This window comes from Equus caballus, chromosome 12, assembly GCF_041296265.1.
Source record: "Equus caballus isolate H_3958 breed thoroughbred chromosome 12, TB-T2T, whole genome shotgun sequence".
Classification (NCBI taxonomy): Eukaryota; Metazoa; Chordata; class Mammalia; order Perissodactyla; family Equidae; genus Equus; species Equus caballus.
The window spans coordinates 44,805,976-45,056,961 of NC_091695.1; the positions used below are offsets into that span (position 1 = coordinate 44,805,976).

The window sequence follows — 250,986 nt, forward strand, 5'->3', positions numbered from 1 at the left end:
GAGAGGTCAGCACGTAATGGTGTGTCGGCTGTTCTCCCGCTGCCCCCAAAGGCGGGAGGGAACGGCCACATCTGGAGAGGAGGGAGGAAACACAACAGCTGGGAAGGGCTGACCCCAGTCTGGATGTCGGAGGGAGGTCCGAGAAACACCACCGTGTGTAGTGCTGGGTGCACGGTCCCCCTGAGAATCAACACACAGAGCTGCAACAAGGGCCTCCCAGCGGGACCCTGACATTGAGCCCTTGACCCGCCCCCAGGGCCTGGAAGTGCGAGGGTGGCAACAGCAAGGGAGGGGAGTCAACCAGCTGCTGGACCTTCTCCAGGGTGGGGGAGCTCCAGAACACCCTGGGATCCTGCAGCCCAGGTGGGAGGAGGTGGGACGGGGATGGTGGTGGCCATTAGGGCTCCAAGACTACTCGGCCAGGGGACGTAGCTGGGGACGTCAAGGCACGAGCCTGCTGGACCTGGTTCCCTGGCACAGACCTTATGGGAGGTGCCTCTCCTGCCCCCCAACTACCTGGGAGTTCTCCAAGGTCATGGGTCATCATCGGCAACAGATGGAGACAGATCAGCTGGTGGTGCTGCTGTGGGGACCAAGTGCGGACACTGGGGACGAGGTGACCTGCTACGGGTGCAACGTAACAGTGGGCACCGAAGCCCAGTCCTGAGTGCTGACCCAGGGCTACCTGTGCCCCCCGTGGGGACCTCCCTGTGCAGACAGGAGGGATCGGCTCTGCCTGGGAAGGCCAGCTTCCCCTCTGACCCACTTTGTCCAGCTGGCCCCGTCTGTTAAGGGAGGGTGCTGTCCCCCAGGATCGTTGGAATGCTTCTGCGAGGTGATGCCTGTGAAGACGCCTCACCAAGTGGGTGCCTGGCAAGTACAGGTCCTTTGTAAATGGAAGCTGTGACCCATTAAAGCTCAGAGAGGGACATACTTGCCCAAGGTCCCACCGCTAAGGACGGGCAGGGTTAGAGGGTGCACTCAGAGCTCCGAGGCCCAAGGCAGGGTCCCCTGCCACGCAGAGCCGCCTGCGGGGGCTCAGGCCTCCAAGCACTCAGGGTTCTTGTCCTTCCAGGTGGGCCACGTGCCCTGAGGTGCTAATTAACGCCCGGCAGACTGGGGGGCTTGGCTGACTCGAAGCGGGAGCTGCATTGTGGGGGCCCCCCAGGAGACCCTCAACTCTCCTGCACTTCCTTCCAGCCATGCATGGTGGGGGGCCCCTGGGAGCACCCCTGCTCCATTCTCCTGCCCAGCCACCCAGCTATCCGGTCTGCTAGGGCCTGCCAGGGATGATGCAAGGGACCGGGAAAGGGTGGCCTGGACTGCTGACCCCCCCAGCTCTGCCCTGCTCTGCCAACCTCCCGGGTGTGCCCCCCGATAGAGGATGGCTAGGGGTGCCATCTGGTGGCCAGAGGCCACTGCTGGACCCTTTTCAGCCATGCAGTCCGCTAGCGGGAACAGGGGCCAACCTGCTGGCCTCTTACTACGTGCCAAGTAAATCTGTCCACCTTCAGTAAGCACCCACTGTGTGCAGAGAGCCCTACACTTAAGTCCCATGCCAGGGGACCCAGATATTAGTCAGATGTGGCCCCTCCCTCGAAGGTGCTCCAAATCCAGTGATGGAGGCAGTTTCCAAAGCTGTGGGGGATAGCACAGTGTTGAGATACCCTGGGGCCCCCTAGAGGGTATCATCCTCAAATGGGAGAGCAGGGAGGGCTTCCTGGAGGAGGTGAGGCCTGAGCTGTGTCTTAAATGAGGGGGTGAAGTTAACTCGGTCGATCTCATTTAAACTTCACTACAGCTCAGCTGGGTAGAGGGTGCCCCTAACTTGTAGCTGAGGGAACCAAGGCTCGGGGGAAAAAGAAGTAAAGCCAGAGTTTTTTTCATTCTTTTACCCAATAAATATTACTAACGGGCTACTGAGTGCTCCTCAGTGTGGCCCAAAGGGCTTCCACCTTCCCTGCAAACCCTCTCACCTCTGCGGTGACACCCCCTCTTCCCCAAGTCTCCGTTACCCCTCGACTGAGCCCTGTGGGGGTCTCCCGCCTCACCAACCCCATCAGAGCGCCATCCGCTCGGCTCTGCCCTCCTCACTCCAGGACGGCTGAGGGAGTTCCGCCCTGCCTTGGGTCCAGAGCTCCCTGGGCGGCTGAACAAAATCCACGTGGCCAGATCTCGGCCCGTCCGCTGCCAGGCAGGATGCTGGGGAACCGGGACGTGGCACTGTGGAAGGTCCTGTCCTGGAGAAACCCGGGTGGTTAGGAAGGCGGGTCGGGCGGGCTTGGATCCCACATGGCCCCTGCATGGTCCCTTCTTGAGAGCCAGTCAGCTGGCTCTTCACAGAATTGGGACCCCCTTGTTGGAGCTCACCCTCAGATCGCGGGGCTGGGGTTCTACCAAGGAGCCCCCTTGCTGGCTGCCTCTCTCGAGGTCTTCCCCTGGATTCCCATGCCTCCACCTCCTTCTCTCCCCCCAAATGCGCCCTCCTCCTTTCTGTCCCCGTAAACTGGATGGCAGCCCCAATAGTTAGCAGTCCCAGCAGCTCCTCTTTCTAGCACCACCTGGATTGTCAATAGCCCTTTGTCGGGAAGGGAAATACTCACCTCCTCCCTAACCCAGATTGATCTGGATGCAGTGACGACAAGGAAGAGAAATGAGAGTTAAAGGTCCCATGGGCCCACCTCCATCTCCCACGAGGGATGCCCTACCTGGCCCCTTCTCTCCAGCCTCCACACATCTCCACCCGCCGCAGCGATGACCCAGCATCAGCCCGGGCCCTTCCGAAGCACGTCCTCTGCCAGGGCAGCCCCACTCCGGCCCTCGGATCAGGACTGAGCCCTGGTGACACAACAAAAGGACAGACAACTGTCTCCCCGAGTTGAGCTTATTCACCTTAAAGCCTTTTTCTATCTGGGGGTGTGTGTGTTAAAATGTCCTTTCTTTTAGGAAATCACAATAATAGTAAGCAGTATTTTTTTTTTTTTAAATCATTACGTGAAAGAATTAAAGTTTGGCAGCTGCGTCTGTTCCCAAAAGTTAAGGAGTAATAGGCAGGTGATGGGTAACGGGCATACTGTTCTCTCCACTTTTGAGTATGTCTGAAAATAGTCATAGAAATGGTGTTTTTTTTCAAGTCTAGATGGACTAAAAATTTGAACATTAAAAATTAAACCACAAAAGGATTGGGGGCGGGAAAAGGGAGAAAGTGGTGGTCTGTGACATCTAGAAGTTTTAGGAATGGTGAAGCCAGTGCAAAGCTTCAAAGTCACTCTCCTGCTGAAATCCTGTTAATGGCTCCCCACTGCCCTCAGGAGATGGGCTGGGCTCAGATGCCTCCTCCTCCAGGAAGTCCTCCCTGACTTCAACACTTCTGGTTAGGTTAGGAGCTCATCGTTAATTGGAGACTTTTGGGGCCCACTTACACTGGGTGAGGTTCTGCATTGTTTTGTTTAATTATAGCACCCATGGCTCTCTGACCCACTTCAGAGTCTGGGGTGAAGCAGGTACTGGCAAGTCCTTTGATGATGAAAGAGTAAAGGGACTGGTGGGTGGCTGGGCCTGGCCTGGCTCCCAGGAGGGCAGCTCCCAGCCTTGGCTGCCCTTGGCTGCCCATGCCCAGCCTCCCTCTCAGGCACGACCCTGTTGCGGGGTCCCTGCAGCCTTTCCTGGGCTCTAGAGGTCCAGCCTCTGGGGCCTGCCCCTGTGCTATTCCAACAGATGTGTTGTCCCCCTGCCCCCCCAGCATGCATGCCTCTGCAGCTCCCTCTGCCAGGCATGCCTGCTCCCACCCCACCCAGCTTAGCAAAGCACACCTTCTGAACTGGTTTCAATCTTGACTGCGTTCTTTACTAGCTGTGTGGCCCTGGGCAAGGCCTCTAGCCTCTCTGAGCAGCAGGATCAATGCAAGCAACGTCTGCCCTTAGTGGCTGCCTTCCTAGAGGCCCAGCACCCTTCAGGGCATGGACACAGCTACCGTATCATCACCAGTCCTCTGCAGACAAGGACTGGAGAGTCAGAGATGTTAGATTACCTAGCCAGGGTCATTCAGCCAAGAATGGGCCGCACCTGGTGTCTGAATGCTTTCTGGGCCTCAGTTAACCAATCTGTAAAATGGCGATGATAATACTGTTCTGGAGCCACCAGCAATGACCTCTTTCTAGAGAGTTTGCCTCCAGCCACAGGCTCTGCTGCGGGGGTGAGCTGGGGGAGGGGCATATTTGCCCCAGAGACCCAGTTCCCCAGGACCTGGCATTGCCCCAGCTCATGCTGGGCTCCCCCGGATGGCATGGGGGCTCAGAGAATCTGAGTCAGTGAGGTAGGGGGAACTCAGGTCAGCTGCGGCCAATGCAAAAGGCAGGGACAGGGGTGCAGAAAGAGACTGAGTGTGGGGACTGCAGCCCGGTGGCCTGCACTGCTGTCCTGCCTTCTCTACCTCCAGTGGCCAAGCTCTGTCACTTTTCCCAGGGGGCAGCCTGGGGAAGCCCCCCCACTAACCATGCCCTGCCCTCCTTGAGCTGGAGCAGCCATCCCTGACCCAGCCAGCACCACCAGAGTCTGCTGCCTAAAGGCTGGGAGAGACGGCCAACTTCCTGGCACGGACCCCCATTGTGACTCCAGGCCCGGTGCCCACCTGAGGTCTGAGCATCCGAGATTGATGGTTCCTCCTGGGCATGCTGGCATCACCAAGGCCCCACACGACCCAGTCACCTCTGCCACCTCCTCTCCCTGCCACGTCCCTCTCCCACTACAACCCAACCACACCTGCCTTCCCAGCGCTCCAAAGCCCCACCATGAGGTCTGTGGGCTCTCGCCCTGCCACCTGGACCCAGGAACTCATGGCTCGGTCCTCCATGCCCCGTGGGTTGAAAGGCCACCTGCTCAGGAAGGGCGCCCACCACTGTTTTACTTACCACCTACTTAGCACTACCTGGTGTGGCCAGGTGGTGTCTGACCGTCCCCCAGAGACGGGCAGAGCCGAGACCCAACGCTCCCCGCGCACCTCTGCAGGCTGCTGCGGACTGAGTGCCCACGAGCGAACAGCACCCACTCTTCGGCAGCCATCAGCCCGAGCCCCGCCACCGCACGCTCACTCGAGGGTGTGGATTCTGCCTTCTGCTGAGCTCCCGCTCGGTCTCACGGGGCGCTGACCCCGCCTGCCCTGCTCAGCCCTCCGCCCGCTTTCGCTGCCTGGCCGGTTTCCACGTGTCTCCGGACGGCCCTCCGCATGCATTTACGAACGAAGTCACTCATTAGCAGTAAGTGCGCAAGGTGGGCACGTGGTCCCGGCTCGGCCCTCCGCAGGAGGCAGGGAGGTGGCGGGGGCCCCCACGAGCATCTTGCAAGAAGCTCGTGTATAAATCCTTCCGTAGGGCAAAAAGGACATCCCTGGCATCTCTCCTCTCTCGGGGTGACGGGCACCCAGATAATCAAAGGGCACGGGCCCCTCCTCCTTGACTCCAAGCCCGGCACACTTCCCTTCTCCCGGTAAGGCGACCACAACGAACAATCCCCTTTATAAAAGGCAGCGTTGGAGAATGCGGGCATCGATCCCGCTACCTCTCACATGCTAAGCGAGCGCTCTACCATTTGAGCTAATTCCCCGGCCCGGGCCAGCTTCCGCCGCCGGAACACATTGTGGCTCACGTCATCACCGGTTTCCCCGGGGCCCCGCGGCCCGCCCGCCGGCCTCGCTCCCCCATTGGTTCCCCGGCAGCTCCAGCTCCCCGGCCCTGATTGGTTTGGCTCGGTTTAGTTTTGAAAAGCACTGGCTATCGGATTGGTGGCCCGAAGCGTCCGTCACGCGGAAGCCCTGCTGTTGCTACGGCGCAGGGGGGACTCAGCCAGGTTTCCCCCGGTCCCTGATTTGCTTCTCCAGACTCCGGGTCCTAGAGGTTCCGGATCCGTCAAGTCCCTGGGAAAAGAATGCGCCCCTCGCGCTTGACTGATGGCCCCGCGAGCCAATCGGAGTGGGGGCAACCGGGTCGCTGGGCGATCCAATAGGTCGCAGGGGGCGGGAGAGGGAGGCCAATCAGCGCGGAGTTGGGGGCAGGGGCAGGGCCGCGATTGGCTGCGAGGCGGCCGGAGGGAGGGCGGGGGGAACTCAAGGCCTGCTTGATACGTCCGCCATCTTGGGCGCTTCGCTGATGGTGTCGGTGAGCGCGTTTCCCGCCTGAGCGCGACTGGCGGCGGGTCGCGGGCGCCTCCAGGTACTGGGAGGGGGTGGGGCGGCGGCGCGGGCCGCGGCGCGGGGGGCGTGGGGGGCGCGGCGCGTGGGGGCGGCGGCGGCGGCGGGGCCGGTCCGCCCGGCCTCGGCGGCGCGGGGAGGGAGCGTCCCGGCCCCCTCCCCTCCCCCCCGGAATCCGCCGCCCGGCGGCCCGGGAGGCGCGGCGCCCGGGCTCCGGTGGCCGCCTGTCAGCCGCGCGCTGGGCGTCCGCGGGGGGCCCCTCGGCGCCGGGCGGCGGGGCGGGACGCGGGCCGGGCGGCGAACTTTGCGCCCGCGGAGACGGCCGCGGCCTTGCGCGCCTTGCGGGCGGGCGGGGCGCGCCCCTCACCGCCGGGCCCCTGCGCCCGCCCGCCGGCCCGCCGGCCCGGGAACTCCCCTCGGCGCGCGCCCCGCGGAGCCGGCCGGCCGCCGCAGACGCCGAGGTCCTCGTTGGCCCCGCTTCTCCGGGAAACAAGTTTTGTGGGTTCCCGCGCCTTCGCCGCAGAGTCATCGGGCCGCCGGCCCCGGCCCGGAGGATTTAAATAGCCTCCGAGCCGTCCTCCAGCTCCGGCGTCGGGGCCGCGGGCAGCGCCGGCACGAGCGCCGCCCCGGCGGGCGGGAGCGGGGGTGGTCCTGCGGCGCGGCGGGGCCTCCCTCTTAAAGAAGCCCCTCCGCGGGGACGGGGCCGGGGGGGGGCCCGCCTGGACCCCGATCGTAGCTCGGACTCCCGGGCGGGGAGCCCCTGGACGCGTCCTGACGTTGCAGCCTCAGCGCTTCCTGTCGCCTCCCCGGGACTCCGCGTTTTCTCGCTGGCTCGCCCCGAGCTTTGTTTATATTTTGCTTTTAGGGGAGGGGCCCCGGGAGTTGTTTCCTTTCGTCCTCACGGCACTTGCTCCGCTGGGGTTTCCTTGGGTTTTGTCCTCAAGGTCACGTTGCAGGTAGGCAGCAAGTGGGCAGGGGACTCCCGATTTCCAGCCGCTGGAGTGCCTTCTAGGAGGGTGGTGGCCCGGGCTCAGCTTTCTTCCCTCTGGAGTCAGACTGCCCCGGTTCGGATCTTGGCTTCCCCGCTTTCTGGCTCTGTGACCTTGGGCAAGTTACTCAACCTCTCTGCTTCTTCTGTAATATGGGAATAAGAAGAGTGTCTGTCTCGGAAGTTTGTCGGGAGTGAGTTGGTACCTGTGAAGCGGCTGGGAACGGTGCCTGCCACGGAGAATCAGCCTTGGTGATTAGTGGCTGTTATTAATTTGAGTTTGATTCTTAAAGGTTGGGGTACTGTTAGGAAGTCACATGAGTGCTTAAGTCTTGGCTCTCGGTGACTGTCTTTAGACAACTCTGTGTGCTTAAGAGTTAGTGGGCCTGAGAAGATGAACTGGAAGTTAATTTTTTCAGGAGAAGAGAGGTTGGAGATTCGTTAAATTAGAAACGTTTCCCGGAGTGATTAGTAGTGGGGCCTCAGAATGCTTTGTTCGAGAGGTGGTTAAATAAAAGCCGGTCAGGTGCTCAAGTCAGATTCTATTCCTGCTGTACTTTTGGGTACTGTGTCCTGAGTATGATTGGTCTCCAGGTCGGTCACTCGAGGGTCGCAGTGTCCTCCTGGGTTGTGATTGGAGTTTGAAAGGTTGCTGTGTGTTGGAATATCCTTCAGTGGGAAATAGCTGTTGTCCCGGATGCGTGCTGTGGAAGCGGTCTTGCATTTCAGTGTGTCTGATGGGGGAGTCTGGAATATCCAACACAGTGCCGTCACTCAGTCACACGTGTACTCGCAGTGTGTTAAGTCCTGCCCTGTGCTCTTCTCCCTGGTCCTCGAAACCATGGCGCCCTTCCCTTGGTGTCACTTGCTTGGGACCTGGCTTGCTTTATTCCACTGGGGAGGTGTTATTTTGATAGACTCAGTCTTAAGGAGAGATGAGCATCTTGCTGGTGTGACTTACTCAAGAACAGGAAGAAGATTGTTTTGGGTTGGAAAACTAGGTTTTGTGTAAAGTATAGCAAAACAAAACAAACTTGCTTGTTTCAATTAGCTTCTTGAGAATTTTGGAATCAGACCATAGCTGGACAGAAAGCAAATAGTGATAAAATTAAAACTGAACAGGGTGAGGTTTGCTTAGTTTCTTTAAGATAAGTTTTTGCATCGATTTGGTACAAAGGTGATCTGCTTATTACAGATGAAACATCTCGTCCTTAAAATGTTATTTGTCAGAATCGATATTTTGTTTCTATGATAAACTTGCATCTTGCAGTTTTATATTTTGGATATTTGAGAGGCAATCTGAGTATAGCTTGGTCTAAAATTTTACAATGTTTTGTTACCCTTAGGAAGGCAAATGATAGTAACAATGAAGCTCTTCTAACTCTGCTCAGCTGAAACTCAGCTTTGAGTTGATTTCGTGTATAAAGCGCAGAAGGCTGTGGTTTGATCTTCCTCATCTGTCAAGGTCTCAGCCCCAGTGTGGCCTGTGTAGTGTTAGCTGCTTTCCTGTGAGATGGACTGAACAAATGGACTTGGCCTCTTTGCCTTAAGCAGCTTTCTAATTTCTTCCCTTTCTTAAGCGGACCTCAAATGATTGGTTTTTGATTTATTCTGGATCAGTGGATCTCAATTGGAGAGCGATTTTGCCCCCCCCCCCCCCAAAAAACATTTGGCAATGTCTGGAGACATTTTTGCCTGTCATGTCTGTGGGGGTGGGCCATGTGCTACTGGCTTCTAGAAGTAGAGACCAGGGATGCTGCTAAACATCCTATAATGTGCATAAACAGCCCTGCTCCCGCTCCCTCGCCCCCAACAAAAAAGTATCCAGCCTCACTCTCAGTAGCGCCAAGGTTGAGAAACCCTGCTGTGCCTGTGTGGATGCTGGACTGGCCTGCATTAGCGTCATTCGGGACGCTCTTTAAGACCGTGGACGATGGACCCCACCTCTGGAAATTTGTGGTGGATTGAGACTATGTTTTTAAAAAGCTCCCCAGGTAATATTGAAGCGCAGCTGGGTTTTGGAACCGCTGTTCTGGACCCCAGATTTTAAGGACAACTCGTGGGTCAAGGAATCCATCGGGTGCTCCGGGAGCTGTCTTTGCAGTACCTGCATCTGCTTTGGAGGCTACTTAGTAGTGGGGCAAGATGGTGGACGTACCTTATTTTCAGGTGCTCGAAGGCTGAACTTTAAAAAAAAGGTAAATGAATCGATTTTATAAAATAATTTAGAAACTTGTTTTTCCTTTCCCTCATGAAAATACTTTACCATGTTGTGCTGAAACTTAGCAGGACTCTCAGGGCTCAGGGCTGTGTGCTCCTGTGCAGAATGACCTTAGACTGCTGTGGTGTTTGAGTTTTGTATCTTTTGCCCTCATTCTGTCAGTCAGCTGTCAGTTTAGTTTTTAGATGCCAGCTTCATCATCTTTTTTTTTTTGTAACTGAAGGCCTATTTGCAGAGAATTAGCCCTGAATCATTTTGCCATTTCTGCCCTTTGAGGGCGAGAGAGAGGCGTACTCAGTGCACCACCTTTAACACAGTGACCTTTGCCCACTAGTGAAGGGGCCCCCTCAGTGCCCTGGACTCTGCCCCAAATGGGTGAGTGGGCAGACGAGGCGCAGCAGTGAGAGAAGGGCACAGGTCCTTTTCTCACACCTCCTTACGGTTCAGATTATCCAGTGAATGGGGTGGGAGAATGTTGGTGAAAACACTCTACACATTTTCAGCAACTGATGTGAATGTCTGGACATAGGAAAGGGAGAAGGAAGGCCATGCAGTGCCTCCTAATGCTTCATCCTGAAATTTGGCCTGTGGCCATGTTGAGAATGACAAGCGATCCCCCCATCTCCTTCTTCTAATCGTCATTTATTTGATCAGCAAATATGTGAATTGAGTCCTTACTCTGCCAGGAACTGTACTGGGGATTTACCCCAAAACAGGTGCTTGCTTATGGACTTGCAGTCTCGAGGGTGAGCCAGCAGTTACAGGAGCGATGCAGTTGTGGCTGGGGGACCTGTGGCAGAGCTTCTGGGGATTGTCCATGGTGTGAGGAAGTTGGCTCCTGGTGAGAGGCCCCAGAGTCCTCAGGGGAAAGAGCTTGGGTTCGCTGGTTGGCTGGTTGAAATTGCCAAAAGTCTCTTTTCTCTCTTAGAGAGAAAACCTTCGTTTCTCATGTGTCTTAATGGTGCCTTTGACTTACCTCTTGGGTTTGGTGTGTCCTAAAGGCATTGCCACTCTTCCCATGCAAGGGGAGCTGTTTCGTAGTGGCAGATAGGACTGATCTGTGCTGTTGTCTTTTGCTCCACAGACATGGGTAGTCAGTCCATCAAACTTGAAACACTGACTCGTCCCATTCCATCAGAGGCTTGATTTAGGTTCCCGCCGAACATCTTCAGCATCCTTGGAGTCCCCGGTGCTTCCAGTGGGTTTTTTCCTGCCGTGGTCTGGATCTAGGTTGACTGGAGATTTGTTTTTGTCGCCTTTTGACTTTGGCTTAGATTTAGTTGCCACAGAAACCCTCTTCCTTCCTCTCTCTCTCCTTCTTTATTTTTCTTTACTGGGAAAGGGAAGATAGTTACTAGTCAGATCAATACCCACTTTATTTCAGGTTCTAAATGATTATCACCTGTCATTCGGTTACCAGCTAGCTTGGTTAGATGGTGAAGAAGCAGGTAAAAGGGAAGCTTGGCAGTGCTTGAAAGGCAGGCGTCTTACCTTAACTGGGACGAATTCATGTCACAGACTGGGCAGAGTTTTGGGTTTACTCTGAGTAGAGGCGGTTTACTGCTTGTCACTTAGAGCTGGCCAATGTTGACTTGTTTTATAAGTATTGGCGAAGGCTACATAGTTGACTGAATTTATACAAATAAGGTTTGATAGGTTCTGAATGTGTTTTTACTCATATAAAGAGGCTCCGATTTTGTACTTCTCAGCCACTCTGGAGAACGCTAGGGTATTATTAGTTCCAAAATTTCTTCCAATGGGAATATATACTGGCTTAGATTGATTTGTGTGCCCCAGAGATTGACTGCCATGAAATCTCGTGGCCCAAAGGAAAGATGAGTGAAAGATTGTTTTTTGGAACATTTGAGAGCAGAACTAAAAAGGCTGTGGAAAAAATACAAATAGGCTGCAGAAATAAGAATGTGTGTGAATGTTATCAGACTTGGAGAAAGCCGTGTGGATGGCTAGTTGGAGCCTGGATTCCCTGTACCTGGATGTAAATCTGAAAAACATTGCTGGCGTGAGAGACTCCCTTTGACAAGAGGAGAAAGGAGCTCTTGCCTGAGAACTCAGGGCCCTCTGAGGCCCTAATTAGGGCAGCCGTGTTACCCTACCCACTGAGGCACACTCCCTGGCTGTCTAGTGTAGGTAGTAGATGCTGGCTGGCCCTGGGTGAAACTGGGCTTTCCGTCCCCTGATGGGGGCAGTGGCAGGAGGAACACTGACAAATATTGACTTGATTGGCCCTTTGGGGCCTCCTTTCATGAGACTCACGATTTTGGAGTTGGAACAGAACTTAGAGGCCATTGATTCTTAGAGAAAAATTTAGGCCATGCTGGGGAATGGACTCAAAGGCTGCTGAGAAATCTCAGTTCCTGGGTGATTCCTTAGAGTTTTGGTGGCCCCACTAGCCCATAATTTGTAACGTCATTTGTTTCAAAAATGGCATGCCAGCTTGGTCTCACTGAATGTTAAGAATAAATGCTCAGGGGCCGGCCCCGTGGCCGAGTGGTTTTTCGCTTTGGCGGCCCAGGGTTTCACTGGTTCGGATCCTGGGCGCGGACATGGCACTGGTCATCAAGCGATGCTGAGGCAGCGTCCCACATGCCACAACTAGAAGGATCCACAACTGAAAATATACAACTATGTACTGGGGGGGGCTTTGGGGAGAAAAGGAAAAGTAAAATCTTAAAAAAAAAAAAAAAAGAGTAAATGCTCAACTTCTGTGTTTCCTTTTGGTGGTAGTACACATGTCAGTTTTTTGTCGTGGTAGATGACAGGGTAGTGTCTCCCAGTTTTCTTTTGTTGCCATAGGGACACCGGGGTTTCTGTTGCCTGTGGACAGTGGGTAGGTCTCAGCTGCTTCTCTTGGCTGCGTGACCCCCTGCCCCTTCCTATTAATCAGCGCTCTTTGAATGACTCCCCTTTCTACGGTGGGCCTCTCGTCCTCACCTTGTTACTCCCTTAGGTGGATTCAGCAACCGTGCATGTGGGATCTGTCATGGGCATAGTGTTTTTAAGCTAAGAAAGTTTTCACAGATTAGTACCTGTTCTCTGTCCCCAATTCAGAGTATGCTGTGGAGGTCAAGACTGCACAGGGTCTGAAATACCTGGCTTTGAGTTCCAGCTCCCACGGTCTTCTAGCTGTGTAATCCTGATATTAGATGACATCTTTGTTCCTTAGTTTCCTTGTCTGTGAAATGAATATTCAGTATAAACTAATTAATCCAGTACCTAGCACAGTAATGTTTGCATTCGTATTATTACTGTTATCAATCTTACTTAGAACAGTGAGAAATAAATCCAGAAGTGATTCTAGTGGAAGGTGCGGTGAGTGCCCTGAAGAAGGGAGATGGCATGCTGTGGGATCGTGGGGGCCTCTGAGGCCTCTGGCTGCTCTGGGGACAGTGCTGTGTGCAGGGCGATGGAGATAGGGGAGGTTATGGAGTTAGTGTTAATATGCCAAGTTTTTTCCAGATTTGGATTATGGTATATATGTTTTACTCACATAAATGTAATAATATTTCCTTAACTTTGGTGGGAGTTGAGATCATAAATTTGAGGTTTTGTACTTTGCTTTCTAAAACATTCTTTAAAATTTCTCTTTCTTTCTGGCACTTACGACAGTATAAGGTAGCTCCCATGTTCTGTAGCACCATACTTTTCAGTGTCCAGTGCTGTTGATGAAAATCATGCGTGTCTTGAAGGATCAGTGTATTTCAGCGGATGATTGGATCTGTTTTATTTTGCACTTAATTTCTTTACAGATTCCAATTATACCGAGACAGCTTTTTTCTCTAAAGGCCGGTTAGTAGATGTGTTCGGCTTCATGGGCTGTTTGGTCTCTGATAACTCCACTCTGCTGTCGTGGTGTGAAAGCAGCTGTAGACACAAGGGACAGTGAAGGTGGCCGTCTTCCAGTAACGATGTATTTACAAAAACAGGTGGTAGGCTGCATTTAGCCTGTCCTGCTTTAATCTGTGTTTTTGATTTTAATTTTTAATGAGGTCATATATTCAAAGTATATCTCAGTATGTGTACAGATATTAAATGTCAAAACCAGCAGTTGTGTACCCGCTGAGCAGCTTAAGAAATAGAATGTTGCCACTACCTTTGGCTCCCCGTGTGTCCTCCTCTGACCACCTCTTTCCTCTTGTGACCTCCCCAAGGCAAGCACTATCCCGCATGTATCATTTTCTTGCTTTACTTTATGGTGGTGTCGTTTGTGATGTATCCTTGTATAATATAACTTAATTTGTGCATTTCTGCGTGTCTTTATACTATATAAATTGAGTCATTTTCTTCTGTGACCCCCTCCCCGCATTGTTTTCGAGATTCGTTTATTCAGATGTTTGAGTACTCCTGTCTTATCTTCGGGTGCTGGGTGCACTGGAATGAGCAGAGCAGATGCAAGTGCCTGCCCTCCTGGACCTTGCGTTTCGAGGGTCAAGACAGTAAGCGCTAAGTGAAAGCCGCCAGCAGTCCTCTGTGAGGATACAGCAGGGAGAAAAGGAAAGCAGGGGAGGGGTGGGCGGGCAGGCGGGCCTCCCTGAGAGGGGCCCTTTGAACAGGAGCTGAGGGAGGGAGCCCTGGCTACCGGTGGGCGTGGGGCGGGAGGAGCCTCTAGACCGAGTCCCCCAGAGCTGCTAAGAAGGGTTGTGCCTCCTGGTTGGAGGGACAGTAGAGAGCCAGCTGGCGGGAGGGAGAGCCTGGAGAGGGGCAGGAGAGAGGGCGGGGGGGGGGGGGGGGCGGGGGGGGGAGCAGGCCATTGTCAGATTTTGTCTTCTTTGAATGAGATGGGCAGTCGTTGTAGTGTTTTGAGCAGAGGTGTGACGAGAGTTCTGATTTATGTTTTTAAAAAGTCCCCCTGAGGCCGTGTTAAGAATAGCTGCTCCGATGGTGGCCCCTCAGACTGAGGGGGAGCAGGGAGTGGGAGTGAGAAGTGGTTGGGTTCTGGATGCATCCTGAAGGGATAGCCGGCAGGGTTTGCTGACACGTTGAGTATGGGTGTGAGAGCTGAGTGGAGGATGGCACTGGGGACTTTGCGTGTGGTGGGAGTTGCCATTTGTGAAGAGAGGGAGGACTCCCAGGAGATGCGGGTGTGGAGGTAAGATGAGGAGCTGGGGTTTGGCCATGTTAAGTTCATGAAGCCCTTAGAGAGCCACCTGGACGCATGTAGTAGGATTATGGCGTTTGGAGTCGAGGGGAGGGGTCTGGGCTGAAGATGAATGTGAGAGTCTCCAGTGTTTGGATGACACTTGAAAGTCCTCAGGTCGAGTGAGAGCACAGAGGAATGAGTGCCAGGTGAGCAGCGGGGACGAGGCGGACTCTGAGGTGGAGGACGACCAAGCTTGTGTTGTGTCTGTGAAGCCAAGGGAAGTGTCATGGGGGCGGGAGTGAGAACCTGTGCCCAGCGCTGCTGCAACGAGGTCGGGTAAAATGAGGGCCAGGACTTGTCGTGGGTACGGCAGCACACAAGTCATCCATGACCTTGATGAGTGGTGCGGGAAGAGCCTGGAAGGGAGGGTTCACAAAGGATTGAGAGAAGAGGATGGCAGATAGAGAAAGTTCTTTCGTGGGCACGTGCCCTGATGCTGAAGGGAGATTTGGGGCCCTGAGAAGGTTTTGTTGAGACGGGAGAAATTGTAGCGTTTTTGCCATGTTGGTGGGAAATGATTCTGTACGGAGTGAACACCTTGAAGTGGGAGACGGGGCTTGGCTGGAGCCCTGTTTTGGGGAAGGCGACAGGGAATGGGCCGAGTGCCCCAGTGGAGCATCCGGGACTCCTCCTTGGTGAGAGGAGGGAGAGCAGAGTAGGGGCGGGGGTGGTGGGAGCATGTGGTCTTTTTTTTTTCTCTCAGTGAAATAGGAAGAAGTTACCAGGAGTCAGTTAGAATGAGGTTGAATAGGGGCTAGTGGAGTGTAAGGAGAGAGAAAGTATGGCATATTCTATGGGAAAGTAAGGATGTGAGTGGATTAGCAACGTGGGCTGGTTACCGGAGGGGTGAGCCTGAGTTGAGTGTGACAGCAGCCGTTGTGGTCTTACCTGAAGCGGGGGAGGCAGTGCTGCAGGGGTGTTGGAATTAGGGTTTTCCCCAAACAAAAGTGGCAGAGCGGGAACGCCCTGGGAGTGACTGTAACGGGCTGTGGGATCGAGGCTGGGAAGGAAGGGGAGTGAGGGCATGCAGAGAGCGAGGCTTCTCCACGTGGATGCGTGTAGCTGTCGTTTGTAACTTGTCACTTCTGGGTTCTGTTTCAGGCTGAATATATGTCAGTTTGTTCTTTGTCCTCTCATTGGATGATAGGATTGTTTCCAGTAAAGAAACAGTGCTGCTTTGAACAAGTGCAAAAGCATTTCTCTAGGGTGTAGACCTCGGAGAGGATTGCAGGCTAATGGCACCTGTACACCTTTAACTTTAGTAAATGGTGCAAATTGGTTTCCAAAATGGTTGTACCAATTTACCCTCCCACCAGCACTGCTCTTCTGCATCCTTGTCAACCCCTGGTATTGTTAGACTTTTTTATATTTGCCAATTTGGTGGCTGTGAACTTTTATTTTTTAGAAATAATAGTTTTATTGAGATATAATTCACTTATACAATTCACCCATTTAAAGTGCACAATTTAATGGGTTTTAGTATATTCCCAGAATTGTGTAATGATCACTATAATCTAATTTTAGAATGTTTTTTTCACCCCAGAAAGAAACCTTGTACCCGTTAGCTGTCACTCCCTGTTTCTATCTAATCCCTCGGCAACCACTAATACACTTTCTCTTTCTATAGATTTGCCTATTCTGGACATTTCATATAAGGGGAATCATATGATACGCGATCCTTTGTGTCTGCCTTCTTAGCATAATGTTTTCAAGGGTCATCCGTGTTGTAGTGTGTATCGGTATCAGTTCTTCATTGCTTTTTATTGCCGAATAACCTTTCATTGTGTGGATAGACTGCATGGTATTTATCCATTCATCAGATGATGGACATTTGGATTGTTCTTGCTTTTTGAGTATTATGAATAATACTGCTGTGAGCATTTGTCTACAAATCTTTGGGTGGATGTGTTTTTATTTCTCTTGGTATGTACTTTGGAGTGGAATTGTTGGGTAAAACAGTAACTCCATGTTTAACATTTTGAAGAACTACCCAGCCTTTTTCCAAAGTGGCTACATCATATTACGTTTCTATATCAGGGTTCCAGTTTCTGCATGTCCTCTCCAACATTTATTATTTTTCGTTTGTGAAAAAGTATAGCCATCCTAGTGGGTGTGAAGTGTGGTATCTCCTTCTGGTTTGGATTTGCCTTTCCCTAATGACTGATGCTGTTGAGCATCTTTTCATGTGCTTATTGGCTATTCGTGTATCTTCTTTACAGAAAAGTCTATTCAAATCGTTTGCTCGTTTTTATTAATTTATTTACTTTTGCATGGTTTTAATGTTTTTTTCTCTCATTACTAATGAAGGTGAGCATCTTTTTAGCTATTTGGATTCCCACTTTTGTGAAATGCCTGTTCGTGTCTTATTTTTTTTCTATTGAGTTTTGTTTTCCTTATTTGTAGGAGTTCTTATATGTTCTGATTAATATTTTATTAAATCTCTGTGTGATAGATATCTTTTCCCAGTTTGTGACTTGTCTTTGTACTGTGTTTATGGAAGTTTTTAAAAAGTAACTGTTTATTGAAAGCATGGAATAAAAGGGCGGAAAAGTGTCTCAGTGTCTTCTCATCTTTTCTTGTAGCCCTCATACTACCCAGGGAAGAGGAAGTTGATTTTTGGTTTACGGGTAGTTGTCTTTTTTAAAGTTTTATGGTTTTTCTCCATATAAGTCTTGCACATCTTTTGTTAGATTTATTCTTCGGGTACTTTATGGGTTTGTTGCTGTTGTAAATGATGTTTTTAAGTTAAATTTTGTATTTGCTGGTAAATGGAAATGCAGGTGACTTTGGATGCAGCTCTCATGCAGTGACTTGCGTAACTTAGTTGGCCTGTGGACTCTTGGAGTTTTTATGTAGATATCCATCTCATCTTTGAATAATGACAGTCATTTCTCTGCATTCCTTCCCCCCCTTTTTTTTTTTAAAGATTTTTTATTTTTTCCTTTTTCTCCCCAAAGCCCCCCAGTACATAGTTGTGTATTCTTCGTTGTGGATTCTCCTAGTTGTGGCATGTGGGACGCTGCCTCAGCGTGGTCTGATGAGCAGTGCCATGTCCGCACCCAGGATTCGAACTAACGAAACACTGGGCCGCCTGCAGCGGAGTGTGCGAACTTAACCACTCGGCCACGGGGCCAGCCCCCATTCCTTTCACTTTTTATACCTTATTCCCCTCTTGTTGTGCCGCTTCAGGACAACCATTACAATGGAGAGTATAAATGGTAATGGCAGGCATCAAGCCTACTCCTGGTTTGAAAGGAAATGCTTTTATCTTTCATCATTAAATGTGGGGATACATTTTGTTTGTTTTCTTTAACAGGTTGAGGAAGAGTCCCTCGATCTTAGTTAATGGAGAATTTAAAAAAGTCACAAGTGGGTGTTGAATTTAATTGAATGCATTTTATGCGTCTGTTGAGATGATAATATGATTTTTTCTCCTTTAATCTGAAAAATTGCTCTAAAAGGTAATATTGAAATTAACCTTATGTTTCTGGGATAAATCCGGCTTGATCATGACATATTTTTTAAAAAAAAGCTGTATTTTTTTGTATGTTTGTGTTTTCTTTTGGTATGGAGTTTTTGTATGTTTTGATTTGCTATTATCTTAAGATGTATGTATCTATGTTCGTTGGTAAGATTGGTCTGTAATTTTCCTTTTTTTGTATTAACCTTGATGAGTTTTATCATCAAGGTTATTCTAGTCTAATAAAATGGGCTGTAGTATTTCTTGCTTTTTATTCTCTCAGAGAGTTTTTATGTAAAATTGGAATTACCTGTTCCTTCAATATTTGGTAAAACTTACCTGTAAAACCATTAGGGCCTGGAGTTTTCAGTCTGAGATTTTAAAATGGCTGATTTGGTTGCTTTAATAATTACAGGATCATTGGAGGCTTTTTTTCGGGGGGGGGGGTCACATTTGGTAATTTACATTTTTCCGAAATTTGTTTATAATGTCTGCATTTTCCTATATATTGGCAGGAAATTCTAATTTCTTGTCTTTGAATCTCTGCGTTATTTGTAGTCAGTCACTAATATTAATCATATTTTGTATTAAAAGTCTTTTCTTTTTTACTTTGACTCATAAATGAAAAAGAGACCATCAGAGACAGAAGGGGCATCAGGGGACACAATGGCCTGTAGGCTGGGCTCCGCTGGAACTCATTTGTGACCCTGTGGTCAACAGGCCCTGTGGTCCTGCTTCTGCCACAGCCCTCCTCGAGGGGGATTAGGGGCTTTGGTCTTGGCACTGCTGATCCTGGGACCAAAGAGTTGATAATCTACTTTTAGTTGTAGCCTAGTGCTTTCCATTGAGGCCAAGGAGTTTGAAATGCGTAGGCAATATAACTGTTGTTTTGATCAAACTTCAAAAAATAAAGCTTGATAATCTGCCGAGACAATGAGGAAAGAATGAGAAAGCATTGTAGAGGGCCTCGGTAGAGAGAGAGCTGGTTTAGCAGAATTGTTGGGAGGATTAAACATCAACACTACTGGGCATGTTTGTGTTTATCCGCAGAAGAAGTAGAGAGGCCGTTGCTGCCAGTTAGCCTGTGGTCAGGCCTCCGGTTTCCAGGGTTTCGTGTCAGTTACTCTGCATTGCCTCCTGCCTGCTCTCCTCCCGGCCTTCCTCTGGGGCGGTGTCACTTGTGTGTCTGCCTGTTGCGTTTGCCCAGTGCCTGTTACTGCACTTCTCACTTCTCCTTGATTCATTACATGCATTATGTTTAACTCTTTTCCCTCCAGATGCGCGTGGGGGGTTCATCTTTCATAGGAAGAAGCAGTCCCTGGGAAGGAGGTGGTCTAGCCAGAATAGCTTAGGAGAAGGTCATTACGTTGAGGAGAACTGGCTTGGCACCCTGGTTTGACAAACGCTGACTAGCTTTCTGACTTTGGGCAAATTATTTCACCTTTCGAAGCCTCAGTTTCTTCATTTGTAAAATGGAAACAATATTAAAGTTCTCCCTTTTCCATAGAAAATAACTTGGGATAATTTGAGTTTGTGGGATTTTTTGATAAGCGTTTTCATGTAGAAGTCATAAACTTTGACAGAACGAGTGGTTAAGACCAGGCTGACTTTGTTAATCATTCTTAGCTTATTTTATGAACTCTTTTATTGGCTTTGGTTTTGAAATCTTTACTAGAGGTAGGATATTGTGAATTTTTTTTTTATTCTTTTGCCATTTTTCTGTTTGGAATAGAAGAATCTTAGTTTTTTTTAAAGATTTGCTTCAAAAAAAAGTAAAATTGTAGATATAACTAAAAATCTCTTCTGAATCCCTTCTCCCGATTCTTTTCTACCTTCTGCTCTGTTAGTTTTATGTCTGCCTTCTTGATTTTTTTCCTGTGTATTTGCATACTTAGCCATATACGTTTAGAAACTGTGTAGCGTTGGGAATAGACACTTTTTTCTTTCCCTTACTCATCACTTTTCACTGAGTCCCATGCAGCGCATGGAGATCTGTCGCATTCTTTTTAGTTGCTGCCTACTGAAAGTATACTTTATAGCTGTTTCCGTATCGGTGGCCTTTAGGTTTTTTTGTTTTAATCACAAACAGTTCAGTCAACTTGCTTTTAGTGTGGTGTTATAAAGCACTTTGTTCTTACAAGCTTTTAGAAGTAGAGTGTTTGGTGCAGAAATAGCTAAAATACACAATTATATGCTGGATTCTTTTGCTTTTTGTCTTTGCATGTGAAATACAACTGTTAAGCAGTGGGAAGAAATCTTTTTTTAGAAAGCTTTTTTATTTATCTCCTTTTCAAATGATATATGACATATGGTGTTTTTAACCTCTATTATAAATGAACAATTATTTAGCAAGTCTTTTTTATTGTAAAATATACATAAAATTTTCATTTTAACCATTTTTAAAATTAACTGTTTCATAGAGCAGTCTTAGGTTCACAGAAAAAGTGAGCCAAAAGTACAGAGTTCCACTATCCCAGAGTTCCTTCTACCCTTGCCCCTTCCCCAGCCTCCCCCACTATCAATGTTGATACCAGAGTGGTGCATTTGTTATAATCCACGAACCTACGTTGACATGCATCATTATCACCCAAAGTCCACAGTTTCCATTAGGGTTCTCTCTTGGTGTTATACATTCTGTGGGTTTGGACGAATGTGTAATGACATGTATCCACCATTTGAGTATTCTACAGTTTCACTGTAGTTTCACTGCCCTAAAATCCTTGGTATTTTGCCTATTCGTCCCTGCCTCATGCTTAACTCCTGACAACCACTAATCTTTTTCCTGTCCCTATAGTTTTGCTTTTTCCAGAGTGTCAAGTACTTGGGATCATACAGTATGTGTGGCCTTTTCATATTGGCTTCTTTCATGTAGTAGTATGCATTTGCGTTTCCTCCACGTGTTTTCATGACTTGAGAGCTTACTCTTTTTAGCACTGAGTAATATTCATTGTCTGGATGGACCACAGCTTGTTTATCCGCTCACCTGCTGAAGGACATCTTGGTTGCTTCCAGGTTTTGGCAGTTCTGAGAAAGCTGCTGTGAACATCATGTGCGGGCTTTTATGTGAACATAGTTTTCAGTTCATTTGAGTAAATACCAAGGAGCATGATTGGTGAAATGTATGGTAAGAGTATGTTTAGTTTTGTAAGAAACTGCGGAACTGTCTTCCACAGTGCCTGGACCGTTTTGCATCCCCGCCAGAAATGATGGAGAGCTCCTGCTGCCCCACAACCTCACCAGCATTTCGTGTTGTCAGTGCTTTGAATTTTGGCCATTCTAATAGGTGTGTAGTGTATCTCATTGTTGTTCTAATTTGCAATTCCCTAATGACATATGGTATTGAACATCTATTCGTAGGCTTATTTGCTATCTGTATATCTTTGGTGAGGTATCTGTTCAGGTTTTTGGCCCATTTTTTAATCTGGTTGTTCATTTTCTTACTATTGAGTTTTAAGAGTTCTGTGTATAGTTTGGTTAACAGTTCTTTATCAGATGTATTTTTTGCGGATATTTTCTTGCAGTCTGTGGCCTGTCTTTCCGTTCTCTTGACATGTCTTTTGCAGAGCAGAAGTTTTTAATTTTAATGAAGTCCAGCTTATCAGTTATTTCTTTCATGAATTGTACCTTTTGTGTTGTATCTAAAAAGTCATTGCCGTACCCAAGTTTTTTAGTTAGTTCAGGCTGCTATAACAGAATACCGTAGACTGGGTGGCGTAGACACAACAGAAATTTATTTCTCTTGATTCTGGAGGCTAGAAATCTGAGACTAGGGTGCCAGCATCGTCAGTGCTAGTGAGGACCCTCTTCAGAGTTGCTAACAGTCATTTTCTCATTGTATCCTCACATGGCAGAGAGAGAGCAAGAGAGTTCCCTGGAGTCCCTTTTATAATGGCACTAGTCCCATTCATGAGGGTCTACTCGCATGACCTAATTCTCTGTCAAAGGCCCTACTTCCTAATACCATCACCTTGGGGGTTGGGATTTCTCTGTGACTTTTGAGGGGATAGAAACATTGACTCCATTGCACAAGGTTGCCTAGATTTTTTTGTGTTACCTTCTATGAGGTTTATAGTTTTACATCTTATCTTTAGGTCTGTGATCCATTTTGAGTTAATTTTTGTGAAGAGTGTAGGGTCTGTGTCTAGATTCACTTTTTTGCATGAATGTCCACTTGTTCCAGTGCCATTTGTTAAAAAGACTATCTTTGCTCCAGAAATTCTTCCTTTTTAAAGGCTCAGTTGTATTCCATTGATGTGTATACCACATTTTGTTTCATTCATTCATCTGTCAGTGGACACTTGGGTTGCCTCTGCCTTTTGGTTACTCTGAATTATGTATTGTAAACTCTCTTTGAGACCCTGCTTTCAGTTCTTTTGAGGTATATACCCAGAAGTGGAATTGCTGGGTCATATGGTCATTCTATTTTTACTTTTCTGAGCAACCCCCCTATTTTTTTCATAATAGCTACATCATTTTACGTTCTCAGCAACAGTGCACAAAATTTCCAGTTTCTTGACATAAGCACATCTTCTTGAGTGTTTATACATGGGCTGAAAGATGTTCAGAATGCTGTTTGTTGCTTAAATCTTGCAGGCGGCAAAATCCAGGAAAGAATTTCCTTTGTAGATTTTACAAGTTCTGTGACACCATATTTTCCTGGTTTTCTTCCTACTATTCCTGGCTTCCTTTTTAATTTTCTTCCAGGCTGCCTTCACGTTTTGTTCTTCAGCCTTTCTTGTGTTCTGCAATATTCCTTTAGGCAATCTCTACTTTCACGGCTAAACTTATCGTGTATGTGCTAATTAGCGCTCAAATCTATTTCTAGTCCTGATTTTCTGTTGAGTTCCTGCTGCCTACAGAGCATTTCCATTCATGTTCTTTCTTCCCCAAACTCAGTTGTGACCCAAGTAATGTAGAGTTTAAATGCTAGCTTAAATGCTGTTAGTGCCAAATACTAGCTGTTTGAACTTTGGTTTCCTTTCTTGGACAATGGGAATGATGTATTTATTATGAGGATTAAATGATAGTTCGTATAATGTCCATATTACAGCACACTTGGGTTAGAGTTAAGTAGTATAACCCTTATTACTGTTACTCTTTGTACAAATAATTTCTCCCCTTTTTTGATAAAATTCTTTTTAATCTTCATGAGATTACTTAATCAAAAGGTAGTCATTTTTATTAATCTTGTATATTGTCATATTCTTCCTTAAAAACCTGGGACACACTTGCATTGTATCGGCAGTAGATGAATGTCTCTCCTTCCCAGTGTTCCCCCACCAGTATTAAATAGTTTTATTTTTTATTTGTCTGCTGATTCACTGGATATAAAAGAATACTCGTGGATTTTTCATTTAAAAAATTAGCTGTGCTAAGCTTTTTTCACATGTTGGTTTGTGTTTTGGTTTCTTCTTGAATAGTGCTTTAAGATCTTTTGACTATTAGGTTTCTGTGTCTGTGGCTCCCCACCAGGCATTGTATAAGCTTAAAAATTATCCCTTGGTGTTTTCAGTTTACTTCCCTCCATATTTTGAAAGGACTTCCTTTTCTGTTTTAATTCCTGTACTTGATACAGTCGTGTGCTGCATAACGATGTTTCAGTCAACAACGGACCACATATCTGACAGTGGCCCCGTAAGGTTAGTACCATACAGCCTGGGTGCGTAGCAGGCTCTCCCATCTCGGTTCGTGTAAGTACCCTCTGTGATGTTCACACAAGGGTCAAAGTGCCTAACAGTGCATTTCTCAGAACACTTCCTGAGTGTGTGACTAGGGTCTGTTACTCATTGTCTTTGCAACTGGATTGTCTGTTTGTAAAACTGATAAACTTATCATATAAGATTGTTGTGAGGTTCAAATGAAAATGTATATGAATATGTTTGGTAAGGCAAAGTACTTCAGTTGCTAAAGTCCTTAAAAAACAAGCTTTTCCTTTCCACCTTCCTTTGCAAATACAGATTGCACCATTTTTTATAACAGGTTTATTGAGACATAATTAACATACCATACAACTCTCACACTTAAGCATTCTATTTAACGTTTTTTAGTATATTCACGGAGTTAGTGTGCAACTATCACCACAATCACTTTGTAGAATATTTTCATTACTTCAAAAAGAAACTCTTTAATAATCAGTCCCCATTTCTCTCCTATCCTCCCAGCCCTAGGCAACCACTAATCTCCTTTCTGTTTCTGTAGATTTGCCTGTTCTGGACATTTTGTATAGTGGAGTCATACAATATGTGGTCTTTTGTGACTGACTTCTTTCCCTTAGCCCTGTTTTCATGATTCGTCTGTGTTGTAGCATATATCAGTACTTTGGGTTTTTTTTTGCCAAATGATATTCCATTGTATGGAGATAACACCTGTTGTTTATTCATTCATTAGTTGGTGGATATTTGGGTGTTTCCACTTTTTGACTATGATGGATAATGCTGCTATGAACATTTGTGTACAATTTTTTCTGTGGATATACCCTTTCCATTTCTCTAGGAGTGGACTTACTGTGTCATAAGGTAGCTTCATGTTAAGAGAAACCTTTTGAAAAATTGGTAGGTTATTCTCCAATGTGACTGCACCATTTTACATTTCCACCAGCAGTATATGGGAATTTCAATTTCCCCACATCCACTCAACTCTTATTATTGTGTGTCTTTTTGATTATAGCCATCTTAGTGGGTGTGAAATAGTATCATTGTGAGTTTTTTCTTTTTTTTTTTGGCTTGCTTTTTGGTGAGGAAGATTGGCCCTGAGCTAACTAACATCTGTTGCCAGTCTTCCTTTTTTTCCTCCCCACATCCCCAGTACATAGTTGTATATCCTAGTTGTAAGTCACTCTCGTTCTTCTGTGTGGGGTGCCACCACAGCATGGCTTGATGAGCGGTGTGTAGGTACGTGCCCAGGATCCGAACCAGTGAAATCCAGGCTGCCAAAACAGAGTGCGCGAGCTTAATCACTCGGCCAAGGGGCCAGCCCCTGTATCCTTGTGATTTTGATTTGCATTTCCCTGATGGCTAATGACATGAGCATTTTTAAAATGTGCTTATTGGTCATTTGTCTATCTTTGGAGATATGTCTATTCAAATTATTTGCCCATTTTAAAGTTAGGTTGCTTGTCTTTTTATTATTAAGTTGTAAGAATTTCTTACATACTATGTCTACAGGTTTTTATCAGATATGTGATTTACAAATATTTTCTCCCATTCTATAGATTGTCTTTGCACTTTCATGATGGTGTCATTGAAGTACAAAAAGTTTTAATTTGATGAAGCCTGATTTATCTATTTGTTCTTTTGTTTTTTGTGTTTTTGGTGTCATATCTAAGACGACTCAGCCTAATCCAAGGTCACAAAGATTTACTTCTGTTTTCTTCTGAGAGTTTTGATCACATCATTTTTAAAAGACTGTTTTTTTTAAAGAGCATTTTAAGGTTCACAGCAAAGTTCAGGGGCAGGTACAGATATTTCCCCTCCCCTCTTCAGTACACACTGTACACAGCATCTCTCATTGTCAACATCCCCCACCAGAGTGGTACATTTGTTACAATCCATGAACCTACTTGACACATCAAAAATCACCCAAAAGTCCATAGTTCACATTGGGGTTCACTGTTGGTGTTGTATGTTCTGTGGGTTTGGACAAATGTATATGTCCATGTGTCCATCATATGCTGTCATACAGAGTATTTGCACAGCCCTGAAGGTCCTCTGTGCTCTGCCTGTTTACCCCTCCTTCTCCCCAACCCCTGGCAACTATTGATCTTTGTTATTGTCCATAGTTTTGCCTTTTCCAGAATGTCACAGAGTTGGAATCATACAGTCTGTGGCCTCTTCAGATTGGCCTCTTTCACTTAGTAATATGTATTTACGTTTCCTCTGTGTCTTTTCATGACTTGAGAGCTTACTCTTTTTAGCACTGAGTAATATTCATTGTCTGGATGGACCACAGCTTGTTTATCCGCTCACCTGCTGAAGGACATCTTGGTTGCTTCCAGGTTTTGGCAAGTATGGATAAAGCTGCTGTGAACATCCATGGCAGGTTATTGTGTGGACTTAGTTTTCACCTCCTGTGGGTAGATACCAACCACATGACTGACTGCTGGATCATATGGTGAGAGTGAGTTTAGTTTTGTAAGAAACTGCCAAACTGTCTTCCAGAGTGGCTGTACCATTTTGCATTCCCATCAGCAATGAAGGAGAGTTCCTTTTGCTCCACCGTCTCACCAGCATTTCGTGGTGTCGGTGTTTTGCACTTTGCCCAATCTAATATGTCATTGTTGTTTTAATTTAATACATAATGATGTGGAGCATCTTTTTGTATCACATTTTAACTGTATTTCATTGGATGTATAAAAGAACCTTGGTGCAGATAAATCATTGTTATTTGTTGTTGGATATTTACGTGCCATGTGTTTGTGGATGACCTGGGTTATTTGTCCTGTGGAGGTCCCCGCAGGAGTCTGTGTCCTCTATATTTAGATGTTTCTCTTTTTCCTGTTAGAAACTCTTTAACATTGTTATATATGAGACTTTTTACTCAGGATGAACACCTTAGGATAATTCATAGAAATAGAATAATTCGGGCAAAGGATATGTAGATTTTAACACCTTTTGATATCTGTGACAGAAAAATTACACCAGTTTATATTTTTACCAGCAGTTCCAGCCAGTTTTATATTAAAAAAATTCTAAATTTTTTAATCAGAGGAAAATTTTAACATGCACAAACACAGAATAGGATAACGAACTCTCAGTTATCCACCTCCAGCAACCATGGACCAGAGGCCGGCCTGTCCCACTTCCTCTTCCATTCTCCACTTCTCTCCTGTATTGTTACTATGTTAAAACTCTATTGAATTATAATAGAAATACAGAAAAGTACACCTATCATAAATGAATTTTCACAAGCTGAAACCCATCTAGGTGATTGGCACCCCAGCTGTCCCCTTTGTCCACTTCTGGTCTTACCTTCTCTCCCAAGGGCAACCAGCATCCTGACAGCTGACTGCCCTGATTAGTTTTGCCCAGTGTTGTTGCTTAAATAAACGGAATCTTATAGTATGTCCTCTTGTGTCCTGAGGTCCTTCTCTTGGCATTGTATGTGAGATTATCCATGTTGTTGCATGCAAGGTGTTGGTTATTCTTGTTACTATATGTAATTTCATTGTATGAAAATATTTGTCTATTCTGTTGTTGATGGACATTTGGATAGATGCCAGTTTTGGACCATTACAAGTAGTGCTGCTCTGAACATTCAAAGTGTGTCTTTTGTTGAATGTATATCTGCATTTCTGTTGGGAGTATAACTTGGAGTGAAATTGCTAGGTCATAGAGGTATGCATACGTTTGATTCTGGAAAACCGGCTGCGTCTACTAAAATGTGTGTACCAAATTACACTGCCACCAGCAATGTGGGAGAGTTCCACTTACTCCGTATCGTCTCCCATATCACATATATTTCATCCTTTTATTTTAGCTACACTCCTAGCTGTGTAGTGATATCTTAGGATACTTTTAATTTGGCACTAGTGAAGTCAAGCACCTTTTCCTACTTTTTTTTTTTTGAGGAAGATTAGCCCTGAGCTAACTACTGCCTATCCTCCTCTTTTTGCTGAGGAAAACTGGCCCTGAGCTCACACCCATGCCCATCTTCCTCTACTTTATACGTGGGACGCCTGCCACAGGATGGCTTTTGCCAAGCGGTGCCACGTCTGCACCCGGAATCGGAACCGGCAAACCCGGGGCTACCAAGAAGTGGAACGGGTGAACTTAACCGCTGCGCCAGTGGGCCGGCTCCACTTTTTCCTACTTTAATTGGTTATTTGGATATACTTTTCTTATGAAGAGTAATTAAGTCTTTTGTTCTTTTTTCTATTGCATTATCTATTTTTCTTACCGGATTAGCTCTCTGTTGCTGCGTAACAGATTATTCCCAACTTTGTGGTTTATGACAACAGTAAACGTTGGCTTCGGAACTTGCGAGCGGCTTGGCCAGTTCTGGCTTGGGTGTGATCAGCCCTCTGCAGGTGCAGTGGAGTTGGAGGAGCCTTCCCATGGTGCCTCATTCGCATGCCTGGCAAGTTAGGTCCTGGCTCTTGGTGGGAGGCCACGGTTCCTTTTCACATGGGCTTTTGTCAGGGATGCCTAAGTGTCCTGTCCTCAGGACGTGGTGACTGACTTCCGCGCTGAGAGAGTGATGAGAGAGAGAGAGAGAACCAAGCGGAAGCTGTCATTTTTGTGACTTAGCTGCGGAAGTTACGTGGCATGTTCTGTTTGTTAGAAGAGAGTCATTTGAATCGTCCCACTTTACGTTCGGGGGGGGGGGAGTTGGGCTCCGTTTTTTGGAAAGAGGAGTGTTAAAGAATTTGTGGACATATTTTCAAACACAGCGCTTGGTAAGTTTCAGGAAACGTAAGTATGGTGACTATTTTCGCCTACTCTGTGGGTTGTCATTGTGTCTTTTGAGGAAGAGAAGTTAATATTAATGTAATTTGGTTTATTAATTTTTTTCATTTATGGTTAGCTCTTTCTATCTTACTTTCAAGAAAATCCCAAAATAATTTTGTTTCTTCCTTAAATGTGTGTCTCTCTTTTAAAGGTGAACACTTTATTTTGTTTTAACCATAACATAACTACAAAACTATCATATCTAAAAAACTCACAGAGTAGTTGCTTAATATTATCCAGTAACTAGTCAGAGTTGCAGTTTCCCCTTCTCTCAAATATCGTATTTTTTTTTTATCAGTTTTCCAGCTTTGGGAAATCAGGATCCAAATAAGGTTTAAAAAATCTATAGGTTCCGCATTCATCACTCATTTTACCCCCTTGCTGTCTGTTTGTGGAAGACCTTGGATTGTTTGTTCTGTGGTGTCCCCACAGCATTCTGTGTCCTCTAAGCAGCTAGCGGTAAGCTTCTCTTTGCGGGTAATCTGTTGCACTCTCACTGGCATTTCTTCTTTGGTTATGATTGGTCTCTGGAGGTTAAATGCAGACCCAGATCGAATTTTTTTTAAAGATTGGCACCTGAGCTAACATCTATTGCCAATCATCTTCTCTTTTTTTTCCTTGTTCTCCCCAAAGCTCTCCAGTACATAGTTGTATATTCTAGCTGTGGGTCCTTCGGGTTGTGCTATGTGGGATGTCGCCTCAGCGTGGCGTGATGAGTGGTACCATGTCTGCGCCCAGGATCCGAACCAGTGAAACCCTGGGCTGCTGAAGCGGAGCGCGCCAACTTAACCACTTGGCCACAGGGCCAACCCCCAATTTTTTTTTTTATTAAGGTCATAATAATTTATAATGATGTGAAATTTCAGTTGTACGTTATTATTTGTCAGTTACCATATAAATGTGCCCCTCACCCCTTGTGCCTCTCCCCAGTCCCCTCACTTCTGCTAACCACTGGTCTGTTCTCTTTGTCCATGTGTTGGTTTATCTTCCACATATGAATGAAATTATGTGATGTTTGTCTTTCTCTGTCTGGTTTATTTTGGTTAACCTAATGCCCTCATGGTCCATCCGTGTTGTTGCGAATGGGACGATTTTTTTTTTTATGGCTGAGTAGTAGTCCATTGTGTGTGTGTGTGTGTGTATATATATATATATATATATATATGTATGTACATCATCTTTATCCAGGGGCACTTGGGTTGCTTCCACGTCTTGGCTGTAGTGAATAATGCTGCAGTGAACATAGGGGTGCATAAGTCTCTGAATTCTTGTCAAATTGAAATTTTTAAAGGGCTTCCAACCTAAATCACATTGAAATTCATTCAGATCAGAGTTGTTCTACACTTAAAATGTAATGATCTTCATTTGGGAATGTACTTTCTACCTCATCCCTTTCTGTGTGTCTGTGAGGCCATCTGAGAGTGCATTTTCTGTAGAATGACAACTCACTGACTGTTGTCATCTTGAGTATCCACACCCTCTCTGGTGGTTTGGAAATGTTGCAGGGCGTAGCTTAAGGAAGTCCGGCTCTTGTTCATTAGGCTGTCCCTGTTTATCATCTACTTGGTTTTTTCTCCTTGTACTGTCCACTGGCTTTCCTTCCTCATGGCTGATTTTTTTTGAGTTGTGATGACCAATTTTTAAGGGTTGATGACTCAAAATCTTTAGTTCTTTTTAGGCCACCCTGAATTTCCAGTCTTCCTCAGTCTCTGTCTTACCCCTAATAGAAACTTTAGCAGGAAAAATTAACGACAACATGATTAGAATGACCTTTAAAGAAGTAGACAAATTATTTCTTAAAATTTATGTATGCCTAAAGTGTAGGGGCTGGCCTGTGGTTGAGTGTTTAAGTTCGTGTGCTCCACTTCGGTGGCCCAGGGTTCCACTGATTTGGATCCTGGGCACAGACATGGCACCACTCATCAGGCCATGCTGAGGCGGCGTTCCACATAACAAAGCCAGAAAGGACCTACAGCTAGAAAATACAGCTATGTACTAGGGGGCTTTGGGGAGAAGAAGGAAAAAAAAGTTTAAACTTAGAAAATTGTTTTCTTAATACCAATTGTATTTTAAAAGTATCATTCAACTTCAGGTAAGATTTAAATTTTTAGTGTTTTGTTTTTCAGTGAATGTGCATAAATGGTATCACTTGTTGGCCATAATTCATTCAGCAAATATCTGGGCATGCCTGCCCTGTGAGAGGCCCCGTGCTTTCTATGCTTTGGTCACACATGGTTAAAAACGATGACCTCAGTGCCATCAGTGAATTGCTCAGGACAGTGTCTCAATAGAAATACAATGCAAGCTACATATGTAATCTTGAATTTTCTAGTGGCCTCATGAAAAAATTAAAAGGAAACAGATAAAATTAGTTTTACTGTATTTTGTTTAATCCAATAATCCAGAATATTACCATTTCAACATGTAATCAATGTAAGAATTACTAATGAGGTATTTTCACTTCTGTTTTCTTGTGCTAAGTCTTTGAAGTTGTGTGTATTTTGCACTCACAGCATATCTCAATTCGCTAGCTACGTTTCAAGTGCTCACAAGCCATATGTAGTGGACCGCATAGATCAGAATTAGCGTGATTCTCATTGCTCAGCAGGGGACACTGACTAGGAAGCCAAGTAAACAAGGGCTTGTAGGGGCGGGGCGGGGAAGAATTAGGTGGTAGCAGGTGAAGATGGAGGAGGGGAGATACTCAAAAGGTGAATTGACACTTGATAAATTGGATCCGCAGGGCAAAGGGGAGCCAGGGCCAGTTTCCAGGCTCTGTCATCACAACTGGAGTGTGCCTTTTCTGAGACGGAAGACTTGCTGAGGAGATGATTTCGTTGGTTGCTGTTGTATGATGGAGGGCAAAAGCTCTATTTGGATATTTTAAATTTGATGTGCTTTTGAGACATCCAAGGAGAAGTGTCTGCTAGTAGTTGGGGACCTGTGTTTGAAGTGCAGAGATGATCTTCTTGGTTTTATAAATCTAGATCTCAGCTGTTTATAGAGGTATTTTAAAAATGCATGGAAATGGCTTCATGTATTCAACACAACTTTTTTTTTTTTAAGTCTCCCTGGGCTTTGTTTCAGTTGTTGGGGCAATAGGGTGAATAAAACAAATGTAAATTGACATCCCAGCCAGTGTTGTCACTCAGGAGAGTGTCAGTAGGTAGTGTCTGCAGTGTGACCCCTGAGGAGACCGAGAAGCGGCCGGTGAGAAACAGGGATAGGATGCCATCAAAGAAGCCGAGTGAGGAGAATGCTCCAGTGAGGGGGCCTGCTGCTCCGCTGTATGGAATGCTGCTGAGAGCGAGGTTAAGATGAGGACAGAGCAGTTTCATCTGGATTTAGCCCTGTCTCAGGTCGCTGGGGACTTGAAAGAGCAGTTTCCCTTCAGTGGGACAGACAGGCAGCCGATTGGGCGGAGCTGGAGAGGGAACGCGATCAGACAAAGGGCTCATTTTCTCTCTCTAAAAACCACTACGAATTACTGAGAAGACCAGCCCAATGGAAAAGTGGAGAAAGGATATAAACAGACAGTTGGCGGAAAAGCGAAGTATAAATGGTTCTTCAACATATGAACAGTGCTCATAAGAAAAAAGCAAACGCGCCATGGGCAAGGGTGTGAGGAAGCAGGCCTTCCTACCTTGCCGGTAGAAATACGGGTAGGTGTGCCCTCTTGGAGAGCCATTTGGCAGCAGGCATCTAATTAGAAACGCACGTTTTCAGAAATTAAGGTCGTAACAGTTGATAGCATTGTATAATTTCAGTTGTGCGTGTGTGTATATATATATATATATATATTCCCTTTCTTTATGCCCACCACCCCCACAGCACCTTCCCCTCTGCTAACCACTAGTCTGGTCTCTTTATCCATGTGTTTATCTTCCACATGAGTGAAACCGTACAGTTTGTCTTTCTCTGTCTGGCTTCTTTCGCTTAGCATAATACCCCCTTGAGGTCTGTCCATGTTGTTGCAAATGGGATGATATTCTGTGGTTTTTTAATTTATTTTATGGCTGAGTAGTATTCCGTTGTGTGTGTGTGTGTATTTTATATATCTATATCTGTATCTTCTTTACACATTCACCTGTTGATGGGCATTTGGATTGCTTCCACTTCTTGGCTATTGTGAATAATGCTGCAGTGAACATGGTGGTGTGTAAATCTCAAATCTCTTTGAATTGTTGATTTCAAGTTCTTTGGATAAATACCCAGTAGTGGGATAGCTGGGTCGTATGGTATTTCTATTAACTTTTTGAGGAATCTCCATACTGTTTCCCATAGTGGCTGCCCCAGTTTGCACTCCCCCAGCAGTGTATGAGGACTCCCTTTTCTCCGCATCCTCGCCAACATCTGTTCTTTTTTTGTCCTGGTGATTATAGCCATGCTAATGGGTATAAGGTGATATCTCATTGTGGTTTTGATTTGCATTACCCTAATGCCTAGTGATGTTGAACATCTTTTCATGTGCCTGTTGGCCATCTGTATATCTTTGGAAAAATGTCTTCCTGTCCTCTGCTCATTTTTTGATCAGGTTGTTTGTTTTTTTGTTGTTTAGTTGTTTGAGTTCTTTGTATCTTTTTGAGATTAATGCTCTCTTGGATATTTGATTTGCAAATATTTTCTCCCAGTTCGGTTGTCTTTTCATTTTATTCCTGGTTTCCTTTGCCTTGCAGAAGCTCTTTAGTCTAAGTCCCGTTTGTTTGTCTTTTGTTTCTCTTGCCCAAGTAGACATGTTATTTGAAAAGATCCTTCTACGACCGGTGTCAAAGAGCATAGTACCTATATTTTCTTCTAGGAGTTCTTTTTTTTTTTAAAGACTTTATTTTTCCTTTTTCTCCCCAAAGCCCCTGGTACATAGTTGTATGTTTTTAGTTGTGGGTCCTTCTAGTTGTGGCATGTGGGATGCCGCCTCAGCATGGCTTGATGAGCGGTGCCATGTCCGCGCCCAGGATCTGAACTGGCCAAACCCTTGGCCGCCGGAGTGGAGTGTGTGAACTTAACCACTCGGCCACGGGGCCGGCCCCCTCTTCTAGGAGTTTTCTTTTCCTTCTCTCCAAAGCCCCCCAGAACATAGTTATATGTTCTAATTGTAGCTCCTTCTGGCTGTGCTATGTGTGATGTGACCTGAGTATCCCTTGATGAGTGGTGCCATGCCCGCACCCAGGATCCAAACCAGCGAAACCCTGGGCTGCCAAAGCAGAACTCATGAACTCAACCATGGAGCTAGCCCCTCTTCTAGGAGTTTTATGGTTTCACATCGTATCTTCAGGTCTTTAATCCGTTTCGAGTTAATTTTGTGTATGGCGAAAGATAATTGTCTACTTTCATTTTTTTGCATGTGGCTGTCCAGTTTTCCCAACACCATTTATTGAAGATACTTTCCTTTCTCTGTGCTAATGTTCTTAGCTCCTTTTTTGAAGATTAACTGTCTGTAGATATGTGATTTTGTTTTGGGCTTTCAGTTCTGTTCCATTGATCTTTGTGTCTGTTTTTGTACCAATACCATGCTGTGTAGCTTGCTGTAGCTTTGTAGTATATTTTGAAGTCAGGGATTGTGATGCCTCCAGCTTTGTTCTTTTTTCTCAGGATTGCTTTAGCTATTCAGGGTCTTTTGTTGCCCCATATGAATTTTAGGATTCTTTCTTCTGTTTCCCTGAAGAATGTCATTGGGATTCTGATTGGGATTCCATCGACTCTGTAGACTGCTTTAGGTCGTATGGACATTTTAACTATGTTTATTCTTCAAATCCCTGTGCATGTGATATCTTTCCATTTCTTTATGTCATTGTCGATTTCTTTCAATAATGTCCTATAGTTTTCATTGTATAGGTCTTTCACCTCCTTAAATTTGTTCCTAGATATTTTATTCTTTTTGTTGGGATTGTAAATGAGCTTGTGTTCTTGAGCTCTCTGTTAGTTTGTTATTAGAGTATAGACATGCAACTGATTTTTCTAAGTTGATTTTTGTACCCTGCAACTGTGCTGTAGATGTTGATCATTTCTAACAGTTTTCTGATGAATTCTTTAGGGTTTTCTCTATATAAAATATGTCATATGCAAACAGCGAGAGTTTCACTTCTTCATTGCCAATTTGGATATCTTTTATTTCTTTTTCTTGGCTAATTGCTTTGGCCAAAACCTCCAGTACTGTGTTGAATAAGGATGGTGGGAGTGGCACCCTTGTCTCGTTCCTCTTCTTGGAGAGACGACTTTCAGTTTTTCCCTGTTGAGTATGATGTTGGCTGTGGGTTTGTCATATATGGCCTTTATTAGGTTGAAGTACTTTCGTTCTATACCCATTTTATTGAGAGTTTTTATCATAAATGGATGTTGGATCTTGTCAAATGCTTTCTCTGCATTTATTGAGATGATCATGTGGTTTTTATTCCTCATTTTTTGAATGTGGTGTATCACATTAATTTTTAGATGTTGAACCATCCCTGCATCCCTCCTATAAATCCCACTTAATCATGGTATGTGATCCATGTAATGTGTTGCTGTATTCAGTTTGCCAATATTTTGTTGAGTTTTACATGTATGTTCATCAGCCATATTGACCTGTAATTTTCCTTCTTTGTGTTGTCCTTGTCTGCCTTTGGGATCATGATGATATTGGCTTCGTAAAATGTGTTAGGAAGTGTTCCATCTTCTTCAATATTTTGGAATAGTTTGAGAAGGACTAGTTTAAGAAGGGTATTAAAGCTTCTTTGAATGTTTGGTAGTATTTTCCAGAGAGGCCATCTAGTTTGGGACTTTTATTTTTTGGAAGGTTTTTGATTACTGTTTCAATCACTTGTGATTGGTCTATTCAGATTCTCTGTTTCTTCTTGATTCAGTTTTGGGAGCTTGTGTGAGTCTAAGAATTTATCCATTTCTTCTAGATTGTCCAATTTGTTGACATATAGTTTTTCATATACTCTCTTACACTTTGTATTTCTGTGGTAATTGTTGTAATTTCTCCTCTTTCATTTCTAATTTTATTTATTTGAGCCATCTCTCTTTTTTTGTTAATGAGCCTGGCTAAGGGTTTGTCACTTGTGTTTGTCAAGAACCACCTCTTAGTTTCATTGATCCTTTCTACTGTTTTTGTTGGTTTTAATTTTATTTATTTTTGCTCTGATTTTTTTTTTATTTCCTTCCATCTGCTGACTTTAGGCTTTGTTTGTTCTTTTTCTAGTTCTATTAGATGTAGTTTAAGATTGCTTGTTGAGATTTTTCTTGCTTGTTAAAGTGGGCCTGTATTGCTACGAATTTCCCTCTTAGGACCACTTTTGCTGCATCCCATGAGTTTGTATGGTCTATTTTCATTTTCATTTTCATTTGTCTCCAAATATTTTTTATTTCGCCTTTTATTTCTTAAATGATCCATTGGTTGTTGAGTAGCATGTTGTTTAGTCTCCACATGTTTGTCACTTTCCCAGCTTTTTTTCTTGTTGTTGATTTCTAGTTTCATAGCATCATGATTGGAAAAGATGCTTGATGTGATTTTAATCTTCTTAAATTTATTGAGGCTTAACTTGTTTCCCAGCATATGGTCTGTCTTTGAGAATGTTTCATGTGAACTTGAGAAGAATGTGTATTATGCTGGTTTTGGATGGAGTGTTCTATATATATCTATTAAGTCCATCTGGTCTGGTTTTTTTGTTTAATTTTACTGTTTCCTTGTTGACTTTCTGTCTGGATGATCTATCCATTGATGTAAGTTGGGCATTAAGGTCCCCTACTATTATTGTGTTGCTGTTAATATCTTCTTTTAGGGCAATTAATAGTTGCTTTATGTACTTTGGTGCTCCTGTGTTAGGTGCATATCTATATCTATATATCCATATCTATAAATGTTATGTCCTCTTGCTGGTGTGTCCCTTTTATCATTATATACTATCCCTTTTTGTTTCTCATTGCCTTTTTTATCTTGAAGTCTACCTTTCTGATGTAAGTATGGCAACACCTGCTTTCTTTTGTTTGCTATTAGCTTGGAGTATTGTCTTGCATCCCTTTACTCTGAACCTGTGTTTGTCTTTAGAGCTGAGATGTGTTTCCTGGAGGCAGCATATTGTTGGGTCCTAGTTTTTAATCCATCCAGTCACTGTATATCTTTTGAATGGAGAATTCAATCCGTTTACATTTAGAGTAATTACTGATATATGAGGTCTTCATGCTGCCATTGTGTCACTCGTTTTCTGGTTCTGTATTTCCCTTGTTTCTCATCCTGTGTATTTCAGATTGCCAGTTCAGTTTGGTTTTTCTCTATGATGGTTTTCTCAGGTTTCTCTTTATTTATCATTTGTGTCTCTGTTCTCATTTTTGTTTAGTGGTTACCATGAGGTTTGTATAAAAGACCTCGTAGATGAGATAGCCTATTTTCTGATAGCCTCTTTTTTCCTTAGTCTAAGCAGGTTCTGTCCCTTTTCTCTTTCCCATCCAGTCTCTTGTTGCAACTTATTCCATTTTGTGTTGTGTTTGTGGTTAAAATGCTGTAATTATATTTATTTTTTATGTTTTCCTTCCCTTTATCTTTAATGTTATAATTGTTAACTATCCTGTTCTGATAGCTGCAATTTTCTGATTTTGTCTTCCTATTTGTCTCCTAGCTCAAGGCTTCGTAAACCCTTTGTTATTTTTTTTCAGGTATGAGGACCTTCTTGATTATTTCTTGTATGGGGGGTGTGGGGCAGATCTTGTGGCAATGAACTTCCTCAGCTTTTATCTGGGAAAGTTAGTTTTTATTTCTCCATCATATCCGAAGGATATCTTTGCTGGATAGAGTATTTGTGGCTGAAAGTTTTTGTCTTTCAGGATTTTGAATGTATTATTCCACTCTATCGTTGCCTGTAAGGTTTCTGCTGCGAAATCCATGAAAGCCTGATAGGGGTTCCTTGTGGGTTATTTTCTTCTACCTTGCTGCTGTTAGTATTTTTTCTTTGTCTTTGATTTTTGCCAGTTTTACTAATCTACGCCTTGGAGAAGGTGTTTATACATTGATATAATTAGGACTTTCATTGGCTTCATTTGCTTGTAATTCCACCTCCTTCCCCAGGTTTGGGAAGTTCTCAGCAATTATTTCTTTGAACAAGCTCTCTGCTCTTTTTTCCCTCTGGAATACCCATAATCCTTATATTACATTTCCTAATTGAGTTGGATGTTTCTGGGAGAATTTCTTCATTTCTTTTTAGTCTTAGTTCTCTCTCCTCCATCTGATCCATTTGTATATTTCTGTTCTCTAAATCGCTAACTCTGTCCTCCATAGATCAGCTCTGTTATTCAAGGACTCTAGCTTTTTCTTTATTTCATCCATTGTGTTTTTCATCTCCGACATTTCTGATTGGTTTTTCTTTATAGTCTCAATCTCTTGTGAAGGACTCCCCCTGTTCATTAATTTTATTCCTGTTTTTATTGAACTGTCTTTCTGAATTTTCCTGTAACTCACTGAGTTTTTTAATGATAACTATTTTGAATTCTCTGTCATTTAGAATGTAAATTCCTGTGCCTGCAGGATTGATTTCTGGGTGCTTGTGATTTTCCTTCTGGTCTGGAGTATTAATATACCTCCTCATGCTATTTGATTGGGTGAATTAGTGCCTTGGCATAATGGAAGTATTTGGTCACAGATTTCACCTATTGCCACTGCGGGCGGGAGGAGGGCAGGAGCTGTGTATTCTGAGCCTGCTGTGATACCTGGCAGCTGGGCCTGACCTCTGGTAGCTATGCTGACAGAACCTGTCTCCGTTTGCCTGCTCACCACCACTGCTTTGCATGCTGTATGTGCTGGTGCTCTGGCGGGGATCCCTTGCTCTGGCCGACCAGTGGAGCTGGTGCACCAAGGTGGGGGGAGGGGCACTTTCTTTCACGTGTGATTCCGAAGGTGCATCCACTTTGCCCTTGCTATCTGCCCTGCTGGGATGCTTGGCTTTGTGAATACGTCCCCCCAATTGCTTTGTCTCCTCACTGCGGGGCTTTCCCATGGGCTGTGAGGGAAGTCCGAGAGTGAAAGTGTTCCTGTGGAGGACTGCTCCCTCTCCCCTCCCCTCTCAGGGCTGCGGGCACAGTCCCACGTTCTAGGTCACTGCAGTTCCGGGAGGGAGAGGAAAGCCCCTTACCTCCTTCCACTGCCTCCTGGAGGGTCCAGCACCTCCACCTTCAGACGTATGGCTGAGTGGGTCTCTCAGACATCTCTTGTGTTGTGTGAATGTCCTCTGTTGGCTTATGAATGTCCTTTTCATCGTATCTTTAGGGGGTGAGAGTCTAGGGGAAGAGCTCACTCCACCATGATGCTGATGACGCCTCCTCCAGGAATGCCACTGATTTGGTCCAGCAGTTAACACTCCTGGGATCTCAGCTTTTTTTGGTAATAGGAAAGATTGAAAAGTAAATGGTCATCAGTGGTGGCTTGGTTAAATCAGCTGTAATATAAAGGAAAGTCTGTATCAGGTAAAACATTTTATTCTCTCAGAAAGTAGATTCGTTTTTGTTCTTCCTGCCACGCTATAAATCATACTCTTTGAGAGTGATTTTTCCCCCCTTTTCAAAGGTTGAGAAAAATGTCAGTGGGTCTGGTATAGGCCACAGCAGGTATTTGGAAGTGTGCCTTTGAAGAGCTGTTAAGCTTGTAATTCTGCTTTTCAACACATTTCATGTAAGTTTTTAGTCTTTATTCCCTTCTCCAGATAACTGTTAGGATTTTTTTCAGAGGAATCTGCCCCTTTTTATATATACGTTGGGTTGTACACCACAGGAAAGGTGGGTATGGCCTATCTTACAAGCTTCATGGATGAATTCACCCTCCAGTTTACCTTACTGCGCCTAGAAATAACCACAGCTCCTGTCAAGAGAGGGCATCAGGTTTGCCTTGGTTTGGGTCATTGACAAATAAGCAAGGATGTGATGTCATTTGAGAGCCCTGGAGGTAGCAGTGGGATTGTCCTGTAGCTCTGTGATGTAGGAGGCGGACTTTCTCCGTCAGCTTTTTGTGGGGGAAAGGGACAGTACCAACCTTTGTATGTTCTCCTGAGCTTTCTGCACTTGGCCTTCTTTGGAGATGGCAGCATCTTCACATGTGGACTTAAAGCAAAATGAGACTGGGCACACCAAGTAGACTAAGTCAGTCTGCCAGCAACGTATGTTGATACTGTCCAACTGTAAATTCGCTGTCATTGGGACTCTCCACTCTGAGATCTTGTTTAAATTTACATAATTTCTTAAGAGTTTGAGACTGTGGTTGTTCATTGATTCTTTTTTCTTCATTTCTTCAAGTATCGTGGTTTCACTTGTATTTCATTTTATGTTTGTTTACTTCTTAGAGCTGTAGGAAAGAGGAAGTTTAGGATTTGAAGCATCTTAAGTGATCATTTAGTTTAATCCTCTCATTTTACAGAAGCAAAAACAAACTGAGAGAGATGAGTTTCACTGAACTGAATCCATGTTCTCTTAGTCTTCCTCATTACGTTTGCCGATGTGAGGGGTAATATGATGCCCTTGCATCAGCAGCTCAAGATAACCTGCTGCAGTTTTGAGGGGGGTGTGGCTTTAATTACATTGCAACAGTTAATGAAGACTGTTAATTTATATGCTGTAATAATTTATTTACAATCATGGAGACAGTCTAGTTGCACTCTTTTTTATGTTTTCTTTTCAGTTGAGAAAGTTGAAGCCTAGAGATGTGAATTTATTCATCTAAGATTATAGACCCTAAACATTTATTCTGTGCTTAGTTTTTTTTTTGTTTTTTGAGGAAGATTAGCCCTGAGCCAACTACTGCCAGTCCTCTTCTCCTTGCCGAGAAAGACTGGCCCTGAGCCAACATCCATGCCCATCTTCCTCTACTCCACACATGGGATGCCCACCACAGCATGGCCTTTGCCAAGTGGTGCTGTGTCCGCACCCAGGATCCGAACCGGCGGACCCTGGGCCACCGAGAAGCAGAATGTGCACACCTAACTGCCGCACCACCGGGGTGGCCCCTGTGCTTAGTTTTTAATGTGAGTCAGAGCAGTGCTGTCCAGTATAACTTTGTATAATGATATTATCTGTGCTCAGTATGGCTGTTTAATTAAAACAAAATTGAAAGTTCAATCTTGCTACCACATTGCAGGTACTCAATAGCTGTGTGTGGCTGGTAGCTACTAAACTGGACAGCACAGGTCTAGATTGTTTACTGTCTTTAAAAAAACTTTTTTGAGAACTTGAGAAGTGTTACTGGTGGAAACCAAGGCTTATGGGTGTGGTTAAAATTGCCAACTAGAAATTAGGTTTGTGTTCAAAAGTAGGAGGAAAAATTTATTCTCAGGGCTTGTGGCACTGCTCCGGCTGGTTGTGGCTTGGGCCTTTTCTTGGTTCATATTTCGTCCATTCTTTAGGGCAGTAATCAAGAACCTATATGAAGGGGGTTTTTCCTTTTCTCTCTCTCAGGTATGTTGTTTTGCCAATTGAAAACCCCATCCGTGGGTTGAGCTTTCAGTGAACATGTTCATTCGCCTTCATGATGCTCAACACGTTTTTCAGGCCACCAAGATGCCCTACGAAACGCTTTGATGTCTTTCTTGTTGTTGTCCTCCGGATTATGGAAGTTGCAGCTTTCACATCAAGTTCAGCCTGATTGTGTACTGTGGCTCAGCCAGCTGAGTGTAGCTTGGTGATTGGGGTCGTGTAGTCCTTTGTACCGTTGCTCTACATCTTTGCCCACTGTTGTCATAACAGGCAGAGTTGATTCTCTGGGCTTTACTTTGGATACTAATTTACTAATTTATGCCTTGGCTCCATTTTAATAGTGACTTAGGTTGGGTTGGCTTCATGCATGACTGCAGTGATTTGAGTGTCCTTTGGGGTGCATAGCCAGACGATGATGTAATCCAAGCAGGTGCCAAAGTTTTTACCTAAAGTACTTTACATCCATGGCTTTGCTTTTAAAGGTTAGTAGTATGGCTTTACCTTGGGTGTTCTATGCTTTAAACAGTAGTTTTTTTGCATTCTTGGTATGGTGATTTTTGATTTAATGGTTTAGAAGCCTTGGTATTCTTGCCATAGCTTGTATTAAAATGTTTGGTGTTTCTGAATTAGCTTGATAGTTACCAATATATATCATTTGGTTTTCATTGAAAGATGTTTCTGAAATCATCCAAATTATGTTACTTATTAAGTTGTTTCTCCCAATTATGAGTGTTTGTGTGCTCATTTTTGATGATTGTTGTATTCAAAATTTTGTGGATTTTTAAAAAATTCACATTGTGCTGAGTTTTGAGGATAAAATGGTAAACAAGACCTCACAGAGATGAGTTATCTTCCCATCTCATTATCTTCCATCTCTTTAGACTTGAGTGTTTTGGAGAACATGTGTGAGGACACTTGGCAGAAATGGGCTCGAGATCCACGTTAAAATGATACTCTGATTGAGTTGGCCTACCTTAGGGCTTCCTAATGTTCATAAGAAGTAGAGTTACTTGCTTTTGTGTGTCCAGGCTGTGGGCTGTGTCACCTCTCTGTAGTTGAGAGGGTGTTTTCAATTGTCTGTGTATGATATGTGATATAAGGAGAAATGCTTTCTTCCATGTTATGTAATAGCTGTGGAGTCCTCTTGTGAATTTGCATCAGTGAGGAATATCATGGAATTTATATTAAAATTTATATGAGAGCAGAGGAAGCAGATTATTACTGCTTTTTTTCCTAAGGTGAATTGGTTATTTGAAGTAAGTCTTTTCTTCTTATCCTTGGGTATAAAATAGGAATAATACCTAAGAGGCTCGAGAAGGACTTGTATAATGCGGGCACAAAGGGTTTGTAAGGATAGAGGTTCATTCTTTCTATTCTCGAGTTCTCTGACTAAGCAAGCACATATTTAGATACTCTTTAGTTGAAAATCTGTTCTGCTGCTGTTTTAGGCTAAACCAGTCCTCATTCCTGACTGATATTTTTATAGTTATTTTGTTCTTGTATTCTCTTCATTATCCTTAATCAGAGTCAGTAGTATTGAAAAGAGGAGATGTTTTGTGATAGGGTTAAGTTGTATGGCTCTTGAAGAAAATGTGGTTCCTTTAATTTATTACAATTTCCCAAATTTATTAAAATTTCCCAAAAGTAAATATAAAAGCATGTTATCTTTTTTTTAAATCTTGATTTCCTTTTTTGAGGGGGCCCCACTGGATCCGCTTCCTCTGAGAGAATAACCTAATGATGTCAACTGCTGTAGACTGGATGTTTGTGTTCCCCTGAGATTTACGTGTTGAAACCTAATCCTCTGTATTGGGTGTTGGGAGGTGGGACCTTGGGAGGTGATTAGGTCATGCAGGTGGAGCCCTAATGAGTGGGGTGTAGAAGAGACCCAGAGATTCACTCGCTGCTTCCTGCCATGTGAGGTCACAGCAAAAAGATGCCTGTCTGTGAACCGGAAGCAGATCCTCACCAGACGCTGAGTCTGCAGACGCTGTGATCTTGGGCTTCCCAGTCTCTAGAACTGTGAGAAGTAAATTCCTCTTGTTTATAAGCCTCCGAGTGTGTGGTATTCTGTTATCGCAGCCTGGATGGACTAAGACATCAGCTATTAAACTACGCGTATTCTTTAATGGCAAATCTATATTATTCTCCTTTAGCTTCCATGGCATTGTGCTGTTGCTCCCACTCTTTCAGTAATCTGCTCTCTAGCCAGGCCCCTTCTCATTTTTGTCCTTTAATTATGATGTAAAACTTAGGCTTTCCTGGAAATTAAATACTTGGGGAAAATTCCTCCTTTTTGAGCTTCTGAAGACGTTTTCATCATCTTCATGGATTCCACTGTCATCTGTATATTTTAACTTTTAAAACAAACATCTCTTTCTGGCTTAATTCAGTTTTTTCAGTGGTCTCGTTTTGTAGTTTGTCTGGATGCTCTTAGTTAAATTCTTCTCAGGCCAGGATCAGGAATGCTTTGTCTTCATTTCCTAGATGATGCTTTTCTAACTTCTCCTTCACCATCGACCCCTCTCAGTACCCACAGACTTAATGCAGATTTCCTGTTCCCATTTTACTTCTTTCTCCATTTATTCTTTCAGCAAGTCCTGCTTAATTTTTTCTGTACTGTAATTTAATTTGCTATAATGTCAGTAGCCGTTGGTGCCATATTTAAAGCTATGATTACTTTATTTTTATATTAAATTCATAAATAATTAACTCTAAACTTCCATCCTACTTAGTATAGTCCAACTCCTTTTTTTATAGATGAAAAAAATGGATCCTAAGGTTAAATGACTTGTCTTAGGTCTCACAACTAGTGAGTAGCTAACATTTAATAGCCCTTCCCAGTCTAGCATTTTTCTTAAAAATTTATTTAAAAAAATGTTTCTGTCAAAGTTTTGCATATCTGCAGTTAAGAGTGAGCTAGTTCTAGGAGGTTGGATAAGATAAACAGCATTTCTGGGCCGGCACAGTGGCGCAGTGGTTAAGTTCACACGTTCTGCTTTTCGGCGGCCCAGCGTTCACCGGTTCGGATTCCGGGTGCGGACATGGCACTGCTTGGCAAAAGCCACGCTGTGGTAGGCATCCCACGTATAAAATAGAGGAAGATGGGTACAGATGTTAGCTCAGGGCCAGTCTTCCTCAGCAAAAAGAGGAAGATTGGCATTAGTTAGCTCAGGACTAAAAACAAAAAAAACAAAAAAAACGGGATAAACAGCATTTCTTAGCTACCCACCCTCTTTTTCTCCTTTCCTGAAGGCAACTATAATACTTTGAACTCTTCTAGCCAATTACAAAATACATATTTACCTTCATGTGTCTAAAGAGCATATTGGACGAATGCATACTTGCTGACGTTTTTAGTTTTAAGCATATTTATTGATTTCCTGCTGTGAAAAGGTGTGGAGGATAAGGATTAGCTTTCTCTTCTCCCCCCACTGTGCCCTCCTCCCTACATTCTAGCTTCCCCATCCTTCCAATATAATTTTATTGCACTTTTGGTTAAATCAGTATTTAGTTAATCATTATGATCCTATATGCTATTTATCGTGTCAAGTGGTAAATTACAAATACTTTTTCCCTTCCCGAACAAGTTTTGGTTTTCCCTGGAAATGTTGTATGACTTTTTAAAACAAGTATTAATCACCAGTTTAGCCTCAAACTTTTAGCCAGTTTCATGTGCAGGTGTTCCACAAGCTGTATCTTTTTGAAGAAATCTTTCCCACTGTCCATCTGGACCGTTTGCCCTCCCTTCTGGGAGCACAGTTGTCTGCTGGGACCCCAGGGTTCTTTTTGCCTCCCTCCTGCATGGGTCTCCTACTCGCATCTGCTCTCTTGTCTTGCTTGTTGCTCTCCCTCCCGTCGTCGTGGAGCCCAGTCTGCAGGGGTTTCTTGTGAGGCAGGGGTGTGGGAGGGTCTCAGCTCTTGATTGATAGCTTAGCTGGGCATGGACTTCTGGTTGGAAATCATTTTCCTTCTGTGTTAGTCTGCTGTTTATTCTCTGTGCCCTTTTAACTAGTATCCTGTTTTATTTAATGGGTGCTTTGTCCACTCTTATCTTTCTGAGGTTATCAGTTATTTTTTTATGTTCTCTTTTTATTGTATAGTCTTTCCTCCAACTTGCATTTTTCTGTTTGTTTTGCCCTCTGTGTTTCATAATAGAGGCTTTCTTGAGATGTCTGGTAATCCTTGGTTTTCAGTTATATTTAAAAGGATACACACACACAACACAGAGAGTTGAATCGTATGAAATGGCCATCTTTCCCAGCTCTCTCTGTTGTCTGTGAACATACTTAGCTGTCAGGTCTTCGTTTCTAAATAACATCGTCTCCACTGAAAGGAACCAGGGCTCCTTAGAGAAATGGCTGATTTCAGAGCTGAGGCAGAGAACGTGCAAGATGAATCTGGAACATGATATGCCAGGAAATAATGAGGTGCTCAGAAAATATGAAAAGCACACAAGAGTCTGCTTGAAGGGGCTCCCACTGTCCAAATCTGGGACAACTTGATCATCAGAATGAATAATGACATTAGTAAGCAAAACAAGAATGTGTGAGTCTATACTGTTACTTAATTAAAGAAAGAATGAGTGGGGAGAAGGGAATATACCTGACTGAAGTTAGAATGTGTGCTGATAAATGCAGAAGGAACGGTAGATTTACAAAAAGCCGTCATTTCATAACAGTGATAATTGATTCAGATAAGAATTGCCATAGGTACTAACACTCTTGGGTGGATGTTTTAAGAACATAATTTCAAAATATCTTTTCCCAGATTACTTAGTAATAATTATCGGGAAAAATGGTTATCTTACAGTGGAGAAATATGGCACATATCGTCTGAACCAAGTGATGGAAATTATCACCAATAGTGGGACGAATTGACATCAGCTTGTCTCTTTATGTGATACTCTAGGAGAACCAGAACTTCATGTATATAGTATTCCTGCCAGAAATGCGTACCCTGTATTCTTCAAAGATGTCAGTGAAATCAAACAGTAGAAATGCTGAGGAAATGTTTCAGATGAAAGGAAGTGGAGACTTGACATTAGGTGTGATACATCATCCCGGATAGAGGTGAAGGGGGTTGACGGACATTATAGAGCAACTGGCATCATTGCAGTTTGAACTATATGATCTGTATGTGACAATTGATCTGTCAAATTCCTGATTTTGCCATATGTACTGTGGTTGTGTAAGAGAGTGTTGTTGTTCTTAGGAAATACGTGGTGAACTGTTGAAGGGTAGAGGACGTGATGGTTGCAGTAACTCAAATGTTTGGGGTGTATGTGGAGAGGAGGTGGTAAGGTGAAAGTGACGCAGTGGTCAGTTGTGACTCTAGGTGAAGGCTCTGGGAATTTCTTGTGCTGCCCCTGTAATTGCTGTGCAAGTTTGCGTTGGAAAGCTTTTTAAAATGACTGGATTGAGAGTGGCTGATGGGAGGCCCCGGTCAGCGGTGGGGCACACTAGCTGTGAGCGTGGCGGCAGAGGGCTGCTTGAGCTCCTTTGGTTGGGAAGGCCCCAGTGTCTGTATTTTCAGGTCTTTTTGTCTTGAGGTCAGTCAGATCACTCAAAGACACTTGCAGTCTTCAGCCTGCCTGGGGAACGTCAGAGCCTTGGGGCGAATCTGGCTGGGGGTGGGGTGGCAGTTGGGTGTGCCCGTGTCTCCGCCTTCATCCTGCAGTTCACACAGTCCCTCTGTCTGCACCCTGGCAAGCCTGTCCCACCTGTGTTGGGATCTCCCAGTTCAGAGGTCTGGCTTTTTTGGCGCTCTCTTTCTGCTGGGGCTGGGAGGGCCAGGAGAGGACCAGGAGGCTTAGGGATCTCAGTGTTCATTCAAGAACTTGTTCAACCAATCTTCCTTCCGTTCCCTGTCAGCACCCCTTCAGTTTTGTTTTCTTCTGGCCCTTGTGGATGGTGCCTTTAAAAAGCAAGACAAAACCACCCAAACAGTCCTGTTACTGTAGTTCTAGAGGCATTTCAGTGTCTGTTCACGATACACTCTTTACCCAGGAGCCCGCTATTACACTTGCACAACACTGGCCCGTTCTGTTTTCCGTCAATAATATAGACCCACTCTTTCCCCTAATTAGTCTAAGTGAAAAGAGTATGAACAATTCAATGAAGACTATTTTCCAGAAGGGTGGCTTATGTCTCAGCATATCTTTACAACTTAATAATCACCCGGATTCATAATGCTGTGAGCACACTTGATAGCTGGTTTTTCTTTTGACTTCCCTGGATGGGTGTGTGTGGTGGTGAGGCAGGCAGGTTGGTACAACTCTGCTGGGAGCCTGTGATTGACGGACCTGCAACCGGTGAAGTGGGTGGTCTTGGCTGATGGGAGAAATGATTGCAGATCGGCTTTGAGGGTCCTCAGCCACTTGACTTAAAAGCCAAATGTGTGTGTGTGTGTGCATTTTATGGAGTACGTAACTTCACAGATTCTTAAAGGGATCTGGGAGCCCTAACGCATAATGGTTGCCGTGGGACTGGAACTGCCTGTGACGTAACGTGCTTTTTACACTAACAAGTTAAGCTCGTCGTGTCTCAGGGCTGCAGCGGCACGTGGTTGCACATGGTCTTTTCTTACGATTTAAAGCGAAAATTTAGGTGATATATATACTTTTCAAGTGTATATTCAAAAAGCATGTAACTGGTAAAATGTTTTGGTTTTAGAATTAGATATTCTCCTTTTCATTTTAACCTAGGTTTGTTACTGGTTTTCTTGATTCATTTTGTTTGTTTTGACAGTCGGTTAGCATTGCTTCTACTTATCTTATTTGAGGGAAAATGTTGAGATCACACTGTAGTGTGAGTTTTATGGAAAATAAGCGTTAAACGAATGATGTTTTTTTTGAGATGCTTTGTAGACTGCATTCTTACTGAATTTCTGGTTAGTACCTTGTCCATAGTTTGAGTCTTTTTCTGCAGTATGAAGTTATAAATAAGTGCTTTGGGAGACAGTTTATAGTCCCCTCATGTGTGGTGTTTGGTGAATTGACATTAGAGACAGAATTTGGCGACAGGTAGTATAGTGACTTTAGTGTTGTGCTCACGGTTCCTAGAAGACATTATCATTATTTACAGGTATTACATGGTACTACTTGGGGGCATTTAAAGGGATATACTTTTAAAATTTGTTTTAGTATTTCAAAGTCTGTGCCTTTGCAGTCACCCCTATGTTGGATAAGAATATCATTGATGTTTTCATAAGATAAAGATAAGAATATGTATTTTTTCTTACTAACTGCTAGTGCCATTATGGTGACTCTATTTCTGAGTTATTGTTTAGAATAGGATAAAAGCTGAGGTAGGGGGGTGACAGTGCCTTTTTTCCTGTTTTCACATAGAAAAAATTTCAGTTAACTAGAACTTTTCAAGCCTCTTAGATAGAGTTCTCCGTGAATGAAGACCCTGAACCAGTATCTTTAATGGCAGCTGTCGTCAGAGCAGAAGCGAACATGTTGTGATGATATGCTCTTTTTTCCTTATAGGAGCGCTTCTGTTTCACATCCACATCCCACTTTATTCCTGCTAATCTGCTAATGCAATAAATCGGAAGACAGCTGTTGCCAGGATAACCTGTAATGGGCAAGGAGCCACAGAGAAGAAAACATTTCTTTTAATTTTTAAACTTGGTTTGAAAGGTAAGATCATTAAGATTATCAGAAGTCTCCTTCCATGGGTTCCGTCAAGGAAAGCAGCATTCTGAGACCGTGGCGTCTCGGGGAACCAGGGCTAGGTCGTCTCTTTGAGCCAGGTACAGTATGGTTCCGTGGCACTGTGGTGTGCTTAGGGGGTTAGATAGCAGCCTCTGTCGTTTGCTCTGGGATATCTTGGAATCTGCAGCACCCGTGGGATTCCCAGTTTCCTGGGACGATTGAGCTGGGCCCCAAGGCCCAGCCAGGCTGGCAAGCTGACCACTAGTAGAGACCCACCTGCTGCTTCTAGTTCATGTGGCTGTGTGTGTGTGTGTGTGTGTGTGTGTGTGAGTGTGAGTGTGTGAGAGAGAGAGAGAGAGAGAGAGAGAGAGAGAGAGAAGGTGCTTTGTTAACACTAGCCAGAGGGCATCTGGCTTCTAGCCAGCCACCTGGCTCCTTTTGAGTCCTAACTGCTATCACTTTGGAACCCTTTACTGTAACTTTTGATTAAAGATCAGAGGTTGGCTTTGCATATTTGATTTTTGGCTCAGTTGCCACTTAATAGAAAGTAGCCCAATAGGCCGTTTGGGGGACGTGCACACATTCTTAATCCATTTTATTTTATTTTTATTATTTTTTAATGCTGAAGCATTCTTTTTTTTGTTTTTTTGTTTTTTTTTTTTTAAAGATTTAATTTTTTCCTTTTTCTCCCCAAAGCCCCCCGGTACATAGTTGTGTATTCTTTGTTGTGGGTTCTTCTAGTTGTGGCATGTGGGACGCTGCCTCAGTGTGGTCTGATGAGCAGTGCCATGTCCGCGCCCAGGATTCGAACTAACGGAACACTGGGCCGCCTGCAGCGGAGCGCGTGAACTTAACCACTCGGCCACGGGGCCAGCCCCTCTTTTTTTTTGTTTTAAAGATTGACACCTGAGCCTAACGTCTATTGCCAATCTTTTTTTTTTTTTTTCTGCTTCTCCCCAAGGCCCCCCAGTACATAGTTGTATATTCAAGTTGTAGGTCCTTCTGGTTGTGCCTTAATCCATTTTAATTTGCTCTGTTGTATCTTGAGCAGAAGATGGGCATAAACCATTTAATCTTATACCTTTCAGGCTTCCCCGTCTCAGGAGATACTCTAGTTATTCGGCTGAAACGGATCTCTGCTTCTCATCCCCAGGCTGGTCTTTCCTAGGCAGAGTGCCGCTTTGCTTGTGACCTCTGCTGCTTCCAGCCCCTCACGTATGACTCTCTGCAACCTTCAGGCCTCCCCTTGCGCTTGCACACTGAAGCTCCTACTCCGGATATTCAGGGTCGTATATAAACCTGACTTTTCCAACTTTATCTCCATATTATTCTGCATGTATCCTGATGGGGAGAATTCCCTCTCAGTGTTCATTCACCTCTTGGCACCTTGTCTCATATGGTGTTTTGTTTTTTTTGTCTTGAAGCCTAGCCCTTTTCTTTCTCCACCCAGGGGGACATTCTAACCCTGTGCGGAAGGCCTCTTCGGTTTCCCACCTGCCTGACTGAGTGGAGAATTCAGCTTAAGTCAAGGATTCAGATTTAAGAAGTCAGTATCATATAGGTCTAAGCATTGATCTGACTGTCAGATTCATTTATCATAAAGAAGATAGTTTGTAATGCTCATCATCTCTTATTTAACTTTTTCATCAGTTGGTTCAGAGTGGGGTAGTGGGAAGAGGGTTACTAGTTTTAGGAGCCCACAAAGACCTCTAACTTGAATTCAGTTGATTAGTTTACAGGTTGAACATATTTTTTATGTTTATTGGACAATCGTATATCTGTAAATTATTTATAACGTTTATTCATTTTTCTGTTGTGACACTGGATTTAAAAAGTTTTTAGAACCATTTTTTCTTTTTCCTTTGGCTGAGGAAGATTAGTCTTGAGCTAACATCTTTTGCTAATCTTCCTCTTTTTTCACTTGAGGAAGGTTAGCCCTGAGCTAATATCTGTGCCAGTCTTCTTCCACTTTATATGTGGGTCGCCGCCACAGCATGGTTGACAAGTGGTGTGTCTGCACCTGAGATCTGAACCTGTGAACCCAGGCTGCCAAAGTGGAGTGCATGGAACTTAGCCACTATGCCATGGGGCTGGCTCCAGAACTGTTTTTATAATGCTACACATAATAAGCTTTTTTAATTGAGATATAATTGATATATAGCATTATATTATTTTTAGGTGTACAACATAATGATTCAGTATTTCTATATATTGTGAAATAATCACCACAATAAGTCTAGTTATCATCCATTACACAGTTTTTTTTTTCTTGTAATGAGAACTTTTAAGATCTGCTCTTAGTAACTTGCAAATGTGTAATACAGTGTTATAGTTACCATGCTGTCCATTACATCCTGTGACTTAAGTATAACTAGAAGTTTGTACCTTTGACGCCTTTCACCCATTTTGCTCCCCTCCTCCTCCATCATGTGGTTTCATTATTATTCTGTGTATTTGATTTCACATTTTCCAGGGCTCATCTCTCGTTCTCCCTTTTTTTCTCAAACCTTTCTGTATTGTTCCGGTTCCTTTGTGGTCACTCCTTTGTGAACTCTTAGAGTATCTCATTAAATGGTTTTAGGATGATTTTTTCTCTTTAAGTAGATTTTAAGCACTCCGTGAGCAAGGAGTTTTGACTTCTTTATGTCTTTAGTATTTTTTACCTAATAGGTATGATTGATTGTTTCTCAGGATAACTTTTTTTTTTTAATTCTTCTCCCCAAAGCCCCATGGTACATAGTTGTATATTCTAGTTGTGGGTCCTTCTAGTTGTGGCATGTGGGACGCCGCCTCAGCACGGCCTGATGAGCAGTGCCATGTTCGTGCCCAGGATCTGAACCGGAAAAATCCTGGGCCGCCGAAGTGGAGCACTCGAACTTAACCACTCGGCCACGGGGCCGGCCCCAGGATAGTGTTTTTAAGACTTTCTCTCCCCCTAGCTCCCTTTTTAAAAAATTTTGTTTGCTGACAGAGACTCTTAGCTTTGGCAGCTTATAAAACAATTCCTTATCTTTAGCTGTATCCTCCTTTTTCTCTTCTCACTCCCCTCTGCTCATCAGCATGCTCTCCCACACTACATGGGTGAACTGTTCTCTTGGGACGTCACCTAGAGGTCTCCAGGGGTGCTAGAATCAGGGCCAGGTGGTTGAGGAGGGTCCCTAGGAGGAGCAGACTGTGGCTAGAGGCTCCTCTAGACAGGGGATCGTCAGACGAGGCTTTTGTTGCAAAGGCTCAGGTGGTAAATCTTGTCCGTTTTGCGGATCAAGAGGCAAAAAAGAGGATATTATGAGGATATTTATGTAACAAGAGAAAACAAATTTTCACAGATTTTGTTAATGATATTCAAAATATAAAAATAATTCAATTTTCTGTAATACAGATCTACTAATGAGAAGAATGGTATTCTTTTTCCAGGGGGATGACATTTCACCTAAATGGTGTTCAGAGTTAGAATTCTCCTCTCAAAATCTATTGCAGATGTTCCTCTAATCTGTTCGTGCTGATCTGTAATGAGATTTTATGTTTCATATTTGAAAATGTTCTTTTCCATGGATAGGTACTGCCACATGCGTTATCAGTCCACAGGCATATGGTTTTAGTCAAGTGCATTCATCCTTTGGAACGTGTTTATAGAATTCCATTTGATCCTTCTCCTGATATTTGCCTGTTAGTCTGTCATTACATTGTAGATTAATCTTTTCCAGTTGAAGGTTAGGCGAAAGCTCCTCAATTACATAACTAAATGGGTTTTGAAAGAGGGGGATTTCCTTCACACTCACATTAAGGTCTGAAAAATGCTGTTTTTAACTGTAGTTTGAGCTCAGAAAATATATCCACTGCAAATTTGTGTAGGAATGAGGATCTCACTTTTTAACTTTTCTGACAGCACAGGAAGTGTGTGAAGAAGCTTGAATTTATGAATCGGACAAAGTTAGTGTTGAAATGACTACCATAGTGTAAGGTTCGTAGATCAGTGCCGTTTTGCCTTGTAGTTTTAGGTCGAATTCATTAAGAAACATCAAGACTTCATCAAAGGTGAATTTCCAGAGTTCCTCAGTCTCATGTAATAGTGGGTGAGGGCTGTTCTTCTCATTCAGAAAGATTTCCGTCTTGGCCCTGAGCTCAAAAAGTTGCAAAAAAAAAAACTTAACCCTTGACAAGCCATTAAGCTGCTGTCTGATAGGACGGGTCAGGAACTGATAGCTGAGTTCACTGTTGACATTACTGGTTCAATAATACATGAGGAGTTAAAAATAATCTCCCAAAGTATCTGCTGATGAAAATAGAAGGAGCAACCATAAGCTTTAAACACGTTTAAACACATTTTCACAAGTTTTGTAAATTTGTCCACTTAAGCCTTGTTTGCTCCACACATAATTTGACCACCGTCAGTTGTAGCATATCATAGCAGATTCTGCTGCATGTTGTAGTGATTTCGTCTTTTGTCAACTTCTGAGAGCATTCTGCCTGTAGTTGTTTCACTGGACCGTTCAGAGACTAATTTTTCATCACTTCAGACTCCTCAAATAAGCAACAGCTGAGCTGTATCAGTCATATCTGTGAACTCAACAAGAATCAAGGCGAACCGTCGTTGGCTTTCTTGGTTGGCTCACAGACCACTTGGAAACCAACTTGGAAGTTTCATTTTCATCTTTTAATTTTGTGAGGAAATTCTGCTGTTATGAGATACCCAATTTTAAATGTGCTAATTTTTCTGACTTTTGCTTCCCTGAGTTTGGAATACTGTGATGACTGCTTAGTCTGGTAATGTCGACGAATATTGTATTCTTTTAGCACAGGTATGGTATGATTACGTAGTAAACAGTGCTTCATTATCTAATTTCATAACAAAATAATCCATACCCCACTGTGCCTTAAACGCACAACATTTGAAGTTCAGTTTTTCTTTTTTTTGTTTTGATGCGTTGGATGTGCACTAGTAATAATAAAATGTCGTGGTACAACAGGTGGCATTCAGAGCACTGTTGAGTTATAACCGTGTCACTGTGATTTGTGGAGCGCTCCGCCAGGCTGAGGGCAGTGACGAGAGTGCCACATATGGTCTCTTTCGGTTACTTGGCCCTGCCCTTGTGGAGTGAAAGCAGCTGGAGACGTGGTGTGGCTGTGTTCCAGTCACGCTTCATGCATGTGAATATTTGAATGTCACAGACTTCTCACAAGTCACGGAGTATCATTCTTTTGGTTTTTTTAGCCCCCCCAAACCATTAAAAATGTAAAAACCATTCTCTGCTGAGGGGCTGTATAAAAATAGATGGTGGACCAGATTTGGCAATCTCAGTACTGTACCCCCAAGGAGTCCCAGGTGTCTGGGGTTGCTTCACACACTCATGGCAGAAAGAACGGGGTGACAAAGGGCCTAAATATGGAAAGGTCCCATTGTGGGTTTTGTTGTTGGTTGGTTGGTTTGGCTGGATTTTTCTGTCTCTGTTTGCTTGTGTTTGTACACAGGAATCCTGAGTGTCTGCAGTCACCTCATAGTCTTAGCTTTCTGTGTGACTCGGCAGGTTAGCTAATCTTTCTCGCTAGCCTGATTTCAGGTTGAGCTTAACATTTATAGAGTCCTTACTCAGTGCCAGGGATGGTACTAACTGCTGTTATATTTTCTTTCTTGTTATAATTTTCATTTTATCGTACATAGTTTATACAGGTGCATAATTTAAAAAGTCAAGTAGTATCACAAGATTTATAACAAAAAGTAACAGTCATCTACTCCATCTTTCCCATCCTGTCCTCTCCCAAACCCCAAATTACTCACCAGAGGCTGCTGCCTTCATCTCTCAGCTGTTTTCTTATATTTACTTCCTTCCCCATTTCTAAATCATTTGCCTATAGGTGGCTATTTCTAATCTATCCAACTTCTAACTGTGAAAGTGAGGACTTAGCTTTTCTATGTGTATAGCTCCTTCCCTTCCCCGTCTTCCAGCAGAGTGAAAGCTCAGCTTTGGTGAAAAGCAATATTAAAAGTATACATGTTTTGGCCAGCTATTTCCTAAATCTGTGGTTTAATTTGCAAAACTCTTCGCAGCATGGTCCCATTGCATCCAGCAATCCATCTCCTTCGTGGACACGTGCTTCTAGAGCCGTCTGCCTCCTGCCTGACTGAGGGCTGGCTCCTCCTGACTGCTCTGTGGCTGCAGTGTCCCCCTCTCCTTTCTTCTGGGAGGCGTCTTTGCTGCTGGGTGTGTCGGATCGCCGGTCTCCTGTATTCCGAGTCTTCCCCTCAGGGGTGATTGCCATGCTTTGGTGAAGCCCACGCTCCAGTAGCTTCCTGAGAAATGGGGAGCAAGTCTCTCAGACCTTCCTTGTCTGAAAACGGCCTCTTATTGAGGAAGCTGACGTCACTCTGATTTCCAGTCCTTTTTAAAGTTTTTTCTCACTAGAAAAGCTTATCTCCTCTCTTTCTCTTTGATACCATGGAGTGTCACCCTGTGCCATAGAGGCACTGTTTCCCCACTCCCTGTTATGGCGTGTGCAGGTCCTGGAGGGGACAGTCTCGTTCTTTACACTCTGAGAATTTGTTTTGGTGAGGGGAGTTGGTGGATTATTATATGTTCTTCTAAAACTTCCGTTAGTTGGTGTTAGATCCTGAGTTGTTTCTCCATTTGCTGTCTTTGCATGACTTCCTTGGCATTCTCCTTGGCTGTTGTTTCCTTTTCTTTGTCCTTTGTTGTTGTTTTACTAGAGGTTCCAGAGGAGTGCAGAAGTGTGTGGGGTTCAGCCCACCAAGCATCTGCAAGCTTGCGTAATCCTTCTATTTTCTCGTTAGGCTCCGTGTCAGCGCAAATGGAGCCGTGCCTGTTGTAGCGAGCGGGCTTTGAGCAGAGATTTATAAACACATGGTGGTCACTAAGTACAGCCTTCCTGCAGAACAGAAACTCCTTTGCCGTCGCCCTCGCAGAGGATCCTCCAGGCTTTGCCAGAGTGCCTCCAGCCTCAGGCCTCACGTGTGTCATGGCCCTAATCTTTGCAAGTTCCTGCCTTTCCTGCTCACAAACAATCGCTGCTGTTCACCCTCCTTGGGAGCTGAACGTGATAGTATAAAAGAGCTCTTATGATATTCACAGCTACTTATTTTTCCCCCCGGGCGGTGAGTCCTTCTGCCGGCCTGGTTGTTTCTCTGGGTGCTGTGTAGTTGGCAGGCTCTTCTTCCTCCCCAGAACAAGACGTGATGTTTCCCGGCAAGAGGTGGTCTGCTCAGGGCCGGCTGCAGGAGGGTTAGTGTCTGCCGTGTTCCTAGACCTGATGCATCTGTGACTGCTGTCTGTCTGAGATGGCTCTGCTTGTCAGTCACGTCAGAATGGAGCTTGGTGCTGAGCTTGTAATCACCTAAAATCTTTGAACTTGTTTCATTCTTCACTTGAACAGTTTTCTTATGCCTGGTGGCCCACACCCCCCCCCTTAACATGTTTTTCAGTTTTTGTATAAAAAGAAGTTTATTTGCTGATTCTCTTGTGTTTTCTGTGGTATCCTGGTGCATCGACTCTCATAGAACCACTGGCCACGAGAGCTGAGCTCCTCCAGTGTCACCACCCATACTCTGCAGGCTGAGCTGCCCAGCCAGCTTGTCTGTAAAATGACTCTCTGCCCTGCACACACAGACACGCAGTTTCCATTTGTGAGCCTATCTCAAGAGCCATGTGATTTCCGGTTGGCCCGCTGCTCTTGCCGTCTGCAGGCCTGAGCACACAGGCAGGCTGGCCTGGGGCGCCTTGTGCTCTGGGTTGCTGCTGTTTTGGCCAGTTCTCAGCAGCTGTTCCCACCTGGGGCTGTGGCAGTGTGCCGTATGGAAAGAGCGCAGACTTTGCAGCTTGAAAGACCTGGGTTTGAGTCCCATTTTGGCTAGCACATTTACTAACTCTTGTCTTAGGTGGGTCATCTGACCTCTCAGAATCTTCATTTTGCCATCTACAAAATGAAAACAAAACCTGGAAGGGTTGTTGTGAGGTAGGGATAATGTATCTAAAAGCATCAAGCCTGGAGTCTGGCATATGGTAGGCACTTAATAATTGGTAGCTGGTATTAGTCATGTTTCTACCTTTAATAGAAAGTTGCAGTGTCAGGGCAGTTCATGTTATTGTGGAATAGCTGGAAGAAGTTGAAGGTTGTTTTTCATGAGGAGCTATAAAGACCATAAGAACAATTCGGTGCTCATATTCTACTCTGAACTTTGGTTCCTGAGCACAGCTCGACAGTCCTTGAGTCTGCTTTTCCTTTCCTTGCACTTCCGGTGCGTGCTGGTAAAGCAGGCGTGAAGGAGAGCACTTCCTGCAGGTTAGCAGTTCATTACTGCTCCTCCAGGGGCTGCTGAGGTAGTCCTGATGCTGTACACAGTCTGATGAAAGTTTGCTGGGCAAGGAAGATTGAAAATAATAGCTAAAGCTGGAAAAAGGGCCTTTAAAGATTTTTGTGAGCGATTTGCCAGTTCTGTCTTCTGTTACAGAATTGGTTATAACTACAAATTAACTGGAATAGTTAGCTCCTTCTTAACCTGAAGCCTGTTTCTTTTTGGCCTTTTTTCAAAAGTATCTCAATATGCTCTAGAATTTGTACCTGATTTGGAAAGCCTGTTCTCTTTGGGCATCTTTCTGTAGCAGATATATGAATAATAAAGGCCACTGTCACCTGCTTCAAGTTGGTGACTTGCAAACTGCATGTAACTTGTTTTCACTTAGTGAAAACTTGGACAAGTTGGGTTTTCCAAGTCTTCCCCCACCCCGTGTCAGTATAGAGTTCTCTCCAGCTGTGCAGCTCTCACGCCAGTCCTGCCTTCTCGGACCCCGCTTCCTCCCTGCAGTTCCGAGCCTGAGAAGCTGTTTTGTGTTCTTGCAGATAGCAGCCATGCCACTCACATCGTTTCCTCTTGCTCTGCACGTACACGTTGCCGCTTTCTGATGTTCCACTCAGGTCTGTCGATGGGTCCTACCTGCTTTGAGAGATTCAGAGAGCCCCCGATGCTTGAGATGGAAAACCCTGTATTTGGGGCCCATGAGAATTTTCTGATTTGACTTTGACTTTTATCATACTGTCACCTACACCCTCCCCTCCAGCATGTGTGTGCACGCACACTCGCACACAGAGTAGGCACCTAGATCCAGCTGGGTCTTCCTTGCTTTGATCTCTAACAAGGCTCCCTGGCAAAAACTTGATTACCATCGTGTCATCCTCATTACTTGTCTTTTTTCTTCCCTACCCTTCACTCTCACTTAAAAAAAAACAACTTTTTAGTATAAATAAGTCATGCTTTGCATATGCTTGGACTGAAGTTTTGGAAATTAATGCACAGAAATGCATGTACATTTGAGTTTTCTTAATGAGAATTTGTAGAGGGGCACATTACTGTTCTTGCTTTAATGTCAACTAGGAGACAAAAGTCAGGCTGGATTTTTCTTGCTTGGCGGTTGGCTTTTTGACTATAGAAGTGAAATGGGTGATGAGATCGTACCTCTCGTCTTGCCCTTGGCGTCTTAGCAGTGTATTTAGGGTTAGCCTCAGCGTCTGGGTAGGCGCTTGCTTTCTGAGGGTTGTGTATTTTCCAGGCAGCTAAGAATTCCAAAGGCAAGCCATACGTTTGTATCATCTGATACCCAGGTACAGCCAGGACTGGAGAAAACATGACAGCTGGGGCTTTGAGGTGGCGGAATCATGGCTGAGATAGAGGAGGAGTGGTAATTTAGTGTGAACTCTCTTAGGGGTACGTTGATTTTCACAGTAGAGGCCATTGCAGGGCCTTGCTGTCTGCTGTGAGTTTTTAAAAAGGTCTCTGGATCAGTCGCTCTTTCTTTAGACTCATCTCTTTCCAGCCCGTCTTTCATGTTGTTGACACTTACGTATCTAAACTATGGATCTGATCTTCTTGCTCATTTGCCTCGTCTTACGTGCCATGGTCGTTTGTGTCTTAGCATGGTGAACGGTTCCTGTAGCGTCCGCCTTGGTGGCCTTGTCTTCAGCACTCCCTTCCCTGTCCCACATTTCAGCCACGTTCAGGTGCTGGGCCTTACCCAGAACAGGTTAGACCCTTTCACTCTCCTGCCGTTTGTGCGCATACAGGCTCTGTTGAAAGTGGCCTTGCCATAACTTAAATGGCATCTCCTGTGTTGCTTTCCTCTAGTTTGATTCAGAATTGTTTCTTTCTGTATGTTATTAAATACATTGCTTAATCTTTACTGTAGATTTTTTTTGGGGGGGGGGAAGATTAGCCCTGAGCTAACTGCTGCCAATCCTCCTCTTTTTGCTGAGGAACACTGGCCCTGAGCTAACATCCGTGCCCATCTTCCTCTACTTTTTTTTATACGTGGGTCGCCTACCACAGCATGGCTTGCCAGGCAGTGCCATGTCCGCACCCGGGAACTGGCGAACCCTGGGCCGCCAAAGCGGAACGTGAGAACTTAACCGCTGCACCACTGGGCTGGCCCCAACTGTAGATATTTTAATATACAGTTATCTCAGTTAAAACTCACTGGTTCCCTCTTTGCTTCTGCAGCGAGCCTGCACTGCTCTCTCCGCACCCATGCGTGGTCATTTGAGATCTGGCCTGGTGTTGCCTCACTTTTTTCCTAGTGCCTTCCTAGGGCTCTTTCTCCTTGTTATGAGGACCTTCTCCCTGCTGTGAATTTCCTGAAGCTACTGGATCTTCCTATCCTCTGTGCTTGCAGGTTTATTTTTCTTGGCCTGGAATACTTTTTGCGTCTGCATCGCCTTCTCAACCCTACCTGTCTTTCAATGCCCAGCCTAGGCCTTACATATCGTTAAGTCCTTTCTGGCCCGCTCCCCTCTGTTGAGCTCCCTTTCGATGGAGCACACTTGGAGTTTATGCCTTTCCTTCTCTGTATTTTCTCTGTTTTCAGTTTTATTGTTTTCTTCAAGGGTTAGGGACTCTTTATCATATCACTCCTGTATTCTGCAGTACAATGCATATTAATGCTTTAAAAGTACCTATTGATTAATATAGCACATATTAAATGAATTTGACTTCTTTATTTACTACCCTCAAAGAAAAGCTCATCTATCAAAGAAATTACAAGGTAAAACTCGGAAGGATTCTGGAATATCTGAATGGTAGCAACTTGATTGCTTTTGACACATTCTTTGGAGGAAGTGGTTGCAGAGCAAATACAGTGAAACTAACTCTGAGTTTGTATTGCCCTTTCCTCTGAAGAAATATGTGATCTCTAATAGGCACTCTGGTATTTGATTTAATTAGTGCAGCCTTTGGGTACGGGGTCGGGGAGGGCAGCTGTGTGAAATGGGCGCCTTTGCTAAGAATGGAGCAGCGGTAACTGGGTGGACTTTCCCGTCCTTGTGATCTTTTTCCTTAGCACTTAGCGAGAACTGCCTGCAGAGGCCAGCTGTTGCTCCCTCGTGTTCCACGTTTCTGCCTCTGCGTGTGAAATGGTGACGTTTGCCTCGGCATTGAGCTTTGCTGTCAGGAAGTTTACTGTTAACTTAGAGCACTGAGAGGTGACTCCCTTCACAGTGACTCTGCATTCTCCTATTTATAGATACTTTCCTCTCTGTCACCTTCTTAGTGGCTTGCGGCTTTCAGTGTACTGAGTGAGCAGCCTCTAACTCTTCTTGAGCGCAGCAGTTCCCGTTTGGGTCTCATTAGATACCGCGGGGCTGAGTTCCCCCCATATCCGAATCCAAGCCCAGCAAGGAGTCCTGGGACTCCAGGTGTCGGCCGCTGGCAGGAGTAGGTGAGCCAGTAAGAGCAGCCTTTCAGCAGCTTGGTTTGTTCACTTCGTCCTGTTCCCAGGCTGCTCGTAAACTCGGCCAGAGTTTGGGGTAAACTTGTCTACCGCTCGTGGAATAAGCAAGTTGTTTTGAATCTAAATGGAGGCCAGGAAGGCTCACTTGTCTCCAGGATGAGTGGGAAGTCTAGTTTTTTTTTTCACATAATCAAACATCATTGTTTCCCAAGATGTTTAAGTGACCTAGGTATTTTTTTTTCCTTCTTCATAATAGTTTTGAATTAGGGTGTGAAGTGAAATAAATTCCCAGAGACATGAACCTATTTAAAAATGTTCCCAAGTAAACCTAAACGGATAATGAGCCACTGTGGCCCTCCTGATTCAGGATCTAGCCCTCTCCATGATTGCAGGGTGAAGAAGGCGAGAACTTCCCTTTTATTCCTATGACTATTCCTAGAGAGTAGCGGCTAAAAAACAGCTCTGGTTTTCTTGTGACCTGTTTTTCTGAGTTGAAGCATGACCGGGTTGTTATATATGGAAGAATAAACATAATTTCTTGTGTATGTTTGTATTTTAAAAGAAAAGAAATACATGGGGCATAACCTCTCATCGCCCACCCCGTTATTGGCCTGTGTGTGGAAAAGGTGGTTACACTGTTGACTTGGGCTGTGGAAGGAGGTTGGGAGGGGGTATTTTCCTTACCAGGAGAGAAACTTTGAATCATAATTGTAGTGATCATACAATTGGAGCTTGTCCAGTGTGGCAGCCTCTGGTCACACTTTTGAGCACTTGAAATGTGGCTGGTCCAAATTGAGATGTGCTGTAAGTAAAATACAGCTGGATTTTTAAAACTTAGTACCAAAAGAATTGCTTGTTGAAATACTAGTATTTGGATATATGAGGTTAAATAGAATACACTGCTGAAATTAATTTTGCCAATTTCTTTTACTTTTTTCATGTGGCTACTGGAGACTTTAGACTGATGTGGCTGACACGCAACTCGTGATGTTTCTGTTGGACAGTGCCCTCTTGGAGGAGTGCTGCAGGGGCTTGAGGAGGGCAGGCCTTGAATGGGGCAGTGTGTGCTTGCAAGCCTTCGTATAAGATCATGAAAAAATTTGTTATGAATACTCCCTTCATAGGACATGTTAAAGAAATAGTATTAAAAATTTATAACACGTTTTGTTGTCTTAAAGTCTCTCCCATGTGCAGTCTTGGGTAGAAGCAGCGTCTCCTGTTTTTGCAGTTTGTACTCTGTATGTTTAGGTAATTACAACTATTTAAACTAGAAGTATCTTATGCACGTTTATTGCGAGACTGCAGTATGAGAGAGCAGAGACTCACTTAGGATACTTAGGATGCAGAATCATGAGGATTCCGGGCCGTGTCTCAGGGCCCTCACCTGGGAGCGTTTGCCCTGATGCTCTGCTCTCCCTTGAAATTCTTCACAATCTGAAGGTCGTTTGAATCTTTGACTCTCTTGCTTGGGGCCTGGCCAGCCCTGGGTACACCTGTTCCCCGGCTGATAGCAGGATGTAGATTGGGGGTTTGCAGAGGAGAGTTTGTCTTACTTGGATAGGGAGCGGCTAAATTTAAGTAGAGTAGTTGACGTGAGTAGGGGATTTTGAGGATTAAACTCCTTGAATCTCTTCCTTGTCATCCCGACAGTTCACTTCCCGTTCGTTGCTGGGTTGGTCAGCAGTTTCTCTCTTCAGAGTTCCAGTAGTTTATCTTTTAGCATGTTTGTGGTGTCATTTTTTCTGGGCTCCTGTTGGAAAGTGGTAAGTTATGCTTCTGTCCTCTTGAAAGAAAACCCGCTAATACCAGCTTGTCCACAGGGAGTTTCTGAAATAAATAACATAGTCTCGTGTTGGCATAGTATGCTTTTCCTCTGTTTCTCATGTGGTCCAGTTATTTTGAGTGTACTTGCTGCAGTTTGTTACAAATGGTCAGCAGGGTTTAACTGCTGACCGGGGCAGCAGCAGGATCTGGGAAGTTTCTAGAGACGCACAGTCTCAGGCTTGACCCCTGCTTTCCTGAATCAGAATCTGAGACTGTGTTTTCACAGCATCCCTGGGTGTGTCCTCTGCCCCTTGGGAAGCCTTGCTTTGAAGCTCACTGACTTCAATGGTGCGTGTGTTTTTCGCATAGTAGCCTCCAGTTGCTGAGTGCCTGCATGTTCCAGCCACCGTACTGGGCCTTTCTTATCCACTCCTCACAGCCAGCTTGCTTGAGAGGGTGCTGAGGCTTAGTGAGGTGAGGTGGCTTTCCCGAGGCCTCAGGGCCTGCAGTAGTGGAGCTGGCATTGGAATCCAGGTCTGTTTAGATGCTTATAGTCTAACAAGGTGTTTAGGGGGAACAACTGTTTATTTGGTGAAAGCGAGTGGTTATAGGTGGTTTACACAAACCACAGTTGGGCCGCTGTTGACTGCTCTGCCAGCACTGCCTTGGCACATTCTGCGGAGGGACTGATGTTCTGGTCATACCTCTGGCCGAGGACTTAGCCACATCACCACACCAGGTCCTGTGTTGTAGAGACAGGGTAGCACCTTTTCTCCCGGAAACAAAGTGTGCTGCTTAGCTGCTTTTGAAATGAAGGTGTCATGGCCCAGATTTTGCTTCCGAGGAGGGTCTTTCAGTAATTTCGGAGGACCTCTAAGTAAAGCAGTTGTGAGATGAATAGGGTTAGGGATCCTTTGGTCCTCTTTTGCACATGTCAGATGGTGATGTTCACTTGTGTCTTAAGTGCTGGGGAAGGCAGAGGACAGCAGAGGTTGTCCTCTGTGGCATCAGGTGACAAGGAACTCCCCAGTGACGTGCCCACCTAATCTACAGCCCTTTTGTGGAAAACCTGTTTTCAAGCTACTTAATCCAACTTATAAAACAACTCTAGGATTTTGAAGAAAGATGGAGGGTAGTTTGGTTTTTCCACTTTCCTCTTTGTCTTACTGATTCTAAAAGCCCATGATTTGGTTTGCTCTAAGAAACTGTATTCCTCTTATCCCTAAATGCCATTCAAGTACAGCTAGGATATGAAGTTTAAAGTGTATTTATGTTTACTAAAAACGAGCCGTTGAAGCTCTGACTCCTTTCAGTGTTTCTGAGTATCTTAGAGTAGTTACATTTTTCAAAGGACTCCATTTTACCTCAGGGGCTGGGCAGCTGAACTTTGTGACTTCGCTCATCCCTCACTCGTGTTTACTTCAAAGGGCACAGACAGAAGCTGGGGCCAAACCGGCATCACTGATTTACCCGTGCCCTTCGTCTCCACTGAGTGCTGTTGGCTAGAAGATAAAGTCCATACTGTTTACTTAAGGAGTTTCCTGTGGTTATATTTTAAGTTTGTAGTACACCCAATGTAAAGAAAATACACTGCAGAAATGTGTATTTCAGAGTGTTCTGATTTGAAAAATGCTGCTCTAATTCGGGATAGTGGAATGCAAAAGTTAGGCGTTTTAAAACAGGTAGTTGCTAAAGAATTCCTTTTCTCCTGTTTAAGTTTAATGAAAGATGAAGTCGCGGGCTCGGGGGATTGGAGGAGCTGGTTGGTTGGGTCACCTACTGTTGGCACGCGGACCAGGTGTCCGACGGCTCCTTGGAACGCAGCCGAAGGCAGGCTCTCAGCTTGGCAGGCAGCTTTCTTCCTTTCTTTGGCTCTGCTGTCCCTTAGGGCCTTTTTTTTGGTCATTGGCATCCAGCCAGCTGCAGGGGAGAGCTCATGGAGGTTCTTATGGTTCATGGCACATTGGAGAAGACTTTGTCACGCAGCCGTAGGTGCCCGCCTGAGGAGGTGCTGGTCTGGGTGAGGGCCCTAGGAGCAGACACTGGCTGCGGTGGCCAGTCCCGCGGGCCAGGCTGAGCACGGGGGCGGATGGCCGTGCGGGTTCAGAGGGAGCGGAAAGGGGGGTTAGTGTTGGGGGGCCTCTCTTTCCTCATGAGCAAGGGGCGCTGCATGTTTTCCCTAAAAGAGAAAGTCTAGTTCAGGCCTTGCGGGCTGCGCTGTGGGCTGTCGCGTAGTCTTCTCTTTTCCTAAAGCAACCCTCTAAAAGTCTCAGAGCCGTTCTTCACTTGCGGGCTGGGGGCTGGGTTTGGTCTGTGGGCTGCAGTTTGCCAACTCCTGCACTTATTTCAGCATGGATAGTTACTGGTCTTCTTTATAAATCCGGTACTTAATGAGTAACCTTTTCAAAGTTAAAATTTTGGAAGTCAGTTTTTACTTGAAGTAAATATTTATATCTTGATCCATCATTTAGAAGTGTGACTTTTTCTAGTTTGTAGACATTTATAGTTTTCATGTATGAATATGAGTGTATATTTTGTTTATAGTTAGCTAATAATAAGGGCTAGATATCAGATTTGCTTTTCTGTGATTTATTTCTTAGTATCTTACCTATATGTGGGATTACAAAAAATAAAAAGACATGATACTTTAAATGAGACCTAATTTTAATGAAGTCTTCAAGCTACATGATTAACTTTGCGCAGTTTTCTTACTTTGACTTTTTAAATTTTTATCAGAAATTTGGCCTACAGACCAAAATAAACACGTACTGCCTTGCCCCCGCTGGGTCACGGGGTGTGGGAAGGTGTTTGAGTGTGCCTGGTCAGCACTCAGTCAGCGACCCGGCCAAGGAATTGAACGTGAGTAGAGTGAGCTGTGTCATCAATCTGTAGACATCCTAGGATCCATATTTCCATGACCAGCTTTGAACACAAGGTGGACTGACACGAATGATTGTTCTTTAGGCTGATTTTGCTGCTTCAGCTAAACTGGAGCTTGCGCGCCAGTGTCTGTCCTTAGAGGACAGTGCAAGTTAGCACGTGCTCGGAGTCGGAGCTGGGCCTGCCACCTGTGCGCTCGTGAAGGGGCGCTGTGCTGAGTGTAGCTACTTTAGTCATCAGAAGCTTAATACTGAGTGTGGGGAAAAGTATAGTTTTTTTAGAATTTGTGATTTAAAAGACTCACAGATAAATGAGCCACGTTGCTCCAACAGCAGCATGGGAGGCTGTGCTGACAGCATTACTTTGTGCCCCGAACAAGGGCCAGCTTCTCTCCTTCTTCTTTGTGGGAGTGGAAGCCTGCCCCCGCACCCTCCCTTTGGAGTTATCTTTTGGTATCTTTCTTTTTTTCTCCTTGTCAATTTTGTTAGGATAAAATGGCATAATCTTAAGAGGTTTTTTTTTGTTTCCCATTTTCCCCAAGTCTGAAAACCAAAGAAGCATTGATGTATAAGATTTATTTGCCATCTTTTCCCCAAAGTTCCTTTCTTGCTTTGTGTATATCGTCTTTGTCCTTATTTCCTTAGTAGTAGCCTTAGAAGTGGGGGCAGCTTGCTGTTGTTGACATAGTTGTGCGCTGCATGGCGACATTTCAGTCAACGATGGAGCTCATGTGTGATGGTGGTCCCGTAAGACTAGTACCATACAGCCCACGAGTGGCGTAGGCTCTACCATCTAGGTTTGTGTAAGCACGCGCTGGGGTGTTCGCGCAGGGACGCAGTCACCTAAGCACGTGTTTCTCAGAACTATCCTCATCCTTAAGCAATGAGTGACTATCTAAGTTTCTTTCTTTCATTAGCAAATGTGTTACTGTGCCCACCGGGCGCTCTGCCCGCTCCTCATCTTGGAGGAGAGAGTTCTCTTATTAGCCTCTAGTGTGGGTGGTTGCTGACTGTGCTGAGTTGTGACATTGCTTTTCTAGTATGTTCTGTGATGTCTCTGTACATAATTATTGGCCTGATCATTAAGAGGAAAGAGACAGCTGTGCCTTATATGGTGGGCCACTGCTGTGTCATCTCAACAGGCTTCGGTCCTGCACGCCGGTTTCTCTTGCGTGAGGCATTGCCAGTGTGCTTATGCGAACCGTCATGGTAGCTTCTCATCCCTAACCGTGTTTTGGTCCTGTGGCTGTTGATTGATGTGAGCATCTTGTCATATGTCTCTTCTGAGATATTTAAAGTTTTTTTTTAAATAGGGACAACTTTTATAACACCATATTTCTTAGTATTCTTACCTAAAACTTAAGGAATCCTTTTCTTTCCCTCGCTTCCTTAACACTCTGCTTATATTTTATTTTATTATCAATTTATTTTTTTGAGGAAGATTATCCCTGAGCTGACATCTGCCACCAATCCTCCTCTTTTTGCTGAGGAGGATTGGCCCCGAGCTGACATCTGTGCCAGTCTTCCTCTATTTTATATGTGGGACGCCTGCCACAGCATGGCTTGCCACACCATGTGTGGGTCTGCACCTGGGATCCGAACCGGCAAACTCAGGCTGCTGAAGCAGAACGTGCGAACTTAACCGCTGTGCCACCAGGCTGGCCCCTCTTCTTATATTTTAAAACACTGTGATCGTATACGTAACAGTGCAGTCGTGTGAAGTGGGTATACCTTTATGTGTCCTGGAGTAATGGCTATGGTGTACAGTTTGGTTTTTTTCTTTTCTTTCTGGATTGGTCAGTATGACTAGCAGTATGAATAAATTTTGCCCTCCATGATCTCCTGTTTTAAAAAATATTATTTTGAGGCAGATCTTCGTGAAAATATCAAATCAGGGTATATTCCTACCCGATGTGGGTGTATTTAGCAAAATGTATCCTTCTAAAAATGTCGGTTGCCTTCCTTTTACCTGGCGTCTTCCAGCACAGGATTTTAGATGGGTGCGTGTGGATATGAGCTTGCTTTTGGGTGGCAGTGATGGCGGAGGCCGCTTCCTAGGTGGGTAGCGAGGCTGCGGCCGGCCTAGGGGTTTCGATTTGGGGCCCTCATGGAGTAGGTGTGTCCTACCAAACTTCCGAATTCACCATGAGTGTCTTTGATAGTAGGAATGACTTGGGAATGGTTATATCCCTAGTCAGCGCTTGTGTTTGATGCCATCATCTTGTCACCTGTTGGTCAAAAGGAGCCTTCGATTGTCTCGCCGTGGCAGGTTTAGATTATATTGTGACTCTGTTTCATATTTCGAGTTATAACGGATAAGGACCTTCTTTAAGTCTTGAGGGAAAGCAGCTTGAGAAAGCAAACCTTGTGCTCTCATCGCCGAGGCGGCTGTGGGGGAAGGTGGGGGGGGAGTGGATGTGCGGCGCTGTGGCCTTGTTGCTGTAGGCTTGGCTGTCACGTTTCCCAGGAACTGAGGCGAGTTGGTCTCTCTAACTCCTCAGGGGTTAGGTTCCGGGGCTTTTAGTTTCTTTATTAAAAGTGGAACAGGTTTTACCGTTTTATGACTTTCAGACTTTTGGCCGTGTGAGTGCTGTCAGTGGCTGAAAGTCTGGTTTGTGGTGGTGATTTACTTAATTCTTTAGTGTTCTGAAGGGTGCTAGGTGCTTAGGTCTCAGTGCTTGTCATTTGTTGCTGAAGATGTTAGTTGTGTGAAAGAATGTGTTCTTCACCCTTAAGAAAGGGTTTACTTTCTTCCTTTCCCAGCGTTAAATTCTTAAGCAAGAATGGATGGATTAATTTTGCAGGTTAAAATCATCCCAAATTTTAGCTTTCTTGTAGCATTTTCAGGTCAAAATTTTTTATCAGTAAAAATTTTCTTTTCTGAGAAGGAAAAAATCCTGCCAATTTTACTTATTTAAGAAGTATTTTATAGGTTCACTATGAAGCTTATTTTACTTTTGTGACCCAAGTTGGCATTTTAGACTGTGGAACTAAACTGAAGTTTGAATTGTGGGAAATTAATATGAAGTTGAAATTTTATTTGAAATACTCTCTGCATTTTGTTTAGACCAGCATGTTTTGGAAATTTGATCTTCACTCATCATCCCACATAGACACACTTCTAGAAAGAGAAGATGTAACACTGAAGGAGTTAATGGATGAGGAAGATGTTTTACAGGAATGTAAAGCTCAGAACCGCAAACTTATTGAGTTTCTGTTAAAAGCAGAATGTCTCGAAGACTTAGTCTCGTTCGTTATAGAAGAACCGCCTCAAGACATGGACGAGAAGATCAGATACAAGTAAGACAATTCACTCTTCTCTCTAGGGTGGGATGAGAGCGAAGCGGGGTAGAATATTGTCATCCTTGTCGTCCAGCAAGTCTGTGGGGCTGCTCTAGACCATTTACGGAATGTTAAGACGGTGAAGAGCGACGGGCTCCCTGGAGCATATTATCTTTAGAACTAAGTCCGGGGAAATCACGGGATTTTAAAAATGAGTGTTCTGAATTTCAGTCAGAAGGTTTGTGGAAGGGCAAAGCGCTTTATAAACAGTGATGGATTTTCTTAAAATAGTAAGATGATCCAAGTAAGTATTTCTCTACTTTGCGAACAGGAAGATGGAGATGATGTGATTCCCCAACGTCACACACCAAATCTTAGCCAGAGCTGGGGTTTTGAAGGGCGTTGCTGATGAGATAAATTCTGACCTTCCTTAACTGAAATTAAGAGTTAGGCTCTTGGTGAATGTTAGTGTAGCTCCATTTAAGCAGGTACCACCTTGGATAAATAACTACAGTGGATTTTATCTACTCATCACTGGTTTGATCTGCTTACATGCGCAGCGGTAGTGCAGTGGGAATCCTTTATTACTGTCTCTTATAACGCTTTCTGTACAGACCCCTGGAAACCTTTATGAGTACAGGCATACCGCAGAGATAGTGCGGGACCAGTTCCAGACCACCGCAATAGAGCGAATAACGCCGTGAAGTGAGTCACAAGAATGTTTGGTTTCCCAGTGCATATAAAAGTTATGTTTACACTGTACTGTAGTCTAAGTGTGCAATAGCATCGTGTCTTTATAAAAGTACATACTTTAATTAAAAAATACTTTATTGCTGAAAAATGCTGGCCATCACCTGAACCTTCAGCGAGTCATAATCTTTCTGCTGGTGGAGGGTCGTGTGAAAACACAGTATCCGCAAAGTGCAGTAAAGTGAAACAGTAAAATGAAGTGTGCCTGTACTTCATATGTATTTGAAGCATTGGGGTTGCAGTTAATTATTTTTCCATTTCCAAGTCTATTGAAATATTTGGCTCCCCCAACCCCCTGAAAATACAGGAAACAAATTCAGGAACAAAAAGTCATTGGCTATTTATTAAATAAACTTAATGGAATAGGAAGAATTGTGGCTTTTGGTAGATTTTCCCTAGCCCTTTCTCCCCCAGTCTGTTCCTCTTTTCTGATATCCTTTTTTTCTTCGTGGGGAAAGTTTTGCTGTCAAGGAAATAGTACTCACTCATGCTTTCAGGTTGCCGGGGGCTTGGGTCTTCTAGGAGTCATGTTCCCTGCCAGCCATTTAAGATCGACAACTAGCATTCAATGACAGTCTCCACTCAGAGATCAGTGCCTTAAAAAAGAAGAGGAAAGAAATTTGGCAGAAGGAATACTTGCATTCCAGCATACTCCCATTTCCCACAGACAGACACTTTGCTGCTTTGGAATTCCCTTCTCAGTGAGCCGGCACAGGCGAGTGATGCTTGTCCAGGGACACATCCTGGTAGGAGGCGGTGTGATGGGCTTGGCCTCAGGCCCACCTGGGAGGGGCGTAACCCTTCCCTCTTACCGCTCTGAGAACTTAGGAAGGGGCTGGCCCTTCTGTTTCTGCACTAGCTGAATGAGGCTAATACCTCTTTCACTGGGGGAGTGTCAGTGTGCCTTATGGAAAATGCTTATTTTACCAAAAAGTAGTTGTGGCGTTTGTTGTATTGTCGCGCCAGTGTTTTTTGTGCTACTTTGGGGGTTATAAGAGGAGTTTGCCTCCCTGGACACACAGCCTTCTGAATGGCACCATTTCAAGGGAGCATGACTCGGGCTGGGCAGAGCAGTTCTCTGCTGGGCCTCCCCCCTGGACAGGGCCACCAGCTGTGTGTAACCTGCATGTAACGGGCTGACTGCAGCAGCTGGATTAGCGTAGAGGGCTTTCCAGATGGGATCTGACAGCTTTTCAGGGTTGGGAGTAACTACAGTCATCTAAGGAAATGTAGACTGGTCTTTTATAGTTTCTGGATGCTGGAGTGATTGCTGTATTTTGTGAACGTCATAACTATATGTTAGCTACACATGTGGATTGAACTATCACTGTTTTAACTTAATTCAGTGATCGTATACAATGTTTTAAAAGTTTGTCATTTTACACTAACCTTTTTAATCGTAATACAGATAGTTCTGGTTTTAAATAATTTAGCATAAATTTGAACTAACAGAACTTTAAATATAGGTCCTTAAGTAGTATTATAAATGCACAAGCTGAAATGCTGTTGTTTCGGTCAAAGTTCACAGAGAGGGACTGCAGAGTGGCTGGAGGCAAGAGGAGAACGGGGAGGGGCTGCTGCCCTGAAGGCCAGGGGAAGGCAGGCTCCAGGGAGGGGACATGGGCCGTCGGATGGGTCAGGGGCTGCTGTCTCGAAGGTCAGGGGGTGACAGGCTCCGGGAAGGAGAGATGGCCCCTCGGGTGGGTCAGGGGCTGCTGTCTCGAAGGTCAGGGGGTGACAGGCTCCGGGAAGGAGAGATGGCCCCTCGGGTGGGTCAGGGGCTGCTGTCTCGAAGGTCAGGGGGTGACAGGCTCCAGGGAGGGGACATGGGCCGTCGGGTGGGTCAGGGGCTGCTGCCTTGAAGGTCAGGGGGTGACAGGCTCCAGGGAGGGGACATGGGCCGTCGGGTGGGTCAGGGGCTGCTGCCTTGCAGGTCAGGGGGTGACAGGCTCCAGGAAGGGGACATGGGCCGTCGGGTGGGTGAGGGGCTGCTGCTGGCAGGCCAAGTAGCCATTGGCATTTGCAGCGTGGAGCATGTGGGCCCTGGAGTGCCTTTGAGGAAGAATTGAAGACAAAGTAGAGATAGCTCTTGCAAATGGTTTCCTGGAAGGGGAGCAGAGGAAGAAGGTGGGAGCTACAGGCAGACGGGGAGTCAGGAGAGATGTGTTTGTTTTTTCCCTAGGTGGAAGAATACCGGTCTGTTTATATGCTGGTGAGAATGATGCAGTGCAGAGGGAGCCGGAGATGTAGTGATGCACTGTGCTTGAGTGGCTGGGCGGCAGTGTGATCAAGGGGGCGAGTGGAGGGCTGGCTTTAGGAACGAGGCTGGCTCCTGTGTAGCAGGAGGAGAAAGGGGCCCAGATGCAGGTTGCGGGTGCGTTTGGGCTGAGCTCTCTCCTGATTGTTTCTCTGTTGTCAGTACAAAGGAAGCGAGGTCAGAGCATACATGCAGTGGGGGAAAAGGAGAGGCCTTGCCGGGTGGGTGGGGTGGAGGGGGTCTTTGGGTGTTTTAGAAGCTCGTTTAATGTTAAGGATGGAGGGAGGGGGAGAGAGTAGCCCCAGCCTGTGCAGAACCAGAACTTTGAGCCGTCTGTATAGTGCCTGGGTCCCATGTATGAGCTTCTCCAGCTAGACCGTACTTCCGAGTCTCCTATAGGAAAAGAGTGAAAAATTCATGAAATGTAACTGAAAAAGATGCCTATGCGCTCAGCTGGACCTTCTGCGTCAGGGTTTGCGAAATACACCCTTAGACATTTAGCTCGTCGCTGGGTTGAGGTCTGCTACCTTTTACTGATTCTTTATTTGCTGGCAACTTTCAAACTGGGGCAGTTGAGACAAGCCCTCCCCGACCCCAGCCCCTGTACAGCGTTGTGGCAGTTTTATGAAGCAGAAAATAAAGAGGAGTAAAAACAGCCAGCATTCGTTTATTCTAGGCCCTCTCAGTATTCGGTATGTGATCCTCCTCTGTGGGGTAAGGACTGTTGTCTTAATATTGCGGACTTGGAAACTGAGGCCCAGAGAGGTTAAGTAACTTGACCAAGGTCATACAGCTTGTAAGTGGTGGAAACAGGTTCTGAACCTAGATGGTATGGCTCCACAAGCTGCACCTGTGTCCACTGCATAGTCCTGTCCCCAGCATAGTGGTGGCTTTATAATAAGTATGGCATCTTTGAGCCCGTATGTTCCTTGAAGTGAGAAAGACTTTAATTTGATTGAGCCATAAGCCTCCAAAAGATAGCTATTTGATAATGTGATCTTCATGCCCACGCACCTGTCAGTTCTGTCGTCTTTCTCTTCAGGTTTTTTACTACCTACAAAGGTTCATTTTGAGACATTCTCACACTGTCCCTCTTGCGACCTCACACCAGACCCCTCAGGTCTTGTGGCCTTCTGCTCTGTTGCCGGTTGCCTCTCGAGCCAGGGTCTTCAAGACAGGCTGCCAGCTGCTGGTCTTGGATGCCTTGAAGGTGTTGCATGTGTTCTAGCCACAGTCCTCACCTCTCCCTGTTGTCACACAGCTGCTTCTGGCTGTTTTGTCACCTCTCTGTCCTGGTACAGTATTTGAGCTCACCGCCTCTGATGACTAGTCGGTTCTGGATCCTGGCTGCTTGACAGGGAGGAATAAAGAGCAGAGAAGGGACCTGTGGGTCTGGGAGGGTGTAGTCTGGACGGGCCATGGAGTCTCCATTGTTACTGTTGAAAACAGACGGCAAGGAAGTGAGTGGAGACAGTGGACCTGCTGCCTGTTCCTCAGAGAGTGCTCTGGTGCTCGAAGGCAAGCGTGCTTTAGGGGTGCAGGTATCTCTAGGGCTGTAGGGGTCTGTGGAAGAGCTCTGAGTCCCACAGCAGTGGGATCTGATGGTGGCTGGTCCCCAGAATACCTTGGAAGGCTGGTGTGGAGCACTCAGAGTTTTCATACAGCTTCCCACCTGGGTTCTCAGGCTCATGTCCTGCTCTCCACTTCAGTGTTGTCGAATATTTGTTGTCTGAAGATGTAATATAGACTGAACACTTGAGAAGTTCCCCCAAAGCAACTTTCTGCCATTGGCAACCCGTGTGAAGATAGAGGTGGCCGGTCCAGGAACTTCAGTGTGTCTTGGGAAGTTAAAAGGTGCTGTGTGCAGTGCGGTTTCGAGGAAACTGGCATCCCCTGTGGTTGTCCTCCAAGCTGTGTCGCTCTCTCTGCCAGCGCAGGCTGCTGATGGCTGCAGCCCCAGGCCGTCCCTGCTGCAGACGTGGAGCTGCGAAGGCCCATGCCCTGCAGCATCGCCTCCCTCGGCTCCCGAGTCCTCGGTGTGCTCTCGTTCTGTTGGGGAAAATGTGTTGCTATTAATGCTTGGTTTAGAGACAATTTTTTAGACACAGTAGAAAATTTAATCTAGAGGTTGAACAGAATAGATTGACATGATTTTCTAATTCCTAGAAGGTGATTTTTGTTATTTTTCACAAAATTTTAGGAAGCCTTTCTGATTTGTGTTTTACTTGATGTAATTAAACTGTTAACATAGATGATGATATAAGTATCCTGTTCTTCTAGGTATCCAAATATATCTTGTGAGTTGCTCACTTCTGATGTCTCCCAGATGAATGATAGACTGGGAGAAGATGAATCCTTGCTAATGAAATTATATAGCTTCCTCCTAAACGATTCCCCCTTGAACCCACTACTTGCCAGTTTCTTCAGCAAGGTGCTAAGTATTCTTATCAGCAGAAAACCAGAACAGGTAAATATTGTTTTCCAGAAGGTAAGTATCAGGGCTGATCATCCCCCTGAGATGATCCCCCCACGATTTTGTTGCTTTAGTGTTGTGAGTGTGCCCTAAGTCCAGGTTCTATAGAAGAATCTTTTAAACCTCAGCGCTCTAAATGCTCGCCGCTTAACACTGATTGACACAGTAAAGAGTATGTTCTCACTTGACCTACTCTTTTCCAAGTGCCTCGCATCTCAGTTTTTAGTAGCCTTTGGTTTCTTCTTTTGACAAGTAGTTAGAAGCATGAGAATGGCGGGCATCCATTTGTGGAGACCGCGTCATGGTGCATGCTGAGCAGTCGACTGAATGTGCGAGTGGTCTCAGCGACTCTATGGCGAAGTAACAGCTGTTTGTGTTTTTTCTTTCTCCTAATGATGATCAATGAAGCGCAAAAAAGCTTTCCCAAGAGTGAAAGTGGTGATTGGCTTACACAAACGGGGATTGTTTCTATTTTGATTCCACTCAAAAACTTAAATGTTTAGCTTGAGACACCTGAGTGTAGGCTGTCGTGTACTTCCGTGCTGTTGTCCTTAAGCTCTGCTGTTCCGTCCAGCAGTGCTCGACAGAAATTCATACCTCACTGTTCTGGCAGGAATCCCCGCTCCCTCTCCTCCTCCCTCTCTTTTTTCTTCTTCTTCTCTCCTCCCTGCACCCTCCTCCCCGCTGTGTCTTGTTCTTAAACAATTCGGATGTACTTGGGAAACTTATTTTCCAAATATCTCTTGTATGTGCACTGATTCTCAAAGTGTGGTCCCCAGACTAGCCGCATAAGTACCACCTGAGAATTTGTTAGAAATGTAAGTTCTTGAGCCCCGCCCCACACCTACTGAATCAGACACCCCGGGGGTGGGGCCCAGCAGTATGGGGTTTTAACAAGCCTTCCAGATGACTCTGATGCATGCTAAAATTTGAGAATCACTGCTCTAGTGGATATAGGCGTGAAAATGATCTGCTTACCAGGAGATTAGAATCCACTTAGGGAAACAGGCAGCCAGGGAGCAGCGAGCAGCTCAGAGCCCAGGTACAGACAGACCTGCCAGAGTGCCGTGAGCAGGACTGATGCCAGAGGTGCAGGGGCTTACACCGGTCGGGCCTAGTGTCCTGCATGCTGCGGAGCAGGCTCCGTGACCCGCCCTTGCTATCAGCAGACATGGAGGGACGGGAGCTATTTTAGGCCCAGTATGTCCGTCCTATGCCAGGCAAAGTGGATCCATGTTTTATTTTAGAAAGACTCGATGGTTCTTTCATGTTCTTAGTTAAGCAGGGTTACCTTCCTAAATGTATTGGAATTGAGGTTCTTTTTTCTTAGATAATAATCCCTAAATCATGATTACTCTAATACCGATTGTCTTCCCCTGTCTGCTTTCTGATGAGGTATAACAATACTGCTGGCTGTTTCAGGAAAGTGCAAGTCATCCCATCAGCCTAAGCTGCTAGTCAGTTCCAGATGGTTGTAGCATTATCTAAACGGGTCTTACACCTTCCTCACTCTCTGCTCAGGGAACCCAAATTTGTGGGTCCTGGTTTTCAGTGTACCTTTAATAGAGAGAGAGAACACACTGGAAGCTTTGTGGGGCTCTGAGTATTTGCATTGGTCTTCAAGGGCAGACATACTGTGTGTGTAAAGATGATGGCACGTGCCAGTCAAGCATGGAGAAAAGGGCCCAGTCACTCTGTTGCTTGTTGTGCCTCTTGGCTCAGGACTCCTTGGATGATAACGGGAGGATTCAATAGCCCTTGCTCTTCAGCTGTCTTCAGGGACAGGTCAGACCTCTCTGTGCTTTTGAGAATCATGAGTGTAAATAAAGGTTTCCCATCGCATGATACGTTAGTAAGGATATATGCAACTGCAAATAAGGGAAAAAAATTCAGGCTCAGTTGGGCTTAGCCAATACAGACGTTTGTTAGCTCAAGGGCCAGAAAGTCCGGGTACAGGCATCTTCAGTGTTGGATGGTTTAGCACCTCAGCAGTGTCATCCTCAGTATAGGACATCTAGTGTCCTTGCTGGCTGTCCCTGGCACGCGCTGTGATTTATGCCTTTGGGCTCCAGATCCACTGCTTTTGCCACTGAATCATGCAGTATTTTGACCACTTGTGACTTTTTCCTCCTCTCTCCTCTACTGTGCCTTTAAAAACTACTGTGTGACTCAGTTGTGAGTGGATTAATTACATATAACTTCTTCAAGATTTATATTACAAGAGCTAACCTCATTGTCTAGAGAAGCAACGTGTGATGGTTAATCGTGCATTTGCACTGATTGTGTGAAGCAATCTTAGTTGTCATCTCTGGCTGTTAGACTTCTTCATGTGGGATAATGGGAAGATCGTGGCTTTTGGGGCATACAAATCGAAGTTTAAATCTCAGGGCAGCCACTTTTCAGCTCTCCAAGATACTTAACCAGTCTGAGCCTCGGTTTCCTCATCTGTAATATTGAGTTAAGCAGCGCCCCCTCGCAGGCTTTTGAGAGACTCTGTGAGGCTTTGTTAGAGCAGCTGCCGCACCAGCCGTGCTGCTCCTGGGCCTTCTGAGTAGATGCTTCGTGCACACGCCAGAAATCCGAAGGTGCAGCGGGTGGGCGGGACAGAACAGTCTCTCTCTTCTTGCTGCACAGAAGAGACCCAGCTGGCAGGGTCACGACTTGATCACTGTTTTCATATGCCCTGGGCGTAGTTTCAGCCTCTTCCATGCTCACCCTCCTTGTGGTAATCTAATCGGATGAATTGCTGAACTAAAACCCAAATGTGGTGTTTCTGTAGCGGATGAGTTAGCCACTTTGACTGACGTAGAAATCTTCATGTTTTGAATTTTCCTCTCTTACCTGCTAGCATATAATTAGGATTTTGAATATTTATTATGCATTTTAGTGCAAAGTCTAATAGACTTGCTCTAGGTCCATACACTGTTAAATGATATATTCTCTTGCTCTTTATAGGTGTTACTGTATTTTTGATCCTCATTCTTTGAGAGTTAATAATAAAATTGAGCAGAAATAAAAGATTCTATTATAGTGCATTTGTATTAGGGAGCATGTGATAATTTGGCAAATTTTTTCTAACTTGTTTTTGAATATTGTAACAATTAGCAAGCTTTCCAGTTGGACACCTTATTACTAATTCAACATTTGCTGCTCCTTGACTTAAAGTGGTGTTGGGGTTTTGGAGGGGGCAGTTAGAGGCATTAGGATGGAAAGCATTCTAAAGTTGATAGTTGCCAAGTTCTGTGTGGTTCAGTTTTGGTCTGTTCTCCTCTAGATTGTGGAGTTCTTGAAGAAGAAACGTGATTTTGTAGACCTTCTTATAAAGCACATAGGAACCTCGGCTATCATGGATCTGTTGCTCAGGCTCCTGACATGCATCGAGCCTCCACAGCCCAGGCAAGACGTGCTGAACGTGAGTAGGATTATGACTGTCGTTGACTGGAGTGGGGGTGGTGTCTGAGCTGGCTGGGCTGCTGTGTGCTGGGGTGGGATTCCAGGGGATTGGTAGCAGAAGGTTGTCTGGGAGGAGGGGGTAGAGAAGGAGGGTTGTTCCGAGAGAGGATGAGCTGAAGATCTTGCAGGGTTAGGATTCCAGATGTGCACATCCCTAGGTATGTGGGATGTTTCCTTGTCCAACATCATTGTCCAAGGATCCCAAAGGGGATCCTTCCCTTTGCTGGTTTGTTTTTCACTGGGAGTGGGACTGTGCAATGGGTGGAGGATTTGTCTTAAAGCTGGTAAGAGGAGAAATAAGAAGCTGGGAGCTATAAATCTCATCTGAGTATGCTGTGAGGCTTCTTTCTTGAGAACACACACTGCAGAGTTATCTCTAAGTCAAAAAGGAGAGATGCCGATATTTCCAGGGAATCAGGCTTCAGAAGTAACCTTGTTCTTCTGGGTACTAGGAGCATGGGATAAGAGGGAGAACAGAGTTTGCTTCCAAAAGGGCAATATTTTAAACTTTAGAGAGATGGTTATTTTAGGATACCTGTGCCTTTTGAAGAGCTGTCTTAGGTGAAATTTGGGTGGAAAGAGGGAAGGATGTAACTTAAAGATACGGTTTCTCATCTGCCTCCTCCTCTTGTCATCTCTTTCCTCCTCTCTTCGCTGCTTTCTTCTAGAACCATTCCCCAGCCCATTCCATCTTTAATACTCAACCTGGAACCCCAGGCCTTACTCATTTCTCTGGAAATGAGTTTTGTTGAAAATGCTCATTTTAATTAAAGACCTGCAAGGACTGGAAGGAAAGACAGCAGAAGGGTTTGTCAGGTGGTGTCCCAGGAAAGGGCACGTTTTTCTGAGATGGGCAAATATGCCAGGGCGTGTGTTTGTATGAGGGGAGGAATCTGGGCATGGGTTCAGGGCTGGATCTGTAGAACCAGGCAGAGGTCTGCTGAGAAGCGCAGTTGGGTATAGCTAGTGAATGTCCTGGGGGTTGCCTGTGGGAAGAGGCCCTAAATTGGGATGCTGGTTCCTTGGAGGTGTGTTTCTGTGGCTGTCTTTTATCAAAAGAAGTTGAAGATTCTGGGCAAGACTGTTGAGGACAAGGAGGCGGGTAACCTTTATTTTTAGATTATTATAGGGGGAAATTGTTCAGTCTGGTTTCTTAGAAATTCCTTTGGTCACTTGGGGTTGAATCTCAGGGCCAGTTTCCAGAAGAACAGATGTGCTTCTGGAGGGCTATAATGATAGGTGGTTAAATAAAGGCACAGGTGGTTGGCGGAAAGATGCTTAGGAAGTCCTTGTCTTCCTTTGATTTGGAGGCCCACCGTGGGGAATCAGTCCAGAAGTGGGCTTGGAGTTGAGGTGCTTGTTAATGGCTGTGGAGGCAGTAGGGGCCGGAGACTGATTAGCTCCTTGCCCACAGGATCCTGCTTTCTCCCTTGGTGCTCAGGACCCTCCATCCCGTCCCGCCCCCCCATACAGGTGTTACCGTCCTCTGTTTTAGGACATTGCTACTCAGGGCCTCCCAAACATCACCTGGGAGCTTGTTAGAACTCCGTGAGCTCAGCGCTCACCCTGTCCTGCTGAATCAGAATCTGCATTTTAACGAGAGGGTGGTTGATGTGCACATTTGAAGGCAGATCTTAAAACGTCAAGTTGGGTCTCTGCCTTTGTAGTGCCCTCCCGATAGCTTTGTTTGCTTTTCCCGTGGCTTGTTCTCCCTATGGAGCCAGGGCAGCTTCAGGGGTTCTTTTTCTGTCTTCAGCAAATCGTATTTGATTTCTTGTCACCCAGTGGGCCTCCTACCCACCCAACCGCCCCCCGCCCCCGTCTCCTTTAACCTTCAGGGCTTTGTGCGTGTGTCCTTTGTAGGTAGCGAGCCCCTTGTTTATGATGGTGTTTCTCTCTTCGTGGAACTAGCATTACGCCAGCTGATTTTTCACTTATTCCTCCTTATTCTCATCCCCTTCATATGTCCCTTCAGAGCAGTCTCTCATATAAAGATTAAGAAGAGATTGTCCTAGTCATGATAACAGCTCTCTGCTAACATGTGACAGGGCGGATAAACTCGGCTTCTGTGGTGGCTCTCCCCCCAAGTCCACATTTCCTGCCTGTGGTGGTTTTGCTTTTGGAATCCAAAAGTTCATCACGTGTTTTAACCCAGAGGCTTGATACTGAATATTGTTTTTCTAGTCTTTCTGAAGCTCTCTTAAAGTGAATGCTCTCTTATAGAAAATGTATAATGTATTACCCCCCATAACCGAAGTGCAGACCCCTTTTAGTGCTCAGCGTCTGGGAATTACTCCTAGCTAAGAAGCTGATATAGAGAATTTTTGTATGTGGGTATTGTAATTTGGGGAGTAGTTGGTAACTGTTGGCTACTGTTAAAATAATATATTCACTGCCATTTTCCTTGGGGGACTTTTAATTTCCTGTAGTGTTCAAAGTCCAGAGAAACCTGTAACATTCTACTTAAAATGTGATGGATATTTCCAAGTATGTTAATCTTCATTGGGGCTTGAACAGGAGCCACTCATTGCTATGATTACTTCTACAATGTGTTTTACAGTGGTTAAATGAGGAGAAAATTATCCAGAGGCTTGTGGAAATAGTTCATCCATCGCAAGAAGAAGATGTAAGTTCTCTTGTGTGACTATAAACTTGATTTTTTTAAAAAAAGAACCGTGTTTATTTGGGCACAGAGCAGAACTGTACAAGATATGAAGGTAGAGAGCAGGTAGAACAGTGATAATTAGGCATTCTTAAAGTTGAAATTTTCTCAACACTAAAGCCTTTGAAAAATGTATGTTTTGCTGTTACCCAGAATATTTCCAGAAGCATGAAACAGCAGGCCTTGGTTCTAGCATTGTCTTGTTTCTAGAGCTGGGATTTCACGCTCAGTCTGCTTGCCTTTAGTACACACCTCCTCCGTCCACACTTCTTGTTCCTTTTATACCCATCTTTAGCCTAGATAACATGGCCATGTCTGCATTTGTTCTTTCCATTCTGACCAGAGCTTTCCTGGCAGCACAGCAGGATCCTGGTCACCCATGAACCCCTCGAGTGACGAGCTCTTGGGGCCTGTACTTCCTGGCTCAGGCTTTTGTGCTCTGGCAGCTTTGGCCTTTGTCCTGAGTGCTGAAGATTGACATGGCAATGGGGTTAAAGCTCTGTGCTGAGGAACGCCTGTCGGGTGGGGTTGTCAGGACCAGCGGGTGTGCCTTTGGAGGAGACTGTCACCACTTCTCTGCTGCTGCTCTTACTGCCACCTTCAGCAGTGGGCTAAGCCATATGGAATTGCCAGCATTCGGCCATTTCTGCCTACAGACATGACAATTCCAGATGGTTCAACCTAATAGCCATGAAGGAATTGGTGTAAAGGAGATGCAGGGTGTGTCCTGGGGCACAGGGGGACCTCCTTGTACTCCTAAAGATTAGGGGTTAATTGGACAGTGATCCCGATAAAGGACCAATGCAAAGGAAGAAGTGGATATTCTCTCTCACGAAGGTAAATTTCTACAGAGGTGAATCTAGCCTCTTCCACTGCGGTCCCTTCCACTCCACTTTGGTACCTGGGGTTTATCTAAAACTGGCTTAAAAACAAAGAGCTAACCATTGAAGGGGCTGTGGATTCGCCATCATTTTCCTTGAGACAGAGCATCATGTGCCTCCTGCAGTATTGTTAGTGTCGACATTCAGGGTGCATTCCGGTGTGTCCAAGCGTTGGGTGCTGGAGGGAAGGAGTGCTGGAGTGTGAGAACCCCTGCTTAGAAGGAGCCTTCGGTCTGGTTAGGGTGATAATGATAATCCCTCCTCCTGCGGCAGGGACCTTGGATGGTCCCCAGGCACATTTCTCCTGTGTTGGAAATGTGGCCAGCGCAGGTCCTGGAGAGTGATGACTGGAGCATGGCCTGCCCCATTCACAGGGAGTGCATGATATGGACAAGGCTCACTCCTCACTGGATTCCTGTTCTTGAGCAGAAGAACTTGAACTTGATTGCTCAATAGGATATTATACCTGTGTGCAGGGTGCAGGAGGAATTGATAAAGGAGGAGTCTAACTCCACAGCAGGTTTTTTTGTGAAGGACAAAGCATTTGGGGGCATCAGCACCTTCCCTGCTTGACTTGCTAGAAAGTCCATTTTGCCTTTTGCACAGTCCTATTGATACTTATTTTGTATTAAGTGATAAATGATATGCTAAAATTATACGGACCAATTTATATTTATTAAGGAAATCTTAGGCTTCTGATTCCAGTGAGTGGATTTTGTTGTCCGGGTGTGTGTTGTCACCTGTGCTCGAAGATCACTGTTTTACCTTCACTGGGCACACATTGCTCAGTCTGCATATGCTCAGTGCCACATGCCACAGAACATGACATATTTGGGTGCTGAGATCTCAGTGCTTTCCTGTAAGGTAAACACGCTGGACACTGGGAGATGCCGTATTTCTAACTCTTTGGTATATTCCGGAAAGCTGTATTTGCCTTTTTCTTTTAAATCAAAGAAGCATATGCATCTTTCTATGCTGATAAAACTGTATATTTGGGGAATATATCTTTTCAAATATTCAATTGCAGATAATTTTCCTTGCCAGAACTTTGATTACATCTCCCAACACTTAGTGGTATGTACTGTGCAGTGTTGTTAAGTAAAGCTTATTAGCCTGGCAGAATAAAATGCTTTTTACATATGTTATTTCTTTGGAGCTTAACTTTTTACTCACTGCAACTTATGACCAGTGTTAATTTGGGTTATTTCTTAAGCAATTTCCTTGTTAACTTTTTGTTATAAATTTGACTTCTGACGTGTTTTATAGTTAAAATTGTACTTTTTTCCTTTAGCGGCATTCAAATGCATCACAGTCACTTTGTGAAATTGTTCGCCTGAGCAGAGACCAGATGTTACAAATTCAGAACAGTACAGAACCAGATCCCCTGCTTGCCACTCTAGAAAAGTATGTTTAAATCTCTCTTCTTGTTCTTTTTGGTATTGATGCTATTCGATGTGTTCCCATTGTGAGTGGTTGGTAAATGTTCCCTGTGGGGGAACCACGTCCCTGGAACGTGCCCTTGGGTGGGTGAGCAGGCAGACAAACCTGCCCACCTGATCTCAGCCATTTGCGAGGCCCAGCGGAGACCTGCAGGGTAAGAGTGGAAATAAATGGCGTTTCTATGTAGACTTTGAACTTTTCATGTAGTTGTCAACTGGAATTCTCTAAAGCCTTCGTCAGGTGGGGTAGCTGCATCATAACTTGTCACTGCCTCCACGAGTCTTTGCTGGAGAACACTCTGATGTATGAACTGATTTGACCCACTTTAGGCAATGATTTTTGTCAGAAGCCCTTCTTAGGATTTACTATGCCTTTGCAGCTGACTAGGGGCACCCTCACCAGACCTGATTGGAAGGGTTAGATGTCTTGTATGTTTCATTTCTTTGTACTGCTTCTGCCCTTATTTTTAGACAATTTCTTATGAATAGCCATCGCATGTTTATGTAGAAGACAGCTGCAGAATGATGTGCTCTTTTGACATTTGTGAATGGCCAACCTCCGTGTACTCGTTTTTCTGGATTCACGCATTTTCAGAAAGAGTATTTACCATCAAGCATGGGCATACATTTGACCTGCGTCTATACAGCTGAAAGTTATTTTAGTAAAGGAAATCGGGCATTTCCCCACTGGATGAATAAGTGGAGAGAGTACACACAGTTAGAATTGTTAAGTACAAATGCCAGTCTTGCTTCAATTTATTGCTACTGTCGTTATTTTTAATGACTTTGTGAGTCCTTAGTCTTCCTGTATATTGAAGCTCGTTTGGCATCTTTTGGCTTAACTACCTGAAAGGCCCATTTATTAAAATAAAACATTTGTGTGTATTACTTACTTGGCAAGTGTGAGACAAGGAAGGAACAGATTAGAGACAAGGATCTTGTTTTAAACTCCATCTTCTGAGAAGTCAAGTTGTGTGTATTGTAGAATAGAAAGGAGTTGACTAGTTCTCCAAAATTGCCAAACTTAAAAGAGATTATCAGCTTCTGAGTAAAACGTGATTTTACCTGCCTCACTTCAGTTATTCTTGGCGGTATGACATGTATTCCTTTTGTAACATAGAAGACATTCCACATTCAAATACTAATAATTGTGGTAGTATTAGGTTGAACCATGTAAAACTGGCATTTGAGTAGGTTAAAAAAATGTTGAATGTCAGCAGTTTCATGTGGTTCATGACAGCACTGTCCAATAGAAATATAATAAACGTCACACATAATTTTAAATTTTATAGTCGCCACATTAAAGAATAGGTGAAGTTAATTTTCATAATATATTGTATTTAATCTAATAGATAGAAAATATTTCAACATAAGTTCACTTAAAAATTATTGAGATAATTTGCATTCTTTTCTTTGTACAGAGTTTTAGAAATCCAGCGTGTATTTTACACTTAGGACAGATCGATTCAGACTAGTGACATTTTGAGTGCTCAGTGGCCACATGTGGTGAACGACCCCCCCCCCGTAGACAGTGCCGGCCACCGTGGACGTCAGGCAGCTTGGTGGCCATCCCCGAGGCCCTTAGCGCCATGCGGCCCTCTTCACACAACTCGGTGTCAACCGAATGTGGAGCCTTTCTAGATGCTAGCTGTCAGAGTTAGGCTGTCTTTAGTCCCGGATCAGGCAACTGTCACTTCCTGCAGATGGGTGCATGCTCAGAATTGGCATCATTAACTCTTAGTTGGAGTAAATTTCTTCAGATACATGGACCTGATGGGTCAGGAGCCCCATGATGTCACTGAGTTCAACCTTCCCGCGCTTAGCGTGGGGGGACTTCGTCTGTCATAGTGCTTCTCCCCACGCTCTTCTTGAGAAGGAGAGCCAAGCCCTTTGAATATCAGGCATTATGGTGGTTCTTTTAGTAGCTGTTGATTGAGAAAATACACAGTGACAATGGCTTCTATAAGCTTTGTAGACTTTTATTAATCATAGTAGCATCTTACGTATATTTGCTATATTATGTAATATATAATATCTATATATTTTCTAAGTTATTATCTAATAATACAGCAATGTATTATTAGGTCAATCTGACAATACATAGTATACAAACAGATTACCTAACTCTTTTTGGCACTTAAAGAGATGAGCTGAGGTTAAAGAGAAGGTAAAGACGGGTGGCGTCCCAGAAGGTCTTGGAGAAAGCAGACTGAGTGTCAGGTAGTGAGTAGCAGCTTGGGAGGCAGGCTGGGCTTAAATGGAATGTAGTCCGTTTAGTGCCTCTGTGGAGAATTTTGAAGTTCCAAAATTCCTTTAAAAACGGTTCTGTTAGAGAGCGTTGGACTGTGCAGCTCTAAGTTCTTGATACTAATGAGCTTAGAATGAGTTGGGGTTTGATGCCAGTTGAGCCACTTAGTTTATAGCAGTGAGCCTCTCCTCTGGCTGCCTAGAAAAAACAAAAGCAAATGAGGGTGAGCCGTGGCCTCAGAGGAGACCTCGGCTGGAGACCCTGCGTGCTCCAGGCGGAACAGCTTGTGTCCTGGTGCTCGGCCAAGAACTCCGTTCTTTTTTTAATGTGAAAGTGAATATATTTTCTCTCGCATGTAAGTAAATGCCTTATTTAAAGAATATGGAGAAATATTTTTATCCTGTTTGATAAGCTCAGTCCTTCAGTTTATGATTTCTTCTGTATTTGGTGATATTTGTATGTTTAGGTAAGACTCAGAATATGGCTCAGCTACTGTGTTGCATCTTGACCATCAAATTTTTGCTGATTATTTTATCGTTTTGTCTACTAGTAAAATGCTTTCATGGTTCCAGTACACTTCCAGTTTGATGCAGCCAGGAGACAGTGAGGACCTCTTTGTTAGCCAGTTCTTTTGGGCATCAGTATTTATGAGGGTATGAGACCGCTCTCTGATAAGTAAGAATACTACGATTGATTGAGAAGGTGGACATCTGCAGATGGTGCCGTGTCGGGACCCTCTACCTGGACTGAGGCTGCTGTTTGAGGAATATACGTATTTGCTGTAAAAGGCCATTTGTTTTCCGGAGCTCAATCCCAAACCTAACGTTTATTCTGTGAACTGCTGTGTGCTCAGTGCTGTGCTGTGTGTTTCACGGTGCTGCTTTGGGCAGAGGCCTCACAAGCACTTTGAGTGCTGCTCTGGGAGCACTGGAAAGCGCCTTCCTGCAAGGGGATCCTCTGAAGTTAGTTAGATACCAGTTTTATTTGCTTCACCCGAATAGAAAGAGATTCTCTCCTACTTGCTTCCTTAGCCTGGCAGGGGGCGGTCAGGGATGGTGTTAGGATCCAGTGAGCACAGCTGTACCTTGGGATGACTGCCGTCTCTGCCAGTTGAGAAACAGGGACAGCCTGGCTGTATGTCATATAATATGTAAGGGAGATTCCATTTCTTAATCTGCATAGATTCTAAAAATTACTGAGATCCTAAGAAACTGAGGTTTTCCTTGAGAATGTCTGTGTAAATTTACCTAACAGGTGCCCCTGTGTCTTAGGTTAATTGTGACTTTGCATCTGTACGGTAGAGGTGCAATGGGAAGAGCCTCTGGAGGATACTTTTTGGGCAATTGTTTATTCAAATCCAGTTTATTGCTACGGTATTATTTTGATTTACCAAATTTTAATTGTAGAGTAAACTGTAACAGTTGGCCTTCTCTTTTACCTGTTTTAGATCTTTGTTGATTATACGTTAATGTCTTTGTGGGAAAACATTTATGGATTTTAATTAGCATTTTTGAAAAATGCCTCCTCTTTTGTGAGGTCAAGAGTTCTAAGTCATAATTACCACCCCCAGCTACCATCACCACCCCCACCACCCTGGTCTGAGTGTCAACAAGATTGGCAAAGGCAAGCAGGCCCAGATGATTTCGCTGAGGGGAGAGGGTAGGAATATATGTATGGGAGTGTTACATTCATAATAAGCAGGATTGCTTGTCTAATAAATGTATTAAAAATAAAATATTTTTAAGTAAAACATCTACGCCCAAGTGAGGTTGAACTCTCGTGTAATACTCGTCTTACTGGCACATGGTCTTTTTCTCTGAAGTTGTTACTGTTAAATGATATTACAGTTAGCATGTGACTATTGATTTCTTTCCCTAGGCAAGAAATTATAGAGCAGCTTCTATCAAATATTTTCCACAAGGAGAAAAACGAATCAGCCATAGTCAGTGCAATCCAGATATTGCTGACTTTACTTGAGACGCGACGACCAACGTAAGCTTTCCTTTTATCTCCTAAAATGAGCCATTTGTTTTCCTTCTAGAGTTTTTAAAAGCTGAGAGTTAGGTTGTTGGTTGATAAGCTACAATACCCTGCCCTTGAATTTCAGCTGCTGACTCTTTTCCTGCTGTATAAACTATAAGTTAGCTTTAGGTGAGTGTGGTACATAGGGATGCCGTTGAAAAATATGGTTGGTAAGCACTATTTATTGGCAGTATTTGGAGTCTAGTCATTTGGGTTTTTGTAGTGGTTAAAGGAAATGCTACTATAATAAGAGCCATAGTAAACAAATCAGAAAGCTGTATAATGGCTCAAACATGAGAGAAGCTTGTTTCTTGCTTACACAAATAGAGAACAGGCGTTCCTCCTGGTCTCCTCCAAGTGGCGGCTGAGGGACTCTTCCGTCTTGTGATACTTTCCTGCACATGCTGACTTGAGGCTTCGCATGGTGTTTTCAGGGTTCCTCGTGTAGGGGCGCTGCAGTTTTGAGGCTACTTTCAAATGGATGGGCAGGTGGCTTGAGGCTTTAAGGAAAAATTTGTGCTAAGTGTTTCAGAATCAGAAATGTAGTCTCTTTGTCCCATGTGTGTGCCCCTGGACCAGCCGTTTAATGTTTGTCATGTTATTCTTTTTTTTTAATTTTTCCTTCTCCCCAAAGCTCCCCCATTACAGAGTTGTATATTTTAGTTGTGAGTCCTTCTAGTTGTGGCATGTGGGACTCCGCCTCAGCGTGGCTTGATGAGTGGTACCGTGTCCGCGCCCAGGATCCAAAGCGGAGTGCGCAAACTTAACCACTCGGCCACGGGGGCGGCCCCTGTCACGTTATTCTTTACAGTTTATGTCCACTGCCAATTTACTTACTAATTGTCAGAGTTTTCTGATTATTTCCTGGAGCATGAGAATTTGAAGCAGTATGTATATGTCAGCACTCCAGGAGTGCGTGGTTTTGAGATTAGAATTTGTGTTTTCTCACTCACTGTTGGATCCATTCAGTAAACCGGAGGGCGTGAAGAAGAGGGTGGAAGAGGCCTGCTGTCAGCGTGTGGAGACTCTGGCCGTCCAAGAGTTCTGGATTGGCTTTCAATGATGTCATTTTGGTTTCTAGCAAAAAGTGAACACAACCTTACCAACCCCTGCTTCCCAGATTCCTGATCTCTGTTCCTGGTTGGTTTAATCTTTGGTCAGGGATAATGGAAGGGCAGTATGGCCGCACTGCTCCAAGTATGTTGTAATTTTGGGATTGTGTCTATGTCTTCCGTGGTAAATCATATTTTAAATAATGTAGCCAGTAACTTGAAGTGTTAATCAAATGGTTCAAGACTGTCATCTTGCTACTCATGCTGCAGGGCAATTACACCATCTCCTGAAATGGTTTAACAGCACATGAAGTGATGCTCTGAGGTTTGCATCAACTACCTTGACTTGAGAAAGGAATAAATCTGAGAAAAAGGATACATTTTTGCCTGTGGAAGAGGAAAAAAGAAACCACAATTGTACAACTTAGAGCAAACAGAGACTATAAAACAATAAAAGAAACAATAGAAGGAAATTTCTGACCAAAAGGAACTTGCCCGAAGACCAGAAAGCTTTATCAAATACTAAGCAAGATTAAATTTTAAAAAAGACAGTGGGGGCTCAGATCTTAGCCTTATCCTGATGAGATTTCTGAATCCCAAGGATAAAGGGTAAATCTTAAAAGTATCTAGATGAGAAAAATTGGGTTAACTACAAAGCAAATCAGATTGCTGGACATCTCGTTTGTAAAGCTAAATAAATCCTGAAAAGCACGGCAGAATTGTGACCCTGAAATACTATTGTTGATGTGTGAGGGCAGAAGGGGCATTTGCAAGCACATAAGACCTCACTGTTCTGTCTGTTCTTTCCCTGGGGTAAATTACTTAAAGATGGACTTTACCAAAGCCAAACAGAAAATAAGTTAGAATAAAGAACTTAAGAAGAGGAAATATATTGATAAAAGATAATGAAATGGATAGGGATGTGAAAATTAATATGACCGTGAAAGTTAAATGTTAAGAATGAATAATTGAAAAGTCACATTTCGAAAAAAGCAAATAAATTCCAGATTATTTTAACAAAACTCAAGAAATAAGGAGAAGGAGTAAATTAGTGTGTATTAGTTCTTATACTGAGGAACTGGTACTTTCATATATAGTTTATTTTTCATCTTGAAAAAATTAGATTTTTTTCACCTTGATAAAATTGTAGTTCAGATATCTCTTTTATAAATGTAGAAAAATAGTAGGTTATGCAATGCTCAGAGCACCTTACAGGGCCAGGAGAACAAAGAAGCTCTGAGATCTATAGTCACAAGGGTAATTTGTACACACCTGCTAGCCCTTCTCGGGAAATGCTGGTGGCAGGGCGAGAAACTAGAGCAAGCTTCCCCTGCAGAATAGGCCTGAGGAAGTGGAGCTGCAGCCTTTGGGGGACATGCATGATTTCCCCCCTCCACGGTCCTCCATTCTTGGCCGCTACTGAACAAAACTCTTAAGCCACTGAGGAAAGGGTGGCAAACGCTGTAACCTTGAAGACACCGGTGAAAACCGTGTGCAGTGGGATGAAGGGACCAGAGAAAACCCTCTATCCCATGAGAGAGGCAGGGACACATTCTGGGCCTAGACTGTTAGAGATCGCCTGCCACTGAGGTGAGGGCAGGATCACTGAGAAGGCCCCACCCCTGAAACCCGGGGACACTTCGTCTGCCAGAGACTGAGGCTGAACCAAAACAACGGAGCAGTTCTCTCCTCTCATCCCTCTCTACACATCCCTGTCCAGGCCTCCGAGCATCGAGGAACAGCAGCAGTCTGCTGATGGAGGACAGGCTGGTGTGGGAAGGGGGCTCTCCAGGCGCAGCAGCAAGCTCACAGGGAGAACTTGAGCTAAGGTGGAGCAGACCTTGAGAAAAACTGGCAACTCAGCCCTAGCTATAAATACAAAGTAACTAGAGACGGATTTGAAGTCTTTTGCGTACTGAGGGAGATCATTCAGTCATAGCAACAACAAAACCCACCCTAGCTCATTTACCAACTGATATAGATTGATTCAAACCCCACACGAAACACCTAGAAAAAAAGGGATGTGTCCATTCCAGATGTAGATGCTGTTTACATCAGTTTCTACTTTTCCCACACAGGATGTCCATCTTTCAACCAAAAATTGCAAGACAAAGAAGCAAGATAAAAAGACCCCCAACAAACTCTAAAAAGAAAAAGCAATCAGTAGAACTAGACTCCAAAATGTTGAAATTATGTGACAGGGAATTTAGAATAACTATGGTTAATATGTTAAAGGCTTGTGGAAAAAGTGGACAGTATGTGAACAGATGGGAAATGTTAGCAGAGAGATGGATCATATGGAAATGCTAGAAATGAAAAACAGCAGAAATGAATAATGCTTTTGGGCTTCTTCTTGGTAAACTTTGACTTAGTTGAGGAAAGAATCAGTTGTATGACGTTAGAAATTACTCATATTGAAATATGAAGAGTTAAGCCAAAAAGTTACAACTCACAACAAGGGGGTATGTCAGAGGGACACAGGAGCAAGCTGAAAGAGCTCCCATTGGCCAAAGCTGGAATAGTTTGCACAATAAAATAAAGCAGTTTTATAACCTGAGTGTAAAATATCTGTAAGTCCATACTGATGTAAGTAAATGGTTGAACAACTAAATGGGGCGAAGAGAGATCTCTCGGGCAGAATTGCACATGGTTCCTGTAGATGCTTCTCCTCGAGGAGGAAGCGTACAACTCCCCACGCTTTAAGTGCATCGCGCACATCGTGACTTCCTTCCAAAGAGTAAGGTATGGGAAGAGAAAATAAAACTTGGTCAGATTTGACAGAGAGCCCTGACAAACACCTCCTCAGCCAGATAATCATGGTCAAGAGCCAGTGATAAGTTGTGTTGCTAGTACGTAACCTTGATGTAATGTCACGAAATGGCATTTTAACCTGTGTGGTCTTCCTCCCAATGACCCGTGAGCTTGAGGAAGACATAAGGTAAATCCCAACTGAGGGACATTCTGCAAAATACCTGGTCAGTAAAGTCTGAGTAACTATCGTGACCAAGAGGAGGCCAAGGAGACGTGACACTGAATGTAATGCAGTGTCTTGGATCGGATTCTGGAATGGAGAGAACCCTCTGGGTACAGACTGAGGAGATCCGGATACAGTATGGATTTCATGTATCAATATTGTTCATTAATTGTGACAGATGTATCTATCCTAATGTAAGATATTAATAATAGGGGAAACTGGGCATGGGTATATGGGAACTCTGTATTATCTTTGCAATTTTTCTGTAAATCTAAAACTTCTAATAGAAATCGACATGACAGACAGAAAATCAGTAAGAATACAGAATACTTGCACAACACCAGCAGTCCATTGACCTAATTGACACTTTCAGAACATTCCCCTTAACAACAGCAGAATATACATTTTTTCAAGTGCACATGGAACTTTTACCAAGATAGACCAGGTTCTCAGCCATAAAACAAACCTTAACAAATTAAAATAATAAAAAATCATACAAAGTATGTATTCAGACCATAATGAATTTAAACTAGAAATCCGTAAAGATTTCTGGAATATCCCCAAATGTTTGCAAATGAAGTGGCACACTTCTAAATAACCCCAAGCGTCAAAGAGGAAATGACAAGAAAACAAGAAAATATTTTGAACTGACAATGGAAACAGCGTGTCAGAATTTGTGGAACGTAGTTAAAAGCAGTAGAGGTAAATTTATGGCATTGAATGTTACTATTAGAAAGGGAACAGAAAGCTCGTGTCAATGATCTAAGCTCCCACCTTAAGAAACTAGTGAAAGATGAGCAAATTAAACCCAAAGCAATCAGAAAGAAAGAAATACTAAAATTAAGAGTGAAATCAAAGAGATTGAGAGGAGAAAAACAGTACAGAAAATCAGTGAAACTAAAAGCTGTTTCTTTGAAAAGATTAATAAAAGTGATAAATCTCTGGGCATAATGGCGAAGAAAAGAGTAGAAAAGACACAGATTATAAATAACAGGAATGAAAGAGGGGACATGACTACGTTCCCTGTAGACGTTGAAAGAAGAATAAAAGTACTACAAACAACTCATTAAACAATTTCAGCACTTCAGCTGAAGTGGACAACTTCCTTAAAGGCATAAAACTACCAAAGCTTACTGAGAAAAGTAGCCTGAACAGTCTTAAATCCATTGGAGAAATTTAATTCAGATTTAAAAGCTTCCCAACAAAGAAAATTCTCAGCTACGATTAGCTTCATTGGTGAATTCTGCCACAGATGGGAGGTGTCTATCAGAATATAGAAGACAACACTTTCCATCTCATGAGGCCAGCATTACTTTGAAACTAGACAAAATTATTATAGGAAAGAAAGCCACACAGCAAGATTCCACAAGAGCTTAGATGCAAAATTCTTCAAGAAGATATTAGCAAATTCAGCAATACGTTAAAATAATAATATATCAGGACCAAGTATGGTTTATCTTGGGAATGCAAGGCTCTTTCATCTTTCAGACGTTAACACTGACACCACCAAGTGCTGGTGAGGTTGTGGGGCAGCAGGAGCTCTCCATCATTACTGGTGGGGATGCAAAATGGTCCAGGCACTGTGGAAGACAGTTTGGCAGTTTCTTACAAAACTAAACATACTCTTAAACTGTACAATCCAGCAGTTGTGCTCCTTGGTATTTACCCAAAGGAGTGGAAAACTTATGTCCACACAAAAGCCTGCACATGGATGCTTACAGCAGCTTTAGCCATACTTGCCAGACCTTGGAAGCAGCCAAGGTGTCCTTCCATAGGTGAGCGGATAAATAAACTGTGGGCCATCCAGACAATGAAATACTACTCAGCACTAAAAAGAAGGAGCTCTCAAGTCATGAAAAGACATAGGGGAAACCCAGATGCATATTACTAAGTGAAAGAAGCCTATCTGAAAAGGCCACATACAGCATGGTCCCAACTGGATGACATTCTGGAAAAGGCAAAACTATAGAGACAGTCAAAAGATCAGTAGGAGGTGAGGGGATGAGATGAGTAGGCAGGGCACAGGTGACTTTTAGGGCAGTAAAACTGCTCTGTATGATACCATAATGATGGAGACACGTCATTATACATTTGTTCAAACCCACAGAATGTCCAGCACCAAGTGTGAGCCCTAATGTAAACTGCAGACTTTAGATGATTATGATGTGGCCATGTAGATGCATAGATTATAGCAAATGTACCACCCTAGTGGGGAATGGTGATAATGGGGGAGGCTATGCGTGTGTGTGGGGAGGCGGGTGTACGGGCAGTCTCTGTACCTTCCCCTCCATTTTGCTGTGAACATAAAACAACCCTATAAAAACAGTCTTAATAAAAATTGGTGTAACTCATGTCAGATTAAAGAAGAACCCCCCTGTGATCACTTCATTAGATTTATTTATAATAAAACCTCTCAGTAAATTAGTAATAGAGAGGAACTTGGAAACTGATAAGCCCTCTTTTAAAAAGAAAACCTATAGCTGACATCATTCTTAATGGTCAAAGACTGAAATGATGTCCCCTAAAATCAGGCAACGTGGCAAGAATATTCGCTATCACCTGTCTGTTCACCCTCAATCTGAAGGTCGTAGTCCGTGCAGTAAGGTGGGAAAGAAAGAAACACCTTCCAGATTGGTAAGGAAGAATAACACTCAATCTGTCCACAGATGTCAGGATTATCTTCATAGAAAATTCTGGAGAATATACAAAACACTCCTAGAACTAACAAGGAAGTTTAGCAAGATTGCAGAACGTAAGGTCAATATGCAAAAATTAGTTGCATTTCTTTATACTAGCAACGCATAGTTGGAATTTGGAATTTTTATAAAGTGCCGTTTACTATAGCACATAAAAAAGGAAGTACTTAGATGTAAGTCTTAACAAAATGCATGCAGGGTTTAATGCTGAAGACTATTGAATTCTGATGAAATCAAAGATGACCTAGATAAATGGAGAGAGATGCCATGTTCGTGGATTAGAAGACTCAATATTGTTGAGATGTCACTTCTTCCCAAACTAATCTGGAGATTCAATATAATTTCAATTAAAATCCAAGCAGGATTTTTTTGTAGAAATAAAGCTAATTCTAAAATTTACGTGGAAATTCAAAGGAAATATAATAGCCAAAACAATTTTGAAAGGGAAAAACAAACTTGGAGTACTGACACTGATTTAAAGCTGCAGGACAGTTGGTATTAGAGAAAGGATAGACTATAGATTACTGGAATAGTAGAGTCCAGAAGTAGACCCACACATACATGGTGACTTGGTTTTGACAGAGGTGTGGAGGCAGTTGAGTGAAGAAAGGATAGCCTTTTCAGCAAATGGGCTGGAACGTTCATCTGCAGAACATTAGACCTGGATATGTACCTTGCATATTGTGCAAAAATGAAGTGGAACATGGGACTAACTATAAATCCCCAAACTGTAGAAGTTCTAGGAGAAAATCTGTGAGCTAGGATTAGGCCGAGATTTCTCAGCTGCATCACCAAGGCCTGGTCCATAAAAGAGAAGTTGACAACTCAGACTACATTAAAATTTTCGATTTTACTCTTGGAAGGACTATTAAGAAAATGAAAAGGCAAGCCACAGACTGCTGGAAAATATTTTTAAATTGTGTGTCAACGAAACGATGTCCAGATATGTAAAGAACACTCAAAATCTAGTAACAAGAAAAAGAATCCAGTTTTTAAGAAATAAAAGGATTTGAGCAGACACTTAATAAAATGTGTATGTATGTATTTGTAGCAAATAAATATATGGAAAAATGGCCAACGTCATTTGTCATTAGTGAAATTCAGGTTAAAACTACATTGAGATGCCACTGCACATCTTTTGAACAACTTGTATTTGTTTCCTCTGGCTGCTGTAATAAATTACTGCAAACCCTGACTTAAAAGGACAGAAATCTGTTCTCTCACAGTCTGAATGCCAGAAGTCCCAGATCAAGGGGACACAGTGCTGCCCTCTCCAGAGGCACCCGAGGAGACTCCTCCTTTGCCTCTTCCAGCTTCTGCTGGCTGCTGGCATTCCGTGCCTTGGGCCACCTCTCTCTCTGCTTCATCTACGTATCGCCTTCTCTGCTGTGTCTCTCCCCTCTGTGATAAGAACACTTGTGATGGCATTTAGGGCCCACATGGATAAACCAGGATCGTCTCCTCATCTCAGGATCCTTAATTAATTACTTCTTCAAATAAGGTAACATTCACAGGCTCTGCGGACTAGGGTGTGGACATATCTTTTTGGGGGGCCATCAGTCAGCCCACTACATAGCTAAAGCAAACAAAAAAGAGAGACACCTCCCAGTGCTGGTGACCACGGGGAGCGAGTGGAAGTCTCACATGTTACTGTGGGGAATGCGAAGCCATGTAGCCGCTTTCTGAAAACATGTGGCAGCTTCTTAGGAAGTTAAACAGATGGTTGTATTTGCCAGCAGTCTCTTAGATATTTACCTGAGCAAAATAAAAACTGTCACATTAAAAACTTGTAAGTGAATGTTTATGTTACTTTTATTCGTAGTCACCTCAAACTGTAAACAACAAAAGTGTCCTTTAACCAGTGACTGGGTAAAGAAGATGTGGTATGTTGGACGGTAGATTGCTGTTACCACCAAAAGCAGTGGACTCCTGAGACAGAAACCCCCGTCACTTCTTGTGCCTTTCCAAATCTAAGTTTAATAAAGCTCCACTTGGAATAGCAACGTGTCTTTTGTTGGTGATTTGGCAAATTCTTATGTATTTTTGGAAGAATAAAAATGTGAGACTAGCCAAGAAATGTTGAGCAAGAGCAATGATTGAGATAAGTTGCCTCCTACATATTACGGTGCATCATTGTTATAAGAAATATGGCAGTGTGATACCAGTGGCAGTCTTGTTAAACACCGTGGATATTGACTATAGTACCTCAGTCAGGGCTGGTACGTAAATTGATGCTCACTAAATATTTATTAGATGAACAAAAACCCAAAATTTCTATGAATGATTAAGGAATTTTAGTGTGTGGTTTCATATGGTTTTTGTGTAAGTGGGGAAAGGCAGATTGTTCTATAAATGTGGCTTAGAAAGTGACTCACCACTTGGGAAAAAAAATATCATGTCTATACCTGTTTTACATAAAAATAAATTTCAGAACCAGCCCTGATGGCCTTGCGATTAAAGTTTGACTCTGCATTGGCAGCCTGGGTTGAGTTCCCAGGCAGAGAACTCCACCACTTGTCTGTCAGTAGCCATGCTGTGGCGGCAGCTCACATAGGAGAACCAAAAGAACTTAGAACTATACACAACTATCTACTGGGGCTTTGGCAGGGGAAAAGAAGAAAAAAGGAGGAACACTGGCACAGATGTTAGCTTAGGGTGAATCTTCCCCTGGGGGGAAAAATCCAGATGAGTTAAAAATACTTAGGAATAATATGGAAATACTCATAGAATTATGGGATTGTAAAGAACGTTCTAGCATGGCTCCCTGGACAGAAACTAATGAAGAAAGCTATATTTGGCCACATAAATTATTAAAACCCCTACACATTAAAAAGCACCACAATCAAAGCAAAGGCCTTTCTCCTTCCCCTTTTTCCAGTAATCGAGTTTCCGAATGCTGTTACATGCAGCTCTTAGAGATCACTTATGCATGTGGAATGTTTTCAAGTAGCAGTTGTAACAGTCGCTCTCTGGGTGTTGGCTGTAGGCCAGGCCCTGTTCTCAGTCCTTTGTCTACATTAGCGTGATCCTCACAGCAGTCCTGGGAGAGACCTTCTCAAGTTCCCATCATCCCTAGTAGAGTGAGTAACTGGGGAGTGAAGGCCAGGGTTTGGGCTCGGACAGTCTCCCTGCAGCAGCTGCGTTGGTAACCACTTGTTAGCCCTGATGCCCAGAGGACGCTCCGCTCTCAGTGGAGCTTTTGATTTGAACTGCACACCCGCATTCTTGGGCTTCTCCCTCCTGGGGTCCTCCCTTCCCCGACTCTGAGAACCCTTTGTCCCTGTGCTCACACCAGTTGAGATGTGGGAGTCTCTTTCCACTCGTAATTGTTTTCCTGTAAGGAGTAGAGTGTGATGAGTATAGATTGAGCTTTATGTTAAAAAGTAATTTAAGCCTTTTAAATAGGAAACAGTGTTGATTACCCAAGAAAAACTGTATGGAACAAATACAGGCCTGTTTATTATTAACATCTCACAGGCAGGTAGTATGGTGTGCCTGTAATTCACGGATCAGATCTCCTTTTGCTTTCCAGATGTTCTGGTTAGAGACCTGCTGTTAGTGTAATAGGTATAAGGAGTTAGAAGTGTTAGGAGAACGTCAAGAAATCGAGTAGAGTTTCTCTCCTGACCCTGGGGGCCTTTGGATTCCAGGTCGTGTTGACTGATCCTCATTGAGATTTTGTCACACTCTCTTCCTCACCCTCCAGAGATGTTGGTACAGTCATTATGTATTTGGATGGCTCTTATGTATATATCTACGTGCTGTGGAGCATCTTGAATGATTTGTTTTGAAACTATAATAAGTAAAATTAACTTGCTTTGTTTCAAGATTTGAAGGCCATATAGAGATCTGCCCACCAGGCATGAGTCATTCTGCTTGTTCGGTCAACAAGAGTGTTCTAGAAGCCATCCGAGGAAGACTTGGATCTTTTCATGAACTCCTGCTTGAGCCACCCAAGGTAGGGCGGCTATCTTGAGCATGGCTGACCAGCTCAAAGATGGGATGTAAGCAGAAAGTATGTGAACCTTGTGAGTAATAGACCCGGCTGTGACCAGCTTGTACAAAATGTGTTAAAAAGTACACTGCCACTTGGTTTTATTGCTTTTGAGCTAGTTTTTAATTGCCTTTTATCTATATATAGTGTCTAAATTGATGAATGGGGTAGAATTAAAATTAGGCAAGTTTTTATCTGCTTAGGAAACTCAGCTTTTTATTCTTCCTTTCTATAAGTTCTGGTACTTATATGCCAGTAAAATAAACACTTTTCTTCTCCTAGCCTGTTATTTTTGCATCTTTGAAGTCCGATTCATATTTGGGAGCTGATGTGTGAAATGGAGCTGTCTCACTCAGAGCTGGGGCAGTGGGGCAGGCTGAGGGACAGATGCCGAATGTAAGAAGCAGTCGGTTGAATGTGAGTCGGAGTGTCAGTTTTTCTGTAGGGAGCGTCCCTGTGCTAATCTAAAATGCCTCTTCACTCAGGCAGGCCACTGAAAGCCCAGATAGCCGACAGGGAAGACCTGCAAAGAGGGCTCCCCACGGTGCGGGAGGGGTCCTGCGGCTGCTCTGGCCCTCGGAGTGGTGCGGAGGTGGAGATTGGGCTGGAGGCCCTTCCGTGTGGAGGTGGAGGTGGAGGTGGAAGGCAGTCCCTGAGGGTTCTGCGGCCGGCACCAGCTCTTGCCCTTTCCCTTTTCCTCCCACCCTCTACATTGGACCGGGCTCCTGGCTGTTGTCTGTATCTCGGCGGCACCTGCTGGGTGCATTATTGGGACTTGAGTATGCTAGTTTCTCCCTTCTGAATGAGATGTTTTCTGTTTGTTTAACCTTTTTATGCGGGGAGAGCACAGAATAATTTATGTCCATTACCAAGGGAATCTAGTTCAGCTTCCAGATTGTCTCTTCAGATGCTACCAGTGAGCCAGTCATGGTCCCACCTGTGCCATGTTGTCTTATGTGTGTTCAGCCTGTGTTGGGTGTTTGCCCTCAGGGAAAGTGCCCCTGTTGGTCCTTCCTGCCAGACCTAGGAAGAAGAATGGGAGAGTGAGGAAAGAAGAAGAAAGGATTTATTGAGGAGACGAGGAGGGAACATAACAAGTGGAGGCTGGAGGAGGAGCAGGATCTGAGAGAGGAGGGTGTGTGCTAAGTGCCCCTGGCCTGTGACCTAGATGGCCTACTCGTCATCTTTCTCGGTGGACACAAAGGCAGCACCTAACATGGATTCTCACACGTGTGTTCTTCTCGGCCCTCATTCAAAAGTAGGGCAGTGTCTTGTTTGGACTTCCTCTCTCTTACTGCTAGGACTGAGTGAGTTCAGTTTACCTGGTTTTGCTGCATGAGGCGGTGTGTGAGTAGGTCCACGAAGCTTTTGAAAATGTCTGTTCATTAGAGCTGTCTCACCTGGAGTAGAGCCGTGAGCCTTACAGTCCGTGGAGCGTGGAGGGGAGCGGGAGGGTGTGAGCGTGCTGGCGTGGCTGGGGCCAGTGAGGAGGGCTGCCTCGCCGCGCGGGGGTGGCTCCTCGCCTTTCCTGTCAACACTTCGGAAAGTCTCAGTTGTCTGGGTCTGTCTTTGGTGATTTCAAAGTATAGAAACTTCCTTTTATAGACAAGAACAGGTTTAAGATTGATCCTGTTTCAAGGTTATGATCCAGGGGCAACTTCTGAGTTTGCATGTTTATCACAGATTTGGCAAAGATGGAGGACCGTGTTCCAGAACCACTCGTAACTTGTCGTAGTTTGTTTGACTTCTGGTCAGGTTTCAAGTATTGCGCTTCTTTTTCATGAACTTCCATAGCTTTCTGCTTTCTTCCAGTACCAGTTTGGGATGTTGAAGCAGGGGGATGCTGGATTTCTTATAAAAGCTGTAGCCTAGGGAAATTACTTAATTTTGTTTCCTCTTGGTTATTTCATTGTATCTTAAAGACATCAGTGGCAGCTTTGGGTTTCCCTCCAGGTCTAGGATTCAGGCCAGATTGTTTGCAGGGTTAGCTCACCTAGTGTTCTAGCTTAGACATACCCCTGCACCCTTTTTGTTTGTTCACCTAACTGGATTTAATTGGGAAGCTTTCTCTTCCTCAGAAAAGTGTGATGAAGACTACGTGGGGCGTGCTGGACCCTCCCGTGGGGAACACCCGGTTGAATGTGATTCGGTTGATATCCAGCCTCCTTCAGACAAACACCAGCAGTATCAATGGGGACCTAATGGAGCTCAATAGCATTGGGGTCATATTGGTAAGATTTCCCCCAAAAGATGTTTTCATTTGCCCTTGATATATAACTCAAGTTACACCGTCACAAACGTGTAGTATGTGTCAGTGACTTTCCTTGGGCTGAGCAGAAGTGATCTTTTATATAGTTTGTACCTTGAGTGTGTCATGAAATTTGAATGGTTTTAATTTTGCAGTGGTTAGTTATTGTTGCTGTGTGTAAGAGTCACATTAGAGAATTTGGAAGATGATTAAGACATAGGCTTTTCCCTCGAAGCCCAGTCTGGCACAGACGATGGAGTGAGTCTGACCTCCCTCTTCAGGGGCTTGTCTTAGAGATAAATGACTGTGGCTGCAGCCCTGGTTTCTCTTCATAATCAGCGAAGAGACAAGCCTTTATCTTTTATCTTCTTTCCACTGAGCAGTATCTGTGTAATGGATCTGAGACTGTATGTGGTCTTTTGATTTGAGTGTAAATTCTTCCTTGAAACAGCTGTTAGTCTGCTTGTCAGTGGAAGGGAAAAGGAGGAGCCCAGCAGTTATCTGGACTTCCTGACCCCTGAGTCCCCCAGTTCCAAGGCTTGTGCTTGGTGTCCACAGACCCCGCTCCAGTGCCCACCCTTGCCTTGTCTGTCCTGCCCCTCCACAGCACAGAAGGCACGAGGGTGAGCACTTGGCACGTTTCATACGACGTCTGGTCACACTGTACATTTGGGGTGTTTCACAGGAGGGGCTGGGTGTTTGCCACCACATGAGAGACACTGAGTGTGCACTTTCCATACATTTCTTATGTGATCCTGAGTAGAAAAACCCTGTGTGAGAGCGAGTATGTTTTTCAGATCATGCCCAGAGAAGGGGGTATGTTCCATGGCTAGTACGTGGTGGAGCCAAGATTTGAGGTCACCCCTAATTTCAAACCCATGCATGCTTTATCTGCCATACCATTATGCTTCCTGGTGTCACTGAGATAATTTTAGTTATGTTGCAGCTTTGGGTTAAGGGACATGTCAGTGTAGAACATAGAGAGCAGGAATATTTTGGAGAAAGATGAAGCGTTGAAGGATTACGGTTTCTTGGGTAGCGTAACTGGAGCCCTCTGGAGACAGAGTTTTTGCCCTGCCCTCTGACTGGTCTGTAAAACTCCAGGAATATTTCAACTTTCTTCTCTTGCCTCTGGGAGTCTCCCTGAAGTCATCAATTGCTAGACTTTAATCTTACTAATAGTAAGTACAATTATTGTTAATTCATTCTATTAATAATCTTTAGAGCGACTTTTGAGTGATACCAAATTTGATAAAACTCCTGAATGGGTCATTAACCATTACTATTTTATTTTGAGGTTAGATGACCAGACGTAGCGATGTCCTGAATACCTGCTTTAACTGTGCATTTCGTGCTCTTAGGAATCGTCTTTCCTTTTTGTTGATACTATTACCCTTCCAGGTAATCTGGAAAACGCTTGTACTTCCAGGAGATCCACACGTCAGCGCCTCTCATTCCTCTCTCGTTGTGCTCCGTTCGCTGACAGTTCTGAGTTTGGAATGCCTGAGTGCTATTCTTTGTTCAGGTGTGAGCATCTCGAGATTGGGGACCGTATTTTTGTCTCTCTCTGTCTCCTATTGCACATAGCACCATGGCCTGCACAAAAGCCATCACTAAATATTTGTTGAATCAAAATGAAATTCTCTTGAATTTACTTGAAAGTTATGGGAAATTTACTGAACTTAGTATCTGTATTAGTTGCTTTGAAAACATAAAAAGATAGTTCGTTTCTCTTTGAGAAACATACTGTTGTCTTTTCTTCATGTGTTTCTTGTTGGTCTCTACTAGGTTCCACGCAGATTCTCGCATGTTGAATGAGCAAATACCATGCATTTAGTCTATGAAGTGGTGTTTCAAACCCCCTTTACATTAAACTTGTGTTCCTTTTAATTAGTCCTGCTGAGCTAAGAATACCTCATTTTCACTTGGTTAAGTCTCTGTGCAGTAAATGAACTAAAGTAGTGGCTTAAACACTGAGGTAACTGAATGAAAGAAAGCCTTGTTTTGTTTTGTTTTGTTTGCAGGACATGTTCTTCAAATACACATGGAATAACTTTTTACATACACAAGTGGAAATCTGTATTGCACTGATTCTTGCAAGTCCTTTTGAAAACACAGAAAATAGCACAATTACTGATCAAGACTCCACTGGCGACAATTTGTTATTGAAACATGTAAGCTTGTGTGGTTTTTTTTTTTTTCTGCCAGTCCTGGTTATAGCATTTTTCCACTTAAGTGTGAAATGAATTGAAGTTTAAGGACATGAGGTTAAATTTCAGTGTCTAAATATTTAATTGTCATGTCTTCATTGCTCTTTTAACCAATGATTCTGTAAATCAAATCCTGGACAAATAACCATCAGATGAACTTTTAAGGAGAAAATCTAAGTGGCCTGTTTATTTGGTAAAATTAATAGATTTGAAGATTACATATTTTGGAGGTTAAAAGAAATATAAAAATTTAAATATTGCAGAAAACATTTAAACAATTATTAGGTATGCCAGAGTTTTAGTGTTTCTGGTGCTGAATACATTACTGAAAGTTGGGAGACGTGAGTTCTATGCAATGTTGAATGAGCAGCTTCTTGGAGTCTGTTTTCTTTTGTTAAATATGAAGCAATTTTATTACTAAGTCAGTCTTCAGATTTCTTCTTGCTTTAAAGTTCTCTGGTTGTATGAAACTTTCTCTAGTTTACACCAGGTTACTCCCAAACCTGGGAGATGGGAAAAGCTAGCCTGGAGTAACCAAATAGATGGGGAAGACAAATGCCATTGGAATCAAAGTGGCATTGCACATTCTGATAATGCAGCCCCCAGCACTCGTCATTGGCTGGCAGAATTTTGGCAGGCCACACCGATTTTTGATATGAATGCAATAATGTTAATGCATCTAGAAGTAAGTGTTGCTCACGTTTTAAAAGTACACCTATTGCTGTGGATTCTGAGTTAAATTTTTGCCAGGGCATAATTGTCTTTATTCCATTTTAATTTTGTCAGTCTGCGTATTTCTGAGCCCATCTTTCATGGCTCATAACACCCGGCTTTGCCTTAGGTCAGCTGCTCACTGGTAGCGGTACGTGAAATATTGTTTCCCAGCAGATGCACTGCTGGAGGCCCGGATCCTGTCTTGAATCCCTGTGGTGTTCTGAGGGCCTCGAGTAAATGTATCATCACATTGCTTTCGATTTAGCCAGTAATTCACAGCTATATTTAGCTTGTTTGGGTTATACATGTCTCTGTTGTATTTAACTTAGCGTTCTGTTTCACTTTAAAATTTTGACACTTTGACATTAATATAAATGTTAACTGAAATATTCCTTTTTATTCAGCTTTTTCAAAAGTGTCAGTTAATAGAACGAATACTTGATGCCTGGGAAATGAACGAGAAGAAACAGTAAGTAAATCATTTTCTCATAGGAATTCAGTTTGAGTTTTAATTTGAAGAAAATATCCTCCTTGCCATGGACAGGGAACAGTGGAAATAGCTGCATTGTACAGGCCACTTTACAGTTATAGACGTTCTCTCAGGACTTCCAGATTATTTAGTTGTAACAGATATTTTTCTTAGAATTTATTTTTAGGTTCCCCTGTCTTTCTACCTCTTGAGGGGAATCTAGGGGTTGGGAGTGCTCGCTGCCTCCTTGCTGCCTTTGAAACTTCGTGGTCCTTTTTGAATGACTTTTTTCCTGAGAAAAAGGTGGAGCTGAATGACAGGAGTTGTGAAGTCAAGTCCTCGCTGACGGCGATTTAGCTTAGTGTGTGTGTCCTGGTCACTGCATGTCCTCAGTGTAGAAGAGAGCGCTTTGTGTGTGGAACTAGAGGGGGCACTGCCTAGTGCTTTCTCTGTAGGAAATTCCGTTGGGTGGTGGGCAGGATGACTTCAAGTATTAGTGGGTCCGTGCCAGCAGCTCTCTTACCCGGCCCTTTTGCCGAGGGGTGGTGTCTGTAATGGGCATTCCCCTCCACGGCCCTGGGAGCGTTGATGCGTCCCATGGATTCTGAAGCAGATGGCAGAGGGAGTGTTTGGGACAAGCTCTCAAGGCATGCTGCCTGTGTTTGTTTTTAAGTCAGATGTACTGGAGAATAATTCTCGTAAGGTAAAATTCATCCTTTTATATATTAAATAAATTTCTGGGAATTCCGACAAGTGCATGCAGTGGCGTAACCGCCACAATCAAGACGTGGAACGTTTCCATCAGCGCAGGAAGGTGTGTCTTGCCCCTTTATAGTCGAGCCTTTCCCTCAAGTTCTCTTGCTCTGCATCTCTGTTCAGCCTTACCTGGCGGCCCCCCGCAGAGCCAAGTAACTCACGGGAGGTCTCAGCTTCATTTCGTGGGGTTCGGTTTTTAAAAATTGCTCACTAAGCGCTCATAGGGCTTTGAAAGGTGGCATGTAGTTTGAGTGTGGCCGAGCTAGTCTTGGTAGACCTCAGGGACATTCTTTCAAGCGGAGCTCCTTCGGGGGTGCTGTGAGGTTGTGTGTCTGACCCCATCCTGGCCCCTCTGTGCCCGCACTGGTCTCTCTCCCTCTCTGCTGCCTCAGCCAGCCAGTGCCGAGGTGTCCCGTGTCTTCTACTGTCTGTGGGCTCCGTCCTCTGAAGGCCTGGCTGGTAATCTTCTCCCCATCTCAAGGGGTCCTGAAAGAGCTTTTCTAATGTCCCCTTGCCCCAGAAGCCTAAAGAACCTAGGGAGCCCTGGGCCAAAAGCTTGCAGGTGGGCCTCCATTCCCCTGTGGGCTTGGGGGAGCACGGTAGTGTCTGACTGAGAAGATACCCTGAAGGAACGCTTGGGACTTGGGATGTTACTGTGAAACTAAGAGGCCTTAGCAACTCAGCTGAGGCCAAGCTTATGCCTTCTGACTGTTGGGTATCCTCAGACCCTCTAAGAATGTTAGCAAGTATTTTATGTGCCTTCAAGCCTAGTATGTTTTTTTAGTGGTATCTGAAAGATTCTCCCTGTAAGCAAAAATCTCTTCACTTTGTTCTCTCCTACCTGTGGTCAAAAGTCTTTTGTTGCATAGAATTTAAAGTCCTGACACATGTAAATAGTCGGGCAGAGAAATCACGGTGATGTGAACCGTCTGTCTACACGTAAAGACGGATCATAGTTGGGAAGATGAGACACTAAGTGGGGGAAAGGGATGAGGAGTCATTTATTTGCCTGTGTTCCAAGTGGCCTGTGGGCCACGTACAAGCTCACTACCTCTCATCTTGGCCAAGTCCTCAAATCAGCCAATATTTTAACTTGAGAAATGCCAGTAGTAGATAATTAGCTCTGTTAATTTGATTGATGTGATTAACATTTGATGCCTTTTAGCAAACGAAGCAGCAGAATTCTCACCTCGGTTCCCTATGATCTGTTGATTGTAAGTCTGAAAATAAGTCTGAAATAGTGTCACGAAAAGATACAAAGGAAAATCACAGAAACATTAAACATCAATGAAATATTTGGGTTTTTTCCTTTTTTGATTATATGTTATTGAAGATTATAGTTGGTTTGTATATTTGAATAAGTGTTGTCCTGTTGAGTGAGGCTACAGTGCAATCTTTGAGTAGACGGTTTCTGCCACCCCTCCACCCTGGCCTGGTGACGTCTGGGTGCTCTCCTTTCCTGTCGATTCGCATCCTCGCTGCCTCGGTTTTCAGAATGATGGCTTCAGTTCACTGTATTTACCAAGCTGTGTCATCGCTGCAACCTATCAGGAGTCTGAATATTTGTCCTTCACCCCATGTCAGGGCTGAGGGAGGACGACGACATGGCTACATGGGACACCTGACGAGGATAGCTAACTGTATCGTGCACAGTACTGATAAGGGCCCCAACAGTGCATTAGTGCAGCAGCTTATCAAAGGTAAGTGGTCCATGGAATTTTAATTACATTTTCGTAGGATTGGAGAAAGGGATTTAAGAGTGAAGTGGAAATATTTGTAGTTATTTTTAATAGCTATTGGAGGCATTTCTTTATGTTTCACAAATTACCTGGAAATTTAAATGAGGTTCTTGAGAATGTAGTTCTTTGCAGAATCTCTGTTCTTATTTTTGCAGTCTTTTTAGTAAGTATTGGTAGGCTCAGCCAAGTTCAGAGCTTTTTTTTCCCCCCCTGAGGAAGACTGGACCTGAGCTGACATCCGTGTCCATCTTCCTCTACTTTTTTGAATATATAGAACGCTTGCCACAGCATTGCTTGACAAGCGGTGCATAGGTCCAGCCCCGGGATCTAACCCGGCAAACCCTGGGCCTCCGAAGCAGAATGTGCGAACTTAACTGCTGCACCACCAGGCTGGCCTCGGCCAAGTTCAGGGTACTGGAGCTGTCCACTTTCATTCTCCAAGAGCATTGCTCAGTAAATTGTTCCTTTGAGCTTGAAGTTCTCATAGGCTGGCAGTTGAGCCACCTGAGCTATAGTTACTCCTGCTTTTTATTTTCTTCTGAAGGCCTGTCTATAGCCTCTGGAGTGAGTTCCTTTCACTGGGATATTGAAGCATTTATCAGCATTTTTTCCATATCTCTATTACTAAAATGAAGGATATTGGCACCTAAGGACTCTTTTTGTGTTAGCATTTGAGTTCCATCAGCCAAGGTAACTTGGAAGAAACTGTGTGGGTGCCGTTTACACTGGCGCCCAGGCCATGAGTCCGTCTCCTCCAAAACGAGAGCGCTGGGAGCCCCGGGCACTCAGAGCTTTTGTGCCAGCAGGGCGCTAGTCCTGTGCCTGACTCTGAGTGCAGAAAGTCGTTCACTTCTGTGGCACAGCAGTGGCTCAGAGTTAACTGGCTGACCATCATTTTCCAGTCTGTCTCATCTTTTGGGAATGTTTGTGTTCAGGAGGCTGTTCCCTATCAAGCGTGTGCTGAAAGCCTCAGTGTTTCCCAGTCGTGTAAAACTGGGGCTCACCCACCTCTAATTTTGCTTCTTGAGAGAGAGAGAAGCCAGGTCATCACAGTTTATCTTTCTGTTCTTACCAAGGAGAAATGGCCATGTGAGTGATTGTGTTTTAGATCAGCCTTTGTTTTCTGGAAGTTGCTTGCCCGGCCGGGTGTGTGTGTGCCTGTGTGAGGGTGCACAGACGTGTGTCAGATAAAACTTCAGTAAGACCTCCAAGATTACAGCCATGGTTCATTTTCTAGGGAAAGTATTTGTGTATCTTTTTCTTGAAAATTTCTTTAGAAGGTAGAATTTCACCCTTGCATATGTATCCATATATTGGCCTATGATACAGACATTTAGGAAATATTATATTTGAGCAATTTGAGAAGCCACCCTGGGTTCAATGGATCATTCATCGGCCAGCTGCCAGTCAGAGTATCTCAGAACAGTGTGCGGGAGTGACAGTTGCAGCATTTCTTAAACTTGCATGACCATGGAAAAAGACAGCTTCCCCCCCAACCTAAACATATATTACCTTTCTCAGAAGAGATTGCTGGAAACACTCACAGTTTCCAGGTTAAGTTTTTGCCAAAAGAGTTTTAAAAGTTTGTTAAATTCACGTCGCTGCCTAGGGCTCTTGGCCTCAAGTGTAGAATTTGGGGGCTGGTTCTGGTTCCTGCAAGTGCTGGGGGTTCAGAGTGTACGAGGCTTTATAACTCTATCCCCCAAGAGCCGGGTGCCCAGCTGGTAGGGCCTCTGCCTCTGATGAGCCGCGCCAGTAGTGCACGCTTGTGTCGATTTGTCTGTGTGGAGGTCACTGTAGTGCTAATGCTCTTTTCCTTTTCTCCCTCTGAAGATCTTCCAGACGAAGTCAGGGAGCGATGGGAGACGTTCTGCGCAAGCTCCTTAGGAGAAACTAACAAGAGGAACACGGTAGATCTAGTAGGTTTGCAAGGTTCCATTTCTATGATTTCAGTGCTTTGAGCTTTTGCCCATTTATTCAGGAGGATGTGAAAGATCTTCCATTTGTCCCCGAAACGGTGGGCCAAGGATGAGTTATGTTTCTTTCCCAGGAGGAGAGGTCACTCTTCACAGTATTCTTGCTGATTTGTCTAGTCAACTCCTAATTCCTGCCCGGGTCGACAAAGGGTGCAGAGAAGCCACTGACACCCAGCCAACATGATTTAGTTCCGTTTCCTCAGGCCCTGCCCTTGCGCACCTCAGCCTGGCAGCCTTGGCCTTCCTCCTACTCTCTTGGGTTTGTTGCCTTATGCCTCAGATAACCCTGGGTAGTTAGAGAACCTAAATATTCCTTTGGGTATTTTCTAATGTTATTGAGTTGGGTTTACTCTCGTTTTAGATCATTCCCCATGGGGGAGAATTTTGTAGATGACTTTGAAACCCCAGCTTTAAAATCTTTAACAGATTGGTACTTTTAGCCAGGGAATAATGGCATTGATAATATTTTTTAAAATTATATTGGACTTTGGAATGTATTTTGTTTTTTTAGCACATTAAGTTTTAAGGTAAGTATTGCTTTTGCTTTTAAAGATGAAGAAAAGCATTTCCTTTCATAAGCAGGTGCCAGCTGAGCATCAAGGTGGTGGCCTTGATTCTGCGTGGAAGTAGGTGTGTCCAGTGTTTAATTGCATATTTAAAATTCAGCAACTGGGACTTGAATTTCTGACACACAGAAACACTTCAGTTGTTAGGCAGTCCGGTGTCTGGCAGCCTTATCTGTTCAGAACAGAATTTAGAAACAGGAGGGAAGCAGAAAGGCTCTGGCAGCAGCAGAGCGGTCATTAGTTCACCCCCTGTCACTCCCCAAAGGGCCCGTTGCCTCTTACATTGTAGATTGTCTAACAAATTTGGTTATCTTTCCAGACTCTTGACAGATTGGTGCGGTAATGGCTTGTTAGGGGTGGGAATAATGATAGAATTTGTAGATATTAGGAGTTGGAAGAATTATGAAGTTAAGAGGTAACTATAAAAAGGGAGCTATGTGGGGCCATTTAATTAAAGTAGGTCTAATGGCCCTTAGTGTCTCAGTGTCACAGCCCAACAGAGAAAGTGACATTCAGTTGGACAGCTCTGAGTCATTGAGGAAGGGCTGAGTAATTTTTAATGAATGTATCACTCACTGTAGATTGTCTTTCCCCCCAACCAAATTGGTTAGAATTCTGGATGATCAGAGTTGTATTGTAGGGTGAAGTTGTTCTCGCATACTGTTAAATTGAGCCATTTTGTTTTAGAGGCCCCATCTTGATTCCCTGTTAAGAATACAGGTAATACGGTCTCCGTTAAGCAGATCTTTGTCTTGTTTCTTATTTATAAGGGAATATTTAGGAATATTACTTCTGATTTTGTTTGGGAAACTTCTTTTAAAATTCCCCTTTGATTGACTTCACTGGTAGGAGTAAAAAATGTCGAGTTAAACTTGTTATCAGGGTTTTATAAACTGCTTGATCTTTGGTGGTTCAAGCAGACTTCTCCTGTGAGCAGTTCTGTGTAAAGAAGGATGTCATTGCAGCTCAGCTGGCACTCCGCTCCTTTGCGCGATGCTGTCCGTAATCTGCTCTGTGACAGTGTGTAAATGTTATGTCTGTCTGCATAGAGCAGTGTGGGCATGCAGTGCAAAATTAATGTGTAGCCCTTGTGGGTCAGACATATCTAGACGTGTACACCTGTGTTGAGGGAAAAATGATCACAGGCCCCACTTAGCACTGCAGGTGAAGCTCAGTTCTTTGCCTCTTGTGCTTCCTGCCATCATACTTGCACTACATAAATCATCTAGAGGAAAATGAAATGAGGAGAAGTTGGCTTCTATAGCAAAAGTGATCAGGTTTGTAGAGCCCCGTTAATATTGCTCGTATCCCATGTCGAGTTCGCTCCACTCTATGATTTTGTTGTCTGTTGAGACTTTCAGGTTGACCCCTCAAGACACCTTTAGTTCCTTGGTCCCAAATACCCGATGCTGAAATACCACCTCCATTTAGTCTTAAGTCCTTCGGATGGGGAGTTGTGTTTTGTAGGATTGCAGATACAGATGTTCCAGGGTTTTAAGGATGCTTATACGTTAATCCTAGGCTACCAAGGAGACTTTAACCACAGCCTCCAAGTGCTTCATTTTTCTGCCAACAATGTTTCAGGCTCTGTCCCAGTGGGGTTGGGTACCACGTTGCAGGGAAAATATGCTGTTGCAAATATTATTATAAATTCGACTTGGTAAGTGCAGTGAATTTCACCCTTGTAGAAATGTCATACAGAATGAGTGCCCACCCATGTGATGGAGGGTGACGTCTGAGTAAAAGCATCTCCTTTCTAGTTGTTCCAGGCACATTCATCACTGAAATTGGCAGCTGAGTAATAGATTGTTTATTCTCTGCCCCCTCCTCAAACAGGTAGATTAGATTAGATATGCTGCCTTGGCCTTGTTGATTTCTGTATGGCTCAGATGCCTCTCTGGGGATCATTTCAGGTGTATTCCGGGGACTTGAGTCCACCTGTAGCCCAGCACTGCATGCTGGAGTTAGCACATTGCTCTCTTGCCCTGGCCTGTTCTTATTTTTCTAGTCACAGCAAGGATTTGTTCATTACACACCACACGCTTATCCTCCTGGCTGTGGGCCCGAGGACGTGCTCGGGTGTGTAGGATAAGCTGTGCCCGCCCCAAGCTCCTGCCACTTCTAGGGCAACCTTTTAATGACCCTCGCTCTGAGACCTTTGAAGTACTTTAATCTTTTCACCCCATCATGCCAAAGTATGTGCACAGTGGATTCATATATTGCTTGTGTTTTTATGTTGGGAGTTTATAATGAATAAAATTTGGTGTTTTAGTTACATCCAGAGACCTTTCTGTTTTGACTGAGCCCCCAAACTGTAAAAATTGGTAAGGATTTAGACAGGGTAACTTTAGATAACGCAGAAAACATTTTTGCACTGACTTTGGAAAATTGAGTTTGTTTCATTCTCCGCCTTCCTCTCCAAGGAGGCGAATGTGTTTTTAAGTGTTGGTGCTCCTTTCTCATCACTGAGGAGACAGTCCCTGGAGGTTGTATAAGGTAATAGAGAAGTGCATGTATGAATTGTGTGGAGATACAGCAGGCTGAGGTAGGAGCTCGAGAGTGTGTGTTTCTCACCAGCCCCAGGCCAGATAGGTGCGGGGGTCCACAGTGGGACGACACAGTAACAAGGAATGAGGAGAGGCTGAAGCTTTCCCGTTCCACTCAGAAGTTAACAGTCAAGTTATGCTGACGATTTTCCTTAGCAGCCTAATCAGCCAAGATGAAGAGAACACTTGCTTTTTTTTTTTTAACAACACTTAATAAAACTGAAATTTTATTATGAAAGAAGGTAACATCTCAAAAGCTTTTTCCGCTGCAACATCGAGTATACTTACTTAGAATACATCTAGCTTGGCAAGAGTGTTCTTGTATACTTGGTACTTTTTTAAAAAGTTAAGATTCTGTATCCTCATTTAGTGATTTGTTAGTATTCATTAGTTCAGTAAATATTGGAGTGGCTACTGTGTGCCAGACACTGAGGACATTGTACTGAACAGGACTGGCAAAAATCCCCGCCTCAGTGGGGATGGATAAACCCCGGGAGAGGCTCAGCGGCATTTGGGGCAGATGCGCAATTTACAATTAGGTGGTATAGGAAACCTCATTAAGAAGGTAACACTTGTGTAGAAGCTTGAGGGAAGTGAGGAAGGAAGAGCAAGCGCAGAGGCCTGAGATTGGGTTGTTCCTGGTGTGTGCAGAGGGTGGCATGTCGGCCAGTGCACTGTACCAGAGCGAGCGAGGGAGAGAATGGGACATGAGGTCTGCCAGGCTCTGCAGCCCAGATCTCCTGCAGCTTTAGTCCCCAGCAAGCCCCTTGGTTGTGATCTTAGTGAGAAGAAGAGCCCTTAGGTTTGGAGCCAAAAAGTGACATGATTGGATGTACGTTTTGAGAGATCATTCTGGCTGCTGGAGTGAGAATCGACTGTAGCTGTCCCTCGGTATCCATGGGGATTGGTTCCAGGACTGCCCACAGATACCAAAACCCACAGGTGCTCAAGTACCTTATATAAAATACCGTAGTATTTGCATGTAATCTCTGCACATCCTCCTGCATATTTTAAATCCCCTCTAGATTACTCATTATACCTAATACAGTGTAAATGCTGTGGAAATAGTTGTTATTACTATTGTCCAGGGAATAACAACAAGAAAAAAAGTGTGTACGCGTTCAGTAGAGACACAACCATCGTAGACCTTTTGGTCCGAGGTTGGTTGAGTCTGGAGGTGGAGCCCGTGGAAACCCAGGGCCAGCTGCATAGTGGGGCAAAAGGTCGAAGCAGGGAGACTGGTTAGCTGCCTCATAGAGCATTAATCCGGGTGGGAGATACTGCTGGCTTGTGCTAGGCAGGTGATGTTAGGCTTGATGAGCAGTGATGGGATTTGAGGTTCTCTTGATGGTAGAGGGGACAGATGTGGGGGGACAGAAGAAACAAGATGACTAAGATTTTAGCTGAGGAAGAAGAATGCCGGTGGCATTTACTGAGATGGAGACGCCTCCAGAGGACGTGTGTTTGGAAGTTTTGATCTGGGACTCCATGCTCGATACATCTGTGTGATGAACTTGGGGGCTTTCAATTAGCAAGTTTCCCCGCGGGTAATTTAAATTGTCTTCTTAGCTCATTTTATTGATAACGATTTCAGACCAGGTGTAGTGTGGATAGAATTGAATCGCCACATCTTTCAGTAACATAGTTGCGAAGGCCTGTGGTCATTGTGGTGGTGTTAATAACAACTTTCTAAAACAGTAGTTTCTTTTTGGAGAAAAAAATTATTTTAAATATGTCCCAGAATTGCTTTGAGGATACAGGTTAAGGAGAATATACGGGGGGGGGGGGGTCATAGTGTCTGGCACATAGTAGTTGCTCAACAAAAGTTAGTTTCTTTCTCATCTTTAAGTAATGAGCTGATAAAATCTTACTTTGTAGCAAAAAGTGAAAGTATGAATGAGGATGCATTGTGTCCTGTTTCAACTTAGACAGCAAGACAAGCTGGGAGCTGCCAGGTCTTTTTTTGTTCTCTTGTTTAGTTCACCTAGCTTGCTCTTCGAATTGTCTTCTAATTCGGTGTCCCACTGTGGGGTTGCACCCCCAAAACACACACTGGCTTCATATGATTCTTGCATTATCTTGCCAGCCAGCTAGAAGAGCTGAAGCTCTTCTAAATCCACTACACTAGGACCCTGTGACCCGCTCTTGGTTGCAGTTGCCCCGTAAGATGCCAGCTGCCATGAGCAAGCAGTATTCCACCAGTTCCCTTCTGCGTCCTGGCTGGGTTCTCCTGGAACATCCTTGTCCCCGCATCTTTCCCCACTAACTCACTGAGGCTGCGGTTGACTCAGGCAGCTTCCCTTTGTTGATCTCAAATCCTGCCTTTGGTTTCATCAGGCCGGATTCAGAATGCGCGTGTGAACGCGTTACTTAGACCTTAGGGAGGACAGAGAGGGAATTAATTAGAAACACTGGCTTATTCACCTGGGCTTAGTATCTTTACCAAAGGTGGCCAGACCAAGGGAAAGAGATTAGTTTTCTTCAGGCAGTGATTTATTCAGAATTTCGTAAGGAATACCATGTACAGACCTGTTTGGATTCCACTTTGGGCCCCTTGAACCAAAATTGGAACACCACAAAGCAGACCAGGCCAACTTCTGTAACTCCAGGCTATTAGGCACACTTGTGGCTCCCCCCGATGACAGTGCTTTCTGCCCCAAACACTTTTACAAAAAGTACAAGGACTAACTCAGAAGATACAGTGTAAGTTACCCTCAGACATATAGTGCTTGTTTCTGCGGTTTTACAGACGCTTTGTGTCTATTACTTGCTGTATAGCAATTATGGTCATTAGTGTTGTACTTAGTCATTTGTATATCTTCCTTTCTAATTGTTAATACATTTCCTCCTAATATTGTGCAATGTTTATGAATTAATAAAAATCACTTACCGTGAATTGCTGATCAGTTCCTGTTTGCTTGTGCTTAATGTGAGTTGGTTGTAACTTCTGAGGGCGGGGGTGCATTTTAAGGGGCAGAAGATTTGGGGTCTTTTCATGAGCAGGGGACTATTGACTCAAGTCACATTTAGTGCTTATGGACAGTGCTCCTCTTAGAGTGGGCAGGAAATGCAAGAATTTAAAGTGAAATGGTTATATTTAAACCTGACCTTTCTAGTGGCTCATTAGTAAACCCTGGGAATTACAGTTTTACCAAAACTTCGGGCTTGGCACATATAAATTATCTTTACATTTCATCTGAGCCGTTACTTCTGCCTTCCCTTTGTAAACCTTTAATTGGAGATAGTTATGGAAGTCACTTAAATGGAGTAACTCGTCTCTGACTTGTTTTCTAGGGATGTTCGTAATGGGTGAAGCGGTCACAGAGGGGCACACGAGCACAGGCAGCCAGCCCACCTGCTGGAGTGAAGTGTCCGCTTGAATTATGGGGTGGTTTACAACTTAACTGTTACTTTGTTCTTGCTGTTGTTACACATTGAGAAAAACTAAATGTGATTTTTCCGTAAAAATGCTGATACAAATGTCCTTCAACTTTTCTCTGTTAAATAGTGTTTTACATTTTTATGCATATAGGTTACAACCTGCCATATTCATTCATCCAGTGATGATGAAATTGACTTTAAAGAAACGGGTTTCTCACAGGACTCCTCTTTGCAGCAAGTGAGTCATGCCTAAAAGCTTTGCTTTCTGTTTTTATTTTGAATGCTTAGTCTAGTTGCCATTTATGAATCAGTTTTGGAGTCAGATTATGCATTATGCATTAGGATATAATATGGGGTTACTTATTAGTTAAGCAGAAGCATTTAAAGTAGAAAGTGTTGGGTACATGAGAGGAAGGTTTATATTGATTATATTTCCAGGAATTGTTTCATACCTGGTAACGATGATGGGTCAGGTAAATATTCGGCAGATTTGAATGAACTGAATAGTAAGTGTCTCCAACATGCTCATTATGTAGATACAGTACAGCAAATACAGTAAAGTATGCATTTATAGTAGTTTGGTTATTTCTTACGGATTCCTGTAGTAGAGATCTGTGGGTGAGAATAAGAAGACTTTTTTAATGTCAGTAAAAGTAGCTTTCACAAATGTCCCTGAGCCAAATGGCTTCTGTTTCTCATATCTTTAAGGTCTTTTATAGTGATATCTAAATGAAGTTTTAGTTGAAGTAAGTTATTGCCACCCTACCCTCCTGCCCCCAAATTCATCTCCGTTTATCAGCTGCTCGTAGTCTTTATGGGGGAGAAAAAAGGATATAAAAATATACTGATTTTTCATCCATTGGTGGTTCCTGGAGAAATGACAGATTATCTCACTATCTCAACTTGGTATCAAGTTTGAGAGCTAAAAATAGGAGCCCTTTTGAAAATTATCAGCTCTTCATATGGAGAGGCTGTCCTTAGTCTTGGCGGGTCAGTGGCTTTGGTGTGGCAGGAGGATTAACATAGTCATCTTCCCGCCCAGCCCTGCATGTTGCCTGGCTGCTGCTTTCTCAATCTTTAAGCCTCGTCTTTTACCAGGGCCAGGACGAAGCTTCTGAGGCTCCTGCCGGCCCTGTCTCAGGCGTCCAAGTAGCCCGTCATACTCCACTGTGGGCTGAGCTCAGCGGCTGCTGGGTTTTGATAGTCCGAAGTAGCCTTTCAGCACGTGGCTGGCTTCTCTGTCCATTCTTGACTCTTGTAGAAGTCATTCGGAAGCCGACCTCCCGAGGGTATGGACAGGGAGCACCCGGGCCTTAGAGAGTGCAGCAGGCCCTTCCTTGCTGTCTGGGAGCACTAGCCACCCGGGATGCACACCTGGCTCATCCCGAGCCCTCAGGCCCACAAGCAGTCCTTTCTTGACCCCAGGGTTCTCTGCTATTGCCCCAGGAAGCAAATAGTCCACTCAACCTGTTATGAACCCCAGCGCTACGCATTACTCCACCTTAGAATGAAGCTTGATGGTGTAAAATTCAAGGTGATTTTGTACCTGTTGCAATAGCTTTAAGAAAAAGAATGCCTTAAACATCTGTTTGTAAATAAGCTAATAAACTTGGAACTTTAGGCTACTGATTTAATTGGGGAGTGGTTACATTTAGGTATCTGGAAAGCAGACCCCCTTACTTCTCTAGATTTTTCCAGGGTTATTGCTGTTCTGGGGAGAATTTTCTAATGTTTTTTGGTTTGACTAACTGCTGTTGTGCATATGACAATCCCAGTCAGAAAATTGTCTCACTAATACTACTCTCACCAGGCTCCTAGCCCTGTGGATTTTCTCTAAAAGTAGGAAAAATAATTATTCTTTTCTGATTGACTAGCTTCCAGTAAACCCTTCTTTGCCTGTTTAAACTATGAACCAATCATGGATCATTTTGAAAATAAGAAGTATGCTCCAAAGCATTTTTTTTTTAAGTTGAGAATACAAGTCCAGCTTAATTTAAGAATTCCACGCTGGTCTCCATAATAATCAGAATATTAGTTTATATATATCAAGTTTAAGTTCTCATTCCCATTGGAAGTTAGGGCTCGTGTTGGTAAAGTGCAAGGCAGGTCATTTAGCAGGGGTGTGTAACTGTGTCAGCCAGGGGACAATATTTGGCTTTGTGGCCCTGCCTATTTTGTGTCATGCCCGCCCAGCCCCACCCCACACTCCGGGTTTCCTCCTCCTACGTTAGCCTGACGGGTGGAGGGAGAGGCGGTCTTCCTCTCACCGTGTCTCACCTAACTCTGGAGAGTTAGGACTGACTGCCACAGGAGAGCTCAGTCAGAGGACCGACCTGACCGCCTCCCACACCCCATTCCAAACAGGCCTGTTCAGGGGCAGTCAGGTCAGATGAGGTGGGCTAGGAGCTCCTGGTGCCCAGGTCACACTGCCAAGGAGGTTTGCTGAATAAAGTGGTGGGCTCACTTCTCAGTGACTTGCACTGTTCTTGGCTTTGGCCAGGATGACTGTTCTGGGAAGTATGTGTGTGCTCATGTGTTTTTTTTTTTTAACAATAAAAAGTTTTTAATAATTACACAGCTGTACGGTGCTTTCCAGATTTGGATTTCTCAGAATCCAAGGCACTTTTTTTTTTTTTTTGAGGAAGATTAGCTCTGAGCTAACTACTGACAATCCTCCTCTTTTTGCTGAGGAAGACTGGCCCTGAGCTAACATCTGTGCCCATCTTCCTCTACTTTATATGTGGGACGCCTCCCACAGCATAGTGTGCCAAGTGGTGCCATGTCCACACCTGGGATCCGAACCAGCAAGCCCCGGGCCGCCAAAGCAGAACGTGCGCACTTAACCGCTGAGCCGCTGGGCCAGCCCCCAAAGCACTTCTTATGTAGCTTTGAGTAGAATGCAGTAACAGTCTTCGCTTATATGGGTTTAGGTAAGCCTTGATAGCTGTGTTAGTAAAAGATCAGATTTGAAACCTGAAGTTCTTTCTAGTTTGTGTCTTCCTAGAAGCCACGACAGACTCAGAGCTAATAGGACTACAGTCGCTTGGTTTTCTTTTTCCTCTGCATTAGTGTGTCGAGGCTGCTGTGCCTGCCAGTTGCTAAATATCTTCTTAGATAGATGAATAGGTAGATAGATAAACAGACAGTGCACATGTGTTGTACATATGTATGCATATCTGTATATGCTTATCTATGTGTACATATGTGTATGTTCTCACATATGCATCTATAAGACATTTAGTATTTGCGTTCTGTTTATGCAGCATTTAAAGTATTATGAAGGATTTAAAGGAACACTTTTGGGAACATCCTTCCCTTTTACACCCAAAAAATTCATAATATGATCTCTAGAGGTACAAAAAAATTAAAGGAAAAAAAATCAAATGAATTTTGGGAGGGACCTTTCCTCTTGTGTGACCAAATTTCTAATCTATAAATAAAACTCAGAGCCTGGCTTATGCTGCTTGCTCAGAAGAATAACTTCGCCATTCTTTACCACATCTTCAGAGGTCCCGAGCATTCGTTTTACCCAATAAAAGATAAAGCTGCCCTTCAGAGGATATGGATGGTGTGTGCCGTATCTTCCATCCATGTGTGTAAAACTCAGCCCAGCCTCCCAGAACTTGTCCCTGCCCTTCTCTTTCAGCCCGACTCCCGTGGCTCAGCCTTGGTGTGCCTTGCCAGATGCATTTCCGCAAGGCTGGCCCCTGCCCCCGTGTGCTCTTACAGTACCATCTCCGTGGGCAAGAAAGGGGGCAGCTTGAAGGTGTGAGAGTGAATGGGGGGAGGGTGGGGATTTTGAGTTAGAAAAAAAGTGAACTTTTTGGTTCTCAGTAAACTAGATAGAGATTTTTTCAAACTTCACGAAAAGATGCCTTCCAAAGCCAAATATAAGGTTTATTTCTTAATTATCTGTAATTTGGATTATCCATGCCATAATTCCCTGCCATCAGAATAAGTACTCAGGAATTAATGGTAGAGGCGTTTCTGCAGCGTATGTCTGCAGAGTGGGCTCAGTGGGCTCTGCTCAGACGGAGAACCACGGAGAAGTCCGTTTACCTCGGTTGTGGCTGCCTCCGTCCCAGCAGCTGGCCTCAGGACTGATGCCTTTCGTTCAGCCACCAGTTGCTGCTCGTGCCCCTCGAATGGGGCTAACCTGCAGGAAAGAGCTGTCTCTTCTCTACACAGCTCTGTCCACAGGGCAGCATGCACATTGTTGTTTGTCTCCATTTTGATTTTTTGGGGTAGAATAAGGAGTGGCACTTGCTTGTCTTCGTATATTCTTTACTCCTGATTGATAACATAGAACATTTGCTGATTTCACTTGCTCCCCTGGGCCTGCTTGTTGTTTTAAATTAGATTATCAGCTTTTTTGTTGAGTTCATTTTAACATTCCCCCATTTCACACCTAAGAAAATGCAGGTGAGCTAATGCTCTCTAGAAACGGTGCAGGAAACAGGGTTGGCTCCTCCAGAGATCTGGCAGTGTGGTAGGCCTTTCAGAGTAATTTTGGGTCAGTGTTGAAACTTTCTGCTCTCTCTCTAAGGTAGGTAGGATGGAAGTTACTTTTATATTCTTCCCAGCTTCTAAGACATAAATCTTTTTTTAAGAAAATGAGATGTCCCTGAACATTGTCTTGCAGGATCATGAGTGTGATTATTAGTCATTCTCCTCCGGTTCTGTGTCACTGTCGTGGATTGGGGGTGGGAGGTGCCAAGAGGGAGGGTGGGTGGGTACCACTTGTTGGATCTTAGGATAAGGTTGGTTGTGTCCAGAGGTGACTGATACACCTCATAATTTCAGACTGTCTACACGTGACTTGCTCACCTCTTTGAACGAGACTTAACCCAGACCTCTCTCTAAAGATAATTCGTAATAGAGGGCAGAGTGGTCACTTAACATTTCTTACAATGACATGTGCATTGGAATGACTTGTGGACCAAATTCCAAACATTGTCTTTTTTTGGTAATTGTGTCTGAAATTATTTATTTTTTAGAAAACACACCAACTTTTTAAGCCCTATGGCTATGTAAATAAGATGGTTTCTGGAACACAAATGGGCAAATAGTATGTAGAATGTCATTAGAATCATTATATCACTGTCACTGGTCCTGGGGTTGCCAGGCCTTTTCTGATTATCAGATGCAACAAATGACGTCCAATTTTATTGACCAGTTTGGCTTCAACGATGAGAAGTTTGCAGATCAAGATGACATTGGCAAGTGAGTATGTTTTCCTTTTTCCATAGTTGTCTCGTACATGCTGCTCTCCGAGAGACATTTTATATCCTCCTGGACTCTTGGAGCTCCTTCACGTTCGTGAGCTGGGAGAAAGCTGCCCTCTGAGGCGTTCCTTTAGGCCAGCCTGTCCAGGCCTGAGGCACCCAGAGGCCCTGCAGGGATTAGAATGTCACCCCCACAGAGAGGGATTGCCTTTTGCTTGACCTCTGTCGCAGAGGTTTACTCGATGAGTTTAGGGACTCCGGTCGTCGTCCTGCTCTTCTGGGTGTTAGTGTTAGACAGCGCTATGTGACGTAGCTCATCCCTCCGTTAGTCAGGCGGTTGAGCAGCACGGTCCATTTCATCGACGGCACCCCTGGGCCATTTTATTATGGCAGGAACAGCCCTGCCTGACGCGTCTTCTCTTCTCTAGGGGACTCACCATAAGGTAGAGTTGGGTTTTTTTCAGGAACCAGGCAGTCAGAGCACTCATTCTGTCGTCAGGATAAGAGGGCCACAGAAATGGGAATTACTGGTACTGAGAATTAATGAATGGAAGGTGTGTGGGTGATCCACAGAAATGAAAGCAAGTGGGCTAGGATCTGACCTTGGGAAATGAGGTATTTATAAATAAAATGTTTACGAGAGGGGCATTGTAGCTCGCTGAGAAAAGAGTGGTGAATATTGGTCGGCTCCTCTCAGAGTCCTCTCTGGTGATGTTCGTGCATGCCAGTATCTGTTGCGGTCCCTTGCTAGCAGTAGATACTCAATAGCTTGTCGAACCACAGCCAGGGGAGGCTGTGTTTGCTTTACAGCACGTGAGAAGTTTTCTCTTCACTCTCTAATTGTGCCGTACAACGTGCCGTGTTGGCACAGTGGACCAGAGGCAGTACTGTAAACAGCACAGGAGTCGAAGGCTGTCAGCTGCCCTGAGAATCAGCTCATTTAAATCCAGCAAGAGCAAGGACTCTCCACGCAGTGGTTGTGTCTGTACCCTAGGAGCAGTCATGCCGGAACCTGCAGGTTCCCACGTGGCATCTCGGCGTTCGCCTGTCTGGACTGTTAATCAATGTTACTAGTTAGGAATCCACAGTCTCTACAATTTGCACTGAGTACTTGGAATAGTGATGGATTAGAACAGATCTTTTAAGAATGAGAAGATAGCCCCACCTACTCAAAAGTTATGTGCAATAGGCTGTGAATTCTTTTACTCCCTACTTTCTTCCTGATTACACCCCATTGTAGCATAAGATTTGGGGAGTATCTGGAGAAAGCTCAGTGTCTGACAGCTGTTATGTACGTTTCAGCTTTTGACTTGTTTCTTCTTTGCAAATAACCTTTTTCCTGGTTATATAAGTATGGCCGTGGAACTGTGGTTGTAACCATGGATGTTAAAAATATTTTATAAGAAGACTTTGAGGGTGTGTTTATTACGTCTCAAAAGGCTTCCCTGCCAGCCTTCTTGTCCTCTATAAATTCCTTAATACCAAGGGAGGAGGCATCATTTAATGCAGAGGGTTTTTTTCTTATAAAGATTTTAGTGATAGTGTAAATATGTTAAATTTGGAAAATTTCATGACTACTATTTCTGTGAGTCTATGGATAATTAACTATTCCTACACTTACGTTTTGTTTACAGTGTTTCTTTTGATCGGGTATCAGACATCAACTTTACTCTCAGTACAAATGAAAGTGTGAGTATTAATGTTTCCTGTCTCGAGCAACAAGGCGTATGGAGAAATGGAGAGGTGGGAACTGGATCTGTCGGTCTGCATATGGGTGCCATGTGCTGGGACCCCCCGCGCTTTAGGAAGCTTCATCTTAGATTGGTGTCTCTGCACCACTTACATGACCCGCCCAGCTCCTGCGGGCCTGTGAGTTTGCATGTGAGTCAAGCTGGGTTAAGATGTGACAGGGCTAATAAAACCAGCGTCACTTGGGATGGCAGTGTAGACACTGAGCTTCAGAGACTGCACTTTACTCCAGCTTGCTCCATTTTATGTCTGCTGTATGTCACCAGGAGAGAAACCAGGCAGTTCTGAAAAGCAAATAAGCCACATCAACAAATAACATAGGATTAGTGTCATTTGGATGGGCACAGTCTCGATTTTTATGTTGTTTAGCATGAGAGACCACAGGTTTATTAGCTGAGGTGGTAAGGTAGAAACTATTGACTGGACCGCTGATGCTCTTGGTCCGTTCCTTAGCTGGCCTGGTAAGCGCGAGGGCGTGCGGGCTGCTGTTGCTCTGAGGGCGCGTCTGGGACCCATCGCAGGCGGGTGAGCAGGGCGGCTCTCGGGCTTCCACTGCTGCTCTGATTAGACGAAAGCAAGTCCAGGAGGACAGTCTTGGCTTCTCGCATGCTCATTTTGAATGCAGTCCTTTAGGGAAACTTTGTTGTTACTTACAGAAGCTGGCGTTAGATGCTTACATTTTATTTTGGTGTATGTGATAGGCACCATTTTTTAAAGGAAATGGAAGAATGCAATTTACAGTGGTAACTTTTGGAGAAAATAACTTGATTTTAAAATATGTTTTCTTTCTCTCTCCGCGTTTTTATTTAGGGAAATATTGCCTTGTTTGAAGCATGTTGTAAGGAAAGAATACAGCAGTTTGATGATGGAGGCTCTGACGAGGAAGACATCTGGGAGGAAAAGCACATTGCATTTGCGCCAGAATCCCAAAGACGCTCCAGGTGAGAGGGAGTCTGTTACAGCAGTGATGATACCCCATGCAGGAGCAGAGGGCTCTTAGGAGACAGACTTATTTGACCTAGAGACCGGTACTTTTCCATGATCAGAAATGCCCGTGTTCGTTGGTGTGAGCTGGGACCAAACCCCTGTCTGCAGTGTGCCAGGAGCATGGACGAGTCAAGGTGATCTGCTTGAAAACGCTGAAAGTGTTTAGACCCAGTTCACGCAACCTTGTGAGGCAGCCTCTTCCAAGTGGGAGACGATGCTGAGAAATGTAGTCACACAGTGCGCTGAATGAATGTTCCCTTACCAGGAATAACAGCTGCGGCTCAGTTATGTACCGTTTCTTAGGAAAGACTAAAAATGTCCCCAAGGAGGGGAAAAGATGTTTCTGAAAGTTAATCTCACTTGGGGAGACAGAGTCATGTCAGTTGATGCCCATCAGGATCAGGTCAGTCTTTTTTTCCCCGTAATTTTTTTTAAGTCACTCTATTACAAGAACCTAAATAAATTTGCTTCCTTACACAGGGAGTTCTTGCTATCTGAATATTCATTATCAGAATCTTCATAGTTAAGGGAAAAGCAGCTTAACTTTTGTTTTTATTTCATTTATTTTTAATAAGTAATGTTTTCACATGGCATACAATTGAAAGAAAAGAGAGTATATAGTGAAAAGTAAAACTCCGTTGGCACCCCCCCCCCCCCCCCCCCGCCTCCACCGCCTCCTAGGCATCCATTCCTCTTGCTGGATGGAGCACACCGGCGTCGCCTGTTCTCTCATGTGCCGGCAGTTATGTTGTATCTCCTAGGAATGCTTATTGCTTCAGGTCACAGAAGAGCCAACAGTGACTTAAACCAGTAAAGGTGTATTTGTCTCACAGTCCGGAGCTGTTAAGGTCATTAAACCCAGCTTCTTTTATTCCCACTCTGTCATCTTCTGCATGTTGGTTTGTCACCTTGTGATCCAAAGATAGCTGCCGCAGCTCCAGGACCAGGCAATGAGAGACAGATACCTTCGTAGGGATTTTTCTCTTTTTTTTAAAGATTAAGCCCCAGTCAAACTTGTTTGTCACCGTGCGCTCTGAAATTTTGGTCCTCGTGTTGAGGGAATTCACTAAATAGCCATTGCCTACTACCGTTTGTCCTCTGGAGGCAGACTCTTCTCACACGTTACAGCCATGCAGTGCGTCCTAACAGAACACCATCTGTCTAGAGGTAGAGAATTAGTGTGGCAATGAGGACAGTGTCCTGAAGGAGATGACAGTTGACACCCAGAGGGAACACAGTATGATGAGAGAAGGCCATTTTTTATTATTTAGCACCTCTTTTGAGATATAGTTGACATATAATAAACTGCATTTATTTAAATTATACAAATGGTAAGTTTTGATGTTTGTCTGTATCCATGAAATCCTCATCCCAATCAAGATCATGAAATTATCCGTCACCTGCAAAAGTTTCCTCTTGCTATCTTGTAATACCTTCCACCATCTGCTTTCTCTTCTTCCAGAATGATTTGTGTTTTCTAGAGTTTTCTGTAAATGAAATCACACATTGTATGCTCCTTTGTCAAGCTTCTTTCATTCAGCCTGATTATTTTGAGAGGCATCCCTACTGTGTCCTGTGTCAGTAGTCCATCCCTCTGTGTCACTGAGTAGTGGTCCATTGAATGGATACACTACAGCTTGTTTATTCATTTCTCTGTTGGTGGACATTTGGGCTGTTTCCAGTTTTTTGGCTATGATTGACTTGAAAATACACTGTTATGAGTTAACGATGTATACTATATACCCTGAAACCACCACTAAATAAAGTGAAGAGTTATGGTTAATAAGCAAACAAAGGAAATTAAATCATAAAAAATCTAAAAGAAGGCAAAAATAAAAAGCAGCTGAGACAAACAGAAAACTATAGCAAGATGATAGTATTAAACCTAAGCAACCACGTCAGTAATCATTTAAATGATATTAAATAAATGATCCAAAAACCCCAATTAAAACACGTAGATTGTCATATTGGATGAAAAATAAGGTAAAACTTATGCTACCTATGAGAAATAATTTAATCGTAGAGACACAAACATGTTAAAAGAAAAAGTAGAGGGTCTATATTAATAGTAAAGTAAATTTCAAAGGGAAGGTCATAAAAGGTTAATTAAGAGGACAGTTCTAAATGTCTATATAGCTAATAACAGAGCTTCAAGATACATGGAACAAAAACTGATAGAACTGCCAAGAGAAGTAGACAGATCCATAATTATAATCAAATATTTGAACACTCCTCTCAGTAATTGATAAAAACAATAGGCAGAAATCAGTAAAGATATAGAACATTGAATACTGTCAACCAGCTTGACCCTACGGGACATTGATGAAACACTCCACCCAACAACAGCGGATTCCCGATTCTTCTCAAGTGTACATGGAATATTTACCAAGAGACACCATATTTGGGCCATAAAGCAAGTCTCAGGAAATTTCAAAGGTTTCATGTCATACAAAGTATGTTCTCTGACCCCAGTGGAATTAAATTAGAAATCAATAACAGAAAGATCTCTAGAAATTCTCCAAATCTGTGGAAAATAAGTAATCCATGAGTTAAAGAAGAAATCAAAGGGCACACTACACGGTATTTTGAATTGAAGGAAAATGAAAGCACAGTGTATCAGAATTTGGGGATGCAGCTAAAGCAGTACCTCAAGGGTCATTTTTAGCATTAGTATACTGCTCACATTGAAAAAAAGAAACATCTTGAATCAGTGACCTCAGTTTCCACGTTCCAATTAGAATGAAATACAAAACAGAAAAACAGTAGAAATCATTGTAAGCAAAAGCTCTTCTTTAAGAAGATTAATAAAATTGATAAACCTCTAAAAAAATGATCAAGAAAAAGAAAATATAAATTACTAATATCAGGAATGAGAGAGGTGACATCACTACAGATTCTACAGATACTAAAAAGGTACTAAGGGAATATTATGAACAACTCTATGCCCATAACTCTGACTACTTGGATGATCTTTGAAAGACACAAACTACCAAAGCTCAAGCACTAAAAGATAACCTGAATAGTCCTGTATCTATTAAAGAAGTTGAATTTTTAGTTTAAAATTTCCCACATACACACAAAAAAACCTCCAGGGCCGAATGGCTTCTCTGGTGAATTCTACCAAACATTTCAGGCAGAAATTATGCCAGTTCTCTACAAAAGCTTCCAGAAAATTCAAAAAGTGGGAACAGTACCCATCTCATTCTGAGGCCACATTAGTGTAACCTGATACAAAAGCTAACATTACATTACGAGAAAAGAAAAATGCACATTTATTTATTCTCATGCACATAGATGCAAAAACGCCTTTAAAATTTTTAGCAAATAAATGCAACAGTAATACATCATTGACCAAGCAAGGTTTATTCTAAGTATACAGACTTGGTTTAACATTGGAAAAATCAATAAGCGTACAGCTTGAATCCAACATCTGTTTCTGATAAGAATTCTCAGCAAAGTGGAGATAGAAGGGAATTTCTCCAACTTGATTAAAATTTCCACAATAAACCTGTGGTTAGCATTATACTGAAAGCATTATAGTGAAAGCCTGATCTCCAGCCAGGATCAGGAGTGAGAGGCAACGTCTCCTCCCGCCACTGCTTTGCGGTGTTGAGCTGAAGGTTCTAGCTGCTGCACTAAGTCAACAAGAAGAAATAAAGTGCGTCTGGATCGGGAAGGAAGAGCAAAACTGTATCCACAGACCACATAGCTGCCAATTTAGAAAACTGGTTGGAACCTACAAAGACAGTTAAGTGAGTTTAGCAAAACTGCACGATGTAAGATCAATATAATTGTATTTCTGCATGCTGCAACAAATAATTGGAATCGAAATTACTAAACAGTGGTATTCATAGTAGCATCAAAATATTAAATATGTAATTAACAACTAGAAGGACCGGCAGCTAAGATATACAGCTATGTACCTGGGGGGGATTTCGGGAGACAAAGCAGGAAAAAAAAAAATCAAATATGACAAAAGATGTGCAAGACCTGTGCACTGAAAATTACAAAACAGGTGAGAGAAGTTAATACTTGATCATTGTTTATGAATTGGAAGACTCAAATATTGTTAAGATTGCAGTTCTCCCTAGATTGATGTGGATTCAGTGGAGTCCCTAACAAAATTATGACAGGTTTTTTGGTAGCTATTGACAAGTTGATTCTTTAATTCATATGAAAATGCCAAGGACTTAGAATAGGGAAGATAACTTTCATAAAGGACAGAATTGGAGGACTAATCCTATCTGATTTCAAGATAGAGTGTTTAAGACAGCGTGGTAGTTAAGACTGAGAATATTTGATCAGAGGGACGGAGTAGATAGCCCATAAATAGGTGTAGACACGGATTTTTGATGGAGGTGCAAAAGAAATTCAGTAGAGAAAGGATAGTCTTTTGAACAAATTGTGCTGGAACAGATGGACATCTGTTTGCAAAAAAATGAAGTCAATCCATATTTCTTACCACATATACACATTAACTCAAAATGGATCTGAGACCTAAATGTAAAACATAAAACTATAAAACTTACACTAGAAAATCTTTGTGACTGGGTTAGGCAAAGATTTGTAAGATGCAAAAGCAGTTCGCGTGAAAGAAACATTTTGATGTTAGATTGCATCAAAATTAAACACTTCTCTTCAAAAGACGCTATCAGGAGAACAAAAGGACAAAGCGTACACTAGGAGAAAGCGTTTGTGAATCATTTCTCTGATAAAGGACTTCTATGTAGAGTATATGAAGAACTCTGTAAAAGAAAAAAGACAGCAGCCCAATTTTTTACATATAATAAAGATGTGGAAAGACATTTCAGAAAAGAAGATACGTGGGTGGTAAATAAGTGGAAAAAAGCTCGGTCTCGCTGGTCCTCAGGGAGACGCACATTCACAGCACATGAGCTGGCCGCACTCCTATCAGAAGGCAGGCGTGTAGACTGATCCGCATCTTCAAGCAAAGGCCAAGTGGAGGGCGGCCGATGGCCTCGAGGACGAGGTGGCACACTCACGAGCAGAGTCTGGACAAGGTGACAGCCAGGCAGGCAGGGTCCAGTTGAAGTGCAATATGAATTTTTTGTTGTTGGATGACCTTTAGAATTTTCTAGATTTAGCTGATGCCTGACATCCAGCATTAAATATTCTGATCCTTTTTCCCTTAGCTCGGGGAGTACCGATAGTGAGGAAAGCACAGACTCTGAAGAAGAAGATGGAGCCAAACAAGACCTGTTCGAGCCCAGCAGTGCCAGCACGGAAGACAAGATGGAGGTGGACTTGAATGAACGTAAGTTCCCTTATTCCGCCGTGCCAGTTGCTGTGTGTTGGAAATACGTACTTTAAAAATAGGCAGACTGGTCTGCAGTATCCGAGACGGTTTCTGAAGGAACACTTAAGTTGAAACACATGTTGTCATTCGCGTCTCTGTGGAGGTTTGTTTCAGGGCCCGGGCCGGAGGGGAGGAGCGGGGAGAGCTCTGATGGCAGGCCTCCCTTTCCCGTGTGGACCGCTGTGAGTCTGGCTGCAGAGCCTGGCTGCCGTCGCAGACGGGAGGGACCAGGGACTGTGGGGCGGTGAGGGAATCTTGTGATGTGTAAAGTCCTGAGTGCGCTAAAGTGGAGGAAACACCGCGAAGCTTCAACAGTTTTAAATGGGTTCTTCAGAGTTTATCTGTGAGTCTTGCAAACCTAAAGCTTGTCCTGCCGAGTGCTTGTTTGTGTCCTCTACTTGCTCAGGAGACTTAACATTGGCTGGCCTTTTAAAGACACTGTTCACTTCTGAAAGCCCGGGAAGATTTTCGTGTGACAGAGCACCTGTCAGCTGACACTGCTTCCTGTTCCCAGGAAGGCCTTTATGTACACAGTTCTAGAGGCCAAAACCCAGCTCTGGAGGTCAGGGTCCACCTCGCCGTAACCTCACAGCTGCCCGTGACCCTAGCAGCAATCCAGCAAATGCCCACATGTTACAGATCCAAACTGAGAGCCACAGAAGAAAAGAGATTTATCCTGTATCCTGTCACTCCTTTTCCAGCTCGCCCTCTTCAGGAGGAAGAAATGGGCTTTTCTCTGTGTGGTTCAGTTCAAAGCCACCTTTATCCAGTTTCTTCTGTGTGCCAGGTGCTGGGACAGACTCCGCCTCCAGGAGCTTAGAGCTGCTGAGGAGATGGAGAGATGTACGGTACAGTGTAATGAGAACAGTGCTGCAGGAGGAGAGCCGCTCCCCCTGGCGTCTGCAGAGGCCTCCCAGAGAATGTGGTGCTTAAGGACAAGTAGGGATTAGTCAGTGCGAAAGAGAAAAGCACTAATCTGAAGGCACAGAGACCCACAGCTGTTTAATCGGGCATAGAAGGCCAGAGGCCAGAACAAGAGTTTATTCTGAAGGCTGTAATCCTCCCCCTGAGGATTTTACTGAGAATAACATTGTTGACTGTTTCAAGATGATCGATCGCTCATGGCAAGTGTGAAAGCTGGATTAGAAAGCCCACGCTGGAGACAGGAAAACCGTTAAGACCCTCCCTGTCACACGTAAGAGATGATGAGGGCTCCTGAGGACAGACCAGGCAGCAGGGGGCGAGACGAGACGCAGGCCCCGATGTTTCGCTTGGAGAGAGCGCGTGTCTGGGTGCTTTCAAGTGTACGCTTCAGTAGCGTTGAGTGTGTTCACGTTGTCGTGCAACAGATCTCTAGAACCATTTCATCTCGCAAACTGAGGCTGTACTTGGTGAGCAGCAGCTCCCCATTCCCCTTCCGCCAGCCCCTGGCACCCATCGTTCTACCTTCTGCTTCTAGGAATTTGATGACTCTAGGGACCTCATGTAAGTGGAGTCAGAGTATTTGTCATTTTGTGACCGGCTTATTTCACTTCACATAATGTCCTTAAGGTTCATCCATGTTGTAGCATGTCACAGGATTTCCTTCTTTTTTTAAGGCTGCATGGTGTTTCGGAATCTGAGAGTCTTTGAGGTAGCTAGGTGGGTGATAAATGACTTGAGAGAGACTGCACACTTGGTATCACTTACTGCATGCCAGTGTCATTGTGACTCTAGAACTGGGTGTGGGGACAGGGACAAATGGGGCTGCGGGGCAGCCCGGATGAAGGTCACATTCACCCTTACTGTCACGGAGCGCGGCCCGACAGGCCTCAGCATGCTGACTGCTCCTCTGGAAGGACTCCTTGGCATTGCGGGATCTCCAGAGGTCAAGGGTGGAGGATGCCCTTTTCCCGGGGCTCTGGGCTGCGTCATCCTCTGACTTTGAAAGCCTTTGCCATCCCCACCAATCTCTATGGCATCTTTCAGAGGTTTTCTGGACCGTTTAGAAGAGCTTCTAATGTCAGGCTGATTCTGGGGAGCTGGTCTGAGAAAGACTATCCCAGAGTGATGACAATGGGAAAGTCATTTTTGTGTGACCTAGTTTACTTATAAAGTGGAACTTCGATTGGGATGGAATGATTCCAGAGCTTTGCATATGGTGGGCGGGCAAAAATAACTGTCAAGGTGACTTTTCTGAGCCTTCAGGGGCGTTTTTCAGACATTCGGGTATCATCCCTTTGCGGTATCGGTGGAGCCCTGCCACACTCACACAGATCAAAGGGCACAGATCAAAGGGCACAGGTGTGGAGCAGCAAACCTGCATTCGGTCCCTGCTGCGTGCAGGCCCCTGCGTGATCCCTGCAGGACCTCGCTAGGTAGACGGGCCGTCTCTGAATCGAACAGATGAGGAAACCCCGGCTTGGGGAAGTTGACTAGCTTGCCGAAGACACAGTGAGGCCCGTCTTTGAGATGGGTACGTTTCTGCTGCGCACTGGCGCTCCTCAGCCCTCTCCCTCGGGTGCCCAGAGCTGGCAGACCCTCAGCGTAGCATTCCTTCCTTGTCCAGAGGGCCCAGTTGTGATAGAAAATACCCCTGCTTGGCCCCAGCAAGAATTTGGGGATTCAGCCTGAGTACCGTGAAGGAAGAGCGTCGTGTGCGGTGACGGCAGATACACAGACCTGGTTTCATCTGAAGGGGCACACCTCTCAGGAGGTGACGGGGTAGATGCACACTGGCCGGCAGGCGGCGTGGTGCGAGGGCCCCACAGACAGGAAGCGGCATGCGCCTGGCGGACCTGCCACTCCGCCCTCTGAAATCAGTCCTGTGTCTGCGGGACTTAAAAAGTAAGTAAGAACTCTTCCTTTCTACTCTCCAGACTTCACTTCTGACACCAGACGTGTGGGTTTTCCCACACAGACCAATTCTCCAACACTAGCTGGGTGTCCTGCAGTTCAGTTCGGACACTGTCTGCCTGGAGTGAGAGTTAGAGCCCAGAGGGTAGGGGCTCAGGCCCACAAGACTGCCCCTACTTCAGATGCCAGTCACAAGGCCCAGCCTCCGGTACATCTGACCAACTGCCTATAAATGGGGGGTTCCCATGATGTCTTTGGGTTCCATTATTTGCCAGAACAGCTCACAGAATTCAGAAGAGCACTTTACTTCCTGTTACCAGTTTATTGCAAAGGATATTTTGAAGGACACAGGTGAACAGCCAGGTAAAGAGATAAATAGGACAAGATCCAGAAGGGTCCCGAGCACGGGAGCTTCTGTCCCCGTGCAGTTTGTGATGCACCGCCTGCTGTTTGCAGCCCAGAAGCTCTGCACCCCTGCAGTTTGGATTTTTCATGAAGCCTCGTTATGTAGGCATGACTGATTCAATCATTGGCCATTAGTGATTAACTCAACTTCCAGCTCCTCTACCTTCCTAGAAGATTGGGGGAGGAGAAGATTGGGGCTGAAAGTTCCAATCCTCTAATCCTCTGATGGTTCCCCTGGCAACCAGCCCCCAACCTGAGGCTCCCCTGGAGCTCCAGCCATGGGCCATCTCATTAGCATACAAGAAAAAACTCACCACTTCAGAGATTCCAAGGGTTTTGGAGGGAGCGGAGACCAAATATTTGTATTTCCCGTTATGTCACAGGCAGCCTTCCTGTTGGTGCTAACAGCAGCAGACTGCAGGAAGGCCACTGACAGTATGAAATGGGCCAGATGGGGACTGGGAGGCCAATTTACTGCAGTTAAATAGCCAACATACTCTTTTTGTTTTTCACTTAATAAACTTTTTATTTTGGAATAATTTTAGATTTACAGAAAAGTTGGAAATAGTCTACAGGGAGTGGCTATATACACTTCACCCATCTCCCTCCCAGTGTTAATATAACCTTGGTGCATTTGTCAAAACTAAGAAATTAACATTAACATATTCTTTTATATGTAGCTTTCCATCCTTGTGTGATGTTTCTCTTGCGCAAACAATCTTCGAAGTGGGAATTGCTAAGCGATCAAAGGGAACATCCAGCTTTATAATAGGATAGCTGTTGTCAAATTGCCCTCCAAGCGACTGAGCCATTCCCATTCTGGCAGTAGCACATTAGGATCTCCTTTTCCCCACAGCTCCGGTCTTTTTTATCATTGCAAATCTGTTTTTGAAAAATATCTTGTGTTGTGTTTCACTGCCGAAGTATTCTCAAAATGGAATTCCTCTCCTCTTTTTAGCACCCAACTGGTCAGCTAATTTTGATGTCCCCATGGAGACAACCCACGGTGCTCCCTTAGATTCGGTGGGATCTGACGTCTGGAGCACGGAGGAGCCAATGCCAACCAAAGAGACGGGCTGGGCTTCTTTCTCCGAGTTCACGTCTTCCCTGAGGTGAGCAGCTGTGCACCCACTCTCTGAGCCTTTTTACAGGAGAACCGGGGGGCTGTGTGTGTGCTGTCGACACTCCTGGTCACCCTGATTGACTTCCAAGTTGACTGTAATGTCTTAAACAGGATTAAACACACTGCTGTGAGTTACAGGAGAAAGAGTCACCGTCCTCCTTCCTTTCGTCCAGGATGAACTGGGAAAGGAGGAGAGGGTGAAGAGAGCCTGGGAGGACGCGGCCCCAGGGAGGGAATTAGCAGGATGCTGCCGAAGAGGCAGCCCCAAGGGCCCCATCCAAGCTGTCAGGACAGAATGGAGAATAGGAAGGAGGTGAAGCCGAAGAACTGACGGGTGCCTCTGTGGAGCAGAAAAACGCAAACTGGATGTGGGATTTAATAGATAACAGGAACTCGAATTTCACTTGTAGCTCGTCTAGTGCAGTCAATTAAGGGGTGTGACAGCTGTGGCTGTCAGTCTTGTTATTTGTATTATTCTTGATGACAGCACCCTGTCATTTTGTAATTTTCCTGAATTATGTGGCAGCGTTTGAGTATTAACCATGGATTTCATGTCCCATTAAGCTTAGTTTGATTTGGTTAACATGGTTTTGTCTACTGAAAAAAATTAGTGTCCATCACTCCATTTGAAAGACTTTGTTGTCTTCCTGCTCTAACAAGTGATGTTTTTAAACAGTCGCTGGTAATGGAAAAGCTGGGAAGACACACTGTTTCGGGCTAGCAGTTCTCATCCTAGACGGACCGAAGAGGCGGTTAGAACCTATGTTGCCTATAGCAGTACGCAGTTTATTCAGAGGTCGAGGGGAGATGGGTGGGCGTGTCTCCACAGCATGATGAACTGTGTCACCGCCTCTTCCCCAGTACAGGACAGGGAAGTCTCCATGTCTTGCTTTTCTCTCTCTTTTATAACTGGAGGATAGGAGTCCTTGGTTACTGAGAATGTGGTTGAAGTAGCTTGCTTCCCTTTACCCCTTGTACACAGGTCATGTTTTGTCATTAAATATCATTAAGAGGGCCAGGTCCTCTGGACAGTTTGACTCAAGGTAAGTAACGATTTTTGTAAAAATGGCACTGTGGATACGGCTGGTCCTGTACAGTGTATGCGGCTGCTGTCCCAGCCCTGGGAGCCTGGTGATTATGGTGAGCATGAGAGGCCAGGGGGATATTGAACCTGTCTAGAAACCTCAGAGAAATCCCTGTGTTCCTGCCCTGCTGATTTAGCAGAATATTGACCTGCCTGCCCTCATCTGCCACTTCAGGCCGCTGTCCACACTGAGATCCATGTGCCCTTGCAGTCTGTAACCAACTGCTGATGTGTCTCCGCAGTGGAACTCGAACTGATTTTCAAAGGTTTTTTGTGAATAATGTTAACTGAGGGTTACTTCCCACTGCTAACATCTCAATTTTCTCTTTTCTAAAAGTACAAAAGACTCTTTAAGGAGTAATTCTCCAGTGGAAATGGAAACCAGCACTGAACCGATGGACCCTCTGACTCCCACTGTGGCTGCGCTGGCAGTGCAGCCAGAAGGTGGGTGCGGAGAGGACCAGGGTGCACGGTCTGTAGGCTGGTCATTTTGTTGTTGTTTAAGCTTTAACCTAATGCTTAGTTTTCTAGATCTGAAAAGTTGTCTTTGTGCATATACCAGGTTTATAAAACCAGTCTTGACTCGAGGGCTCAAAGGACCCAGGAAAATGAGATAGTGGGTCTGCTGTCCACAGGGTAACTGAAGAAATTATATATTCATTCCAGAACCACAGCATGTTGATTCTAGAAGGAATAAGGGATCTAAGTTACCAGTTATTCAGTCTCATCAATGTATAGAGAAGAAACAGGCCCAGAGAGGAAGAATGTCTTAGCCTGCAGTACCAGGGTGAATAAGACTGGAATCAGTCTGTGTGTGCGTTCCAAGCCCGGCCTGCACCCCGTTCTTTGTCCCCTGGAGTTCGCTTCGCTGGAGCTTGTGTGCCTGTCTGGGCATGTTTCATGCACTGGGGCTCTTTATTTTCTTCTCACCTTTCTGAACAGATGAAATGGTCAAGGGAATGCAGTGGGTTGTCTTTTTATTCAGAATGCGCACGTTGTTCCTTGCGTAGGCCCTGACTGTTTTCAACCTGATGATTAGGGCTTTGGGAGGCGGGGGAGAGGAAGGAGCTGAGTGAAGGGGGTGTGAAGGGTAGTATGTGAAGGGAACAGAGACGTGAGTCCTTAGAAAAAGAAACTCAAGCAGAGGGCACAAGAACCGAGAAGCAGGGAAAAGTCATAAAACTAGTAAGTAAGATTTTTGTCATTCTAAAAATTTTATATAGATGACCTCGTTTTATCTATCAACAGTTCTACAGGTGGGTTCAATTATCCCCATTTTGGGAATAAGAAAACTCAGGCACAGGGTCGGAACCTTGGGTGATGGTTATGCACCTGGGAAGTGGTGAGGCGGGGGTTTGAGTTCAGGAAGTCTGACTTCAGAGCCCAAGCTCATAACCAGTATACCATGTGGCTCCCTCTTATAGAACAAAGAAATAATCCACAAGCAACCACAGAAAGCAGCTGAAAAAGAAACAAAGAATAGGACCCAAGTGGGACAACTGCAGGGGAGAAGGATGAATGAGAACGGTATAGTGGGTGAAGTGTAAACTAGGCACTTGTGGGTTGTCGTGGGTGGAGGCCAGAATACGTAACTGCCTGCTCTGCCCTCTGCTGTGCACTGGAAAACCTTACGAACAGGAGAGCGCTGGGAGGAGGCTGGGTGTGTGTAGACACAGAGCTGGGAAGGCTGTGGGGCACCTGGTGCCCCTGCTGAAGAACACCCCTGGAATGTCACTCTTAGGGCTGTTTGTGAGGAAGACTCGCCCTGAGCTAACGTCTGCTGCCAGTCTTCCTCTTTTTGTATGTGAGCCACCACCACAGCATGGCCACTGAGACGAGTGGTGTAGGTCCACGCCTGGGAACCAAACCTGGGCTGCTGATATGGAGTGCACCAAACTTAGCCACTAGGCCACCAGGGCTGGCCCTCTAGTGGCATTTTTAAGAAGGCTGTGCCCGTCAAGAATCAGAACTACACTAGGATATCATCTTACACCTGTTAGAATGGCAGAAATAACCAACACAAAAAGTGACAGATGTTGGAGAGGTTGTGGAGAAAAAGGAACCCTCATACACTGTTGGTGGGGATGCAAACTGGTGCAGCCACTATGGAAAACAGTATGGAGATTTCTCAAAAAATTAAAAATAGAAATACCACATGACCCAGCCATCCCACTACTGGGTATCCATCCAAAGAACTTGAAATCAGCAATTCCAAAAGTCCCACGCACCCCTATGTTCATCACAGCATTATTTACAATAGCCAAGACGTGGAAGCAACCTAAGTGCCCATCAACTGATGATTGGATAAAGAAGATATGGTATATATACACAATGGAATACTACTCAGCCATAAAAACGGATAAAATCGTCCCATTCACAACAAAATGGATGGACCTTGAGGGTATTATGTTAAGCGAAATAAGCCAGATAGAGAAAGATGAACTCTGTATGACTCCACTCACAGGTGGAAGTTAAACATGTGGACAAAGAGAACTGATTGGTGGTTACCAGGGGAAAGGGGGGTCGGGGGAGGGCACAAAGGGTGAAGTGGTGCACCTACAACACGACTGACAATAATGTACAACTGAAATTTCACGAGGTTGTAAACTATCATAATCTTAATAAAATGTAAAAAAAAAAAAAAAAAAGAATCAGCCCAGGCAACAAGAAACAAATTGTCTCGTGCTTTTGTTCCTTCTTCAAGTGGTAGATGTAACTTGGGGTGGACAGATCTGCACAGAAGAGGGGTGGTGGTTCGTTTGGTTTTGGTGTGCGTGACCATCAGCTGTGTGTTCTTTTCAGCGCCAGGCAGTATGGCCATGGAAGCCAGCTCTGACGGAGAGGAGGATGCAGAAAGTGCAGACAAGGTAACTGAGACAGTGATGAATGGCGGCATGAAGGAAACTCTCAGCCTCACTGTCGACGCCAAGACAGAGACTGCGGTCTTCAAAAGGTAACCAGGGGCTGGATCGCACTGGCAGCTTCAGGTTGTTGGGAGGGTTGTGGGGAAAGGACTCAAAGGCTAATGTCTTTAATCTGACTCAGATTCAGATTCAGATTCAGATGTGGGTGCAGACGTTAGCCTGGCGTCTCTCTAATATCTCCATTGAACTCGTTAAATCTTGATGGAGAGGTGGAGTTTGGGTCCCGAGTGCCTTTCTCTCTCTCTCTTTCTCTCTACTTTTGTCGTGTTCAGAAGACTGTAGTGTAAGTCTAGTGGATTCAGAATACATGAGTGTAAAAAAGTGACAGATCTTCCGCCATGTTAGAAATTGACTCGTGTACAGGCTACGGAGCTTCGCCCATCAAAACCAAAGGTTTGGGATCATACAGATCGTTTTCTCCAGACATAAAGCAGTCGTTAGAATTCAGTAGTAAAATGATTGCTTTTAAAAAAAAATTGGAAGTTAACTTCACCTCTAAACTCATGGGCCAAAAAAGGGATTGTGATGGAAATCAAAAACTTAAAACTGAAAGTAATGAAAAAATTTCTGTCAAAACTTACAGGCTGCAACCAAATCAGTGCTTAGAGCTTTGGTCTCCATCTATAGCTTCCGAACCCATTACGAGGTCTCTACAAAACAAAGCATGAGAGAGAAAAATTAATCGTAGGGTAGTTTCATGGGTGGGTGTGTATGCACAAAGCCTTAAAGTTAAAAGCCAGCAAACCAAATCCAGCAATGTATTTTTAAGTCATGACCAAGGATGTATGTGAGGATATTATAACATTGTAAAAATTAATGAAGGTAATTCACAGACTGATATAAGAATAAAAACCATTTGGGCCTTCAGTAAAGGGAGAGAAGGATTTGATAAAAATTTGTTCATGACCTTTTAGCAACCTAGGAATAGAAAGTAGCTACCTGAAACTGAAAAAAATCTCTAGCAGACTTTATTCTTAACAGTGAAGCGTTAGAAATATTGCCTTCAAAGACGTGAGCCAGTCTGTCAGACCTCCAGTTACTGCTTCTCTTCAGCGCTGTGCTGGGGGTCTCAGCAAATGCCTCATAAAATAAAAATAAATAAAAGGTATAAAGATTTGAAAGAAATAAAATTATTATTATTTGTTTGTAGGTTGTGATTTTCCACATAAAAAGTTCCAACTGAAGCTATTGACAGGTATTAGAATTACTAGGAAAGTTTACTGGATACGCACACTGATTATTTACATCCTATACACCAATACAAGATGCCCTAGGTGTGCTCCCTTTTTAAAAATTAACATGTTAAACCTTGTCTATAAGGTAACTAAGATTGAAAGATAAAGACCTAAATACATAGGGAGAGATGCCATGTTAGAATGGGACAGTATCTTTCGTGTTTCTTAACAAATTAATCTATAAAATGAATGCATTTCTCATCAAAATCCCAGTGGGGTTTTTCATGGAAATCGAGAAGCCAATTGTGATATTCAGAAAGAAGACCAGAGAGAGTCAGAAATAGCCAAGATCATTTTGAAGAAGAAAGGGAGGGAGGTTTCACCGTATTAGATATCAAGACTTCTCATTAAAGCTGCTCTTGTTGAGATGATGTGGCCTTGGCCCAGAGTTATACAGATAAGCCCCCTGCACTTACATGAGCTTGCTACATGTTAGAATGACATAATTTGGTGAGGAAAGAACATACTAATAAATAGTGATTATCCGCTTTGGAGAAAAATAAAATTACATCTTTATCTCAACATAAGTATGAAAGGCAAAACTACGACTTTTGGAAGATAACATGAGAGAGTATTCTCAGAATTTGGGGGTAAAAGATTTTTTAGTTATAAAAAAGCCACACCGTAAAGGAGAAGATTGATAAATTTGGCTTTATTTAATTTCTAGTGTTTCTAAAAGACACAATAAAATTAAAAGACAAAACCATCACCACCAAGAAAGATTCAGTAGCAGGATAGAGGAAGAACCTAGTATTGGTAAGAGAGAGACACACAGTCTGACAATTTTAAAAACGGACAAAAGATACAAACAAGCCGTTATCTGTGGAGGAAAGCAAGGAGCAGACCAACTCCACGGCGGGTGTTGGTGGTGATGCAGTGCTGTTTCATGCACACTCATCTACTAATTCCCATCTTAAGTTGTTACAGAGGATAGAAAAAGTGTAAAAACTGCCTGGATCTTTTTATAAGGCAGTGAAATCTTAATTCCAAAACTATATAAGGATAATTATAGAAAATGATCAGCTCATGTCACTTACAAGCAAACTAAATGCAAAAATTCTGTTAAAGATATTTGCTAACTGAATCCCATAGCATATTAGAAGCAATACATCATGGTCTGTTAGAGTTTATCGTTTATCCCTGGACTGCAAGGATGGTTCAGTGTCAGAAAAATCTGTCCGTGCAATTCACTATATATTAATAGACCGGAAGAAAAGCCTTTGATGTTTGTGATGAAGCTTTTGATAAAGTTCCATATCTATATATGATTAAAACTCTGAGCAAAGCGGGAACAGAAGTGAATTTCCATAACTTGATAAAAGTGAAATACCAAAATACTGCAGCAGAAATTAAGCTGAATGGGGAAATTTTAGATGCATTCACTTCAAGGTAACGAACAAATAAGGTTGTCCCTTGTCACTCCCACTGTGTAGCGGTCCCGGGCATTGTCCTGAGGAAAGACGAAGAAAAAGCTATAGGTAAAGATCAGACAGGAAGTGATAAAGCTGTAATTATTAACAGAGCAGAATGATCACGTGCAGCCAAGTGAGGAGCAAACTTCTGTAAGTAAGGAGAGGTCAGCAAGGCTGCTGGGTAAGAGATTAAGTTTAAAAATCAGCAGTCTTTCTCGACATCATTAATAAGCAACTGGGATGCATAATAAAAGGCAAAGTGCCAGTCACAAAATACATGAAACTAAATTATTTAGGAGTTGTCTTGACCCGGGTATCTATAGAGAAGAATTGAAAGTGCTAATAAAAGCAGCCCGGAAGATGGGGACAAGAGGAGGCCGTCATGCCCTGCGGTGGGCTGGCTCAGTGCCTCAGGGACATGCGCCATCACCAATTCCTCCTTCAGTTGAATGCAGGCCCAATCGAAATTCAAGTTGGATTTTTAAAAGGCGCTTGGTAAACACACTCTAGAATGTTTATGGAATAATAAAGATTCTTAAATTACTTAGAGAACTGTAAGGAAGATTAAATAAGTGATTTGTCCTGGCAGATATTTGGTCATATGGCGAAGTCCCAATAGCTAAAACAGTGTGACATTGGAATACAGATAGTTAAAGGGCCATGTGATGGAGGAGAGTGCTCATTAGCAAGGTGAGGGCTTATTGCGGGGAGCGAGGGGCTGGCTCAGGACGGGGAGCAAGAGGACTGGGCCTCCCTGATCCACAAGGGAAGGAGTCCAGGTGGACGGCAGGCGACTGCGAGGGGCAGAGCGGGTGTGCAGTGCTCCGTGTGCAGACGCTGTGCTCTGAACGTCCACATGAGTTAACTCCTGATTTCTCTCAAGGTAAGACAGGTGCTGTGGGTGTCAGCCCACTGACCAGATGAGAAATGAGCTGCTAGGTTTAAGGCGTGCAGCCAAGCCCCAGGTAGGTAGAAGCAAATGCATCAGATCTTCCCAACCTGTGGGCAGAAAAGGACCTCTTGTGCAAAACAAAGCACAACACCTTCAAAAGCGTAAATCATAATACAAAGAATAGATCGGATTGCATCAGAGTTAAGAATTTATGGTTGATAAAGCACTGTAGACAAAATTAAGAGGCAGATGGCAAATAGGGAAAAGCATATAGTATCTACATCAAGAAGAAATTAACATTTAATATTCAAGGAATTATAAACAATGAGGAAAAGATAGAAAACCCAAGTCAGAAGGTGGGCGAAAGATAACAGCAGGCAGTTTACAGACAAACCCAAAAAGGCTAAAAGAGTAAGAAGAGGTGCTCAAAAGCCCTTTGTTGTCAGATACCTCTTATTACACTAGCAGGGTAGAAAGTAGATAAAGCTGAGTGTTGGTGGGGCTGTGGGGCTGCAGGCACCCAGTTTCCCTGCTCGTGGGGAATGCAGACTGGGGCACTTGTTCTGGAGCGTCATAGGGGCTTCCTTGTAGATGGAAAGATGACCAGCACTGTCCACTCCTGGGATTAGCGCCTTGAGAAATGCCCACACAGGTCCACTGGCGTCACAGACAGCGGTCGCAGCAGCGTTGTGCCTGGAGGCATGGAAGGGAGAGGGCAGCGCGGCGCTGGTCGCTGTGAGAGCCGGTAGAATTAGGAGGGCCCTGCGTAGGGTACTGCGCCGTGGTCCACAGGGACAGCGGGGTCCTCCGGACGGTGCTGCGTTACAGAGACAACGCAGCGAGGCTACGATTCAGTGCCAACTATACGATTCCGAATCCACCTATATAATGACTGTACATTTTACAAAAATGAAAGTAATGTGTGTTAAACCTATCAGGGTGGTGCTTTGGTGAGCAGGGAGTAGAGAATGGGGACCAAGAGGAGTAAAGAACCGGGTAACTTAGACTGCCAACAAATCTTTAAACTGTAGTTCATTTTCCTCCTTTTAAATTGCCCAGACCCATCTGAAAGCCACCCGAGAAATATCCTAAGATTAGGTTTTTCATAAGCCGATCCAGGACAGGGCCCAGCTCCCAAAGGGAACCTCTAGCTGCCCTTAGGTCACTTTAATGCCCTCTTGATTGTGCCAACGTGGGAAATCCAGACAGAATAGGCAAAAGTCTGTTTCCAGCCTGCACACAGTTGAAAGCATTCACTACTTGTCTTTTGTCGCCAAGAGCGGGGTAAGGGGAAAATAATCCTTTCCTGTTTGATGTCCCCAAGCCCTCGGACCCCTCAGGATCAGTGTTGACCTGTTCTGGCCGCTGTTCTTGGCTCTCTTCCCTCCTGGTGTTTGTACTTCTCAGTGTTGTTGGAGGGCAGCTGGAGAGGCTCAGGCCTGGCTCAGGCCACGTGGCGTGCTGCTCACATGTCATCAGCCATCAGCTCGTGGGGGTCTGTCCTACTGACTGCTGAGATGGTGGGCGGAGCCCTGGAAGCAAAATGCTTTAACTCAAGACTCATTCCTTCAAACAGGTTCATTTGACACCTTCACCGACTCTGCAGTTTTGCTTATGTGCAGTCGTGGACATATTATTCCCCAAAATTCCTCATTTCTAGGAGTATTCTGAAACTCTTGTACATTTCTTTTTCTGTTTTGCACACTTGGCCTCAGAGTGTTGAGATCCTATCGGTACGTACAGTGCTGTGGGCCGTTCGTTACCAGACACCAGCTGCGTTCCATCGTCCCTCTTGGTTCCTACTTGTCTGTGATCCTCTCCTTTCGTGATTTCCCAGTCACTGTCTGTGGTCCCTGTCATCCCTCACCTGAGCATGCTCAGCCTCAGGGCTTTGACTCCATGGCAACCATGACTCCCAGAGCCATTTGCATGTGTCCTCATCCTCCACTCTGCGCTGGTACCTGGGTGTCTAATGCCGCCTGTCCTCCTTTTTCCCGCAGTGAGGAAGGAAAACTGTCTACCTCTCAAGATGCTGCTTGTAAAGATGTGGAGGAGAGCCCTGAGACGGCAGAGGCGAAGTCTGCGGCCCCCCGGGCCCCCAGCAGTAGTCCGGAGCGGAGGTAACCACCCAGCGCCTCGCCCTGCGCGGACCTTGGCTCCTGTCTCCTGGGAGCTGGGAGTGAAGTTGGCACCTGGGCCGTGGGAGACACAGTAGCCCTTTCTCAGTCCTTATATAATCGGGGTGATTGAGCTGAGAACTTAGAAATAACAGTTTATCTGCTTTACCCTAGAAGCCAAAAACTGACTGGTTTTTGGAAATTCAGTAACATCACTAGCTCTTTAAGGAATTACTCGGAATGGAAGGGTCCCTGATGCTGCTCCGCCCCTTTTTTCTTTTGCTGTGGCACTGCGTTGAGGCTGATGCTGAGCCCCTCCAGGATTAAGTTCCCTAGGCCGTGGCGACCGAGTTCCTGTGGGTCCCCTAAATTCACCTAGCCGCCAGGCACAAGCAGCTCCTGGTGCCCGTGTTCCCACCGACGTGCTGTGTGGCGCATGGAGAACTTCCCCGGAGACCCTTTCATACGTGGAGCTATTCTCAACTCTTAGATGATCCTCTGTTTGGTTTGGTTTTGCAAACTATTTACCTTAAGTGTGAAAATCCTACTGCCAGAGCCAAGTGATTTGGCATACGATGTTTCTTTCTGGTCACCTTTTGCTGTGACTGAGCCACTGGTCCACAGGGATAGGCTGGGCCAAAGCCTTAGCCACCCAGGGCTGGCGCCCGCTGCACACAACCTCACAGGCCAAGCGGGTGTGGTCTCAGGTCGCTCCAGCGCTCGTGCCGGAAGAGGATGATTTGTCCTCGGCCCACAAGGAGCTTTGCTCAGCACTTCCCAGAGTCATCTGTGTGATTAGACATACCTGGGTTTGTATATGCCTCCATAAGGAATAGAGTAACCTTCCAAGGCATTTCAGAGAACTACTTACCCCTTGCCGCGCCCCGCCCCCCCCAACCCCCCATCGTCTCGGCATTTTAGGGGGAATGTAACCAGTGGGAACCAGTAGGGGGCACTCTCTGTTCACTGGTCAGCAAGCCTTTATATTCATAGTGTAGCACACCCTGCTTTTGTTTCCCTCGTGGAAATTAAAGCCAGGATGAGGGGTTTGCTTTTGTGATTAAAAAAACTGTGCATGCAGCAAATTACTTCTAAGAACCATCTGAGCGTGTCGGCTCTAGTGACAGTGTTGGAGGAGGAGGCAGGGTGGCGCTCCAGCTCTGGCCTCCAGCCCCACCCATGCTTCTGAGCATTTGGGCGAGTCAGGTGTTTGCCTGGAGTTTCCCGTGTGTGTTTTTAAAGGTCCTCGAAGTCTAATTCCCAGTCAGTCCTGTCAGCCCTGTTACCTGCACACTTCCTTTGTACTGAGGGCGGCCTGGGAGGCAGGAGGGTCCCACTCTCCCAACCTGGAGTCACTGCTTCGGGAGTCTGGTCTCTGACATAAAGGACACGGGCTCTGGGACCGTTTCTTTGGCCCTCTGGAGTGCAGGATTGTGTGCTTCAGGGAACCCACTTGCTCTCCTGCCCAGAAATATCTGTGTGAAGAGCCTTGCCTCTCCAATCTGCGGGACAGATGGTGGAGGAGAGAGTGGGGGGAGCCGGTGGAAGAAGGGGGCATCGCTTGTGTCCATGCATTCATCCATCGTCCTCCGTCCAACACGTTTGAGAACGGCAGCCACGGGTCCAGGCCTGATGATAAAGCAGGACCCACTGATGGTCTGGGGGCACGTGGAGAGCTGCCAGTGAGGAGCGAGCGGAGCTGAGGAAGGAGCAGGGGTCTCATAGGGCGGACAGAAGCCCCTGAGACAGGGCCCTTGGAGCTGCTGTGATGGCAGGAGACGGTCAGTTTCCCGTGTGTCACATTTGTGTTCTACGAGCAGTTTAGGGCAGTGTTGGAGATGAAGGGAGCCATCTGGGACTTTTCATACGCAGTCTTCCCGCAAGGTTCCTGTCGCAGCCAGAGATCGTGAGCCTTTGGATTGTCAGATGTGCACTGTTGCACTCAAAGATTCACATTGCCACGGCAATTTATTTTTCACTGCTGTTTATCAAGTGCGTACCATGTCTGTGCCAGCCAGTGTGCTGAGCACTTTGCACGCATTATATACTTACTAACCTCTATGGAGGGGATTATTGTCCCCCTTTTACAGGGGGAGAAAGCTGGACTGCAAGAGGTTAAGAAATTTGCTTAAGATCACACAGCTTGTAAGTGGTGAAGGCAGGCTATGTCCCTGTTCTGCCTGGTTCCAGAACTCTTGGTTCCCGTGTCTCTGATAGAGTGAGCCTTCACCCAGTGTAAGGAGAGAGTGTACTGTGTGTGTGGAGCTGGCTTCTTGGTTCTCTGTTAAGAATAGCAGGTATCTGAAGCGTTCTGTTTATGAATTCTGAAGGCTAGTTCAAAAGTAACTGTATGCATCCCAATTTCAGCTCTAAGCATCCTTTGCCAGGTCTGCTTTATGAAATCGTTTTGGTCACACCATCAGGAATCTCTTACGTGTTCAGGTTGTAATTTTGACAGAAGGCAGAATTTATGTCTTCTGTCCTGGCCTTGTTCATATGGTACCCGCCTCTCCTTCCCTCCAACTTGAAACCTAGCGTCTGCTTCGTGGGAGCACACTGGCCAGTGCACATCTCAGTTCCCGACAGTTGGTCCTCTTTACAAGCTTTTTCTTTTGCTTCCTTTTCTCCCCCCCTCGCTTAGTAGCAGAATCCTATTTTTCAAATGAAATTTTATGTGGATTTCAATATATGGAGCAGGTGAAAAGCTGTTTTGGAGGAGGGCTGAGCAAGTAGCTCCCGAAGGCTCTGGGAGTGACAGTTTAAAAACCCCTGTTCCGGGGCCGGCCCCGTGGCTGAGTTTGCGCACTCTGCTTCGGCAGCCTGGGGTTTCGCCAGTTTGGATGCTGGGCGCCGACATGGCACCGCTCACCAGGCCATCCTGAGGCGGCGTCCCACACGGGACAGCCAGAGGTGCTTACAGCTAGAATACACAGCTATGTACTGGGGGACTTTGCGGGGGAGGAGGAGAAGAAAAGATTGGCAACAGAAGTTAGCTCAGGTGCCAGTCTTTAAACAAAATAAAAGCCACTGACCTGTCTGCATTTGTGCTTGGAAGAGGCTGAGGTAGGGTAGTTATCTCGGAGAACCTGTCTTCTGCAGCCCTTGTTAAATGCCTGATAAAGATGAAGCTTAGCTGCTATTCAGCTGGACTTTCTGGAGCTTTAGATAAATTGATTTATGAAGCATTTCATTAAGTAACTACTAAGTGGCAGGCTTTGTGCTGGGCATTGCATAAACAACATTCAAATAAACGCTCCCCACCCTGAGGGAGCTAAACCAAGTTAATTTTCTGTCTCAGATTTCTGCTGTAAGTGCCTCCGATGTCTCTTGCTCTGTAGGACAGACCAGCCAAGCCTGCCAGGCGACACGTCAGTCAACGGCCCTGTATGATGAGTGACCCCTGCTGCTGCTGACTGAGGACTGCAGACCGCCACCATCCCAGGGCTCTGGCGGCTTCGTCTGGAGCCCGCCCAGCCGCCACTGCTGCACTCACTCTGCAAGGGATCAGGACCAGCAACCTTTATATTCTAGATTCTGAGACATTGTACAGAGAGATTCAGAAGTGTAAAAATATTGCACATTGACAAATACCAAGAATTTTTGCGTATGTTTATATTGTATTGTTCTAAATAATGGGTAGCCTGTGAAATAAGATCTTGCCACCCATGTAATGATGGTAGTAATGCTATAGTTAAATGGCTGTAAGAGTAGTTTTATAAAAGTGAATACACAGATCTATTGTATTTGAAACATAACTATTTGACAATTATTAGTGTGACCAAAGTATTAGGCAGTTTTCATACATTTTTCACCTTGTACAAAATTCTGAATTCATTTTTCTTCCAGGTTGGCAAGGAGTTGTCGGATTGCAATGCCCTCTAAGTGTTATTTTGGTTGTTCTAACTTACAAAGGTGATTTTGAATAAGAAATATTTGGTGTTCTTTTTATAACCAGTTTTTGATTGGTAACTGTTTTCTGTATTGTTTAAAACGGATCAAAAAATGTAAGTCTATTGGTAGAGATTAAGTATTTATTGCTCCAGCTTAGTTGATAAATTGATGTTATTGTAAAGCCATATGTTCTGTTAAAGTCTCGTTTGCTTGAAATGATTATTCCTACAGGTGAAACACTAGACTATTTGGAGTGTACATGGCTTGTGGTTTGGGTTTTTTTTGTTTTTCGTTTTCGTTTTCGTTTTTTGTTTTGTTTCGGTAGTTCATCTGCCTTTTAACCCATTCACCAAAATTTACCTTGTTAACAAGCATCACCAAATGAACATTTCAGAGCAATCTGCGTATTTAACATACCTAAATCATATTAGGCAAGTCAGTTGAAAAATGCTCGTGCTGCTAATGGAATTAGAGTGCGTTCATTTTACAGGCTAGTATTTTAAACTAGAAATCAGAATCCGGCACCTAAGCATGTTAATTGTTTTACTGTACCTTGTGAGATTTTCACTCGTAAATTCTAAACCAGTGTATTTTTTTTAGAACTGGTTTGTGTATATATATAGTGATTATGGATACTAATTCAATGTAATTTATAATTTTCTATGTCAATATAAAAAAATCCATCCCAGCCTTCTCAAACAGCTGAAGCAATATATTGTATATTGCCATACCGTCTGGTGAAAGAGTTCAATTACTTCACCTCTTGCACTTTTAGATGCAAATCAGTTTTTCATTTCTGTAATAGAAAATTATTCACGTATTTTTACATCATTTGTTTTTCCTGACCAGTATTTAAAACCAAAAGGATATTCTGAAAAATGGCCAACGATTTTTTTTAGAAATAGCATCCCAAGCAGCGTGCCTAAACATTCATTGCATATGGAAATAAAGAAATGAAACGTCTGATGCCTTATTTCGTATTTACTTGTCCATTGTAAATGGGATAGTAACTCCTCGTGAGGTTTGGCACCAAGGACAGTGGAGTCGGCAGGACGCCCTGGGACAGGTGGCAGGGGTGCCTCACCTGGCCTTCGCGCCTCCTCAGGAACCCTCTCTGCTGTGAGCTCCTCTCAGAAGAGACTGTCCTCGTGTGTTCTCCCCTGGAACCTAGCGCCACCAGAGGACAGGGCTCCTTTCGCTTGTCTCCAGGAGGCTGACCTACGTGGCACGGGACTCACTTGAGGACTGCTCATGGATGGTGCCGTCTCGTCTCACCTGGTGGAGAGCTGTGCTGGCCACCGCCAGGGCTCAGCTCCAGGGGTGGCCCATGCTGCCTATCTGTGGTTTGGATTGGGTTGGCTTCTCCATCCCACCCAAGGTAACGCGTCTTATTTCATCCCACCTACTGCTGATGAAAGAGCATTCGGGGTTTTTCTTTTGGGCGGTGTTTTGTCTTGCTTGTCTGAAGTGGCAGGGAAAGGACACGAGGATGGGAAGAACAGAGTCTGTCGGGGGTTGGCAGGTGCCAGCCCAAGGACCAGGAACAAGGCCACTCTCATTTCATTTCTACTTTAATTTCTGTGTACTGGCCATACTGAATTATGAGACTAACAGATGTCTACAGTACGAAACCTGTATTAAAAATAACAACAAAAATAAAGCCTGATTCTTTGTTTCTAGAAATTCTCTTGTACCTTGCTTGGGCCTTACTAACCAGACAGGGTGTGGGGGCTCCAATGAGAGAAGCACTGTTGGTTTTTAATGGATTGGGGCTTCCTGGCATCAGCTCTTGTGCTGTATACCAGATGTTGTGCAAGAGTCTGAGCCATACTGAGTGACGAGTGTGCCAGCCTCAGGGTCAGGAATCATCTTGCCCACTGCTCTACCCCAAAAGCCTAGAACAATCCGTGCCTGACACACGGGTGCTCAGCCTACTTTTGTTGACAGGGAGAGCCTCTGGCTCTTGTCCTCCAGCTGCTTCTCCTCCGTGTGCTGCACGCCCCCAGCCTGTGCTTTTTGGCTCCCAGCCCTCCCAGTAACTCTCTGGTGGTGTTTGTCAGGTGTTCTGTTACGATGTTTCAAACGTGATGCCTCATCCCAGCTGCTCATTCTTCACTCCCCTTCCACCTCTTTGCATAAACAAGTGTCCCCCTGGTTCCTGTTGTCCCCCACGGCCAGTTGGTCACCAGGCCCCTCTGCGCTGGCTTGGGCCCACACCTCTGCACGCCTGGACTGCAGACCTCCCACTGGACAGGCATGGGCTCCGGGGCCAGGGGCTTGTGTTCGCATCCCACCTCAGCCACTCAGGCTGGTTAACGTCTCTTCGTCTCAGCTTCTGTCAGGTGGGGAAAATGCTAGTAACAAGTTCCTAGACTTAGATAGATAGTTCTTGCGTTACAGTAAACGCTTAATAAATGTTAGCTGTTAACTCTCCACTCACTTCTCAACCCCGTCGTGTCACCAGCTAGCCTTTCTGAATCCTGGCTTTAAACCTGCTGTTTTATTTAAAACCTGTGTCTCCAGAAAACTCAAGCACCTTCAGTGCAATCAAATGGATTTGATTATCTTTCTGCCTCGGAGCAGCTACATTCCAGGTGCCAGCTCTGGCCCAGCCCCTGTCAGTCCAGGTAGTTTTGTGGGGACCCAGCTCTGCCCGTCTGTTCGTAGGTTGTCTGTGGCCGCGTCTGCACTGCAGCGACAGAGTTAAGGAGTTGCATTGCTTGACTCATCCCGTAGGCTGTGTTCATTCTTGACTTGGTCCAGTTTCCTCCCTCTGGATCCCATTCTTGTCCTTACTGAGGCCTTTGCAGCATTCGGCACATGCTGGTGCCTTTCCTGTCTATGCCAGTCTTTCGCTGCTTACCGAACACACAGGTGACACCCTGCTCCTTTGAATTACGAGCCCAGGGAGGTTACAGTGCTTCAAAGGCAAGGACCACCGCAGCTGCCAGTGTTGCACACCACCTTAGTAAGCCATTTGGTGGTGGTTATTCCTGTACAGTTCTCTACTTGTTAACATAATGAGTTCTTACTGTATGCAGGCACTGTTCTAAGGGCTTTATGTGCGTAAGTTGTCTTCACGGCAGGTTTATGAGATAGATAGCTCTCCTTACTTTACACGTGCATAAGAAGGACACAGATTAAGTAGTTTGGTCCAAGGATGCCCAGCTGGCAAGTGACAGAGTTGTGAAGATTAAGTGTAACACATTTAAATATGTAACAGAACAATGCTTGACTATGTAAGTGCTCCATATTAGCTGTTATAATAGTACACTCCCAATCAAATTCTTCTGGTAATTTTTTCTTGGAATTTAGCAATTTGATTTCAAAGTGGAGCAATGAGTGGAGATGAGAGTATAGAATATTTGGTAGCCAGTAGAACAATAAAAATGTTACAGGCAGAGCAGCAGACAACAACTGACGAGTGGAGCACAAACCAGTTCCCAGACAGACCAATGAGTAGATGAGAATTAAATCTGACAAGCTTACAGCAGTTGAGACTTTGAGCAACTTATGGGACTGCCCCCCAATTGGCTGCTCTCGCGATGCATTGGCAGAACTGAGTAGTTGCAACAGAGACCAAGTGGCCTACAAACCCCAGAATATTTACCATCTGGCCCTGTGCAGAAGAAGTTTGCCAACCTCTGAAATAGATCAATAAAATGGAATGGAATCAAAAAATAGACCCATAAATACGAGAACAGTTGATTTTCAACAACATTGCCAAGGCAATTACGTGGGGAAAGGAATCTTTTCAACCAGTGACCAATAACTGGATGTTTGTGTGGAAAGAAATGAACTTTGACTTCTAGCATATGCCATATACAAAAATGAATCCAAAATAGGTCATAGGTCTAAACTGAGTACTTGAACAAGCTTCTAGGAGAAAACCAACATCTAAACAGCTTTGGAACGGGCGAAGGTTTCTTAGGACACAGTACAAATCACAGAGGAAAATCAAAATTAAATTTTTCTGCTCTTCACAGTCAACAGTTAGATCATGGACTGCCAGGAAAACAATAATCTCTGTGTCCTGACAAAGGACTCATAGCTTGAAGAGAGAAAATGCAAATAAAAAACCCAATTTAACAAATGGCCTACAGACTTGAACAGATCGTCACAACGAAGATACATGCGTGACCAATAAGAACATGAAACGTTCAGTGTCATGAGTCACTCGGGAATGCAAACTGAAACCACGAAAAGATACCACTTCCCATGTGTTAGAATGGCTGAAATTAAAAAGACTGACAGTACCAAATACTGGTGACAGTGTGGAGCCACTGGAACTCACATATCGCCGTCTAAAATGATACATCCAATTTGGAATACTTGGGCAAGTTCTCGTATTCATTTTTTCAGATGAGGCATACTTCTGCCTTACGACTCCACAGTTCTGTGTGCTCACCCAGGAGAAATGAAAATATATGTCCACAAGAGATGTACAAGGATGTTTATTGTTGATTTATTCATAATGACAGAAGATAAAGAAACACGTCCAACAGGAAAATGGATAAGCAGATTGTGGTATATTAACAGTAGAATATCACTCAGCACTCAGCAGGAATGAACTGTGATAAATGTGACATGTATGAATCTCAAAAACACATTAAGCAAAAGGAGCAAGACACATAAGAGTTTGTACTGTATTTCTTTCTGTGAAGCTCTAGAAGTTTCTTAGATTTTCCAGAAGACAAAACATGCCAAGTGACTGAAAACGAGAACAGACATGCAGTTGATCCAGATGTTGGAGATTTCAGATTTTAAAAGGTGATCAATATATTCAAGGGAATAGATGGCCGATTGGAGGACTTCACCAAAGAACTGGAATCTGTCACAGAAAAAAAAATCAAATGGGAACTATAAAACTGAAACATAGAGTAACTGGAATTAAAAACCCAATAAATGAATTTAAAAGCAGTTGGACAAGCAGGAGATAAGATTGGTGAAATTATGATAGGTCTGTAGAAAACATTCAGAAAGGGATGGAAAATACAGAAAAGCACCGAAAGAGATACAGGATACAGTAAAAATGTAACGTGTATTTGGAGTCTCAGAAAGGAAAGGAGACAGAATGGGGAAAAGAGACACCAAAAAAATTTTCCAAAACTAACCAAACGATATTAAAGTCTAGATTCAAGAAACTATGAATGCCAAGGAGGATGAATACAGAGAGGATCACAATAGTAACATCATAGTAAAACTACCAAAACCCGAAGAGAGAATCCAAAAGCAGCTGCGAAAAAGACACTGCCTTCACTGGACTTTTCAATGGAAATGATGAAAGCCAGAAGACAGGAAGCAACATTCTGTATCCTGAAAGAATAAAATGCCAACCTAGAGTTCTACACTTAGCAATTGTCCTCCAAAATGAAAGCAACATAAAAATATTTTCAGAAAAAAAAAAAAGATTTCAACACCAGCAGAGCTGCACTAAACAGAGATTTCCAGGCAGAAGGAAATCCTCTCAGCTGGAGCCTGGCAATGCAGCAAGAATTGAGAGCACCAGAAAAGGAAATAAGTGGCAAAAAGAAAGAAATATGGCTGCCTTGTGGGATTGAAAATACACCTGAATTAAGATAGTGTTGGGAAAACTGGATATCCACAGGCAAAAGAATGAAACTGTACCCTCATCTTACACCATACAGAAAAATCAACTCAAAATAGATGAAAGATTTAAATGTAAGAGCTGAAACTAAAAATCCTACAAGAAAACATAAGGGGGAAGTTTCATGATACTGGTCTTGGCAATGACTTCGTGGATATGACACCAAAAGCACAGGTAACAAAAACAATTATAACAAGTGGGACTACATGAAACTAAAAAACTTCTGCACAGCAAAGGAAACAATCAACAAAACGAAAAGGCCCCCTACAAACAGGAAGAAATATTTGCAAACCATGTGTCTGATAAGGGGTTATTCTCCAAAATATATGAGAAGTTTCTGCAACTCAGTAGTAGAAAAAACTAATAACCTGATTAAGAAACGAGCAAGGCCTTGCATAGACATTTCTCCAAAGACATACAAATGGCCAACAGATGTATGAAAATTGAATATCACTAATCATCAGGGAAATGCTTATCAAAACCACAATGAGATATCACCTTGTACCTTCAGGATGGCTCTCATTTAAAAAAAAAATCAAAAAAGTGTTGGCAACAATGTAGAAAAATTGGAACCCTTGCACACTGTTGGTGGGAATGCAGAATGGCACGGCCACTATGGAAAACAGTATGGAGTTTCTTCAAAAAATAAGAAATAGAACTATGATATGATCCAGCAGTCCCACTTCTGGATATTTATCCAAAAATACTAAAATCAGGATCTTAAAGAAATATTAGCACTCCCATGTTCATTCCAGCAGCATTCACAATAGCCAAGATGTGGAGATAACTTGAAAGTTCATTGACAGATAAATGGGTAAAGAAAATATGGTATATACATACAGTGGAATACTACTCAGCCTTTAAAAAGGAGGAAATGCTGCAAGATGCAACAACATGGACGAAACTTGGGGACATTATGCAAAATGAAATAAGCCAGTCATAGACAAATATTGCATGATCCCACTTCATGAGGTATCTAAAATAGTCAAATTCATAGAATCAAAGAGTGGAATGATTGCCAGGGGCTGGCGGGAGGGGGAAATGGGAAGTTACTAGTCCATGAGCATAATGTTTCAGTTAAGCAATATGAGTAAGTTCTAGAGACCTGCTGGACAACATTGTACCTACAGTGAACAATAATGTATACTTACAATTTTGTTAAGAGGCTAGATCTCATGTTAAGTGTTCTTACTACAATTAAAAAAACTTTTTAAGTAAATGTCTAATTTCACTAGTAAATTAAAGAATCAAATTTAAAATAAAAAAGGTTTGACTATGGCACAAAAGGCAGAGGGAGGTCACGAGTTTGCCTTTGCAGGTCCTGCCCTCATCTGCTTAGTGCTGAAGATGCTAATAATCCTCTGACCAGGATGCACGCTCTACTCTCTTCGGGTCGCCACTGAAAGACGTGTAACTGGAAGTTAGGAGAGATGTAAAATAGAATTATACTTGAAGGCAGCAGACGCACAGATGCGCCGCTCAGCTCCCCTTTGAACAAAGGACTTGACGCCCATCTTCAAGGAACAGGATTGGCTGACAACCTCCGACAAATAGCTCCTTCTGGGTCGGCCTCAGCTTTCTAGCCTGTCACGCTCCATGGCCCTCAGCCCAGGACTGAACAAGATGGTAGGAAAAGGCCCTAGCTATTTCTGCCAAATGTGGGCTTGGCTAAACAGTCTTTGCTCCGAGCTCCAGCTCCCCGTGGGGCTCAAAGAGATGTGTCGGGTCCGCATGTGGGCTGACAGCACCATTCAATCTAACTTCTTCCCCTTTCCTTTCCCAGGTCAGTGACCCTCTTGTGTTCCTAACTGCCTCAGTGTCTGCTGCCTGGAGAACCCAAGTGGCACAGTTGGCGGCAGGAACGGTCCAGGAAGGCAGGTGGTAAGATGGAGTTTAGGGTCTGGCTCGCTCATTGCCTGGCTGGGATGGAGCATGGACACTAGCATAGTTGGTGGTCCAAATGCTAAAATGCTCACGAGCGGTGTCTTGAAAGAATGAGCTGGTGGGGGTAAACGCACGGGCCAGGGGATGGTTTAGGCACTTGAAATGTACAAGGGGGCGCAAAGGATGACATAAGGCTAGTGGAAATAGATGGTTGTTCCTAAGCTGCATTGAGACCCTTCAGGAAGATAATGAAACGCTGAGGGCAGTGAACAAATAATTGAATATACTACAAGGCTATAGGATCAAAACAGCATGTGCTGGCACAAACACACACAGATTAATGGAACAGAATCAAGAGTCCAGAAATAAATCCACGCATCCATAGCTGATTTTCAACAAGGGAGCCAAGAACAGACAATGGAGAAAGGAAAGTGTCTTCAATAAATGGTGTTGGGAAAACTGGACAGCCACATGCAAAGGAATGAAAGCTATCTTACATCACACACAAAAATTAACTCCAAGTGGATTCAAGACTTGAATGTAAGACCTGAAACCATAAAACTTCTAGAAGAAAACATAGGCAGTACACTCTTCGACACTGGTCTTAGCAGCATATTTTCTTTCCTTTTTTTTTTTTTTTTGAGGAAGGTTAGCCCTGAGCTAACATCTACCACCAATCCTCCTCTTTTTGCTGAGGAAGACTGGCCCTGAGCTATCATCTGTGCCCATCTTCTACTTTATATGTGAGATGCCTACCACAGCATGGCTTGCCAAGTGGTGCCATGTCCGCACCTGGGATCTGAACCAGCGAACCCCGTGCCACCAAAGCAGAACGTGCGCACTTAACCGCTGCACCACCGGGCCAGCCCCTAGCAGCATATTTTCAAATACTACATCTGACCAGGCAAGGGAAACAAAAGGAAAAGTAAACAAATGGGACTACATCAGACTAAAAAGCTTCTGCAAGGCAAAGGAAACCATCAACAGAACAAAAAGACAACCTAACAATTGGGAGAGGATATTTGCAAACCATGTATCTGATAAGGGGTTAATATCCAAAATATACAAAGAACTCGTACATCTCAACAATGAAGAAATAAACAACCCAATTAAAAACTGGGTAAAAGATCTGAACAGACATTTTGCCAAAGAAGATATACAGATGGCCAACAGGCACATTTCGATGTTCAACATCACTAATTATTAGGGAAATGCAAATCAGAACTACAATGAGATACTACCTCACACCTGTCAGAATGGCTGTAATTAACAAGACAAGAAATAAGTGTTGGAGAGGATGTGGAGAGAAGGGAACCCTTGTACACTGCTGGTGGGTGTGCACACTGGTGCAGCCACTGTGGGAAACAGCATGGAGATTCCTCAAAAAATTATGAATAGATCTACCAAATGATCCAGCTGTTTCACTGCTGGGTATTTACCCAAAGAACACGGAAACACGAATGCATAAAGATGCATGCACCCCTATGTTCATCGGAGCAGTATTCACAATAGCCAAGACTTGGAAGAAACCTAAGTGCCCATCAAGGGACAAATGGGTAAAGATGTGGTGTATATGCACAATGGAATACCACTCAGCCATAAAAAATAGAGGAAATCTTGTCATTTGCAACAACAGGGATGGACCTTGAAGGTATTATGCTGAGTGAAATAAGTCAGATGGAGAAAGACAAAGAAAGTATGATCTCACTCATAAATAGAAGATAACAACAACAAACACCTAGATCCAGAGATTAGATTGGTGGTTACCAGACGGGAGAGGGGGAGGGGGGAGGGCGAAAGAGGTGGCGGGCACATGTACGGTGACGGGTGGTATTAGTCTTTGGGTGGTGAACATGATGTAATCCACACAGAAATCGAAATATAATCATGTACACCTGAAAGTTATAGAATGTTATAACCCAATGGTACCTCAATTTAAAAAATAAATAATTGAAAACTAAGCGTGAGAGCCAGAGGGTCTCACACACACAGACTCCTCATCTCACACAGCGGGAGGGCAGCCAGAGCGGAAGTTCAGAGTGAGTGCACTTCGACGCTGGGGCACTGCTCCCGGAGGCAGGTCTTTTGTGCCAATGTCAGGGCCCTGGCTGGGAAAAATCTGGGCTCCTGATCCTTGGATGGGGACCCCTCGGTGGATGCCTCTGGAGAATTTGACCCCTCAGGGTTTTCTGAGTCTGTAAGGGACCCACCCCTCCCCATGTGCAAAGACAATACAGAGGAGTTTCTCCCACAAGGCGGCAGGTGCCCTCCGCAGGAGTGGGCCCCATTCCTCTCTCTGGCTGCCGAGCCCGAAGTCTGGATGACGTTGCAGCATAACCCATGCAGGGACCCACTGGGCCTGACACAGGACTGGGAAATCCCCATGGGACTGGATCTGAGCGTCAAATCGAGGGAGTCAGATCGTAAGACTGGATAAGAAAGTGTTGATTTGGGGGGCACTCTTTTGGGATCCAGAATTTAAGATCCTGTCAAGAGCCCCAGGGGATGGTGCGCACTGCTCTTGGAAGCCTGTGGAAGACAATGCCGCATGCTGAGAAATGGACCTGACTTGAAATGCCCGAGTTGCCGCGCATATGGTCGAGAAAGGCTTGTGGGCATGGGCATGCTGGGATCCACACGGTACGTGAGGCCAGCAGGCCCACCAGAGTCTTATGTTCCAGGAGGGCCCAGAGGACGCACCGCTCTCCATGGCCGTCAGGAATGCACTGGCTCACAGGGCCTCCTCGCAGGATGACAGTCAGAGTGGCTGTCACAGGACTTAGCTCAATGATAGCACAGGATGCGAGGGCCTTAACGCAGTGGAGGCCAGGTGGCAGCACTTCACCACCAGAAGCCAGGAGGTTGCAGTTTCCATGACAACTGGAAAGGTCGTTGTGACAGCAAGGGGGCCTGGTCCCGAGTGGGCCATGGAGATGGTTAGTGGGTCACGGCATCCCGAGAGCTAAAATGCACGGACTACCAGCACGGCTGCTGTCTGACATAATCATAAAAGAGCAAGAATGGGTGATCGGAGGCCAAGGGCACTCGCCCTAAAAACCATAATCCCTTGCTCAGATTTCGAACCCGGGCCAGTCCCCAGGCTTGGAGCTTGCTGGCTTACTAGGGGAAGCACCCTGCAACACCGCAGCAAGAAGACGCTGAGGTGACTCGCTGATCCCTCCTGAAAGGAACCAACCACCATTTACTCAAGTGACGGTGCAGCGGCGAGAAGAAGAAATACATTTTTGAGAACTGTTGGAGAGAGGGTCAGCGTCAGCTTGGAGCATCCTCAGCAGCCCTCGGGTCAGAATGAAGACGTACGGGGTAAGGACAAAGTCCTGCTTCCAGTGTGGTTTATAGTGAGCTTACGGCAAGCCCCACGCGTCATTTCCCTAGTCTACAAATGCCTAATTAGCATAACACCACCTTGGGTCCTTGTCCCGTGGGGTAAGAGTTGTCGGAGGAAGGAAGGCAAAGCAGAAGCAGTCTCTGAAGCTGCTCCCACTCCTTGCTCATGACGATAAAGGGATTTTAAAAAATATATTGCATTTAGAGGGGTGGGAGCTGGGGGAGGGAGAAGGGTTGAAATTAATGCCGCTCTTAAAAGATCTAAAGGATTGGCGGTCCCCGTTGTGCTTCCATCTAATTCTCCAGTCTGGCCCTGCAGAAACCAGATGATCCTGGAGTAAAACCGTAGCTTACAGCAGGCCCGGCCATATAGCAGCCTTGGTGACAGCTGCCATCCAGACGCGGTGTCTTTGCTAGAGCAGATTAATACGGTCTCAGACACACGACACGTAAGCTTTGATTAGGCAAACGTGTTGTCTTCCAATCAGGAAGAGACAGTAAGAAACATTCTACATTCTCAGGGAAGGGACACGAATATACATTTATGGCTTTACCCAAGGCTGTGTTAACTCTCCCACTCTGTCGTAATGCAGTCCTCAAGGGGGTGGCACGTGGTCTGAAGAGATCTGGACGTCCCCTGGAACATCCCCCGGAACATCACGTGAATCCGTTACGTCGATACGCCGTGCTGACCAGACACGGCGAGCAAGAAGTGGTGAGCACGTCGGAGGCCTTGGCAGATTAAATCCTACAGAGATTCCGGGGCTGTCACTCAGTGACGATTTTAGGGGTCCATTAGTCAAGAGTGTGCTGGGACATCCCCCCAAATTACCACAAACTCAGTGGTTTATTTTTTTTTTATTTTTATTTTTTTTGAGGAAGATTAGCCTTGAGCTAACTACCGCCAGTCCTCCTCTTTTTGCTGAGGAAGCCTGGCCCTGAGCTAACATCCATGCCCATCTTCCTCTACTTTATACGTGGGACGCCTCCCACAGCATGGCGTGCCAAGCGTTGCCATGTCCACACCTGGGATCCAAACCAGCGAACCCCGGGCCGCCGAGAATCGGAACATGCGAACTTAACCGCTGCGCCACCAGGCCGGCCACCTCAGTGGTTTAAAATAGCACATGTTGACTGTCTCCCAGTTTCTGTCGCTCAGACGTCCTGGCACAGCTTAGCTGGGTCCTCTGCTTGGGGTCTTATAACACGGCAGTCAAGGTATTGGTCAGGGTTGGGGTGTCGTCTGAGGCCCAGGGTCCTCTCCTGAGCTCATGCGGTTGCTGCTCGTGACTGTAGGACCAAGAGCTCCAGGTTTTTACTTGGCTCCTACAGGCTGAAGGCAGTTCCTTGTCACCTGGCGCTCCCCAGAGGGCCCCTCCCAGCACAGTAGCTGCTTCTTCAAAGCCAGGAAGGGGGGGCAGTATCTGGAGTGAGTTTCTGGTGAAACTGAATCTTACATACCTGCTGTAAGCGCGGGAGCGACGCCCATGGCCTTCGCTGTTCTGTTGGTGGGCAGGCAGGAGGCCGGCCTACGGTAAAGGGCAGGAGGGCATACAAGGGCGTGAACACCCAGAAGTGGGGCCATGGCGGGCTCCCTCAAGTCTATCCGCCACACCCTGTGGAGTAAAAGGGGGTCCCTGCCTCTTCCATCTCCTGCCGCGAAGAAGGAAGCTCAGCACCTGGAGGCCTCCTTGGTTCCAGGAGGCAGCGCGTTTCGTGCCTAGACCTCCTGCTCTGCCCACGGACTGGCGACACGGAGGGTTGCCAGCTTTTCGTGGAGCCCGGAGGCGGAAAGGGCTCTGCCGCAGCTCCAGTGCGCGGTGCAGACGGCCCTGCTGCTGGCCCACGTGATTCAGCAGACTGCGTGGTGTCGGAGGTGTCGGGGTGGGGAAGAGTGAGCGTGAAGTTTGCGGCAAGCCCAGCGGGTGAAGCACCGTGCAGGCCCTTGAGGTTCTGGAGCAAAGGCAGCACGCACACTGGAGAATTACACGTCTTTCGAAGGACAGCTTCTGGAGTGCTCCTTGGGCTCAATGATGGCGTATCCAGAACTGCCCATCGCAAGCCGAGTTCGGTCAGACCCACCAAATCATAAAGTTGTGTGGGGTCAGCAGCAATCCCACATGAGATGGGAACGGCACGTCCAGGACTAGAGACACAAGCAGGCTGCATAAGCAGGTTGCCCAAACCCTCACGTCGCCCACCATGGTGGCACCAGCGTCCCTGCCTCAGCTCAGTTAAGGGGTCCCAACACCCAGCTGAAACTTGGTTCACAGATGGATCAGCAAACCAAAACCGGATGGCGACTGCCTTACAGCCTCATTCAGGGGCGGCTTTGAGAGACAGTGACAAGGGAGATCTTTCCAGCGGGTGGAGCTTCGAGTCGTGCACCTGGTCATTTACTTTGTGTGGAAGAAGCGGCACGAGGTGAGCATATAGACAGACTCAGGGGCAGTGCCAAATGTCCTGGCTGGCTGGTCCGGGACCCAGAAGGAAGAAGATTGAATGATCAGAGAGAAGAAGGTTTGGAGTGGAGGCCTGCGATGGGCGCGTGGGAGTGGACGCACAGGGTGAAGATCTTTGGATTACACGGTTCCGCCCGGCAGCTTCCATGGAAGAGGCGCTAACCAACCAAGCCGACAAGATAACACAACCAGCGGACGTTAGCCAGACATCAAACTGAGGGGCACAGGAACAAAGTGCCTGCGGCAGCAGAAATGGAGGACACGCGTAGGCCTGACGGTGTGAACTGCTTTTCAAGGCCAACCTAGCTACTTCTCCATCTGCACGTGCAACCTGCCAGCAACAGACCGACACTGAGCCCTCCAGCATGGCACTGTTCCTCAAGGAGACCAACCAGCCACTGGGTAGCAAGTTGACAACACTGGGCCCCTTTCATTCTGGAAGGGCCAACAGTTTGCACAAGAACAGACACGTCTTCCGGGTGTGGGTTTGACTCACCTGGCTCCAGAGCCGCAGCCAGCGCCACTCTCCAAGGGCTGCCCCATAGGTATAGACTCCCTCACAACATAGCTTCTGACCAGGGAGCCCACTTTCTAGTGATGGAGATGTGGAAAGGGGCCCATGTCCATGAGACGCACGCGCTGTATCTCTCATCCAGATGCTGTCAGACCAGCAGAGCATTGGAACGGCCTCCTGAATGGACAACGGAAGCACAAGCTTGGACACAATGCCCCATAGAGACGGGGAAGCATCATCCAGGATGTGGCATTCACATTGAATCAGAAACCTTAACACGGCTCCGTGTCCTCAGTAGGAAGAATACGTGGGTCTGGGAGCCAAGGGGTGGAAGAAGGAGTGGCCCATTTAGCATCACTCCCAGTGACCCACAGGTGACTTTGTGCTTTCAATCCCCATAACTCTTGGCTCTACAGGTTTAGAGGTTCTGGTCCCCAAGGGGGCAGCATTTGCTTGCCTGGGGACAGACTAAGCATCCTTCTGAACTACAAGCTACAGCTTTGTCTGGGCACTTTGGGCTCCTTTCGACCCAGGGCCAGCAGGCTGTGAACGGAGTCACATCTTGAGAGGGATCAATTACTCTAAACTGCAGTAGGAGGCAGGGCTGCTGTTGCAAAGGTGGGCAGAGAGGAGTGTGTGTGGAGTTCCAGTGCCCTGCTTGGGTGCCCCTCAGGCCTCCCTCTCCCAACCATGACTGCGGACGGATATGAGCAGCAATCGGAGCCCAAGAAGGGTGTGGTTCCCAAGGGCTCACAATCCTCAGGAACCAGGGTTTCAGTGAGGCCACCAGACAAGCCCAAGACCATCAGTGATGGTTGAGTGTAACGGGAATTTAGAATGGATGCTGGAGGAGGAGATTTCACAGAGCAGCTGGCCACCGGAGAGAAGACACACACTGGAGACCTGAAACTGGACCAGCTGCCCCATGCTTGGTGACTACATCCAGATTATTCCAGGGTCCCCTAGACAGGGTAGGCACTAAGCACCATCATAGGAGATGGTCCCTGGGCTTCCAGTTCTTTTTGTTGGGATTGTAAATGAGATTGTATTCTTGAGCTCTCTGTTAGTTTGTCATTAGAGTATAGACACGCAACTGATTTTTGTAAGTTGATTTTTGTACCCTGCAACTTTGCTGTAGATGTTGATCATTTCTAATAGTTTTCTGATGAATTCTTTAGGGTTTTCTCTATGTAAAATATGCCATCTGCAAACAGCAAGAGTTTCACTTCTTCATTGCCAATTTGGATATCTTTTATTTCTTTTTCTTGCCTAATTGCTTTGGCCCAAACCTCCAGTACTGTGTTGAATAAGAATGGCGGGAGTGGGCACCCTTGTCTTGTTCCTCTTCTTGGAGGGACGACTTTCAGTTTTTCCCTGTTGAGTATGATGTTGGCTGTGGGTTTGTCATATATGGCCTTTATTATGTTGAGGTACTTTCCTTCTATACCCATTTTATTGAGAGTTTTTATCATAAATGGATGTTGGATCTTGTCAAATGCTTTCTCTGAGTCTATGGAGATGATCATGTGGTTTATATTCCTCATTTTCTTGATGTGGTGAATCACATTGATTGATTTGCAGATGTTGAACCATCCCCGTGTCCCTGGTATAAATCCCACTTGATCATGGTGTATGATTCTTTTAACGTGTTGCTGTATTCACTTTGCCAATATTTTGTTGAGGATTTTTGCATCTATGTTGATCAGCGACATTGGCCTATAATTTTCCTTCTTTTTGTTTTCCTTGTCTGGCTTTGGGATCAGGGTGATGTTGGCCTCAAAGAATGAGTTAGGCAGCGTTCCATCTTCTTCATTTTTTTGGAATAGTTTGAGAAGGGTATTAAATCTTCTTTGAATGTTTGGTAGAATTCTCCAGAGTAGCCATCTGGTCCTGGACTTCTATTTTGGGGGAAGTTTTTGATTACTGTGTCAATCACTTGTGACTGGTCTATTCAGATTCTCTATTTCTTCTTGATTCAGTTTTGGGAGGTTGTATGAGTCTAAGAATTTGTCCATTTCTTCTAGATTGTACAATTTGTTGGCATATAGTTTTTCTTATAATCCTTTGTATTTCTGTGGTATCTGTTATAATTTCTCCTCTTTCATTTCTGATTTTATTTAGTTGAGCCTTCTCTCTCTTTTTTTTCTTAGTGAGTCTGGCTTCTCAAAGAACAACCTCTTAGTTTCATTGAGCCTTTCTACTGTTTCTTTGGTTTCAATTTCATTTATTTCTGCTCTAGTATATATTATTTCCCTCTTTCTGCTGACTTTGGACTTTGTTCTTCTTTTTCTAGTTCTGTTAGGTATGGTTTAAGATTACTTATTTGAGCTTTTCTTATTTGTTGAAGTGGGCCTGTATTGTTATGAATTTCCCCCTTAGGACTGTTTTAGCTGCATCCCATATAAGATGGTACAGTGTATTTTCATTTTCATTTGTCTCCGGATATTTTTTATTTCCCCTTTTATTTCTTCAATGATCCATTGGTTGTTGAGTAGCATGTTGTTTACTCTCCACATACTTTTCACTTTCCTGGTTTTTTTCTTGTGGTTGATTTCTAGTTTCATGGCATTATGGTTGGAAAAGATGCTTGATATGATTTTAATCTTCTTAAATTTATTCAGGCCTGCCTTGTTTCTCAGCATATGGTCTGTCTTTGAGAATATTCCATGTGCACTTGAGAAAAATTCATAGAATTTCTGGTAGTATAAAAATATATGTTTGGTTGTTTTGTTTTCTTTCAAAAGTATATTGGATCTTAGGGCCTTTTTCCATCATGGTATTTCTCCAGGGAATCCTGCCTGTGAGTTCTGAGTGTCTGCTTCACCCAGGATGTCAGAGGGCGACCATGCTGATAAATGCCAAGTCACAGAATGTGCCGATGACCTTGGAGCCAACGTCCTTTATTTTAAACACTAGCCAACGTGCAATGTCCTGCCCCGGCAGCCTGTTCTCCACCTTTGAAAAGAGAACCTGGCTATTGAACGCCAGGCAGCAAGGGGATCCTTGTGAGAGAAAAGCAGAGCCAAGGGTCCAGATCCTGGGAGCAGACAGAGACTGAAAACAGATGCAGAACCCCCTCCACGGAGAGAATCAGAGGCACCAGCGCCGCCATTACACGGGCTGACTAATGACGCTCCCTGCTCGCTGTTGTCAATTAGCCTCATTAGCACAGGCCGCTGGAGCAGGAGGACATGACTTTAATTACTGCAAGCAGCTGTTCATTTGTGGCGAGGGGTGCATTTCCAAAAAGGTTACACTCTCTGGAAATTAATCATAACCTCTGCATTGTTGGAAATTCAGGAAAACAGGGGGAAGACCGCAAGCGAGCAGATAAAGAAATAAAGGTGATGAAAGTTGCCTGGTAATTTTCACTATTATTTTTCAACTATTTTATTTTCTCTGCTAAAGTGAACTAAGGCCATTGTATGTGTTTTTTTTCTGAAATCTGTGAGTGGGAGGCAAAATTACCTGCATTAGAATTCAGCCAAGACATTAAGCCCATTAGGCAGGCAATGCAAAAGGGTCTCCAACGGCTGAGCTTTATCCTGCTTCCCTCTGGGGCTCAGGAGAGGGGCCAGCAGAGCCCACGAGGCTGATGCTCCTCTCGTCCCAGCCCGGGGCCCTCAGCTGGCCCTCCCGCAGGCCCCTGGCCCCACAGCTCTTACCCATGGCCTGCTCCCTGCCTGGACCCTGAGTGCCTCTGAGGGCCCGGCCACAGGCTGTCACTGCCCCCCCACCGACGCTGTTGACAGGGTCCCTGCTGGAGAGCATGCTGTGCCCCCAGACCCCACCACAGAGGGGAGGGTGAGAGAGCCAGGTCCCTTCCACCATGCCCTCAGCTCCCGCCAGTAGGGCCCAGACCCAGGTGACACAGTGTGTCCCCAGACGGGGCTCATGGCACGCCCAGTGCACACAGCTGGACAGGATGGCAGCCCCAGCTCAGGGCGTGGAGCCAGGCAGGGAAGTGTCAGTGACCCATCACGGCTGGCCCTCCCTCCCGTCTCGGCTTGGCACTGGGCTGCTGCTGCTGCAAATTTCCATCCAGAGGCCTCAGGGTGCTCACTCGTGCCCCATCTCCCAAGGGGCATTTCAGGGCCCTGGACTGCAGCCCTGCTCCTTTGCTGCGGGCCCACCCCCTGAATTCTGCATTTTCTGCAGGTGCCTCTCTTACGAGCAACCTCACCGATAAATGGGCAGGGGCGACCAGGCCCACCTTTAACCTCCTGTCCTGCCACGTTCCATTTGGCTCTGGCTGCATGCCCTGCCCTGGGGACCATGGGGTCTCTGCCCTACGGAGCTGACACTCCACAGGGCGCCATGGACCTTGAACACCCAGAAGTCAAAATAAAAACATGGCAGCTTTGTCATCAGCCCAGAACCACAGACTGAACGGAAATACGTGCGGCGTAGCTCAGATACAGTGAGGCCGTGTTTCGTAAGGACCCACTCCAGGAATCTCTACGTGCCTGCGCACCGGCAGAGCCACACCCAGACCATCGCGGGTCTGAATCCCCCCCAACCTGTCCCCTTCCAGCCAACCGCTCCAGAAGGTAAATCGAGTCAAGGACAGACGTGCCTCTGGCCTGTTCCTGAGCCTGAAGGAAGAGGTGCCTCCCCCTCACTCACATCCCTAGTCACCTGCGTGGTTGTCTGTGGCCATAGCTCATTGCTTTCATTGTCTGCAGTTTTCCTTGAACAGATGACCACCATTTATGTTCCCATCCTGCTGTAGGTGGGTGTTAGTGTTGCAGAAACAAGAATTTGCACACTTTCATCGAGATAATATCTTTAGCTGGCCGCTGGGTGCTCCGGCCTGGTGTGACGACCCCTAAGGAAGCCCACCCTAACTCGAGAACCCCCAAGCCCCGACCCGTGGCCCCACCCTCGCCTGGGGCTCGCTCAGGGTCCAGGCCTCCCCTCCTGCCCCTCGTCTGTCCCACGACCCAGGAGGACTGTTCTCAAGCTGGGGCTGCGGGGGTGGGGGGTGGGGGGGCGCATTCTCCTGGGCAGACGACTCTCCTCGCTCGTGTTTATCCTGCAAGGTAACATTTTAAGGCGCTGACACGATTTTTACTGAGCACCTGTCAACCCGCTAGACAGGAGTTGTCTGGTCTCCTGCCTGTCCCTGCTTGGGGACACCCAGTCCCAGAACGACTTGCTTCCTTCTCTGCAGTCTCAAATCATGGACATCTTCTGGGGGGTTTTCTCTGAATACAAATCCCGAATGGTGGCGTGGCATCACCTTGGCGACAGTGAGGGATCTCTGGGGGCAGGCGGGTGCTTCTGCAGCGAGTGCTCTGCGGCCCGGGGGGCGCTCACACCAGACAGGACTCAGCCCAGGAGCCCAGGTCATCAAGGGGCCTCTGCCCGACCCGCCCGACCGAGCCCTCTGGCCTGGCCTACGGTGCGTGTCCCCCAAGGTGGGGGCAGGCGAAGCTGACCCTTCTCCAGGGAGGAGCTCCCCAGGCCCACCCTCAGGGCCGCGGGTCCCTGGTCTCCCCAGGGAAGGACAGTGAGAGGTGGCCCTGATGTCTGTTGTCGCTGTCGAGGTGGGGATGCAGCCCACCACCCCGTCTCCAAGTCCACAGCCCAGGAGGGAGGGTGGGAGCCACGGACGTGCTCACCTCCTGCCCTGGGGTGTCCTGTCCTGTCTGCGTGGAGCGCAGCCCGCGAGGCAGAGGACTGAGGTGAGGACACGCTCTTAGATCCAGGTCACAGTCTCTTGAAAGGTCCTCACCACTCCCCAGTGCACGGTGCCGGGGGTGGCTCGCACGTGGCACAGTGCCTGGACACATTTTCAGTGGTCACTCTGGGGGGCCAGAGGCTGCTGCCAACCGCCCCACGGCACATGGGCAGCCCCCACGGAGAATTCCCCGCTACGGCCCGGCAGCGCCAGGGCTGGGCGACCCTGGTCTTAAAGATGCATTTCTGGGCCTGAAGGCAGAGAGAAGGGAAAAGGGAAAGAGAGAGGAGGCGCAGGCAGCGGCCCGGCCCAAGGGGCGGAGGAAGCCACTTCTCCACCCGGCAGACTCCCCTCGTTCAGCACTGGGGCCCCACAAACCCAGTGCTCGGGGGACGAGGCTTGGGATAAGCCCAAGGGGGTGGGGCGGGGAGGCCCTGGATCGGGGAGGGGTTCGAGCCAAGCAGGGCGTGCCTGGGGCCGCGGAAAGACCCTGAAGAGGCCGAGGCCCCACGGTATGTGAGCATCGCCAACAGCTGCCATGGAGGGACAGGTGGAGGAGGGGGCAGAGATGGGGGGAGCAAGACCCTGGCTCCAGCAGAGTGCTCCCAGCTCCCTGACAGGCCTCAGGTGGTGAGGGGGCAAAGGGGGCCCAGGTCTTCCTGGAGGGAGGCCATGAACTGGCCTGACTGGGAGCCCGAGGCCCAAGGCCAGGTCTCGTGGGTCATTGGTGGGACCTGCAGACGCCACATCTGCGTACAGGCCTGCCGGGTCCTAGGTGGCAGATCACAGTTGAGAGCAGGCGCAGGATGCTGCCCCGACCACTGTCACGTCCAAGGGCAGCGTCCCTGTGGACGCCCCTCCCCAGTGATCCAGCCGGGCCTCGGCTCGGAGCGCTCCACGTCAGGGCCTTTAGGCCTCAGCCTGGGGCTGGTGGGTTCCCCAGGGCAGGCTCCCGGCGTCCCTGGAGGGGGCTGCTGGGCCGCCAGCCCGCCTCTCCATTGTTGGTGAGACCTCACGCTCCACAGCTGACTCGTCCCGTCTACTGTTTGGCCTCTGGGCTGTTTCCAGGTTTGGCTCTTACACGGATGCTGTTGCGGACCGTCCGGGACACATCTCCTGGGACAACTGAGCGAAGTCCCGCTTGTGCTCCCCAGCTGAACTGCGAGACGGGGCACACGGCGACGTCCATGTTGACACAAGGATCTGTCCCAGGTCAGTCGCATCGTTTTACACTCTACCCAGTGACGAATGGGGCTAGTGACCTGTCTCCTGTTCTCCCGAGGGGTGGTCACATTTCCGAGGCGTTTTGCTGATCGAGTGGCTATGAGACAGCGTCTGGTGCGGTCCTGCTCAGCCTTCCACCGGCGGCTAGAGAGCAGCCCTCGGCACGTCCCACCTTCCGCGCCTCCTGCTCCGGGAGACGTCTGCCCGTGTCTTTGGTCCGCCCCGTGGGGTTCACTTTTCCTCAGCGATTCGCAGGAAGCCTTTGTCAGCTCTCAGCGCGCAGCCCTGGACGGCAATGTGTGTCGGGAAAGTCCGTCTTTCACTTTCCGTGAGATGCCTCGTGATGAGCAGACGCTTCACTTCTCCGTGAACCACTGTGTCGCTGTTGGTTTATCCGCGTCCACCTGGCTTCCCCGCCTGGGAGGCCGGGCGCTGCGGGATGCACGCCTCCTCCCTCCAACGTGGAGGTGTCACCGTCGTCTCCTTTCATCTCATGCTGCTGATGTCAGTGACTCTTGTTTACCGGCTGTTAACGTCCTCTCTTCCCGCCGGAGCCTTTAGAGTTTCCCCGTCACTCCCGGTGTTCTGGAAGATGGGAGGGCTCCCGGGCTCCTCACCTCCAGAACCACATGTTTCTTCTGTACTGTGCGGTCCTGCTGTCACGAAGTAATGCTGGGAGTGGAAAGCGTGCAGAACAGTCTAGCAGCTGCTCGGAAGGTGACCCATGGGTCCCCACACGACCCAGAATGTCTTCTTCTAGGAATATGCCGGAGACCTGAGCACGCAGAGCACACAGAGGCTTGTACACAGCTGTTCACACAGCACGGTTCACAAGAGCCAGAAAGTGGAACCAGCCCAGCGGCCCCAGTGAATGGATAAAGGAAGTGTGATCCACCCCTCCGGTGGAATGCCATTTGGCCATAGAAAGGAATAAAGTAAACAACAAAACCCCAAACAACCTCATTAAAAAATGGGCAGAGACTTGGCTAGACGTTTCTCCAAAGAAGACAGACAGATGGCCAACAGGCACATGAAAAGATGCTCGAGACCACTCACCATCGGGGCAATGCAAATCAGAACCACAATGAGACGCCGCCTCACACCCGTCAGGATGGCTCCTACCAAAAGAAAAGTGAGAAAGAAAGGAAAAGAAGATAACTCATGTTGGTGAGGATACGGGACCTGTGCACACTGTCGCTGAGAATGTAAAATGCTGCAGCCACCACGGAAAACAGTATGGAGGTTCCCCAAAAAATTAACATAGGAACAGCATACGACCCCCCAACTCCACCTCTGGGTGTATGTCTGAGGGGAACGGAGTCACGTGTTGACGAGATCTCTGCAGCCCCGTGCCCACGGCAGCGTCAGCACAACAGCCCGGAGGCCCCAGCACCGAGTGTCTGTCCCCGCCTGAACAGGTGAGCAGAATGTGGTCCAGCCACACGACGGGACATTATCACCCTTAAAGTGGAAGGAAATCCCACACATCCCACCATGTGGACGAGGCTTGAGGATGCTGTGCTCTGTGAAATCAGCCAGTCACAAAAGGACAAATCCTGTGTGACTCCACTCATGGGAGGTCCCCAGAGTCGTCAAATTCACAGAGACAGACAGTAGGACGGTGGGTGCCAGGGCTGGGGAGGAAGATGGGGAGTCAGTGCCGAATGGGGACAGAGTGTGAGCTTTGCAAGACGAAAAAGTTCTGGGGACGGATGGTGGTGACGGTTGCACAATCACGTGAATACGCTTAACGCCAGTGAACTGTGCACGTACAAATGGTTAAGGCGGTAAATTTTATGTTATGTGCATGTCACACGATTTAAAGAAAGGAAGGAGATATTGACTCAGGCTACGACAAGGATGGAACACTGCGAAGTGAAAGACGCAGACACAAAGGCCGCGAACTCCGAGACTCCCGCCACGGGAAGTCCGGAACGGGAAAATCCAGAGAGACGGAGAGCAGAGGGAGCGGCCGAGGGCAGGGCGGGGTGGCGGGGTCCTCCACTAATGGATACGGGTTTTCTGAGGCGGTGAGGACATCCTGAAGTTACCTGAGGCGGTGGCACATGTCTGTGACTACTAAAGACCGCGGGATCGCACGCATTAAACGCGTGAGCGTTCAACACGTGAATGCTACTTGTAAAGCTGTACAGAGTCTTTTTCTGTCTCTGCTCCATCTCCTGGACCCCCTGGGCTGCTTCTTCGGAGGACCGCCTGGCCGACCCCCTCATGGATTTGCCTTCCTTGTGTCCTTTCTCCCACCCAGCCGATGGGACATTCACGTCCGTGATCCGAACGTCCCTCCCACCGTCCCCAGTTGGTTCATTTGTGATGGATTCCTGCTCTGCTCTGAGCCATCCGGGGAAAACGCTTCCACTCACCTCGGCCCTGACCCCGGCCGAGTAACTGTTTTCTCTGCTGTGAGTTCGACGCGCCCCTGGGCGGGCCGTGTCCTGCTGGCTGCCCCGTGGTGAGAGTGCAGCTCGGACGCGGTGTCGGCTCCTCGGTTCGGGAGTCCTGGTTGGGCACTGCTCACAGGGCCGCTGGGCCTCCGCCAGGTGCTGTCTACGTCCGTGTGTGCGGAGGGGGATGTGCTGCAGGCCGGGGCTCTGGGCCTCCCCGGCCTCCAGGATGCTGCCTCCCACACCGCGCTCCCAGCTCTTCCAGAACGCTCCTGAGGTCCTTCAGGGCTGCGATTTACCCCCTCGACACACTCCCCGCGATGTCCGTGTGCAGGGAGCCCTTCCACCTTTGTCCGTGGGTGCGGCCCACAGACAGCTCTGAGCGCTCCGCTGTTTAAACCCGTGCCTGGCACACGAGGCCCCGCCGTGTGGCCGCTGCTCCCTCCCTCCCTCCTCAGCCCGTCCCCTGCCACCCAAGGTCCAGCATAGGAGCGTCTCTGATCTTCTCTCCGCGGTTCCTGCCCACTTCAGGGCCTCACACATGCTGTTCCCTCTGCCTGGAACGCCCTCCCCATCATCCACTCCCATTCCCCTCTCCTGACCTTTGCCTGCTGATGCTCGCTCACCCTTGGGATCCCGGCACAGAGGTCTAGGAAAGCTCCCTGACACCCCACCCCCCAGGCCTGGGTTAAATGCCTCTGCATCTAACCGTGGGCGGCCATCAGCCGCCAGCTGCACACAGAAGTGCCGGGAACACCTACATCGACCCCACTGTGGGCAGCTGAGCTGTGACCCCCAAATGGCCAGGTTCAAGTCCAGTGATTCCACGGGGCCGATTGCTGCCAGCGACCTGAATGGACTTGGCGGAACAGCCTTAGATGGGGGCCGACCCGGCCTGTCCTGTTGTCATAAAGGTTTGTCAGGCGCAGCCACGTTCATTCAGCCCGTGTCGTCAGCGGCTGCTTTCACGCCGCAGCGTTGGGGGAGCCGCTGTGACAGAGACCCTTACATCTCGCAGATCCTGAGACACTCACCATCTGGTCCTTGACGGGGACCGTCTGCTGACCCGTGATTCCGGCACCCTGAGTCCCGGGAACCGAAGACTGTCCTGGACCAGAGCGGGCGAGGTGGCCGTGGGCTGAGGCCTGGGCTGCCCTGGAGGCCGAGGGTCCTGAGCCCCTCAGTGTCTGAGTCGCCTCAGGGGGCTGTCACCCTGAGCCGGCCCTCAGGCAGAAGGGTCAAGTCCCTAGAATGTTCTCAGCTCAAGTTCTTAATTCTGGCGAATCTTCTTGAAATGCGTTTTTAATAGCTTCAGATGAAGCTCAAATCTTGTTAGGCGACGCCAAAGCCAACTCAGATATCAGTCTCCATCTGCTCTTAACATTTTCAAATATCAACGTTATCACCGGGGCGGCAAATAAAGGAATAAAGATGCAAATGAAACGGGGAGAGAAGGCGGCGGGCGGCGGGGGGCCTGGCCCTTCTCTGCCACGGGCTCGACCCTGGCCTGTCCGTTAGCCCTGCCGCGAGTTTCTAGAAGCCAGCAGAAGGGTTCAGGCCCATGGCCACAGAAGGGGCTCAAATCTCAGCTACGGACCCATTAAAACAACAAAAAGCCCACCAAAATACGACTAGAGGAGAGGGGACTCTGGAGCACATCTTGGCCTGGTGCTCAGGGAGAGCTGCCATCAGCCGGGGCCTCCGTGGCTCGCTCGAATTACCGATAATTTCAGCACAAATGAGGCCATTATGTGCTGTCACCCGGCTCCTCTCCCTGTTGATGAAAAGCCAGCCAAGCCATTATCCTCTCCAGGCGGGAGAGGCGGGGAGGGGCGGCTGGGGGCCTGGCCCCCTCTTTTTGAAGGGGAGGGGCTGCGCCCACCCTGCCGTGACTCCCGCTGTAACCCCAGCTGTGCTCCCCGCTGTGAGCTGGGGCTCCCCTCAGGCGGGTCCCAGGCGGTGGCTCAGCTAGAGGGGGCTCTGAGGGGACCCTGACAAGACGTATTGGGCCCATGGTGGGGTCACTGCCCTGCCGGGCTCCCTGGGTGGGGGGGTGCCCACACACACGGTCAGGCATCCGCGAGGCAGGAGGCCTCCTGGGGACAGAGGCTTGGCTGGGGGGCACCACAGAGAAGGAACAGAGAGAGCGAGGGTGCCCAGGGCGAGGTGGGCAGGAGCCGGCGTGGGGGCAGCTGGCATGAGGCCAGGCCAGGGGCTCTGCTCTCGTCCGTCCCGCGGGGGGGCTGGAAAGCCACTTCCCAGAGGCCAATGCAGAGCCCGACTGTGTGCTTTCCGCAGCGCATTCCAGCAGCGTGGGTTTGTCCTTGTCACTGGCCTCTGGAACGCTGGCTCGGCTTCTGCAGCCTCGGGGTCAGGTGCACACCTGCGGCTCCCCGGGCCCTCGGGCGGCCTCTGACGGCAGTAGCCCCGACACACGGGCCACTCTCTGTCGTGGGGCCACCCCATCCACACTGGGATGTCTGCGGCCCCCCAGCCTCCGCCCACCAGGGGCCAGTAGCACTGTCTCTCAGTTGTGACGACTCCAGACGCTGCCACCACCCTGGGGACAAAGTCCCCCATTGAGAACCTGCTTTAGAGGGCGAGGGGGGCGTCCTTTGAAGGCACAGACTCCCAGGCACTTGGGGGGGCGGGGGGGCCCCAACTCTGCCAGGCACAGGGCGGGGCAGATTTGCCCTTCAAACTTGTCACAGCTGTGAGTGTGACCTGACCGTGTCGTGAAACCGTAACCGACACTTACTTGCTATGCCTTGGGCTGTCCCATATGGGGACAAGGCACCACTGTGGGACGGTGCCACCGAGGCAGTGACGAGCACCCATGGAGCCGCTCTCGTGTCCTGACCAGTTCAGAGTGTGAGCTCACCTCCTCCACACGCTGGGAGGTGGCCCTTCTACAGGAGCAAGGGCGTCTCTCAGCCACACCTGGGAACGGCCAAGGGCCGGGGGCCAGGAGACAGAGCCTAGAGGACCCCAAAACCTGAGTGAGGGGACAGCTGTCATCCGAGGACAGCCCTGAGGTCCCGCCTAGCTCGTCCATAACCCCCAGGGGGCTGGACCAGGCTCATCGACCCCTGTGTCTGCTGCGGCCCCAGATCCCGGCCATGAGGACCAGCTGTGAGCCACCAGGCAGCCGGCAATGCGGGTGGCCGCCCTGTGGCTCCTGATCTGACTGTCACCCCCCAATGGGCCTAGCATGGAAAGTTGGGGTTCAGGGTGAGCTCCTGGTGGGAGGTCTTCATCAGCTACTGGCTGGGGTGACCCGTCCCCAACAAGTGACCAAGTCCCCTGCAGGGGGAGGGAAATGCCCGGGGTCCAGCCTGAGCTGGGGCGCGGGACGCTCCTGCCAGGACCCGAGCCCTCGGAGCACAGCGTCTCCTTGGAGAGTTTCTTTCTTGCTCCGGGTCACCCGAGACGGCTGAGATGTGTGGGAGGCAATTTTCTCGAAGGAAGAGGCCGACCCAGGGAGAGCAGAAGGCGGCAGAGTCTCTCCCTCTCCATGATGTTTTTAGGCGACTGGCCTTTTTTTGAGAAAAGTTCATTTGCTATCTGTTATTCAATTAGGAAAGCTGCCAGGCATGGTGATGCTTTTCTAAAAGGGCACGAATAACCTAATAAGTCAAATTTGATTTGGCAGACTTCAGTCTGTACGTTTTCCAGAATAGTTGACGGGCCGCGTGGCTCAGATCAGGAGAGGGGGCTCGAGAGGCGGGAGTGAGTCGTGGGGGGCTCTGGGGTGACAGGACCCGGGTGACAGGTGGGCAGATGCCCAGAGCCAGGCCCCCCGGCCCAGGCAGTGCAGGGACCGGAGAGATGGGAAAAGGCAGAGAGCTGCTCTTGCCCCCGAGTCTCTGCCCAGTTGAAGCTGGGGACCCCAGCCTGCTCCCCCTTGGGGGGTCCCTGTGCGGGGGCCCGTGCTCCGGGCAGACACCCAGGCCGGGGAGACCAGTGTCCTTGCTGTGAGCACAGAGAGGGTCTGTCACACGCGGAAGCAGCAGACATTCGGAATTCCAGGCAGGGCCAGGCGGCCATGCCCAGGGGTCAGGTCACATCCAGAGATGCACGCTCAGACACATGCCTACCAGCACACTCACACACACACACACACATGCTTGAGCACTGCAGCACATGCTCCCACACACTCACACACACACATGCACACCAGCACACTTGCGCACTCACTCACACACACACACACGCTTGAGCACTGCAGCACATACTCCCTCACACACGCACACTCATGCACACATGCACGCCAGCACTCACACACACCTGCAGTCTCACACACACACACACACGCTCAAGCACTGCAGAAATGCTCCTGCACATACACACATACATGCACACCAGCACATGCACACACACTTGCTCACTCACACACACACATGTGCTCACACTCACAGGTATGAACACATACACACATGCACCCACACCCACGTAGACCATGACATATGTCTGTGCATACATACACACACACACACACACACGTGCATCGGTGCACACTCATACACTCCCCCTGCGGGGCGGGGGGCAGGGGCTGAAATGACCCAGGAGCCGAACCAGCGCCTGGCGCCTCCGCCGGGTCCCAGTGGGATGGGGACCCGCTGTGTTTTCAAACCCGAATCGTTCAGTTCGCACGATGGACACCCCTCCTCCCCGTCGTTGGCCCCCGGGGCTTCTGTGGCGGAAGGAACCTGAGACCTGGTGGCCAGAGGGTCAGCAGGGGGTCTGGGGGGAGACCCGGGCCCAGCAGAACGCCAGCCTCAGCTGCCCCACCTGTAACACAGAGGACAGAGGCCCCCAGGGCCCCTTGGCTGGAACAGTCTAGAAGTTGGAGAGGACGTGCCTCCCCCTGCGGGGGCCTCAGTGCCCACATGTGTAAAACATCTGACATTGGCTCTGGGACGCCTTGTGCAGCTGGCCCTTCGCAGAGGGCACACGTCTCCAGAGACTCTGGTCCCCCGTCGGCCCCTCGGCAGCCAGGCCGCCTGGCCCTGGGGGGAGGAGGGGAGGACAGCGCTCAGGTTGCTGGGGGTCCTGTGGGAGATGGACGTCTGAGGGTAGGGGGAGGCCTTGGGAGAGGAGCAGGGTGACCCTGGAGTGCTCCCCGCAGCTGGGCGCTCCCCAGGCCTGAGGGCGTGTGCCTGGAGCCCCACCCACCAGGCTTCAAGTCCTGGCTCTGCCCTTTGTGGCTGGGGGACCTCAGCAAGTTACTTAACCTCTCTGAGCTTGTTTCCTCACTCTTGAGGGAGGTTAAGGATTTCACCTCGGAGGTAGGAGTTTTGACCGATGTGACAGAAATTGACTTGGGATAACTGGAGCTGAAAACAAGACTCTATTCAAGGTGTGTTTCCGGGACCTCAAGGACAGAGGGCAGCTGGGCCTCAGGCAGCCCCTGGAACCTGGGCCAGAGGCACCCCTGCCCCTGCTCTGTTGCTGATTCTTACTTTCTGCCCTGGGGCTCCACTTCTGCTCTCTTCTCCCAGCCTCGTGAGGGGCAGGCGGTGACATTCCTGGCAGGAGGCCTTCATTCTTCAGACTTGGCCCCTCAAGAGAACTGTTTCTTAGTCCCAATCCCACATTCTAAGGGAGGAGGTCTGACTGAGCCAATCTGAGTCAGGCATCCAAGGTGCCCAGCCTGGTCCCATCACTCTGGGGGGGTGGGGGGTGCCTCATAGCACAAAGAGGCTGCCAGGCACCAGCCCAAGCAGATGGGGGGAGGATATGGGGGTCACTGTGAAATGGTGGATGGCTCACACATCTTACAAGATTCAGGACTTGAACCCAGGTCTGAATAACTCCAAACCCTCAGCCTTTGACTCCCGCCCGAGGTTGGATTCCATCCCACAGAGCCTGAGGCAGGGATTCTTGAGTACGTGATTACTGAGGGAGTGCCCTCAGAAACCTGTAAGGGAGGGAGGGGAGCAGGACAGGGCAGGAGAAGAAGCAGGCACTGCAGCACATACTCCCTCACACACGCACACTCATGCACACATGCACACCAGCACACTCACACACACCTGCACAGTCTCACACAAGACTGGGTGAGCCCGTCTTAGGAAGACAGTCAAACTTTTGGGCCATTCATGAGCGGCTCCACAGAGGGAGAGGGTGATTCTGCAGGAGGTGGGCAGCGGGAGCCTGAGCACTGGGACCAGAGATGGGCGCACAGGGGACCTGGGCACGGTGCCATGGGATCTGCTCCACTCGCTCTGCTCCCCGATCCTGGGGCTGCAGACCGTGGTTGATGGACAGGTGCCACGTATTGTGGGGGGTGTGGTGACAGATGGATCGGCGCCCCGCCACGGAGGGGAGGACAAGAGGAAGAGGGTCGTGGGCTCGGCCTGGCTCAGGGAGCACTCCTTCCCATGCTGGTGTCTGCCTGCCCCCCAATTCGACGTGGTCCCCAAACCCTAAGGAGAGGGACCCACCCAACTCGGGACTAACCACCCCACAGCCGGTGTGGGGGCTTGTCGGAGCCAGGACATTCCAGATTCAGATTGATTACGGACGACAAGCAAAGAGGGAACATTTGCTGGGGTTTTCAAATCTAAACTACAATATTCATTTAAGAACACTTCCATCACCACGACCTCGAAATGAGCCTTAAAGAAGCCTGGATAATGCCGTCAAAAGGGTCAGGCTGCCCTCATGAGTCCCTTGACAGGCACGAATTTATATAATAATCGGAAAGCATTTGCGACATTACGGGGCCCGGCAGCCCGCCTCGGAGGGGTCGAGCATTACTCACGCGCATCCCCACTCAGCCGGCCAGTTGCCTTCCCTGATGTTTCCGGCTTCGCTGGGGACACGCGAGAGTTTGGAAGCTAGGTTTTGAAATTCCTAAGAACCTTTTCCCAGATTGCTCTTTTTGGGGACTTTGCAATGAACTACATTACTTTGAGGATAATTATTCCCTCTGGCCATTTTTTCCGCTTTTTCTATGATGGTAAAACATACATAAAATTCACCGTTCTACACATTGTGAAGTGTGAAACTCATTGGCATTAAACGTATTCACAATATTGTGCAGCCAGCCCCACCATCCCTCTCCAGCACTGTCTCAGCTTCCCAAACAGAAACCATCCCAGTGAACACGGACTCCGCCTCCCACTGCCAGCTCCCGGCACCCACCGGCCTACTTTCTGTCTCTATGAATTTGCCTATTCCAGGGACCTTGTCTAAGTGGCATCATACAGGGTTTGTCCTTTGGTGACTGGCTTATGTCATTGAGCATAAAGTCCTTCAGGTTCATCCCTGGTATAATGTGTGTCAGAATTTCCTTCCTCTTCAAGGCTGTGTAATATTCCATCGTGCGGATAGAGCACATTTTGTCTTTCCATTCTCTGTCTGTGGATTCAGGCTGTTTCTGCCTGGTTATGGTGCACAAGGCTGCTGTGAACACGGGTGTGCACACTCAGTCATTTTGGCCATGCAAAGCACGAGAATGAAGTCGGAGTCCCTGCCGGCCGCGAGGGCTCAGCCCCAGACGGCTGTGTCCCCAGGGGGCCCTGGGCAGGGCGGCCTCCACAAGGAGCTTTGCATCACCAGATGAGTAACCACAGGGAGTTAGGAACGTAGCCGCCTATTTCAAGAGGCTCAAAAATGTCCACACTCTTTGATCAATAATTCCACGGTTAGGGATTTATACAGAGAGAATCAGGACACACCCAGAGGGGTGGCACAGGGTCTCATCACAAGTCGGGCTATGAGGGACATTAGTTAACAGACAAAATAAAAAAAATATTTTCTCTGCACAACCAACCTGGGGCGAGAGTTAAATTTGCTTTCCACTGTCTCTGTAATTATGTGCCTGTAATTATACATGCATATACGATTTAGATCTTTATAATTCACCTCTGTAGCCGCAAAGAGGATGGCATCAGCTGAAAATGGCGAGCCCGAGGGAGAGCGGGGGGAGACCTGTCCCACTGGTGAGAGCCATCTGTGCAGGCGCAGAGATGGCCGCCCCCTCCAGCAGCTGAGTGAACAGCTGAGCTGGGCTTGTCCCCCGTGTCCCTGGGGTCCACCCTGCAGCTGGGACATAGCTCATCTCCCCTCATCTCATCTCATCAGGCACCATGAGGTGAGCTTCGTGGAGCCCCTCCCTCCGGCACCCCTCTGCCCGCCCCGGAGCCCGGAGCAAGTGGTCCAGGCCCAGCCCACACCCCAGAGGGCTCCGCACAGGCTGGAGCGCAGCCCTCCCCACTGGGATGTGCTTTGTCAACTGAAAGTAGCGTTTCTACAAAAATCTACAAAGAGCCTACGGGTTTTAGCAACAGCATGAAACGCTTCCCACGTCTGAAGACCACGGGCACATCGGCTGGGACAGGACCCAGCCCCCACCCGGAGAGATGCCCAGGCCCGCCAGCTCCCTGAGCCGCTGAGCCGCCCCATCCCCCCAAGGGCCCTGGCTCCAGCCCCTCCCCACGCCGCAGTCTGCCCACCAGCCCGCGCCCAGCAGGGCCCTCGAGGGCGCAGACTCAGCAGGAAACCCGCAGACGAAAGTCCCTGTGATGGGCCCTCTCATGCCCACAGGAGGAGGGGCAGGGAGCCCACACCACGGGTGAGCAGAGGAGCCAGACGATGGCACCGAACCCTCCACCGTCGGGCCTGGAATTGCTGCCCCACCCCCACCCCTCCCAACCGTGTGCTCATCACCCTTCATTCTGCTTTGAAGAACCTTCCTGGGTCCAGCCCGTGGCCGAGTGGTTAAGTCCGTGCGCTCCACTTTGGTGGCCTGGGGTCCCCAGGTTTGGATCCTGGGCTTGGACACGGCACCGCTCATCAGGCCATGCTCAGGGGACGTTCCACATGCCACAACCAGAAGGAACTAGAATATACAACTATGTACTGGGGGGCTTTGGGGAAAAGAAGAAAAAAAAGAGGAAGATTGGCAACAGATGTTAGCTCAGGGCCAATATTCCTCGCACAGACACTCAAGAAAGGAGTTTAAAAAAAGAAAAGAACTCTCCTGTCTGGACACTTTATTCCTGGTGGAAACATGTCTTTATTACTAAAGACTGTTTCTTGGGAGAAGGACCATTTTAAGACAATTTTGAAACACCTTCTTGGTTACTGGCCTGTAACGCAAACAGTCCTTTTCACGGCCACACTGTTTCCGAAGCAGAACATAAGGCCATTTTCTTCTCTCCTTGTCACACTTATGAGACCGAATTATCCGGAGGTGACTTTGCAACCATCTTAGGTACAAAAACTAATCACCATCCTTACAAGATGTCCTTTCACTGATCAAAACCGAAATAGCAAAATGAGCATAAATATCCCCAATTACATTCCGCTCACCATGCTTGGACAATAATGAGCCTGGAGACACGAGAGAGCCCTCTTCTGTGGCTGTTCGAGGGGACTCTGGAGTGGGCGTGGGCTGGCAAGCTTCCTGGGTCACTACGGTCCCCGAGGAGCCTGTGGCCTTGCTGCTGCCTCCATTGTCCCCAGGGCGGCGTGACCAGGCCACCTCCCAGAGATGCTCAGTGACGTCACACAAACGCTTCTGGAGCAGAGCAGAGCCAGGGCCTCTGCGTGGGACCCCTTGCTTCCGTCTGTGCGTCTTACGGGAGGCAGGATGACATGCTCTAGGAATGCTGGGGACACGTGCTGGCCTCTCATCGCCCCCAGCTGCCCCCGCGCACCCAGAGCCAGCCCCCTGCCTGGACTTGGCCCTCCACCAGGGAGGAGAGACCTCGATTCCACCCACTTTGGAAAGGGGATGGTCACATCCCCTCACGTCACCTTTGACCTGCACCGAAAGGCTGTGTGCAGGGGTGGCCGCAGGCTGGACCAGCGGGGGAAGGGTCTGGCTGTGGACCCCCAGCCCCCCGCCCAGGCCTTTTCTCCCTCCAGACATGGGTCTGAGCGCTCTCCCTGCCACTCAGGCCCTGGGAAGCTTCTCAGGCAGGAGAAGCACCCCAGAGTGAGTGGGAAACCCTGTGCCCCTCCTGGGACGGGGGCTCAGGAGGAGCCGAGGGCACAAGACCATCTGGGAAGCCAGTCAGACTCCAGGAGCACCGGCCCGAGCTGACTCCTGTGGATGCTCCACTCCCCAGATGAAAGGACAGGCGGCTGGCTGGGGACCTCGTCTGGGCGAGAGAACGCCTCACCAGGAGCCCGGACATCAGAGCCACTCCTGAGTCTGGGGACGGGCTGCGTGCTCCTTTCGTCTTCGCAGAACCCGCTCATTAGGGGCCCTGAGTGGCGCTGAATCACCCTGCCCCACTCCCTCCGTGCCCGCCCGCAGGAAGGTCTGCCCTGAGCCTCGGGTCACCCAGCCCGTCAGGGCGTCAGGCGCCTGTGCCACATCCAGACTCGCACTGCCAGGCTCAGCCCTCGAAGCAAGAATCAAACCCTCTCTGAGGGCCTCCAGGGACCCCTGCAAACCTGTGTCCCGTGTGACTGCGGTGTGTTCTCCAGCCCACATGCCACACCTCAGAGTGCCTGGAAGGAGCCAGCCCCTGCCCATCTTCAAGCCCCTCACAGAGCCTTTAGGCTGGACTGACCACCTGGAACCTCCTCTGAGTGGTTGCCCACCCACCCCCCAGATCCAGACATGGGTGCCTGGTTTGGGCCTGGCCAAGGAACATCTTCTATCCCGTTGGCCACAGTGATCGGTTTAGAGAGGGGCATGCGGCTCAATCCAACGCTATTGGTTCTGAGACCGGCTCTGTGTTGGATGGACTTGCTGAGCCTGGCGCTCAGGGTGTCCCTCCTGCTTCCACAAAGGGACTCTACCTGCTAGTGAAGTCCTATAGTAGCAAGCAGAGTTGGGGGAAAGCGGGAGAGTCTGGGTCTTGATGTCATTGTAGAGTACCTGGATCCCACCTGACCTGAACCCCTTATACCTCCAGACTTTTCAGTTACCTGAGTCAATACATTCCCAGTGCTGCTCGTCCTGGTTCGAGCTGGGTTTCTGTTACAGCTGGGAGAGGACTCATTCAACCCTCTTCCCAAATCTCATCCTTGCTCAAGGCCCGGCTGAGGTTCCAGCACTCCCTGGCCATCCCAGCCCATGATGAGGCCTTGACAACTCTGACCCTTGTCCGGATGGTCCTGGAGACCCACAGTCCATGCAAACCTTGAGAGTGTGTGCTCAGTCGCCCTTTGACGAGGTGGTAACATTAAAGACCTTGTCGTGTGACTTGGGGGATCCCCTCCCAGCTGGATCAAGCACCCTGAGGAGAGGCCGTACCTCATGCACGCTGGTCTTTCCTGTGTCGCTAACGTGAAGTTGACCTGGACACGTCTACTTGCCGGCTCCAGCCTCGGAGGCACAGGTGGCTCCCTAACTTACACGTTGGGTGTGGGTCCCGCCAAAAGGACCATCTCTATGTTCTCAGGCATCTGTGCTTGTCTCAGCAATCACACGAAGACCCCGCACTCCAGCCCAAGTACACTGCGGTCATCTCCCCAACGCCTCTGCCCACATTGCCTCTGTCACCCCATCTCTGAGCTCCTAGGACACAAGACCAGATCTCCACGGGCTAGCGTCCCCAAGAGCCCCGTGTTCATGGAACTCGAGGGTGGTCCCACGTGTGTGTCTTCACATCGCCTTACATCCCCGGGAAGGACGGCAGTTCTCAAGGGGCTTGTTCACAGGATGAGGGGGATGTGGTGGCCAGACGACATCCCTGGTGGGTCCCAGTACAGAGAATGACCAGAAGGAGCCAGTCGGACCTCGGTGGAGTCCAACGTGGTCAGGGGACACACGAGTGCCCAGTTTGGTGGCCTGACCTAAGCTCTGGGGTGGGCAAGGACATCTGGTAGCCCAGAACTGCTCCATGGAAGCCCGAGCAGAGAGCCGGGTGGCACTGAGCTGCGGGTCTGCTGGTGCTGTCTGCTTCCGCCCAGGGCAGGGCCTGAGCCCAAGGGCCAGCTGCGTCTCAGGGATGAGGCGACGGCCCCCAGGGCACCAGCCTGATGGGTCCCCCTGCTGTGCCTCCACCTGCTCAGGGCTGGGGGACGTGTCACTCCTGCCCTGTCTCGTGTGGCCCCACTGCGTCAGCCCTGACGGGGGTGACAGTGGGTTTCATCGAATGTTCATGGTGTGACCGTCTAGATTGTCGAACCTTGTACACTCAGGGATTCCGGCAGCTTGGGTGCTGACTCCCAGAGGGACAGGTGCACAAGACACCTTGGCGTTCAGGGCCGACCCACAGGAAGCTGCCGGGGGGAACCCATGGGCGTTTCTGCAAAGTCACACGCAGGACGTCCAGTCTCCCAGGCCACACGGTGAGGAACGACTCCCTCCCGTCCTCTTCCACCTCGCACGGCCTCCCCTCTGGAGGTTCGGGTTCGGGCCAGTGGGGACACACAGCTTTCCCTCCCTATCCGGAAGAAGAGTGTTCTTAGGAAACTTTCAGAAGCCAAAATGGTTGGAGCGAAAAGCAGATACCGCAGGACGCGTCTTGCTAACGGTGCACGGAATGAATGGTGGGAGAGCCCAGATGCTCGCAGACGTGGCTCAGGGCCGGCGGGTGGCAGGACTCTGTGCACAGCCCAGGAGGGCGCTGGGGGCGCAGCCTCTCCGACCGCTGCCACCGAACAGCCACCGGCCGCTGTCGCCACTTTCCGCCTTTGATCATAAAAGCAGGTCCCTGTGTAGGTCTTTCTAAAAGGGGAGGCGCGTAAAGCGCACGTTCGGAAAGTGAGAGCTGCCTGGATTACTTTTACAGTGGCCAAATCCGGTGTATTTAAATAAAGATTTAACCTGGAAACACATGACGTTTCCTCACTCTGTTTCCACGTTCTGTCACTGAAGAACCACTGGATGAAAACGAAAGCCAACAACAACCCAAAACCGAGCAAAACCAAAGCCCCCACAGTAAGAGTACCAGCAAGGAGACGGGGTGGGTGTTAACACAGAAGATCATTAACCGCCACACTTTTAAACACCAGGGAGACAAGTCAACGGGAAAAGACCCAGTAATAATGGCAACCAAAAAGGTACAATAATTAGGAATAAGTACACAGGAAATGCGTAAAAAGTATGCGAGGAAAATTTGAGACTCCTCTGAAATAAAGGAAAGTCCAAGAAAGTCAGGCCATGATCTGGGGAAGGAAGGTTCAGTGTCATAAGGACGTCAGCTGTCCCCAGGTTAACTTACGCAGGCGACAACCTCAGTAAAACAGATTTTTCCCAGAACAATACAAGCTAAGTAGAAAGTTTATATGCAAAAATAAACCATTAAGAATAGTTGTTAAAACTCTAAAAAGAGAAGAACAATGAAGAGAGATTCAGCCCTTCAGACAGCGGAGCAACGTGTATAACTGAACGGTGCGTAACAGTGTTGTGCTGTGTTTGTTTAAAAAAAAAAAAAAAAGAGAGTCCTTGTCTTGTAGAATGCATAGTGCTGTCTTTATGGATAAAGTGACATGATGTCTGGAATTTTCTTCAAAATAATCTAGTGTGAGTGGAAGGGGAGGGGAGAGCCGAGGGGTATAAATGAAACCAGGTTGGCCAGGAGGAGATAATTACTGAGGGTGGGTGATGGGGATGTTGGGGCTCACGATGCAGTGTTCTCTGCTTGTGGCGGAGACGCCCACATCTTAATCCCCAAACCTGTGAATGTCCGCACGTGGTCAACGGGACTGCAAATGGGATGAAGCTAAGGGTCTTGAGATGGGAGATGACCCTGGATGACCCAAGTGGGCCTGATGGCATCATAGTGTCCTCTTCAGAGGGAGGCAGGAAGGTCAGAGTGAGGAGTCAGAGGTGTGATGATGGAAGCAGAGGCACAAGAGAAGCGAGGAAGGGGCCAGGAGCCAAGAGATGCAGGCCGCCTCCAGAAGCTGGTGACGGGGTGCAGGGCAGCCCACCCCAAGCACACTGAAGCGGCATACTGATTATTCCGTATTAAAGTTACTTGAGAAACAGTCAATACAAGAAGGACACTCTGACCCTCCTGGCTGCCCCCTGAAAGCAGGAAATAAATCTCCTACACGGAAGGTCCCCTCCGTGAACCGGGAGGTAGAAAGACATCCTCATCCCCAGAGCTGGGGAACTCAGGGCCGAGAAACAAACTCTGCTTGGTTTCTTCACTAATTACTTCCCAAGTCTAAGTTTCTCTGTCTTATCAGTTCTTCACAAATTTATCGTTTCTTTGTCTAAAAGGTATATAAACAACCTGCTTTGGTGACTTCTTGGGTCTTATATATATGAGACCTCTGTATGTGCAAAATTAAATTTTCTCTCCCGTTAATCTGTCCTGTGCTGATTTCATTGTTAGACTAGCCCAAAGAACTAAATGGAGTAGGGCACATTTTCCCTTCCCTGACGCTGGAAAAGTCAAGACCCGAATTCTGCCCAGAGCTTCCAGCAGGAATCAGCCCTACAGACACCTCCTGATACAGGCAAAGGTTTGTCTTCCTAACACATAAAGAATTCTTTGGGGGCGGGCCTGGTGGCACAGCGGATAAGCGCGCATGTTCTGCTTCGGCGGCCAGGGGTTCGCCAGTTCGGATCCCGGGTGTGGACATGGCACCGCTTGGCAAACCATGCTGTGGTAGGCGTCCCACATATAAAGTAGAGAAAGATAGGCATGAATGTTAGCTGAGGGCCAGTCTTCCTCAGCAAAAAGAGGAGGATTGGCAGCAGATGTTAGATCAGAGCTAACCTTCCTCAAAAAAAAAAAAAAAGAATTCTTGAGGGAAGAAAATATCAACATTACAATAGAGAAAAAAACAAAAACAGACAAAGGACAGGGACAGAGGCTCCATGGAGAGACGCAAATGGCTCTTCAACGTAGAAGATGCCCTTTCTCACTCGGAGTAAAGAAACGCACGTCAAAACTACACTGAGTTGCCATTTCTCAGCTGTCAGATTGACCAAAAGCCACCGGTGCGACGAAGCCCACTGCAGGGAAACCGCTGCCCCCACACAGGACTGAAGAACAAGCAAGATAGCGCAGCCCCAGGCAGGACAATTGGGGAAAATCTATCTAATACCAAGCGCACTCACCTGTGGGCCGGAACTCCTAACACTGGTTCGCAGTGCCAGGCAAACCGGGATGGTTGGTGACCCTAAGCAGGAAGGACATTCTAGACCAAGGAAACAGCAAGTGCGAAATCTGGGGATTTTCCCTCGAAGCTGCACGAGGGCGTGGTGACCGTGGCCCAGGGTGCGCAGGCAGCACTGCTCTTCACAGGAGAAGAATGGAAACGAGACAAATGCCGTCAGCAGGGGCCAGGCCCCATGAACACCGGCCCAGAGCAGAACGAGACGCTTCGCTGCTGGAAGACGGGCGAGCGGCTCTCCCCGCTCTGACGTGGGAAATTCTCCAGGTCCTTGGGGTGAAAAACAGCCAAATACAGAGCGGAGTAGACACTTTCCTTTTGTTTAAGAAAATGGAGCACTCACAGACACATGCTCCTCTTTCCTTGTGTGTGCATTAAAAAGACACATGAGGCCACACTCGTGCCTAAGAAGTTGTATCCATGGGGTGTGCACAGAAATAGCGTTGCTGGGCGGGGATGGGAGGGAGTCTTCTCCGTGGGCACCTTTCATATCAATTTTGATTTTTTTTTTTTTTGATGAGGAAGATTGGCCCTGAGCCAACACCCATTGCCAATCCTCCTCTTTTTGCCCAAGGAAGATTGCCGCCAAGCCAACATCCGTGCCAACCTTCCTCCACTTTATGTGGGGCGCTGCCACAGTGCGGCCTGATGAGTGGTGTATAGGTCTGCACCTGGGATCCAAACCCTGAACCCTGGCCCGCCGAAGCAGAGCACGTGAACTTAACCACTACACCACTGGGCCGGCCCCCAATGTGGATTGTTTTTTTAGATTGGCATCTGTGCTAACATCTGTTGCCAATCTTCCTTTTTTTCCTTCTTCTTCTTCTTCCCAAAGCCCCCCAGTACTAGCTGTATATTGCAGTTGTGAGTGTCTCTGGTTGTGCTGTGTGGGACGCTGCCTTAGCATGGCCCGACGAGCGGTGCCGTGTCCACGCCCAGGATCCGAACCAGCAAAACTCTGGCCACTGAAGCAGAGCGCGCAAACTTAACCACTCGGCCACAGGGCTGGCCCTGCAATTTTGCTTTTTGAATGTATTATCCATCCAAAAGTTGTGGGTTTTTTAAATTCAAAAGAGAAAGATTTGACCCATTAATAACTGAAAATTTCCTATTCTGTTTCTGTTTCCATTACTGAGAATTAAAAAAAAAAAAAAACCCTCAAACACCAAAAATAATTTGTTTTCTAAGGGCACACAGAATAATAAGTGGCTGGAGGGAGTGGGCAAGAGGATATTTTTAATCAATCTGAAAACACACTGTTGGTTCTTACGACCCAGCACCAGCATCTCATGAGCTGAGCCCAGCAAGAAAGTGTGCTGCGTGGGCAAAATAGAAAAAGGAAAATGCACCCCTGGAAACGGTTTGGCTCTGAGGTGTGGACCAAATGTTTGGGGAGTGGCACAGCTAGAGCAGCTGGCTGGCTGGGACGACGGGTGAGCGGCAGAGAGTGGAAATATCACCGAAACGCCAGGACAAGCCTTGAATGTGGTTCCTCAGACAATGGTGGAGCTGCGAGGTTCAGATCCACGCTTTGGGAAGCTCCAAAGGGCTGCCACAGAGTGTGCCCTGGATGGGCGGGCAAGACAGGATGCAGCGCATTAAAAACAGCCCCCAATCCTTAGACACCACCCACTGAGAGGCGGGGGCTAGCTCTCCAGCCCCTTGCCTCTGGGCTGAACGTGTGACTGCTCTGGCCCGTAGAACGTGGTAGAAGGGCTGTTGGGCCAGGCCCAGGTTTCTCCTCCCTCTTGGGACTCAGCCGCCAGGGACTCAGCTGCAAGGGAGCCCAAGCAGCCCCGTGCAGGAGGAGGAAGGCCCCGGCCGCTGTCCCCAGCTCAGCTCAGGCCACCAGCCAGCGCGTCCTACCAGCCCTGAGGTGGCCTCTCAAAAGTGGCCCCACCGGCCCGAGCGAGCCGCCGCGTGAGGCTGCATGCAGCGGAAACGAGCTGTCGCTGCCAAATCCTGCCCGCGCTGCAAAACGGTGAGCAAAGGCGTGCTGTTGTTTTAAACCACAAGCTTGGGGGCAATTTGTGAGATGGCAACAAACACGTGAAACAGTGGACATGAGGAGGCCGGGACCCAGGCCTTGGCTGCACCGCACGGACAAGCACTTGGTGGCCCTTGAGAAGGGGCCAGCGCAGTGGCCAGGAGAGCCTGGGGTGTGGGGTGGTCCAACAGTTCCCATGCGTCGTTTTCTGCTGAAGCGCCCCTCCCTGCCGTTTCCCGGGGATGCTGCCGGGGTGGGGGGCAGCTGTTGGGCTGGGGGCAGCTGTTGGGCTAGGGGCAGCTGTCCGACAGCTTGCAGAACAGCTGTGCTCCCCGGAAAAGGATGGCCCTGGCCATGGTAATTGGCAGTGTCCTTCCTTTGGGAAGCCAGCCTGACTTTTCAAATATAATAACCAGGTTTGAGAATTTAATTTTTTTTCCCAGGGTCACGATTTGTTCTGTTGTCAGTGCATTACAGGGGGAAGGACGTGCTTCCCACGGAGGCTCTGTCAGCCTGATTTCCTCTTAATTAGCGTTCATGTCCACTTTCCAACCAGATCTACGTCTTCTTTTAAAAGAACGTGGAGCCCACACAGGCCTCTTCGTTGTTGCTCAGAGGAGAGCTTGACCCCAAATACCTCCCTGTGGAATCGAGGGAGACGTTACTCCTGAACGGGTCATCGCCACGACCGGAGTGTCACTTCTGGAGGACGGGGCCCCCGCACCCCCACCTAACCTCAACCACGAGGGTGACCCGATAATCCAGGGCACCGGTTACGTGAGAATTTCAGATAACAGCGAATAACTTTTAGTGTAACATGTCCCAAATATTGCCTGGGACACACCTCCATGGAGAATGTATTTGTTGGTCATCTGAAATTCCAACTTAACTGTGTGTCCTGTATTTTTATTTCCTAGCAGGACCTGAGTCAGCTAGGGGGCCATGTGGGGTGAAACAGAGCCAGCTACAAAAGCAGGAGGGACCCAGAGAAAGGTGGGCTTGGCGTGGCAGGAACGACCGCGATGGGGAGACACGATGGGAGACACAAGGAGGACCCTACAGGGAGCATAAACTTGGCAGAGTGCAGGCCAGCTAAAGCAGACCGTCAGAGGGAGAGGAAAGAATGGCAGAATTGGGCCACCAACTGTCCCAGTTTGCCTGGGACGTCCTGGAAACCCCGCAGTGCCAGGCAAACCGGGATGGTTGGTGACCCTAAGCAGGAAGGACATTCTAGACCAAGGAAACAGCAAGTGCGAAATTATGGAGGTTTGGGTTTGCCTCCCAGAAATGGCTTGAATCCGTCCACTCTTCCCACCGCATCCGCCCCACCCTACAGGGACAAGACTAGGGTGAGGCGCTCGCCTCGGGGGCAAGACATAAAGGGGTCCCCAAAACTCAGCCATCCTAGGTTACATATTTCAACACATTTCTTAAAAATCAAAGAGTGTAAAATATCCGTGATGAATGAAATATCAAAAATGTAAATAAAGATCTGGAAAGGTCAATATCGCATTACTGCAGGACACAGCAACTCAACTCCTAGGTGTATACCCAAAGGAACTGAAAACAGGTATTTGAACGAAAACTGACACACAGATGTTCACGGCAGCATTGTTCACAACAGCCAAAAGCTGGGACCACGCCCAGTGTCCATCCATCGATAGAGGCATAAAAATGTGGTCTCTCCGTACAATGGAATATTATTCAGCCATAAAAAGGAACGAAGCACTGACACCTGCCACCCTGACACGTTTCAAGATGACCCTTGAAAACACTGTGCTCAGTGGAAGGCAAATACAGAGGCCACACATCACGTGACGTCACCTATACGAAACGTCCAGGACAGGCAAATGGCACCAATTCTCCCTCACAGCCCTCAGAAGGAACCACCCCTGCCGACACCTTGCTGTCAGTCTTCTGGCCATTAGGACTACGAGGTGACACATTTCTGTGGCTTAAGCCGCCTATTTGTGGCACTTGGTTATGGCAGCCCCAGCAAACGAACATAGCCTCCCTTGTCAGCTTGGCAAAAATCGTAAAAGTTTGAGAGCCCCCAGCTAGGGTCTGGAGCAAAGGGCCCTTCGACTCTTGAAGGGAGCTATAATGAGCACAGCCTTTCTGGAAGGTAATTTGGTGTTTCTAACAAGAGTGGAAATGTCCCCGGCCCCCACGGCTAAGAGGCCAGCACCTGATTCTGGACGACCTCTGCATGGTGAGGCTCCTTAAGTCCCAGGAGACAGGGAGCTGGGGGAGTGTCCGCGACCCCGGGAAGGTCAGCTGGGCTGCGTGCCCCCTCGCAGCGGGGCAGTGCCCGGCCGGAGAAGGAACATGGCGCTCTCCAACTGGACAGACAACAGAGATGTGGACAATGAATGCGGGACATTGCAGAGAAGCAAGCGCAGCAAAAGTTCATCTTGCTTTTTTTAAACTGCTTGTAGAAGCACAGTGAAAACAAAGAGCCACCAGGAAGCACACACGCGCCCATTTGGGAACCGATATCAGGGCTGATAGTCACTAAGAGCCGGTAGCACTGTGAGTCCGGAGTTTACAGATGAGGGAATGGAGGCACAGGGAGGGTTGGTGACAGATTCAAAGCCACACAGCTCGTGAAGGCTGAGGCGGGATTTCAACCCGGCTGCCCCAGCCCCTGTGTCAACTTTCTTGGTTCACTACGAACATGGAGCAAAGGCTGACAGCCACAGTCCAGCCCAGACTCACCCCGTTTCTGGGATGGTGGGCCACGGGAGTGTCCCCAGCGTCCCACCCCCAGACACCGCGGCAGTGACCAGCCCCGGGGTGGGGGCAGCAGCCCTCCCCAGCAGGGACGTTTCCCTCGGGGAGGCAGCCGTGGAGACCGGAACGATGGCTGAAGCTGGTAACGGGTTAGCTCTTCTGACAGCCCTGCTCGCCCGGTGATCTACGTCAACAGCCATTCACAGTGCCCGGTGCCTTTTAAGGGACCAATGCAACTCCTGTCCACATGAGCTGGCCACAAGCTGGACAGACACTGTCACCCTCTGACTGGCTCAGGCGGGTGCCCCCGGGGTCAGCAAAGCGCCTGCTTCTGGGTTTACAGAGACCCAAAGCCACGCGAGGGAAGAGCAGAAGAAAGGGGAGAGAAGGAGGCAGACACTCTAGAGAAACTTGCCTGATGCCATTTCCACAGAGTTTAAAAGCAGAAGTGGGTCACAGCTGCTGGAGGTCCGGCTGAGGTTACCCCGGGGTGGAGGAGGTGGCAGGTAGTGACCAGAAGGGGCGTGGGGGCTGGGGAACTGGGCATGTCCCGCCTTGACTGGGGGCCAGCCACATGCAGCCCGTCCAATACTCACCTGTGCGCCTTTTTCTATGTGGACGCTTCTTCAACTCAAGGGTTTTTAAATGCTCATTTTTGAAGTCCCTTCAAGTAGTCTGGGCCCCTGAGAAGCTGGTGGGGATGCAGGGACGCTGCTTTTCTGCATAGCTCAGGCCTCCAGGTGGAAATGCCCCCTTACTGTTGACCTGACCCCTCCCTTTGGCCCCCTCCCTCTGCCACCCACATCCCATTAGCCAGATGGGCTCCACGTGGCCCTGGAGGTGCTGCCCGTGGCCTGACTCAGGGCCAGGAAACAGGTGTGGCTGCCCACGGCCTGCGGCTGAGTCATCAGCTTCCAGCTCCCCAGCCCTAGGCTGAGCGGCAGGGTGAGTCACCCCAGGACACAGGTGGAGTCCCAGCTCCCAGTGGGGGGCTGAGCCTCTGAGCAGCAGCAATGTTCCCCATTCCCAGGGGAAGCTTCTCTGGGATGGGCTCTCCATGGGGGGCGGGGGAGGGCGAGGAGGTGGGTGGGATAGGGGTGGGAGGCACAGAGGTGGGGGGAAAGGGGCGCAGGGGGAAGGGCTGGGGTGGGAAGAGGAGACTTCTCTGGCACAGAGCCCTAGGCGGTGTAGGCCTGGGCTGGGCGTGGGGAGTTGGGAGACAGAAGATGCAGGCGGTGGGTTAGGGAAGAGGGAGTTTCCACAGGGCAGTGAGGCAAGGCTGGCTCGAGCCCCAGAGCCCGGGACTCGTAAGACGACCAAAGCAGGACCATCCAGAACAACGTCTCCCACTCCACCCACCCTAGAACACCATGGGAGCCGTGAACTTGGCCAGGAGCTGTGTCCAGGATGGACGGGGTGCGGGATGCAGTTGGTATGGAGTCTCGGGCTCCATGAGAGGCCCCGAAGGCGCCCAAGACACTGGGGGAGGGTGTCACCTGATCAAAAGCTGACTGAGCTTCTTTAAAAGCTGCAGTGTCTGCGTTCTTCCAGCAACCCCAGGCCTGTGTCAACCCCAGCTCCCTGGGGAGACCACAGCTTTCAGAGCTGTACCAGCAACCTGAGGGGCTCATTCAGTCACCCGTCTCGATGCCGGGGGTGGGCGCTGTGGGCAGGGTCATATTCCTGGGAGCCATTCCACACCCCGGGGCGGCTCCACAGCACATGACACCAGATCACTCTACTGCTGGAAATATGCCACCACAAACCAGACACATCTCCCCCACTGACCCCAAACTCAACTCATCCCCAGTCCAGCGTCCCCTGAGAGAGCCATGCAGAAATGCCTGCAGCCTCCCCAATGTACTTTGTGTGAGGGCAACCGGGCACGGGGGAAGTGATATGGAAACTTCTGGAATCATTGTGTTTATAGCTTATTCAAATTTTACCCAAATGTGCAACCGTGAAAACACTTGCCTTGGGGCCCTCGCTGAGGCAGCACCTGCTGGCCACCTGCAGCAGCGTCCACCTTTTCTCCTCTGGCCCCAGGACCCTGACGTCAGCAGGGCGCCAGCACCCTTCATAATTAAGGACCCCATTTTATTATTTTTTTTTAGGAAGATTAGCCCTGAGCTAACTACTGCCAATCCTCCTCTCTTTGCTGAGGAAGACCGGCCCTGAGCTAACATCTGTGCCCATCTTCCTCTACTTTATACGTGGGACGCCTGCCACAGAATGGCTTGCCAAGCGGTGCCATGGCCGTACCCGGAAACTGAACCAGCGAACCCCAGGCCGCTGAGTGGAACATGTGCACTTAACCACTGCGCCACCAGGCTGGCCCCTAAGGACCCCATTTTGCAGCCTCTGGCCAGCAAGGTGCTCAAAGATGTGGGAGGAGGGGGCTCCCCAAGGCCGTCTAAAGGGAGGAGGGAGTCGCCTCTCAAAGGTCCCCAAACCTCCAGGCCCTCCCCTCTCTCAGCCTGCGCCCTTGGTCAAAACACCGACTGTTTCTATGGACACAGTGAGCCACTCTCCCCACGGATCACGAATCCTCTACAAAGCCTTATTGAAGAACCAACTAGATGCACGCAAAACCCTTGCACAGAATTGTATCAACACACTCTGTGGCCAGATCCTCATCAAGCTACTAAGGGAGCAACTTGGGATTTTTTGTGATGACTGTGTTACCAGAGTGGTGTGGGGCAGGGGCAGGGTTAGCAGCCAGAGACCACGGAAGGGAGGCTCAAGGACACAGACACTTGCGGCGTCAAATAAAAGCCAATTTTAGACCCTCGAGCCATTTCCCCATTTTTTCAACAGTAATGAGATCGTCGCGGGATCGGTAGGCAGCGTCCATTTGTCATCTTCTCTTCCGAACCTCTCCTCTTTGTGAGCCCTTCCTGCCAACATCAGCTCCTTACCGGCATTGGAGGTGATGTATCCATCACTCATTTGTATTCGGTAATTCACTCATCAAACATCTATTGACTATTTTGGGCGACACGCTACAGTAGTGAGCTCTTCTAACTACATATAATAGAGAACTCCCGAAGAACATCGGATTAAATAAGAGAGCAGTTCATTTTCCTCTACTGTGAAACAAGCCTAGAGGTCAGCAGCCCAGAGACCCAGCTCCTTCGGTCTTGCCGTCATCCAAAGTCGTCACGTTGGGGTCCAAAATGGCTGCTCAAGCCCTCACGTCCACATTCCAGGCAGCAGGAAGGAGGAAAGGAAAAGGACCAAAAAGGGGGCCTGCTCATGGGACCCCCTTCACCTGGAATGTGTGGGCTCCACCTGGCCCGCCCTGCTCCGTCAGACTCCCTGAATCCGTACCTGTTTCTTGCGATGATGCAGGGGTTATGTGTGTAACTGTTTTGTGTGTCTGGGTCTCCCCGGACTGTAATCCCCGTGAGAGCAGGGACACCTGCCATGGCCCCGGCACCAGGGGAAGCGGCACCCCCTCCCTGGGGCTGCACGGAGGGGCTCCAGTGCAGCCACCAGGTTTTCTCTGGACCTTTCTTTCTGCTGGTCAGACTGGGCTTGGCTCTTGGTGCTGTGAACAGGGCTTCTCAGGGAAGCTGGGCCAGCTCACGAGGCGGGGGGAAATCATGCTTTCTGCTTGATTTCCATTAGTCTAATGGTGACCTATTTTGTCTGCCACACACGGGGCTGTCTTCAAGATGACAGGTTGACAATGACTCCCATTGGGTCATTGCTGAGCGCGCAGAGCCCATTACCACGCTGGCCGTGGGTTCCAGCACGGCGTGTGCCGGGAAGCGGGAGCCTGTCATCCCGGCTGTGCTGTCTGTCCTCCTTTGTCTGGCTGCGTCTGCCCGACTTGGGAAGTCACAGCGCACCTCCACTGCCTCGGTCCATCTGTAGCCTTCTTGTGCCCACCCAGCTCCTGGCCAGGGTCACCACCACCGTGCAGGATCTGGACAGAATCCCCTCGCCCAGACTGAGGAGAAGCAGCGACAGTGGGTGTCCTCCGAGGTGGTGTCATGATGAAGGACCTTATGGACTTAGAGGGAGCGTCTTTGTTTTGACCACACGTGACTAATTATTCAGTGTTGCTTGTTAAATGGATTCATAATACATGTGAAGGTTGTGTACACTTTTCCCCTGAGACACGTGGAGAAGGTGGCCAAGGGCAAGTTTTCGGCCATTGAATGCTCTCATTCTCCATCAGTTACGGTGACCACGCCCTCTCGGGTGGGTACCCAGCACCCTCGCCATCCGCCCTGGCCGCACCCAGTTCCCTGCATGCACTAGGGTTCTGCTTCCGGAAGGTTTGGGGGCTAGTAGGATAAACAACATGATGGCCCCACTCAGTCCATCCCTTGACAAGTGTGGGACGTGTGTTCTGTTCATCTGCAGGGGCCCCCTTCTCCCCACGTTGACACCTGAACGCTGGCTCTGGGGCCAGGATATCCGGACCCTGCCAGCCCGCGGCCGCATTTTCTTTAGGATCCCGGTGGACATGCGAGAGAGACGACGCCGCAGCCAGGCGCCTCTGTACTCTTGGGCTTTACCCGTCTGCGAGAATGAGAATGACTTAAAGGAAAAACGTCTTTTTAATAAAGTTTCTTCTAAGACAAAAAAGGAGACCAGGAGTTCATGAGCCCAAATGGGAGCGGTAGGACACTGGGGCAGACGGCCTCGTTTCCAGCCAGCCTGAGGGCTGGGCGTGGAGCCTGGTTTTTCATTCGTCCCCCGGACCTCAGCTTAGAATTTCTGCTTCTTCATACAGACCAAGAGGCTCCTTGGCAAAGTCACTTGAGAGCAGAAGGGCACCCGAGCTCCCGCCCAGGGCGAGAGGCACCTACCAGGGCAGATGGGGAAGGCTAATTGGCCCAGAGGTACTGTGTGTGGGGCTGCGTCCCTTCTCAGAAGAAAAGCCCGTGTTCTAGCATGACCGCACGACTCTCCCTTAAACCAGCAGCTGTCAAGAGGCAGTGGCATTCCTCAGGTCCCCGGGGGCCTGCGAGGCCTGGCCCCTGCCTGCTCCCCAACACCATCTACATACAAGGAACCAGGGCATGAGGGGGCGTCCCCATCGCTTCTCTGGAGAGCCACAGAAAGCTACCCTCTGCTCTTCTGCATCTCAGCTGTCCCTCTGCCCCACTGACCAAGGCTGCCAAGGCGGCAGCCCCCGCCCCCCACCCACCCTCCCTGGCAGGGACGCGCTCTGGGGTTTATTTTTACTGTGGGCTTCAGAGATCAGTCAGCGTCCTGTTCAGCCCCCAGCCCTGCTGCCGCAAAGGGGCTGACTGGTGGTCAAACCGTGCCCATGACAACATCCCACCGCCACCCCGCCATGGCCAGGGGTCTGTCCCTGATGCCCCTCACCAAGGCAGGTCTCCTGCCAGCACCCCTCCTCGCCTCCAGTAAGCCAGGGCCCGCACTCAGCACCCCAGATTGGGCTCCCGCGGCTCCCTAACCAGCCAGCTGGCCTTGACCCGAGTCCTCAAGGGCCCTTGTGTCCCTTCTCATCCCCACAGAGGCAAATGGCTCTCCGGAGGCGGGTAGCCTGAGCTGTCTGTTCAAAGGTTCATGGGACTAAAATGTGGGATACATGTAGGGTGGCGTCATCATCATCACCATTTGTCCTGTATCCTGGTCACTCCACGGTCCCCGATGACATCAACCAACCTAACACTCAGCTTGGCGGGGCGGGAGAGGCCTCTCTGCGTGGGCGGATGGGGGCTCTCCCGGGGCAATGGTGTTCTCCATTTAGCGTGATGGGGGCTCTCCAGCAGGGTTTGGGGGTCTTTCCGCTGTCCTTGCCCCGCCCTTGCACCCCATAACACAGGACTACTGCGCAGCCCTCCCGCCCGCGCTCGGAGCCCCTAAGGAACCGGGTGACGGACACTCCCGCCCCTCCAGACCGCAAGCGGGCGGGGCGCGGGGGGCGCGCAGGGCAGGAGGGGGGAGGCGGTAACTCAGCCGGTGACGCGGCCGCTGGCTCCCGGGACGCGCCGCATAAATAGCGGCGGGCGGCGGCGGCTGGGGGCGCTGACACGTCGAGGGAGCCCGGCCCTGCGCTTCCCGCCCGGCGTCCCCGAGGCCGCGCCACGCGGTGAGCGCCCTCGGCCGGCCAGACCCTGAGACCCGACCGACGCCCGGACCTGCCGGCACCTCGGGACCCGCTGACACCCCGGGACGCGCCGACACCCCGGGACCCGCCGACACCCACACCCGGGGACGCGCCGACCCTCCGAGACCCGCCGACTGCCCGGGACCGGCCGCCGCTCAAGGTACCGCGCGCCCTGGAGGGTGGGGGCAGCGGGAGGTGGCCCCGATTCTCTGGGTTCCCCTCTGCAGAGCGCCCGCCTGCGGGTGGACGTTCCCCGGGCGGCGCGCCGCCTCTGTCCCCTTGTCCCCTTAGCAGGGCGCCGGCCACGGGGGGCCTCGCAGACCGCTCGGTCCTCGTCACCCGTTCCTGGCCGCCCCTCGCGCCCTGCGGGTCCGAGCCTAAGCCCCGCGTGCGCCCCCGACGCCCTCCCTTGCAGATGCCCAGAGGCTGCGCCCTCCTGCTCGCCTCCCTGCTCCTCGCCGCGGCCCTTTCAGCCGCCCCGGGGCTCGGGTCACCGGTAAGTGCAGCGCGGGGACGAACGCCCCCAAGCCGTGTCCCCTCTCATCCGCCTCAGAACCAGACTCGGGAGGGTGGGCGCTTCGTACCAGGAGTGGAAACAAACAGGTCCTGCCCGCGCCGAGGGTGCGGGCGTGGAAGGCTGGGGCGGCGGGCCGGCCGGCTCCAAAAGGCCGCGCTGGGGGCGGGGTTCTGCCGAGACGCTCCCCGACCCTCCTGGCCTCGCGCCTCTCCCGGGGCATAAACAGCTCCCGGGAATAAGCCGGTAGATCTGGACGCTGCTGTGCTGGGGGTTAGCGCCTTCGGTCGGCTCGGCAGACAAAAGCCGTGTTATCACAGCTCCTCAGCATCCCTTCAAAGCAGTGGGTGCACTAGGAGTCTGTGGCTTATGGCTCTAAAGCGAATTATTTGGTGAAGCAAGTAATGCTATTTTCATGTCAGATATAGCTTATTTGGGGGCAAATCTGGGATTTCTTGCAGCTTCCAAAAGTACGTGCATTGTTCCTACTCTCCATTCTGCCTGGGAAGCCTGGTGCATTCACCTCATGCTCCCCTTGCTGGGCAGTGTGCACACCTGGCTGGCTGTGGGAACAAGGAGCTAAAGTGTATTTGTCATTGAAATTCTGTGACCACTTCACAGTGGGTCGTGGTGGGTTCTGCAAACGGAAGCTGCCTTTGGGGCTTCCTTGAGCCAGCGCAAGCGGTTCCAGGCAAGGTCCTGGCCCTCTGACTCCCTTGTCTCCCATTTAAGGTGAAGGAAAAGAGAGGCTGGACCCTGAACAGCGCTGGCTACCTTCTCGGTCCACGTAAGTGACGCGCCCGCGTGCCTCTCGGCGGGGAGCCTATGTGGGCTGGAGCCATTGGTGTTAATCCTGCTCTTTCCACGTGTAGCCAGTCATTCTTCTCATATGCTGATATCCCACTTTAGTCAGATAAAGGGAAACGGGGCGCATTTGAGACAGGACGGGTTTCTGGCAGGTTAACCATCAGTTAGTTAAAACATCTGCCACGTTCCTGGCTGGCGCCTGTTCCCAGTCCCTGAAAGGCATCCCAGACCTGTAGCCTCCTCCTCCTCTGCTGCCTTTACTCTGCTTCCTTCACTCGTAGCAGATGGGCTGGTGCCTGGGCCCCGCCCCACCTGGCCTGTCTGGAACCGTGACTCGGCCTCTGGCCTGTGCTGGGCAGACCCTTGGCCCCTCTCCTGCCTCCCCACCAGGCTCCCCCTTTTTGCCTCCATTCCTCAGGGCTGCCCCCAGCCCATCCCCAGAAGCTCTCCCGGGGTCAGCTGCAGCCTCGCCAGTCTCCACTACTCTGCCCTTTGACCCAGGCACCATTCCTTCCAGAAGCTTCTCTGTCCTCTGGTTCTCCTGCCCTGCACCTCAGTGGGATTCAGCCCCAGCCCTTGCTCAGGCTTCCCCAGGTTACAGTCCTTGAAGGCAAACATTGCTCGGGACTCTGTTCTGGGCCCTCCCTCTCCCAGGTCCTTCTGTGCCTCCCCAAGCGCTCCCTTCCACTCCTTAGTTTCGCGAAGCACTGGACATCCATGCGCCGAAGCCCGTCTCCGTCTTCTGTTTCCCCAAGCCCCAGATGGGAACTTCCAAGTGACCGAGGACAGCCAAAATAAGCTCACCCCAAACCAAATGTAGACCGCTCTCTCCTGCTCCAAACCTGTCCCCTGCCCTACAGGCTTCCCCAGCCCACGCCACCACAGGGGCCCCGCCGTGCTGTCAGCATCGCTGTGGCGTCAGCAGGTACAGAGCAGGACTAGAGCGTTACTGACTGCGGCGCCTGTGGGAGGAGGCGCATGGAGAGAAAGCAGCGGGGCAAAGTGACTAGTCAGCCTGCAGACCACTGGTTCGTGGGGTGGGGTCGGGTGACTTAAGTATGTGAAAGTGTCACTGGGTGTGATGGATCCTCGGGCAGGGGCGGTGGGCAGGGCTTCGACCTGACCCCACAGGAGAGACACGCCCTTGCCTTGGGTGCCGCAACTCGAGGAAATGCATCAGCTGCTCCCAGGCCCACCATTTCCAGAAGGGGCTGGCTCCCCAGGCTCCACGGCAGGCTGCCTCATTAGCATCTTCTCTGCTTGGAAAGCTCAAGTCGGGGCCAGATGCGGAATGGGAGGACACTTGCCAACGCGCACTAGTCCATCAGGGTTTCAGGCCGTCCTGTGCCTTGGCTCTGCTCCATGAATCTACCAGATAAAACTTTTAGACGGGGGGTAGGAGTGGGGTGGTGGTGGTGGGAGGGTGTGTATGTGCACGTGCGTGTGCATGTGCATATAACCCAAGTGTGTGTGGTTGGGCCTTTTGCCATCCTGTAGGTGGACTAATACTTGGTGTCTTGTCTTTAACTTGACATTGTCTGGACATGGTGAGAGTAACTTTATTACACTCATCAGGCAGAGAATCCAGTGACTGGAGAGTTGCTGGAGACTTTAGACACCCCTAGTTTGATGGCTGTGTCCGCAGACAAGCTCGCCAAGTGCAGAGCACAGAGGTTTGCTCAGTGCTGTGGAATTGCTAAGCAGGAGCAGGAGGCAGCGACGTGTACAGACAGGCTGTGCGACCCAGCCTGAAGGGGACACCCTGGGAGCCTCAAGCTGTGTGCGTGGACGCCTCCCCTTGTCCGCCCCATCTCTGCTTCCTGCATGTCTTCTGGCTGCAGGGGCACCTCCAGGTCTTCATCACCTTAAAGGAGGCGCTGGAGGGGAGGCCGCTCACTTCCCCTCCAATCTCTTCCCTGCTCGTGCCTCTCAAATTCGCAGGCATGGTTGGCTTTGGGACAGCCATCAACCTTAAAAGAACACCTCCCCCATTTACTTCCTGCCTCCTGCCGCTGGGAAAGGAGGCCAACAACATGTAGCTCCTCGTCTACCATCCCACCAGAGTAACTGGGAAGAGCGGTGCCCATTTAAAGCACCACGGGGAGCCCTCTGAGTGCAACCCCGAGTTCACACCCAGACTTTCTCCCACTGCAGACGGCTGTTGATCTGGTCACCTGGAGGGTCCTTGAGGGCCGTGCTTTGAGAAACACAGGCTGAGAGAGGACAAAAAGGGGCCACAGGCAGGTCCTTGGTCTCAGGTCAAAAGCAACGGCAGGCGCCCGCATGGGCTTCTCACCATAAATGGAGTGGCCTCGCCTGCATGAGGGATGGACTGGCTCAAAGGGGACACATTTCCCTGAACCCTTTGCCACCTTGAATTCTGTCACTCAGAAAGCACCTTGTCTCTGTGTGCTTCTGGCCCAAAAGAAAGGAGGAACTCTTCAGAAAAATATTTATCCATGTGACTTTGGAATATTGAAAATACACTCACCGAGAAGATTTTGAATCCTGAGTCAGGAAACAACTCTTTGTCGCTGTCAAGTTTCTGTCTCTGTCAAGCTGATCCATCAAGATCAGCTCTTTGTCCTCTTACTTTACAACCTAACAGGATGCCCTTGACATCTGCTGTCAGCGCAGACACTGCCAACATAAAGGTCGTGTCTGCAGCAGCTGCTGCTGAGGACAGTGGGAGCCTGACGACCGTCAAGGGCCCGTCGCGAGGACCCAGTTATTCATCGTCCCTCTAAATTCAGTGCTAAGAGCTCCGTCTCTGGAAGGAGGAATCATTTTTTTTGTCTCGCCTTACAGATGGCACAACCCACCAGGCTAAGTAGCCAAAGCCCTGAGCATCCTCCTCGCCCTTGTCTCCTGTCCTCACAAACGGCCCCAAATCCACCCCTCTCTTCATTCCAGCCCACTTGGTCCAGAGCCCTCATTCTTTCTTTCAGCGCGCGCACACACACACACACTCACACACACACACACACACACACACACACACACACACACACACACGACATGCTCAGAGTCACTCATCGTCCTTCCCCTCCCTCCTCCGACTCCTCCTCCCCCTCCTCTCTGTCTCTGTCTCTGTCTCCCATCTCCCACACAGCTGCCAGAGTGATCTTTGAAAACTGAAAATCTGATTACATCAGAACTTCAACTTCTTTGGTGGCCCCCTTGTTTTTGAGGACATAGGACCCCAGTCCCTGTTGTCGCCTGGGAGGCACCAAGCTCGGTCACCAGCACCTCTAGGACCCTCCTGGGCACTGCCCCCCCACCCGCTGCACCGGGCCTGTGCTCCCTGGGACCTGTCCGGCTCTGCTGGAGCCACATGCTTCCTCCTCTCCCCTGTGATGGGGGGGTGGGTTCCTCCTCTCTCTAGAGCCCCAGCACTGGCGTAAGAACGGAGCCTCGGCCCGGTCCAGAGTCTTACCTGAAGTTCCACGGAGAATGGCCCTCCCTCCTCCGTGGGTCTACACGGTGGCCTTGTTTTCACAGTCCAGTGTGTGTGCGTTTGGGTTAGAAGCAGCTGTGTGTCCTTTGGGAGAGTGGAGGGTACGATCACAGTAATGACATTCAGTGCTGTCCTCTCTGATTTGCAAACAGATGCCATCGACAACCACAGATCATTTCATGACAAGCACGGCCTCGCTGGCAAGAGGGAACTCCAGCCTGAAGACGAAGCGAGGCCAGGTGAGGGGGCTCTGAGTGCCTCCGCCTCTCCCTCCCAGGGTGGCGGGAGTGGGGCTCCTTCACTCTCGTTTCCCCCCACCCTGGGCACACAGGGTGACGCCCAGCTCTCCAGCTCTCCTTGGACGGTGATGTTATAAGATGGAGCGCGTTAGGGTGGGCTGTAAGCGTGGATCCTTTCTGGTTTCCAGGAAGCTATGACAGGCCGCTGCCCGAGAACAATGTTGTGCGCACGATAATCGAGTTTCTGAATTTCTTGCATCTCAAAGGTATGTGAAGTATACCTTTAAATTTCCACCTCTTAGAGCCCTGGGCACATAAAAGGCAGCAAGAAAGGGTTCTGCAGACTCCTACTGGGAAGCAACTATCATCCGCCTTCATACTTCGAGTCCCAGCTGTTGGCTGGGATGACAGGGCACGGGAACCGGAGCTGGTTACAGAGGGGCCCGGATTGCTGCCCGCCCCGACCCCGTCCCTGGAAAGGGTCATCAGGGCAACACTGTTAAGGACAGAGGGCCTCGGTTCGTTCCCTCTGCTGGAGGCGTGTGATGACATGGGACAACTGCTGGAGCTTCACGGCCACAGGCTCTCTGTGGGCCATCTTAAAACGGGTGTGGTGAGCAGGCTAAACGAACAGGAGCCGTTTCTCAGAGTGCGACTTTTCTTCCGGCAGCCTTCCTGCAGGCAGGCTGCGTTGCAGTCTAACGGTGCTCCACCCTGGTATCTAGTACTTCCGAGGATGTTGTGGCGCGGAGCCCCCCGCCCCCGGGGCCCATTTCGGCCCCAGCGCTCCCATCCCTCATTATCATATTCATTCAGCAGCGAGTCTGGCCTCAATCACGGTGACAGCAGGGCGAAGGCTGCCCCTGCGGAAGGCGCTCTGAGAGTCAGCCGCTGGGCTGGGCTGGGCACACACGGGCCGCGCTGCCGCTCCAGGAGCCACATCTGCCTGTCACTTCACAACCTTGCTGGGCATGTGGAAGAGTCCAGGCTCGTCTTCGGTTCTGTTTTGCCCGCTCTCTGGCTCCACTGCGTTGGTTAAAGGGCTTCCGGTGGGCCGGGGGAGGGGCAGACGCGGAGGGAGGAGACTTCAGGCCTGTGGCTCCTTCCAGAGCCGACCCCGGGCAGGGAGCGGGTGGGAGAAGGACGTGGAAACGACTGTGCACGTCAGAAATCTCAAAGCCAGGTCACCCAGTCCCCTGTCTGAGCCCCATGGAGCCTGCGGGGAGATCTCAGCCACCATCTGCGCTGACTTTCCCAGCAAGGGCAGGCCGGCTCTTCCAGGGTCTCCTTGGTTTTTAGTTTATTCTGTTATGTTTTGAATTTTGTAACGTGGAACTTCCTTCACTAGGAGATTACTTTTGTTACTCAAACAAGAATTATACTTCTTTTTGAAACCATCAATTTAAAAGCCTGACAGTTTCAAGGGATGCGAGTTAGTAAATCATTTAAAGGGGAGAAAAATGACCGGTGCCTAGTTTGGGATGGATCGGAGCCCCTCCAGGGAGCACGACCACAGTTGCTCTGTGGTGGGTGTTGCGAGCTGGGGTTCTCCCACGTGCGCCTTCGGGGCTTGCTGCCTAAGCGCTGTCCCTCCCTTTGCAGAGGCCGGGGCCCTGGAGCGCCTGCCCGATCTCCTGCCGGTAGCCTCCACGGAAGACACAGAGCAGGCCTGAGGACGCCCGCAGGCACCTGTGTGTGCGCTGTCATGGAAAGTCAAACTTTAAGATGCTGGCTGCTATGCCAGCTGCCGCAGGGTAAACCGCTCCGGTCTGCTCTGCTGGATGCTGTGCTGTTCTCATGTGAAGTTTTCGTCCTTTGGTAATTATTTGATTTTGAGTGGCAAAATAAAAAACAGCAACTGCTTTGGGTTGTCGTTTTCTTCCTTGAAGTCTTGTCACCACTGCCATCATGTGTTTTAAAAGATAAAGCTTCATTATAATCGTGTGTATAAGATAAAAGTTTTAAACCCAAATTCCACCATTGAGAGCCTTCTCCGAGACGCCTCCTCTTGTCACTGCATAGCAGGGAACATAAGTTATCTTAATGTTAGGCTGAGCCAAACATAATTACATCACGTGCTGCACAACGACGTTTTGCTCAATGACAGACCGCATATACGACAGCGGTCCCATAAGACAAGGACCACACAGCCTGGGTGTGCAGCAGGCTCTACCATCCAGGTTTGTGTAAGTCGCTCTAGGATGTTCACACAAGGACGAAATAGCCTAAGAATGCATTTCTCAGAACGTGTGCCCGTCGTTAAGTGGCGCTGACTGTATGAAAGTAAGTCTGTTACTGAGACAGACAAAAACTCAGCCCCTGCCTCCAGGAGCCGATTCTCAGGGAAAAAGTCTAAAGCAACCCCGAACATAATGGATGAGGGAATCGTTGGTGCCTGTGAAGATGATCAATGCTAAGGAGAAAGGAAGCAGCCGGCGGGTGGGGGCCGGGAGGGGGGCAGTGACACGGGCAGCCCTGAGATTCGTGTGGCGGGGTACAGAGCTAAGTACCATGAGGATCGTAGGTGCTTTATACTCAGGAGATGTGTGCTGAGTCAGTGCTGCGTGACAGGCAGCGTGTGGCAGCAGCACGGCTAATGGCGGAGCCTGGCTGGGTCTCTGAGCAGAGATACAAAGATCATCCCAGAAGATCCACAGAGGAGACAGGTGAGGAAGGAAGGCTTTCCGTGAAGTTCCATGACGACACTCGGCTTTGAGTTTCCAGCAGAGGAGATCTGAGGTGGAAGTGCGATGCATCTGTCCAAGATTTCTGTCCCAGTAGTAGCTCTCAGCCCTGGCTGCACATTAGCATCATCCGGGGGGCCCAGGTGGCCCCCACCCCACTGCAGCCAGAGTCTGGGGCACGTGTTTTTAATGCTCCCCCAGGTGCAGCCAAGCGTGAGAATTGCTGCCTGACAACCTGCTTCTGGGAAGCAGCTGGCTCTGGTGGGGACCCAAGCCCTGGCTCCCCTCCCTCGGCTCCCTCTGTGACCTTCACGGCTCTGAGGGGCCTGCTGCTTCCCTGTGGTTCCAGGACTCCGTCCCACTCTTCCCCCCTCTCTGTGCGCCACGCTCAGACACAGATGCCCAGTCCCAGCTCAGGGAGCAGTACCACCATCCCTATCCTCTGGACACTGGGCCCGCCCTCCCTGCTGCTGGCTGTCCTAATTTCTTCTGTCACGTTTCTTTAATTCCCTCGGACTTGGGCGGGCACCAGGATCCCTGGAGGCCTTGCCAGGCAAGAGTCCCCAGGCCCTCGGGATGGGGGTGGGAGGTGGGGGCCAGAATCTGCACTCCCAGCAAGTGCCCAGGGGTGCCGCTGCCACCGCTGCGGCTGGTCAGAGACCACAGCTCGCCTGTTCGTTCCAGCCCCACAGCCGGCAGCCTTCCTGCCGCATCTCCCCCTCCTCTCCCCCCCGCCCCGCCATCTGTGGACACCCCTGTCCCCAACCCCAGCCTGCCCTACCAGCCTCCTCACGCTCTGAGCTCCAGACCACCACCAACTGCAGCTCGCGGCCCAGCCTCGCTCACTTTAGGCCTTTGCACACGTCCCTCCCAGTGCTTGGTAAACTCCTACACATGCCACAGGATCCCGCTCTGGGGTTGCCTTCTCAAGGACGCCCTTCCTGCTGGGGCTGCAGGCATGCAGTGCTCCCCCAATCAGAACGCCTGTTACTCGAATTCTGTTGTGGATTTGTCCCTCCTCATTACACTGTAACTCCCTGCTTCGAAGGAACAGAGATAAGCCTGTGCAGATCTCTGGGTTTCTAGCACGGCCCCTGGCATGCAGTGGAGCCTATGACATGCGTTTCCTGAGCAGAGGTGCCGATGGCCGGGGTAGCCCAGCCTCGGCGCAGATGTGTGGGCCCTGGGCTGGCAGAGCGCACCTGTCTCACCCAGCCAGTCATTCACCTGCTTCTCCAAAGCTTCCCTTCCTTTCAGGAATAAACAGAGGGGGGAGGCGGTGGCAGCTGGAAGGGGAGGGAGGGGAACGAGGGACAGGGAGCAGTTGTGGTGCCATTTGCTGGCCAAAAAAGTGACAATTCTCGGAGGAATTCTATAGAAGATACTTGTTTACTTCCCAGAGAGAACACGGTTGACCTGGCTACAGCCATAGCAGATAAACCAGGTGCCAACAACGGCAGCATCTGCAAGGGAAGGAGTTCACCAGCCCCCCTGGGAGTGAAGGCTTTCCGACAGTCCTGCCAACAACCCAGCAGGCTGGTTGAGAGGAGGACGAGGAGAATCCACCTGGAGGGGGCGGCCGTCTCCACTCCACCAGTGAGCAGTCATGAAAGCTGATCAGCGTCAGAATCCTGCTGCTGCTTAGATCTCGGGCCGAGGATGGGGGAGGGGCCCCGTCGGCCCCCCAGTGTCTGCCCAGAGCGAGGCTGCTTGATGGCACTTGGCCCAGTAGGCAGGTGAGGGGGCAACCAGGCTGAGCAAGAGAGCCTGCTCCCAGGGACCGGGCAAGGAGGAGAGCAGGACGTTTAGGAAGAGAGGCATCGGGAAGCTGGGGAGGTCCGAGCGCAGGAGAGGGGTCTAAGAAAGACGGAAGGGTCACAGCTGACCACTTTCTAAGATGCAGCCCGTCGACTTCTGTTTCTAATGCACTGCAAAAAAAAAGATTCCAGTGGTCCATTTTAATGTGTGGGTTTACCCTATTGCACCATGATAAAAACTAAGAAGGCTCCAGAAAGCAGGAAGCTTGACAACCTGTGAGCCAACTTAAAGAAAGAAAGTTTGCTGCCGTCCACTTCCAGGAAGATGGAGCAGACAGACCTTTCTGTCGTCCTCTTGCTAAACACAGTGAGAACCCCTGGATGCTCCATATAAAGCAAACCTAAGGAGATTCTGAAAGGTCGAGAACCAGGCCAACCAGCTGGGGACCTCAGGACCAGAGGAATGACACAGTGGTGAGTTCCTGGGACTTTTTTCTTTTTGTCCTCTCTGCAAAGAGGCCAATTCCCTCCACATTAATAAACAGGTTTAACACAATTCCTATCAAGGCAGAGGATGAAAAGACAAGCTTAGGACTGGGAGAAAATATTTGCAATCTGCGTGTCCCATACAGGACAGTTAGCTAGAACATATAAAGACCTCCCCAAAATCAAGAGTAAAAAAAAGTCCAACTAAAAACGGGCAAAATGCACGAACAGGCATTTCACAGAAGAGGATAAACAGATGGAAAACACACACATGAAAAGAGGTTCACCGGCATTAGCCCCCAGGGGAATGCGAATTAAAACCACAATGAGACAGCACTAAACATCTATTAGAAGGGCTGAAACAAACAAAAAGTGACACCATCAAACGCTGGCAAGGCTGCAGACAAAGTGGATCACTCATACCTCGCTGGTGAGAATGTAAAACGAGGCAGCCAGTCTGGCAAACAGCTTGGCAGTTTCCTTAAAAATTAACCATGCAACTACCACGCCCTCCTGGGCGTTCATCCCAGACGAATTAAAACGTACCTTTAGCCAAGAACCTGCACACAGATGTGCAGCGCAGCTTTATTCATGATAGACGAAACAGGGAACGGTCCAGATGGCCTTCAGTCGGTGAGTGCTTAGACTGCGGCCATCCACACCCTGTACCTACGACTCAGCGATAGAAACCAACAGACTACCGCGACACACGACAACACGATGGATCTCCAGAGGATTCTTCTGAGTGAAGAAAATCCTAAAATCTTACAAACTGCATGACTCCATGTATATAGCAATCTTGAAATGATGAAAGTATAGAAATGGAGAACAGATTAGTGGCTGCCAAGGGTCAGGAACGGGTGGTAAAAGGAGGGAAATGGGTGTGACCTTAAAAAGATGACTTGAGGTATCCCTGAGGTGACAGGAAATGCTCTGCATCTTGACTGTGTCAATGTCAATATCCTGGCTGACACTGTACTAAAGTTTTGCAAGATGTTGCCGTTAGGGGAAACTGGATAATCAGGTACACAGCATCTCTCTGTATTATTACTTACAACTGCATGCGAATCTACAATTATCTCAAGATGAAAAGTTTAATTTTTTAAAAAGCTATTAAAAATATTTTTTAGGGCCCTCATATGTTCACTGGTGAATTCTACCAAACACTTAAGGAAAAATTTATTCCAATTCTCTACAATCTCTTCCAGAAGATAGAAGCAGAGGGAACACTTCCTAACTCATTCTATGAGACTGGCATTACCCTAACACCAAAATCAGACAAAGACATTACATGAAAACTACAGGCCAATATCTCTCATGAACACAGATGCAAAAATCCACAACAAAATATTAGCAAATTGAATCCAAGAATGTATAAAAACAACTATACACAATGATCAAGTAGGATTTATTCCGGGTATGCAAATTTGGTTCAACATCCAAAAAGCAAATAATGTAACCCATCACATCAACAGGCTAAAGAAGAAAAATCACATGATCATATCAGTAATTGCAAAAAAAGTATGTGACAAAATCCAACACCCATACATGATAAAAACCGTAAATAGAGGGGAGCTTCCTCAACTCGATAAAGAACATCTACCCAAAACCCTACAGCTAACATCATACTTAATGGCGAGAAACTGGAAATTTTCCTGCTAAGATCAGGAACAAGGCAAGGATGTCCCCTCTCACCACTCCCTTCAACATGGTACTGGAAGTTCTAACTAATGCAAGAAGACAAGGAAATAAAAGGCATACAGATTGGGAAGGCAGAAATAAAACTTTCTTTGTTCATAGACGACATGATCACCTACGTAAAAAATCTGAAAATCAACCAAAAAACTCCTGGAACTAAAAAGCAATTATAGCAAGGTTGCAGGATACAAGATTACTATACAAAAATCAATCACTTTTCTATGTACTAGCAATGAACAAGTGGAATCTGAAATTAAAACACAATACCATTTATGCTAGCACCCCAAAAAATGAAATACTTCAGTATAAATTTAGCAAAATATGTATAAGATCTATATGAGGGAAATGACAAATTCTGATGAATGAAATCAAAGAACTAAATAATTGGAGAGATATTCCATGTTCATGGATAGGAAGACAATATTTCAAGATGTCAGTTCTTCCCAACTTGAGCTATAGAATCAATGCAATCCCAATCAAAATCCCAGCAAGTTATTTTGTGAATATAGACAAACTGATTCTAAAGTTTCTATGGAGAGGCAAAAGACCCAGAACAGCCAACACAACAGTGAAGGAGAGGAACAAAGATGGAGGAGTGATGCTACCTGACTTCAGGACTTACTATAAGGCCACAGTAAACAAGACAGCGTGCTATCAGCAAAAGAACAGACAAATAGATCAATGGACTAGAACAGAGCGCCCAGAAATAGACCCCCATAACTATAGTCCACTGATCTTTGACAAAGGAGCAAAGACAATACAAGGGAGCAAAAATAGTCTTTTCAACAAATGGTGCTGGAACAACTAGACATCCGCATGCAAAAAGATGAATCTAAAGACAGACCTTATACTCTTCACAAAAATTAACTCGAAGTGGATCACAGACATAAATATAAAATGCAAAACTATAAAACTCCTAGAAGATAACATAGGAGAAAATCTAGATGACCTTGGGTATGGCAGTGACTTTTTAGATACAACACCAAAGTCATGATCCACAAAACAAACAATTGATGAGTTGTACTTCATTAAAATTAACAACTTCTGCTCTGCAAAAGCCCTGTCGAGAGAATGAGAAGACAAGCCACAGAATGGGAGAAAACACTTGCAAAAGACACATCTGATTCAGGGGCTGGCCTCGTGGTCGAGTGGTTAAGTTCGAATATCCTGCTATGGTGGCCCAGGGTTTCACCGGTTTGGATGCTGGGTGCGGACATGGCACCGCTCGTCAGGCCACGTTGAGGTGGCGTCCCACATGCCACAACTAGAAGGACCCACAGCTAGAACATATAGCTATGTACTGGGGGGATTTGGGGACAAAAAGCAGAAAGAAAAAAAAAAAAGAAGATTGGCAACAGTTGTTAGCTCAGGTGCCAATCTTTAAAAAAAAGAAAAGACACATCTGATAAAGGACTGTTATCCAAAATATACAAAGAACTCTTAAAACTCAACAATAAGAAAATGGACAACCAATTGAAAAATGGGCAAAAGACCTGGACGGTACCTCCTTAAAGAAAACACACAGATGGCAAGTAAGCACATGAAAAGATGCTCCATATCACATGTTATTAGGCAATTGCAAATTAAAACCACAGTGAGATACCGCTACACATATCCATCAGAATGGTCAAAATCCAGAACGCTGACAGCACCCAGCGCTCACCCCTGCCCCCTGCGCCCAGTGGCCTTTGTAAAGAGCTCCACCCGCAGAATGGGCTGCCCCTTCCCCTCCAGTTGTCCTTATCTTTTCTCCAAACTGCTGGTCTCTTCAATTTTCTAACTTCTCCCATCATTTTTATATTGGATCAAACTTCCACCTTTAATTCTCTAAACCAGTATTTTAACTTCATACAATAATTTCTGTTGTGGTTTTAAGCTGTACCCCCAGTGAAATTAGACCAACCCTGGCAGAATTTCAGGTATTCATGCAGGGTTTGTAGAGGGATAAAGAACCTCAGAGCCAAGACGAGGATGATGAGTAGGTTTCTGCAGATATTTTGCAGTCAATAGAAGCTCCTCTCTTAAGGGTGGTTCATCCGTTCCCATGTTTTCTGTATTGCGTACAAACTTGCGGCTAACTCACATGAAAGAAAATGTTCAGCGTGTGGCATAAGCAATACATACTTGGTCTCTGTCCCCGGTTCCTGACACCGAGCTCCTGAAAGCCTGTAATTTCCTGAGTGATGGGGGGATGGGAGCATCTTACACTGAGCCCCTAAATCCCTTGGAATTTCCTGGGTGATAGGAGCGTCCTTCGTTCCAGTGAGGTGACTCTGGGTGGGCTCCTGGGTAGTTCAGAATGGGGGCTGGTCAGCAGAAAGACCAAACCGTGATTAGAAGCTAGGAACCTTCAGCCCGGCCCCATCCTCAAGGGAGGGGAGAGGGCCGGAGACTGAGTTAATAATTGGTCACACCTCATGATGAGGCCTGCGTAAAAATTCCGAAACTAGGGCGTTTGGAGAGCTCCCGGGTGGGTGAACACATCTACGTGCTGGGAAGGTGGTGCACCCCAACCCCACGGGGACAGAAGCTCCTGCGCTCAGGGCCCTGCTGGACCTCGCCCTTTACCTCTGCATCTGCCTGTTCAACTGCACCCTGGATGATAAAGCAGTCATGGCAGGACAGGGCTTCCCCGAGTTCCGGGAGCTGTTAAAGGAGGCCATCTAACCCGAGGACGGGTCGAGGGAACTTCTGATTTGTAGCCAAGCCAGAGAGAAGTAGGGGTGACCTGGGACCCATTGCCTGCGCTTGGTGTCTGAGTTGGGGGCAGTCTTGTGGGGCTGAGCGCTCACACCTGTGTGACCTGACACTAACCGCCGGCAGTGTCAGAGCAGAAGTGCAGGCCACCCAGCTGGGGTCTGGAGAGTGGGAGAAGGGGCTGATGAGGGGAAGAAATGCCACACATTTGGTGTCGGAAGAGCTGTGAGTAGAGAAACAGTTTTCTGTGCCATTTTTTAAAAGACTTTTTTCTCAGATTCTTGAACATACAAGTTTTAAGCGAGGCTGCATTTCTGGAAAAACACAAACAGACAAAAAACCTCAATAGATAGTCTAACCTTAGTCACAAGAGCGCCCAAGAGACAGGGCAGAGAGACGCAGGCGGTTAAAGCGGCAGAGCCACGCCCTGATGAGGACGCACTATTTTCATCGTTGTTTTTATGCGGCTTTACAGTGGCAGTGGCTCTCTACCAGGAACAAAGAGTCGTGCCTCCTGTCTCTTCCGTCTCCTACGGAACAGCCGCGTCTGGGCCCCACAGGGCTGTGTACACGGCTGTGCCTCGGCGTGTGCTTCCCAGGGTGAATTTCCCCCCAGCTGCCGCGCCTCACTAAGCTCTCCCGGGAGAGGACCCCTGCGGGCTCCGGCCCCAGGATGCCCTGTCCCTGACTTCCAGGCTTCAGCTCGGGATACCTGGCCCCACACCCCGGAGGAGCCGGGGTTCCGGGAGGGGCCCGCTGAGGGCGTCTGCTCGTGTCCCCTGGGGTCCTCCGGGCCACAACCGCCTCCGACTCTGCAGGGGGCTCCACCTGGCTGCCTGGCCTTCCCAGGCCTCAGAAGAGGGCTGGAGGACACTGTTCCCTTCCCTCCCTCTGCCCTGCCCTGCGGCTCCTCGGCACTTAGAGCAGGCCTGGTGCCAATTGAGATGCGCTGTGAGTGCCAGATCCACACTGGATGTCAAAGACTTGGAAATACAAAGAAGGTGAACTATCTCAATCATTGTCACTTTTATTACTTGTTGAAATGATGGCGTTTCAGATATATGGGGTTAAATAAAAGATTATTAAAACTGATTTCGCCTGTTCCTTTTCACCACGTTAAATGTGGCTACTAGAAAGTTTTGAGTTACCCATGCGGCCGGCAGATATAGCTGTTGGCAGCGCTGCTGGGAGAAACACAGAAGGAAGGCGGCCCCAGAAGGGAGTCACAAGGCCCCCATCTCCTTGTGCCCTTCCAGCCCCCACAGGTGAAGTGGGCTCCTCCAGCAGCGCCCCTCCCTGCTCTGTCCTAGGGGTTGCTGGGCTGGCACACACGCAGGGCAAGGGCGGGGCACAGCTGCTGGAGAACTCCACTGTCTTACACCCTGTCTCTACCTCTGGCCTTCCACCCCAGAATCGGGATCCCAAGGTCACAAGGGCATTGCAACGGAGAAGAACTAGGTATTTCCTTTCCCCTCTTTGGTTCCCACTAGAATTAGCCGTTCCGAATACAGCTCTGCCAAACACCAGCTCCGTCCTCTGCCGTGCCGGGGCTGGGCCCCCAGCCACACTTCCTCACAGGGTGCTGGTCAGTGAGCTCCCCAAACATTCTAAGGGGCCAACGTGATCAGCGAACACAGAAACATGAATAACTTAACCACAGTTACTAAGTTCCTTACAACAGTGGAAGATGTTTAAAATTTTTATTCTTCTTTGCTTTCACAACAGAACCAAAACAGAGTCAACTTAACTAATCTTACCTGCTAGTTTCTGCAAACTAGTTATTTTAACCATATTTTACAAACAATATTATAACAATAATTATGGAGAAATTAATTGGATAATAGAGCTTTTCCACAATTCAAATAGAACTACATAAAAACCAGATAATTTTCAGTCCCACAACTCAAGACGCTACTGATGGAAGAATGGCCTGTGTGGCCTCCTCTGGCGTCCCGGGGGCCCTGGTAGAGCCTGATAACTCATGTGATTCTGGGGAAGCATCTACACTCAGAAACTCTTCAGGGTATTCAGCAGCTCTCTGGAGATTTTAAGCTGTATCCTAGCAGCCCATCTGGAGAATTCATTTCTAAGTAATTTGGGGGAAGATCATGGTTTTTTATGCAGAGAATCCTCTAGAGGAAAATCCCCGGGAGAGGGTGAAGTCAGTAGGGATGGGCTTTTGTTCTCTCCAGGCCTGCTTCGCCCTCCATTCCTCGGTGTGAGCTCAGACAATTCTCCGGGGTCACAGGAACCCGCAGTCTGCTCTGGTCCAGACGACCTGGCTACGCCACGCACTCCCTCAGAAAGGGGCGTTTTGATCGCCAAACCCCTCAGAGACCCTGAGTCACCCCCCGAGTCCCCTGAGGCAGAGGGAAAGCTTGCTCCTAAGGATGTCACTGCTGATGCAGACCGGGCCTCGTGTTCCTTAAAATAACCTTTCTAAACTATAGATTTCCTTCTGAACGCTGAGACAAGCTCTACACGCACTTGCGGTGACTCCCTCGGGCTCTACTCCATTTTCAAGCCCTTGGATTTAAACTCAGTGTGGAGGATCTGTGCCAAGCACCTCCCGAACTCCTCCAGGACCATCTGCTCGGCCAGGCACTCAGAACACTGCCCCTTCTCCGCCTCTTCCCCTTGAGCCAGCAGACAGGCGCACGTGGCCTCCACCACCTCCCAGGAGATGCACGAGGGAGCCCGCCTGTCGGAAACAGACCAGTCAAAGGCCCGGCCCACCGCCCCGCTGTTTTCTCTGCAAGGAGCATGCGGTCATGATACTGCCTGAACATGTCACCAGGTGCGTTGTCTTCCTAACAGTGGAAACGATTAACTGGGGCCATGTCAAGGATTGCTTTTAGAACACAATATAGAGGACAGGTAAAGCTGTCCGCTTCTTGACATCCCTCTCAGGGTAGATTCTTAAATTTTCTCATAATTAGATCCACCAGGCAACCCAGAGGAACCCGTGGGCCGGGCAGGGGTGGAGGGACCAGGAAGCTCAGATAAGACAAGTGCCTGCAGACCGCGGCACAGCCTGGGATGGAGCTCTGTGCGGGCGTCCCCACTAAGGGAAGCCCTGTGGGGTCGGTCGGCCCCTCCTCCCCACAGGGCACTGGAGCTGCAGAAAGCCAAATGGCCCTGAGGCCTCACCTCGCCGTCAATTCTTGGGGGCGCACGGTCAGGATGGCCTTGCCTCCTAATGCCCCTTGGAGCCCTGAGCAAGGGCCTCAAAGACAGTTGTTCTCCAACACACAGGACTAGCCACTTTCCCCTCTGAGCTCAGGGGCAATGGTGACTTAGCCAGACAGTTGCCTGGCTTTATAAAGTGGGAAAACTTTATAAAGTATTAAAAAGCACTGAATTACGAAAATAGAGATGGACGTTGGGATTGGTTAAAATCTCTCTATAAAGACAATATGCAATGACTTGTTGAAGATGAAAGAACATGGCTGCCCTCAGGTCACGAAGAGTCGTAACATTTTGAGGTCAGCCTCCAGTGTACGGAGCCCCGCTCCCATTCCATCGGACACACAACGTCCCAACGTAAGGGGACAGATAACATTTTCACACATAACTTCCCAGAAGGTGCAGCCACGTTTGGTAAATTTTTACTGATAAAGACCTCTGCAGGTCCCAATGATGAGTGTTTCTCATGTCTCTCTAAGCAAACAAGCATAAACTTGGATTTTCAAAATGATATTAATTAACTAATGACATCTGGTACTTTATCATGACATGACCCGTCATGAGGAACTCAAAGACATTTTTAAATATGAATGAATCTAGTCCAATAATAGTATAATCGTTACTCAACTTTTGAGACCTACTAGGATTATAATTTGGCCTCAAAATAATGAAATGGGAAAACATCCAACTAATGTGAATCCGTTCTCTCTTTAGGAAGGAGTAGAGTGTGTGAGCCCATCTCTTTGCTGTCACTTCACAGGCATTTGCCGTCTGGAGACCACATTGTCTGAGGTCAGCGGCCTGTGGGTGATCCCTGCAGGGCCTTCTGCTCTTGTACAAAACAGGGGTAACTCAGCCCGTGAGGCCCAAAGGGCTGAGCTAAGAGGACAAATAGGACAAAGCGTGCTCGGCAGGGGGGCCTCTGAGGAAACAGGTGTGAGGTAGGGCTGGTCCAGAAGAGGAGGCGGGCGTCCCCCTCCCCATCCCTCGTGCCCCCGCTGCGGACACACAGGCTTCCCTTCTGGCGTATACAGGGTTTTAACTCTCCTCTCAAATTAACCTCAATTTGCCCCACTATGAGGGTTAGTGCAGAGTACCTACCTATCTTTTCTGAATTTTGGTAGTCCTGAAAATTTACTTGGTGACCAATGATGGCTGCCTTCAACGCCTCCAATTTCCACGTAGTTGGGCATGTTCATTAGTGTCTTTCGTTCTGGGCTTTCTTCATAATTTTTGCAACCAATGCATTTGCAAATAGAAGAGCACATAATTTTGGCCTGGTAATATAAAATGCCTCAATAAAATTACATTGCCCTACAATTCACCAAAAACCAACAAATTCTATTCGGGCCTTAAAGAGCTCTTTGTTTATATTCGTGTGTATATGTGATCTGCAATTTTCATACCCCCCAAAAAGGGCAGAAACGCAGAGGAGGAAATGACCGTGATGTGAAGAGAGCGATGTGCATTTCCGCACGTGTCACTGCTGTGGGGACACAGTGTGCTGCTGACAAGGAAGGTGGGGAGTGGGCTGCGGAAGGCTGGTGGGCGAGCGTGGCTGGGAGTCCCAGGCAAAGGGAGGGCGCGCTGTCCCTTGTCCGCTGGGAACCCAGCGAAGCGCCTCCGGGGACCCCTGTCGGAGGGAAGCTGCTCTAGCGGCTGGGCTGTAAGGTCCAGCTCTGTAAGCAAGTCCAGCGCCTCTCTTGCAGCAGCCGGGGCGATACGCGAGCGCTGCTGGTGCAGGGAAGGTGCAGGTGGGCAGAACCGGAAACCCACCGGGCGCAGGCCTGTGCCGGGCGTGCTAAGGGAGCCCTTCCTGCTTCCTTGTGGGTGGACTTTGTTTTTGTCACACGGCAGCGTGATGCTCAGGCGCCAGGGGTGCGGGGGTCCCAGGTGTGCCCGGCAAGCCTGGGTCCAACCCCTTGCTCGTGCTGGTCCTGGGGCAGTCTGAAAGCTGGCCCAGCCAGCCACTCTGGTTTTCGGCTTGTCGTTTCAGCCCCTGGGGATTTCCCTCTGTTCTTTTCAGCTCAGAGACGCATCTCAAAGGGGATCTGCTGTGTTTTATTCTGCAGCTCTGGGTGTTTCAAGCAGAAGGTTTTTCAGGATTTCTGGTCTACTCCAATGCCAGACATTACAGTGCAGACATGTCTGCACGTCACGTGGGCCGTTGTCTGGCAGAGCTGGGCCTCTGGAGAGGGGCTGACTCACTGTCTCATGGCGGCCAGGGAGGGCACTGTGCAAGGCAGAGAGGGGCCCATGAGGACATTTGAAAATGGGTCCACTGGGGTGACGTCACTCACTTTTTGAATTCTGTATCTCTGCAATGTTTTTGACTGTATTTTCAAAATCCTAGCTGGGGGACTGCTGGGTCTTTCAATGTGTGTCTCCAGAACCACGAGGACTTTTCTAAAGCCTGACCTTCTACGACAACCTTTTAAAAATCAAACCCACAGGTACCCCCAAGGCCTCAAGCAAATCAAAGGAGAGCCTTTTAAGGGTGTTTCCTGGCTGCTTCACTGACAGGGCCTGAGGGGTCCCTCCCTTCCTCTCTCTTCCTTTAACACACAAAGAAAGAGAGAGGGAGGCGAGAGAACCATGAAACTAAAGCAGAAGGCGAGGCCCTCTACTACTGTTATATCTTTGAGAGAAAGAAAAAAGCTTGTCTCTAAGAACGGGTCTGCCCCATGCTGTCATCTCTCTAGTGGCAAAGGCCGACTGCCCGTTCTGGTTTGAGGGGCCCCGCAGGAGCTCCCCACCCCAAGCACCCAGGCAAATGTTCACTGGGCTACAAGGCTCCCCGGGGGACCTGCTGTCCCCCACGGCCCCACCGAGAGCATCTCCCCTCTGCTCAGAGAGGAAGAGGCATGGCCCCCCTCGAGGAGCCCCAGAACTGCTGGCTCCCGAGTGTGGCTCAGAGCATCAGATCAGCAGCTGCAGAACAGACAAAGCCACAGCCGTGGGCACCTCCCTGGACACTGAGGGGTGGGCCTGAGGAGGCTACATGCTCCCAAGGGAGCCCTGGGTTAATTTACTTCCTTCATAAAGTGTAAGCGATATTTGAGGAATTAGTAGGGATTATATGAGTGCCCTTTTAGAAACCATGGAAGGAAGAAAACTAAATTATATTTTTCTTTTTAAACTATAGTAAAGTTGTTTCTTTAGGTAATGCTGGTGTATAACATTATGTAAGTTTCAGGTGTACAACATTATAACTCGATCTCTGTATTCACTACAGCGTGCTTACCACCAGAAGTCCTGTTTCCATGCGTCTTACAATTGACCCCCTTTACCCATTTCACCATCCCCGACCCCATTCCCTTCTGTTAACCACCAATCTGTTGTCTGTATCTATGAGTTTATTTTTCTTTTATTTTGTCTGTTTCTTTGTTTAGTTTTTTATAGATTCCACATATGAGTGGAATCATATGGTATTTGTCTTTCTCCATCTAACTTATTTCGCTTAGCATAATATCCTCAAGGTCCATCCATGTTGTCACAAATGACCAGATTTCCTTCTTTTTTGCGGCTAAGTAACATTCCATTGTAGACACACACCATATCTTCTTTATCCATTCATCTGTCACTGGGCGCTTAGGTTGTTTCTGTATCTTGGCTATACAGTAAAGTTTGTTTTTTTTTAACCACAAAAGCTACTTAGGCCAAAATATTTACCTATTTTTTTTAAAAAAAATACTAGGAAATTGATCACTAACCTCATAGCATTCACAGTAATTCTTAAGGCAGCCTGACCTCTTGCAATTACATCCTTTGTTATGGCGAGGCTTAACGTCTCCCAATTTTCCTTTCCCAATTTTTGGTTGGAAAGCTTCTGGATTTCTATCAAGACAAGCCTAAGAGAAAATACATTTTATTATTTAAAAATAAAGTTCAGTGGGAGATATCTCGTTTGCCTGTCCTTTTGATCTAGCTGTTCCTTTAGGAGGAGCCACCATGAGCAGCGCGTCTCCTCACTTGGGAAAGCACACGGCTTCCTGTTTCATCTCGGTCCATTACTTAAAGGCACGCTGCAGCCACAGCTCCCCAGGCTTGGCTTGTTTGCCGAGTTTGAAAGTCTCACACATTTACTGTCAAATCAACAGATGGTGAAGACAAAGGAAACCACGTGTCCACGTGGGCGCGTCTCCTTCCGGCATTTCTTGTACACGTTTCCTAAGATGGTTGGGCGCGTGGTGCTCTGCTCACGGCTCGCGTTTATAAACAGCTCCCATGTCCCAGGCATCTTTCTACGTGATTTACGTGCCTTCTCTCATTCCACCTCACAGCAGCCTTGTGAAGTGTGTACTGCTGTCCTTTCTCTCTTACAGATGAAGAAACTGACACGCTGAGAGGTTCAATCACAAACGGCCAGTGATGACTCCGACCAAGTCCCCAGGCTCCAGTCCAGCCCAGGGTCACAAGCAGCGGGCCACACCTTTCTCATACAGCACGCATGGCTTTTTATCCTGGTTTGTTCATTTATTTTAACTTTCTTCCCTATCTGTCTACTCTCTATCAAGACATACAAACGTGCACATGTTTTTATAACAAAGTAATTCAGGGCTCTTGCGGGAAACTCGAGCAGCCTAGAAGTCGCAGTGGCACCCCTGTCCCTCCCTCTCCCCTCCACAGGTCAACACCTGGGACCTGTGCCGTCCCGCGCCAGGGCCACTAGAAATCCCCATCCTCACAGAAGGTCCTCTGGGTGGCACAGAGCCCGGGTGAGGCTGCCTGTCAGCGTAGCCTACTTTCTACTGAAGTCTGAGGGGCAGTGAAGGCACGGTCTGCAGGGTGGAGCGTGATCAGCTTGGGCCTGCGTGTGCCCCTGTGTCACCCACCCCAGGTCGAGTTAGAGGACATCCAGGCCCCAGAGGCTCCCTCCTGACTCCTCCCATTGACACAGCCCAGTGGGGACCACTCTTCTGACTTCAGTCGCATTAGTGTTGCATGCTCTGGAACTTTCATATAAGTGGAACCACACAGCATGTGCTCTTCTAGGTCTGGCTTCTCTCATTAGCACAGTGTCTGTGAGATTGACCCATGCTGTTGCACAGTGCTGTAGCTCCTCCTTTTTCAGTGATGTGTAGTATTCCACTACATGACACACCTCAACAGACTCAGCCCTTCTACCGTTGGGGTGTTTCCAGTTTGGGGCTGTTGTGAACACAGCTGCCGTGGGCATTCTTGCACGAGCCTGGTAGACATGCGCACTCATTTCTCCTGGCTACATTTTTAGGGATGAAACTGCGGCATCACTGCTCATACAAAGGATCAGCCTTAGTAACTACTGCCCAACAACTTCCCAAAGTGGTGGCACCAATTTCTATTCCTACCAACACTGCATGAGAATTCCAACACTTCTTAAATAAAACTTTTTACTTTTGTGTGTGTGTGTGTGAGGAAGATTCGCCCTGAGGTGACATCTGTGCCAAGCTTCCTCCACTTTGTGTGTGGGATGCCTCCACGGCACGGCTGATCAATGGAGTAGGTCCGTATCGGGATCCAAACCCACAAACCCCGGGCCCATGAAGCGGAGCGCACGGAGCTTTCACCACTTGGCCACAGGGCTGGCCTCCAAAACTCTTTACACTTTTAATTGCAGATGGTGCCCCTTCCCCTAAGGAAAATGCTACTATACTACTGATCTTTAGTGCATCATAATTTTCTTCTGTCCTATGGGTCTGGCAACGTCAAAATTGATAAGGTACTTTCCACTGATTTATCTCTAATTCAAGAGGGGAATTAAATGACTTTAGGAAGAAATCAGAGCAGCCATGGCTCAGTGTGACCATCTCCAGCCTACAGGTGATGGCCTTCAAGCCCCCTTTGTAAACCAGCGGCCCCAAGCCAGCCCCGAGCAGGCTGCAGGCCCCAAACCCAGCTGTCCTGCCTCCTCTCATGATCTCTTGTGCCTGCAGAAAGGGATGGAGACTGTGGGCTCCTGCATTCAGCCTCGAGCCTGCGGCCTGCGGGGCCACGCGAGGTGCTGTTTGCCCCTCAGGAAAGCCAGCGTAGGACGGAGAGCTTTCGCCCGTATTTTGTACAGCGGGCTAGCCTCGCCTTTCACACGACACTCTAACAGCTCAGGCTTACCTGCTACGTAATACAACCCAAGTTTCTAGTCCGCAGATCAAGGCAGAGTGGACATCTGCATGTTCTCACCTCCCGAGGCTCTGCTGCCCCTCAGAAGCCGTCCCCTGCGCATGGAGGAGAAAGCCCTCACCGCGGCCAGCGCCCGCGCCTCCAGGATGGAGTCCCAGTCACTGTGCGTCCTCCAGCACCCTGGGTCTTCCCAATATCGAAAGTAGGAACCTCTGGAGACAGTCTTATGCACCTCGTAAGCACTTTTAAAATGCATATATTTAAGGGAAATTTGTTACCTTAATGGCCTTAAACCGCTCAATTTCATGACGTAAATTGTTGCAACAATTATTACAGTTGCAGTTGTTGCAAAAGTCCCCGCTGGCAAAGCAGTCACAGTACCTGTGGGGACAAGGAGAGCGCGTCAGGGCACAGGCGCGGGGCACATAAAGGAAAACAAACCAAAGCACGAAAAGAGCTGGCCGCACGCTGTGGCCATTAACTTTTATGTCGACGACTGACTCCTTTTTTTAATAAAAACAAGATCACCTGGGAGGATGTCCTCCAGCAACTAACGCAGAAGAAAGAGAAACTAGTTAAAACCACCAGTTTCAGAAAATAGGAGTTTGCAAAGTAAAATAGTTTCCTGGAAAATGCCCGCTGATGTCAATTGTCCCCGGCCCCCAAACGCCCACGGCCGCTCTCCCAGGAGAACCATGACATGGTGGGTGGGAACATTCCAGTAATAAAGAGCCATTTTCCAGCTCTCAGCTCACCACTCTCCCAATCCACCCAGCACGACTGCGGGTGAGTTCTCCTCTTGGCCAGACCTGACTATGAGTGGAAACTGTGCAACCTGGAGGTCGAGCCTGGCCTAGGCTTTACCTTATTTCATCCTGTGTCACTGTGTGGAGGACAGAGAAATGAGGGATGGGAGAAACACATGTATGACAGGACTGCTATCATGCTCGGTCACAACGCCAGGGTTGTTCGTGAACCTGGGTTCTACGGAACAGTTTTGTTAGTAGAATCCCCTCGAGTGGAGAAGCCACTCCACGGCTTCCATTGGGACTAGAGAAGACCCATGTCTGAGACGAAGATCATGAAAAAGAGCTTCAAACCCAGGTTTTTACCATCAGCTCTGCCACCAGCTCCCCGTGTATTTATCATCCGGCGTCTCGAGCTGTCCAATGGAAGTCATGGCACCAACCACCAGTCTCACGCGCTGCCAGGGAGGCCTGAGGCCCACGTGGCTGTGCCTGCCGCGGAGCTGGCGAGCTGCCTATAGTGCCGCACGAACAAAGGCAGGGCCTCCGTGTCTGGCAAGCTGGCAGACTAGGTGTCTGTGGAAACCTTCCTGTTGCAGAAGTCCTAAACATGATTCTTTAATATCTACTGTTCTAATTTTTTTAAATAATATTTTTAGGTCCACGTCAAGAGGAAAATAAAGGAGATCATCAGAGGTGGAAAGAACAAGCCATTGTGAAGCCGAGGGGATGGGTTCTGTAGCTGCCCAGTACTGTCCTGGGGCGTCTGCTGGTGCCTAGTGACCTAGGGCTTGGGTCCCAACAGGCTGCTCAGTCAGGAGACAAGACAGCGTCTGGGCTACCAAAGGTGGAAGTTGCATCAGAGACTCTCCCCCCGCCCCAAGCGTGGCTCCCCAAGCGTGGCTCCGTGACAGGCCACCTCCCCTCCATCCACTCTACAGAAGGAACGAGCAGAGATACAGCCCTCTCTGCGCCCTGGCTGGAGAGCAAGGGGAAAATGTGAGAGACCCTCCTATGCCTTCCTAACCACGAGGATGGAGAGCAGGGAAAGGAGACAGCGAGAGAAGGTGCGGGGCTGGTAAACAGGGGAGAGAGTTAATTGACAGCAGCCTCGAGAGCACTGAACCCCGAGTCAGCAGGAGAGGGCTCTGAAGACTCAGGCTGCTCTGAAGTGGAGGGAGGGGGATGAGACAAGAACAGCACTGCATGAAATCCCACTTAGAAGGTAGTGAGCCCCCGTGCCAGCAGCTGTTGACTGCCTCTCTGCCACCGCAGCAAGAGACTGAAGCTGCTCCGGGGGTAAAACAGTTGAGGACTGGGGTATCTAACGAACAAAAGGAGGGGAGGTGGTGTTGAGAGCCCCCGGCTTCTTCTGCTCGGCTCCCAGAATCCTAGCAGGAGGCTGGAAAAGCCTTCTCGGAGGAGCTGACCAGCCCAAGGGGAGAGAGAGAAAGAGTCCGACATCGAGCCTTCCCAATAAACAGCTCAGTCACGTCGCCTGCAGTGAAGCCACCGCGGGCCAGCCCCAACCGCTGCACCCCGAGTCCCCAGACAGCTCATGCCCATTCTTCAATGTGAGCAGAGGGACAGCCAAAGATCAGCAGACACTTCAGGAAATCTTCCGATATGAAAGACAGAGGCCTAAAGAACAGACTACGCAGGGAAAAGAAAATTGGGCAGAGAAGGGTGTCCACAGCCTCAGATAGATTAAGAAAAGTTATTGCATCCATGAAACAGGAAAATGATGTTCACTGTTACTGTAACTTTGTAAGCCTTGAATTCTGATAGGTAATTTCCCCCTACTTCTCTAGAAGAGTGGACTATGCTCAACTCCTTGTGAAAGACTGAACTTTAGACTTATCTCATCAAGTAAAAATTTTGTTGAGGTTTAAAAAAAAAAAAGAAATGATGTTTAAAAAACACTCAGAGTATAAAAAAGATGCTCTGGAAAATATAAAAGTAATCACAGAGACGAAAGATTTAACAGAAGGAATGAAAACTAGAACAAAACAATAAAAGTAAAAACAACAGGAGAAAGAAAAACGTAGAGGACCAGAGTAGAAGGTCCAACATTTCTGTGATAGAAGTTCCAGAAGGATAGAATTTTAGGAACGAAGGATAGAAAATAATTCAAGAACGTTTCCCTGCCAGGTGCCCAGCAGGGTAGATGAGGAGACCCAAACCAAGACATCTCACTGTCAAGTTTCAGAGCACTCGGAACAAAGAGAAGATTCTCTAAGGTTCCAGAAAGAATAACAGCTTTCATACAAAGGATCGAGAAAAAGAAAAGTGTCAAAATTTCAATAGCAACATCAGAAACTAGAAGAAAATGCAGGAAAACTTTCAAAATTCTGAAGGAAAATTCAACTACTGGAACTTGAAGTTGGAAATCCAACTGTGCAATCCGAAGGGGTTATCTAAGTGTGAGGACAGCCCAAGACACTTTTAGACACGTAAGTTCTGCAAAAAATGATCTTCCGAGCACCGTTTCTCAGGAAGCCACTGGAGGACGTGCTGCACCAAAGAGATGCAGTAAACCGGTGAGGAAGATGACAGGAGCCAGGGGACAAACGGGAGAAAGAAGCAAAGGAAAGCCTTGGCCTGATGGCAGAGCGAGAGTGCAGGGTAAGAGGCGGGCGCAGACCTGGAAACCAGCCCTCCAGAGGGGTCGGGCGGACGGCTCTGGGAAAGCCTTCTTCAAGACGAAACTGACTGAACGCCTACGTGTTTGAGCACGTTGAAAAGACAGTTACACCACCAGAGGAGAGTTTAGGCTCCAGTTAGCGTATGTGCATGGAAAACTAAGTGCTAAGCATTAATCCAAGGGAAAAAATAAAGCACTGCAGGAAAGGACGATGGATGAAGGCTCAGCAGCGAGCAGAGTTTTCAGTCATAAGATACGAACAATACGAAGCATCTCTGACGTCTGGGGATGGGAGCGCGTGCGTTGGGAGGGGCTTCTGCGTGAGTGGGGAGAGGAACCACAGCTACACCCGCATCTCCCACGGTACAGAACAAGAGACCGCGCCCAAACGGAAAAGCCGAGAAGCAGCAACACAGCCCTGTTATTTAGATTTACTGAGGCAAATATTAAAAGATTCAGTTGAAAGTTCCTAGAGATCAAAAATAAGGAAGAATGATCAGGGAACCACCACATTTTTGTCACAAGCCTTGTATAATTATTTGGCTCTTTAAACCATACGTTTGTGTAATTTGGATAAAAATAATCAATTAAAAGTGAGAAAGGATAAACTGAAATATAAAGAAATTAGATTCAGGTGCAGCATAAAGAGACAAAGAGATTAAAAATGGAGAAGAGGGGTTAAGAGGAATGGCGGCCGGCTAGAGGGGTTCACGCGTCTGATTAGCAGCACAGCAGCACAGAGAGAACATGGCAGAGGCATGCACGGAGGAGGCTGTCTGTGCATTTTCCGGAACTGAGGAAGGTTGTGGGTCCCCTGATTTCAGAAACCTAATGAACCCCAAGAAAGATAAATAAGAAAAACCAAAGACAAAAAGAAATTCTTAAAAGCACCAGAGAGAAAAGACAGATTACCTAGACTGACAGCTGACATCTTGTCAGAAACAATGGAAAAGAGCAGAATAACATCTTCAAAGCACTGAGAGAAAAACTGGCAATCCAGGATTTTACACCTGGTCCAACTACGTTTACTCACCAAGGTCCAGGCTAGGGATGTTTCTTTTCTTGCTATACACACTTTGCTGGGTGGTTTTACTTATTAACTCTTGCCCCTCTGCTTTTTTAAACTTTCTGTTGAAGATCTTTAAATCTGTCTCACCAAACCTGCTCTGTGTCCTGTCCTAAAATCCTGATTTTCTTCTCGCCCGAACATCAGGAAAGGGCACCCCTGTCTGCTGCTAGTCCTTCCTCTCCTTCCTCATCTCCCACTCCTTCGTTAGCCTACTGCATTCGGATCTTCTTCTCCACCCTACTGGCTCTCGAGGGCAATCAACAACCTCCTGCTCAGAAAACATAAGGGCCCCTTCACTGTGCTTTAGCTCTCGGCCGCTTGTGACACCGTTACGCTCCAGAACCACATTCCCAACGTCCTATCAGACATTTCTATCTCCAGCTCAGAATGTCCGAGCCTTAACTGGCGATCTTCTCCTTCGTCTCACTCTGCTCAAGCTGTGTCCCCTCCCCGCACTAGCGGAGGCATCGTCCACCCACAACACGACCCGAGTCACTGCTGACAGTCACCTTGCTCTCATTCCCCACATCCAAGGGTACCAAGTCTACTGATTCTGGCACAGAACTGTCTTACTTTAATTTATTTTTGATACAAGTAAGTCACATTTGTTGTAGAAATTTTTTAGATATAAATAAGCAAAAAGAAAAAAATTACAATCACGCAGAATCCCACTCCCTAGAGAGGATCATTTGATGAATATATTTCAGACTTTTTCTGTAAAACCATACATATTGAAATAAATACACGTTGTTTGACTACATTTATATACAAACAAAAACAAGATCATATTCTATACACTGTTCCAGCGTGCTTTTATTATTTATCAATATCATGTAAACAGATTTATACACCATTTTAACGACTGCATAGTAGCCCATTCTATAGCAGAATCATAATTTAAGAATTCCTCTTATATGAACACTTGGATTGCTTTGTACATTTTGGAATTGGAAACAATACTGCACCAGTATTGTTACTGACCTCCGTTCTGTTCTTAGAATCCTGTACCCTCCCCCTCTTGCCACAGGGCCTTTGCATCTGCTGTTTCCTCTGCCTATAACACTATTAGCCACCCACTTTCAATCCATCCCCCCCAATTAACTCCTCCTCATCCAAATGCCCTCCTCAGGGAAGCCTTCCCTGGCTGTCACACTTGGTCAAAACTCTTCCCGCTTCTTACTGCTCTTTTGCCACATTTTCCACATTTCCACTCTGACCTTTATGTACGTGGCTATTTTATTAATATCCATCCCCTCCATTACACTGTGAGTACCAAGAGGGCAGGGACCATAACTATCTTGTTCATCTCTGTCTTCCCCATTCCTGAAATCACAGGCATTCAAAATACTTCTGGAATGAAAGAATAAATAAGCGAAAAAATGTTCCAATGCCTATGTTTGAAATCTCTCTTAGATCTGTGTTTTTTTCCTTGCTACCACCCTGCCTTAGCTCAGGGCGTCCTCATCTCTTGTCTACACTGCTGTGATGGCCTCCTAACCAATCTCACTTTCAACTTCCTCCACTTTGCCATCAGTGCTAATTTCCTAAAACACGTATCAGGCAAAAAGAAGCAAAGAAAGAGCAGTAATCCGAAAATATGAAATCAAGTGGTATCGTGCATTCCCGGTGGGAATATAAATGGTGCAGCCACTGTGGAAAACAGTATGGCGTCTCCTGACAAAGCTGAGCCTAGAATTACCAGGTAATCCAGCAGTTCCACATCTAGACATATACCCAGAAGAACTGAACGCAGGGACGCAAATAGACGCCTGTACACCATTGGACTCTCATTCAGCCTGAAAAGCGAGTGAAGCACTGACACACGCTGTGGCCTGGATGAACCTTGAAAACATTACACTGAGTGAAAGACGCCAGACACAAAAGGGAAAATATTCTATGATGCCACGTGTATGAGGTGCCTAGAATAGGCAACTTCAGAGGCAAAAAGTAGAATAGAGGTTACCAGGGGTCCGGGAGAGGGAGCAATGGGGAGTTTACTTAATGGGTACAGAGTTTCTATTTGGGATGATGAAAAAGTTCTGGAAATGGATAATGGTGATGGTTACACAACACTGTGAATGCAATTAATGCTGCTAAAAATGGTTGAATTGGGAAATTTTATGTTATGCATGTTTTACCACAATAAAAAAAAAAGCAAGATGCAGAGCAGTATGTATGAAATGCTGCCATCTGACTGAAAAAAAAAAACTTAAATTTTAAAACTTCAAAAGAAAATAAGGTTACAAATAAGTCCACATATGTCAATAATGAGATAAAGAATGTAAATGGACTAAAGAAGCCTATTAAAAGCTGTGGATTATTAGACTTGCTTTTCCAAAATTCAGCTCTATTTAGATTACAGGAGCCACCCAGACAAAATTACAAAATTACACCACAGAAAGTGTGAAAATAAAGGGATGTTATGAAGCTTAACTTGCTAATACTAACCAAAGAAAACACGGTGTAGCAATATCAGTATCAGATACAAAAGGATTTAAGGCAAAAAGCAACAGGATACACAGGTATATTTAACAGTTGATGGAAAAACTGACCAAAAAGATATAACAATCATGAATTTGTATGCCCTTCACTATAGACTCAAAATATATAACCCAAAATGGAATTATAAGGAAAAAATAGACAAAGTCACAATTAGAGTGAGAGGTCTTAACACATTTTTATCAAAAACTGATAAATCAATAAAATTTAATAAGCATTTAGCAGATTTAAACCAAAAAATTAACAAATTTGAGCTAATGCAAAGTAAATGCATCCAACAAAGAATATACATTTTTAAAGTTAATATAGAATATATTAAAGATTGATCAAACATTAAATCATAAAGGAAATCTTCATTAATTTCAAAGCATTGATATATAGACCACATTATCTGATCACAGTGTAATTAACAATTAACAACAAAAATGTAGTTTAAAAGATGAATATATACATACATACACATATATGCATACATACATACATATCTGGATACTCCAAAATGTACATCTAAATAATTCACGAGGTGAAGAGAACATTACAATGAAAATTAGAAAATATTTCGAGTGAGGGACAATGAAAGTACCTCAGATTAACTTGTAGGATGTGTAAAGCAGTACATGGGGTAATTGACAGCTTTAAGTGCATTTCCTAAAAAATAAAAAAAGACTGAAAATAAATAAGCATTTAACACAAAAAGCTAGCAAAACAAGAGAGTAAAAGAATAAAAGGATGAGGGAGAAAATAGTAAAGAGAAAAATTAATGTACTTCTGAAATAGGAACTAGAAATACAAGCAAGAAAATCAATAAAACCAAAAGCTGGTGCCCTAAAAATATGGACAAAATAGACAAACCTCTTATGAGACTGATTGAGAAAGAGAAAAGGTACAAATAAACAATAGTAGAAATTAAAATCAGGAAATTAGAAAATTTAAAAGGCTATAACTACAGATACAGAGATAACAGTTAAATAGTACATGAATACATGAATAGATGTATAAATCTGAAAATTTAGAGAAATCAACAATTTTCCAGAAAAATATAAAGTATCAAAACAGACTCAAGAAGAAATACAAACTTAGAGAAAGCAATAACTACTAGAGAAAGTGAGTGAGTACCCCATTCCCTTTCCCCACTCTAACCCCCAAAGGCACCAGGCCCAGAAGGTTTTACAGGCAAAGTTTAATCAAACTTCAAAGAACAAATAAATCCTACCTCACTCAGACATTTCAGAGGCTAGAGAAAAAGAGAAGAGGGTGGGGTGAGGGTGAGGAAGCCTGACAATGCATTTTATTAGGCAATACCAAACACTGATTTTTATACCAAAACCAAATAAAGAAAATATGATAAAGGAAAATTACAGATCTATCTCATTCATGAAAAAGATGCAAAAATCCTCAGCAAAACAGTCGGAAACTAAGTCCTGCAGTGTACACAGAAGATAAAATCAGCATATCATAACCACATTGGGTTCAATCCCTGGCCGACAAGAGCGGATTAACATTAGAAATTTTGTTCTAAGGGATCACACTGTAAGATTAAAAGAGCAAAGCAATCTGACCATTTCAATAAATGCAGAAGAAAGCCTTTGATAAAATTCACCACTCATTTATAATAAGCACCAAAAAAGAAAAGCTCTTAGGAAACAAGGAACAGAAGGAAACCCCCTTAACCTGACGTGGGCATGCAGCAGAGATGCAGGCTGTCAGCAGCCTCCACTCTCCCGTCACTCTACAGTGTCAGCAATTTTAGGTGAGCCTATGCTTGACTGCACTCAAGACGTTTCCCAGCTTCCTACCTGGCGCAGTCTGACCACGTGACTAGGTCTGCCCAATGGAGCGTGAGTGGAAGTGATAATGGCAATTGCTGGTTATGCCTTGACAGGTAAGGAGAGTGCCTCCACCCGGCCCTTTTCTCCTCCTCAGTGGCTGGAATGAGTGTGAGGGTAGGAGCCAGAGCAGCCTTCTTAGCCCACAGAATGGAAGCACTCCACTGAGGATGGCAGAGCAACTGAAAAAGGGGGCTGAGACACTCATTCTGACAAGCTGCCATGTGAGCCCTGAAATGGCTGTAGTTTAGAGTCTTTGTTATGGTATCTAAGTACACTGTCTACCTAGTACAGAGTATCTATCAAAACCTACAGCAAATAGCTTATTTAGGGCAAAGCAAGGGAATTTTAGAAGCATTTCTATTAAAATCAGCAGCAAGCCAACAACACCCAGTACTAGCACTTCCACTCACTCCACAGTAGAGGTCCTAGCTAAGACAGTAAGGCAAGGAAAGGAAAAGACTATAAAGATGGGAAAGCTATCACGGTCCTTATTTGCAGACAAGACGATTATTTAAATACGAAAGTGAAGGAAATCCACAGACAAATCATTACAACTAAGAGGTGGGATCCATGCATGGAGCAGGATCGAGAATCCAGAACCCAACCTTGCGTGCACACCCAGGCTTGACAGCTGACAGGAGATGCACTGCAGATTACTGGGGACTATATTAGTGGTTTGCAATACATGGTGCTGGACAATTAGTTGCACATATGGAAAAAAATGAAATGAGATCGCTGCCTAATGCCATTCACCAAAATCAATTCCAGGTGCATGAAGTCATCAAGGGGGAAAAGCAAACCTTTAAAACTTTTAGAAGAAACTCTAACAGCACAACTATTCAACCTTGGGATATGAGCGGATTTCTTGAAAAGAAAAGGCACTAATAATAAAGACAAGTGATAATTTTGACTGCATTAAATTAAAGCCTCCGTTCAAGAGTCACCGCTCACTTTGAGCCGTGTCACACTGGACCTCATTGGGCTCTAGAGATACAGCCATAAATAAGACGTAGTCCTCATGTCCTCATCTTATGAGACTTACCGTCGTGCAAACGTGCCCTTTTTCTCAGGATTGAGTGTCCACTGGGTTGAAAACCCATGTCTTGGGTCAGGATATACACCTTGGCCCCTCAGCAAACTCCCACTCCCTTCTTCCCACTTACGTGGACATTCCCTTCTATGCAAAATTGCTTTCCCCTCCTAAGAGGCCAGGTTGGTCACAGCATCAGAGGTAGCAGCAAGAAGAGAGCTGGAGAAGCACAGTCCTCGCTGGTCTCAGGCTCCCCCACTTGGCGGGCTTGGTCAAGAGAGACTTAAGGTTCCAAGTCCTCAACGGCAGAAAATTGGACTGCCTCCAGGTTGATGAATGAATGTCGATGGTGGTCGTTCAGAGAATGCCTGATTCCTGTGAGTTCATGCTTTGTTATCACCGCCACACGCAGTCTATGTATTCTTGCACAAGGTATTTGCATTGTGCCCCTTCTTCAGTCTACTCTTCAGTCTACTGTCCTGTGATTGCCCAGGACACCACATCCGCAGGCATCACTTGAGGTTTGGCAGCCCCTCTTTTGTCTGTGAAACACCAAAGGAGCATCACTCTATTAAAGATGTTGTTCTCAAGGTATAGGTTATTTTGGTGCTGGCAGGCTGGCGACATTCCAACACATTTTGGGTAATCCTACGCTGCCACTTAACGAGAAGGTGAGAATATTGCCCAAGAAAATACCTGCGATGCCCTGTGGTATGCTCACTTCCCACAGGCACACTGTCTCCTCAAATTTTAGAGTCTTAGTGTTTGAAAAGACCTAAGATGACATCTATTCTAAACTCATTCTTAATTCATTGGCGATCCTGAAAAATCCCCTGCTATAAAACACTTTAAAAGTTGAATTAAATACATCAACAGACGAATGGATAAAGAAGATGTGGTACATATATACAATGCAATACTACTCAGCTGCAAAACAGAACAAAATCATTCCATTTGCAATAACATGGATGGACCTTGAGGGAATTATGTTAAGTGAAATAAGCCAGCTAGAGAAGGATAATCTGTGTATGACTCCACTCATATGAGCAATTTGAAATTATGGACTAAGAACAGTTTAGTGGATACCAGGGGAAAGGTGGGGTGGGGGGTGGGCACAAAGGGTGAAGTGGTGCACCTACAACAAGACTGACAAACATTAATGCACAACTGAAATTTCACAAGATTGTAACCTATCATTAACTCAATAAAAAAAAAGTTGAATTAAATATTTAAAACCTTTTTAGATGCATATTTGAGCTGGTAAAAAATTAAGGAAACACTGCAGAGGCCAAAAAATAAAAGGCAAGCAAAAATTCAGAGGGCAAGCTAAAGGCGAAGGCTGCCACTGCCCTAAGGCCTCTGCTGATCCCAAGAACGAAAGGCTTTGGTTTGAACTGCTATGCAGAGGAAGAAGGGGGGACAACGACAATTAGAATAGTATCGGCAAATGCCTGCAAGAACATTTGTCATACGCCAGTCGTTGCTCTAGTGCTTTCCATAAATTAACCCGAATCCCAGGGTGCGCTCAAGGCAGGGGGGCAGCTCCAGGTCTACACACAAAGCCAGAACAGTGGGGGGTCAACACCCAATGAAAGAGTGCACTAGGACAAAGTGCCCTGCAAAAGAAAGGGCTAGAACACGCGTCCATCTGGGCGTTGGCTTGGGAGGATGGGCCTCACTTGGGTTTGAGACCTGAATCCATACTGATCGTGTGGCCTAAAACAAAAATTTTAAGTTGTCCAGATTGGAAATGCCACGAAGCCCCAAGTAGACTCAAACACAAACTTTCTCTGAAGGAATGGACCCTCAAGGCATTCCCACTTATGAGGTTCCAGTGATTCTAATTCACAATAAAGAAACCACACAGAACACAGGAAGTAACAAGCCATAATGAGAGAAAAGCAAGAGAAGAAGCCAACACCAGAACCAGACAGGAAAGACGTTAACTATCACGATTATAAGCTGTAGAACGTAAATTAAGTACTTAATATTTTAAAATATAAAAGAAGGAATCAAAAGTATGAGTGAGGAACAAGAGACTACAAAATATGACCATCCAGACTTGACCTGCTAGTCCACAGAATTTTGCTTAATTATAATCAATTAAACTGGTTAATCAGAGACAAAAGGCCACTGGAAAACCAGTATTGAAGACTGCTCAATCTATGATTAAAATTTGATTCAGATTTGATAAGGGTAAAAAAAGGTGAACAACATAACTGCTCCCAACAAATTCCACCCAATAGCTCAGCATAAATTGAATTGGAATGGAGGATGTTTAAAAAACTGAGTTTGAATTTGTTTAAAGTAATATGTGAAAGGGCTAATTAAAACTGTTCTGAAAAGAACTATACTCATAATATAAAACCAATTCCTCCTCTCCACGTGCTCCTGACGAGGCAGAGACGTCTCCGCCTCGCTGCGGAGGGCTCCTTCTCGCTCTAGGTGATTACCGGCCAAATGTCCAGAATCTAACACTTCTGCTGCCGCCTATATCACAAGATCTGTTATAAAAGTGAGTTTCACAGTCAATGCTTTAATAAACCAATTGTGAGGCAAATCCACGTTTAAAGGGTAGAAAAATGATTAAGAAAGGCATATGCCTTTGTTAATATGGAAAGGCAGACGAACTACTTTAAAAATCTTAAAACCATTTTTTAACAATCAACAAATTTTTCAATAAAATAATCACAAAACATTTCTCTACCTTTTTATTAAGTTTCAATCAACATCATTTTAATTATACAGATTAACTATCATTTAAAATTAATTCCTAACTTTTTGTGGCTAATGGAACAATGACAAAAGCTTGAAGCATATTACTCAAAGTTTCCAGGGTAACCAGGAGAGGAGCCGAAAAGGACGGCTCTGGCTCTACGCCGAGGAGGAAGGTGCAGGGATGAGCGCCAACCCTGGAACCCGTCTACCACAGCAAGGAGGCAGTGCACAGTCTTTACAGACGGGGAGTCAGCCCGGAGAGCCTGAAAACAGACGCTGGGAGGACAGTAGCTTCTAGGGAGGAGCCCAGAGAAGGGGGACAGGTGGGGCAGGGTACTCTGACTTTCCATCACAACCTAGCTCTAGTCATCGTTTTTACCTGTGTATGTATCACTTTGATTTTTAAAAAATACAATAATGTGTTTTTCTCTTTATTAGTGGCCAATTAGTAGTAATCCCTCTTTACCTTTATCCAGTAGCAACTCCCAATAAAGTAGGACAAATGAACCCTAAAAAAATTAAATTCCATTGCCTTGAGAACACAACATAGTTGTGGGGAGTAAAAAGGTAAAGAAAACAAAAACTATTACTGGTGAGTATGCCACACTCACTAGCGAGGCAAGCAGTAGTGCACCCACTCCTTACACTTGCTCCCGTGCCAAAGGTTTCCAACCCAAGTGCCTGTGGCACACACGCAGAGACAGGGTGGTATTGCCACCAGCACAAGTTCCGGGTCAGAATACCACGTGTTAACTTCTAGTGGAAATAACCTCCCTTGCAGTGGCCATAACGTTCCTCTCCTCTAATCCAGCGCCTCGCTTCTCAGTGTGGGGCTACGGAGGAGGCCGAGTCACCGGGCAGTGGGCGCACGCGGAGCGCGGAGTCAGAGGCGCAGTCACCGGGCGGGCAGTCTCCTGCACACAGTGCTGCTCTGGAGGAGGCCGTGCCACATGCCCCGGAGACTGTGCCTCTTCCCCAGACAGCACGGGACACACTCTGAACCTCCTCTCCTTCGTTCCAGTGCTGACCAAGCCCCTCGTGACGGTAAATTCTTTCTTTAGAGCGTCAGTCACTGACTAACCTGGAAACCTGCTCCTAGGCAAGAAGTTACTTCTGCGGCCTTCCACCGTGAAGCAGTCAATAAGTTAACCTCGTCTTGGAGACTCACTTTATTTCCGAGGCCTTAGGCGTTACTCCACTTTGTCCCCAGTGACCGTCTATACCCAGCTCTAGGCTTCCCGGGTTAGTTGGCCTCCCCAGGCCTCAAGCCCAGACTGCAGTGAGCGGCCCCTGTCCATGGGAGCCCACTCCCCTCCTGGCTCTGTCCACTCTAGACACTACCACCGTGTCCTCCACCGCATCGCAAGTTTCCATCTGGGCAGGCCACTCTGCTCGACAGTGTCACACGGTCCAGGCTTTTCCCTCTCTTCTCCTTCCTCCTCACCCCGAGCTGCACTTTCAGAGCTCCTGATCGGTTGTCTCATGGCGTGTCCAGTGTTCAGAGAGGTCTATGACTCGCGTGCACAGACTAAACCAATGACAGCTCAAATATTTACATACAGTCGACCCGAGCTTTCAGCTGTAACTTAAAACAAATCAATTTGTCTTTTCAGTTTTGTCTGTGAACAAGTTTCATGGACTTCCGGATTTTTACCCGCTTCTGCCCCCCGACATCACTGTCCCATCAATGGAGCCCTCAGTGACATCAGCAGGAGCTCTGCAACGGAAAAATCACGTGGAGACTGTGGTTACGGTTGTTAGCCACTGAAACAAGGACACGTTCTCCCCTTCCAACATGTCACTTAGAGCTGGGTGGGCACTCGGGGCAGAAAACGAGCAGCCCGTAGCAGGAGCCTAGAGCAGGGCAGACAACACAAATAAGAGAGGCTACCTTTGGTGGGGTGGGAGAGGAAGGTCAAGTTCACAGTGCTGTCAGGCATGGCATCAGGTCCACGTCCTATTCCAGCCGTATGTCCACCCTGGCCTGTCAATCTGCTTGACAGTCTGCCCTACCACCCCGCTGACCGAGCCTCCCAGGGGAGAATTTGTCTGAGAAAGTTCAATATAGATTAAACCCATTCATCAAACTTTTAAAGATTAGGAAGTGGAAATGTTACAGTTAATGCTCAACAAGGATGCCGTGTTTAGCACTTGTCTGAGGGGCTAGAGAATGTAAACGGAAACCCAAGAAAATGACACCACTTGAGGCACAGGCGGCGTCCTTTACGAAGTTAGCTGGTCAAGATTATACCAGACGTGAAGCAGGTTTACGCCGAGAGAGGGGCTGCTCGTCGCTCTGCTTCAGACGAGCCTTCGGGCAGCTGTTGAGTCTTAGCTGTAGCATGTGCACTGCTAGCCATTCAGGTTTGTCTGGAGGCTGCTCCACTTACTGACTTCTAAACAACCTTATTTCTACTTAAGAACGAAGGATTTGTGATTACTTACAATTTCAGACACTGGGATTTGGTACAGTTACATGGCTTTTTAGACTTTGTGTCCCATGAACTAAGAGTTACTCTACAAAGATTAAAAAAGAAAATGTATTCAGATTGTTACTCTTAAAAAGAGACTTAGCTAAGCATCTGGTGCTCTCGCACACATACTGAGACTCTCACCACCAGACAGGCCTAGGCATTATTCACAGGTGCCTGGCCATGAAGCGGGAGCGGCAGGCACATTCGTGGGGAGGGAGCCAACCTGCTCAGCTCCAGCCTGCGTGCCCAGAGATGCAGCCGGGATGCCGAGCAGGACCCTCTTGCTGGCCCCTTCCCAGAGTCCCCTCCCTGGATCTGTTTAAACCTGTATTGTGCTTGGCCCCCCACGCCAAATAGCTCTTTTCATTTTTATGTTCTGTATCTTCCGAAATTTGAACACTAACAGAAAGTAGGACTCAGAGAACAATAGACAGACCATCGTTTGTACTGTGGTAGCAGTGTCAGAGCTGGCCGCACTGTGAGGACCAACAACAGGATCAAAGTGTGTTCAAGTGGACCATGGGACATTGGGGACCTCCCTCCTAACTGTTCCTTTAAGGATTCGCCCAGAATCCATCTTCAAGGGCATCAGAGCAGGAGAGACAAAAGTGTCCCGGGTGCTGTTAAACATGACGGGGAACTGTGGGTTAAAAACTCAGGAAAATTTCCCAAGCGTTGCTCAGGAATACTGCTCACTGAGAAACTCAGAATACTAGTGATGTAAGAAGTTTAACAGATTTTGGTTAAGAGGAGGGGCATGTGTCAAAACACGATTGTGCTAAGGGCTCTGCCTGGGGTGTGTGTGGCCGTCTCATTCGGCGACATACCCCTTGAGACAGTGTGCAGGCTTCCTGTCTGCCACCCTGGCTGCTTCCGGGCAGGGACACATCCTGGTCTGGGGTTCCTGCAGGAACTCGAAGAGTACTTGGCACACACTTAACGCTTGCTGACAGTCTCCTGTCGCCACTGAGCACAGCAGCTACTCCACACCACTTGCTCTCTGGTTTAACTAAGACAAATACCCTGGAGAGCGTGTGCTGGGCAAACGCTGCACACTCCACTCAGTCAGTCCTAAATCCCCGCTCAGCCCGCCCTCCTCTCTGCTCTGGCGTGGCCTCCACCTGCTCTGACATGCTCACCCCAAGGGTTCTCCACCGCCATCCTTGCCATCTATGCCTCTGGTTAGTGACGCCTCTCCCCCATCTGAAACAGCGCATAGCACCTGACTGACGGACAAGCTGCCAACTGTAACTTCTTCCAGAGATGTCCCCATTTTGAAGATCACGTCCCCACACTATGCCACTGAATGCTATATTCATTTCTTACTCATCGAGTTTACTTTTCCCCTTATAGAAGGGGAGTTGCAGCTTTCTGTCCCCGTGGGTGCCCAGAGGTGGCAGCTCTGGCTGTCCCAGCCCATGGCCTGTCCATCCTGGATCAGACATGGGCTATGAGAGGAGGGGTGTGGATACCACGTCACTGCTCCAGCCTCAGCCACTTCAGTCCTGCCCCTGCAATGGGCCCAGGGTGGCCTGGCACAGCCTGTCCAGAGGAATGAAAACTCTTTCCTTTAAAAACAGGGTGGGGACACATGGGGACATTCCAGTGGTGACCTGCCGTAATTGTGGAAGGAGAGAGTATAGTTCAATGAGTATCTACGGTGTCAGGAAGATGCCAACAGGCATTTACTAAGGGATCATCACGTGGCCAGCTCTGTGATAAGGGCTTCAGGGGACACCAAAAAAATACATTGTTTAAATTTACAGTGCCTGTGCTGAAGGAATCCACCAAATAATTTGGGACATGAGATACATACAATTGAAACGTTAGAGAACAGAAGATGCTATATAAGCAACTGTCAAGCTGTTTGATACTGACTGTAAATGGTATCAAATTCAGAGATGGAAGAAGTTAAAACAAAATACTTTTGAAGGAGGTAGAGCTTGACATTGACTTTCAAGATGGCGAGGGTTTTTATTCTCGGTCAGTTGAAATGACAGCATGAGCAAAGATATCACATTAGTGCTGAGCACAGAGTGTGGAGGGGACAGCAGGGGACAAGTTGATTGTAATGGAAACTGGGAAAAAACGTCCACGGCTCTAATGATATTTAACCACCCTCTAAGCCAATCTGAAAATTAGAGGGCGAGAAGAGAGCTGGGCAACTCTGCCTCAGAAGAGCATTATAGATAAACTGGTCCACAGTGAGATATGACCTCAGCTTTAAGGAAAAATTTCCAGAGCAGCAGACTCTTGAATATTCTATGTTATAACGTTCATTATGTTACCAAAACAATAGCACAAACAACGTATCAGAATTCACGTTTATACCTGATTGATAATCAGATTACTAACGCTATACGGAGTGACAGGACATGAGTTTTTATTAAAGGGTTTTATTAATATGATAAGCTAGTTAATAAGTTAGCCAGGCCCTCATTCAACTCTAAAGAATAATGACTGGATGAAATCACCCCCACGGGCAGCTGGCCATCAGGCCCAAGCTGACCCACCTCTGTGTCAGCTACGAGTTAGCTTAGCAACGTTTGAGCCCTATTGTGCTGACGGTTTCCTTTCCGATGTCTTCAGACCTAGCTTGACCTTGTGAACTGTGGAAGTCAAAAAGAGGCTAGGAAGTGTCTGAGAGGTGAAGAGATCCAGCAGATTAGTCACGACTGGGAACTCAAACAGAATGAAACAGCCGGCGACCAGCTTTCTGGCCACTCCTTCCCACAATAACAGACTGGTGGAGACGCCCGCACCTCAGTACTGCGGATGGTGCCACAACAACCATCAGGGCTGACTCAAGGGAATGACAGCACATCAAGTAATCATTTGCCGCAAAAATATACAAGCACAAAGCACACGTTGTTCCTGGCACATCATTTATAACAGAAAAATATTTTATGACCTGCACGGTTACTTCAAAATAAAGAAATATGTGACCACTTGAGAAAACCTAGCAGAGACTGGGGAGGGGAGGGGAGGAAGAGGGAAAAGGAAGAAACAGATGGCAATGAAACCCCTCGCTACACTCCTCCGTGAAAACGCACATCAGCTGACCACAGAGAAACCTCAGATGGCACCACAGCTGCGAGAAGAAACACTAGAAACAAAGGAGAAGCACCAAGCTCCCTCCCTTGAGCGCTCTGTTATGGCACACGGTGGAGCGCCACTGTCGGCCAGATGCTTCCCGGTTACAGGAAAGATAAAGTAAGTGTCTTCAGGATCATAATGTCTCAGGTCACACTGTGTACCCGAAGCTGCAATGCTACCAGCAGAATCTAGAAGCTGCTTACATCGTTTTCGTTTTGTCCAGAAACATTAAAGGCCACAATGATAGGATCGATTACAATAATAGTAACCGCATCCTTACCAATCCATCACGCCAAGAGAGTGAAGCATGGAGAACGGCTCTGTGCTCTCTTACTCCGCGAAATCAGTGTGGAGTCATCAGGTGGCGTGGCACAGTGTTAGAACCAGCCGGAAGACCAGCTGCTGAAACCGAAGCAGCGAATCCCGTGAGCGGCCAGCCTCTCCAGGGACCACGCGGCGGGGAAAGCGCTGCTCGAATGTATGTCTCCGAACTCCACCGAGTGGTCCACACTGCCTTCCACACTGCCCCCAAACAACCTGCTCACACTTACCAAAGCCACAGTGAAGATGCGCTGGGCGGCAGACCATGGCAAGAGCCTAGAAGGCACTGAGGCCACAGTGTGCACTTCGTAAACTGCTTGACCCGACTTCTTCCGGGACCTGGGACGGACGACTGCATTAGGTTTTGTGCCCAAAACTCTTGGAGGCAGGAATACATTGATCTCCATAACCAACTAAAGGGCTCAACCAACGGAAGGGCTACCAGTCCGCTGTTAATACTTGAATGTCAACTCCACAAAGAGTTTCAACCAGCTTTGTTAGTTTAATTAGTTACAATTATAGAATGACTTTAAAATGGCAAGATGAGGTCCCAGAGAAGTGCAGTCCACGTCCACCTGGAGACGGTGTGCCCCGGCACCTGCCATAGGGCGTGAGCGGACCTAGCAGGGAAGGCAGCGGGCAGAGGCAGCCCACGCAGGCACACGCACACCACCACCGATGTTAACTGACTGCCATGCCATTACTTACGCTGATGACAGCAAAAAAGAAATAGAACAGCTCAGCTTAAGCCAACGTGAAACCAAGACAGAGCTAGGAATGGCTCGAGCCTCTGAAACGCTGACACAGCACAGCGGACAGAGCGGAAGCTTACAGACCAGCCCGTAAGGGACAACAAACCAGACATGCGCAGCCACACTGCTTAATGTAAAACATAATATTTTTAAAAGGCATGAAGCTTGCAGGTAAAGCTAATTTTATAACTTAGAAGAAAATCACAAATGTACCCAAGAGCCTCTTAAACTCTTAAAGTAAGTGACAATTAATTGCTTTTAATCCTTACCCAGCCAACGTTATTTTTGGTGGTCCTGGAAGAGCTGATCCAGAGGGCAAAGCAGACCCATTGGCTATGGTTGGCAAAGCTCCATTGTCAAGCTGTATAAAGTCAAAGACAAGCATATTTGGAATCAGGACATGTTTTAAAAGTCCCATCCCATCAGCCCCTAGCCACAGATAAAAATGATTCTTTTTCTTCTAGAGGTTTACATCACAATCCCTGTACAATGACATCTGGGCCTCGTTACCAGACGATTCCACTAACACTGAGCAGGCTCCAGGCAAGGCTTTTCAGCAGTAGTTGGGGGAGCCTAGCCATGACATGCCCGGGGGTGAGAACGGTGTGGACTAGATGCCCCGACCGTGTGGACAAAGAGGGAAATAAATGGGTGACAGATGCAGGGCCAGGCCACCAACAACCTGGCCAGCAATATGCACAGCTGTCAGGTGGCTATCCAGGGACATTGTAATGGGCATCTTTTTCATTTTTATGAACTATAAATTGTGAAATGAATTACAAATTTCTGTAAACTAAAAACGTTAATTATCATTATATTCTTAGTATAACATAAGAGATCTTGCTATCTGAAGCCTGATTGGCAAACATTACTTTGTCATCTGTTCACAAAAGTATTTTGTAGTCAATTTGAACAAATTCAGAAGCAAAGTCGTGATCTCTGCATTATCCACGTCCTCTGCTTTCTCACTTATTTTTCTTTACTGTGCTCACTAGCAGGGCTCACAGAGGGCATTCACGGGGAAAGGAAAGGGTGGCAAAATCACCACAGATCTGATCTTCCTCTATCAGAAGCTTGAAGACATCAAATGTATTGGATAAATTTTGGTTTTGAGATTATTTGCATACATCAGAGTTAAACATCTTAGCCTTGTCCCTTCCGCCCCTGAAAACTTGAAATTTAAAAATAAGCTTTGTTTAAGAGATATAGTCTTGGGAAAACACCATTTTATTCATCCTGTTCATTTTCTCTCTCCTGCCTCTTTTTAAATGGTGTGTAATCACTGTCTGTTGTGCCTCGAAGACTGAGAACCACCCAGGGTCCACGTCCCTCCTCACAAATGCTGCTGAGTCCCCCGGGGAGTGTGACCCCCAGGACCCCTCTCTCTCGATCCGGCCAGGAGCCGGGGCTTGCTCTCCTCTCACCCAGTTTACAGGAGGGAAGTGTTGACAAGTCGCTGCAACTGTGTTTCTGTCACAGCCACCCAGACACCTAATCGTTAGGCTGACGTCTCCAAGTGGCAGCGCGCAGAGTTCTGCATTCATTTGGAGAAAGGGTTTTGCAGTTCTCGGGGTTGAGGCAATTCTTTGCATAAACCAGGTACAATTTCTCTTTTTCCCTTTGCTTATTTAGCCCCAAAGTAAAGCAGAGAAAAGGAAATGTCTTTTGAGTACTATGTAGGAGAAAACCTAGGGCGACGTTATACTGGGATCCATGACTTTCCTCAGCCATGTCTGGCCACCTAGGAGTGAAGAAAGTGACTCTAAGACGGTGCTGCTCAGCCCGTCACCGGGAGATCTCACTGAAATGCAGGTCCCGCCTCAGTGAGTCCGGGGGGGCCTGAGACCCTGAATTTCTCACAGGCTCCCGGGTGATGCCCATGCTCCTGGTCCATGCACCCCACTTTGAGGAGCGAGGCTCTAAAAAATATGCAGAACTGGGGGTTGGCAAGGGAGCAAAGGGTTCTAGGGGCACAGCAAAGGCATTACTAACATAACTGCCCCGAGGCCCACTGGGTAAGAAGTCAGGGGGAACCAAAATGGGGACAAGAACAAACACAGCCAAGGAAAGATGGGGAGAAGGTGGAAAGAAAGGAGGCTGTGGTCCAAAGGGGCATTTCTAGTGCAAGATCTTCGAGGCGGAAGAGCGAGTCCAGTGTGTGCCTTTCTGACTGGGGCTCAGAGAGAGAAGAAAGGAAAGCCCGCGGTGAAGAGGAGGCGGGGAGGAAAGAGGCTCACACGCAGTCTCAGCAGAGACTCCACATCGGGCGCCGCCAGCATCACACCTGGGACTGCATCACCTCCCGCCCTGATTCATACTCTCTCCCCTCCTGGCTAATGCATCATTTGAGAAACATTTATTTACTCTCTCGGCAAATATTGACACCCACCGCCTCAGAGATCGCCTCTGGTCTCGCGGCTAAACACCATCTATACGCTGGTGACTCCCTCCCTCCAGTCCAGACCCTCCTTGCCCTGAACTCCAGACTCACACACCTGCTCCCACACGACAGCGCCCTTGAATGTCTAGCAGACATCTCAAATTTAATATTCCACACGGAACTCCTGGTCTCCTCCCAAAACCTGCACTGTCTCATCTCTTGATGGACGCTCCATCTTTCCATTTGCTCAGACTGAAACCCTCGGGGCCCTCCTTGACTCCACTCTTTCTCTCACATTCCACACCCAGCCCCCGCTGGCTCAGGCTTCCAAGTGTCCCGACAAGCTGTTTCTCGCCACCTCCACTCCACTGCCGGCCTGAGCCCCATCATCTCACCCAGGTTACTGCAACAGCAGGCTCGCCCGCTCTCGCCTTCCCCTCCTTCGCGCCAGCCCCCTTTCAGGCAGAGCAAAAGCCACAGCCCTTCCTCTCCTTTGACTGCCTCCCTCCTACTTCTTGCTCACTCCATCCCAGCTCCGCTGGCCTCCTCACTGTCTCCCAGCAGATGTGACTGTGTGCTGTGCTGTTCCCCCGTCTGGAATGTTCTTCCATGTGATATTCACATGGCTCACTCCCTCTTCTCTTTCAAGACTCTACTCAAGTGTCACCTTCTCAATGGAGCCAACTGTGACGACCCTGTTGAAACTTGCAACCTGCCTTCCTCCCCACCGAAGCCCCATCTCCCAGCGCCCATCCTCTGCTGTCCTAGCAAACATTCTAATTTACTTCTTTATTAGCTGCGCTTATTGTCTGTCTCCCGCACTAAGATGTAAGCTGCGGGAGGGCAGACTTGTGTGTTTGTTCTGGGGGCCTCACTCAGCGTTAGCTCTTGGACGTAACCCACGTGCTCAGACCAGCGCCCGCCCAGCTGAAGGGGGAGTGAGTGCCCTTTATGTGCCAGGCTTTGTCCCAGTTCTCAGTCCACAAAGACAAATGAGACTCACAGGTATCCACGCTTATGGAGCTGGCACTCCTGTGGGTGAATGCAAACCAACCAACCACCCAACCCAAAAACTGCGAGACAACGACAGTGCCGCACAGAGAACGAAACAGGAGCTGCGACAGGGACAGGCTACACTGGGGAGCCAAGAAAGCCTCTTCTGGGGAGGTGACATTTTAGATTAAGACTCAGTGAAAGGACATTTGTCTTATAGTTAACATTTAACATAGGCATATTATGTTGTAACAATCAAAGCACTTTCAACTTTTGAAAAGCATTTCCATGACACCGAGGAAGGTGAGGGGTGTTCTAGACCAAGCGGGTGGCATGTGCTGCCGTAGGTCCACCAAGGACACGTTCAGCCAGCGGGGCAGAACGATGGACTGGAGGCCGTAGGAAAGGGCAACAGTTTCTCAGAGGTGGCAGAGAACCGTGTCTTAGGTTCACTCCACTCCTCCCACAGCACCTGACACAGTGAAGGTGTTGAATACTTGGCAAGTGTCTCCCTGTTGATTTTTAAGTGGAGGATAAATTATATTTCCTGAGTAATTCCAACTTTGACAATCGAAATTTCAAGAAACAATAATGCCCAATTGTATCTTTTTTTATTAAAACAATGACTCACTTGTTGTGTAATGAGATTTAATTTTGCTGGTACTGGCAAAAATCTTCCTACTAAAGTAGTCATTGGTTTAGGGACATCTGTAAGGAAAACAATTAATAGCACATATTAATTCCTCTTCCATTGCACATGGAAGAAAGCACAAAAATATCATGTATCATGGATTTATTTTGTGCAAAGTCATTTAAACTTATCTTGATACTATTTATGTTTTTTGATCTATAAAACCTTTTGGGTCAATTTATTTTTTTACGTGTTGCATTCTTTTTCTTTGTCATGAAGCTCCTTAACTCGAGCCTCCAGGGATAGTCTACTATGCTAAAAGATGTTACTAGTGCCTGGGCTCCCAAACTGTGTGTGTCCCGTGGCACCAGAGCACGGCTGGAAATGCCAGGGGGCCACTGGACGCTTTACATTTTCAAAGACAGCACAGCGCCGTCTGTTGGACACCACGTGAACTGCTTTCACTGTAAATGTATTCTTTTTTCAAATGGTTACTAAGTTGTTAGGATGTAAATACTTACTAGGCTATTTTGACCAAATTTCTCAACGACTGGAACTGATAGGTATTTCTTTGGCTTAAGGCTGCCGTGAAAACCCTTCCTGAGACCCTAAGGGCCCTGTGACCCTCGGTGTTTGTGATCCAAATGCAAGGAGAAACGTTCCTCAGTCTCCTGAATCGCCCATGAGCTGAACACACTTCCTGCTCCAGGCCTACGCAGCCTTTGAGCGATGTTACCTTGAGACTCAGGTAACAGGATACTTCTATTTGACGGTGATATTTAATACGTACACAGTGTAACAAAGGAGACTGGGTGGTGGGGAAGGTTATGATTATATGACAAGGAAATAGGTTTGGAGAGCATTATATTAGCCCTCTCCTTCTGTGGATCTAAAAGCATCAGGATTTTGTCACCTGCCAGGAGGAAGGGAATTAGGAGAGAGCCCCTCCCTGCCTGTGTATAGGACCAGATGCCACTCTGACCTGCACGGAATGGAGCCAGAAAATCCAGGGCTGGTGTCGTGCAAAGGGCTTTGGGCCAAAACCCCAACCCTGCTTCTGCATCATAGAAGAGTAAATGTCTTGAAGGCATTTTATCTGTCCCTGGATAGACAGACCATCAGGGTGGGACAGGAGTCACACCCTCTGTTTTTGCCCTGGACTCCAAAGGGCCACTGAAATGACATCTGGATTTAATATTGATCTAAATTACTGACAAGGTCAGTGAATCGTCTGATAATGAAATATTCCAATTAACTCAAGATTTAAAGGAGCACGATTATGTATATAGTTCACACAGAGATGCCCAGTTTTCAAGAATAAGCGTCTAACTTTTGTAAACACGATCCTAACACCATGTCATTTAATCTTTATTCACAAGGCATTTCAGGATCAGCGAGTTCTTCCAGGTCACTTAGTGTTATTGTGCCAGTTTACAGAAGTTTCTGAGGAAATGAATGTCAGACAACTCAGCGTTTGATCAAATTATTTCAGAACTCACGGCGAGTAAAGCAGAGTGATAGTTTGCAGTGACTACAAGGAAATGTTTGTATTAAAATTTATGTAGTTCACACCACACCTGAATAGCCCACCCCCACCCAACCCGGGAAAGGCTGATGTTTCAGGCCAGGCACCCTCGGCACCCCCTGGTGGTGTGAATCGTTCCCCGGTAGGTCACGCAGATCTCCGCAGCTGGCGGAAGCAGAGGACAGGAATTTGCCATCGTCAATACAATGGCCACAAGGGAGTCTATAAAGACACATTTTTCCACTTCTTAGCTCACTGATACGGGCTATGAAGTCTGCCGAACTGCCTAGTCCACACCCTAACTGCCTATTTCACTTTTACCCTATATACAAAGCCAAACATATTCGCTTACCAACTTACATATAATATATGACGTAATTTTTTTATTAATTTACTCTGTACCTGACTGTAGATAATTATTTTGGTCTTGATACTGAGGAACCAAATGAAGTGCTTTTAGTTCGCTCGTGCCAGAATTGTCTATACACAGCATTTGTGTACCCCCTTTCAACTGACATATCACCTAAAATGAAAAATAATGATCAGGTTTCATTGTTAAAAGATATCCAGTAATATGAACCTAAATAAACTTAAATCTGACAAAACAGCTTTAATCCAGAATTTAAGTTTTAATGGGAAATGGCCAACTATAAATCGGTTCTCAATTTCTTTTCTTTTTTTGTGAGGAAGATTGTCCCTGAGCTAACATCTATTGCCAATCCTCCTCTTTTTGCTGAGGAAGATTGTCACTGAGCTAACATCTGTGCCAGCCTTTCTCTACTCTATATGTGGGATGCCGCCACAGCATGGCTTGATGAGCGAGCGGTGTGTAGGTCCGTGCCCGGGATCCAAACCCATGAACCCCAAACCACAGAAGTAGAGCACACGAACTTCACCACCACGCCACTGGGCCAGCCCTGGTCTTGATTTCTTTACTCTACAATAACACGGTCTCTGGAGGGACCACAGGGCAAAAACTGCCCTGGGAAATGTTTCGTGAGCTGTGTTCAGTGCACCGACAGCAGTTGCTGCTGACGCCTTTCTTCCAGGTGTCTGACCCTGGAGGTTCAGGGTACGGACCAGGTGAGCCTGCGCAGAGCTTCCTTCCCCTGGCCTCACACTCCAGTCTCCAGGAGCTGCGAGAGCAGGCGCCGAAGCCCAGCCTCGGTTAGACCTGGTTAACTCTAAGAAAGACTTCGTGCCCCTGACGCCCTCTCTGTAGCTGGCCACACACTTAGAATGATCTTTAATTTTATGACAGCTCTCTCCTGCCACACACACTTTTACTTAACAGGTGAGATTTTGTTTTACGTCCATTAATTTTACTTTCTATAAGGACAGCTTAGAAACGTTAATCCAAGAATTGGAAAATTCTAAGAAGCCATGCCAGGCTTCTTGGGCCTGACTAGCACTCTCAGATCACCTACGGGATTCCGACCACAAAGATGTCCTCAGCGAGCTGAGTGAGTCCATCAGTCAATCACACAGTCAAGCAGAGCAGAGATGGAGCCCTCACTGCGTGCAGCCCATGCAAGGCCAGAACAGAAAGGCAAGAAAAGCTGTGGTTCCTGCCTTCAGGTTGCCTTTGGGTTTCCTAGCCATGAAAACCCAAATAAGCATAAAGGATTCATGTTACCAAAATAAGACACACACAGCCTATGCTGATAAAGTGCTGATCACTGGGCCAGGCTTCAGCTCATCCAATGATAAGAGGCCAGCACCCACGTTTGGTTGGAATTTTATTTGTATTTGGAGGATAAAATTATAAACCCCCCCCCCGCCGCCCCCCGCCATGCACACGCACTAAACTGAGACAAAGGCTCAGCACGGGCTCTCCAGGCCTCTGTCTACGGCACGATCCTGGGCTCTGGCCCCCTCCTGGAAGTGTGCTGACATTCCTCAGGAGTCGGGCATAATTGGGAGTGATCTTAATCCGCTCCCCTGGTCCACATGTCCTGGAAAAGCTCTGCTCTCCAAACCCGTGGGCCTGAGGAGAACCACAGACAGAGCGGCTGGGTCAAAGCTCGTGCTGAGCTCACGCGCGAGCATTTCCTAGCGCAAGAGCTAAGGCCTCCTTTCTCGGATCACAGAGCTGCTGTGGGAAGGGCACTCATGTGTTCTTTGGACTCCTTGCTAAAGGAGTGCTTGGGGCCAGAATCCCTGACTCCCCTCCATCCAGTCCTCACCCCTAGACCCGGAGTCTTAGACGTACCACTTACAAGCAGCCCTTGCAACATCTCTGTCTGGAAATAAAAATAATGCCTGCCCTAGAGAGTTGATGGGAGGATTAAATGAAATTACAAACATGCAGAACTATTGCATGAGCCGCAGATGTTAGTGATGACTTCTAGTTTTGTGATTAGGAACTGGAGGCAGCCAGAAGGGAGGCAGGCTCTGCCCGCAGCTCGCCCTCTCACCAATGTGCCGACCGCACAGCGCAGCGGGCCACCCCACCCCGGGCCCACTTGGGTCTACACTGACCGATGTGACTTGTGGTCAGTCTCCTTAAAGAATAAAGCAACGTCCTAATCTTTGTTTGATTTGCCAAGATTAAGTAGAAATGAGCATCTTAGCGGTGAAAGGAACATTAGAAAGGCTCTAAATTAGGCTCCTCTTTTGATAGATGAGACAACCAAAAATGTTGATTCAACAAGTAAGCAGAAAGAAAAACAATGCCTGAAATTGCGATTACTGTTGCCTTAGTAACGGTGAGGGGCAGACATTTACTACAGTGTTAGCAGACACATTTCCTCTGGCACGGTTACCATTGGGTTGGCGTCCTTCTTATGAGCGCAGCCAGAGGCATCCTCTGCTTCTTGTGATGATGGCAACTTGCAACAGGGTTCCGGGGCAACAGGGTTCTGAAAAGTCGCTTCCTCCGGATTGTTACTTGTGAGAGTACCACCTGCTTCCTTTATTTCAACCTGAAAAAGCAATTGGGACTTTAGAAATCCCACTGTGGACACTGGGTTTTGCGGCTGGGTAACAGAGAAAGTTCTCAGTAGAAGTCACGTTTTTCAGGTCAAGAGCCCTTTGCCCTCAGTGCCTCTCCTCCTATTGTTCTCCCTACAGGGCAACAGGGCGCCTGACAGCCTCACTGGGGGCTGAGGATCCTGCGGATCGAAACTACTGCCCACAAGGTGTGGGGATGCGATTTCGATGTGGCGCTCACATGTTGTTTCAAGAACAGCATAAGTGACTGAGAAGATTCCTGGGTCGGTCAGGTGCCCCTCGGGCTGCTGGACAGCCCCCTGCTCTAATGGGGCCACAGCCTGGCAGGACCTTCCGTAACCTCACCTGAGATGCTGAACCCCATTACTGTGCTCAGAGCGTGCTCATTAGCTTATACGCTCTAGTCAATTGTTCTGCTTTTCCCTCAAGCAGCCTGAAATCCTTGTTGATGTTTTAGCAATATTTACAATGTAACTTATAACGTATTTATAGCAACATTTATAATTAAACAGTAGAACTTTCCTGACTGAACAGTAGGACAACAGTTAATATGAAACAGTGAGGGTAGGAAATAACTGCCAACTTAATTTTTAAGCTTTCCTCTGCAACAACTGTCAACGACATGCTAGCAAAATGAGCAAAAATAGGGAGAAACACCAATGATATTACTGAAAATCAATGCAATTAAAGAAAAAAACTAAAAAGTCTCAATGGTTAAAAAAAATTACCACCAGAGTTGAGGGTTTTACAATTGGGATGCTTCTTTTTAAACTTTGATAGGAACGTAAGGAGGATCGGGAAACAGCAGTCAACCCGCACTCTGTTTGCATCGTCCCTCCCCGCTCCTTAACCTCCACCTGTCCAAAAGGACAGGAGGCAGGCCACAAAGTCCTTCATAAGAGACCGGTGACTCTAAGGTGACATTCTCAAGACCTCAGATAAAGACAGCACAGATAAGTATCTTTCAAAGTGTGGGTATTGAGTCAAACTTGGAGACCGTCTAACAATAAAATCTAGAACCCAATCAGATACTAATTATCATGAACTGGCAAATTACTTAGCACAGTAGACTAGCACCTAGGTATAAACCTTTAAGGAGACAGAGGAAAGTTTAGCTATATTTCAAATTATAGCTTTATTATTTCAAATTTTATAGAAATATAAAAAATTTTTAATTTTCTCCTTTCTGCTTGGGGAACTTGCCATGCACATGTCATCAAAGTTTAGATTTAACTTATCTCCCTGTAACGGACAAATGTTTATACAGTAAATACATTGGTTCCTCAGCCCCATACAAGTAACCTCTGAACCACTTAGGCTACCGTAAAATCTTATTTTTACAGAATGGATATACACAAAGGTCAATACGTGGAAATGAATTTCTAGTAAAAGGAAATTAGCAATTCACCTTGAATATTTACTGAAACATTATTCCATTCTGTTCAAATGAGAAACATGTCCATGCTGAATCTTTTTCATTTTATTCATGAACTAGGAAATACTCAATAAAAATTCAAAAAAGCAAAGAAGTATCCCCAGATAGGCTCTCCTTTATTTCGTGAAACCAGCATTCTGTCAAATTTGGATTACACTGAAAGAGAAGTTGACTGCTTTAACATGACCCAGTGCCCCTCCTGCTCTGGTGACCGCTCCCAAGTCCGCCTTGTGCAGGAAGGGAGCCGTGCTGGGAGCGACAGGTGCCGGGACACAGCTTTGGCCTGGGAGCAAAACGGAGAGTCTAACATTTCAAGCCGTCTGAGGAAGACCTGCGCCTGGGTGAAGGCTCGTGGCACCAGATGCATCCCACGGCTCCTCTGAGTCAATCTGAGGGGACGGCAGAGGCCCCATCAGTGTAATGACCAAGGAGCAGTCATTCCACTCACAGAAAACCAGAAAGCAGAAGCTGACGTGCAAAGCCAGGCTCCGGCCACCTCAACACCGACTCAGACAGCTTCACAAAGGCTTAACTCATAACTTACTAGTTATGTACCCTAGTTTTCCAAACTAGACCTTTCTGGGGGGGACAGCACACACTTCCTTAAGAACAGTTAAAAAACTGATTTGTTTAGTTTCAGCAAGAACAGAGCAGAAAATGACCGGCGGTTATCCAAGCAAAGGAGGGCAGTCAGCTGAGAGCTGGCAGGAATTTGCCCTGATTTATATTACACGTGCTCGAAGTTCTAACATCTTGATTTCCGGGCTCACCCAACACAGGGATGAGCTGTGAGTCCTTGCGGGCCTTAGGACTCTAAAGGGATAAAATGTGCAAGGCAAGCACAGGGGAACCAAGCAGGCCGCACTCGGTTCCCAGGCCCTCGTTCCTCTAACGTCAAGAGGGCGTCTCTCCTAAAGCGAGCGACAGCAACAGGGCGTGCGTTAAGACACTTCCTCAGTTTCCATCTTGTGTTGTCTGCTGTGTGCAGGGTCAGGCCAGGCTGGACCCAGGAACCCAGGACGTAATTCACCTGCAGACATGCGCCTCGGGTGCCAGAGGGAGGCGCCCCGTTTGGAAGGAGTCCTTCCGACCGACCAGGGATGCTGCGGACACAGGACACACGCCCCCTCGGGGAGGGCATCCGAGGCACCGGCCCGGCGTGTCGCCGCTCCCCTCTGCAAGGGACAGGGAGGGGTGCGTGCCCACGGCCCAGCTGGAGCTTACTGGAATCACGCGGGCGCCGGGCGGCGCGGCTCCTTCGCGGGCCCAGGCGCCCAGGGGCAGGACGGCGGGGCCGCGGGCCGGGGCCAGCAGCGAGGACAGCAGGTGGACGCTGTAGGCGTGCGGCGGCCCGGCGGGCAGCGCGGCGTCGTCCAGCGGGGCGAGCTCGGGCAGCGCCCCCAGCAGCTCCTCACCCTCCCGGCCGCCCGGCAGCTCCGCCGGCCCCGCGCTGTCTGCGGCGGCGCCCGGCGCGCGCGGGTCGGCCGGGCCCAGGTACGCGTCCGGGAACACGCGCAGTGCGTCCTCCTCGGGCGTCGCCGCCGCCGCCCAGCCTTTCGGGGCCACGTTTTCCGAGGCGAACGCGCTCTCCGCGCCGAAGAGGTCGGTCGCCAGCTCGGCCGCGGGACCCGGCAGCGCGCCCAGCAGCGCGCCCAGCAGCGCCGCCTCGTCCATGTCCCCGGGGCCGCGGGGGGCGCACCTGCAACGACGCGGCGGCTCAGGCGGCGCCCCCGGGGGTCCCGCCGCCGCCCCGCCCCGCCCCGCCCCGCCCCCCGAGGGTCTCGCCGGCCAGAGGGCTGACCAGGGGCTCCCACCGCCCCCTCGAGGCTGACCAGGGGCCCCGCCGGCGCCCCCGCGCCTGCAGACCCCAGGCCCGCCCAGGCCGCTGGGAGAGCCGCCAACGGCCCGGGTCTCGGGCCTCCTCAGCCGGACACACCTGCGCCGCCGGGCCGTCGGAGCGCAGAGGATGCGGGGAGCCGCGGGACGGCCCACGCGCGCGGCCGTTGGCGGTTGGGGAAGGGGCGGGGCCGGGGAGCGGGGCGGGGCCAGGGCGCGAGAGGCGGGGCCAGGGCGCGAGGCGGGGCGGGTAGTGGGCGGGGCCTGGGGAGCCGCGGAGGCGGAGCGCGCTGGGTGGGTGGGGAATAGGGCGGGGGCGGGGCGGAGGCGGGGAAGCTCCGAGGGGGAGGGAGCATAGGGCGGGGTCAGGGGCGGGGCGGAGGCAGGGAGCCCGGAGGGAGTGGGGCATAGGGCGGGGTCAGGGGCGGGCGGAGGCAGGGAGCCCGGAGGGAGTGGGGCATAGGGCGGGGTCAGGGGCGGGCGGAGGCAGGGAGCCCGGAGGGAGTGGGGCATAGGGCGGGGTCAGGGGCGGGCGGAGGCGGGGAGCGTGGAGGGGGCGGGGAATAGGGCGGGGAAGGGGCGGGGGCGGAGCGCGGAGGGGGCGGGGCATAGGGCGGGGTCAGGGGCGGGCGGAGGCGGGGAGCGCGGAGGGGGCGGGGAATAGGGCGGGGTCAGGGGCGGGCGGAGGCGGGGAGCGCGGAGGGGGCGGGGAATAGGGCGGGGTCAGGGGCGGGCGGAGGCTGGGGAGCACGGAGGGGGCGGGGAATGGGGCGGGGTCAGGGGCGGGGCGGAGGCGCGAGAGAGTGTCGGGTGAGGCTGTGAGGTTAGATGGGTCAGGGGCGAGGGAGTGGGATAAGCAGGGACCGGGAGGAGGACTGTGACAGTGAGCTTGGGCGCACGGGGAGCAGGGGCATGGGGCGGGGGCCAGGGGACGGCCATTGAGGGGAAGTGGGCGGAGAACGACACTCCCAGGATCAGCAGCTCCAGGCTCAGGTGGGGAAACTGAGGCCCCCGGACCCGTCTGAGGCGGCGCTGTGTGGGATGCCCTAGCTTGACTTCTGACCTTAGTCTTTAAAATGCATTTTTTTCTGCGTTCAGAGCCCAGCCAGGGAGCACCGCTGGAGGGCCAGTCGCCTGCACTTGCAAATTCGGCCCTAGCACACACTTCAGATCCGTGGTGTGCAAGCTTGGGATGCGTAAGTGAAAACTGGGCGTCCCTAGCCTAATATAGACAACCAACCCTGACGACGCATGTTTGGGGGGAGGGGCACTCGGTCAAGACCTGGAATTAACAAATGCAACTAACACTAGTGTAACACAAACTTTGGGTGGGGAGTGAGCTAAATCCACCTTTCATAGAAGCAGAAGTCAACACCACTTCATCAAGAAACGAGGTGAAAGTTTATTTAGGGTCATGGCTGTGACCTGCAAGTCGGTATTCTGGGATGGGGTGGATTTCTGGGGATACAGAGACTCACAGGTACCCTGTTTCCATGCGCAATTGTTTTGGTAAAATAAAAATGTAAAACAGCTTTCTCGCCCATTTTTTAAAAAGTAAATACTTTTCTAAGTCAAACAGTAGTAACCAAGCCACAGCAACAGGGGCTATCCCGTGGCCGAGTGGTTAAGTTCCTGCGCTCTGCTTCAGTGGCCCAGGGTTTTGAGGGTTCAGATCCTGGGCGTGGACATGGCACCACTCATCAAGCCATGCGGAGGCGGCATCCCACATAGCACAACCAGAAGGAGTGACAACTAAAAAATATATAACTATGTACCAGGGGGCTTTGGGGAGAAAAAGGAAAAATAAAAATTTTTTTAAAAAATCTTAAAAAAAAAAAAAGAGCAACACTCTGTGCTACTATTTAGCTGTACACTTTAGCATTCAAGAAATCCCAAGAAAATTTTGCAGTTGAAAATTCCACATTTTTCTTTTTTTCAAAGATTGACCTTGAGCTAACATCTGTTGCCAATCTTCCTCCTTTTTTCCTCCCCAAAGCCCCAGTACGTGATGGCATATCCTAGTTGTAGCTCATTCTAGTTCTTCTACGTAAGATGCTGCCACAGTGTGCCTTGATAAGCAGTTCGTAGGTCTGAACCAGTGAACCCCGGCAGCTGAAACAGAGCACACAAACTTAACCACTTGGCCATGGGCCAGCCTTGAGAAGTCCTAAATTTAAGGCACAGCCTTAAGTGTGCTAGGACTTTCTTATGTAAAAAATTATTCTGGGACATTAAAAGTTGACTTTAAAAGAACAAAATGTAACTATGTTCTCACTATGGGAATCTTCCTGCCATGTGAACAACTTAAAATATATTCCTGGGGGCCGGTCCCGTGGCCGAGTGGTTAAGTTCGCGTGCTCCGCTGCGGTGGCCCAGGGTTTTGTTGGTTCGAATCCTGGGCGCGGACATGGCACCGCTCATCAAGCCACCCTGAGGCGGCGTCCCACATGCCACAACTAGAAGGACCCACAACTAAGAATATACAACTATGTACCGGGGGCTTTGGGGAGAAAAAGGAAAAAAATAAAATCTTAAAAAAAACCCCATATATAT

General features: G+C 47.4%; 3 protein-coding genes across 52 annotated transcripts; 2 read left to right on the forward strand and 1 right to left on the reverse strand.

Annotated features, from left to right (window-relative positions):
* The first annotated feature begins 5,798 nt into the window (after positions 1-5,798).
* On the forward strand, positions 5,799-146,578 carry PPP6R3 (protein phosphatase 6 regulatory subunit 3). Of its 50 annotated transcripts, none has more exons than XM_070228540.1 (26): positions 6,077-6,206; positions 48,375-48,527; positions 49,993-50,088; positions 67,979-68,211; positions 73,481-73,667; positions 76,948-77,085; positions 79,556-79,752; positions 81,961-82,073; positions 86,235-86,348; positions 96,929-97,058; positions 99,173-99,325; positions 101,367-101,516; positions 102,671-102,735; positions 105,076-105,191; positions 107,064-107,149; positions 113,851-113,937; positions 118,843-118,922; positions 120,559-120,613; positions 121,484-121,614; positions 126,814-126,935; positions 131,176-131,329; positions 132,762-132,868; positions 135,227-135,377; positions 140,603-140,620; positions 140,888-141,007; positions 144,343-146,578. In XM_070228540.1, the coding sequence occupies exons 8-26, from the start codon at positions 82,018-82,020 to the stop codon at positions 144,392-144,394; spliced, it is 1,947 nt and encodes a 648-aa protein (XP_070084641.1). In that variant the 5' UTR covers positions 6,077-6,206; positions 48,375-48,527; positions 49,993-50,088; positions 67,979-68,211; positions 73,481-73,667; positions 76,948-77,085; positions 79,556-79,752; positions 81,961-82,017; the 3' UTR covers positions 144,395-146,578.
* A 47,167-nt stretch (positions 146,579-193,745) lies between these two features.
* On the forward strand, positions 193,746-200,758 carry GAL (galanin and GMAP prepropeptide). The gene is made up of 6 exons (XM_023654610.2): positions 193,746-194,039; positions 194,295-194,375; positions 195,126-195,180; positions 198,810-198,896; positions 199,085-199,162; positions 200,499-200,758. Exons 2-6 carry the CDS (start codon positions 194,295-194,297, stop codon positions 200,567-200,569), a joined length of 372 nt encoding a protein of 123 aa, XP_023510378.1. The 5' UTR covers positions 193,746-194,039; the 3' UTR covers positions 200,570-200,758.
* A 9,132-nt stretch (positions 200,759-209,890) lies between these two features.
* Positions 209,891-248,616, reverse strand: TESMIN (testis expressed metallothionein like protein). The gene is made up of 9 exons (XM_070230238.1): positions 248,534-248,616; positions 247,822-248,296; positions 244,976-245,134; positions 242,613-242,733; positions 240,686-240,762; positions 236,951-237,042; positions 217,782-217,884; positions 212,506-212,681; positions 209,891-210,919 (listed from the first exon to the last, which is right to left on the reverse strand). The coding sequence occupies exons 2-9, from the start codon at positions 248,269-248,271 to the stop codon at positions 210,727-210,729; spliced, it is 1,371 nt and encodes a 456-aa protein (XP_070086339.1). The 5' UTR covers positions 248,272-248,296; positions 248,534-248,616; the 3' UTR covers positions 209,891-210,726.
* Between the last annotated feature and the right edge of the window lie 2,370 nt (positions 248,617-250,986).

Coding starts and splice junctions, on each gene's coding strand:
- PPP6R3 (XM_023653807.2), top strand. CDS start 67,985: ATGTTTTGGAAATTTGATCTTCACTCATCATCCCACATAGACACACTT. Junction 86,349..96,928: donor CTTGAGACGCGACGACCAAC/GTAAGCTTTCCT, acceptor CTTTGTTTCAAG/ATTTGAAGGCCATATAGAGA. Junction 131,330..132,761: donor GAGTTCACGTCTTCCCTGAG/GTGAGCAGCTGT, acceptor CTTTTCTAAAAG/TACAAAAGACTCTTTAAGGA.
- GAL (XM_023654610.2), top strand. CDS start 194,295: ATGCCCAGAGGCTGCGCCCTCCTGCTCGCCTCCCTGCTCCTCGCCGCG. Junction 194,376..195,125: donor CCCCGGGGCTCGGGTCACCG/GTAAGTGCAGCG, acceptor CTCCCATTTAAG/GTGAAGGAAAAGAGAGGCTG. Junction 195,181..198,809: donor TGGCTACCTTCTCGGTCCAC/GTAAGTGACGCG, acceptor ATTTGCAAACAG/ATGCCATCGACAACCACAGA.
- TESMIN (XM_070230238.1), bottom strand. CDS start 248,271: ATGGACGAGGCGGCGCTGCTGGGCGCGCTGCTGGGCGCGCTGCCGGGT. Junction 245,135..247,821: donor CCGGCGCCCGCGTGATTCCA/GTAAGCTCCAGC, acceptor TTGCTTTTTCAG/GTTGAAATAAAGGAAGCAGG. Junction 237,043..240,685: donor TAAATCTCATTACACAACAA/GTGAGTCATTGT, acceptor GACTTTATACAG/CTTGACAATGGAGCTTTGCC.